The sequence below is a fragment of the Leopardus geoffroyi genome, chromosome C1 (assembly GCF_018350155.1).
Source record: "Leopardus geoffroyi isolate Oge1 chromosome C1, O.geoffroyi_Oge1_pat1.0, whole genome shotgun sequence".
Taxonomy (NCBI): Eukaryota; Metazoa; Chordata; class Mammalia; order Carnivora; family Felidae; genus Leopardus; species Leopardus geoffroyi.
In genome coordinates, this window is record NC_059328.1 from 154,251,007 (window position 1) to 154,459,385 (window position 208,379).

Sequence of the window (208,379 nt, forward strand, 5' to 3'; positions counted from 1 at the left end):
TTCTATTTTAGACATCTTGTTTATATCTGTGTTGATTAAGCCCTGGATGTCATTTCTGTTTTCTCTTGGAGTAAATTTGTTCATTTTGTCACTTTGGAGAAAGAAAAAAAATTAATAACATAAAAAATGAAAATTAAAAACAAAAACAAAAAAAATCAAATAAAGTAAGATAGGTCCTAGGTGTGTTTTTCTCTGCTTGTTGAAAGAAGCTTGATAGAATAGAGAAAAAAGGGGAAGAAAAGGGAAAAAAAGGTAAGAAAAACTTTAAAAATTAAAAAAAAATACGTAATAAAATAGAATAAAATGAAATAAAGAAAATGAAATCGAACAAAAAATTGAAAATAAAATAAAAATAAAATTTTCTCTTTTCTCAAAGAGAATGAAGAAGAATGAGGAAGAGAATTAAGGAAGAGAGAATGAGGAAGAGAGAAGTAAAGAAAAAAAGAAAAAAAGAAAACAATTCAAGGGAAAACAGAAGCAAAGAAAATGAACAAATAAATGAACCAGCAAACAGAATGAAAGCTGAATGTAGTTACATCCATTTGCCCCTAGAATTGAAACTGTGAAGACTTTTATAGTCTGTACACTAAGCAGGTAGAGTGACTTGTGCTGGTCTTCTAGGGGATGTGCTTGGAGGACACAGTTGGGCAGGGCTTAGTGTAACAGCTCTGTTCTCCACTAGGTGGCACTGCTTAGTTTACTTGAGTGGATCAATGTGGTACATGGGAGAGGTGGAAATGGCTTCATCCAACTCCCTAGTCTCTGGCACAGGAACTTCCTGCTCTCACCAATCCACGATCAAGTACCCCTCCTTTGTCTCAGGCCTCTGTCCACTCCTTGCTTCTACCCTGTCCATATCAAATCTATCTGTCTGCCAGGTGGCACCTCCCTCCAGAGTTTGTCTCAGATCGGGTTGTGTTTTAAAAACCCATGCTTCAGAGACCCCCTGTGGCTTGGACTTGCCCTGACTTTCTGGGGGAGGGTCTTGTTGAGCAATGCCTGGGTGCCTGCTTGCCCCAGAAAACATTCATGCAATTGTGTAGTGGCAGAGGTTCAGAGATTATGGCAAGTCACAACACACAGCCTGTGCCAGGTTTCACTGCACTCTGGCATCTTTGTCCCAATACCAGCAAACGTGGCTGCTCTCCAGGGTCTGCTGGGACCTTTGCCTGTGGAGAGGCCATATTGCCTCTACCAAATTTCACTCCAAACAGGGAACCACTTCTCCCCATGTGGTACACAGTCCCCTCAGACCCTGCTGCCTGCTCTTGGGGATTCACCCTATTTCCTCACCAGAGCACCACCAGGCACTGAGCTCCAAAACTTCAGACTCTGTGCTCCACAGTTTATAGAATCCTGGTGGCATTGAAACTCTTTCCTTTTTCCTATAAATGGTTTTGTGGAACAGATTTCTTTTTCAGTCCCCTGTGAGTGCTTACACTCATTCTCTTTCTCTCCAGCTACTTTTGGGGGAGTGCTTTTCTTGCACAATCCTGATGCACTGCACTCTCCGGCATTCTTTTTCTCTGTCCTCTCTCTGCAAAAACAGTTCCCTAGCCTCTGCGGCTTTTCTCTCCTTTAGTTCACCTCTCCATACCGCGTACCTGCTGAGTTCTGTGGCCCAAGTTATGTGGATTGTTGTGTTAATTCTCATATCAATTTCTTAGGTGTTCAAAATGGTTTCATGCTGATCTAGCTGTGCTTCAGGGACAAGACAAGCTCAGGGTCTGCAGGATTCTCTGTCATCTTAACTCCTTTCCTCAACAGTTCTTAATAATTGACAGTATTCAGATTATTTTCAAGTTTCAGTTATCTGCATGACATGTTCCTTCACCTTCTTCAAGTCATTGTTCAATTATAGGCAATGCTGACCACTGTATTTAGGTTTCAGCCTAATTCTTTCACCATTCTCATTCCAAATCTCCTTAACTGCCTTATTTTGGTTTTTGTTTATCAATAGCATTTGTCACTTTCTCAAATGCTGTTATTTTCTTATGTTTGTTCATTGTTACATTGCTTAGCTGATACACAGCTCTCAATCCTGCTGGCCTCACCTATGATTCTGGCTTTGGCAGTGGCTGCTGGTTCCCTGTGGGCTTTTGTTTTTAAGTTTTTATTTATTTATTTTTGAGAGAGAGAGCACAGGGGAGGGGTAGAGAGAGAGGGAGAGAGAAAGAATCCCAAGTAGGCTCTGCACTGATAGCACAGAGCCCAGTGTGGGGTTCGATCTCATGAACTGCCTGCAGACTTTGATCAGTTTCATGTAGTTGCAGCCTGACTCAGGGATGAAATGCCTTACCTCAGACTTCCATCCTAAATTACCGTCTTAGGGCTTCTCTGACAGTGCAGACTTCCTTTGGCAACTTGCTGGATTCAAAATTAGTGTAACCTGAATGTGGGGGAACTTGATCCTGCAGGGCTATCCTTGGCCAGGGAGTTGGGCATTTAGTTCCCTAAGGCAAATGTTCCTGTATGCCTTTTACAAAGTTTCTCATAGGTATAGAATAAGAGAGTGGTGGCCAACTTACTGCATCCATTAATTGATTCCTCACCCACACTTCTTTTATTCCTCTTGTCCCTAATTTTGTCCACTCAGATAATACTCCTAAATTATCCACTTACACTTACAAGAAGTCTTGATCGCGGACTTTACTTTATGAAGAATTCAGGCAAATGATTTTTTTTTCTTCTTCTACCACTTCAGTTGCCCAAAGGTAGCCGATACATCCAAGCATCCAGAAGATTATCTGGCACCTGACAGGGTCCCAACAAATATGTACTGAATTGGGAATTAAACGTAATTTGGCTCTCTCTAAATGAGGTCAGGATTAGGAAGCTGTGATTTCAGTGCCAAAGTGCAACTATCAAAACAATGCATTACCTAATAGTCATTGAACTAGACCATAGGGGAGTTCCAACATGTATGACAATAGATGGCCTGTGTTTATGAGGCATACTGCTTGGGATGTGTGTACTTCCTATATGTGTAAATTTGGAAGATTCTTAAACCTTTCTGTGTTGTGATTTCCTCATTTCTAAAATGGCGATAACAATTATCTCTAGTTCAAAGGATTGTGAGGATTAAATGAGTTGATATATATAGGACATACATGCCATGCAGTAACATGTTTGAATATATACAACATACATGTTTTCAATTATTATTATTGTTGTTGTTCTTGTTGTTCTTGATTTCCACCACACATAGTATGAAGACCCAGTATCAAATTAAAATAAGTGGACAGTCCCAGACTTCAGGTAAATCTAACCAAAGTTTTCCTTCCATTTTCTTGTATTTTGCTTGTTTTTAGTTACAATTACCATTTACTCTAATAACATTTAGGCCACATAGAAATATATAAAAGTCCACAATATGTTCCATTGCCACAGCCCTGCTGAAGTTTCATTTTATTCAAGTATAACTTTATTTGTTTGCTAATAATATCAGCCCAATTTATAAATGAATTAACCAATTCATGATAAATATTATCATTAGAATAAATACTATATGCTAGTCTATCCTTGGGTCCCCATGCAAGGTTCAGACAACTTGTTTTGCTACCATGAAGCTTGTGGACAAAACATCAAACTAAATCTCAGAATCCTGAAATGTTGTCATTTATGGAACAGAGCTTGCCATGCCTACCCTATCATGTTTGAAGGAGAATTAAATGTCATAATGTTTATGAAAGAGCCTGAACATGCTCTGGCATGTACTTGAAGATCAATAGCACTAATTGGAATGAATGCTAATTTGAATAGCACTAATTGACATCCCATCCATACCCCATACTTCTCTGAACTTGTTGCTGTGATTTTCTTAAAAAAAAAATTCAAATGCAAAGTTTTAACCCTACAAATGTCTCATTAGTACTTGTTGAACAGAACTCACTTTCACGAAAATAAACGTTCCAGAGATGAGCATTAGAGATTGAAACCTTTTCATTAACCATTAACAGAACCAGTTCCGGAGTTATTTCAGCTGCATTTCAATTTGTCATTTAATTTAGTAAGTCACTATGAGAACTACTAAAAAGCAACCTAATCCGAGTTCTTTAAATTCTTTTAACTTGGCGTTATATGCTGAGCAAATGGGTTTATTAAGAAAGCTGCTTGTGAGTCATGATACCTTGAGTCAGATGCTAACCGGTGATTTACAAAGTTTTAACTTATGATACATGCTAAATGTGATTTTTAGGGTAATAGAGATAAGAAAATGAATGGAACACTAGCCTTTGCATTAAAAAATTAATCTCTCACTGGATGACCTTGACTTAATCTTTAATTTTTAAGCCTATAAAATATGTGGTTATGGGAATGTAGAAGGAGATAGTAACAAAAATCTCCAATTGTTTTTTTTTTTTTTTTTTTTGGTAAAAAAACTCTACAAGGAAGGTCTTGTATACATACAAGACATTATTACTTTAGCAGTTAGGAACCTCAAGTGAGATTCCCACTAACAGTGTACTTGCACAACTATGAAGGAGGAAAGAGGACAGTTTAGTTTCACTGTAGGCAGCTACCAACAGTCTTTTTCTAGTGTAAGGTGACTTACGAATATCATTATATACCCAGCTTAGCACTTTTACTGCCTTTAGGTTAAGTGCCATAAACTCATGGGACCTGTAACCTCACATGTAATAAAATTTTTAAAAGATGAGAAAAACACGATTTGCAATTATTCAGCCCTCTAATACGAATTTATTTACAATCACTTTGACTCCTGAAATGAGTTATTCCTAATCACAGGTGAGATAATTTAGCATAATCAGATTGTATCTTTTTACATCAGTGCTGATGAAGTGTCTAGGGCAGAGCAGGTACCAAATTAAATTTGGTAATAAATTCCAGTGACTTCATTTATGGGGAAATGAGTATCTCTAAAGTAAACCAAAATACTGGAAGAAAACACATAACCTTTTTCAAAGGGGTTCCTGAAGTTTGAAACAAACTAGCGTTTGACTTGAAATAATGCTGAATAATTACTGAAAAGATTTGTGTCTGTATAAATTCTTCAAAACTATGATCCTAGAATCTAATTATCCCTTACTGCAACCTTAAGAATGTATTTAGATGGTTTATGGCTAGAGTGTTAAAATCTAAATGACCCCAAATCCCAGAAACAGAGATGAAAGTACTGTATTAAGTCTAAACTGTTTGGGATTATCATTTTTCAAAGGTGTTTCCTGCCCGGTTTTAAATGCCAGGTGCCAAAAATGATAAGCAAACAATTCTGTCAATAGACCACTTATGTTCCTTACTCTGTTCTTCTCAAAGTGACAAAGCGCCTTGATTCCAGCAGTGATTCCCCAGTCTGCTTTCGCTTTGGGTTTCCATTGTGACCATTAACTGCTGAAACTGAGCCCAGAGCCCATGATCACAAGATCTGAACGTCGTTGCGAGGGATCCTAAAGAGGTAAATTAACTCATTCCTCTGCCTCTAGGAAGGGCAAACTGTGCCCAAATATTTCCAGAGGAATAATTTTGCATCCTAACGAGAGTGAAAGACTAAGTAGTGGGAATTTTCTTCAGAAACACGTTTGCATACTTTTGGACTATTTCTATGCTAATGCCATTGAACACCAAGTACATGTTCTAAAGTGCTCATGGGTGGTGCCTCCCCACACAGCCAGATTAGCGCATGACTCGGATTAGGCATCTTGCTCTCACAGATTCATTACTTCGCCTGAGAAAATTCCTTTTATGGATTAAACAACCCCTTGGAATATAACCGTTTTTATACATCTTATTTTACATGACTAAATGTTTCTACTCTCAGTATTTTTCCATCTCTCCCCTCAGCCTCCCTCTCCATTCTTTCCTTCCACCTTTTTAATGTGGTCCTCTCTCTCCCTGGCCTGCTCTCTACCCTCCACCCTGGCTAATGACACCACGAAGCTTGAAGTTTAGCTCACTACCTTGGCACCGTCTTTTCCCTGACCTTTTCTATTCTGTTGGATGCCAAATTCTGTAAGTAATGTTTTAAAAATGACTCCTGAATCAGTTCCTCTTTTCTATTCTGTTGTTGCTATCCCACTTCAGGCTTTTATTATGTTTTGTTTGGGTATAAATTAATTCCCCTACTCTTCTTGCTTTGGTTTTTCTCCAGCTGCCAAGTATATCGTATGCACTGCTGTCACAGTGGTCAGCATGAAGCATAGCTTGGACTTAATCTTGTGTTGAAAACTTCAGTGCTTCCACATTATCTGCCGAGGCATCAAACCCTTTGGCCTGCCTCTTATACCCCTGTTCCAGCCCCACCCCCCACTGCTAACACTCATCATATGACCCAGAATACTGACCTCCTAGTATTACCATTCACTTTTTCCCTTTCACATGAGTGATAGTCTTCCTAAACTATGTAAAATTTCCTGAACACGCTCTAAGTTTTCTTACATATTTTTTTAAATGTTTATTTTATTATTTTAGAGAGAGAATAAGAAAAAAAAAAAAACACAAGCAGGGGAGGGGCAGAGAGAGGGAGACACGGAATCCGAAGCAGGCTCCAGGCTCTGAGCTGTCAGCACAGAGCCTGATGCAGGGCTTGAACTCACGAACTATGAGATCATGATCTGAGCCAAAGTCAGATGCCTAATCAACTGCGCCACCCATGTACCCCTTACATATTTTTTTCTAAGTCCATGTTTTTGTGATCTTGTTTCCTTCATCTAAAATTTTATTCTTCCAGTATTTATGTATTGAAATTGGACTCCTCCTTCAATTTCTAATAAACCAAACAAAAAACCAATTAAACAGTAACAGCAGCTACACTCTATTATGCTCTCCTAACTTGTCAGGACTATATTGAACATCTTGAATACATGGTCCCTGATCCTCACCCAAACATTTACTAGGAAGATATTATTATAACCATTTCACAGGTAAAGAAACTGCCATACAGAAATGTTAGTTGACTTTTATCCTAGGCTGCAGAATTAATAAGTGGGATGTTGGCACATCTTAATAGTTACTAATATAATACTCTTTCCACCTTTTTTTCTTTTTTTTTTTATTTTAATTTTTTTTTTCAACGTTTATTTATTTTTGGGACAGAGAGAGACAGAGCATGAACGGGGGAGGGGCAGAGAGAGAGGGAGACACAGAATCGGAAACAGGCTCCAGGCTCTGAGCCATCAGCCCAGAGCCCGACGTGGGGCTCGAACTCACGAAACGCGAGATCGTGACCTGGCTGAAGTCGGACTCTCAACCGACTGCGCCACCCAGGCGCCCCTCCACCTTTTTTTCTTTAGCAGAACCCTAATTTTTATTTTTTGGAAGGGGGATAACAGTGTGACCAGCTAAAACAAAAAGAACACAAAAACTACATATCTTAATCTCGCTGAAAACAAGGGGTGAGCCCTTTTGACATACTTCTAGCCAAGGAGACCTAAGTGGTGGTTTTGGCAACATTTTCTTATCTCTTCCATATCTCTTTCTTCTTCCTTCTCCTTTAGGAAGCAAGAGCTGAGATGCCTAGTGAAGCAGGAATCATCCTGGAACTGTCAGGATGGGAGTTGGAACACTAAGGAAGGTAGAGGAAAAAGGCGACAGAGCCTGGGGTGTTGACAGTACTGAGAGCTGCTGCACTGTCACCTGTCCAGAAATGCTTGTTGGGTAAAAAGACTAAAGTTTAATTTGGTTAACTCACGTTGGGCTTTCTGTTGCTTATACCTAAGCCCAGTTTCCAACTGGTGCATGAGGTGTGCATGAAACTTCTTTGGATTCCATCATCACTGCCCCCTTCATGATGCCAATTAAACCTTACCTGAATCCCCATCTCAAAAATAAGATTTTCTTCCTTGTGTATGGCCGTTAAATTCTGAACTACTTTTAAGGCCTTTATTAATTCTCTTCTTCTTTGGAATTTTGTATTGTAAATTCCTCGAGAATACCGTCTATAACTTCCTTCCCTATTCATAAAAAAACACTGAATGAATGTTTACTGGGTTGGATTAAAATCCATAAAATTCACCATATAGTTTTCTGTTACCGGAGTTCCTATGAATTAGTTTTAATCTTCTTTAAATTTGATATGGACATAAATGCAATCCAAGGCACAATGATTTGACCTCCCATTGCTTCTGTCAGGAACCAAATCCCTCAGCTTTTCCTGAGGTTCTGTTTATTGCCTCAGACGTACATAGAAACAAGGCCACTTCTGCCTGGTTCTTCTGCGAGGCCTCCTCATTATCCCCCTGAGCTGCCGCCTCTGATGCTGCTGATACTGCCACTCTGCCCATTCCAGACTTGGGGGAGGCAATGCTGCATTCACTACCTTTTCAGTCCAGACCGAGCCACAGATCTTTTTCTAAGTACTCCTTGCACAACTGAGACCAGGATATGCCTTTTTAAAAAAGCAGTGAAAGAGTAGGGATGATGCAATGGAAGGAAAACACATAGAATCTTTACAACTATTCTAGGTCCAGGGCCACCGACTTACAGCTTTATCTTCTCAGCTGCCACATGACCAGGCAGTTCACCCCCACCACCAGAATTTCCACATAGACTCCCAGCCCTAAATATTTATTTCCTCACCCCATCATAAGGCCTCCTTCCCTTAGGCTTCATTTCTTTATTTCCTGTGGTTGAGAATGACAATTAAGGGACACCCAGGCTTCCCCCCTAGTAAACCTATGGCCCTGACTAGTCTATTACTCCAAGTGAGTTATTCTGATATTTACAGAAATTTTGTTATGTAAATACAAAACCTGATTATAGTCCAAGTATAGTGTATAGATTACATTTGGGATGTGGTACATCATAATTAGTTTCCAGTTTGAATGAATGTGAATGAATTTTTTAAATAATACTTTAACATTGTCATTATTAATTTTGTCAATTGCTGGTAACTGGGATAGTGTCACTAACTTTCACAATTAACAATTTAACTTAAAAAATTTTTTTGAGTTTGTTTTGAGAGAGAGAGAGAGTACAAATGGGGCAGGGGATGAGAGAGAGAGAGAGAGAATCTCAAGCAGGCTCCACACTGTCAGCACACAGCCCGACACGGGGCTTGAATTCATGAACTGTGAGATCATGACCTGAGCTGAAACCATGAGTCGGATGCTTAAAACGACTGAGCCATCCAGGCACCCCAACAATTTGAAATTTTAAATGTGGTGGTGAAGTCTCAATTTCAAATGGTTTGAAGAGCAAGGAAGTGAGTATACATAAAATTTTAAGATGTTTTGTGGAGAAGGAAATAAGTAGGACTGGGGTTGGAACTTGAGGGAGTGTTAGGGACCAAGTTTATGCTAAATAAAGAAATAAGAAAGAAGAGGAGAGAAGAAAGGAAGAGAAGTGAAATGAAAGGGAGAAAGGAGAAGAGGAGAAAGAGGAAGAAGAAGCAAGAGATGGAGCTTTCCAGTGGAAAATGTTAATTACACTGTAATGCTTTTTGATGCTTTATTATCAACTTCAAACTGAGATAGCCTTTGATAACATATTCTGATTTTAAACTACTCTAGTAGAAAGTTGTAAAACATTATTATTTTAAATCTTTTAAAAAATGGAACACTCCAAATTGTGCTCCATGAGACGGAAGCTAATGCAACAAGTAGTTGCAGAACTATTTGGCCTTGGAATTCAGTCATTAGGAGAGAGCTGCCGACTCAACTCTGCCTGAGCAGCAAGAATGAAGTGAGTTTGCTCCGCTCTTCTCTGACCTCCAGCACAGAAGGCAGGCTGTCTGTAGCCTTTGTGAAACTTAAGGAAGTTTTCCCTTTGAGGGCAAGACCCCCATTTGCAATTTGATTCTTTCTGGAATCCTAAGCTAATAGAGTAGCCACTAACAAGAAAGCAAGTAATGAAAGAGAAATTAAGGAGTGCATTTTAATGATGATTTTTATAGATGAATTCCCAATCATTGTTGGTTGGCATTAGACTTTCCTGGCTGACTGAATGATTGATGTGATAAACACTTTACATTCTTTCAAATTCTAGAATATTTTATATTTTTGGACATAAGTTCTTTCAACTTGAGTGATTCTTGAACATTTAATTCACATTTTTTGAGGTCTTTGGAATAATCTGGTTATCATGAAGAATATAATTGATTTGCAAGGTTAAATTGAAGTCATGTGAGCAACATCTTGGTAGTCTTATATGCAATGTACAAACAGTGTTCATGGATAAAAAGAAAAAGCTCAACAGATGTGTCTTTGAAGGGAAACTATTTAGGAATTCAGATGGAATATGAAGTTGGTAGCCTCAGTATATTTCAAAGGAATATATCCATTTTGCCCTTGAAAGGAACTATCTTCTCTCTTCCTCTGTGTTTTCTTGTTTGATGCTAGCAGAAAGCGTCTGGATTATAAAGCCTGCTTGTTCCTCCCAGAGTAACTGCTACTGCCTCCTGCTAGTCTTTCATTTAGTGGAAGAGGGGGGTCAAATGAATCTTGATTAATAGATCCTCATTCCTCTCCTTCTCACCTCTTTCAAGCTGTGCTGTCATAAAATTAATGTTAAGCTGGTATCTATTCTATCTTAAATAGCTCAGATCTAATGAGATGAAATTTAGTGGGTTAAAAGCAAATACTGTTTCCCCCGTCAGATATCCCAAATACTACTATAAAATACACAGTAAATATAGGAGGCATATATTAATAGTTATTAATAGAAATGTTTTTATTTTTGACACTTTTGATATTTTTTCTAAAATAAACAGCCATGTCTTTTTTTTTTTTTTTTAAGATTTTATTTTTTAAGTAATCTCTACACCCAGCGTGGGCTCAAACATACAACCCTGAGATCAAGAGTCTTAAGCTCTACTGACTGAGCCAGCCTGGTGCTCCAGCAGCCATATCTTTATAACAAAACTTTAAACATTATTTAAACTGATTTTGAAAGTTCATGGTAGGTAAAGTATCTCCCCCAAATTCCCTCCTCTCTATGTAATTCTGTGAATAGTGGCCTCTGATCTTTGCCAGTGTGTTCTACTGAATCAATTCCATGACTATTCTATCATTCAGCAACTAGCCAGGAAAACAGAAGCCACTCTAAATCCTTCAAATACAGGGAATTGATCACCCAGGTGATGGAAAACAGAGGCTAAACAAGGGTTTGTTAAGGCAACCTAGAGAAGTTCTAATCACTCTCAGTTGGAAAGGACAACATATGAATATGTGGTTGCCTAAAACCAGAAGCTGGACTCAGGATGAGTCCCCATGATGAGGGGGCCAGTGATTTCTGGGGGCAAGGCCTGGGGCATGCTACCAAGAGCTGGAGCCATGGGGGAGCCATGGGCACTGTCAAAAGATTCCTTAAGACACAAGAAAAGAAAAAATACCCTCACTTTCTTCCTGTAAGGAAAATTGTTAGGATAACAAAATATTGCTTATGTCTTTCAAAGACTTCTCTGTTTTGAATCTGAGGACAGGAATCAACCATGAGCTAAACTGAATTTTGTTCAATAGCAACAATCTGCGAGGTCAGAGTCAATAAATAGAAAGACTGGTTCATAATATTTATTGATGGGGTAAACAAGGTTGTCTTTTTATCCTTTCTTTTACATTCTAATGTAAAATCCAGTGATATTATGCAGATTCTGAAAAACTTTTATTTATATCCTCCCTTTTGTCAATCTGTAATATAGAGGAGATAAAGTTAAAAATAGCTGTATTTATTTATATTTCCTGTGTGCAAAACTCTGACATGTATTAATGTTTTCAATTCTCAAAAACAACCTGATGGGGTAAGTAGAATGATTAACCCATTTTATGGAAGAGGAAATTGAAGCACAGAGAGATTAGCTAATAGGCACATTCTTATATACAGATGACACAGTTGTCTGTTAGGGTATTAGAAGTGGCCTTTGTAATCGGTTATGCTGTGTGATTATTGCCACAAAAAAGGTCCTCAGATAAACTCTTGTGAAGTGGAACACTTTTCTTGTAGACATTGTGCACATGCCAGCACCTTATAGCAAGCACCATCTTCTTTTACTGATACCTCTACAGTGGACTCCAGACTCATCTTATCACTCCCATTCTTATCCTCTTCAGTCTGTATTCTGCAGGGCAGCCAGAATAACCTCTTAAAAACACAACTCTTCTTCTCAAGGCCTTCTAGTGGTTGTCCATTGTTAGTTAAGCCCAACATTACTCAAAAATACTGTACCATGTGTTTTATTGGACGGGCTTATATATTACTCAGTATGTTTGAAGTGCTGTTGGTTTCCCGGTGTTACTGGGCAGTCATTTACCTACCCATCTGCACTTGAAAGGACATTGTCTTTATCTCTGTCATACTCAGAGGCCATGGGCAAGCTCTGTAAATGAGTCAGAAAAATCATCCTGAAATTATCCTTACCTTCCGCCTATGAGAAGAGCATTGATCCTTGGGCAGCAGAGTTCCAGAGAGTCTGGAGACTTGAATGTTAGACTCAACTAATCCCTAGAGACCCCCTGAGGGCTTGTGAGTTGCCTGGAGCTTCTGGCAAAGTGACAACCATTTTGTAATGTCTCTCAATGGTGCTATTTGTTTTGGCCTTTCCTGGGTAAATTTGGTGAGCAGCCAGGGCAACAAAGGGTACTCCTCAGACTAGAGTTGGAAGAGGCAGCTAGGGTGAATCTCTAAGTAGTAGAGGGATGTAGGACAAAGGAAACTGGCTAAGGAATAGGTGAGCTAAGATTCTCAACGTACTTGCTTATATTTGAACAAACAGCCAAAGCTAAAAGAATGCTACAATGGGCCTTCACATGCTGGGAGAAAAACTTGGTCTCCTGGGTGCTCTACATTTCATCCTTTGTGGCAATGAACGATGCCAGGATTTCAACCTCAGTGCTGCTCTTGACTAGCAAAGTATCTTAGGTGTTTCATATTGTGTGATTAATGAATAAGAGACGGTATGAAAAGCTTGACACCATCTTTGGCCTGTCTAGTTGCATTCATATTTCTGAGAAATAAGAAAGAAGATTACATGGTATTTAAATTAAAAAAAAAAATTAACATTTACTCACTTTTGAGAGACAGAAAGAGACAGAACGTGAGTGTTGGAGGGCCAGAGAGAGGGAGACACAGAATCCCAAGCAGGCTCCAGGCTCTGAGCTGTCAGCACAGAGCCCAACACAGGGCTCAAACCCAAGAACCGCGATATCATGACCTGAACCGAAGTTGGATGCTTAATGGACTGAGCCATCCAGGCGCCCCTACTTGGTATTTAAATATAAAGAGTATTGAACTGGATGATAAATAAAGGGCTGACAAAATATCTTTGGCAAAAATTTTACTCTTATAGACTAGTTGCAGCTGTTCAGAATTACTAGAATAACTCAATAAAAAGTTTTTGTTTTTGATTTTCATTGCTTCATGAAGTTGGCAAAGATGGGTTGTGCATGATGACTGCAACTAGAATAATGTTATTACTAGTTGTCATATTTTAACATAAATAAATGGACATAATTCTTTCCAAGACTTCACTGCTTATGATATATTAAGTCCTATGGGTTCTATAAAATAACTTTGAAACCTCTTCTGTTGCTTCAGACTTTATGCAGCCAAAATAATTACTGAAGACATTTCAGTCTGCAGTTTTTTCAATTCAGAGGTCATTCACGCTGACTTTTCTTGCTTTGACTTCATGCAAGACATCATTAATCAAGTGTACTATTAAAATGTTAACTCTCCCTTTAAATACCTCATAATGTACATGTGTATTTAACTATATATTTTTAAATCTGAATCAATGAAAACTACCTCTTGAGTGAAGAAAAAACTCACTTGTTTTATTGCACCTTGCATTGAAAGACATCACAATCTAGTACCTTGTAAATAGTTTTCCCTCTTAAATCATTCCCTGGAAAATAAGATTGTCTCACTCTTTCCATAAAGCTAAAGTTGTCGAGGTCAAATTTTGTAAATGATACAAAAGAGTTTCCTCCATGAATAATCACAAGCTCATGTTATTGGAAGGGTCTTCAAGAAATGACACAGTTCATCCTGAAGCCAGATTTGCCCACTACATACTGACAGTTATTCTATTATTCAGATGCCCTGAGACAGACTATCCCTACCTTCTTGCTATGGTAGCCTGCTTCATATTAAATCATCCTTTTTTATTGTTGTTTGTTCTACGAAGATTTATCTGATGCCTATTGTTTTAAGTGGGTTTTTTTTTATTCAAGTTAGTTAACATAAAATGTTATATTAGTTTCAGGTACACAATATAGTAATTCAACACTTCCATATGTCACCTGGTGCTTCTCATGACAAGTGCACGCCTTAATCCCCATCACCTATTTAACCCATCCCACACACACCTCCCCTCTGGTAATCATCAGATTGTTCTCCATAATTAAGAGTCTGTTTCTTGGTTTTTCTGTCTCTCTCACTCTTATTTATTTTTTTTTTGCCTTTGCTTGTTTGTTTCCTTTTTTAATTCCACATATGAGTGAAATTGTATGGTATTTGTCTTACTTTAACTGACTTATTTTGCTTAAAATTATACCCTGTAAGCTGTATCCATGTCATTGCAAATGACAAGATTTCATTCTTTTGTATGGCTAAATAGTATTCCATTATCTATCTATCTATATCTATATCTATATCTATCTATCTATCTATCTATCTATCTATATATATATACTGCATCTTCTGTACCCATTCATGAGTCGATGGACATTTGGGCTGCTTCCATATCTTAGATATTGCAAATAAATCTCCTATAAACATCAGGGTGCATGTATCCCTTTGAATTGGTATTCTTGTATTCTTTGGGTAAATATCCAGCAAGTGTAATTGTGGATCGTAATGTAGTTCTTTTTTTACCTTTTTGAGGAAACTCCACACTGTTGTCCACAGTGGCTACATCAGTTTACATTCCCACTAATAGTGCAAGAGAGTTCCCCTTTCTCCACATTCTCACTAACACCTGTTGTTTCTTATGTTGTTGATTTTAGCCATTCTGACTGATAGGTATGAGGTGATAGTGCATTGTAGTTTTGATTTGCATCTCCCTGATGATTAGTGATGATGAGCATCTTTTCATGTGTTTGTTGGCCATCTGGATGTCTTCTTTGGAGAAATGGCCGTTCATGTTCTGCCCATTTTTAAAAATGTTTTTAATGTTTATTTTTGAGAAAGAGAGAGACAGAGACAGAGACAGAGACAGAGCATGAGTGGGGGAGGAGCAGAGAGAGAGGGAGACACAGAATCTGAAGCAAGCTCCAGGCTCTGAAGTGTCAGCACAGAACCCGATGCGGGGCTCAAACTCACCAGCCGTGAGATCATGACCTGAGCCAAAGTCGTACACTTAACCGACTGAGCCACCCAGGCGCCCCTCTTCTGCCCATTTTTTAATTGGATGATTTATTTTTTGGGTGTTGAGTTTTATAAGTTCTTTATATATTTTGGATATTAATCCTTTATCAGATATGTCATTTGGAAATATCTGGTGTTGATATGAGAACACAACTTTTTTTCCAGTAAAAGTACTCAATTTCTTAAATTAGCTCCGTAAGTGTCTACGTTCTTTCCAGTGTATTAAGGCAAGTTTGCATTTGAAGTATGAGGATCCTGAAATTGAAGTCAAATGTGCTCAACAGTCAATGAAGCACTTTCTAAACTAAAGGCTTTCCTTACAACTGTGACAATAAAGTAGTGACTAAATATTTGAAATGATAGTGAGGTTATAACAATAAATGTAAATCTCAAACACAAATAATTACCACATTAATGTTTGCATTTACAGGAGACAAATATGAAATTCTTGTATTTTTGTTTAATGTTCAGTATGTTCATGTGAGTAGATGTTCCTTTTTTTTATTAAGGGTTTTGGTGTGTGAATATAAATTTTGAATTTCTATATGTAATATAAGTACCAAAAAGCCTGCCTCAGCTAGTGGTACTCGTTGTGAAATATCTTGCTTAATCCGTTAATGAACACTAAGTGAAATAAAAGCTATTTTTAACCATAAAACATCATTTATTTAGCAAATATGAGTTGTGTTCCAGGATCAGACCATCTACTAGGTGGAGGAAGCATAGCTTGTGATTTTCAATATAAACAACCATACTGTAAAATTTTCTTTATGGGCTAGAGTGGGTGTACTGGGAAATCAATAAAAATTATGTAAGCCAACATATTTTAAGAAATTTTGCTATTTTCTTTGATTATATTGGCTATATTGTTTTAAAATGTGTCATTATAAAAATAGAATATTCTTTTGACAATAATCTCAAAAATATAGACAAGAAGAAAAAAAGAAGGATACTTCAATATAAATATAGTATTTTGGTTTGTTTCCTTCCAGAGTTTTTATATAGTTTTAAAATGTTTATGATGTATTTATATTCATAATTGACAAAAATTGGAAAAAGTAAAATTAAAGTGAATTTATTCAGCATAAAAATGTATCATTAATATGATTTTGATTTATCTGAAAATATATTTGTAACATGAAAAAACTTTGAGGATATAATATTCCATGAAAAATTCAAAATACAAAATTTTATATACATATTTATATTTAAATGTTACATCATAAACTTGGAAAACCAAAAGCCAATTGTTTGCAATGGCTTTTGGAAGTGATCGTATTTCTGAAACGTGGTTACAAAAAATAATCCATAGCGTTTGGGAGCAAAGATACAAGTCAAAAGATTGTATTCAGGCTGCTTTTTAAGATAAATTAAGTCCTTCCTTTGTTCTTGGCATTTTATACTAAACATATACACACTCCTAATTTTTTATTCTTAATATGAAAATTAGGCACATCACCAAAGAAAATATACACTGTAAAAAATTAGTAGGGAATAATTTTATTTCTAAAGTTTTCAGCTAGTACTGAGGTACAAATTTTGGTAAATCTGGAATATTCAGTTTTGCCTAATTCAGGGTATTGCCTAATTAATGTTTAGGCATTGCCTAATTAAATGTTTCTATGGCATGGGTTCTTAGGTTGAATTCTCCAGAAGTGACCCTGAGATAAAAATTCCTGTATAAACATTCAGGATTTATTAAGGAATTGCTCTCAGGAGAAGCAGGTAAGGGAGTGGAGGAAGCAATATTGAAAAGGGGGAAGAAAATGAGCAAGAGAGAAATTTCAAGTGATTTCTGAGCCTCAGACTGATTCCACTGGGTACTCAGGAACATAAATTACATCTCAGACATGTCCCACCTTGAGGCAAAGTCTGGGCTATCAAACTCCCACACAAGTCAGTACTTGGCTATGGGTTTTTTCCAGGAATATAGTGCCTCTTAAGCACTTACGGTTCTCTGTGCAAAGAACAGGAGCAGAAGGGGCTCTAGCAGCTCAAGGTCAGTCCTCTGAAGGGAGGATCCAAGGGCCTGGGTGGTCCCCAGGGGTGTTTGCTACCCATGCCTGGTCACAGATCTTCATTTAAGTTGGGGAATGTGATTCTCCATTTTTTGCTAGGCCAAAGTGTGATAAGGGTTCAACTGTGAGGCAGAGTTTACAAGTCCCAGGATACATTTAGAGCTTGGGCACTTTCATGGAAGCTGTGATTGGAAGTTAGAGTGGAGAGTGGTGATAGGAAGCCCTTAGGTGTATGTGATAAGGAGTAGAAAAAAGAGGATGATAGATGGTTTTTGAAAATTTGAAGCATAGGAAGGAGAGGAAAAACGTAAAATAATTATAAGATATGTGGAGCATATTCATTAAGGGAGGATGTTTAGATCAGGTAAACTGCCATTGCCCAGACTCCAGAGGAATGTTGGTCAGAAAATTCTCAGCTTGCATCTGGAGCTGCCAGAACATTTTCCATGTGAGTGCAGAGAACTTGAATTAGGCCCCAGGCTGGAAAGGAGCCTGGCTCTCCGGAGGCTCAGAAAATCTGTAGAGTAAAACTTGGGGGAGGCCTGAGGTGATGGTTTGCCTAGCAAAAAAGGACAGTGACCCTGAGTCAAGGCCAAAGGTGGGAACAGCTGCCTTTGGGGGCAATACAAGTGAAACCATCCAAGAACAGACTGTTTAATTAAGGCTTTAAACCTGGGCCAAGTTAACTGAGGAATGTGTGATTGTATATTTGCAAATTACCTCAGAACTAAATAATTTGTATTCTGAAATTTTCTCACACTATAACAGAGATTTAGATCCTTCTCAAATGTTTCAGTCTATGGCTCTGTGTATGTTAATGCATCCTGAGGATGCTGTGTTTCTGGGGACAGCACAAGACTGGGTATAGCTGGGAAGAAAAAGTGGGAAAAACAAAAGACCGTGATGGTCTCTGTGTGATCTTGAGGGCACCTGTCCTGCTTTGTGAATACCCAGAAACATATTCAAAGCAAGTGTTGGAGGGAACCCATTGAGGAGAGACTTCTATTTGTGCCTTATTTTGAGCACCCCATTTGGAAGCTCTGTGTCTTTTAGTTGATTTGAATATGGGCAAACTGTTTATATTAAAAAATTTCACAGCAGATAATAATTGTAAGTCTTCAACATAGAGGATAAGCTGACTTAGTCTGTATTCTAGTGAACTATTTTTTTTAACATTAAAAAAGAGACACTAGAGAGCTAAGAAAGGAGAATATTTGATGATGGTATTTTCACTTCTACTTCATTTCTGCACCCAAGAAAATAAGTATCATTAATAAGTATCATTTGAATTCCTAAGAGCTATCTTCATTGTCTTATACTATTCTTTAAATTGGATACACATGTTTCCTCAAGGATAACATTTTTCTCACAAGGACCAGAAGATTATAAGCTTACACATTTTTTTTTTTAATGCTCAAAAAGTAGTTCAGAAGGTTCAAGCTATACAATTTCTTCTCTGTGGGCCTGAAAGGATATTTTTGATTAGATTCACTCCTTCTTCTCCCCTCCTCTCCACTCCAAGAGTGTTTTGTTCTTTTTTAAGATTTTTTTTCAATTTTTTTTAACATATCATTTTATTTTTTGAGAGAGAGAGAGACAGAGCACGAACAGGAGAGGGGCAGAGAGAGAGGGAGACACAGAATCCAAAGCAGGCTCTGAGCTGTCATATGTGTGGCTTGAACCCATGAACACGAGATCATGACCTGAGCCAAAGTCAGGTGTTCAACTGACTGAGCCACCCAGGTGCCCCATTTTTAAGATATTTTCATTGTGGACAATGTCAAACACATACAAAAGGAGAGATTAGGATAATAAAGGCCCATGTCACCATCACCCATTTATACAAAAATTATCACATTTGGACAATCTTGTTTCACTTACACCTTCATCTACTTCCAATTTTACCTGACAGATTATTTTGAAAGCAAATCTCAGATATTATTTCACCCATAAATACTTTAGTGTGTATCTGTAAAAAAAAGAAGTACATTACAAACTGAAGAATCTTCAGATTCTGTTAATCAGTTTTCTTCTCTGTCTTTCCTCCTCCTCCCTTTCATTCCCTCCTTCTCTCCCTGAGGTTTTCATTTTTACAGTTTGTTGAAGAAACTGAGTCCTTTGCTCTGTAGAATTTTCCATAGTCTGAATGTTGCCAGTTGCATTCCAATGATATCATTTAATAGGTTTCTCTGTCTTTTTCTTTCCTAAAAATTATAAGTTAGATTTAGAGGCTTGATAATTCAGGTTCGCTTATATTTTTATTTTTTATTTTTTGACTACTAGGTAGGTGGGAATGTGGTTTTCCATTGCTGATCAACAATATCAGGTTATCTCTTTTTGTAATGTTAGCACTATTGATGATCACTGCTTGCATTTATTCATTAATTAGAGGTCATAAAATGGTGATATTTTAATTCTATCATTCCCTTTTCATTTATTATTTGAAATACTGTAATAAAGAGAAACTTTCTCCCACCGATTCTTTGGTTATCCAGTAATACAGGTTGTAAAGGAAAGACTACAAAAGTGCTCGATTTCCTCCTTGCTTATTAGTTTTCAAATAATACATTCATTCTTTCCAGTACTCCAAAGATGATAAATGAGTTTTTGTGTGTTTTTTTATTGAACACAAACAGGATTTATTTAATTACTTATTTATTTATTTTTTTAATATTTTTGTTTGTTTCAAGTTTTTATTTAAATTCTAGTTAGTTAACATATAGTGTAATATTGGTTTCAGGAGTAGAATTCAGTGATTCATCACTTACATATAACACCCAGTGCTCATCATATGTGCCCTTCTTTTAAAATTTTTTTTTTTTCAACGTTTATTTATTTTTGGGACAGAGAGAGACAGAGCATGAATGGGGGAGGGGCAGAGAGAGAGGGAGACACAGAATCGGAAACAGGCTCCAGGCTCTGAGTCATCAGCCCAGAGCCTGACGCGGGGCTCGAACTCCCGGACCGCGAGATCGTGACCTGGCTGAAGTCGGACGCTTAACCGACTGCGCCACCCAGGCGCCCCTATGTGCCCTTCTTAATACCCATCACCCATTTAACCCATTGCCCTGCCCACCTCTGCCTCCAACAACCCTTACTTTGTTTTCTATAGTTAAGAGGCTGTTATGGTTTGCCTTCCCTCTTTTTCTTTCTCTCCCTTCCCCTATGTTCATCGGTTTTGTTTATTAAATTTCACATGAGTGAAATCATATGGTATTTGTCTTTCTCTGACTGACTGACTTTGCTTAGCATAATACACTCTAGCTCCATCCACGTCATTGCAAATAGCAGGATTTCATTCTTTTTTATGGAGAGTAATATTCCATATATATATAATACACACACACACACACACACACACACACACACACCACATCTTCTTTATTCATCAGTCAGTGGACACTTCGGCTCTTTCCCTAATTTGGCTGTTGTCAATAATGCTGCTATAAACATTGGGGTGCGTGTGTCCCTTCGAGTCAGTATTTTTGTATCCAGTATTTTGGGTAAATACCTAGTGGTACAGTTGCTGGATCTTGGGTAGTTCTTAAAGTTAAAAAGTTTTTAACTTTTTGAGGAACCTCCATACTGTTTTCCATAGTGGCTGCATGAGTTTCCATCAACAGTGCAAGAGAGTTCCCCTTTCTCCACATCCTTGCAAATATCTGTTGTTTTCTGTGTTATTAATTTTAGCCATCCAGACAGGTGTGAGGTGGTATCACATTGTAGTTTTGATTTGTGTTTCCTTGATGATGAGTGCTGTTGAGCATCTTTTCCTGTGTCTGTTAGCCATCTGATTGTCTTCTTTGGAAAAATGTCTGTTCATGTCTTCTCATTTTTTAACTGGATTATTTGGGGTTTGGGGGTGTTGCATTTGATAAGTTCTTTATAGATTTTGGATGCTAACCATTTATCAGATATGTCATTTGCAAATATCTTCTCCCATTCTGTAGTTTGCCTTTTAGTTTTGTTGATTGTTTCCTTTGCTGTGAAGAAGATTTTTATCTTTATGAAGTCCCAATAATTCATTTTTGCTTATGTTTCCCCTGTCTAAGGCAATGTGTCTAGGATGAAGTTGCTATGGCTACGGTCAAAGAGGTTGCTGCCTGTTTTCTCCTCCAGGATTTTGGTGGTTTTCTGCCTCACATTTAGGTCTTTCATACATTTTGAATTTATTTTTGTGTATGGTATAAAAAAAGTGGTCCAGTTTCATTCTTCTGCATGTTCCTGTCCAGTTTTCCCAATACCATTTGTTGAAGAAACTTTTTTTCCAGTGGGTATTCTTTCCTGATTCATCAAAAATTAGTTGATGACATAGTTGTGGGTCCATTTCTTGGTTTTCAATTCTGTTTCATTAATCTATATTTCTGTTTTTGTGCCAGCACCATACTGTTTTTATGACTACAGCTTTGTAATCTCGCTTGAAATCTGGAATTGTGATGCCTCCAGCTTTGCTTTGCTTTTTCAAGATTGCTTTGACTATTTGGGGTCTTTTGTGGTCCCATACAAATTTTCAATTGTTTGTTCTAGCTCTATGAAAAATGCTGTTGGTGTTTTGATAGAGATTGCATTTAAATGTGTAGATTGCTTTGGGTAGTATAGACATTTTAACAATATTTGTCCTTTCAGACTATGAGCATGGAATGTTTTCCCATTTCTTTGTGCCCTCTTCAATTTTTTTCATAAGTGTTCTATAGTTTTTAGAGTACAGCTCTTTCACCTCTTTAGTTAGGTTTATTCATAGGCATCTTATAGTTTTTGTTGCAATTGTAAAATGGATCAGTCAATTCCTTGATTTCTCTTTCTGCTGCTTCATTATTGCTGTACAGAAATGCAACAGAATTCTGTACATTGATTTTGTATCCTATGACTTTGTTGAATTCCTGTTATCAGTTCTAGAAATATTTTGGTGGAGCCTTTCAGGTTTTCTACATAGAGTATAATGTCATCTGAGAATAGTGAAAGTTTGATTTTTTCCTTGCTGATTTGGATGCCTTTTCTTTTCTTTTCTTTTCTTTTCTTTTCTTTTCTTTTCTTTTCTTTTCTTTTCTTTTCTTTTCTTTTCTTTTCTTTTCTTTCTTTCTTTCTTTCTTTCTTTCTTTCTTTCTTTCTTTTGTCTGAATGCTGAGGCTAGGACTTTTAGTACTATGTTAAATAACAATGGTGAGAATGGACATTCCTGACTGTAGAGGGAAAGCTCTCAGTTTTTCCCCATTAAGGAGGATATTAGCTGTGGGTCTTTCATATATGGCCTTTATAATGTTGAGGTATGTTCCCTCTACCCCTACTTTTTTGAGGATTTTTATCAACAAAACGTGCTGTATTTTGTCAGATGCTTTTTCTGCATCTATTGAGAGAATCATATGGTTCTTATCCTTTCTTTTATTTTAAGCCACTCCTATTATTATCCTGATTGATGCTCATGTTGTCCCATCTTTGACCAAAGGAAAAAAAAAAAAAAAACCTCTTCAAGTTGACTTCCAAGTTCTTTTGATGGTTCTGTTACTTTGTTTTCTGTTATCAAATGATGCTCCATTCTTAGCTTGCACATTTATGTTCCACTTCTGCATTGAGACATTTTTCCAAGGAGCCCTTATTCCTTTTAGTGGGAATGGTATATGGAGACTACAGTTTTATATTGCTGTGCTCAATATGTTATGTATTGGTCATTACTTCTAGGTCTTTACAATGGACAGAGCCAGGAAATAAGTTTTAAATTCTTTTAAGATAAAATACTTTCAAATTGAAGCATATATTTTTAATTCAATTTTAGGACCACAGGAATTTTACAAAATGTTTTTGATATTATAATGTCCAAAATCCTGATTCTTATGAATGTCATTATAACTGCTTACTTGTCTTGAGTCACAATATCCACGTAGTAACCTTGGAATAACAATGCCCATAGCTGCCACAAAAATAATCAATAGGATTATATAAAAATGTAGGGCTAAAAAATATTTTTGGTCTGTAAAGTACATCTTTGTAAAGTACATCTTTCTAGGGATGTACAGTCAAAATACTGTGTTCTAAAGTCATTTAGAAGAGATCCTCTCTGCGGCACCTGGGTGGCTCAGTCTATTAAGTGTCCAGCTTGGCTCAGGTCATGGTCTCTTGGTTTGTGAGTTGGAGCCTGTGCTGTCTGCATAGAGCCTGCTTCAGATCCTCTGTCCCCATCTCTCTCTGCCCCTCTTGCTCTCTCTCCCTCTCAAAAATAAATAAACATTTAAAACTAAAAGAGCTACTCTCTGATGGCTAGTTTGTTTAAAGAGTAATATTCAGTGTTAATGTGTGGCAAATAGACCTTCACAAAAACTTGTGAAATTTTGAATTAGTATAGCTCATGTAGGTGTTAGATTTGTGGCAACAAACAGGTGCCTTAAATGTGTTTATGCTCTTCCATTTTTTAATTCTATTCCTAGGAATTTATCATAAGAATATAATGAAGTATGGCATAAATAGTCACATTAAGAATGTTCATTGATGTTATTTATGATAAAAATAAGAAATATCTTAAAAACAGACCAACAGGAGAATTATTATGGAACATATATAAAGCGGAATATTATGCAGCAGTTAAAAATCATATCTACCATGAAAACTTTTAATCTCAAGTGAAAATGCTCATAATATTACATATAAAAAAATTCAACACCAAACTTTATAAAGGAAAGCCTATTTCTCTGACATCAAAACTTCCCTGTCACCAAATGTGTGGTTTCCCCCCCATCCTCCCCTCCCCCAACCAATTCTCTGATGCCTGCTGGATGTGCTACAATTCAATTCAATCCTGACACTATCTACCTGGAGATGGCATCAGATCTCCCAAATTAAGGGCTCAGTCCCCACACACTGCCCCCGCTTCAGATGCCAGTCACACGTCCAGAGCTCTCATATTGCTAACTGACCAGTTATAGATCAAGGGTTCCCATAATCCCCTCCTCAGATTAGATAACTTGCTAGAATAGCTCCCAGATGTCAGGAACAGTTTACTCACTAATAATGGTTTATTACAAAAGATAGAACTCAGGAACAGCCAAATGGAAGAGATGCGTAGGCAAGATATTCAGGATGGTGGACAGCACAGAGCTTCCACACCCTCTCCAGGCATGTTTAGCCAAGCCAGGGAGCACTTTGAATCTTGTTGTTTAGAGTTTTTATGGAAGTTCCATAACTTAGGAATAATTGATTAAATCATTGGCCATTGGTGATTAAGTCCAGCCTATTTCCCCTCCCTAGAGGTTCAACCTTCTACTTGGGCCTTGGTCTTTCTGGTGAACAACCCTCCTACAACAATAGTTGCAGGTGAACAGACAACTATTTGGGGGAAGAGTCCCCCAAAGCTATCTAGGAACCACTAGCTACCCCATTATTCATTAGCATATGAAGTCTCTTATCACCCCAGAGATTCCAAGGGTCTAAAAGCCTTTGGACCAGGAATCTGGGCTAAAGACCAAATATTAAAACAAAAGATGCTCATAGCATCTCTATCACTTCAAAGAAAATTTGAGTGTTTTAGGAGCTCTGTGTCAGGAACTGGAGGCAGAGACCAAATACATATTTCTTATTATGTCACAATAGCATTGTTCCAGTTTTGGACACAATCTACATAGAAAATGACTGAAAGGTAATAAACCAAATATTAACAATAATATAACAAAATGTTAGCAAAACCAAAATATTTTTATTTACAATCTGCGCTTTATAATTTTGTAACAAAAATACTTTAAAAGATGAGCATATTATAATTCAAATCTACAAGATTATTTTTGTAAAGTATTACCTTTCTTGAGCTGAAGAATAACTTTTATGAAAACTATTGAAAAACCTTAAAAACAAATTATTTGGCTATATAGAATGAAAAACTTGTTTGGTAAAATAATGATTACCAAAATTAAAAGTTAAATACCAAATTTTTAAAGTTAGTTCATACATTATTTATAAAGGCATGATATCATTTCATCCAATAAAATAAAAAACCACAATGAGAAAAAATAAGTAAATGCAACATAGTACATATAGTAATACATATTATCAATAAGCCTAAGAAAAATTCTCACAGAAACCTACTATATAATGATTTCTTCATTTTATAGATAAGAAAAGTGAGGGTCAAAAAGGTTAAATTGGAGTACCCAGGTGACTCAGTTGGTTAAGCATCTGACTCTTGATCTTAGCTCAGATCTTGATATCAGGGATGTGAGTTCAAGCCCAGCATTGGGCTCTGCGCTGGGTGTGAGGCCTATTAAAAAAAAAAAAAAAGGTTAAATCACTTTCTTACATGAATAAGGACAAAGTTGAGATTCATCCTTCTAACTTTGGACCCAGACTTCCTGCCTTCTCACTCTGATGACTGAGGAAACCCAGGTGGCTGCCACTTAGATAAGGGCTTTTTGTGGCTCACCCTTGTAGTCAAGAGTTCTTGCAGTTAGAATGAGAAATATTCTCCATTCTCTGAATACCAGACCCTCCCTGAATTTAAATTAAATTATATTACTCAGTTATTGTTTGCTTCAAAATAGAGCATACTTTTTTTTCATTATTTATTTATTTATTTAATTTTGAGAAAAAGAGAGAGCACTCCTGCACTAGGGAGGGAGGGGCAGAGAGAGAGGCAAAGAGAGCATCCTAAGCAGGCTCCATGCTGTCAGCACAGAGCCAGACACAGGCTTGATCCCATGAACTGTGAGATCCCATGAACTGTGAGCTGAAATCAAGAGTCAGCCAACTAACCAACTGGGCCACCCAGGTGCCCCTCCCTAAGTTTTCAATGTTAACAAAGTGGGGTGCCTGGGTGACGCAGTCGGTTAAGCATCTGACTTTGTCTCAGGTCATGATCTCGTGGTTCATGAGTTCAAGCCCCACATCGGGTTCTGTGCTAACAACTCAGAGCCTGGAGCCTTCTTTGGATTCTGTGTCTCCCTCGCTCTTTGCCCCTCCCCTGCTCGCGCTCAGTCTCTCTCTCTCTCAAAAATAAAAACGTTAAAAATGTTAAAAAAATGTTAAAGTAAATACAGGTTCATCTTTATTAAGGAAAAATGTATTTTAAGCTGTTCTTCATTGGAGAATGTGTCTTAAGATAGTGAATATTTTGTTTAATCAAACATTTAATCTAGAAGTGACATAAGGAATATTTTTGGTGACTTTCATACATTTATCTCTTAAGTTATCCTCTCCATGCATTTAAATATAATTGCTATGTTCAGGCTTTAAATATTTAATGCAGTGGTAATCCTTTCTGCTCTCTACCTCCCAGATATGACCATAAATTCAAAGCACATTCCCATGGTAGAAACTTTCTGACTTATTCATTAGGGCTTTTTACACACAAGCTAGAAGTCAACAGGATGCCTTAAAATTTTTCATTTGTAATATTGTTTCTATCATAGTTAAAAAGAAATTGCAATTTTTATCTAAAGAAAAGGTATGACTAGTTTGTTTCAATTTTAGACAATGTTGGGAAAAAAACCTCATTTTTGATTGCATGACTGGGAGAAAACACAATACACAGAAATGGGCTTTAGTGTTATAGCCACGGATCATGATTTACAGTCACTTTTCCTCCCCAAACCCCAAGAAATGTGTTACCACAATTCTCGTGAGTAATGGAAGCCCTTGTTTGGGCATAACAGATTCTCCAGGGGTTTTCTCTTTAACTAATTTTCCTAGTGGATTCTGATGAGCCCCCCTCCCAAAAGACAAGGCCTGGTATATTAGTGCTTCTCAAACTTGGACATGAACAACCTTGGGCTGTTACAATGCAGATGCTGCTTCAGTCAGTTTGAAGTGGAGCCTGAAATGCTGTATTTCTTTTTTTTTTTTTTTTTAGATTTTTTTTTTTTTTTGAAATGCTGTATTTCTAAAGAGCTCCCACGTAATGCCCATGCTGCTGATCCATAAACCATACTTCTCAGGGCAAAGCATTATAACCACCTCCTAGTTCTTAATCAACAGTAGACACTGCACATCTGCGAACCCCATTATGGGCTTAATACATTTGTGTTTATCTTGTCTGTGATTGGGTTCTATTCTGCTTTTATGGAACTTCCTCAATCAAAGGGGGGCAATTAAAGAACTTATGGATCTATTTGCCACAATTATTAAGCATTCTGTGTAGTGTTTCCTGCAAATATCTTTCTTGTAAGTGGAAAATCGGGAATGGTGACAAGAAGGAAGAGAATGAGAACGGTTTTTGCATGCTGGTCAGCAATGGCAGCAATAATCTCTACATTGACCTAATGGTAGAATAAGTGAAGTTGCTGACGAATTGCTCTAACTTCCTGTGAGCTCCCATCCTTCAGTGGGACCTGATCCCTAGAAATGTGGTGCTTAGGTGCTGTTCCATATCTGGTTTATTGTCTGCAGGTTGTCCTCCCTTCAAAACTAGCTCTCATGGTTCAATTCGTAAGGTTTTTTTTTTTAACAATTATTTTGTACAAGGTGGTCTATGCACTGAAAAGGAATCAAAAGATTGCCACTCTTAATCTGTTTAATACTTATCTAGAAAAAAATTAAATGAGTTGCAAAAACAAATAATGAAACATTTCAAGAACAGCTCTGTATTTTATTTCATCAGAGAACACAAGGCAGTACCTAGAGGCTCAGCATTAGAGGACACCTTGACGAGAAGATCATCAAGTTCAGTTTTTATTCAGCAGTGAACTGCCCCTGTGACATTACAGGCAATTGTTTTTCCAGCCTCCAAGTTGTCTCAGTCACAGAAGGCTCACCAAGTCCCATAGTAGCCCATGCCAACATTAATGAACTCTTAATTATTAGAAAGTTCTAATTTACACTGGATTGTTCCTTCTATTAACCATCAGATATATACCCTTAGTTTTGCAGAAGAAGAAAAGCTATGGTCTGCAGGAGAAGACTGGGAAGACTTTTCAGAAGAGGAGGCATTTGGGAAAAATCTGAAGTTCTGCTGGAATTTAGGGAGGTGGAGAGAAGTGTGGAGGGCAGCATTCTCATGAGCTACCCTTAAAGTTTAGAGCTACTCTTCCTAATTGTTATTCTGGATCCTTTCACTTACCCCAGTGTTAAGGAATGACTCTGTTCTAAACACTGAAAAGCCATCAACAATATGTCAGATGCCTTGGTATCATTTCATAGGAGATATTTGAGAAAATGAACAGAGAAACTTTTTAGATTTTCCTCACTTATAAAGCAGATGATTATCCACCCACTACTGCTAGGCCTGCTCTAATGTAATTCTGAAAGGCCAGATCTATCCAGAGTGTAAAGGAAGTGGGCAGACACACAGCTGTTGTTTGGAGAATAGTACTGGTGTTGAGGTGAAAAATTACAATGGCTGAAGACACGAAGTAGAGGCCTTCAGGGGGAACAACTTTAAGCCATGTGGGTTAACTTTGTTGGGAAACCATAGTGGTCAACCTTCTGTTACCCATTTGGATAGACAGCTCCTATTTAAAGCCATGAACCCACATTTGAATTTTATGCAAGGCAGAAGTCTTCTGGGCTTCTCTTTTTATGGAGAGCAAAGTCACCAGAAATGCAATTCAGAATATAAATCACAGGGTACGTATACATAAGGAAATATCTGCTTTAAAAGGTCAGATTGTCTTCTAGAATAAAGAGACTCTCCCATTGTGTTTATGCAATCAAGCAGCCCCTTCTATAAAACCCAGGGTTTTCTAAGCCCTATTTTTCCAAACGTTTAAAGGTAATTTCCTTCCCTTGTCTATTCTTACAACTTTTTAAATAAATCTAAATTCATTCTAAAATGCACTGAGACACAGAGCACATAAAACCCAAGGTCATATTACTCAACTTCCAGCTTATCTACATTTTGTACAAGGAGGAACAATAGTTAAAAGTTGTAACTTGGAAAATTCTTTTTAAGACTTTACAAGAATGCAAACTTGTGTAAGAAAAGTCAGAAGTCCTCCAAAGACTGCTGTTCTGGGATAAAGTAATTTTTCTTTGCTCTGTGTGTGTGTGTGTGTGTGTGTGTGTGTGCGTATGCTTTATTCTTTTCTCCTTCAGAACGTAAAGATTAAAGAACAATGTTGTTTTGCAATGGGACCTGACTTTAAGAAGCCTGGGCTGGGTTTGTTTTTCTGGAATTGGCCTTGTCCTCTGGCAAAACAAAATTTAAAAATGATAAATACACAGCTGCCACTGTCTTGGATATAAACATTTCCAAAGCCTTTCAAACTTAAAACTCAAACTGATAGTTGCCCAAAGTGTTCTTAAATTTTGCCTGTGTTCCTAAACCACCTCTTATTTTCAGTGCCCTATACAATTACTGAGCTATTTGCTGAGATTAGGCAAGGTGATAATTGTACCTAAATCATAAACATATTTGGTTTAAAGTTTTGACACTTAGTTGTTGTTGCCCTGATGACAGGGCAAACATGCAGAATGGATGAGAGACACCATGAGGAATAATATTAAATATTAAATTTAGGAATAATATTAAATAAAGGGGTTAATGTAAGTTTTCTTGATGGGTTATAAAATGGAGGTAGATATGTATAAATTAGATAAATTCAAATCATTAAATATTTATGAGGCATGAGTAAAAAATGAGCATACACTGGCAAAAAAAGAAAACTAAATGTGACATGGTCTTAGGTCTTAAAGAGCTTATAATTAAGAAAGATATAAGTAAATGTTTAGTTAGCTGTGAAAAACGAGTGAAAAGATGTGCTGATTGGTATTTACTTGAGGAGTCCTTTTATGACTATCCCAAATAATTTCTCTGTAGGTTCTGTGCATAATAAAGCAAAACAAGAAACCCAACTCAATTATTTAAACCAGCTTGGTAGATGAATGACTACATCACATTAAAATGCTACTTTACTTTATATGACAATCATTATAGCCAGAAAAAATTCAATAAAATAATACGTATGGTATAATTAACCATTTTCCCTTTTATGCCATCAATCTCAGTTCAAATACTTGTGTTTACTATATTCAAGTCTCCTTGCCATGAGATATGAAGAATAAAAAGAAGCTTTAAAGCACTGTTGGTCCTCAATGAGCTTTCAGTCTGGTTAGACAGAGAGAGGGGCTTTCCTCATGCAACATAAGTGTAAGAATCACAGAATTCCAAAGGAGGAAGAACTGATTTGCAGCTAAAGTTGTCAGGTATAGAACAGGGAGAAGATCAAAGAATTGATAGAATTTTGATGAGAGGGAGGGGTTGAATATTCAGGTGAGAGAATGCCAAGAATTTAGGGGCAAAAGTGGCAAAGAGCAATTTTAGTTAAAGGAATGTGTTAGTTATGTTAGACTAAAGAGTCCCTTCCTGTGGTTCATGGAACAAAAGACCAGAATGCCATGTTGAGGCCATATTATGAAAGTTTTGAATACAGGCTGGAGTTTGGAGTTTGTACTTTATTCTACAAGCACAAGAGTTTCATGGAAAGATTTTGAGCAAGTGGTGTTATTAAACATCAGTTTAATAATGTCAGTTTAATACGATGATTCTCAGAGTGATCACCTTGAATGGAAAAGAAACCACAGGCAAATACTTATGTAAGAGGCTGTGGCATTAGTCTAGTGTGAGTTGATAAGGATCAGAATCCAGAATCAGGTGGAAGTTAGAAATGGACAGACTAAATCTGTGTGTGTGTGTGTGTGTGTGTGTGTGTGTGTGTATGTTTTCATAGAGCACTTACCATATTTTTATAAATGAATATAATAAAAACTCCAAAACTAAATTTACCGATAATCTTTATTGTGGATGAGCAAACATTAGTGGAATGATTATTATTTTTTTCAACGTTTATTTATTTTTGGGACAGAGATAGACAGAGCACGAACGGGGGAGGGGCAGAGAGAGAGGGAGACACAGAATCGGAAACAAGCTCCAGGCTCTGAGCCATCAGCCCAGAGCCTGACGTGGGGCTCGAACTCACAGACCGCGAGATCGTGACCTGGCTGAAGTCGGACGCTTAACCGACTGCGCCACCCAGGCGCCCCTGGAATGATTATTAAAAGTGTCCTATACAACACTACTACAGGAATTCTTTATCTGCATGATGTTATGAGTCCAGCCCAGTTATACTCGTGTTCCCTATGTAATTTTCCAAGTAAGACATTCCACTGAGAGTTTAGTCCTAGGAAAACTTGGTGTACTTTCAAGGAACTGGAATATTTCCTTCCTTCTTTTCTTCCTGTGAAGCTCAGGCAACCTTCTCTGAATGCCTGTAGGCTCCACACCAGGCTTTCAGCTTAACCACTGCAGCTGTGTTGACTTTAGACTGTAATCTCTGTTTTCTTCTTTGTTGTTAACTCTCCTCCCCTCTCTTGTCATTACTCTTCACTAATCTTACAGTCTTGGTTTCTCCTCTTCCCTCTGTAAGCTTCTCTAAATGATTTTTCAAAGAAACAAAGGATAAGGACATTTAATATGTGCCAGTAGCTTTCCTCCCTCTGTCTCTAGCCTCAGTTTTCTCCCTGAGCTCCAGCACAGCATTTCTACTTCTTGCTTGTATTTTGCCCAGCCTCTAAACAGATGGTACCATCTAGCATCTCTCTTATGTCCAACGTCCAACAATATTCAAATGTGATCTTTGAACCAACAGCAGCAGCACCACCTGGGAACTTTTCAGAAATGCACATTCTCAGGCCTCACCCCAGAGCACTGAACCAGAAACTCTGAAGGTGGGTCCCGGCAATCTGTGTTTCAATTAGTCCTCCAAGGGATTCAGACACATATTAAGGTTTGAGAACCACTGTTCCAGAGAATATGCTCTTTTCTCTGTCCCAGTCTATGTGGTTCCCTAACTCATGGTGTCTCTCATCCATTCTGCATGTTTGCTCTGTCATCAGGGCAAATTCTTTATACACTTTTCAGAATAAGTATAAATTCCTAAAGAAGCTTATCTGATTGGTGTAGCTAATTATTGCCCTTACCACAGTTAGTATTTATGAGCACCCCACCCCAAGATCACTGGCTGGCCCATGCTTGAGCCACTCTTGGGTTACCTGTCAGTGGCCAGCTCAGCTAAAAAACAAAACAAAACAAAAAACAAAACAAAACAAAACTGAACCCAAACCAGACTAATACTGCTTTCCTGAGAAGATGGCAGCAGATACACCAGAAAGAGGACCGCTTCTGTCCAATAAATCAATCTTTAATTAAACTGATGTAAGCAGTATGTCTTCAGCAGAGGACTAGTGGGGATTTTCTTAGTTGCATAACCTGGATTTCAGGGTCCTTTTAGGAAAGACAAGAGGCAACCATTACAGCTTGACACCATTGGAGATAGAGGCAAGGAGGTCTCCCTGCTGATACTTGAAGATGGTTCAAGTTAGCTTGAGATGAAAGATCCTATTATAAATTGTAACATGGACAAGGACCCAATTCACAAATTACACAGGTGCCATCCAATCGGTACTCTTAAAGGAAATGTATTACTAGATGTTTACATTAGTGTGTCAATATACTATTCCCTTTCTTTATTTCTTAAATGAAGAAACACTTTATAATTCCAATTATAGTGATAACCTGAGAAATTGGTTTAAAGTCCTCAAGTTGCTGTATTAGGGGCAACAAGTAGCAAGGAGGGAATGAGTTTAAGTAGAAATCTCTCATTAAATTGAGGTAGAAAATAGAAGGGGGTAAGTTCTCAAAGTTTTGCATGGTAGCAAACTAAAGAAACAGATAAGTATTCTTGCAAATAGAATATTTGCAATAAAAAATAATTGCAATAAATAATTGCAAATAAACTTATTTATAATTGCAATATAATATATTGCATATATATTGCATATATATATTGCAATATAATAATTGCAAAAAATAATTGCAATAAAAAATAGATGTGTTTCAAAGATTTATTCTATCATAATTTGAAAGATGTAGTGGGGTGCCTGGGTGGCTCAGATGGTTAAGCAGCCGATTTTGGCTCAGGTTATGATCTCACGGTTCACAAGTTCAAGCCCGGCGTCAGGCTCTGTGCTGATAGCTCAGAGCCTGGAGCCTGCTTCAGATTCTGTTTCTCCGTCTCCCTCTGCCCTCCCCTGCTCATCCTCTGTCTCTGTCTCTCTCTCAAAAATAAATGGGAAAAAAAAACATTAAAAAAAAAAAAAAGAAAGATGTAGCTATAACTGGGATCAGGGCAGTTTTGTTCTACATTTCAAAAAAAAAAAAAAAAAAACAGAAAAAGTATTGATTAGGCATTAGTGAGATACTCAGTTCCTATCAGGAGGGTTTTTTGTTTTTGGGTTTTTTTGTAACCTTCTTGAAGAATCAAGGTTAATTTAACTTTTGGTATCTGAAGCAATACCCAAACTACAAGATAATAGATGGTTAAGTGCTAAATTACATTATCCTTGATGTGTTTCTCTTCGTACACTCTTGGAATCTCATCTCTTCTGACTTTATCTAAAAACTATGTAGGTCAGTGTTTCTCAGTCTTGAGTAATGCAGAGATAGACTGTTGTAAAAATTTTTTACATTCCCTCAGTATGGAATCAAAGTATTTTTATTTTATTTTTTTACCAAAACATGTATCAATCTAAAAATAGGCACATACCACTTAACCTTATGATTCTTAAACAACTATGAAACACAAATCTACAAGTCAACTACAGAAAAGCTATACAGCCCATAGCATTTAAACTAATTGAGGGGCATGGATAATGTTTTATTGAAGCAAAAATCATACTCCAAGCCTGAGCACGGTTTTGCCTAAGGTACAGCTTTCTTTGCTATCCACAGGTCTTAGTCTGAATCACATGATGACTCAGCTCTCACCTCTTTATTCAAACTACTGTGAAACTATCCGTTATATACTTCCTGTGGGTTTTTGTTTTGTTTTGTGTTTTGTTTTGTTCTTTTTTGTTTTTTGACTGTGATTTGTACAAACACATTGGGTATTAACTCTGCTTGTGGTATTTTCTGTTTGGCAATGGTTAACAAAGTGCCATGTATTGTCAACTTGAAATACAAATTAAAAAGTGAGAAATAAAATTTGGGGCGATTTGGTGTAGGGTGGCCAAATTTTGTTTGACTACTTTTAAAAGATTGTCATAGATTTGAAGATATGAAATCCTCATGAAAAGATATTTTAAAATCCTCATTAAAAACTGAGGGCAGCTGTGGAGGACACAGCTGTGCCTACCAGTTCCCCTACAAGGAAGCATGTGATGCCCCAGCCACCAAAAGACAGCACCCAACTCTCAGTTCCTGTAGGGTTTGTTCAGCTGCCAAGAGCTTCCCAGTCCACGGGCTCGTCCTCCACGAGTGCCCACATTCAAGGACCGATGGAGGCAGTGGTATTACAACTTGGCTATTTCACCTGAACAGGGACAAGTCTTGAAGGGCCACAGATGCTCTAGTTTCCCCATGGACTTGGCTGAGGCTTTGTTGGCCCATGCTACAGTTCCATCTTGCCCTCCCAATGCTGCATTCCTCCTCTCTTCTGTTAGTGATGATCCTTAATAAATACTCTGCATGCCAAACTCCATTTCAGTGTCTATTCAGGAAAATCCAGTCAACAAGCACTCTTGAGAATCTCCCTGAGGATCACTGAGGAGTAAGAAAACCTCTTCCGTAGCCCTGATTCTTCTTGCCAGGGTCTAGTCTCCGATTTCAGCTTCCAGTTGTATACTCTCACCAGTACTTGAAATCAACGGGTCCAAAGCTGACACATAACCCATCTCTTGGGCTTGTGCCTCAGAGAAACTTGTGGATTCCCCCCCGCCCCGTTTTATAATCTATTTAATGGCACTACCATTGTATTCCCACAGGATCCAAACTTGAGAGGTAATGTTTATTCCTCACACATCTTGCTCTGTACAGTCTATTATTCATGCTTCTTAACACAGGAAGAACTTTACTCACTTCTCCAGGGACTCACTCCCTTCTAAACAAGGGATGCTGTTGAAATTATAATGGAAACGTTCACTTTGCTCTTGGGAAATCTGTTCCCTTCAGTAGTTTTCACTTTCCTTTCTCTTCGATTCCGTAAACTTTAAAACACACAACAATTTTTTCTTGTAAAGGATATGTATGCAAAATTCCAACCCACAATCATCTACTTATTTTGGAATGCAATATGTTGGCTCCCCTATCAAATACAAGAATGATGCTTCGAGAGGATGGCAGCAAGTGCCAAGGCCTTCACTTTTCCTCCTGCAATTAAGATTAGTGCAGCAGAGTCATTAAAAATTTTTTTATTTTGTTTAAAATAAAATAATAAAATACAAGTTTCTTTTCTTCTTTAGCTTTTATATTGGTCTAAAGACTAAAGAAAACCAAATCTTGATAAATGCCAAAATGATAATTTTGTAATACACAGACTAAAAACGTGTGAATGTTACAGTTTAGAAGTCTATGAAAACATACATACTTTTTAAAGTAGTCAACTCAGGGGCGCCTGGGTGGCGCAGTCGGTTAAGCGTCCGACTTCAGCCAGGTCACGATCTCGCGGTCCGGGAGTTCGAGCCCCGTGTCAGGCTCTGGGCTGATGGCTCAGAGCCTGGAGCCTGTTTCCGATTCTGTGTCTCCCTCTCTCTCTGCCCCTCCCCTGTTCATGCTCTGTCTCTCTCTGTCCCAAAAATAAAATAAACTTTGAAAAAAAAAATTTTTAAAGTAGTCAACTCATTGAAAGATACTGATATTTAAAATGGAAGGTTGTGTTGTCAGTTGAAAATGAGAACCTGAGATGTTTGTGAGGGAGAAATTGTCAGGAAAGCAGTAGAACATTTCCTGCCCGTGGGTGCAATCTTGAGGATTTGTGATGGCCATGACGAACCCAACAACCATCACCACAGCACCGACAGGAAGCATGACACAGGCCATAATCTTATCTGAGTGTGTCCTCGGTTCTTCAGAGAGTTTCAGATAGCATGCTGATGGAATGATAAAAATTAGTGGAGCTGCACAGAGCACACCCTGCATATTGAAAACAAGAAATAACAATATGTTACTGAACGGAGCATTCCTTGGACAGGTTTTAAAAAACATTTACAAAATGTATTTGTCATTGTACATATTAAAAGTTTAATAGGTTTATTTGAATCAAACAAAGGAAAGAAAAATAATCCAAGGGAGACATAGGAATACATTTTCCCCTTTCTGATAATGTATTTACAAATGAGAATAGTAAAATAACATAATAGTATATCAGACTAAGAAAAACATGATCAGAAAATAATAATTTAGAAAATAAAGCAGATGGTAAGGTCAATTTCTGGCAAACTCTTGAAACATCCCATGTTTTCAGTCACATCATATTTCCTTATACTCATTATTTCAAATTACTGAGTACCTACTATGCTGTTCAAATATGAGAGGTCTATTTGTCATTTGTGTACAAGAGGGGACTATTGGGAAGTGTGTAGGGGATATTATCTTTCCTCTTTTTTCATTGTGTATGAAAGTAGGTGCCCCTTGGAGTAAAAAAAAGATAACTATCACCCGAGGGCACTTAACATGAAATAACATTTCTAAATTCTCTTTCAAGTAAAACCAAACACGTTAATTACTCTAGAAAATTGACAGAACTAAATGACTATGACTCATTCACCCTCCCCCACATTAGCTTATGGGTAAGTCCAACCTGAGGGGGCATGTCAGATTGAAAATTATGGGCAGTAGTGTTGTCTATTATAAAAATACCAAGAGTTATTGACTTAAAAGAAAAGATACTTTCCCCTTGAGGCTAAATATGCACTAGACACTAACACATGAAATAATGTTAAAATTTAATGCATTTTAGGCAATATAGAGTTTTTAAATTATACTAAATGTGAATTATATAGTAAACAAAATATAACACATATTACTAAGATATAACAAATATAATTAGACAACAAATGATACTCTCATTAAATTTTTTTTTAACGTTTATTTATTTTTGAGAGAGACAGAACATGAGTGGGGGAGGGGCAGAGAGAGAGGGAGACATAGAATCCGAAGCAGGCTGCAGGCTCTGAGCTGTTAGCATGGAGCCCCAGGTGGGGCTTGAACCCACAAACCATGAGATCATGACCTGAGCTGAAGTCAGATGCCTAACCAACTGAGCCACCCAGGCGCACCACAAATGACATTCTCTTAAGCCATAAAACACAACTTTTAAAAACACACTCAATAGCAAATATGATATTGGTTTAGAATTAAAAGCAAGCTTTCCTTAAAATATGTTTGCTATATTTGAAACAGTTATAATGGAAATTTGTAAATATACAGAAAAGTAGAAAAAATAGTATAATGAAACCCTATACACCTATCACCTATGGTTTGACACATGATTTTAGCAGATTTTCTCGAGGGAAAAATCACAGAAAACTGATTTTGAAGCTGGATGATGTAAAAATAGATTATACCTTAAAACATTTTTAGAAGAAATATTTTCTCAATATTATCATTAAGTAAAATTACTATTATACTAAGTACCATCCTCATACCAGAAATATTATGACTATGATTCCAAAACTATAACTTTTTTTAAATTTTTTACAAAAACAGAAGTGCAGAGAAATGAAATGAGACTATTCAGGCAGTATCTAAAAAATGTGGAGATTAAGAGGGACCACGCTTCATGGAAAATACGTCTACAGTCAGAGATAAAGAATGAAAAAAGAGTGCCAAATTGTATTCTTTTTCTTTTCTAATGTTTATATATTTATTCGGAGGGAGAGAGAGAGAGAGAGAGACTGAGCATGAGCTGTGGAGGGGCAAAGGGAGAGGGAGAGAGAGAATCCCAAGCAGGTTCCACACTCAGCACAGAGCCCAAGGCAGGGCTCGATCTCACAAACCATGAGATCATGACCTGAGCCGAAAGCAAGAATTGGATGCATAACCAACTGAGCCACCCAGGCGCCCCCACCCCCCACCCCACATTGTATTCTAATACAAAATATAAGGACATTGTAATTTTGTCATTCATAGAACCTGCATAAAAATAAGTACCTACCAAGGTACACAGATATAAAGAATTAGTTTGCATTTGGCAAGAATTGAATGGATTATGGATTCCTCAGGCTGTATCATTACACTTGAAACTGACAATGTTTTTAAGTTATGAAAAATACTGTAGAACCCAGTCTGTGTTTATGATAATTATTACCCTTTGGTTTCTTTGAAAAAAAAATTGAAAACAATGAAAAAGTAATTAGGATATAAATATATGTATGTGGGTATGGGGATGTGTATATGTACAGTCTCTTCTCTTTACAGGAACAAACGGGGAATGCCAATTCATCTGGAACTTCAGAGTGTTGAGAGTACTATCAGGATGAAAACAGCCACCAGCTGCTGCTAAGAAGCTGTCATCAGTCAGCATTTTGGGACTCTTCCAAACCTAACTTGCTGGGCAGTCCAAAGCAATGGGTGTTCTGTTTATGTTATAATTCTTAAGAGTTGAGAAAGTAGCAATTAGTGGGAAAACTATATAGCTGATGTTTGTACTGGAAGAAGTCCAGTTGGGTATCTTGTCTAGATAACAGTTACTTTCTTAATATTTGAAAGCTCAGTCTTGCTAGAGGTTGTTGTTAGGACCCAAGACCATCAGTAGAATTACAGAGTGGTTCCATCTGCTCTATTCCCTGTAAATTCGTCCAGCTTCTTTGATCTATTTAATATAGCCTTGTGTGAGATATACACCACTGGCTTTGGAATAATTTTTGGAACTGCTTGACAGGATGTAAATATCATAACTGTTCATTAAGGGAGAATAAGAGGCACCTAGATGGCTCAGTTGGTTAAGTGTCCGACTCCTGATTTTGACTCGGGTTGTGATCTCACGGTTAGTGAGTTTGAGCCCCATGTTGGGCTCTGCGCTGATAGCGTAGAGCCTGCTTGGGATTCTGTCTGTCTCTCTTCAAGGGACAATAAAATACAGCCTTATTTATAAAGGCAGGGCAGCACTATCCTTTGATAATGACACAACTGACGCTAGGGCATTCTGGAGTTTGCTAAAGAAAATGACAGAAGGTGTTGATGATTTTCACTGGCAATTCAAATTGGAAAAGTATCTAAGTTTTCCTACCAGAATAGAAACCTCTCAAATGATGCAAGAAAGCTGAAAACTAAACAAAAGAATGCTTATACGTCTTCTGAATTTCTACTTCATAATCAATTTGGACTCATGAAATGTATTCCTATACCTTAAAGAGAAATTCTTTCTAGCTCAGGAGGTCTTTGGCAGCTCCAACTATGCCTTGCTCACCCTGATGACTGTATCTCTCCATGTTGGCTCTCACTGGGTAATTGGCTTGCTTGCTTCCTTCTACTTTAAGCTGTACACAATGCTTGTTGGGCTGGTTACTCTGGCCACAGGCCCCAGCTGCTTCATCTTTTCTCTTTGTACTACTGCAAGTAGAAACCCATAGGGCCCAATTACTGCAGATACCTCTTTTCTCTAATAGCAACATCAGTGCCAAGAAGCTGGATTTTTATTACCAAGAATGGGACTTATATTTATTTTATTTGCTTCTAAAATGAATCCTTTAAAATTGAGGGTGCATTTCCTTTGGAAAATACGTCATTATTGTCTACTGCCATAAAAACAATGTAATAAAAGGGAAGCTAAGCTCTAAATAGGGTTTTGCTTTTTATTAAATAACTAATATACCCCCAAATAATTTATCCTCTATTATTTGTTACAGTAACAGCATTTCCCTAAATTTGCAAACCGAAGGTTTGATTCTATTACATTATCTCATCAGTGAAGATCATTAGTCTACTTAGTGATGATTCCGAAGCCACAGAATTCTTAAAGTACAATTATTAACTAAGATAAAAGATATTAGTGAAACATCAATTTAGATGAAAACTTTCAGTCCCATTTTATTTCATCTGGTATTTATTTTAACCCGTTATTAAAGTCTAACCATATATATATATATATTATGGATTACTCTTAACCTCACTTATAGGTAAATTCAGTGCATCGATTTTTAACTTAAAAAATGGATAGAGTGGGGTGCCTGGGTGGCTCAGTCAGTTGAGCGTCTGACTTCGGCTCAGGTCATGATCTCACAGTGGGTTCGAGCCCTGCATCGGGCTCTGAGCTGTCAGCACAGACCCCATAGCCTGCTTCAGATTCTGTCTCTCCCTCTCTCTCTGCCCTTCCCCTGCTCATACTCTGTGTGTCTCTCTCTCTCAAATATAAATAAACATTTAAAATTTTTTTTAAAAATTTAAAAAAAGTGGACAGAGAGATGAACTTACTGATTTTACATAATTTAAAGGAAATTTTTTTTTTAAATGTGGACTACAGAGTCTGAAAGCCTGTGTTCAAATTTAGATTCTGCACTTACAACTAGTGTGAACTATTAAAACAATTTTTTTTCATGTTTATTTTTTGAGAGAGAGAGACAGAGCATGAGCAGAGGAGGGGCAGAGAGAGAGAGGGAGACACAGAATCTGAAGCAGGCTCCAGGCTCCAAGCTGTCGGCACAGATCCCGATGCGGAGCTCGAACTCACGGACTGCGAGATCATGACCTGAGCCAAAGTCAGACGCCTAACTGACTGAGCCATCCAGGCACCCCTGAACTATTTAATTACTCTATTTAATCACTCTGTGCCTCAGTTTCTTCATCTGTAAAACTAATACAGATCAAGGAAGATAATGCATGCAAAACACTTTATACAGAGTAAATAATCAGTACATATTAGCTCACACTGTCATTCGGAAGTGGAACACAGCATACTTGAGGTACTTCCAAAGTGTTGCATGGTCCAGCCTACATTAGTTATTGAGAGAAATAACACCTCATCTGGCTCTATTAAACATGACAAATGTCCACACAGAAGGGAGTTGAGTAAAGACCTGCACATGTTCTGCATGCCAAAAGACTTCTGTCGATTGAAAAAACATATGCTCAGGTGATCTGTAAAAGAATGGAGATCCTCAATTTTATTACATTCTCACAAAATGATTTATTTTTTTTTGCCCATCTCAGCTTTTCTTTTTTAAAATTTTTATTTAAATTTCAGTTAGTTAACAGAGTGTGATATTAGTTTCAGGTATACAATATAGTGATTCAACACTTCCATACATCACAGGTGATCATTACAGTAAGTGCCCTCCTTAATCTCCATAACCTGTTTAACCCAATTCCCTGCCCGCCTCCCTTATGGTGACTATCAGTGTGTTCTCTATAGTTAAGTCTGTTTCTTGGTTTGTCTCCCTCTTTTTTCCTCTTTGCTTGTTTTGTTTCTTAAATTCCACATATGAGTGAAATCATATGGTATTTGTCTTTCTCTGACTTATTTCACTTAGCATTCTACTCTATAGCTGCATCCATGTCATTGCTAATGGCAAGATTTCATTCTTTTTTATGGATACATAATATTCCATTGTATATGCATATCACATCTTCTTTATCCATTCATCAGTCGATGGACACTTGGGCTGTTTCCATAATTTGGCTATTGTAGATAATGCTGCTATAAACATTGGGGTGCATGAATCCCTTTGAATTAGTGTTTTTATATTCTTTAGGTAAATACCTAGTAGTGTAATTGCTGGATCATAGGGTAGTTGTATTTTTTATGTTTTGAGGAACCTCCATATTATTTTCTAGAGAGGCTGCACCAGTTTCCACCAACAGTGCAAGAGGGTTACCCTTTCTCCACATTCTCGCCAACACCTGCTGTTTCCTGTGTTGTTAATTTTAGCCATTCTGACAGGTGTGAGGTGGTATCTCCTTGTAGTTTTGATTTGTATTTTCCTGATGATGTGTGATGTTGAGCATCTTTTCAGGTGTCTGTTGGCCATCATTTATATGTCTTCTGCCCGTTTTTTAATAGTATTATTCATTTTTTTGGGTGTTGAGTTTTATAAGTTCTTTATATATGTTGGATATGAACCCTTTATCAGATATGCCATTTGCAAATATCTTCTCCCATTCTGTAGGCTGGCTTATAGTTCCATTGATTGTTCCCTTCGCTGTGCAGAAGCATTTTATTTTGACATAGTCCTAATAGTTTATTTTTGCTTTTGTTTCCCTTGCCTCAGGAGACATATTTAGAAAGAAGTTGCTATGGGAAATATCAAATAGGTTACTACCTGTGTTCTCCTCTAGGATTTTTATGGTTTCAACTCTCCCATTTAGGTCTTTAATCCAATATGAACTTATTTTTTTGTTTGGTGTAAGAAAGTGGTCCAGTTTCATTATTCTGCATGTTGCTGTCCAGTTTTCCCAACAGCATTGGTTGAAGAGACTGTCTTTTTCCCATTGGATATTCTTTCCTGATTTGTCAAAATTAATTGACCATATAGTTGTGGGTTCATTTCTTTAAAACTAGTGTAATTGTCTTGGGTTTAGTACATCATAACAGACAACTTAGCACTCTGCTTTAATTGTCTTTTTATGAATAACTATATGACCAGGTTTTTAAAAAGCTAAAGATCTAGAATCATGCTTTCAATCTGTAAAACGTTTTCTAAAACCAGCTCAGATATTGACCTTATAATAGACATTCACCCAATATTCTTCTCTGATTATTCTACAATACTAGAATTCTGTCTTAACTGCAAATAATTTTCAATGTAAGTACAATAGGTACTCTTTAATGTAATTAAATGCTTACAATTGTATTGTGCAAGTATCATGGAGATAAGCAATTAACAGAAAGTTATGGTCAAATTTACAAAAATAGATCATTACTAAAAAATCAATAATGTGTATATGCTTGCTTAACTTAAAGAGAACAGTTAGGCTATCAACATGTACTAAGTGATCAGGCAGTTGATAAACATATTTTTCATACCAAAATCCTACAATATTAAAAAAGCCCACACACAACCAAATATGAATTCAAATGAGACATCTAACGAAGTAAGAAATAACAGACCTGGGGATCATTATGTTGATCATATCCTCAGCACAGATGAAAGATTAATGTCACTGTCAATACCATCATTTTTTGGTAACACTTAGTATCCTGGTGCTATGCTGATGAATACCCCTTATGTTCAGGAACGATTGTAGAAATAGTTCCTGATCTGTGATCCCAAGAGGCAATAGCCCATGCAGTAATTTGAGCACTGTGTTCTTAGTACTATGCCATATACTGTGGAGGATGGATGAAATAGCTAAGTATCATTCTTGTCTTCAAAGAACTTACTCTCTGGTAGAGAAGGCAAGCTTACAGACAGTTTAAACAACACACGATACATGATAACAATACACAAATCAAGTTAGTGCATTAAGGTAGTAGTCATCCACTTACATAGATCATAGATCAAGGTTGGAACATAAAATGATTTTGAATGAACCTAATAGTCTTTGGTTTATGCAAAATTGGGAAGTAGGTGAAAGTTACCTTTAATATTTGTGTATCTCTCCTATGAGCTTTCTTTCCATTGCTGGTGGGATAGATCATTCCCCAGGATCCTGTGGTTTTGGGAAGCTGCCTACTCCCTACTTTTCATATATTCTGCTATAAGAACATCCCCAGTAGTGTATTACTAACTGAATCCTCCACTGCTTTTGTCTGGAACTTCAAATCCAAATGGCATTTGGAGGGAACAGTGTCTTGCACAGACAATAATGCCTTCATCTATCCCTCAACTCTCAATAGAGTGAGTAAATAATGACTTGGGATTCCATCTGTAAAAGTCCGCCCTCCTTGTGGTGCATAATTAATAAATGCCAAGTGGTGGGATTCTGAGCAGAAATTCCATAAGGATTGTAGAAGAGGAAGATTAATGACTCTAAAGTGGTAGATCCATTTCTATTCACTTCACATCAGGTGGCATCATTGTCCCAGCTCCACAAAGTAGAACCAAGGAGTCATTCTTGATGTGTCCCTCTATCCCTCTTTGTCACCAGATCCTGTCAATCTTTTCTTATAAATGTTTTCTGGGAATCCATCTACTTTCATTTCTCTTCTTCATGACTTATATAGTAGCTGAACTTTTCATGTTTAATTGTGAGATTGTATGCTCCATGAAAGCATGGATCCTTTCTGATTTCCTCCCATCACTGTATTTCAATTATATAGGAATAATATATATTTGATCAACAAATACATGAATTAGAAGTTGCACTAGATCTTAAATCTTTGTGAGATTTGGATGGAAATGAAAGGAAAATAATAATTATAGGAAAGAATATATATAAGCCAAAGGATGAAAGAAAGAATTAATATGACTTACTCAGAGGCCCAAAATAAGATTGACTAGAGCTAAGGGTAGATTTGGAGAAGTAAATGGTAAATAACTTTCCACAGAAGGCACGGGGTCAGATTATAGAGGCAACAGAATTTATGCCTGCTCTGGTAGGAAAGTAGACATTTTTAAGCATTATTATGATACACTGGAAGCAGAACTTAAATATGTGCTAGTTGAAGCAAAAAAACAGTATTAATTCAGATGTGGTATCACAAGCACCTAGATTTGGGAGATGGCAGTACAGATTACAAGGGAAAGGTCTAGAGAAGGAAAAAAAAATATGTTAAAGAAAAAGAACTTGGGCTGTGGTAAGTGAATGTGGGGTATAACTCTTCATTCACACATATTTAATGAATCTCTCTAGACCTACTCTTACTTAACAAGGGAACTTCCAGATCCATGTAATATATAGTTATTTTTAGCAATATTTTTTAAATGTGTATTTATTTTTGTGTGAGAGAGAGAGAGGATGCGAGAGAGCAAGCAAGGGGTAGAGAGTGAGCAGGAGAGAGAGAATCCCAAGCAGGCTCTGCATTTTCAGTGCATAGCTCGATGTGGGGCTCAAACTCACAAACTATGAGATCATGACCTGAACCAAAGTCGGATGCTCAACCGACTGAGCCACCCAGGCCCCCTGGTAATGTTTATTTATTACAGAAAATTAAATATGAGGGGCGCGTGGGTGGCTCAGTGGGTTAAGCATCTGATTCGTGATATTGGCTCAGGTCATGATCTCACTGCCACGGGATTGAGCCCTGTGTCAGGCTCCGTGTGGAGACTGCTTGGGATTCTCTCTCTCTCTCTCTCTCTCTCTTTCTCTCTGTCTCTGCCCCACTCGTTCTCTCTCCCTCCCTCTCTCTCTCAAAGTAAATAAATAGACATTTAAAAAAAAGAAAATAAAATATGAAAAAGTGCTCCAAACCAGGGTGTCTCAACCTCAGCACAACTGACACTTTGATTGGGTAATTCTTTATGATGGGGGCCGTCCTGTGCATTGTGGAGTCTTTGGCAGCATCCCTGGACCTTGCCCAATAGATGCCAGTGGTACCCACATACCCAACTGTGACAACCAAAAATGTTTGCTGGATGAGGAAAAATTTCCCCCACTGGAGAACCACTGCTCTAAAAGTATATAGTCCTATAGGGGTGCATGGATGGCTCAATCGGTTAAGCATCTGATTCTTGATTTCAGCTCAGGTTGTGATTTCATGGTTTATGAGTTCAAGCCCCACATCAGGCTCTGTGCTGGCGGCATGGAGCCTCCTAGGGATTCTCTCTCTCCCTCTTTCTCTGCCCCTTCCCCACTCTCTCCCTCTGAAAATAAAAAAAAAAATCAGTAAACGTTTAAAAAAGTATATAGTTCTATAAAGTAGACTATATCATCACTCTAATATTTATTATAACATAATGAACACATTTTCATTCCATTTAAGAAAGTGCAACCTTTGTTAAGGAAAATAGAACCTTTGTTAAATGTAAACATTCTTTTTAAAGAGATTTTTATTTTTAGGATAGAAGGTGTAAATTTTAATTGTACTTACATTGAGCTCTAAAACTATTCCAAGGCAATCAATCAGCAATGACACAAGCATGGCTATGGTAATGACAACCACTGTTACAAAAATGTGGAAGACCAATGAAAGATTCCCACCAAAAAACACATTGGCAACTACCTGCCAAATAAACACATTATTTAGAGAGGGATTCTCAGAGGCATGGAGGACTTATTAAGTAAGTATATCATATTATAGCATTTAGGACTATATAAAACACTACCAGTAAGGCAATCAATCAAATCTTAAGCCATATGAACATCCTATATTTCTGAAGTACTTGCACACATATGCATATACATTTCAACAACAAATATTCTTTGTTGATTATTATATAGGCAATAGGTTATCTTACAGCCTCAGAACATGGTATAATAATGTGCGAAAAAAACCTATTTCTTAAGTGTAAGAATGATGTTGGGAAGTTACCTTAAAAAGTATGAGTTCAATAAGGCTGCCACTAATAGAAACTACAGATGCTATTTAGATTATTTGAATGAAAGTAGATTGTAGAGATTCAACCCATCTAAAAAAGCAAATAGTGATCAATTTATGACTGGATAAAATAATCAAATAGAATTTAGAACAGAAAGAGCTTTAGTTACTTAGATCCATCTTTCTTAGAGAGTAATTGGCTCTACAGCAATTCTGAAATATGCCTGTCTGACCTTGGCTTGAGATAGGGTTTGAAACACAGGTAGGATTTAGAGCAGAATTACAGACTGAGGCAACAATGTGAAAAGAGCAAAAGAGGTAAGAAGAACAGGAAAGATACCTATGGAAGACAAGGAGGAGACAGTCTGAACAGGGTTGACTCTGTGCAAGGGAACCTCTGAGACAAGAGTTGAAAATGGTAGAAGGTCAGATGCTAGAAATTCTTTTTTTTTTTTTTTAATTTTTTTAAATATTTATTTGTTTTTGAGACAGAGAGAGACAGAGCATGAGCGGAGGAAGGGGAGAGAGAGAGAAGGAGACACAGAATCTGAAGCAGGCTCCAGGCTCTGAGCTGTCAGCACAAGCCCGACGCGGGGCTCGAACTTACGCACTGTGAGATCATGACCTGAGCCAAAGTCGGATGAGTAACCGACTGAGCCACCCAGGTGCCCCTAGAAAGTCTTAAGGAAGCCAACCCTCCAAGCTGTACTAAGTAATATTCCTAGATAAGTAGCATTCCCCACAGACTGGATACTGCCATAACTCTGCTAATAATTAATGGGGATACTAATAACTTTTACTTATTTATGGTTTTACAATTGGTAATGTTTTTCCAAATATTTAAAATTCATTCTTGTAGATGCCTCTGACAAAATTCTAAGAGTAGAAAGTCACTAAGTGCATCAGGCTAGTGAGAGACATTCATTAGGGGTCTGGGCAGGCTTTCGCTTTCTGGCATCCTTTTATGTGGCTGGCTACTTAACCTATGAATAGAAATGGCTTTGACTGTGTGTGTGTGTGTGTGTGTGTGTGTGTGTGTGTGTGTGTAGACAGAGGAGAGAGAAAAAGGAAGTGAATGAATGAAGTATATCTGAGGTTCCTCTGATATTTGAGGTATATGAATGAAGTATATCTGAGGTTCCTCTGCTCGTATTTGCTACCATGGCAGAGATCTTGATTTAGTTCTGTCTTCCTGTCATGGCAGCTAGAGAGGAAACACAAGTTCCAAGTACTGAAGACATAAGCTGTGCAGGTGGAGTGACTCAGATGGTCCATAAGCAGTTCACCAGAAACCACACGAGAATGTACCATCTGTTACTGCTGATCTAGAGATCAGATTTGAACCCAAAGTACTGGGCAGAAGCTAAAATAAAACCATTTCCTGCATCCAACAACAGCAAATACTTTACAGGCTCTTAGATTTTAAAAAAATCTTCATAAAAGTAAAGTTCAGTATACTTCTCTCTTATATTCAAGTTGGAGAACGGGCTTGTGATTTACACATTTGTAAGTGAGGACAAGTGCTAATTGTAAAGGACATACATAGTGCTTAATATTTCCTTATTCCATTTCCCTGAGCAGTTCCTTACCCCAGAAAAGGCGTAAGGTAGGCACTGGTCTTCCTCTAGAAGCCAGCCGATCAGTTAGTGTATTTAAAGCTCTGTGGCGTTTAGGCATTTCACTTCACACATTAGACCCATTCACATGGCGCACTGTGTAAACAGCCTCTAGGAACAGATCCTAAAACTAAGCCCTTTTCAGTGTGATTGCTGAAAGAACCACTATGAAACAGGATCATGTTTTTCTGCTGACTCGTACAGTGGATTTTTCGCTGACTGTATAAGGGATTCCCAACAAGCCATGTTATCCAAGTTTACACAAAAAGAGTGAGTTCTTTTTTCACTTAATCATCCTTCACAAATCCACATATATATATATATATATATATATATATATATATATATATATATAGTACAAATACATCACAAAAACATATATCATCTCTATCATTTTACATGGTGTAAAATAGAGATAAATATACTTGGATAAATATATAAATGAAATATATCTGTAAAACTAATGGCTTAAATTGATTTTGGTTTTCCATGTACAGTAAGATATTTTCATTTTTTAAAAATAACACAACTGATCAAAATCTGTTCCAAGGTGCCTGAATACATGTTGACTTCTAAAACAATCTTAGCAAAAGGACAATTCTGTAAAACATGTTTTAAATCTCAGTACTTAATTTCTCTGTAAGAATGTTTTTAAGGAAAAACAACTTAGTTTGGCCCTATTAAAGGCTGGCATTCATTTTGGAATGCAGTTGTATAAATATTTATACTTATGCTAATATAAACTAAACCACCAAACGTGATCTTCAAATCCAATTTTAGAAAAAAATAACTTGGAAGCATTTGAGTATGAAATTCTCTTCACACTGGTTGAAAAAGAAAATTTTATAACTTCTATTCCTCATCGTGCACTTGCAAATTTGCAGAATTAAATTATTTACAAGTCTTCCTGAATTAAATGTAGTAGAGGGATCAACTAGATAAAGTGTTGGAAAGGAATTGTGCTTACCTCTCTAGTCACAAAGCATTCAATTGGGTACGTTAAAATGACAGTAACTCCATAACAGAACCTTCCAAATGTTACCAGGTCATCGTTTTTGCAATAGTTTTCGAATAAGTCTCCTAGAGAATAATATAAAATAGATTTATTTCAACTGAATATTTGAGATAAACACCTAACAAATCAGATAATGGGTATTTATCATGTAAGTCAAGCTGCAGAAACTTCATTTAATCAATGGAACAGACTGCCAAGTCTAAATATAGCGTGTTTGCATTCGATAACTCTATAATTATTGACTGATATTAAAACTAGTACCTGTGCCAACTTGAAGATGATTTTATAACTAGTAGTTTTTCCCTTACTCTCATTGTTTGTTTTTAGTAGATCTGCCTTAAATTTGTATCAACATCTGAAAAATACTTTTATCCATTGTCTTCTGACACCTGAATCAACTCCCTAAATTCTTGTACACTGGTTTTACAAACTTGCTTCTGGTCTTTGTTTCTGGTAAATAAGTGACTTCGTTATTAAAAAAAAAAAAAAAAGTATGTTAAAATAAACAAATTTCCTTTTGAAACGTTATTCTTAGATCAAGGGCAATCCTGAAAGGAAGAGTAGACCAGTACATCTGGGGAGCTGAATTTCCTGTAGACCACGCTATAGGGTTCAATCACAAACCCCCTGTCACAGCAAGAATTTACCTTTCATGGTATCGGATCAACCTTGGTGTAAGAGCACTGATTTAAAAGTGTGGAAATATGGTTATTTCTGAGGAAAAGCATTATATTTAATTAGTTCCACACTAAACAATGGACCATGTACACCTTGAACCAATTCTTTTTTTAAATTTTTTTAATGTTTATATATTTTGAGAGAGAGAGAGAGAGAGAGAGACAGAGAGAGAGAGACAGACAGCATGCACACGGGGGAGGGGCAGAGAGAGAGGGAGACACAGACGGAGCTGTCAGCACAGAGCCCAACACGGGGCTTGAACTCACGAACCGTGAGATGGTGACCTGAGCGGAAGTTGGACGCTTTAGCTGACTGAACCACCCAGGCGCCCCGGACCAATTCCTATTTCGACACTGTCTTTTCTCAGACATCTATGAAGAAATGGAGGGATCTAACGAGGGCCCAGAAGTCATGGCGGCAAAAAGCTTCCCAAAACTGAAACAAACAATATTTGGGCCTGTTCATTTCCTAAATATAACATGCTTACATTTTAAAATTTTGGTCACGTTTTCCAATTAGACTGAACAGGATATCAGATCAAAGTCACACACTACCATACTGTTTAAAAAGAAAACAAAACTGTATTTCTGTCCTTTTTTTTTTTTTTTCTTTAAAAAGCTAAATGACTTGGCTCTGCCAAGACTCTAATGACTCTTCTCCCCTCCTCCTGTCAATTAGAACAAATGCACATTCCTGTCTAGTGTCCCTTAGGGCAGAAGGGATTAAACCACAGAGCAGTCGTGGTAGAGGCCTGTTTCAAGGTTGACTGAAAAGGTTCCACCGTTCTGAGAAAGAGGACTAAAAGTCCCTGTTCACTAATCTTCTCTACAAAATGGGCCCTGCCCCTTTTCAAAAGTGCCTAGAACGTCAAGAGCAACCTGCAGTCCTTAGTGCCTCACAAGCTGAAATTTATCTACTAAGAGGGAAAAGAAAGGAAGCACGCAGCGTGCACAGATAAGACCAAATTTGCCTAAAATGAAACAGCCTGAAGGAACAGTGTCAGCTTATTCCAGCTTGAGTCTAAGTGTATTTTCGGGAATTATAGCTAGGTTAAAAAAACACAAAAACCCAAACCCAAACCAACCTGTCAGCATTGTTATATAAAGATTTAATTATATCTAAGCAATTACCACTGATAACAACATTAGGAAGGTGTGACTAAGATAAAGGATTTATGTCTTACAGAGAAGGCATTTAAAAACCAAGGTTTTGTACAGACTGGAGCCTACAGGCCATTCACCTTGGCAAATGATACAGCAACAGTGATACATGGCAATGTTCTGAAACACAATTTTTATCAGGATGTTCACAATCACTTTGTTACTGCACTCTAATGACATATGCCTGTATTATATTTTTGATGGCACTGGAATTATACTAACCACTTTGTTTTGAAGGCATTTTTACTTTTTTTCATTATTTGAAAAATGCCCGCCTATCATCATAGTCACCAGTAACCTCTATTTGAAACAATGACCACTCACTCAAGACTACCTAGTGTCATCTGACAACTAAGGGAAGAGGGTCTGGAGGATAAGAGACAGCTTTTAATGGGTCACACTTGACCAAAATGGGGTAGACAGCAAGAGAGAATGGAAAGAAAATTGGACTGGGAGTCAGGAAACTTGTTTTCTACTTTGTCACCATCCAGCTTGGGCAAGTTCCTTCACCTCTTTGTGTTCTAAGCAGGGGGTAAAACTAGTTATTCCACTTACCTTCATAGGGTTGTTTCAAGGTCAAATGAGATAATAGACCTGCAAAAGCTGTGACATGTTTGAATCACAGCATTTAGCGGGCTGTCAGATTACCCTGGATATTACACTACACGGAGGGGTGAACGCACAGGTCAAAGGAAGCAGAAGAGAGAGCCATTCGGTTGTTGGGCCTGGGTGAACAGGGAAAAGAGAAGTAAATTCAGTGTGGAGTGGTGCCCTGAAGGAGGAGGGGAGGAGGGGAGGGGCTGGTTTTGTGTGAAAGATGATGTTCTGTGTTTAAGGTAAGAACTGGACAACTAAATAGGTAGGTCCTGCAGGCAAGAGACTGGAAATGAAAGGATAGGTATGGACTAGAGTTTAAAACAAGGGCAATCTCCAGAGAATTTGTTCAGAGAAAAGAAGGCAACTTGCCTGAGCCAGTTAATGGAGGGGGTGGGTGGGGGGAGAAGGGGAAAGAAGGTAGGAAAAAGCAGAGAGCAATCACTCCGGGAGTAAAAAAAAAATATGAACAGAGTGAATGATGATATGATGGTGCTCCTTCTCCTATGGGAAAAAAGACAGGATATTCAGAACTGTTAAGTGACTTGCAGAGGTGCATGAGAATCAGAACTAAGAAGATTATTCACTTTGAAGAGCAGAAAGATACTGATATTTCTGAAAGTGAAGCTGCAGGGGGTAGTGGGGAGGGGAAGCCAGAATTCAAGTGCTTTTAAGTGAAAGCATGGAAGAAGAGAGAGAATGAACTACAGAAATAAGTTTAGCAGTTTAAAAGGGAGAGAATCACAAAACAGAAACAGTAGAGGCAGGAAGGTTGAGGAGAGAATGGGCAGAAGAGATTAGTGAACTTCGGAGTAGAACATTAGGTATAATTGTACCCAAAATGAGAAGTGACAGAACCACTCCATGTGAATAGCAAAATATGATGAGACTGAATCTCTCATTTTACCTTGGGTGTAGCCAGTAAAGGTCAAGTATCCACATGTAGAAAAGAGAATACTGATCAATACAGAAGCCAAGGTGGAGACGTGGATGATGCGGGACCACTTAGCTACTGTGGGATCTTCCAAAGAACCATAAACTAAGAAGCAGTTATGGTGGCAAATAAATGCTGCAAAACAAAACAAACAAAACAAAATCAGCATCATTAAAACAAACACTAAGGTTCTCTTTTTCTTCTGAAAATTCGGAGATGTATATGATTTTGGAATGCTACTGAAGTTCAAATACATTAATTTACTAGCTATGTCAGAAAATAACTTTCTAACGGCTTTAGGAATGAGAAGTTTCACTCACATTAGGCTTATGTAGTCTCTTCATGTCACTCTTGATATAAACCAGGCCTATCCAACTTTTCTCTCCTATTTTCCATTTCCTACTGGCCTTCCAGTTTTAAGGGAAATCTAAACAACACTATATTTCCAGTCCATGGCTTCTTTTCCAATCTGGGATATAACAGAGTAGCTTTAGACGTCTGGCCAATTTGTAATACTTTGTGTGCAAGGTTTTGAAGAAGCACATAACAACACTCGCTCGATTTTCAAGTTAAGAAACAAGATGACTTTAGTGAGTTGTCTGCATGAGGAAGAGACTTGTCCAAATTAAATCAAACTTTAGTGATGAGTGAGAAAAGTTTGAGCCTAATTTTATGTTGGCACAAACTAGATCATAAGCTGCTAATAGGAAGTCTAAAACCTAGGACATCTGCTCTCCAGACACAAATACGAAACTTTTTTTTCATTATACAGAAGCCTCCATATTGAGAAAGGGCCTTTGAAACCATATACTCACCAAACGACATAACACCAACAGCCTGAATGGCGTTGGGCTTTGCAAATACCCAGGCATCTTCTGTTTTTGGTCTAGAAGATAAATCAGGTATTTAATGAATGATCAAACAAACACAAGCCTAAGCATATCAGAGAACACAAAATGCTGTCACAATAAAAACTGAGTCAGAAATTAATAAGGGGCTCCCATTAATCTTCCTTAATTGTGAATAATTTCTCAGGAACATGAATGTAATGGTAACCTTGGTCCTCTAAAATGCATGTCAAATGCTTGAAAAGACTGTTTGTACATACATAAAATATCCACTGACTACTTAATTTTGTGACTTTATTTAGTTATCAACTTAACAAGATACATTGATTATGCACTCATCATTTAAGATCCTCACTGAGGGAAATACAAAAATTCATAATGCAATGTTCTTCCTCAGTTAATGAATACTTCCCTTCATTCCCCTTTAACTCATTCTCCAGGTTCATCCTACCCAAGGGAAATTCATAGTTGGCACTACAGTTTACTCAAGAAGGTGGACATGAACTAATATTAATTGAGGATATACTTAACTGTATTCTGGGAACTATCCTATAATATCTCAATCTTCATAATAACACTCAAGAGTTACTGTCACCATTTAATACTTTAGGAAAGTTAAGCTCTGGGTGGTGGTGTAACTTGTCAAACTTCCACAGATAGTAAGTGAAGAAGTTGAGATTTGCTGCTCGTCCCTTTCATAGTGAACTGTCAGTGGCCTCAAATTATTACCTGTGGAAGTACTTCTCAAAGACATTTTGGAATATATGAACTTTAAATTACCCTATTTCTTAGCACAATTAAAATATTTGTCAGTCTGTCTATTGGTAGAGATTGGTCTCCTGGTTAACATATCCCCGAATAATGGTGAAGAGCCTAGGTTCCAAGGTCAGATAACTGGTATTAGTCTTCTAGCCACTTCTACCTATTAGTTGGGTGACCCTAGGCAAGTTATTAACCTTTCTGCATTTCAGCTTTGATATCTATAAAATGTGGGTAATAATAGTAGTAACTACTCCATGAATGATTATGTGAATTAAATGAGATAAAATATGTAAGTCTTCTGGAAGAGAGCCTTACATATAATAAGTGTTCAATAAGTGGTCACTAATATTATCAGCTTATTATTATTGTAATTCATTGTCATTTAATAAAATGTAGGGAAATGTTAAAAGATGTCCGGCTTCCCTGAAAAAGGAAAGGCTTGAGTGAAACCCAAAAGAATACACTAGGACAGAAGAGGGGAAAAGAGGAAGGAGGGTCGTAGAAAGCATAAAGGCAATAGCTGTACACCCACCTAATTCATAAATTTGTTATTCATTCTCTGCATAAAATAGGCACACAAAAAAAGTCTCATTTGCTTTGTCAAAGTTAGTGGGATTTCTGCATTATATCGATTTCCCCCCATATTTGAAATGAGCAGTTACACAAAAGAACTAGCTAGCCTACAAGGGAGGCCTCAGGCTGTTACATGGCTTGCCGTGATTCCCAGTTTTTTGAGTGGGAGCTGCTGCCACCTGCTGCCTCCACTGTTCTTACTGCAGTGAACATCGACTGGGAACAGAGTACCTGTCAAATTCCAACGTTAACATGGAAAAATACATAGTTTGTCCATGGTCTTTAAAAAACGATGTAGAAAAGCAGCACTAAAAATTACAGAAACTTGGCGGCGCCTGGGTGCCTCAGTTGGTTAAGCGTCCGACTTCAGTTCAGGTCATGATCTCACGGCTCGTGAGTTGGAGTCGGGCTCTGTGCCGACAGCTCGGAGCCTGGAGCCTGCTTTGGATTCTGGGTCTCCCTCTCTCTCTGTCCCTTCCCTGCTCATGCTCTGTCTCTCTATCTCTCTCAAAAATACATAAACATTAAAAAATTTTTAAAACCAACAAAAATTACAGAAACTTGGAAGATTTTAAACTTTTTAATAGGTTTTAAAATATCTACTTTCTCTTGCTGTATTTGCACATGGATAATACAACTCATTTTTCCCTTCAGTACAGATTATGGTACTGTCCTACTTTTTATTTCTTTTATTGGTAATAAAAAGGTAGGAGTTTGATTTTCATTCTTCTTCCTCCACTTAAGTTTTTAAAATCTTTCCTGGTCCATATGTTTCATTGAATATATTCTTAGATAAGATGGAGTGTGAAACAGTACAAAGAGATAATTTTGATTTTTTTGTATTCTGCTTAGTGATGTTGATTTCATAAGATGAAAAATACCAAAAAAAAGATGTTATGATAGAATGCATGTGTGTCCAAATCTAGGTAAAGAGAAAGAAAGAGGCATTAAATATAGCTTTCCAATCTTTTATAAAAGAGCCTGAAATTAGTTCCAGAATCAACCAGCTATAGACACATGTACGTGCAAGTGAGAGGCAGGGAGAGGGAGAGAAAGTTTCTCAGTATATTTTGAGATTTCTGAAAACTTGATACCCATCGTGATTGAGAAAATGAAGTTATAAACTGTTCTGATTTTAGACTAGAGATGCTGAAATACAAAATGAAATATTATCAAATGTAACAAGCAATGTATAAGAAAAAACCCTGAGTAGGCAGAGTTTTTCAAATAAATGCAAAGGTTGTTCAATAACAAAAATCTATTAATGTAATTCATCTCATCAACAGATTAATGGAAGAAGAAAGCTTATGAGCATTTCAGAACCTGTAGAAAAGCCTACAATCCAGTATTTCATTTGAAAAATATGCTAAGCAAACTATTAATAAAATAGAACCTCCTTAACCTGATAGGAATACCTACCAAAATCTATAGCAAATGACACACTTAAAAGTGAAAATTTAGAAATATTATAATTAAAGGTGAAAACCAAGTAAAGATCTTTACTATCACTGCCTCTGGACTATATTCCTAGAATTTCTAGCTAATGCAATAAAACAAGAAGTCATAAGATATGTAATCATTGGAAACGGATAAATTATTTATACCCAATAGAATTGTGTACACAGAAAACTCAGGGGAATTTACTGACAACCTATTGAAATTAATAAGAGTATTCAGCAAGGTCACTGGATATAGGCTTGATACACGAAAATCAACAGGGTTGATGTACATAAATAAGCAAGTAAAATATTTTTTAAAAGGCAGTGTCAATAAAAACACTACATATTTTAGAAGATATGCATAACCTTAATGGCATGACATAATTTTAAGGAAAGATACAAATCAATGGAGAGATATACTGTATCCATATATACGAATAAGAGGACTCAATATCATCTAGATGTCAGTTCTCCCCCAAATTAATATTTAAATAAAGAATAAAATATGATATTCAAGGAGGAAATAATTTTTTAAAAAACCCATAAAAGCAACGTAAAGATTGGTAAACATGAGAATGTTTGTATAATAAAATAATCCATATACAAAGTTAAAATATAAAGATAAGCTAAACACTTGGAAACAAGATTTGTTGTGTATATAAGACATTCCAATAAGCAATGAACAACAGTCAATTGACAGAAAAGAAAATGAGAATAATTATGCTACAAGTTGCTCACTTTCCTTAATAATCAAAGAAACTCAAATAAAATGCATACAAACAGGCATTTCACACTTAATTCAACCATAGAAATGTTGATAAATTGCTGGGAAAGGACAACTTGCAATTATTATGGAGAGAACTGTAAATTGTAAAACACTTTGGAGAAGAGCTTGATAATATCTAGTAAAGCTGAAGGCACTCAAAACTTGTGAGCAAACAATTACATTTCTACGTATATGAACTAGGCTAGGAAAGTGCACACATGCACACACACAAAAATATGGATAAGGATGTTCACTACTACGTTGTTTATATTACCCAAACTTTGGAAACTCTCTCAATTTCAAGCAATAATATTGATAAATAAATCCATAAGTAAAATATGACATAAACAAAATTGTGTGCTATAAGAACAATTAAAAAGAGTCACTCAGTACTAACTGTATCAAAATGGAAATATATGAAAAATAATACTGAAGGAAAAATCATGAATTATAGAAGAGAATGTGCAATATTTTTACCATAGTGGTTATTTTTTAAAAATTTTTTTTTAACGTTTATTTTTGAGACAGAGAGAGACAAAGCATGAACGGGGGAGGGTCAGAGAGAGGGAGACACAGAATCTGAAACAGGCTCCAGGCTCTGAGCTGTCAGCACAGAGCCCGACGCGGGGCTCGAGCTCACAGACCGTGAGGTCATGACCTGAGCCAAAGTCGGACGTTTAACCGACTGAGCCACCCAGGCACCCCTACCATAGTGGTTATTTATATATATTTTTACAAACATACTAATCAATACTAGATATTATTGTCAATACATAAGTGCATAGTAAAGTATAAAAGCATAAACAGGAATGATTTAAACCAACTTAAGAATAATAGCTATCTCTAGAGAAAGAGAAATGAATTGACTTTTAAATATGATAGTCTATTGCTGGCAAATATTGGCAATAAATATAGAAAATTATTTGAAAAAAATCTAGCCCAATTTCCTGCTTCCCAAACTTTGTATGATTATACAATATTTACTGCATAAAACCTTTCTGGATCTGAACCTAATTTTTAACCATAAATTTCCACAAATATTCTACAACTGAAACTACATTCTTCCTGTTTTCCAGTCACTCATTCAATTCATTCAATTTTCAACAAGTATTTATTGGCCACTACCTAGGTAGCAATTACTGTTTTAAATTGCTGGGGATCGTGCAGAAAAAAAAAAAAAAAGATGAAAGAAGTCATCTTGGTCTATATTCTATATCACAATTTAGAACAGCACTATTTAATAGTGCTTTCCATGATGACAGAAATGTTCTATATCTGTGCTGTCCAATATGGTTACTACTAACCACATGTGGCTATTGAGACTTTGAAATTATGGCTAGTATGACAGAGGAATTAGTTTTCAATTTATTTAATTTTATGTAATTTAAATGAATAGCTACATGTGGCTAGTTGCTACTATATTGGGCAATACAGATCTAGAAGGAGTCATATTGATAACTTTTGTTCAGAGACGTAATTATTTTCTAATTTCTAAAAGAATTAAAGAAATTATACAAAGAGGTTTAATTTTTTTTTTCCTATAGTGTAGCTTACATTGTAAATTTCAGCTATTATTTACCACTTGAATTTTCTGAAAGGCAAGTAGAAGAATGGAAGAATTGAATATAACAATAAACAGAAAGAGTACTTTTTTAACATATAAAGAATCATGGATATCAGAGAGTCTTCAAAATAAAGCAAAAAGCAAAAGCAAAAAAAAAAAAAACCAAAACAAATTAAAATTGTTATCATGAATACAGACATGGCAGAAAAGATATAGTATATTGTAGTCATGCTGAAATACTATGAAATATGAATCAATGAAGTGAAATTTAATTTGTTATTACAAAATGATTACAGGATTCCTTTTTTTATTAAATTTTTTTTAAATCTTTATTTATTTCTGAGAGAGAGAATGAGAGAGAGAGAGAGAGAGACAGAGCATGAGCAGGGGAGGGGCAGAGAGAGAGGGAGACACAGAATCTGAAACAGGCTCCAGGCTCTGAGCTGTCAGCACAGAGCCCAACACGGGGCTTGAACTCGTGAACTGCTAGATCATGACCTGAGCCAAAGTTGGATGCCCAGCCAACTGAGCCACCCAGGCGCCCCTCCTTTTTCTTTCTTGAATTTTAAAGTATAATTCACAATAAATTACCTGTCAACTGGGAATGGCTTTCAAATGATCATTCAGATTCAAACATATTAATTAACATACAACTCTTCTAGAATATTTATTTTGTACAAAAGGAGGCAAGTCGTCTTCTGAAGAAATCCCCAAATAAGAACTACTCCCCAATTGTCTTTGGTTTAGATTCTTCTATTGCTACTGTTGAAGTTTATTTCCCTGAGGAACTGAAACCAACTGCATTCACTGGTGTGTGTCTAGAGTTTGCAATGGAAGCCAATAGTTCTGAAATTAGTCCACCGAGGTCGATAGCGTCTCTTCAGTAAGTGTTATTGTTACCTGCTGATGAATGGACTAGCTTTTTACCTCTATTTGGCTCCTACCTGCTTCTTTTATTTACTGTGATTATTTTCTGGCTACAGACCAAACTGTGGTTAATACTAATAAAGGACAACTAAAACAACAATGAACTTAATTTCCTCTATGAAGGACAACCTTACTCACAGCTGAGAAAAACCATATGGAATACAGAAAGCTGTAATGGAAAAAAATACGGGCTTTGAGGCCAGACAAACCTGGATTTAAATTTTAGCATTATGATATACTAGCAGAGTGCCTTAGGGCAGATTACTTAATGACACTGGTCACAATTTTGTCTGCACATTAATAATTCTCCACATTATTATTATTATTAATAATAATTCTCCACATTATTAATAATTCTATTTACATATCTGGCACAGGGTTAAATAAGAAAATGAATGAGTGTGTTATATAGTGGACAATCAGTATTGGATAAGACCTCCTTCCCACTCTTTCTCCCTTTCCTTGTGTTATCATTAAAGTAACAATGCATGTCTTAGTCTGGCTGTAAGAACCTGCAAATACATGAAATGCAATCTTCATCATAGTATTCATAATTCCTTCAGAGAATAAAGGGACCTTGAGGAGGTTGAGCTATTTTATTTAAAATAAGTGAATGATTCATCTTGAGAATAGACACATATGCTACCAAATAGGCAGCCATTTGGTTGATAATGATGAAAAAGATGAAAAGGCTCATTTATGCTTTGGATATTCACAGTAAATATTCAGTATTCTATCCCATATACTGATTTTCTGCACAACTGCATCTGTCAAACTGGTGCACCTTCCAGCTGCCTAAGGCCATTTTAGACAATCTCAGGGTACGTGGGGCTGCTCACCTTACTCCAGGGTTTATAACTTAGCCCAGCCATCAGTCTCTCCAGCTGAGCTGGGGCTCTGTGTTGATATGATAAATTTTGCTACAGTGGTGTGGAGACTACCACCAATGGAAGATAATTAAACGTTTGAATAAAAGAGGGCATTCATTAAACCTGAAGATATGTGACATCTAAGATGAGTAGAGAGGCAAACTGCCTGATTATTTAATCACTGGATAATATCTTAGACTAATCGCTTAAAAGAAAAAAAAACAGTTAAAAATTAACCTTTTGCATTTTAAAGCTTCTATCTACACATACATGCACGCATGAACACATACACAAATTAAGGATTGTTCTTATTATTTTTTTGTTATTTCAATTTCAAATTATAGAAAGGGTTTATTCTGTCCATATTACTAAAAGTTCTTCCTTTTGTATTTTACTACAAAGATTATAAAAGAATATAGTTATATTTTATCATTGGCATTGAGAAAATAGAAGTACAGTGACATTTAAGTTTATTTCTTGAACACTTACCACTACCTTCTTAGAGACAGTCAGAGGCTACCTACCTGAACAGGAAACTTAAGAGTTTCACTTTGCGGAATTACTTGGGGGACCTGCATTTTGTTTTAATAAGGTGAAATGGCCTTACACGTATTATAAACTCTTGAGGCATATGTGTGTGTGTGTGTGTGTGTGTGTGTGTGTGTGTGTAGTAGTTTTTGGAAGCAATAGGAAATAGATCTCTCACAATTTTTACCATATTGAATACACAGTAACTTTTGCTGAATGCATAAATGACAGGCAGAAATAATCAATTCCCAATTTTGGGTGCTAGAGAAATACCCAGTAAAACAAGATAAAATCCTAGTTTAGTCATTGTTTTTCACAGCTATCTCTTCCCAAAGCTATAAATTAATTGCCAATACATACGATAGTTGTTCTTTCTTTTATTTCCTAATCTCTTGATCAGGAACAGCATAATAGCAGCTGTAAACTAAGAGATAGGGAAGGGGATTAGATAATCCAGTAACTGGATAAATTTCGAGATGGGATTTTCTAACCATCCCCTACCTGTACACCTGTATGGTAAGGTCTACTCCCTTCATGGCAAAGTTGCAAGCCCCACAAAAAAGGAAATATACCTTCTTTCTCTCCTCAGACCTTATGAAAATGATATTAAAGGAATTTAAAATGGGAATAAATTCATGGGGGAGGGGATAATGGAAAAGAGACATCAGTGGAGAAGACATTTTGAGAACAAGAAAGCAGATGCCTACGTGGTTAGCTGCTGAGAATGGAAGAAGTAACAACCACACAGAGAGAGCTAATGATGAAAAAGAGCTGATTCCTTTTGCAAAACTTGTGTGTGTGTGAGACTCAGAGACAACAGAAAGCTATGTGGGATGCCCTGGAAAATGGAGAAAATAAAGAAAAATGAAAGATATGAGATCCTGGATATAAGGCATCTAACACAAAAAAGAGGATGACAGTGGGGCTGCAAACAGAAATCAATCCATTCAGAAAGGAGCAACGGGGTGGAAGGCTAGAAGGCTCTGAGTGGGAGGTCTCCAGGAAAAAATAAATAAATAAATCGGTAGATTATCTAACATGTTTGAGCATTTGAAGAAAGAGTAACAAAATGATCAAAATCAAAAGCTAAACTAGGACAAAATATTTGCAAAAGACACATCTCATGAAATACTGTTATCCAAAACACACAAAGAACACTTAAAACTCAAGAACACAAACAATCCAATTAAAAATGGGTCATAGAGCTTAACAGACCCCTCACCAAAGAATACATACAGATGGTAAATAAGTATATGAAAAGATGCACCACATCATATATCATCAAGGAAATGCAAATTAAAACAATAACGAGACACCACAACACACTCACCAGAATGGCCAAAATCCAGAACACTGACAACCCCAAATGCTGGTGAGGATGTGGAGCAACAGGGACTCATTCATTGCTGGAGGAAATGCAAAATCACGCAGCCACTTTGGAAGACAGTTTGATGGCTTCTTACAAAACTAACATACTCGAAATATACAACCCAACAATTGAGTTATGTGTTATTTACCCAAAGGATTTGAAAACTTCTGTTCATACAAAACCTGCACACGATGTTTGTACCAGCTTTGTTCATAACTGCCACAACTTGAAAGCAACCAAGATGTCCTTCAGTAGGTGAGCAGATAAATGGTGGAACATCCAAACAATAGAATATTACTCAGTGCTAAAAAGAAATGAGCTACCAACCCATGAAAAGGCATGGAAAAATCCAAAATGCATATTGGTAAGTGAAAGAAGCCAATCTGAAAAGGCTATATACATATTGTATGATTCTATATTTCATTATGGAAAAGGCAAAACTATGGAGACAAAAAAGATCAGTGGTTGGTTGGTGTTGGAAGGTTAGGGGAAGGGGTGAATAGGTGGAGCACAGAGGATTTTGGGGGCAGTGAAAATACTCTGCGTGATAATACGATGGGTACATGAGACTATACATTTGTGCAAATCCACAGAATGTACAACACCAAAAGTGAACTCTGATAGAAACTATAGGCCTTGATGATTATGATGTACTAATCTGGCTCCATCAATTGTAACCAATGTACTACTCTGATGGGGGGTGTGGACAAAGGGAGAGGCCACACATGTGTGTGGTTAGTGGGTATATAGAAAATCTCTGTACCTTCTTAACTTTGCTGTGAACCTAAAACTGCCTCAAAAAACTCAAAGCCTTACCAAAAGAAAAAAAAAAAGCTAACTTGGACGTCCAGCTAAATCTGGTTAGAAACACAATCAAAAGCAAGTATTAATTCTGGGGGGAAAAAAAGTATACAAGAATAGAAATATAACTAATTTTGAACATGGTGTTATATCTCCATGTATTAGGATATGGTCAAAAGGAAAGATAATTTGAGAGAGATAAATCTTCATCTACTATATAGGCAAAGAGTGAGAATCCAGAAATAACAGTTACAAGCACATTATGCAGAGGTAAAGATGTAAATGTCAAAAGATACAGATGAAATAGAAAAGGATTTGGTAAAAGGTTTCTCTATTTCATTAAAAGCCATTTGTAATATTTGATTTTGTAAAAATATATGAATGTATTCTTTTGAGAAAAATAAAACCAAATAACAGCAGTACTGGGAAGAAGCAGGATCCTATAAAATGTCTTACAAAGTTTCAAATGGATCATGGCAACATAATGGAGGCTTACCATCAGGTTCAGAGGATTCAAGACATAATGCTTCAAGTGTTTGAATATATTTTTTTATTAACACAAATAGAGACTGGCTTATGGCAATTTGCAACCTTGGTACAGCAAATTACTTTCAAAACAATGACAGCTTCTCTTATTCCGAAAAAAGAAAAAAATCCAGTCAGATGCTTAATTATATTCTTTTTAGAAACGTTTTGTATGTGTGGAGGGGGATGGGAGTGGGGAGGTTCAGGGACATAAATTCACTTTGCAACATCATTTCCGCTTGGATTCTTGGATTCAGACATTTCATCCTATTTTGAAAGGCAAGCTCCACCTTATCTTCACAACAGCTAAGCATTTATAAGGCAAAGCAGCAGAAAGCTGGTCCTATCCAATGTATCTCTAGTCTTCACAGACTTATGAAAACAAGCTTCAAGGGGATTGCTTCTGATCCTGAGCACATCACACCTCTGATCGAGAGGATCAAACATGATACCTCTCTGTGGTACCTGCCCAAACTCTTTTCGGCTACACATAGGCATACAATCATACAATCTCGGCAGAGCCTGCTTTTCTGTTAAGAGATCCTTACATATTAACCTTGTCAGCCAGACACATCTGAGAGTTAAGTGCTCTGGCAGGCACACAAACAAAGGCTCCACATTTCCTGTCACACCACAAGCTATTAATGATATAGGCAGGTCTGCCCATTTCCCCAGCTTGGGCATCAGCTGACAGCTCTCTGCCACCTCCTTGCTCCCAGCTCACATTTCTTTTGATTCTCTTCTGTAAACAATTGTGGTCTATGTGAACACACAAAGCTGTTCAGGAAAGTTCTTGGGAATCACTCTAAACATCAAAGCTGATCCTTTTTTAAAAAAACAAATTTTACACCAAGCTGATCTTGAACTAAAATTTACATAAAACATTATGATTTTTTTTTGCCAAAATATAATTTTTATTTTTTATATGAATTATATGAAAGTTTGCACAACATGGTACCATTAACATCACAAATACTTCTTGTTTTCCATTTGGGACGCCAATCACTTTTGATTCTTATTCTAATACCTACTTATTTCTTCTTTCCCACTATTGGCTCCAATTCCTCTGTGAACTCTTCAAAGTTGGTGTTAACTGTTTTTGTGAGTTGGGACTGAAAGGGCAGAGAGTGGGTGGGAGGGGACAGACTGAACTTTTGGGTAAAATGAAAACTTGTTAGTATTATGAGTGTTGTCTGGGTTCTCTACTTTGTTTTTCATGAAATGTTTTTAAATTAAAATATAACGTGGGTTCATATTAAAATAAAGGTAATTTCAGATGTGAGCTCCAGATAATTGTTTCCAGTGGGTTCCACTTGGGTTACGCCATTCTTCACCTTACACATTGTTCCTGTACAATCTTTGCCATACCAGACTCTCCCTAAACTCAACCTGCATTTCCAAAACACTGAATGACTTCTACTCCTTCATTTTCTTCCCCATTCCAAGAGCTACTCAAAATCAAGATATTAAAATATTAAACGTTTCCTATGATTTTCCCAGACCTGCTTCCTCTCTGTGTTAACAACTTAAAAGAAGCAAGCGTCCTTCCTCTGTGTTTCCATAACACCATGCTCATAATTCTATGAAATAGTCTACTGAGGTTATCTTTTATGTATTTGTCTTCCCTACCTCACTCCCCAATGAGTTATGCGAGACCTGCAGAAAGGAACTGTGCTATATTGATCTTCACAGACGTATATCCTAAAAAACTGACCCGGTAAGTGAATGCTTACTGACTGAACTGACTCTCCCATTTTCTCCTTTTGGTGGTGAGTTCTAGGCCATCTAACAGTCCGGTTGTCCAAGCTGGACACTCTGACATCAATCTCCTCTTCTTCCTCTTCTTCACTTCTACCAGCCTTTTTGTCTTTTGCCTGGATGCTTGCTATAGATAGACTCCTTCCGAGTCTTTGTACCTCTATCTATACTCACCTCTGCTGTAAGATTAGTCCATTGATAGGGAGACTTGCTGCAGTTGCTCTCCTGCTGAAGAACCTCCAATGCCCCATCAGCTAAACAACAAATTCAAATTTCTTAACACTACACATGAAGCTTTCCTTCCATGTTGGTCTCTGCCAGCCTGTCTATGGTCATTTATTTGCATAGCCTAGTCAAACTCTCAGCTCAGAATCACCAAAGTCTAGTTACTTCCTAAACACAGAGGGCTACGTAGGTGGTGGAGATGGGAGAATGGGGGTCAGTGGATTAGGAAAGCACCATCTTCAGTAGTTTTTCAAATGAGGTAACATGAGGTTACCTTAAGGATCTCTTAAGGTAACATGGAGACATGGCTATTGTTAAAATTGTGATAAAATATGTATTTGAGGAATGATTTAAAGCAAGATAGAGTTTTTGGGAAAATTCTCAAGGGCAGCACTTTATTTTCCTTTGATAGTTCCCAAACCAGTGGCAGTATCCCTCCTAACCTTGAACTGCTTCTGCCATTCTACACATCACATGTTAAAGACATCACATGTCTGGGCCTCACACACTTCGGCCAATAGTAGCTTCCAACCTCTCCCCATTTTCCTTTTCGACCCAACTAACATTAGTACATTTTTTTTCAAGCAGGAGATCATATATTCTCTTATCTTGAAATATTATTACCTGCCTGCCCAGGTTGGGCTAAGGGCCCTGTCTCTGTTTCTAAACTCTTTCCCATAATTCTACTCATCATTATATTGAAATTATCTTTCAAATGTCTGTTCTTGCCATCCATAAACTATAGGTATTTAAGGTCAGGGACCGTCCTTTCTTCATCTTTATAGCCTGAACACCTAGAAGAGAGACTGACATTAGCTAGACTTTTCATAAATGCTTGTCGACTGGAAGAACAGACTACTCTATTTTTGCCCTTTGTTTGTGAATCACACCACATGCCAGTCTGGCTTCTCACTGGAAATAACAGACAGGTGAAAAACTCACTATGGCAGCCATTTAAAAAAAAAAAATGATGATGAGTAGAATACATTCTTAACACCCAGTAGCCTAAGCGGTTCCTCCAGCTCTGCTAGCACAGTGACTGGATGAATCTTTCCTGAGAATACATTGTCTTGTAGCTGTTTTTTCCTATTTTCATGTAGACTCAAGTCAAACAATGGATCTACTTGTTGCTTCATGTGAGCAATCTGTCTGGCAAAATGTACCAGTTCTAACACTGCTGCAGAACTTGGAATCAAATGGTATTTTAGTAAATCAGTTAGCTAATTTTGCTGGCATGGAAGTAGGCTTAGGAAATTTTTCTTTGACAGGGAATGTTTTTGCATGAAATTTTTATTGTCTCATGATAAGTTTTACTGGCTCATTACTTCAAAATTATAGTTAATCTCCAAATTGAAGCAATTAAAAGCAGAAGGCACAAAGTTTCATTCATTTATTCCACTGATCATTCAACACTCTTTTGCTGCAATTCTAATTCTGTGTTAGGTTCTGTGCTGAGTCATGGGTATATGATGTGAAAAGAGCTAATGCAATCCTGTTCTCATGTAGCTTGCAATTGTGGGAAAGGGATAAAATACACAAGAAAACATAAAATATGAATAAAGATAATTTAACATATAGTGTGATTATTTCATTCCTATGCACGGATCCCTTCTTACTTTCCATGGAGAAACTTCTAAATATAACCAACTAAAATATTCATCTTCTGAACATACCTTTGTCTACCACACTTTCAGATAATAATCTCATCTCTGAAAAAATATGGGCATGCACATACAAATGCCCTTCTCTGGTCTTCAGAATGTATCCATATTTTACTCTCCATACTTGATCTTACTGTTTCAAGAGGAAGAAGCATCCCAGTTCCTCGTCAGGGATTACTCTATATTTTAAATTCCAACTTTTCAAGATCTCCTGGGGGACTTGGTTCTATTTTTTGGCTTGACCTGTAACATGCTCAATATCTCCCATTGTAAAAACAAAAATGTATCTATTAGAGTTCTTCCTGTCTCAAGCTACTGTTTTGCCATGTTACTTTCATTCATTGATGCTCTTAAAAAACAAAAAGAGGTGGGTATGTATTTGCCCAATTCACTTCCCTACCATTCACTTGCATCTTACTTTTCTCTAACCTGATGTCCACTAATATCATTTGACTGATGTTCCTAATGGTTACCAGTAACTTCCTGTCACTTGAGGTGGACATCCGTAGCTTGTATCATACAGTGGCTACTCCCTCTTCTCCTGGCATCATTGCCTTGACTTCTTTTGGGACCACTTTTTCCTCTACTCTCAATCCATGTGCTTTAGTGGGAGTGACCCTATCCTTAGCATTAAGGGTAGGCATGTAACAAACACGAGCAAGTCAGCACAGGCTATGATGATAGAGTTTGGGATCATCACCAGTCCCCATTAGAGGCAATCAGAACTAACAGTGGAAGTAAGGTTGGAGGTAACCTAAAAGAGAAACCTCATTCTCTTTTCATGGACTGGGACTTGAATGGATGTAGGCTGGTTCTGCTACTGCCATCTTGTCACAATGAGGAGACAGCCTTTCAGAAACTGGAGCCAAAACAGGAAGCAAAGCCACGAAGTGGGAAAAGAGAAACTGTGTCTGATTTCATTGATTAAACTGCTAAATACAATCAAATCTAATAACGGGAATACCTTTGAACTTTGTAGTTATGTGAGACAATAAATTCTCTTTTGCTTCAAGCAGTTAGGATTCTGTGGTTGCTGTCATTTGCAACAAAAAAGGATAATAATTTAGTCATAAAAAATCGATGGCTCGTATTTGACAGAACTAATCATTGCCCTTTTCAAAAATGCACTATTCCTGTCTTTACCCATTTTTTCTAATCCTTCCTTTAATCCCCTCCAGGTCCTCTTTATGTATAGCATCAAATTGTAGAATTTTAGGATCAGAATGGATAAGGGGCAAAGAAACTAATACCTATTAAGATCCTTGAGGAAGGCACATTTCATATGCATAAAAGCCTGTTGAAAGTATGGACACACTCTTTGGAATTATGTTTGGAACACCACACTAATGATTAAACTGCTATAAAAGAGATGTTATATGAAGAGAAAATAGTTGTAAATTTGGACTGCATGCTATCATTTCCATTCCGAAATTAAACAATAGAATATTAATGAGGCACAGAATGAAGGTTTTCATAGTGATAATGCCTCCAATGGTAGTTTGAAAAAAAAAAAAAAAAGGAAGAACTGTCATTGCATTTTGATACTAGCACACTTTCTAGAAAGCAATTAAATCGCCTTGCCACCTCAGTTTTTAGAAAGCAAAAGGTTGGAAAATGCAATAAAAATGCACATTATTTCCAAAGAGAACTGAAAGTCATTGGACTATAAGATATTTGAAATCATATCAAAAAGCAGAATTTATAGCCTTATGAGTTATGAAAAAGGAAATTGAATCGTGTGTTTTATTTTTAAAACACAACGACTAAAAAGGTGTTTCCATAGTAACAAGGTCAATACCAGTAGCCATTACAGACCTTCCTCTTTTCTGATAGTGGGTTTAAAGATCTTTTCCAAATACCATTTTAAAAGCCCTATGAAAAAGTACAGCTTTTCTGATCATTCCTCTGAACCAAAAATGAGGAAAAACACACATGGAGTATTGAGTTTCTCATGTTTTATGGATTATAAGCATTTATGGTTGTCATATTTTCAGAAAGAAGCCTGCCTGACTAGCTATTATGCCAGCCCTCGAACATGGGATTTGATTAGCCTGATTGTAAATCTGGACAAACAGAAGTTGTTTGCAGTAGTATTCAAACAGAAATAAAAGGCATCACGATATTAGAAAAAAATACTTTTTTAACATCTAAATATTGAAAGAGTTAAGTAAATAATCCCTGTTATTAGAAAAATTGCAAAGGCTCAGATGAAGCATTATATCACCACTAGAGGAAGGTTAGAAAGATACAGACCACATTTTGTTTACAACAGAAATAAATAGCTCTTTGGCCATAAAATCAATTCATTTAGCGCCACCAGGAAATGGCCTCTCCTTCCTCTTTCCTTTGTATCAAGATACACTTGCCCATATGACAGTCATTTGTGCTGCCTTATCTTCCCCAATAACTGCGAGCCCCTTGAGAGTAGAGATATTTTCTCTTTGTATTCACAATAGTATCTCACATACGTTTTGCATTTAAAAAGTAACTAAAAAATAAGTAGAGAATGAATTGTGAAAAATAATGGCACAACAGTGCCTAAAATAACACAAAATCTATGGTGTATTTTTAGAAATGATACGTCAGTAAAAACGTATACTCGTGATTTAAATCTCTTTAAACCAAGAGGCTCTAGATCCTTGTTCACGGACTCAAAACTGTTAAATAATTAATTGTTTCCTAGACCAATTCCCTCAGAGTCTCTGCAGCTGGGGTCCTGGCATCAGTATTTTTGACAGCTACTCGGGTAAACCTAAAGCGATGCTAGAGTTGAAAATCATTGCTTTAAACTGTCCGCTGGGGCTCAATTAATGATTAATTTATTTGCCTCCAACTTTTAGCTACTTGGTTTTTTTTTTCCTCAATATTGCCTCATAGTACTGTATTTGCCAAATCTATAAGACTTTTTTTTTTTTTTGAGGGAGAGAGAGACAGCACACACACAAGCGAGCAGGGGAGAGGGGCAGAGAGAGAGAATCTTAAGCAGACTCAAGGTTCAGTGCAGAGCCTGACACAGGGCTCAATCCCTGTGATCCTTGGGATCATGACCTGAGCCAAAATCAAGAGCCCAACACTCATCTGACTAAGCCATCCAGGCAACCCTATAAGGCCTTTTATTATAACCTAATAATTTATTCTCTAGAGTCACTTTTTATAATAAAAGCTCCAATTAAAAAAGTTCTGTCTTACACAATTAAAAATGTTAACCAACAATTATCTATTGTATTCTGTTCAATATACTTATTAGTTTTTTGTTGCTGTAAATTCAGCTTCTGAAAAGCAGAGATGAATACAGTTCAATATAGTAGATACTAATCAATGTCAGTAGAATTTAATATATGATTTTGTGCTTTTATGCTTACCTTTCCTGCGCCTGGAATGCTTTTTACACTTTTATCTACCTGAAAAAATTCAGACTCATCTTTCAAAACACCCAGATCGTATCTTTCTTCCTCCAGGAAGCCCTTCCTGATTCAGTCAAACTATTAAGCCTTCTCTTCTCTGGCACTGCTACTGTGTTTATGCCTGTAGTTTGCACTTCTCCTACTGTACTGCCATTTCTTTTTCTTTTCTTCTATTGTTTTTAAAATAAGCCCATTTGCACTACTTGACTGTGAACAACTTGCACCAGGTGCTGACTTATGCCTCTCTGCTCTTTTACTCTCAGGGTGTGGCAAAATAGCTAGAAACAATAGGCATTCAATAAGAGTTTACTAAATGAAAGAACGAATGTCCATATTGAAGTGAACTGGGTGCATTTCAAAATCACGATTTCTGAGGACTAAATTGTGTCTCCTTCAAAAATTCATATACCCCACATGATGGTATCTGGAGATGGGGACTTTGGGAGATAATTAGGTTTAGAGGAGGTCCCGAGGGCAGGGCTTTCTTGATGGGATTAGTGTCCTTATAAAGAGCTAAGTTATTGTTGATATTAGTATGTAAATGTTTGTGAAAATCATCTCCCAAATATACAAGTTACTTTAAAATAAAGCTAAATAGGGGCGCCTGGGTGGTGCAGTCGGTTAAGCGTCCGACTTCAGCCAGGTCACGATCTCGCGGTCCGTGAGTTCGAGCCCCGCGTCGGGCTCTGGGCTGATGGCTCAGAGCCTGGAGCCTGTTTCTGATTCTGTGTCTCCCTCTCTCTGCCCCTCCCCCGTTCATGCTCTGTCTCTCTCTGTCCCGAAAATAAGTAAACGTTGAAAAAAAAAATTTTTTTTTAAAAATAAAAAATAAAAAAAAATAAAATAAAATAAAGCTAAATTGTTTTTCTTTATTTGACTATATATGTTAAAGTTTATATAATAATTTTCAAGACCTTACTGAATATGGAATTTTTATTTGTTAAGATGCACATTTGGATTTTGAAATCCACTGAAATAAATATAAAAATTTTTAAGTTTTTTAAACTTTCATCTGTCTCATGCATAAGCTAGGTGTTTTCTAGAAGAGAGATACGAGTGCCATTCCGAATTGCCTAATACTGCGTCTGTGACTTGTTGAAATCAAATAAACATCTTGATCAGTTGGGAAAAAAAAAAAGAGAGATACCAGAGAGCTTGCTGTCTCTCTCCCTCTCTGCCCTGTGAGGACACAGCAGGAAAGCAGCTTTCTGCAACCAGGAAGAGATCTCTCGCCAAAACCTGACCATACTGACAGCCTCTAGAACTATGAGAAAATAAACTTCTGTTGTTTAAGAACCCCAGTCTACAGTATTTTGTTCTGGCACCCCAAGCTAATACAACTATGAACTGGGATTAAGTTATTTGATGAGAACATTAATATAAATGTTATATTAATACTTATGCTTACTTATGCTTTTTTATTTTAATCCTTTAAAAAATACATTTTTTTTCCCAAAGGAAAGGCTATATCAAATGCAATTAGACAAGATATTTCATAATTCCTCCCAAATAAATTAGAGGCATAATTTTTGGTATTTTCCTGGTTGACTAAGAACCCAGCCATCAGCATATGAAGTTGAAAATGATGTGATCTTTCAGAACAATTAATCAATAGGAAAGAATAAGTTATCTTGGGGACCATGTTATCAAAGATAGTTATTTATCAGGATTCCTTTTTTCTCCCTCACAGGTTACATTCACTAAAGACTCAGTACAGTCTTTGTACTGTGCTATAGACACTGTCCTAAGTTAATTTTATTTTGTCTTAAGACCAATTTAAGCTTGTTTCATTCCAGCATTCTCTTGGGACTCTGGATAATAAACTCCCCAACCCTTATCTGGAGAATCTATTCTATAATCAAGGCATAAAAATGGAATTGTTTGAAATAGCAGTATCCACGCTTTGTCTTGTAGATAAGTAATATTTTTAAAACTTGGGGAACCAATACTAAGTTATCAACATTTTATTTGGCCAAATAACATTCAAAACAAATGAATGCCACTGTCAGCAATTAACATCAGTTCACAAGTGACAAAGCATCTTCACACAAATTAATTAAAGAATATAATCTTAGTAGAGAATAAAAGGTGGTTTTCAAAGTGACTATATTCCTGTAGTGGGGAAACATCTACTATATTCCTTATTCTCATTTCGGCCTATGTTGGTGAAACTTCGTTAAGGGCAAATTTCTCTCGGATAGATAAAAAGTTTCTGCCATTTACCATTTTTCCTCCTGAGTGCTGGACTTCATTCCTATTTCTCGCTATTCAAAACCCTTCCTTATTCTAATTCTTAGGATTGGCCATAACATAAAAAGTAACCTCAGTTTAATCACATCAGCATGCAGGGTCCAGATGAAAAATGCCTGTCTACTTAGATGTAATTATTTTCTCTCATTTTGTCAAATACTAAAGATAAATAATGCTTCCAATGCCACAATTACTTTATACTTCAGTATTTACGATATATTATATAAATATCTACTGAAGGCTGTAAATTAAAAACTAACCAAGATAGCAATAAAACTTACATGTATGGACTCAGTGAGACTACCCTTGCCATTACAATTCCAAGAATCAGAGTTGTTAAAACTGTAGAAAGAAGAGAGATCTGCAAAAGAAAATGTAAAGATGTTGTCAGTTTGGAAGAAAGATCGTTGTATTGAAAATATTAGGTGTTTCTCTTTTTACTTGCATAAACACATATACAGTTTTGTTTACACAATCCTATAGTAGTTTATTCTTATAGACTGGTGTTGATAATCTCAGGCATGTAACTTTTTATCAGATCACAGTATTACTTTTTTTCTCAAAATAGGGGACAAGTACCATATATGAGTGCTCTAATCTTGCAACAGGGCTTTAAATGTTTTTAGTGGCTTACTGTATAGAATACAAAACTGGTGATTTTCATTCATGAAAGTGAAAGGGAAGTTGTTTTCTTTTTTCTTCAGGTCCTATTTTGGTGTTGGCTTGTGCTTTTTTTCTACCTATAATTACTTCTTCTGCTTCTGTCTTTACCTTCTCCTCTCCCTTTCAACATAAGACCCTCCCCACACATACTCACTTTCACACATTTTGGGTGTCCTCTCCCTTTTCCCTTCTATTCTCTAGCTCTGTTAGTCTATTTTTCCTATTTGGCTTTGCCCTTTGGTCTGTTTCTACAGTCTTTGCTTTTTCCCCTCTCTTCTGTCACTATTTCAATGGTTAAAATATAAACCGGTCTGTGTGTATATGTGTTCTGTGCACTCAATATTAGATCTGTGTTTCTGCCCTTAATTTTTTAATGGATACGCCCATTTTAGACTTCTTTCTCTAATAAAAGAAACATAATATGAAACTGCTTTTATTTCATTTGATTGTCATTAACCTTGTTTCCTGGGTTGCTAGTTTTTAACTAGAAAGAAGGTTGTGTTATGAGTCCTCTGATCTACTGAGGAACAGGGATTTTAAATGACATTCCCCAAGTCACACAGCTAGAAGATGGCAGAGGGAGAATTCAAATGCAAGCATCCTGACTCCAGATCAGGACTCCTAACTACTGTGCTCTGCTCACTGGGAGGTTTATTTAGATATTTCAATATGAATCTTTTAAAGGGAATTTAGGGAAAATGTCCAGGTATTAATAATATGATAGAATGTTAGCTTTCTTTTCATGAATGCCCAGCCTTCTGCTCTCAGAAAATAACATTTACATCTATAACATGCGAAATGGAAAATTGTTCAGCCATTTAAGATTTTTCACAAAAAAGCTCTTGTTTATTTCTGGAAGTCTGTTAGGGAATGAAGGTAGAGTGGTCAGGATACTTTGGAATATCATCTCCACTCTCAGCTCCATCCGGAAGGACTGTGGGTAACAGGACCCATAACATGACCCTTATGGAAGGATCCATAACTACAGATAGACATGAAACATCACAGTAAGAAGTAAAATTCACTCAAGTGTTGAACTCTTCAAATTAGAACATAAAAAATATATAAATAACTCTCTTTAAAAATGATTCATCAGAATGCTTGGCAAAATATAGCTATAACACCCAATAATATTTTGCATAAAATACAAACACTCCTTGAGAGTAATGAAATGAAAATATAAGTAGATGGGGCGCCTGGGTGGCGCAGTCGGTTAAGCGTCCGACTTCAGCCAGGTCACGATCTCGCGGTCCATGAGTTCGAGCCCCGCGTCGGGCTCTGGGCCGATGGTTCAGAGCCTGGAGCCTGTTTCTGATTCTGTGTCTCCCTCTCTTTCTGCCCTGCCCCCGTTCATGCTCTGTCTCTCTGTCCCAAAAATAAATAAACGTTGAAAAAAAAAATTAAAAAAAACAAAAGAAAATATAAGTAGATAAAGGCTAACCCATGCAGAGATGAGATGAGATGAATGATGAGATGAATAATTACTTGCTTGGTTTCACTAGAAATAAATCATAATTTCTCTTTAGCAATAAGAATCATACACAACGGCCAAATTCTCATGAATCAATCAACATACTGACATTTAAATTCACTGGATGAAACACATCGTAGTTTACTAAAAAATTTTTAGCCAATGAAGTGAGTTATCCTTACTTCTTAAACTTATTCTAACTTTAAATTGTTTGAACTACTATCTGTAAAAATGATAGAACATTTTTTCAGTAAATTAGACTTTTGCAAGTATAATTCTTTTTATTTTCTAAATTGAAAGTATACTGTCTGCTTTCAGAGTATCTACCTTAAAAAAAGGAAAGTAAAGAACATATTTATTTCATAATCATTAGCTATTTAACCATCAATTCCCACAAATAAGATTAATATTCAAGCACAGTTTACCCTAGTATAATTATAAGTAAACTAAAAGAAACTAAGATAAATATAATTAAGAACTTGGCCACATAGAAGATAGTTTCATAAAATTAGTACAGGTAACAAAGTACACTTCAGCACCTTTTTATTTTTAAAATATAATTTATTGTCAAATTGGCTAACATACAGTGAGTAAAGTGTGCTCTTGGTTTCTCATTTCTGCTCTTGGTTTCAGTCTGCACCTTTTTAAAATGTAAAAGTTACCTTTCCAAGCTTGGCGATATCACGATACAAGGACAAAGGCAGAGTAAAGGCAGCCGTGGAAAGCACAATAATGAAGTGGCGACCAATAAACAAGTTTGCAGGGTCAACTAAAACACAACAAATATTATAAAGTCTTTATGGGTATGAGTAACACACCAGGGATACAAGTAATTAGCCAAACACTTAATTGCAAAAATAACTCAACATTAAATGTTACCTAAATGACAAATATTTTGAGTAAATAAATCCCATAAAATCATGTAAAAATAGAAATTATTCACAAAAATATAAATACAAAATAACTTAAGGATGAACCTATAGTTCAAATAATCTTTAAAAAATTTTTTTTAATGTTTATTTACTTTTTTTAAAGTTTTCATTTATTTTTGAGACAGAGAGAGACAGAGCATGAGCAGGGGAGGGGCAGAGAGAGAGAGGGAGACACAGAATCTGAAGCAAGCTCTAGTCTCTGAGCTGTCAGCACAGAGCCTGACACGGGGCTTGAACTCACAGACTGTGAGATCATGACTTGAGCTGAAGTCGGATGCTTAAGCGACTGAGCCACCCAGGCACCCCTTAATGTTTATTTTTGAGAGAGAGAGAGAGAGAGAGAGTGAGTAGGGGAAGGGCAGAGAGAGAGGAAGACAGAATCTGAAGCAGGCTCCAGGCTCTGAGCTGTCAGCCACAGCCTGACGCGGGGCTCAAACTCATGAACCATGAGATTGTGACCTGAGTTGATGTGGGACACTCAACCAACTGAGCCACCCAGACACCCCTAGTTCAAATAATCTTATATGTTTCATTCAAATCATTTTAATAGCCTTCTAGTCAGTTTTCCTGCTTTACCTTTCCTTTGTCCCCCTAGAGTGTACTTTTAACCCAGAAAGTACAAAGATCCTTCCCAAAGGTTAAACACATGATGTCACTGTTGGTTCAAAACTCTCTAATGGCAAATCCCTTCAATAGGAAGTAAGCTACATGAGGACAGGGCATGTTCTGAGGATTTTTCTTTTTTTTTTTTAATTTCAGTATTCTAGAGAGATGTGAGCAGTAAAACTTAACATTTCAAAAATCAAGCTTTAGGTAAAGATATTCTATTTCTACACTTTTGTCGAGAAGCAGTGGTCTCCCTGAAGAAAAGTAGACAGAAACTACTTGTGTAGAGAAGTCTTTGGGAAGCTCTGCAGAAACCAGTATATACTGCAGACTCTTGGCTATCATAATGAATAAATAATTGTGTGTGTGTGTGTAGGGGGGGGGTGTACACGCACACGTGTGCCTGTCATCAAATACAAGCAAAAGTTGTAAACATAAAATAAAACATACTTGCAAGGGTTTATATCATTTTAAAGCTGTGCTAACCATAGTGTTAACTTCAGGAGCTATATATCCATTCCAAGGAAGACACCACTGCTTAAATATTTGAGCTCATATTGAATTCTTTCAGAGATCCTACCACTAGGTTTTTGAAAGGTCCCCAGTGATACCAAGTCTTTGTTCATTAATTTGTGCAAAGTCTAAGGTCTATAGAATAAGTGAGTGAGTGTGGTTAAAAAAAAAAAAAGCTATTACTGGGAAAAGCGAGACTCATTTTCTAATTTTCTCATATGGCTAATTAACTTACAGGGAAGTTCTCAGATGCAATTTCAAAGTGGTATAAATATACACACAAACACACACACGTACATACTGTAATAAAAAATAATCATGAATATTTGTTTAACTCAGACATAATTAAACAATTATCATAAAGTTGTGAAATCAAAATACTAAAACAGGAAGTTCAAGTTCCTGAACCCTGAGCTCAACTACTTACATATTTCTGGTGAACATAATTTGAATTAAATTATTTGCATATCTGTTTCTGTTTACCCTTTCAAATAATTTGCTCTACTAATATGTTTGGTAGAAAGTATAGGTTCTCTTCACTAGGAAATTTTAAGTCCTTAAAAAACACTGAAATAGAATCCTATGAATAGCAGAGACGAACCTAGTAACAAAGGCTCTCTATTACCATAAAGGACATTTTTTAATAAGGATCTAACGATGAGATCTATTATTTATACTGATCTTCTAACAAAAATACACCTGAATAAGTATTTTAAGTGTTTAAACTATAGTAAGATTTTTTTAAGTCTATTTATTTTGAGAGAGAGAGAGCACAAGCAAGGGAGCAGCAGACAGAGAGGGAGAGAGAATCCCAAGCAGGCTCAGCACTATCAGCATAGGGACTAACGTGGGGCTTGATCCCAGGAACCATGAGATCATGAGATGAGCTGAAATCAAGAGTCAGATATTAACCGACTGAGCCACTCAGGCACCCCTAAACTATAGTAAGATTTTTGAGAAATTTCAAAATCATCTAAACATACAAATTCTTATACCAACATTTCTTACTACTTTGACTTGTATCAAGAACCAAAGCTTTGGTTATCTGAGAGAAGTATAAGCAATTCCCACTTGCCAGTCTAAGATATTGGTGATATATTTCAGGGGAAAAAATACAGCTAAGGATTTTATCTACTTCTAAAAGTATTTTGGCATCATCTTATACTTTATAAAATATACAAACAAGGCACACATTATAAAATATTCCATTCAACAATGATAAACTGTGATAAGGGGCACCTGCGTGGCTCAGTCGGTTGAGCATCCGACTTCAGCTCAGGTCATGATCTCATGGTTTGTGAGTTCAAGCCCCGCGTCGGGCTCTGTGCTGACAACTCAGAGCCTGGAGCATGTTTTGAATTCTGTGTCTCCCTCTCTCACGGCCCCTCCCCCGTTCATGCTCTGTCTCTCTCTCTCTCAAAAATAAATAAACAAAAAAATTTTAAAAAACTGTGATAAGAATAAAGTGTGTTCTTTGCTATGTTGCCTATTTTTTTAAATTCATTTTTGATTATTAAAAATTTAATAACCAGGGAGGGAGGTTCAAAGGGAACTTTAGCTTTGTAGAAGGTGTTTTATTTATATGAAGAGTATATATCCATATACTATTTATAACTAAAAAACAACAAAAATGTGATCGAAATGTTTCTCTTTTGGGGAAATTTAATTAATTTTGGTCTATTTTGTTGTACAGCTGATATTATACAGGAGAATACTGAACTACCATCAAAGCAAATAGGATAGGTATCTATAATTTGATATAAAATTTGTTAAAAAGGAAGGGAGGAAGGAAAGTAGGGAGAAAGTTGTTGGAAGAATTGTCCCTACCTGGTTTTCCCCAAACAAAGAAATTATGGGTATGTTCTATCTCCTCTATTTTGTCTGTGTTTTCTATTATTTCCTAGTAAATATATATATTTTTCAAATAAGAAAATAAAGTGATAAAAAGATTTTTCTAAATTAATATATGCTCCTTTGAAAACGTAAAATGTAACAAAGGAAACAAAAAAATCTTCATGAATCCAATTAAAAGATAATCACAGCTGACATGTGAATGTATTTTTTCTTGTTTTTTCCCTTAGTTGTTGATGAAAATAGAAAGTTTACATAATTAGGTCACATTTTATACACGGCATTCTTCCACTCACATGATCTCAGTTTATGAAAACATGATTTGTAGGCTGGGGGCTAGAACAGAAGCTGCTGATAAGAGCTAACAGTGTTGGGTGAGCCTGCTATCCGCCAAGGACTGTCGGTATTACCTCTGTTGTTTCACACAATTCTATGAAGCAGGTGGTACTCTACTTGGTAATTTAGAGATGAAGAGACTAGAACTCAGAGAGGGCATTTACCTTCTCAAGGCCACACAGCTAGCAAACAGTGTGTCTGTGATTTGATGGTCAAGTCTCCCTGATCTCCGTTTCCACTAAACCCTGTGAAACGAGTAGGTGTGATTTCTAGTTTTAGGTTTTGTTTTCTTTTGGTTTGTATGTGTGTAGGATGAGTGATTCAGCACTGAGAGGAAAGGTGTATCTGCATCGCTGTCAACGATGATAACAACTGTAGAGTTAGGTCACCATGAACTGAGGATTATGTGGCTTGGACGGGAAGCTCTTCAAGACAAAAAGACTCGTGACCTCTAAGTTATTTAACGCGCCATGATATAGTGCAAGGTCAAACAGGGAGTGGGGTTGTGGCACATGTTGAAAAGGTCTGCTTGAAATGTTCATAGTGGTTTTTCAATATCAGGCCAAATGAAACAACCCAAATGTCCCTCAACTAGGTGACAGATAAACTGCTGTACATCCAGATGATGAAACACTCCTCAGCAATAAAAAAAGAGCAAACTACTGATACACCCCCAAACTTGGATGAATCTCAAATGCATTATATTCAGTAAAGGATGCCAGACTTGAAAGTCTACCTATATATGATGCCATTTATCTGGCATTCTGGGAAAAGCAAAACTAGGGAGAGAAATCGTATAGTGGTTACCAGGAGCTGTACATGAAGGAGGGTTTGACTACATAGGGAAATAAGGAAAAATTTTTTGAGGGGATGGAATTGTTCTGTATTTTGACTGTGATTGTGGATATATGGCTATGCATTTGTCAAAACTCACTGACCTATACGTTAGAAAGGGCTAATTTTACTGTATTAAATTATATCTTAATACAAATAATGGGGGAAAGTCAGCTTGCTTATTTAAGAAACAGCATAGTAAAAACAGTACATGAAAAATGTTACTACAGAGAGTTGGTGATATGTAGCACAAGATTTTTAAAATCCAAAGTATTCTAAGTATATGAATAGCAATGATATCCTTTAAACAGCTAAATAAGAACTAAACTGTCTATAAAGGTAGATTAATACTTTAGGATCAGAATGGATCATGGATATTGCTAGATATCTGAAGTCATCCAATTCTTCCACTTGCAAATATTTTGCTTGTAAGTTATTATGAACAACATTAACTATGAATAATACATAAATAAATATATTGACTCACCTCCTGGGATTCTTTGGAAAACTTTACTCAAAGTATCTCCAGTTATTATGTTGTAACTTATCATAGCTAAAAACATAATTAAAATAATACAGTTACTGATAAGCCATCGCATATCTCATCTTGAATATTTAAAATTTTGTTTTGCATTTAGCAGTGTTTTCTCCAATTTTTTATTTAAATTCCAGTTGGTTGACATACAGTGTAATAGTAGTTTCAGGTATAGAACTTAGTGATTCATCACTTATATACAACACTTGGTGCTCATCACAACAAGTGCCTTCCTTAATACCCATCACTGATTTTCAAAGTAATGTTATTCCCAAATATTGGCATACTCCTACATCTTTCAAATATGTATTGTGATTATCATATGTACAACTTCAAAAATAACTAGATAACAGATTTATGGGAGAATATAAATTTATATTACAAAAACATTTTCACCTTACAAATCGATTCTTTTCCAGACAGAACACCTTTAAATAATAGTGAGTTTTGGTAGTCATTTAAAATGTGATTTGTTGGGACACCTGGGTGGCTCAGTCAGTTAAACATCTGACTTCAGCTCAGGTCATGATCTCACTGTTTCCAAGTTTGAGCCCCGCATCAGGCTCTGTGCTGACAGCTCAGAGCCCGGAGCCCGCTTAGGATTCTGTGTCTCCCTCTCTCTCTGCCCCTCCCCCTCTCACGCTCTGTCTCTGTTTCTCTCTCTCTCTCAAAAATAAACATTAAAAAAATTTTTTTTAATTAAAATTAAAATGTGATTTGTTTTGTTACTAAAGTTCAGTTTCCAAACATGTTTTCTGTAGCACATGCATTGCTCAAAACAAGGAACAATAATAGAAAATTGTGAAGGCTCCCAAATACCCCCTCATTTAAAAAAATAAGATTTGGGGGAAATAATAGTCTTAGCCTTCCATGAAGACATAAGGAGCTACTGGTTTGAACAATAGTTTCTACGTTATTGATTTTAAAAATCAAGTCAATTCGACCACTGGTAAACATTAACAACGCACCTAAGAAGACATGCTCACCAGTATGGCACAAATTTTAAATTGCATGTTGGCCTTGTTTGTACATGGCTTCCACAGACCCTTAGGTTTTCAAAAAATGTATTTCAGCTTTAGAAGAAAATATTATTTCACCTATTCACTTTTGTTTTTTTATTATTTTGTTAAATGTTTACTTTTGAGAGAGTGTGCGAGGGGGGAGGGGCAGAGAGAGGAGCAGGCTCTGTGCTGACAGCAGAGAACCTGATGCGGGGTTCAAATTCATGAACCATGGGGCTCAAACTCACGAACTGTGAGATCATGACCTGAGTTGAAGTAGGATGCTTAACTGATTGAGCCACCCAGGTGTCCCTTACCTATTCACTTTTAATCTACTATTAAAGATGCTTTCTTCAAAAATAGTTGTATGCTTATGAAATAATTCCAATATTCATTGTCACCTTACCTATGAGGATATACCTGTAAAAGGAATCAACTTACCTATAAAAGGATACAAAAACTGAAGAACAGAGAGGAGGAGATATCCCGGAAAGCCAAAGGTTTTATTGACCAAAGACTGGTAAGTGTCTGTTCCAGAGAGGGCCCCTCCTTTTATCAATAAAACAAGGGAAAAGTCTGCGGCAAAAATAGCAATTAAACAATGTCAGATTGCATTTAATACACAAGTTTTAAAAAATATTTTGACTTAAAGACTTCAAAGAAACTTTTTGAAGAGTTTAATTTAATGCCACAGTAGATTGGCATGGCAAGGCTCACTTTCTTCTCATAAAACATTACCTTTCATGAAACAGTACTATTTCCAGCCATATATTTTTCAATTGAGATGCAAATACACTTAACATATCTGTGCAATGACCTGGACAGAAGGAAGTATGCAGACTAGAAACAAAGCATCAGTTTTCCATTTTACTTTCCTAACCTAACCAATGTAACGACTTTTAACAGGATGTGGCTCAACTGTCCACGCAACAGAATGTAGGTAATCAAATATTTCATAGACATTCAATGTGTGAAAACCAAGAATGAAAAATGATGCAAGCATTCAGGAAAAAAAATAGATTGAGGAGAATCAGATCATTTGTTTTATAACAAAGTACAAGTAGGAACTTTATTTTACAGTTATTGTGGTTAAGAGAGAACCCCAAGAATTTTTTTTGTAATTTATATTTTAAAGATTTAAGCTCTCATTATAGAGTTGGATTTGAAGACACAAATATATAGAAATTATACAATTAAAAGTTGATCTCTCTTTCCTTCCCCCCCACTTAAATCAATGTTTTTTGAATATTAAATGAATGACATTGAAGGTGCATTGGGTACACAGCTATGTACAGGGTATGATTCTTGTTCTTTCTCTTCTCTTGCTCATGCTTCCAGCACAGGTGATTTTTTTTATCCCTTAAGTTATTTGGAAATGCATTAAAATACAAAGGAAAAAACAGAAATCATTGCAATATGCTTTCCACCTTGATTCCCTCCAACATTCTTGAATCTTCTTTCAACAAATTCACCAGTAAGCTCCAAGTTGATAAATCCAACTGACGCGTCCTAAATCTTAATCTAACTTGCTATTTCAGTAGCAAGTTTTTTCTTTTATTAAAACTTTTTAATGTTTATTTACTTTTGAGAGAGAGAGACAGAGACAGAGACAGAGCACAGGTGGGGAGGGGCAGAGAGAAAGGGAGACACAGAATCCTAAGCAGGCACCAGGCTCTGCGCTGTCAGCACAGAGTGGGATACGGGGCTTGAACTCATGAACCGTGAGATATTGAGCTGAGCCAAAGTGGGACACTTAACCAACTGAGCCACCCAGGCGCCCTAGCGATTTTTTTGTTTACCATTCCCCTCTTCCTCAACCACCTTCCCTTGGCCTTTGTGACTTCACTTTCTTTTGGATTTCCTCCTACCATTTTTTTTTTTTTTTTTTTTTTTGGACAGAACAATAAACATGACCAAAGATAGGAAGCAGGAAGATTTATTTGCCTTTCCGAGCTTTGATTTTCCTCAGATACAACTTTAGCTTCTTGTCCCCTAGCACATAGCCACCTACTCCGCCACACTGTCTGGTCTTGAAGGGACGTATGCAAGAAGCTTGCCCTGCTGGAACCGCTCCTTCAGAATACCATTGATTTGGGCATTCTTTTTCCTTTCATCATATTTCTTCTGAATTTTCTTTGATTGTTTTTTGTTTAAAGCTTCTCAGGAGTCAGGTTGGTCCCCTTCTTGCAGCACAGGGACAGTGCACAGTAGGACTCCTACCACTGTCATAGGGTGTGCTGTCAATGAGCACAATACAGTTATTCACCAGGGTTTTGGTGCTGACCAGTTTGTTGTTAGATGCATTACAGACAACATCAATAATTCTTGTTTTGCGTGTACAACACTGGGAGCCTCAGAAGAAGTTCCCCATGGCCAGTCTCAAGGCACGGTCCTGCCTTCCCCAACATGGACTGTGTGTATGCGGCAGGGCCAATCAGGGTTTGCAGCGGGCATCCCAGCTCATACTTGTGCTTCTTGTAGGGCTTTCTCTTGCCCCCTGTCTTGTGGTGCTTGTGCCACTTGTCCCCAGAGATGCGCATTGCTCTGAGCGCTGACTGCAAAAGAGCGGATTTCCTCCTACCTTTTGACCAGTCATACAGTTTTTTGTTTTCTGTTTTTTTGTTTGTTTGTTTTTACCAGTTTCTTTCACTCTGTTTAAAACCTGGATTCTTGGGACTTTTTTCTCACTCCTCAAAATGAACTACTGTGATCTTACTCATGCCTGTGGCTGTAATTTTCATACAGCTGTTATTAACCACCATCATTGTATCTCTAAACTAGTCTCCTCCAAACTCCAATTTCTATATCTAGCTGGCTAATAAACATTTTACCTTGGACATCTCATAGACATCTTTATTTTTTTGTAATGCCCAAATGTTAATTTATAGATTTGTTCTGGAACCTGCTTCTCCATCTATATTTCTCCAAATTATTAACAATATCAGTAGAAATTTGAGAATCACCATAGACTTCTCATTACCCATCACCTGCTATATTCTTTTGGTCACCAAGTCCATTAACTACTGCACCATAAATTATTCAACAGTATCCCCTCATTTCTAATCTCTAATATGTTTTATTTGAGGGCTTAGGCTTTTATCATTTCTTTCCTTGATTACTGCAAAAACTCCTAATAGTTCTCCCATCCACCCATCTGGCCACTCTTCAAGATACTTTTGACATGCCTTCCCTACCAAGATTTTCTTGACGTCTCCCCTCTACCAGATGGACCTGACCACAGCATACACCTGATCATGTCTTCTGCTTAAAATCCTCCCGGGGAATCCTCTAACGCTTTTGGATTAAAAAATCCTTTTCATGAGGCAGAAAAAATTACTTATTAGCTGTGTGATCTTGGGTGAAAGACTTGATTTTCTCGAGTCTCAGCTGTAAAGTAAGACAATACACCAAACCTTGAAGAGTCTGTGAGGATTATGATATTTAAATGTCTACCACCATGCCTAGCATGCTATTACAGGCTAAATGAACGGGAATTTGTGCTACTTTTGGTTATTTTCTATAGGCTGCATGTGGTGGTGGAGAAAGCTCTGTATTTGGAGTCTGATAACAATAATGATAACAGCCAGAAAAATACTAGTAAATACTTTCACAGCTCTGTTTTCTGTGCCAGGCTTTTCCCTAAATGCTTTATGCATATTAACTTGTTTAATTCTCACAACAACTCTAAGCAGGTGCAATTATTACCCACCGCCTTTAAAAGATGAGAAAAGTGAGCCACAGAAGGGTAAGCAAATTGCTGAACTTCACAGGGTTAGAAAGGAAGAGTCAGGACTCAGATCCTGGTTGTCTGGCTCCAGAATCCATGCACTTAGTCAAAGTTACAATTTTCTTGTCAATAACTGCTAACCTGGGGCAAGTCTTTTAACCTATCAAAGGCTCAATTTCCTTCTTTAAAAGAGTAGAACATACTCCATGAAGTAGAATATCTACTTATGAAGGATTAAGAACAGTGGCTGCATTACGCTTAGGATCCAGCCAGTCCGCAGGAAGCAGTAATGATGATCATTACATGGGAGCCTTCATAAATGCCTCTGCAAACCTCTAACTTCATCTCTCTCCCCTTCGAACATCAACCCTATGCTTTAGCCAGATGGAATCACTTACACAGCTTCCTTTTGCACTTCCACATTTCCCTCTGCTTAGAGTACCCTTCCATTTTCTTTGCTCACTCATCAACAGTCAGTGGAGGTGTCTCTTCACTCCCAAAATATGACTGCTCCTTTGAGACTGGGTTAAGTGTCAGCATCCGTATCATAATGCACATATTTATGTATTTTTATTATGGCATTTTCATAAAGTATTATAATTCTATGTCTTTGTCTGCCTGACACAACATCGTGAGCTTCATACAGGCAGGAATAATGTTCTTCGTTGGTATAATGACAGCAGTTGTCACTAAATATTTGTTGAATGAATTAATATAGCAGGATTGCTAGATGTCTACATAACTGATCAAAATTCAATGTAATAAATGGCCTAATGAGTATATTTAAAAATATTCTAAAATCACAAAAGACATAGAAATTAATTATATTGCCTTTGTTTAAAACCAGGAAAAGCTTCACAGAGGAGTTGAGTAAGCCTTGGAGGATACACAGGATTTCACCAGGTAGAGAAGAAAAAGAATGTCAAGCAGGGAGACTATCCATGGGAAGGCAGCATGACAGCACAATCTGCAGAGGATGGAATATTCCAGAATAGCTAAAACATAACTTCTACACATGGTAATGTTCGTGACAATGTGAAAGAGATGTTAGATTAGTTGGAGATGAAACTAAAAATTCAGATTGTGGCTGAGCTATGAAGGAATTTGAATGCAATATTTTTTTTTCTGTTGTCATTATGCAGTCTTTAAATATACTGCATGCAAATTTTAGATAAATCCATGAATGAGTCTATGTTATCCAACATAAAAATTTTCTTTTAAATCAGTATGTATGTTTGAAAAATAAAAATTATTACACTCTAATCAACAAATATAAAAATCTTAAACAAATTAAAGTAAAGCATTTGTTGTAAATATTTACAATTTGTTTTTATTTCCCAACATTTCAAAAACATGAAAACAGAAAAACTACCTCCTAGCTGGACATATCTCATTAGAGGCCTTAAAAAGAAAAAAAAAAAAAAGAATTATTATAAAGAAAAACAATTGTGTAATTACAGTGTCAATTTATTTTTTTAAGTTTATTTTAAATGTATTTATTTTTGAGAGAGAGCACGAGAGCATGTGTGCAAGTGGGGGAGGGGCAGAGAGAGAGGGAGACACAGAATCTGAAGCAGGCTGTGCTGACAGCTCAGAGCCTGACATGGTGCTCAAACCCACAAACTGTGAGATCATGATCTGAGCTGACGTCAGAGGCTTAACCAACTGAGCCACGCAGGCACCCCTTATCTATTTTGAAAGAGAGAGAGAGAGAGAGAGAGAGAGAGAGAGAGAGAGAGAGAAAGGGAAAGAGAATCTCAAGCAGGCTCTGCACTGTCAACAGAAAACGCATCGGATTGGGGGGATGTAGGGGGTGGGGTGGGGCTTCAAATGACAAACCGAGAGATGAGAAATTGTAACCTGAGCCAAAATCAAGAGTCAGAAGCTTAACTGACTGAGCCACCCAGGGGCCCCTACAGTGTCAATTGAAAGAAAAATTCAGTATTATATCCTACTTGTAGATTTTCCTCTTTAAGGCCTAATTAAAAAATATAAGGAATCACAGTCTGTAATTTTTTTTTTTTGCTTCTGTGTGGTCATCCTTTATTCATCAAAGTTACTTAAATATTTTGATCATGCAACTGAATAAGAGTAACTAATTTCTACTGATTAGTAACTTTGCAATATATGGCTTTGCAAAAAGGCTGTTCACAGTCACTGCTACAAGTTTATGCATGGCATTAGTTGAGACAGTTATTCACATCATGATTTATTTATGTATAATGTGATTTGGCTTGGGTAAATTGTCAATTCTCAAGTATTTAATTCTTAGGTGATATATATTTTTTAATTTTTTTCTATCTACCGGCTTACAGTGTGTGTAAATGTTTACAGCGCGCTTAAATAATCCACGGTTATTATGCCTGGGTGGAAATTATTTGTCAGTGATGACTGACTGGGAAACAGGAAATTAAAAACGACAAGAGTAATCCTTGAATGGGATTTTTTAGTGTGATGAATGTTCTCATGAATAGAATGCAATTTTTAAACACCAGAAACTCTGAATAAGCACAGCGTTATGGGTCCCATGGGTTACTCAGTTTTGGGTCTTAAGCTACAAAATAAGAGCTTAGAAGCTCAAAGCAGCTTAGGTTTGGGGAGAGCAGGTGGTGAGAAGAAAGCAGGGAGGAAAGCAGCCTAGTGCTCCTGCAGCTACTGTGGTAACTACTGTGTGCTTTACTCTCTCTTCCTCAGCTTGAGGGAAAAAACAGCAGAGTTAAAGGCTGGTCTTGGAAACCTGAGATTTTGTGAGGGGATGGCATCTTGGGCTCCAGAAGCAGAGCTGACAGAGATTCCTGGGCATGGGATTTGAGGGAGTGCCCTCGAGAGAAGGGGAAGAACAGGACAGGGGAAGGGAAACAGCTCAGCCAGCACATGGTCTCAGGTGAAGACTATCCTCAGCCCAATCCCTGTGGTGGAGGCCCTCTGGAGCTACACCTGCAACACTCACTGGTGTCTCCCGGAGGCCGGGAGGTCAGCTTTTGTGTTCCTACCAGTCAGTCATTGGCCAGAGGCTGGGCATCATTACCTCACAGGAAGGTGGCACCATCGAGAGCCAGGTCAACTGAAGAAACAGACAGCTGAGGAGTTCTGCATTGCCTGGTAAAAGGCATCCAAGTGACCACACACAGCAGCCACCATACCAACAGCCACCGCAGGTGGTATCTGCCTTTTTCACAGTGACCCTAAGGTAGAGGAAGGACCCTGTGGTTGTCATGAGGTGAGTTGGGGGGGTGGCGGGTAAAAGGGCAGGGATGAGAACAACAGGAAGAGGAGGTGAGTATGAGTTGTAAAGTAGCAAAACGTGAGTGTGAATGAACATGTTACACGAAAAGGGGGAAGCAGAAGAGAAGTGATAGAGAAGCACCTTATTGCTGCCCTCTAAGACAGTGGTAGGTAGGGAGCCTGGGCAGGCACCGTGGGGAGCGGGTGGTGGACACCCTGAAAGGTGCTGGTTGAGCACCAGACCTTTCAGTCTTACCTGCACAAAAATAGCTAGAAAATATTGCTCATTCACGTGCATCTGCTTAAGGTATTTGTGGGAGGGGAAGGCCTGATGTCTACACTTTCAGAGCAGTCTCTCCCAGTCTTTAAAATGACTCCCCCATCTACCGCTCTCTGCACAAAGTGAAAAAAGGCACATGAAAAGGATTTAGGCTTGGTGATATATAATGCTTTTCTAATCTGTTCAGAGGATTAGTAGGCAAAGTAAATCTTCTCGGACATAAATGTCTAAATTCTTTAGGATTATTTGATGTACTTCTTAATTAGGAAATTCAATTATTTGTGTGTGTGTGTGTGTGTGTAATCATCATTGCACAATTTAAGTTGCAGGAAAAAGCAATTACATAGTATTTTACCTGTAACATATGAAACCCAGAATAAAAGCAATATTCCCAGAGGAAAGCCAGCTTGCTTCATTGAATAAGGTAATCCTGGAAAAAAACATAAAATGCCCCACCCATCACATTAATAAAACATACAGAAATTTAGAAGTTTCCCCCCAATTCCTATATATAACAAGCTCATAAAGTGACATATTTACAGGACATGGTTGTAAACAGTGCACAAGGCTACTCAAATGTTAGTATGTTAATACTATTTCAGAATAAAATGCAAGCTAAGGACATGTCAAGAAAGCAAATTTATGAGGTGACGGAATAAGAATAAGAAAGCAGCAAGATGCCAGTTCACACAAATAATGTTCACTTCAGGGTGAGGGGAACATGACCTTGAATATGTGGAAAGTAATGACCTAAAGCTTTCCTTTCGTGCTAGCTGGGAAAGCAGAGAAGGTAATAAGGCTACAGAAAGGGGATATGAGGAAAGACTAATGCAGAATCAAAATGGTAACCATGTAGGAAAAGGAGAGAAAAATGAGAAGGCAAAAGTATTTTCTATAAAGCTGAAGGGTTATATAAAAGTATTTCCTATGAATTTTTTGGGAAATGGTCAATTTCCCATAATTTAGATTATGGGCAATACATATTTAAGATAAAATGTATTTAAAATATTTCCATCAAGAATTTATTCCATGAAAAATTTTTCCTTAAAAAATCTGCTGTACATAATTAAGAGGCACTTTTCAATGCTGCTGACACGAATCAGCTTAAAAGTGTTCACATTAGGAATTAACTCCGGAATTCTGCCTGGCAGAGTTGCCCACACCTCTCTGGTTCGTGGGGGCAGAATTTCAAACAAATCATTGCCCCTACTTGATTACTTTGCCTCACCTACCTCTATTCTGTGTACCACCAAAAAGAATTGTCTATATATGGAATCAAGTAAAATCAAGAGACACATCAGCTTGCAACAGATGAAAAAAGTAACTCAATCCAGATGAACATTCAATGATGACTATAACTAAAAGGTCAAAACTTTACAGGAAAAAGTAGTATTCTCAATGAATTTTGCAGGATTTTGTTTTGTCTTGCTGTTTCTTATTGGATGTTTTCCAAGAATAGAATGATAAGCACTGAAAAAATAATTGCCTTAATTACTCTAATGCAACGCACCTAATGTCATAATTTTCCCCTTGCTTCAAACTGGGAAAATATGAGCTGCTCATTTCTTTCAATTCTGATTATTTGGCTCCTTCATTAAAAAAAAATCTATGTATTTTCATTTAACCAATATCTACTTATTAATTAAATGATACTTAAAATTAATATATCATAAGTTTGTACTTTAACTCTAGATAGATAGGCAAGGAAACACTGTATGATTTAATTATTCACAAGATTATTATGTTTTCACATTAAACATGTACCTTCAATATTTCCAAATATCTGGAGATTTACACTATAGAAGGTCATAGAAAGGTGGTTCAAGTAATGGTGGACACTTCAGGAAGATGGAAAAAGTATATTATTATTTATTTATTATCAATTGACCATAGAGCCCATAAAAATAAATTCAGCAGATCCCATATGCAGCTCCAACTTTATCTGCCACTCATGGAAGATGCTCTCAAATGAGGAAAGAGTGTGAACAGAACCTCATCTTCAGCATAAAAGTGCACATGGTTACACTAGAAAAAAAGGAGGTGATTTTATGGGAAAAAATTACCAATTTTAATACTTAATATTTTTTCCTCAAAAATTATCAGTGAATACTAGCAACAGAGTAAGAGCCTTAAATTTTGTCTTTTCATTTAAAACTTAAAATAAAACAACACTTACCTATTATACCAGATCCTATAATCGAGTTGACAACATTAAAAACAGCTGTGGACTGACGACAAGTTTTCCCTTTGTGCTTATGTTCAGAAACGAGAGTTTCTCTGTCATCCAGATTGCTCTATTTTGATATATAAAATGGCAATTAAATATTTACTAGGTCAAAAAATTAGAAAAGTGTCAGATAAATATGCAATGTAGGATAACGGTAAGAAAATGAGAGTAGGATAATAATATAACGTATAGTAATAATAATAATAAAGAACAACAATAACAGCTAGGAACAGAGCATTGTAAACAAATTCCATCCGAAAATGTCCCAATTATAGCTGCACCAAGTTCACGGACTGCTGAATGGAATCCCAGAATATAGGCTCAGTTAGGGAGCCAATGATGCGATTTTGTAAGATTAAAGGGGTATATTGAAAAGTGCCTGCCAAGAAAAAAAAAAAAAAAAAAAAAAAAAAAAAGGTCAGAGGAAGGCAAAACTTTTTCGCCTGGAGGACTTTCTGCAGTACTAAAACCCAAGGCAGCAGACCTCTGTTGCAGGGTGAATGAAACTGGAAGGGACCTGGCTTCAGAAGCTGCCCCAGTCCCCAGCTTTACCTGAGGCAGGATGACGGGCCCCTGCGCCTGGTAGCCCATGGCTGCAACAGAGTCCTCAGCAAGCGGAAGGCTTGCGGGCCTGGGAAGCCCACTCTTGCTCTCCCAGCCTCCCCTGCGACCTCGCACATCCGGGGGCCCTTGCGGCGGGAGAGGGGAGCGAGCGGTCCCGCGGCCGCCCCTAGCCCCACCTCCGCAGTTCAGCGGGGGCGCGGGCTGCTGGGCTGCAGCAGCCCCGGATGGTTTCTTCTGGGAGCTCGTCCAGCCAATGCACCCTCCTTCTCAGGCAGGATGCTACACGGGATGCTTCTGATCTGGGCAGCCCTCTCTCCCCTCACCAGTCTTTCCCCACCCGCGCCCCACCTCCAGTTGGAAAGTACAGTTTGTTCTGTGCTGCCCTACCCGGATTGTGCTAAGAGATACGATGGCTTCATTTTAGTCCACTCCAAAGTTAGCTGCTGCTCTTTGGATGGAGTCTTACGCCCAGGTAAGAATGCAGTAGCACCTCCTCCTCCCCACACATCTTCTGTGTTAGAGAGGACAGATGAAAATGTAGGACTTTTATTTTAAATGGGAAACAACCAACCCAACAAAAAACTTTTCTAGAGTTTCAGCAAACTTGATTACTGAGCATGCTTTGGTCAAATGTTTCGTGATGACTTTTCGGAAAAGGAGACTTAAGAGTGGAAAGGATGGATTCATGATGGATTCAGGTAGTGAATCTTAAAAACAGGGAAGTGGGAGGTGTAAGGAGGATGGGAAAGAGAAAGCACTTAGAATATATGAGATAGAATCTTCATGGTCACCTATTCACTCTTACATTACAGATGAGGAAACTGGCCCAGGGAATATTCAAATCACAAAAGGAATCCTATAGAGAAAGGTTTGAGGGACAGTAAGAGTGGTAATATAATACAAGTACTTATCAAGTGCTTATTAAAGAAGTCCTTTTACTTAAAATCAAGAAACATTTTCAAAACATGAAAAAACTGAAGAGGATTATGACATAAGTTCTATATCAAACTAAATGTTAACATTTTTTCATATGTTCTACAAAAATAAACATTTAGTATTGCGATAGAAACCCCTTCGCCCATCCCCATTCCTTTCTCTTCATCCCTGATATCATCTAATTCATGAAATTGGTGTGTATCTTCCTATCCATGCTTATATTTTAATTCTTTCATTTGTAGTCATAAATAATAAATAACATTGATTTGTGTGTTTTCAAGATTTACAGAAGATGGTCCCATATTGTACATGTTATTTTCCCCCTAGCATCAGTGTTTGTTTACCCAATATACAGTTTTCAAGATGTATTATGTAGATGTGAGCGGGACAGTTTATTTATTTTATTTCTCACAGTTCAGTTAGCCATGCTCCTACTGAAAGACAGATGTTAAGGTTGTTATAATTAATTAAGATTGTTAAAGTTCTCATTTTACACCCTTCTGGTGTATATTGAATGACAGATTTTCTAGCAGGAGAATTGTTAGGAACTAAGTCATGCATATTTCAACTTCACAAAATATTCCCAATTGCTCTACAAATTAGTTGTACCAATTACACTTCTACCAGCAGAGATGGAACTCCTATTTTTCTGCACTGTCTACCACACCAGGACTTTGTTGTTTCCTTGTTTTAAGTTTTGTTGGTCTGATGGGTTTTACAATGCTATATAATTATTGTACAAACTTGTATTATCCCAATCTATAGTGCAGTTGAGAATCTTTTTATAATATTTGATGAATGTAATTAAATATTTAGGGTGTCCTCTTTGTGAATTTCATTTTATATCTTCTACCCTTTTGATTTTGGTTGTTAGTCTTTTTTTTCTTATTGATTTGTTTGAGTTATTTATATATTTGGCTTGCCAACTTATGTCAGTTACATATTTTGTACATATCTTCTCCCAGCCTCTTTTTTTTTTTAACTGTTTGTGGCAGTTTTTTGTTAAGCAAAATTAGTAATTGTGACATACTCAAAATTAGTAATCTCAATCCCAATACAATTCATTAAGAGGAAGAAAATACCAGCATTATTTTACTAAAAAATATAGATTCAAAAATTCCAAGTAAAGTATTAGCAAATTGATGCTAACAGTGTATGAAAAATTAACAATATCATGACCAAGTTGAGTATACCCCAAGTATGAAAGGATGGCTTAACTAAAAAAAAAAATCTATAAATGTAATTTTGCACATTAATAGATTATAAGAGAAAACCATGTAATTATGTTACATATCATTATGTGATTTTTTTTTCCTCTTTACCCTATTGATGTGATGGATTACATTAATTGATTTCTGAATTTTGAATTAGCCTGGCATACCTGGGATAAATCCCACTTGGCCATGGTGTATAATTCTTTTTGTACACTGTTGGATTCAATTTAATTGAAATTGAATAATATTTAATTGAACAATATTGAAATGATTCATTATTTTGTTGAGGATTTTTGAATCTATGTTCCTGAGAGATATTGGTCTGTAGTTTTCTTTCCTTGTTATGTCTTTGGTTTGGTAGTAGGTCAGTGCTGGCTTTGAATGAATTAGAAAGTAGTTCTTTTGATTCTATTTTTTGAAAGCAATTGTAGAGAGCAGGTATAATTTCCACCTTAAATCCTTTGTAGAATTCGCCAGTGAATCCATCTGGGCCTGGTAGTTTCTGTTTGGGAAACTTATTAATTATTGATTCAATTTATTTAATAGATACAGGCCTATGCACATTATCTATTTCATCTGTAAGTTTTGGCAGATTGTATTTTTTAAGGAATTGGTCCATCTCATTTAGGTTATTAAATTTGTGGGCATTGAGTTGTTCATAGTGTTCCTTTATTATCATTTTAATGTCCATGGGATTTATAGTGATGTCTGAAATTGCTAATTTGATTTCTGAAATTGCAAATTTGTGCCCTCTCTCTTTTCTTAGTTAACCAACCTATAGGCTTATTTATTTTGTCAGTGTTTTTAAGAACCAGCTTTTGGTTTCATTGATTTTCTCTATTGATTTCCTATTTTCAATTTCATTCATTTCTTTTTTAATTTTTTAACTATTTTTTGCCAACTTTGGATTTAATTTGCACTTGGTTTTCTAGTTTTCTAAGGTAGAAACTTAGATGTTTGATTTTAGCTTTTTCTCTTTTCTAATATATGCATTGAGTGCTATAAATTTCCCTGTAATCACTGTTTTTACTACATCTCACAAATTTTCATAAATTATATTTTAATTTTAATATAGTTTAAAACATTTTGAACTTTCTCTCGAAATTTTTTGTTTGACCCATGTGTTATTTAGAAGTGTGTTGTTTAATCTCCAAATATTCGGGATGTTCTGGCTGTTCGTCTGTCATTAATTTCTAGTTTAATTCTGTTTGGGTCTGTTAGCAGACCTTGTATGATTTCTATTCTTTTAAAGTTGTTAAGGTGTGTTTTATAGCCCAGAAGGTCATCTATCTTGATGAATGTTCCATGTGTGCTTGAGAGAAATATGTATTCTGCTGTTGTTGGGTGTAGTTTTTAGACGTCAATGATATTCAGTTGATTGATTGTATTTTTTAAATTCAACTATGTACTTACTGGTTTTTTGCCTGATGGATGTATCAATTTCTGATATAGCTAAAATCTTCAACTGTAATACTATATTTATCTGTCTTTTTTTGTAGTTCTATTTTGCCTCACATATTCTCATGCTCCATATTAGGCAAATACATGTTAAAGATTGTTATGAGTCTTGGAGAAGAGACCCCTTTATCATTATGTAATTCTCTTCTATCCCTGATAACTTCCCTTGCTCTGAAGTCTACCCTGTTGGAAATTAGTATAGCTACTCCTGCTTTCTTTTGATTAATATTAGTATAGTATATTACCATTCATTTACTTTTTTTAATTTATTTTTTAACATTTATTTTTATTTATTTATTTTTATTTTTGAGACAGAGAGAGACAGAGCATGAGGAGAGAGGGGCAGAGAGAAAAGGAGACACAGAACCCGAAGCAGGCTTCAGGCTCTGAGCTGTCAGCACAGAGTCCACCATGGGGATTGAACTTGTGAACCACGAGATCATGATCTGAGCCCAAGTTGGGCACTTAACTGACTGAGCCACCCAGGAGCCCAAGCCATTCATTTACTTTTGATCTATACATGTATTTATATATGAAATAGGTTTCTTGTATACAAAATATAAGTCTTTTTTTTTATTCACTCTGACAATCTCTGTCTTTTCACTGACTTTCAAAGTGATTAGTGATATTGTTGTTTTAATATCTACCACATTTATTTGCTTTTTTCTGTTTGTTGCTCCTGTTCTTTGTTCTTATTTTTGTCTTCCACACTTTTTCTGTCTATTATGGTTTATTTGAGAATTTTGTATGATTCCCTTTTCTCTTCTTTCTTAGTATATGAGTTGTACTTAATTTTTTACTTTTTTAAGTGGTTGCCATAGAATTTACAAAATACACTTACACCCAATCCAAGTCCACTTTAAAAAACAGTATATTGATTTATAGGTAGTGCAAGTACCTTGTAATAACTTAAAATCCCAATTTCTCTCTCCCATCCTTTGTATCATTTCTGTCATTCATTCACTTATACATTAGGATACATACATTTATTACACCTATAAGCATATATGATTGGATACATTGTTGCTCTTATTTGAACAAATTAGTATATGTTAGATCAATTAAGAATAAGATAAATACTTTTTAAAGTTTATTTATTTTGAGAGAGAGAGAGTGGGAGGGGAAGAGAGAGAGAGGGAGAGCAGAGAGAGAGGGAGAGAGAGAGAGAATCCCAGCTCTGTGCTGTCAGTGTGGAGTCTGATGTAGGGCTCAAACCCATGAACCCATGAGATCATGACCTGAGCTGAAATCAAGAGTCAGATGCTTAACCAACTGAACCACCCAGGTGCCCAGAAAAATAATTTTTTATTTTACCTCCACTTACTTCTTTTCTGATGTTCTTCTCTTGTTTATGTAGATCCAAGTTTCTGACATATCATTTTCTTCTCTCTAAATAACCTATTTTAACATTTCTTGCAAGGCAGGTCTACTGGTAACAAATTCTCTGAATTTTGTATTTTTCTTTCACTTTTGAAGCATATTTTTTCAGGGTACAGAATTCTAGGTTGGTGAGGGTTTTTTTTTATCTCAATACTTTAAAGATTTCACTCCACTCTCTTCTTGCTTGTATAGTTTCTAAGGAGAAGTTTTATATAGTTCTTATGTTTGTTGCTCTATAGGTCAGGTGTTCTGTCCCCCTGGCTTTTTTCAGAACTTTATCTTTGATTCTCTATAGTTTGAAAATGATATTCCTAGTGCAGTTTTTGCATTTTATCCTCCTTGGTGTTCTCTGTGCTTGCTGGATCTGTGGTTTAATGTCTGATATTAATTTGGGGAAATTCTCAGTCATTCTTGTTTCAGTATTTCTTCTGTTCCTCTCTTTCTTTTCCTTCTGGTATTACTGTTACATGTATGTTACACCTTTCATAGTTTTTCACAGTTCTTAGATATTCTGTTCTGGGTTCTTCTCATCTTTTTTCTGTTGGCTTTTCAATTTTGGAAGTTTCTATTTACATAGCCTCAAGGTCAGAGATTATTTCCTCAGTAACATCTGGTCTACTAATAAACCCATTAAAGGTGTTCATTTCTGTTACAGAGGGTTTTCTTTTTTATCACTAGCATTTCATTTTGTTTCCAATTCTCTGCTGATATTGCCCATTGATTCTTGCATGTTGTCTACTTTATCCACTAGAACTGTTAGCATTTTAATTATAGTTGTTTTAAATTCCTTATCTGAGAATCTTAACATTCTTTTTGTATCAGAGTCTGATCTCGATGCTTTCTCTGTCTCTTCAGACTGTGTTTTTTGCCTTTTGGTAGGTCTTATAATTTTTGGCTTGATAGCTGGACATGATTTCCTGGATAAAAGGAACTGCTGTAAATAGGCCTTTAGTGATGTGATGGTGAAGAGGCGGGAGGGGAAGCATTCTATAATTCTATGAGTAGGTCTATGTCTTTAGTGAGCCTGTACCTCTGGATTGTGAACTCCACATGTGTTTCTCAGTACTCCCTCCTCCTTAGGTGGATAGGATGGTTAGAGGAGGTAGAGTTATTTATTTTCTTTCCCCCAGGTCAATTAGGCTCAGATAAAACAATAGCAGGCTAGGCTCTGGTTAAATAGCTTTTCCTGAGGGCAGACCTTGTTAAGAACAGAATGCTCTCAATATTTAAAAATGATTCCCGGGGCGCCTGGGTGGCGCAGTCGGTTAAGCGTCCGACTTCAGCCAGGTCACGATCTCGTGGTCCGTGAGTTCGAGCCCCGCGTCAGGCTCTGGGCTGATGGCTCAGAGCCTGGAGCCTGTTTCGGATTCTGTGTCTCCCTCTCTCTCTGCCCCTCCCCCCCATTCATGCTCTGTCTCTCTCTGTCCCAAAAATAAATAAACGTTGAAAAAAAAAATTAAAAAAAAATAAATAAAAATGATTCCTTTCCCCTCCTCCTGCAATAAACAAGAGGAGATTTTTCTTCAGTATTTATTGTGAGAACCTGATTGAGCTCCTGGAGGTAAAATTCACAAAAGTATGGGGACCCCTGATGACTGGGTCTCCCTGGACTTTTTATCTCTCAGACATGTAATGCTAAGCCTCCAGCAATTCATCAATTATAGTTTAGGTTTCCCTACCTTGGCACTGGTTCCCATGGGGGTTAGTGATTCTCTGTATTTGTCTGTTGGTCTGTCTAATTTTGGGAGACATCAGTTTGCCCTATGACCTCACTTCCCTGAAGGATCTAAAGAGTTGTTGATTTTTCAGTTTGGTAAGCCTTTTACTTGTTTTTAAGATGGATTGACTTTTTCCAGCTTTTTATACGCTAGACTAGTTTTCTAAAGAAACTGGAAGTTCTTTATCCATATTTTAATGTTTATTCATTTTTCTGAGAGACAGACAGAGAGAGAGAGAGAGAGAGAGAGAGAGAGAGAGAAAGAAAATGAATGAGTGGGGGAGGGGCAGAGAGAGAGGAAGGCACAGAATCCAAAGCAGGCTCCAGGCTCCGAGCGGTTAGCACAGAGCCCGACAAGGGTCTCAAACTCATGAACCATGAGATCATGACCTGAGCAGAAATCAGACACTTAACCGACTGAGCCACCCAGGTACCCCTATTCATATTTTAATGATCTTTCTTAAATACCTTTTTTTTTTTCCTAATTTCAAAAGTATTATTTTTTATTATAATTTCAAAAGTACTATGTTCTCAATGAGAAGACATGAAAAAGTAGAACACAGAATGACTGGAAATCCTCTCATGTAGAGGTAAACACAATTAGTGTTTTAGAACCCTGCAGTTTACTCAGATTATACAATGTTTGATGTGCAGGGTAAGTGCATAGTCACCTGCACAGAGACAGTTCTATTGTGTCTGTCTTAGCCCCAGATAAAACCCATGGGAGCCAAACTTTCAGGAATGTAGAGAGCCTTAATTCGAGCTTTTTTATCAGATTATATAATTATGTAATAGTATACTGTGCTTGTGGAGGATTATTACTTTTCTTTATTATTTGGTTATAATCAAACTAGATGACCTCCAAGAGCACCTAGCTCTCTCGGAAATAATCAGAGAAGCCTCTATCTTGGCAGAATTCCGAATTTACTGAGTTCTTTTCTGTCGACTAACCTGACTCCTTTCTGATATTGTTACAGCTCAAGTTTGTGTGAGACTAGAGGTAACAATTTTCAGTCCACATCCTTGGGGAAGTTCCTTTTTCCTCAACCTTGGAAAGGAGTCTAGAAGAGAGGCAATTTCATCTTTTTGTAAAAATGTATGCTTGATACTCTCCATCTTATTAGGTTACTGGCTTAGTCACTATTAACAGCACCTTAATATGCAGAGTCTCAAACAAGGTAGACTGCTTTCTTTCTTGTTCAGCTTTCCAGAGATGGAGGTCTTCAGTCTTTAGAGGTCTGGGAGGACTTCTCAGATACTTTTGGCTAAATAGTCAAGATGTATTATTTCTTTTTATGGATTAATCATCTTACAAAATCATTCTTATAACTATCTTTTATGACCTGTATATTGCTCCTTATCAATATTTTTGTGGTGCCATGTTATTATTATTTCATAGTTAAGGTATTTTTGATGTTTTCTAACTGTAATTATTAGAATTTGGTAAAGTTACCATGTTGTCATTTCTGGTTTGGAGTAGGGGGAGGGCACACTGAGGAATGAGTTAAAAATAGTGTGACCGTAAGACCTGGTTTTCCCAAGGCAGTGCTTGCCTCACCCTCTTGTTCCAGTGTACTTATGAATAGCATCTTTTTCATTCTCAAATGTGTCCCGGTTTGGAAGATAGGCTACAAGATCATGCTACAAATGCGCTTGGGGGATAGTAAAACCACCTAATATCTGCATAGCACTTCACAGTTTTCTCTAGTGATGTCCAAGCTGACATGGAATGGAAGATCCCAAAACACATTTTTTTTTTCTTAATTCTTTAGTTAGTGTAGCAGATCAGGAGTTTTGGCTGTGGAATCAGAGGAACCTAGGTTTGAACCAAAGCTCAAGGGATCTTGGCAAGTGGCTTAATTTTTTGAGCCTTAATTTCTTTATTTGTACAAAGGGGAAAGAAAACAGTACCTCTTTCATAGCAGTAGTTGTGGGAATTAAATGAGATAACCTATGTGTATTAGTTTCCTATGGCTGCTGTAACAAAGTACCATAAACTGGGTAACTTAAAACAGCATAAATTTATTCCTGCAGTTCTATGAGCTTACAGTCTGAAATCAAAGTATCAACAGGGCTATACTCCCTCTGAAACCCATAGGGGAGAATCCTTTCTTGCCTCTTCCTAACCCCAGGTAGTTTGCCAACAACCTTTGATGTTTTTTGGCTTGTACGTGCATCACTCCAACATTTCATCTTCACATGACATTCTCTCTGTGTGCCTTCACAGACTCTTCAGTCCATGCATGTCTGTGTCTTTGTCCAAGTTCCCCTTTAAAAACATTTTTTTTTTAATTTTAGAAAGAGAGAGAGAGGGCAAACACGAGCAGGGGAGAGGGACAGAGGGAGAGAGAGAGAATCTCAAGCAGGCTTCATGCTTGGTGATCACCCAGGGATCATGACCTGAGCTGAAATCGAGTCGAACACTCAACTGACTGAGTCACCCAGGTGCCCCCCAAGTTTTCCTTTTTATAAGGACCTCAGTCCTATTGGATTGGGTCCCACCCTAATGACCTCATCTTAACTTGACTACACCAGCAGAGATCCTATTTTCAAATAAAGTTATATTCTGAGGTACTGGGTCCAGTCACATTCTGAGTCCGTATTGAGATTAAGACTCAACATATCTTATTCGGGGGCACAATTCAATCCATAATGACATTTTAAAGTACTTTGTTAGTGCAAAATTGCATAATGTGGAGGGGGTTTGGGTTACTATATCAGAAACTGCCATTTGGCTATAAACAGCTGTTGTCTCTACTTCCACCATGATAGAGCCTCTTATTTTTGTCTGGGCCATGGCCACCATTCCTCCTAGAAAGAGGAATGAAATTCACATCTTCACTTACAGCTGGTTGTGGCTAAGTTCTGACCAGGAGGATATCGTTGGAATGAATGTCCTTAAAGAGGAGGTTACTATTTTTTAACTCTCTTTTGTTTCTTCATATTGGATGGAGTGCAGAGACATGATGATTGAAGCTGGAGCTTTATCCTGGAACAACCACCTGTTGGACGTAGTGAAGATGGCTGGGTGACAAGACAAAGGGGCCTGAGCCCCTGCTGGATATGTCAATCTGGATTATTCAGGTAACGTGAGAAGGAAATAAACTTCAGTCTTGTTTCTGTCATTTATAGACAAATCTAATCCTTATTAATTATCACACCTCCTCTGGGTACCAAAACTGTGATTGCAGTTGTCAAATAAGATTCATCCAATTCAGATATTTATGTATAACAGCCCCTAAAGAGGTTTTTTAATGGAGGCCCTTGTGAAATAATAAGAGGGTTCACTGTGCTTAAACTCTATATTAATAAATGTAGGCAGTTTACTATTTATTCATATGTAATAAACTAGAAGCCGTTAGATCCTGATATTTTTAGTTTTGCCTCACTACAAACTGATAAGAACCTTGGCTAATATATACTCTCTCTGTCAACATGTCGTAGGTTCCCTCTGTGTCCCATGTTGGTCTTATTTTTAGGTACGTAGGTGTCTGCTCAGCTCTGGTTGCCCATGTCTTGCTTCAGGGTCTGCTTCTCTTACCACAGAGAGTCATTGGTCTTTGATTATTAACCTGAGGACTGACCCAGAAAAACTGCATCTCTGACTCTGCCTTGAGGGCACTTTTGGTATCTTCTGCCCTAGTGCTGACGTTCTCTACATATGTGACACACAATGTAATTTTAAGTCTCCACGGAGAAAATATTTGTACTGGGAATAAAAACTCAAGTTTGACCCTTCATGCTTGCAGCTGAGAATATTTACTTTGTAAGATCAGAACCATTTCCCAAGCTCCAGAATCTGGAGGTTATAGAGGCTCTTACAGCTTGGTCACTTCATGCCCACTGTAATGTGAACATGATATGAAACAATAGGTGGGCAAGCTGTGATTGACCCTCAGATAGTGCCAGTTTTTATCACCCATTAATAAATATTCCCAAGCACCCCTCAAGTGACAGAGGTGAAGAAATGAAATTGGCTGCTGTGTACTCTTTAGTCATTTTAGTCAAAGTAATCTATGATGGTTACCCTAGAATAAGAGCTCATTTACCTATTTTGATCTTTCTTTTTCTTTTGTTTTAATAAAGTTCCATTTGCCATATTTTATGCCTGTATCAGTTGAAATAAATTGTGAGTAAGGATACTGTGTATGCCTCGGATAGGCTGGCTAGGAAGATCAGAGATTTGGCAAGATCGCACTCTTGACTGTATCAGCTCCAGGACTGGAGCAGAGTAGGGTGGGACCATGGCAGGTGAAGTGTTAGGGACAGCTGTGGCTGCGTGTCCTCTTCTAGCTGGATCACTGCCTTCTCCTGTGTGATGTGTGCCAGAAATATACTTTGTCATGAAAAATGGCTAGTGGGGTTAAAATTAGGAAATGGGAGTAAAGGGACCAAAAAGAACTTGGTGAGTAGAGCCAGAGTTGCCCGCAGTGTAGAAATATGGGGCTGGCAAACTTTTTCCACATCTCCTAACCTATGTCTTTTTCTTTCTGGTCCTGGGTAATTTTGTTTGTTCCTAAAATGCAATTTCTATTCCTTAACTTTGTGTTGTATATAATTGTGGACTGACTGTGGGAATGGTAAGCTACTTGAGGGGAAGGATCACATTTTTAGTGTCCTTATTGTTGATGTTATTTTTTCTTCACTGAGCCTAGCATAAGGATTCATATAATTACTGCTGCTCATTAAAAATGTGCCAAATAGAAGAAATAATCTCAAGAGGAATCAGCTAGTAAAAAGCCTTGTTAAGTGAGAATAAGTTTAATGTGGCTGGAAATAAGGGCTGTCAGGAGAACATTTCAGTAATGAGATTATGATGCTCATTTGCCTTTAGGGCTTCTGAGAAACTGAGAAAGGCCCGCCTCATCTCCATTTATTAATGCAGTCAGAATATTTAAAAATAATATTGATATTCAATGTTATATATTGAAATTATAAAAACTGGTGATACACAGTTTTCACATGGTTTTAAATGTTTTCATTTAACAAATTAATGCTTTGATTTTAATCCCCAAATATAGTGTGATACCATTCTGCTGTTCATATGGTAATTATAGGATATATTAAAATATATTTATCCATAATGTGTAACATTGGGGTGGTGTTTTAATGGGACATGAGTTTAAAATTGTTTGAGTGACAGATGATTTAATCTCTTTAGTGAAACTGTATGTATAACTTCAGTTAGAGTTAAGTCTAAATCTGAGACTCTTTAAGCCAAATTGAAGACTCAAGCCAAATGACCTTGTCAACCCGTGACAGGCACTGTCTGTCTTACAAATGTTTAGTAGAAATATCTAGGAGCACCTGGGTGGCTCAGTCAGTTAAGCGTCTGGCTTCAGCTCAGGTCATGATCTCGTGGTTCATGAGTTCAAGCCCCGCGTCGGGCTCTGTGCTGACAGCCTGGAGCCTGGAGCCTGCTTCGGATTCTGTGTCTCCCCCTCTCCCTCTGCCCTTCCTCTGCCTGTGAACACTCTCTCTCTCTTAGGAATAAATAAATAAACATTAAAAAAAAAGAAATATCTAAAAAAGTGTCAAAATATCCCAAATACTAAAAGTTGAAGGTACATATTATCTAGTCATGTTTCGAGAGGATGGTCCACTCATCCTGTATGAAGAGGGGAAAGAATGTACTAGGCTGTACTGCATAGCCCCACTCTAGTCATATACAAGGAAGCTCACAGGTACTGACTAGAAAACAGTGTATGACCCACTGAATATACTTTTTTTTTATTGTTTGGTTATTGCTTTACTATAAGTAAAGTCTTTGTGTATAGCACTGTATAGGTTGTGAGAGTGAGGTATATCAGCTCTTTACTTTGGAGACAACCTTCATTAAAAAGAAGAATAACTTGACTAGGTAATATAAGTGGTACACCAGGTGAGTGAAACAGATCTATTTGCTAGAGCCATTCAGAGGATCGAGTGATCACAAAGACTGTGGTTGGTGGTGAGAGGCATTTAATGGGAGACTGGAAACGCAAAAGTTTAGCCTAGCAAAGATTTAAATTGAAATTGTCAACCTAAATCCTGACCTGGGATCTAAAAAATGAACTACATGCATGTAAGGTGGGAATATGTGGGTTATTTGAAGCTCATTTCAAAACAAGTTAGTGCTTACAATTAACAATACGTTTAAAGTGATTCAACAATGTCATTGAAAAAAGTCTGCTTCGGTTTTAGGCAACAGTACTTGAAATGTATGACACAGAACAAGGAAGGTGGTAGTTCATACCATCTATATTGGTTACATCACTCATGGAGGAGTATTATTTTCAGCTGCAGAAACCACAGTTGGAAAATTTACAGATAAACGATGACATTTTCAGAAGGGAGGAATCATAATGATGAGAGCTTTCATGAAGCTCAAACAGCTGGAGAATACAAGATTGGTGGATTAAGGGTTTACTCAATATAAGAAACAGCATTATAATCTAATCACCTAGAAATATATTGGGATAACTTTAGTGATAATTTCTACTAGAAATATTTAAGTGACCAAGGGGCAGGAATGTACTATGAGTGTTGTAGGGGATGGTGAAGGATAGGAAGGGTGCTGGGTATATTTTGCTTGTGAGTAACAGAAACTTGTGTTCCCTAGGAATGGGGAGGGATAGTTGTTAGAAGAATTTATATACTGGATTCAGGACTAGAAACCTGGCAGGGTTCCAAATAGCCCTGGATGTTTGCTTTCTCTATCATGGCTAGCTTATCTTTATCTCATGGAATTCTGGCTTCTCTCTGTGGCTTTATCCATTCTTCTCTTGCAACTGACCAGCTAGACACTTAATTCTCCTAGGTAATTTCTGGAGGAAGTGAGTCTGACATGCTCAACTTAATGCTTTCAGTTCTTGCACACAGACTTTTTTCCCCCATGTTTATTTATTTATTTTGAGAGAGAGTGAGTGAGCACAAGCAGGGGAGGGGCAGAGAGAGGGGGTGGGGAGAGAGATAGAGAATCTGAAGCAGGCTCCTTACTGCCATCCCAGAACCCAGCACAGGGCTCGATCCCACGAACCATAAGATCATGACCTGAGCCAAGGTCCAAAGTTGGACACTTAACCAACTGAGCCACCCAGGTGCTCTTTGCTCACAGCCCTTTGAACCACACCACCTCCTGGGATGCTGCCAGCAGAGGGATGTGCTCTTCTTGAGTTAGGTTCCAGTCCCTCGTCCAGTCAATAGCCTGATCATTGGATCAGGTACTGTGGCTTTTCTGCCAAGCATTGGGGAATAGGGTTGAGGAAAGTGGTTTGAGCTAAAGGTGGGCCTGGGCAGTGACCTAAACCATGACCAGTATATATGGAAACACGAAGTAATTTTAAGTTTCTTCTGAAGTTTGTAACCCCCCAATTCCATGATGCTACGTAGGATTTGAGTTGGACCTTGATGATTGAAAGTAAGATAAGGGGAAGTTATGGCAATTTCTAGTATTGGAAATAAAGCAGAAACATGTATTATTGAGCAAAATAAAATAAGAAAGAGAGGCACCTGGGTGGCTCAGTTAGTTAAGCATCCAACTTTGGCCCAGGTCGTGATCTCACAGTTGGTGAGTTCAAACCTTGCATCAGACTCTGTCAGCACACAGATGGTTTAGGATCCTCTGTCCTCCTCTCTCTCTCTGCCCTGTTCTCTCTTTTTGCCAAAAATAAATAAACATCAAAAAGAGAGAGAGAGAGAGACAGAAAGGGTTGTTTAGAAATAGATAAGATACATTCCAGTTAGTTTTTTTTGTTTTAAAATTTATTTATTTTATTTTAATTTTTTAAATATGAAATTTATTGTCAAATTGGTTTCTACACACCACCCAGTGCTCATCCCAACAGGTGTCCTCCTCAGTACCCATCACCCACCCTCCCCTCCCTCCCACCCCCCATCAGCCCTCAGTTCGTTCTCAGTTTTTAAGAGTCTCATGTTTTGGCTCCCTCCCTCTCTAACCTTTTTTTTTTTCCTTCCCCTCCCCCATGGTCTTTGGTTAAGTTTCTCAGGATCCACATAAGAGTGAAAACATATGGTATCTGTCTTTCTCTGTATGACTTATTTCACTTAGCATAACACTCTCCAGTTCCATCCACATTGCTACAAAAGGCCATATTTCATTCTTTCCAGTTAGTTTTATTATTATTTCTTACTACTTTTTGATTTGTAATATTGCCTTCTCCTACATGCTTTCTTCCTGTTAACTATGAAGGTACCTACATGTACCATACAATACCATGTATTACTAGACAGAAAGTAGAAATAGTGTAAATTTTCAAAGATATAAAATGTTTTTTTTTAAATATAAAGCACTGAGAGTGTTTCATGAAATTAAAAATGATATATTGCAATAAGCAGTTTCATTCTTATCGGTGGCTGATTCTCTCTACAGAAAGCCACATGGGAATATGAAGTGAAAACAAGAATGAAGCAAGCATTTTTTTTTACTTGAATTCTTTTTCTTTTTTTAAAAGACACTTGTTTTTAATTTCATTTCATTTTGCTTTCATTTTCCCTTCCTCAACTATGTTCTTTTCTCACAACTTTTTGAACCTCTCTTGTTCTCAGCGCAAGACTCTTTATGTAAGAGGTTTTCTAGAAAAATATCAGTGTGAACAAAGTAGCCTCTTGCCACACAGGCAGTGAGGAACTCAACCCTATTATAAAAAGTAGTTTTTGAATAGTATGAGCAAGAATGATAAGAATCCATGTGTGTTTGTTCTAAATACTACTACCTTCTTCAGCCTCATGTCCAAAATGACCTGCATTTCCCTAAGGACTAGGAAGGAGCAGGGTGGACAACAGCCACATTCTCATGACCTTGCTTTGCAGGGACTCAACCCAGATGTGGCGGGAAGTACAGTGCAGTAAAGCCCATACAGAGTCTTTGCCTTCATGACGTTGGCTTGACCTTAAACGTCTCCAGTATAAAAGGCAGAAAAAATGGTAATTAAATAATATAAAACATATTGCAATTAAAATGTAAATTATCTGAAAGGAAGAAGCCACGGACCTAAGGATTGGAAATGTAGAATAGTAGCAACAACTAGAGTAAATACACTGTGTGCATTGTTGTGTGTGAGTGTGTGTGTGTGTGTGTGTGTGTGTGTGTGTGTGTTTTAAAATTTAATCATAACAATCTGAGAACTTTTTGTTATGAAGTATATCTCATACAAAAGCCTATAGAATTTCCGCCTGGGTAATGTTGGTAAAAAATAAGAGCAAAAAATAAGAACAATCTAATAATTTTAAAATACATACTTCCCCTCATGCACGCGCACACACACACACACAAACACACACACACATCCCAAACTACATGCGGTCAGAGAATGAAAATAAATCACGTGCACTTTTTCCTTTTAACTTAAATAGCCAGTGTTTAGCAGGGTACCATAAGTCCACTGATTTGGCTACAGGGGAAAACAAGTACATTTTTAAATTTGTATATTTTCTGTGCTCTGGTTAGAAGAAATATTTCCTTGTTGGAAATTCCTTTCAGAAAAATTTTCTACTTTAAGTATCATGTGACTATACATACTTGTTTTATATGTCTCTCTTGTTATTTACTCCCCAAATATTATGGGGAAAGGTATATTTTAAAATAATGTTAAAATGAAATGGAAAACATAACAGACTGAAATCATTAATATCCCACAATCCTGGTAAGATTCTGTGTTGGTTCAGGTTATCTTTGGTCACTTTTCTGGTATGCTACTAACTGAAATCCTTTTGTGTGTGATGTGTCAGCTGATAAGATTCAAAAGCAGCAATTTAACTGCTTCAGTGGTTTCAGTGATTATAAAAATATTCACAGTCAGAGAAGCATGGTCCTTAGTAGTTAAATGATTCACAATTCATTTTGCAAGACCCATGGTCCTTAAAGAAGTAGAAAGCTCAGGTCCTGGGATTGATGCTGTGGGGAGCTCAGACCTTCTAGGTGGTCCTTTGGCTACACAGTATTTCTGGAGAGATGTGTTTGAGGTCCAGAATGTGGTGCAAACATTAAAAAATTTTTCTCATCATGTCACTAGCCAGCCCAAATAAAGTTTACCTTAGATAAGAATCTGTTAATTCCCTTTTTTCCTGCTTTCCTCCTTTTTTCTTTCTTTTTCTTCTCTTCTCTTCTCTTTTTTCTTTTCTTTTCTTTTCTTTTCTTTCCTTCTTCTCTCCACCAATTTCCTTAATCTTTTCTTCCTTCCTCATCTTTTCCCAGAGACTAGATTCCATTCTGGCGGGACTTGTATCAAGTCTTTACTATTTCTCAGCAGGAGAACTTAGGTCCTTCTCATTGTACTTTAAATACAGTAGAATAAGAAAAAGGTTAACTCTTCTTAACACTATTAGTTGCTACCTACAGCCTAACTCATGTGCACAGTTTCTATTTGCTGTTTACTCCCTCAGAAGCTCCTGGCAAACTGACTGGCAGTCCACTTTTGAAGTGCATGCTCTATGAGTTTTGAAAAAGATATACATCCTATAACCTCTTGCCAATTAAGATATAGAATATTCCCATCACCCCCAATGAATTCCCTTGTGCACCTTTATGGTCAATTTTCCTCCATCCCTAAGTCCAGGCAAACATTAATCTTCTTTCTGTTGTTATGGATGAGATAGGCTTTCCTGTTATAAAATTTCATGCAAATGAAATCATATAGTATGTGATTATTTGTGTCTGGCTTCATTAAAGTAGGATAATGATTTTAAAATACACTGATATCAATGAGTGTATTATTAGTTCATTAATTTTTGTTGTTGAAGAGTATTCCATTCAATTGATATGGTGCAATTTGCTTATTGATTTGCTTTTATATTGGAGCTTTATTCAGTTTTCAGTTATTATGAAAAGCTGTGAACGTTCACGGACAAGTCTTTGTGTGGACAATTGTTTATTCTTAGTAAATACTTGGTAATTTTAGGTAATATGGTAAATGTATGTTTAGCCTTATAAAATGCTGCAACATTTTACTCTCCCATCAGCATTGTGTGAGTGTTTCAGGTGCTCTACATCCTTTCCAATATTTGATATTGTCAGATTTTTAAATATTAGTTGATCTATACAGTGATATCCCATTTTGATTTTAACTTATATTTAAAGAAATTCTTTAGGGTTATTTATTTATTTTTGAGAGAGAGAGAGCATGAGCCAGGTAGGGGCAGAGAGAAAAGGGGGAGAGAGAATCCCAAGCAGGCTTCACACTGTCAGAGCAAAGCCCACTACAGGGCTTGAACTCATCAACTGTTAGATCATGACCTGAGCCAAAATCAAGAGTCCGATGCTTAACTGACTAAGCAGCCCAGGTGCCCCTTAATTTGTATTTTACTGATGATTTATGGTACTGAACATCATATATCTTCTTTTATCAAGTATCTTAAAATATTTTTCCCAGCTACAGTATTCACAATATAAAAGACCCAGAATTTAAAGAAAAAGTAATTAAAAAGACCATTTCAGTTTAAGTAAACCAACCAAGATTATACAATATGTATTTGGTTAAGGTGATAGACCCAGATTTGGCTAATTTGGAAGTTCATTCTCTGTCCAATACACCATGCAAAAATTTACATAATATCTCATGAAAAGAGATATTTAACAATTGCAATATCCACAAGAATTTATGATTTATGTCAATAAATGTCAATAAATATTTGCTGAACTCATACAAATTAGATATAGAAAATATAATTCATAAAGAATTTGAGTTAAATTTAAATAATTATCTCATATTTATCAGTTACTGATCAAGTTGTCAAAGGGGAGAGCTAAAAATTAATTCTCAAGAATTTTAAAAAATTGCTTTTTCTCATGTTTTCCAAATATGATCCCAGGCAGTTTGCTCAAGACATTGGTAGTAGTGGCAGAACAAAGATTAGAAACCACACGTTCTCAATTTCAATTTAATTCTCTTTACATTTAAATCTGGATAAATGTAAAACACTGATTTTTCTATATCATTTTATTGAATTTATGTTTTATTCAGTTACTGTTTTGTCACAATTATTTCTTCCTGTTTATCATTGCAAACTTTAGCTCTGTGATGAAAATAATCATCTTTCAAAATTTATTTCCCTTCATGAGAAAGTTCCAGATAACTTACTGAAAAAAATGAACCTTGAAACAAGTATCTATTTTGGGACACTTGCATATTAAGTAGTATCCTTGTTTCCTACGTTGTTATTATTTTATAAACAGTGAAGGGTTAACCAATTCAGAGATGAATTGCTTAAAAGAGAAGTGTTCTGCGTGTTAGTTTTGAATCCTGTAATTGCATTTAGCCCTGACACAAACGAACTGGCTGTGTGGTGTTCAACTAACTGGTAGGCTGGGACACCCCGTTGCACAGGCCATCCGTACCATCTCAGTGCTTTGTTAAGATCAAGTAGCCAGTGAGAAACAATTCAATAAGAGTCTCTGGTTTTTACACACAAAAGTTCAGATAAAAAAGTTGCCTGAAGCAAGATTCTATTTAAGCAAGGAGATACAGGAAATAGAGCATTATAATAAGGCTTAGATGTCAAGAACAGGAAACTCTTGTAAGCATCACTGATTTGGCCATTTTGATTAAATTGTTTATCAAAAAAACCCCTAAAACCCTCCTCTTTAATATTTGTAACAGAAAAAAAAGGGGAGGGAAGAGCCCTTGAGGCACATTTTAATTATTATTCATCTCTAACACGGCACATTACATTGACAGCTCATTTTAGGTCTGAATTTTTCTTATTCCTAAGTACTTGTTTGTGTACTCTCTTTTCATGAATTATAGTGTACAATGAGAAGTGGACTCTCAAATCACTAGATAGAATATGTGATCATCAGTTTAATTTGTAGTCAGTGTTCATTATTCCTCTAGAATTCTTTACTTGAGTAGTTTAATCACAACTTTTAACAACTGACTTGAAATTTAGAGATAAAAGCAATGTCTGGTTTTGGTATCCTTAGTCACAAAAATAGTTGTGGAACAAGCTGTAGACTAAGATAGATGAGCGCATCCTCAAATATCCTATTTTATATGCGTTGAAGAAAGTTTCTTAAAATGTTCCTTTCTCCCTGTACATTTATTAGAAATTTGGGTTGAGGTAAGGTTAAGTAAGGGTTGGTTAGCAAATACTTGATTTCTGGTAGGTGCTTTACCTGTATAACTTTATTGTTGCATCGTGGACACTTTTCTCAATGTGTCAACTTACTGGATGTAATTGCATAACCTCATTTATTGTTTACAGTGTCTTTTAAAGGTAGTTAATACTATCCCCAATTTAGAAGTGCTGATGATGAAGCTCTTCAATTTAAGTAGATAAATTATCCAGGGTTAATACAATATGTGCTTAGTTAAGCTGGTGTAGGGGACAGAAATGTTTTCCTGGACTTGAGGATTCTTGGCTGGGTCTGAAAATTAAAGTGACAAGGGCATACTAACAGGAGGAAACCATATGTATTTTATTGAATTTCTACATGTACGTGAAGACCTGAAGTGATCAGAGTGGGAAGATTTTATTCCCTTTAGACAAAGAAACAATTTGTGAGGAATTGACAAGGCAGAGGGATTTGGGTTAAGGGTAGTAAGTGGTAAAGAAATAACTAGGAAGATAAGGGTTAGTTTAACAAGGTTCGTTTGTACAGATTTCTCAGCCCCAAATTATCCATCTCTGGTGATAAGAATGCCTTCCTTCCTCCTTGTACAGGGAGGATACCTTACACACCTTACACCTGGGAGTTTTATGATCTGTTTCAGGGAAGAAGGGTGAGGTGGTGGGGAGATCTAAGTGACCTTCCTGCCTGCTTCTGCCATTTTCTCAAACTCCTTCAGCTTAAGATATTCAGTATGCCAAGGTGCCATATTTTGGGGTAGTGTGTCCTAAACCCTATCACTGGTAAGCCCACCAGAATTAGCTTGGCTAATTCTGAAGCCCATGCTCTGTCCAATACATTTTGTGTGTGTGTGTGAAATATTTACAAATAGCTCATGAAAGGAAACATTCAACAATTGAGAAATCCATAAGAATTTATGATTTAATATTTATGAAGACCTCTGCAAATCCATAAGTATAAAAGATTTTCAGTACGTAACACTCTGTAAAATTATATTTTGTAAAAGGAATAATTCTCAAATATTTACCCAGTTTTTGAAGAGTTAAAATTAGGTTAAAATTTATTGGGCTAAAGTTAATCACCTTTGATATTTACTTATAGTATAATGTTAGTGATGTTTTTATGTTTTAGATCATGTACATATACATTGGAAGACTAAAACCACAACAAATGTTAAATATTTTCTACCAGTTGGTAAAATAAAAGATATCATTTACACATATTCTATAAATGTAAAATATATAATCGAATCATAATCCTTAATTCACAGAGTTTGAAGATTTTGTATTTGAGTAAGTGCAACTTTTTTGATGTTTGGGACAGGGCATCAGAAAACACCTACTTCCTCTAAATATGATCTTCCTCTTTCTTTGTTGCTATGCTTTCTAAGTATTATGGGATTCTAGAGAAGAGATGTTCACTTCAGTTTGTATAAAAGTCATGAGTGAATAAATTCTACAATATGCTTAAAGTACTCTGTTTTATGGGAAAACTCTAAAATCCTCATGGATTTACTCAGGGATGTTTAAAGTGTTAATAAAATAATAATGTGGAATCTACTTTAAGTCTTTTTTGAAATAAGGTGGGAGTATAAATAAATAATCCAAGTAACATGGTAATTTTGCACTTTAAGTAAAAGGACTGTCAAGGGTTTGATCTTTCTTTTAGGCCTGGTTGTCCTGAAGTAATCTTATCCACACATGAAAAAAAATCAAAGCATTTGAATGAGCTGGCTAAAATTACATGGTTCTTGGTCTAAATAAAGCTCAGTTAATTTATTCTTTAGTTACATGTTGTCCATTAGCTTATAGTTCTTGGATTCCTTAAGATTAAAGTCTTTTTTAATTATTTTTAAAATATTTATTTATTTTTTGTTTCGAGATAGAGAGAGAGAGAGAGGAAGGGCATGAGGGAGGGGCAGAGAGAGAAAGAGAGAGAGAGAGAGAGAGAGAGAGAGAGAGAGAGAATCCCAAGCAGGCTCCACTTCGTCAGCGTGCACTGGATGTGGAGCTTGAGCCCTTGAACCAGGAAATCATGACCTGAGCTGAAATCAAGAGTCAGACGCTTCACCAGCTGAACCATCCAGGCGCTTCTCAGATTAAATTCTGATGAATAATTTATCTTCATTTGATTGACAAAGAGACCAATACCTTCTACAAAACAGAACTTTTTCCTTTTCTTTTGAGGAGATAATATATATAGTAATATATATGTTATTAATATAATATATTGATCATAAGTAGTAAATCTTTTTTCTAGTTGCTCAGAACTGATATATTGGAACTAATCAGGAACTAATGTGATGGGACAGCTACTACCTAGAGAATTACAAGTCTACTGTGGGGAAGACAGAAGACGGGTGGATTTCTCAACCATGAAATACTCTAGTGGAGAAGTGGCTTGTTACTTTTACTCATCACTGATTGGCAAGGACTAGCCCCACCCAACCAAAGGGCAGAGGAAATTCAGTCCTACCATATGGATGCAAGGGGGCAGGAAGGGGGTCAGTTTCTCTACTTTGTGTGTTTATATTAACAAAGAGTCCAGGTTATTCCTTTTACAGATTATTCTGAATTTGGATTTGTCTGATTATTTCTTAAAGATTACATTTAGACAAAATATTTGGGGCAAGAATACTACATAGATGATGTATCTTTCTAAAATTATTTTTTTCAATGTTTATTTTTGAGAGACACAGAGAGACAGAGTGTGAGTAGGGAAGGGGCAGAGAGAGGGAGACACAGAATCCAAAGCAGGCTCCAGGCTCTGAGCTGTCAGCACAGAACCCAACGGGGGGCTCGAACCCGCAAACCGTGAGATCATGACCTGGCCAAAGTCGGATGCCCAACCGACTGAGCCAGCCAGGTGCCCTATGTGTCTTTCGAATGTAGACTTCCATAGTTCAAAATTTTAATATTGCCTCTCTTCTAAGAAATTCCATTACCTTTCAGCTGGCACTCAGATGAAATATGAACATGCTTTTTTTTTTTTTAACTTGAATTTATCCTAATTTGTGCAAATTTTGAATGTTTTCTCCTGATCTTGTTTTAGTTTATTTGCCTGTATATAGGATAATAAAATTATATTCTTATTCATAAGAAAAGAAAGGGAAAACCTTGAGGTGCCTGGGTGGTTCAGTCACTTCAGTGACCGACTTTGGCTCAGGTCATGATTTCTCAGTTTGTGAGTTTGAGCCCCATGTCAGGCCCTGTGGTGACAGCTCAGAGCTTGGAGCCTGCTTCGAATTCTGTGTCTCCCTCTCTCTCTCTGTGTCCCTCCCCTGCTTGTACTCTGTCTCTCTCTCAAAAATAACTCAACATTAAAAAAGATTAAAAAAAAAAAAAAAAAAGGGAAAGCCTTTCTGATGTAGCTGAAATTGCCTTCAGTTACTCATCTCTTATACTGTACTTTGAGGTGTTAATAATAATTTCCTTCTGTTTAATCCCATTATCTATATTCTTCTGACACAAATCCATTGACATAAATTGTTGAAAACATCTTACTTAACATGTAAAGTACTTAAAATTTCATTTTATTTTATACACCTAGAAAAATAACCTTAAATTAAAAAAAAAAATCAGTGTTTTTCTTGGATTCTTTGTAGAAGGTTCAAACCTACCATCACATCTTTCCCCAAAGTGACTTCTCTCAACAAGTTGTAATGGAATTTTGCTTTGTGTAGTGTTGTTGAAACATAATTGTTTCTCTCTCTCTTTCTCTTTCTCTTTCTTCCTTCTTATACATTTGATCTCTTTTCCACACACCCCTAAACTAGCAGCCATTGGTCATATGGCTAATGACTAGGGCTCAGAGCTTCTCTCATCCCTAGGAAGCTTCCTAAACAATATTCCCCAGTAATTGCAAATTTCTAAAGAAACCCTTTCAATTTATTTAGCCTTTCTCTCTTTATCTTTCAGGTTTTCTTCAGTTCAAATTAATTTATAGTTTCTTTTCCCCAAAACTTTGAACTGTATTTTCTTTGACTTCCGTCACATGTTATTACATTAGTTCAATGCATGTTAAGTTTCTATGGATAAGCGAACTAGTAGTCAAGTTTTAAGCACTGTAGAAGCTTCATCAATTCCACTTATGCTGCCTTCTAGATGAGCCTTACAACATATATTCTAAAGGCAAGACATGGGTTTTCGGCTTGCATTCTCTCTAATGCCTGCCCTTCCTTGATTCTCTCCTTCCATCCCTCTTTTCCTCTCTCCCTCCCTTCCAGTATTAGCTTTAAAGAGGAATGGTAACAGAAGAAAACAGAAGGTCTCTAGCCAACTTGTATCTTTTGTTTCTAAGCCACTACTAGCAGCCGTATTAGTCATCCCTCCCCCAGCTGCCCACCATAGTATTTAAATATCCCTCTTCGGGTATATTTTTTCCTGTGTTTCCTTTTCTGCTCCATAGTCATGACTGTGGAGGAAATGCTCTAGGCAACGCCTCCCACACATGACCATATAAATATTTGTTAGTTGTTTATTTGTATATCTCTGTTCTGTATAACCTGTACAGCCTTATTTATCAATTATTTCAAATTAAAGAATGGTATGATGGTTGAAAGACCATATCATTGCCGCTGTTTGGATGGTAGAGAGCGAAAACCATCACAAGCCAATGAAAATGTGTGCTTTCTTTTAAAACACTTAAGAGACCTAGTTTTAGAAGGTGTCCTTTCTTTAACGTGTTCAGTGACCCATATTTAATTGGAAATTATTTAAAGCTACTTTAAATCACTTAGGGGTTACATTTTCTCTTTCAGCTTGTATTAGTCAAATGTATATTTTCTTAAGTGTTTTCTAGGCACCAAATACTGAATCATGCACTGGGAATGAATGTGAAATGGTCCCAGCTACCACGCACTTCATAATGTGGCTTAAATTAAACAAAGAATGGTTTCGCAATAAATACTAGATCCTAATAAAAGCTCGCTGTGTGCTGGGACTTAAAAGCTTGCTGTGTGTGTACATTTAGATAAATGGTTTAATCTCTCTGGACCTCATTTCCTCTGTGTAAAATGCAAAGGTTGAATGAAATGATATTTCATATTATCTAACACTATAAAATTATTTTATTAGAGGGTGCTCTGATCCTGGGCCTGATTGCCCAGGCAGATCTGTCCTTTGCGCCTCTCCCGCTCTGCTCTGTACTAGGAGGGTACAGATGATCCCCTGCAGATCGACCCTAACTGGCTTAGTAGCAACAGGATTAAGTCAATTTTGGGAGACGGGAGGGCAAGGGAAGGGAGAGGGGGAAATCAAGACACTCTCTTCTCTCAGCCTAGGATGGCTTCTCTAGTGGCGTTATCTCCTCTGTGGCTCCAGCCTCACTGGATCCTGTTGTACCTAGTTTCCATAGGGCTGTCCTGGCCTCTTGATTCTAGTAATTGCATGTTTTCCCATTGTCCTTCCAGCTTAAGGATGGTAAAGACTTCCTGCTATTGCCAATGTCCAGGCTTATTATACAGTTCCCTGTGTAACTTTTAGCCTCTCCATTCTCCATGGACCACCTGTGCTTTTCATTCCTTCTGTGAATACTAGAGATGGTTTCTGTTTTCCTAGCTAGACTATGACTAGTCCACAATGTTTACTTCCTATTTGCTCAAGAGCATTGAAAGGACTTTAAATAATTGAGAAAGAAAAACATAAGCATGGATACATTAACTGAACTGGCCCAAACTTGTTCCTACAGTGGACGTTGGCATCAAAAGAAATGTTTATTTTATATGCCTCCAGGTCCAATACTGAGGGACATATAGGATCCACTTTTTCATTGAAGCTGCCATGTTGAATCTCCTGACAGGGTTCATGTAAATCAAGGTGGGGGAAATCTTTAGTGAAGAACTGCATGGTTCTTAGGGCAGTTGGCTTTATTATGGCCTCTACATCTATCAAATGCTTTGCTTTTCCACCAAAAGTATTAATTAAAAATAAAATTATGGTGCAAAATATATTAGCAATTTAACGTTTTGGTAAGAGAACAAGATGTACAGAACTCTTTTGAAAATTTTTAATGTTTATTTATTTTGAGGGTGTGTGCACATGTGTGCATCCACACAAGCAAGTGGGGGAGGGGCAGAGAGAGAGAGGGCACAGAACCTGATATGGGGCTCAGTCCCACGAACCATGAGATCATGACCTGAGACGAAATCAAGAGTCAGATGCTGAACCAAATGAGCCACCCACGTGCCCCCAGAACTCTTTTTTAAATACTTAGGCATTGTGTTCTTCTGACATCTCTTTTATCTCCATTGCCTGTAGATTGCTAAGATGTGTTCTTCATTTTTAGCAGTTTCATTGAGAGAGGACAAGAATACAAACAGATAATTTTACTTTAAAAGGGTATGCAGTTGTACTTCTCTTGTGGAGATATTCTTTAATTTATTTCCCCCAAAGGGAGATGAGATAAAAATTGACTCTTGCCTCCCTCCCTCTCCCCCATTTTGGATATAGATGTAAGAGGGAGAGAAATTCATGGTGATTGAGTGACAACGAAAACAATGGTACCATTGCTGATATGTTGAGAGTCCCAGAGAGAGGAACTAGGTGGACGTAATAAGAATGTCAGCATACTAGTTCCTGTGGCAGGTGATTTAAAACACACAGTCGATAGCTTAAAACAACCCAGATTTATTCATGCACAGTTCTGGAGGCCAAAAGTCTGAAATCATCATCACTGGACTGAAATCAAGTTGTCAGCAGGGCCACGCTCTTTCTGGAGGCTCTAAGATAGAATTTATTCCTGGTCTCTTCTGGCTTCTGGTGACTGTGGTATTCTTTGGCTCGTGGCCACACCACTTCAATCTCTGCCTCTACAGTCATATTGCTTTCTCCTGTTCTGTGGTGAAATTTCCTTCTGCCTTTCCCTCATAAGAGCACTTGTGATTGCATTTAGGGCCCACCTAGACAATCCATGAAAAACTCCTCATGTCAAGATCTTTTGTCATATTTGCCTAGTCCCTTTTGCCATGTAGGGTAATATTTATAGGTTCAGGATTTAGGATTGGGGTGTATTTGGAGGCCTAGTACAGTGAGGTAAAGTGCATAGAGAGCTGATGTGGGTTTTATTTGTACATCTCTAAGACCCTTAGGAGACAATGACTGAATCAGGGCTAACTCCTGGCATTAGGGCTAAGAAAGAACTTTTAAGCGTTGGGGAATAGTGATTGCTTCTTAACCTCCTGGGTTGCACATTAGATCTGGAAAGAATGTACCCTTTGGGCTGGTTGAGTAAAAATACTACTTTATCAAAACATAACAATTTTAATATTTGTTCTGTGGATGTTGTAGAAAAGTGTATATTCTCTGTATAAATGTAAAGCTTAATCGTGCCTTTGAATGATATTTTATAATTCTTCTTACAATTTTTATAATACTTCTGAAATTCTGTTTCATGTCCTTGATATATCTATTAGAGCCACATTAAATTTTAAGTGAAATTTTCCTTTCTTTCTTAATAGTTTATATTGTATGTATTTCTCTACCATATGGATTGTTCATAATTATATTTACATTGTGCATTGTAACTTTTATACATCTATAAAATACTACATATAGTATAGTTACACATCTATCCCATTTCATGGTTTTTGCCACAATACATGATACTTTGATTCTGATTTCTCTACCTCTCTTCTCCTCTAATGTTTTAATATTCATTTTGACTGGAGAAATTTTCAAAACCCCTTTAATTTCCAACATTTCTTTGCCATTTTGTTTATATGTACTCTTCTTTTAATAAGCAGTGACTTTGATTTCCCTTACGATGCCATCTGATGGTATTTTCCTTTTAAGTCATTTACATATACCATAAAAAGTGACATATGATCTTATTTTGCCATTTTATTTTATAACTTATGGTTTATACTTATCATTTTCTTCTCCCCTATGTATTATATATCATTGAAGATTTTCTTTGTTCCTTTTAGTTATTTTTTTCCTACAAGTATTTGTAGAACATACAGTACATTTGTCTCATTTAAGTTCTACAGTGTTTAGCTTTAATATATGCATAGTTAAAATACATATAATATGTATACATAGTTTACACATATTGTATACATGTATAACTTAATAAATACATAGATTAATATACAAAATATGTAGTTTTTATTGAAGTATAATTGATGCACAATGTTGCATTAGTTTCATGTATATATATGTAATTTAAAAAAAAATTTTTTTTAACGTTTATTTATTTTTGAGACAGAGAGAGACAGAGCATGAACAGGGGAGGGTCAGAGAGAGAGGGAGACACAGAATCCGAAACAGGCTCCAGGCTCTGAGCGGTCAACACAGAGCCCGACGCGGGGCTCGAACTCACGGACCGTGAGATCATGACCTGAGCCGAAGTCAGACGCCTAACCGACTAAGCCACCCAGGCGCCCCTATATATGTAATTTTAAACCAATGACGAAAATACAAGATTTCTACTGATTCTTATGAGACTCATGTACTTACCTTCCCCTTTTCTCCTCCCTCCTAACATGTATTAATTAATTAATTAAGATTTATTTAAATTCTTTGACATTAAGACTTTCTTTTTTAGTACTGTATATGTTCTTTCCCAAGAAATATTTTTTATAGATTAATTATATAACAAAGCTGTGCTAAAAACTACCAATTAAAATTTAATGCTAATTTTATTTTATTTTTTAAATATTTTCTTTTTTCTAATGTTTATTTATTTTTGAGACAGAGAGACAGAGTGAGAGCAGGGAAGGGACAGAGAGAGACACACAGAATCTGAAGCAGGCTCCAGGCTCTGAGCCATCAGCACTCACAAACCGTGAGATCATGTCCTGAGTCAAAGTTGGTCACTTAACCAAATGAGCCACCCAGGCACCCATAAAATTTAATGCTAATCTTAATGGGTACATTACACATTACCAATTTTTTAATACCATATCACCTCTTGAGATTTTGTAATTTTTATTTATTCTTTTCATCAGCTGTAGGTCAGCTGTGGTATTTTTTCAGACATCAGTACTTTTTTCCCCCAAAAGGGTCAATGGGGCCTCACACTTTCTGATTCCTTCTCACCGTAACAAAAGTTTGGCTAGGTTAAGATTTTTTTTTTTATAAGTAAACATAACGCCCAGTGCAGCACCCAACATAAGGCTTGAACTTATGACCCTGAGATCAAGACCTGAACTGAGATCAAGAGTCGGATGCCTAACTGACTGAGCCACCCATACGACCCTAGGTTAATATTTTATCACCATAAATTTTTTCTCTGCATAACTCAGTAGACCAGTCTTACTCAAATAATGTGATTCTTGGGCCATCTGCCTCAGAATCTATGGAGATAAGGTCCAGGAATGTGCATTTTAAACAAGCTTTTGAGTAACTTCACAATTTAAGAACTATTTGCATAGAAATCACTCTTAGCACTACTAAAATTTAGTATCATAAAAAGAACGTGTAATTTTAACTCCCAACTATTTTTCCTTTTGTATGTTATTTGTAGTTTCTGCCTGTAACACTTTTTATTATCCTTGAAAACCAAAGATATTTCAAAGATATTTGTAGCTGTGGGCTATCCTATATTGATTTTGCTTGATTGGCTCTTTCAAAATAGGAACAAATATTTGTCTTAGCATATTTTTTTCTATTCCTTCCTGATTATTCCTTTCTTCCCCTTCTTCCTTTTATATGTGTCTTGGATCTTTTCCATTTAGTGAAAAAAGTAAAATTTTTTTTACTTTTTGTTTGAAATCATTCTAGATTCACGGTGTGTTGCAAAAATAGTACAGAGAAATGTCCTGTGTGCTTCATCCATATACCTTCAATGTTTATTCCTTATATAACTGTATTACAGTATCAAACCAGGGTGTATGCATAGCCCTGTGCCATTCTGTCCCTTGCATAGATTTGTGTAATCACCACCACCATCAAGATACAGACAGAGCTATTCTACCAACACAAACATCTTCCTCTCTGTGTACAGTCATGCCCCTGAACCCTTACCATCCGTAGCCCCCGGCAACCACTAACCTGTTCTGAACTGATATAATTTTGTAATTTGAGAAGGTTGTATAAGTGGAGTCAAATAGTATGTGACTTTGAGATTGGCTTATTTCACTCATCATAATGCCCTTGAGAGCCATCTGAGTTGTGGAAAGTATTAACAGCTCATTCCCTTTTACTGCTGAGTAGTATTCCAAAGTATGGATGTACCACAGTTTAGCAAAGCTCTTAACTTCTATGTTATCTTCAACTACATCCTCTATCCTTTTAGTTCTCAAAGAGTTTCTCAAGTTGACTTTATAAATTACCCACCCACACCCTTTATCATTTAAAGGAGTCAATTTACTGTTATTGTTTCTGTTTGCTTTCCGAATGTGATATACACGTTTTTTTGTCCTTATGAAGTTAATCGTAATGATTTAGATTTTTCTTTTTAAAAGGTTTAGTGATTCTCAAATCATTTTAATATAATAATTATAATTAAAGTATTAATATATTGTTGATAATATAAATTATGTTTTGAAAAGTATTTTTGTGTTTCACGGAGACAATATAGTAGAGTGGCTTAGAAGCATAGATCTGGACTCCCGCTGCTCTGTACAAATCCAAACTGCCATGTTAGAACTGGAGCACCTTTTGATGAGAGCCGGCTGTGAACATATTTGCTGCTAGGTGGATTAACAAGGCTGAGGTTCATTAGACAAAAGACAGATGGCTAGTCAGTGAGGTGAGTAAATATAAACACCAGGTGGGCAAGTGGTCACCAGCTAGGTTATTTAGGACTCTGCTGTTTTTCTTTTGTTATCTGAAGGTTTGGTAAGCCATCCTTCAGTCTGTACCAGGTGGAACTAACGGAAACTGTCATCCACCACTGGAATGAGTATATTTGAAATAAGAACCAGGATTATGCAGTGTGAATGGGGTGTTTGAGAAGATGAGTACTCTGTATTATGATGAGAAAACATTGCATTGGGAAGGAATGAGACACCCTCGTCCCAGGATGACTGATATGGCACCAGAATAATGGTTTTCCCTAATTTTTTTATTGTGGTAAAATACACATAACATAAAACTTAGCATCTTAACTATTTACATGGTCAGTGGAATTAAGTACATTCATATTATTGTACAACCATTACCACCATCCATCTCCAGAACTCTTTACATCTTACAAAACTGAAACTCTATACCCTTTCAAAAATAACTCTCCGGTTCTCCTCTAGCCTCTAGAAACTACCACTCTACTTTCTGGCTTTACAATTTTAACTACTGTAGGTAGCCCAGGTAAGTGGAATCATATAATATTTGTCTTTTTGTGATTGGCTTATTTCACTTCTTGTAATGTCCTCAGGGTTCATCCATGTTGAATCATGTGTCAGAATTTCCTTACTTTTTAAGACTGAGTAATATTACATTGTGTGTATACACCATATTTTATTTATCCATTCATCCTTTGATGGACATTTGGGTTGCTTTCACCTTTTAGCTATTATGAATAATGCTACTATGATAGAGTCATTTAAAAATGTGTGCTGAGCATTTTTCCCTTGAAATATGTTAAGATAAATTAACCATTGCAAGACAGCATAATTATGAATGTGTATAAGTGAGATAGAACCTGAGGTCCTAAGCTGAAATTATGAGTTGTAGAAACTTATGGAATTAAATAATAACCCATAATTATTTGTCAGAGTGTCAGATACCATGAAGATGAACTTTTGATGTAGAAACACCAAGTGTTTAGCTATAAAATATATTATCATCATGACTTGGAAGAGTGAGACTTTGGTAACGTCTTCCACAGACTTTCGGGGTTCTGGAATCAGTCCTTCATTGAGGTGTCACCTTCATATTGTACATATCCTGAACATGAAGCTATACAAGGCCCAAGTGAACACTTGAAAGTGTTCTGAAAAAAAAATTTTTTCTGAAAAAAAAAATTACTGGGAGTGAGGAAAGAGATTCATGGTTCAAGCAGGAACTTCTCAAATGTAGCATAGCATGGGGGAATGCAATGACTTAGGAGAAATAGCAATGACAATGATAGCCTGTATATAGTGAGACTACTGCTGCCAAGTTCAAGACTGCATCAACATTGGGCTACCCTGAAGTTCTCAGGTAGGGTCATCATGGAACTTCTGCTCCTGGGTTTCAGGACTGTTGATAACACAGAACTGAAACTAAGAATAGATCCGTGGCTGACTTTGTTTAATGTGATTTTTTTCCCCCTTATCTTATTTAATGCCCAGGTTTCCCTTCAAATTATCCCACCAAGACTTAGCTGGGACCTTAGTTACTAGGTGTACGCTCTCACATGTTTCCTTTAACACGGCATTAATTCAATGTTACATGGGTGAATTCAAGGCAGAAGTGAGCAACGTCTGCATCTACTTCAGCAGTGAAAGGATTGTCTTGCTACAATTTTTTAAACATCTGCTTCTACCCCAAATGAAAGTTGCTATTGATATTCTAAAGGAGAAAAGAGATGCAGTGATATTTGTATTATTAAACATCCCTTAGATCTTAGGGGTCTAATCAGGCTAATTTTCTTAGGCAGTTCTGTGAGGGGAGTTGTTATTGTGGAGAATTGTGGGTTTAATCTCCAGTGATAATAAAAATGGCGAAAGTATAGTTGAGAACAATATTGAATTTTTAGAGGCCCAGCGATAACCCTTTGTGGAGGGAGCATTTGCTCATTAACTCTCCAGTAGATAAACCCCTATTTTTAGGTGTATGGTGAGAAAAAAAATTCCCCATGTGCTTAAGTCTAGGAAATGTCGGAGAAAGGAGATACAAAATGTGGCCATGTGAACTACAGCTTATATATGAGAGAAGTGAGAACCAAAGAAAAACTCTTGTGAGTTGACAGCTGGGAATTGAAAAGAAACTATCAGAAAGAAATGCAGAAGACTGACCGGAATAAAACTGCCAAAAAAAAAAAAACAAAAACAAAAACATGAAAGAAAGAAAGAAAAAGAAAATAGAAAAGTTTCAAGGAAAAGGAGGACATTAGTAGAGTTGAATATTGATTAAAATCAACTGAGATGAAAATGGAGGAAAAGTTGTTGGGCTCTGCACAATTTTCAAATGAATTGTAGGAGTGGAAATGAGGGATTAAGGGAACTATAGAAATCGAGGAAGGACACGTGAGGTGTCATTATCTTTGCATGTGATGAGATCAATGAGGGCAATGTAATTTAAGATAGTGTCAAGAAATCATCTTAAGTTGGCTGCTAGAGACTTGGGCGTGTTTGTAGGAATAGATTATATTAAGAATAAAAAATAGAGTAGAGAAAAATATATTAGAACTGAGAATACATGATATAAATCAGAATGAATTTACAGAATTTTGCTAACAAATGTTAAATTATGCATTATATAATGCTATTTTCTTTTTACCATTTTTTTTTCTTACAGGGTAAATCCACCAAAACTTCCTTCTTTTGTTTTTAATGTTTATTATTTTTGAAAGACAGTGAGAGACAGACAGAGCACGAGATGGGGAGAGGCAGAGAGGGAGAGAGACACAGAATCTGAAGGAGATATCTGACTGAACTGTCAGCACAGAGCCAGATACAGGGCTTGACCTCACTAACCTTGAGATCATGACCTGGGCTGAAGCCAGACGCTTAACTGACTGAGCCACCCAGGTGCCCCATTCCTTTTTTTTTTTTTTTTTTAAGTTTATTTTGAGAGAAAGAGTGTGCATGCACAAGTGGGGAAGGGGCAGAGAGAGAATCCCAAGCAGGCTCTGCACTGCCAGCATGGAGCCCAACAGGGCACTCAAACCCACAAACTGAACCATGAAATCACAAACTGAGCCAACACCAAGAGTCAGATGCTTAACCGACTGAGCCACCTAAGCACTCCCCAAAACTTCCTTCTGATTTGCAGTGGAAATTGAGTTACAAATTTGCTAAGGTTAGAATAAGGAAAAATAATTTTCCTTGATAGAAATTTTGTTAGACTAGGACACCATTTTCTGGAAGAATCCAGCCACTTAACCCTCTCTGTAATCCTAATATGTCTCTTGGAGAAATATTTGTTGTCTACGAGTGAAATTTGGTTTTCATATAGTTCATGTTCCTACATATTAAATATATATGTTTAATACAGTAGTATATTTGCTTGGTAAATAGAATTAATGCTTTTTTTTAAAATTCTGTACTATAGGAAGATTTATGCAGAACACAGTTAAAAATAAATTATCTTTAGTGTTGAAATAGAACTTACTAATTTGTCATACATAAAAGGAAATTCTCCTTCATAATTATATCTTGGTCACACTTAATGTTTGTTGTGCGTTTAATTATACAACAACTGATGATGATGATGTAGCCCCAATAGATGGCTGGGGGACATCAGTCCACGTGCCCTAGGAAATGCCAAAATGTGGGATTCCTTTTTCCTTTGAGTCAGATCTGGTTTATTACGATGGAAGAAAAATTCCAGTATACTGAGAGATAGAGACTTTACAAAGGGTTCCAGTTTCCCCTTATCTTCTACAACATTGTGTCATACTCAGATATTTTGTGCACCACTTCTGCCTCCTGTGTGAAGATAGGAGTCACCAATTATCTAAATAGTCTGGATTTTTATCTCATAGAGGCTTAGTACACTCCATCTTTGGGAGTGTCCATTTCCTACAGCTGGGTTTCTAATAGTAAGACTGAGTGACTCTTCTAAAATAGAGAAGTTCTGACCTTTCTCATTACCTTTCTTAGGACATAAATTGTGATCCAATGGAGATGTATAATCATGATCATCTTACTTCATTTGGGGTCCTCATTAGGACTTAAAGGAGCATATTTTTCTATTAAATACAAACCTCAGAATGTAACCAATCATAATGTCTAAACTAAGGAGGACTTTTCACAGGGAAGTTGCCAAATCATCATAATTTTCTTCCTTCTGTGCATATCATGCCTTTCATGAAGATGTTCAGGTGGCTGTAATAACTTGCTTAAGAAAAGCTATCCGCTGGTTGGATCAATATCATCAATACCATGGATCAGTATTGGTTGATTCCATATATAGAAGGACAGATTATACATGGTGCTGTGGATGATCTTACAACATAAAGAGATCCGTGAGAGATCATTATAATATGGGGATTAAAAAAGGCCTACGAAAATCCACAAAGTAAATAATTTATGGAAGGATAAGCAAAAGTTAAACGTAATTTACAAATTGTATTTTTCAGCTTATTGCCATGATATGCACATAACTAATGCATAAAACTTGGATCTATGGCATGAAGGAGATGTCTTAAAAACTTCCTGCCTACCCATAACCTATACCCTAGTTTCTGTGTGAAGCTCAGAGTCTGCCCTTTACTCTGAGGGCTTTCTTGTTCTAGAACGTTATAACAGCTTATTTTCCATCACATTATAACTAGCTTTGCTTATCTGCCAAACTTCTTCAGATTAATCTCTGTTTCAGACCTATACCCAGTTCTGAAAGCTCAAATAGGATGGGCACCTTCTCTGCATCTAACCCTGTATGAAACCCTCAGCTTCTGTTGAAATGAGATTTGAGTCAGGAGAAATAGAAAAGCTAATTTGCTACCCAGTGCGAGGCTGATGTGTTCAGTTTGCAGATAGAAAGATTTAGATGTTCTCTAGGACACTAGAGGTATTGGAACTAGGCTTGGGTTAGGTTTGGGAAATCAGTTGAGCAGCCATTAGTATAAATTGACAATTGGCCTTAGGAGACAGGATCAGGAGGCCAAAGGAAAGTAAGTAGAAGGGTGTTGGGACTGAAGATTGAGTCTTGCAAGCAAGAAGAGGAATAGGAATTGATGAAAGCGATGTAGAAGCCAAGGGGAGAGGTAGGAGAAGCCTGTATCACTGTCCTACTGCCATGGACCCTCACAGTCACACATGGCTTCAAGTTTAGATTTTTGACATGCTTTTCAAGTGAAATCATGTCACTATATTTTGTGCAGATGTATTAAAGCTTTAATTTAGTAACAGTATACATTTGAAACATACCAAAATATTTGGATTCTTAAAAAAAATGGAAGGGTTTTGGATTCCCATTAACTAACAAATGATAATCTTGGGAGGCAAATCAGAAGGAGACTGTTCTAGGATTGGGTAATCAAAAATATCAGAAATGTCAGAAGTTGAAGAAAGACCAAAGAGAATAAGCACTAAAAAAGACCCTGGTATTCACCAAGGAGACCTGTGGAGTTCTTTATGGAAAAAGTCTAAATATTGGGGTAAAAGGTGGCCAAAGAATTAGTACATGATAAGAAAATGGTACTGGTCTCAAACATTCTTTAGTAGAGTTTGGCAGTTAGAACCACACGCGTGTCTGTGTGTTCTGTATGTGTTGTGTACATAGGCCGTTTTCCCTTGGTTTCTTCATTTTTGCCTCTTATTTCCTACCTCTTCCAGTACCTCCTGTTCTCTAGGGAAATGGAACCCTGGCCAAAAGGCAGGCCTGTCATCTAGTTGTCACCATACCCAAAGAGAGCACCACAGTGAATTTCTTTTCATACTTATGGTCCTGGGAGAGAGGGAGATATGAAAAATTGTCCTGAAGTCTATCACGTTGTGACTGAGTCAAGTTACCTGTAAAAGAGCTCTTTAGAATATAGAGTCGAGGTACACAGTTTAAAGGAATGAGAACAAAGAGCAGATATCTTTGAGCAACTTGCTGTGGAGGAGACAAGTGGAGCTTGTCTGGAGAAGTCTCTGGGCAAGTATACATACCTACTGCATACATTTACACTTTTTTAGCTTGCTCCTTCAAGAGAAAGCAAAGAGCATTTAAAGAGTCTGAACCAGGTAGTCATCCAATATTAATTGCGTTATTGCATTCCAACCACCAACATCACCCAACCATTCCCAGCCACCACCCACAGAGCACCTGAACCAGAAATTGTGACTGAACCAGAACCAGAAACTCAAGGATTGACTGATTCAGTGGTGCCTACAGGAGCCATTGTTTATGACATTTCTACCCAGCTCCAAGGAAGCATTGACTTGTGTGTTTAGTTCTAACTGAACTAAACCCTGAAGAGCGTTTTCTGAGGATAGTAGGGTGAGGTACCTGTTCCAACTTTCTCAAGATTTCTTCTCTCCTTTTGTGCTCACATGTCTGTGTAATCCTTAGAGGGCCTCCACAAGGAGCAGACAGAGCTAGAGCATCCATTCCTCATGTCAGCAGAGTACAGTAGTAGCTCCCAGGCTTGATTTGGAGCCATTCTTGCCTTCCTGATATTCTTTATTAGTTGTATGCTATGGCCTCGGAGCCAGTGCAGTGAGCTTTGTGGGTGTATTTGTAATTGCACAACGAATACTATTTTTTCTCTTCTTTAAATAAGGGTGATTATTTTACCATCTATCACATATCCATCTGTCCATTCATTCATTCAAACTTTTTTTTTTTTAAAGAACAAGTACCTTTTTTGTGAATGCTCGGTACTATTCCTTTTTTTAAAATTAAAAAAAAAAAATCTTTATTTATTTTTGAGAGATAGAGACAGCATGTGAGCAGGGGAGGGGCAGAGAGAGAGGGAGACAAGAATGCGAAGCAGGCTCCAAACTGTCAGCACAGAGCCCGACGTGGGGCTCGAACTCACAAACCGTGAGATCATGACCTGAGCTGAAGTCAGAGGCCCAACTGACTGAGCCACCCAGGCGCCCCTCATTCAAACATTTTTTAAGCGCACTTTACATACCATGCCCATCTCAGGGGCCACAAAGGAACTAAAAATATTGCTTGCCACCAGGAAACAAGACCTGAACAAATGTAGACTCAAGTCTTATTGGAATTTAGAGCAGGAAAAGAACACATGTGGCTAGGGCCAAGAAGAGGTAGATTCTAATAAATGTCCTACTGAACAGTTAGTTTAAATGAATGTGCTTTCACTACATGGTAAGGGTTGGACCAGGAGTCAAGGTTTCTGGATTTTAAGTCAAATTTTGAATTCCTTAGAGGAAAAATTTGCATAAATGCAGAGTCATGGTGGTAATTAGAGTATTCGGCCCATTTTGAAACAATTTAATCTTCTCTGATTCAGAATTTCATTTCTTGAAGGGTTTACTTTTATCCTATCAAGGTGCTCTAGTCCTTTTAATTGCAAACCCATTTAAAACCTGAATACTGAATACTGCTCTCGGCCTAGGCCTTGGCTACTGTTGAAAAATATGAAGAAACATGCTAAATTTTCACAGTTCTGCTCATTGGACACTAGAGGGTAGTGTTTTACTTCTTTTAAGATTGAATGTCCAGTGGTACACAATGCTGAGCTATAGCTGGAGGGCTTTGTGGGTGTGGAAAATCTTCAGATATGTGCAGTGAAACCCAGCATCCCCTGACTGATCTTCAAAGAGCAGAAGAAATGATTCCACCTGATTCACCAGTCCTTAGGCAGAGAATTTGACCATTGAAAAATTAAATTTATCACTTACAGAGCCCTTCATGGTTTGCTTTATTAAATAAATTTTTGATGTACTTTTTTCTGGCCTACATTATCACCTTCTGGGGTGGGGACACTTCTAACATGCTCCGTACACAAATGTGTGTAAATCACAAAATCTTTGGGCAACAACACCAATACGGGCCCAATTACCCTCTCACCAGGACCTGCCTGTGGACCCAGCCTACTCCAGCCTCTTTTTCTGTCCATCTTACTGCACTTGCCTACTTTCTGTTACCATTTATTTTTGTAGCTTCTCACTTAGCATATTTTCATGGATGTTTGCCTTAATGTGTTAACTCCACAATTAGAATGTAGACTCGTAAGGACAGGGGCTATTATGTTTTACATTCCTTTTCATACCCTCCAGTGCTCACAATAGGGCATAGAAGAGACGTTCAACAAAAACTTCCTCAGTCAAATGAAGTGGGAGATGATACCAGCAGGACAAGCACAGAGTTAGTGGTAAATTACCTGAAGGGCGTCTTTGGGATAAAACCCTGTATCTAGGTATGTGGAATCCTGATCTCCCGGAACCTGTTTTTGCCACTCTATGTCACTATTCCAATTTTCCTGCTTTGTGTCTCATTTTATCAGGACCCCAGTGAGGGCACTCGTGGGGAGACTAGTCCTGAAACATACCTGTCTGTGCTCTTTATTTACTTCCTTTGCCCTTATAAATAGCCAATCCTAATGATGAGGATTTTTTGGTTAAAATTTCTGTTGAGTTCACAAGGGAGATATTTCAGGTGACCTTGTTTCTTAGAAAACTGATGCTTTCAGAGGGAGTTAATGGGGAGGAAAATGGATATATTTTTCTCTTTCCTGAATTTTTTAACCTTTTAGTGTTGTCATTAAACACTACATTTAACTTGATACTATACTTTGATATTCTAAATTTTTTTTAACGTTTATTTTTGAGAGAGAGAGAGAGACAGTGTGAGCAGGAGAAGGGCAGAGAGAGAGGGAGACACAGAATCTGAAGCAGGCTGTAGGCTCTGAGCTGTCAGCACAGAACCCAACATGGGGCTTGAACTCATGAGCCGTGAGATCATGACCTAAGCCAAAGTCAGAGGCTTAACTGACTGAGCCACCCAGGTGCCCCAGTACTGTACTTTGATATTCTAACACAGCCCCTTTGATGGAATTATGGAGGATACATTGGGTGGTTTGTGAAGACAGTGAAAGGGAAGGCAGAGACTAGCTTAAAAAATCACTGTTGAATTTCTCCATGCAAGACCTAAGAGTCTAACCAAGGAAAGAAGGAGAAGAATGGAGGGATATAAAGAGGGCAAAACTGTCAGGATCTTGTGATCAATTGGATATGGAAGGTGAAAAGGAGGGAAGAGACTAGGATCACTTCTAGAATCCTGAATGGTTTAAGGAGTCTTTGTGAGTACAGGAAATGAAGGAGGAAGAACAGAACCAGAGCAAAGTGAAAGTGTCTGGGTTTATCATGAGCTGTCCGTAAGGCATCCAAGTCATGTGAGGAGAGTGTAGGAGATCAGAATGTGGAGTATGGAGAGAGATCTGGGCCACAGATAAGGATTTGGGACCCATCTGAGCTTGATGGTAGACTCTAAGTGGGTATGAGATACCCCGCATTAAATGTCCAATTATGAAACTTTGGGGAAAGCTATGTAGAAGGTAAAGAGAGGAAGATGAGCCAGGAAAACAAAGTGTCCAGGACTGTGGTTATGGCATTTGTGCCAATACCAAGGGAGAAGATAGATAAAAGGAAATTGTGGTCAAAAGAGCTTAGCTAACAATAGGTCTGAGAGGAAAAGTAACACTTGAATAATGTAACTAGAGGGCCAGATTCCAAAGATCCATGGAACATGTCTTGTAGTGAGCTGAGAATAAACATGCTGTGGGGGACTCCTGGATGGGTTAGTTGGTTAAGCATCCAGCTCTTGGTTTCGGCTCAAGATATGAGCTCACAGTCTCTGAGCATGGAGCCTGCTTAACATTCCCTCTCCCTCTCCTTCTGCCCCTCCCCTACTCTCAAGCACACACACACTCTCTCTCTCTCTCTCTCTCTCTCTCTCTCTCTCTCTCTCTCTCTCTCAAATAAAACAAAACAAAACACACTTTTGGATTCCCCTACAGAGCTGGGTATGGTATGGGGATGTACACAATGAATGCTCTACTTGTTGAACTGAGTTCCATGACAGTGATCATAAAACCTTATTTATTCTGAAATAGGGAAGGAAAAAGGATCTATTCCCTAGAACCGGGGAATACTTTTCAAACTGCACAGGATCCTCACTCATTCTGATTCAGACCTCTATGACCCCTCACAAGTCTTTCTCCCAGATGGAAATCATTCCACGTAGTTAGAGATGATATGGAGAGGAAGGTTTTGAACTATGACTATTATGGACACGTAGAAAGAAGAGACAGGAGCCATAAAAACACAGCTCTGTAAAGGGTTAATTGCATATATGTTTAATTATGTCAATTTTTGTATGTATGTCTTAGGCCTTTTATAATCGGTGTGTTAGTTGCAAATAAATATGTGGTACTCACTTTCAAAATATTTTAGCTTTTCTCACGTGCCTCATTGTGCCAAAATTCAACACATAGCCCTTTGCTAAGAGAGACGGAATAGCATGCATCCATGGTTGGATTCAATAAGTAAATATTGAGCTTTAATGAAGTACCAATTAGACATTGTGATTCATTTTTAAAAAAATAAGCCAGTCTCATAAATAAATAAGAGACTTCTTGACTTGCCTGGAGGACTTGTTCCCTACTTTTGTAAGGCTGACTTCTCAACCCTAATAGATGAAATGTCATTTTCCCAGAGTGCACATTCCCAACTTCCTAATCTATAGAATGAAACCCCTCCTTATTATTTTCTTTCATAGCATCCTGTTCACAATTTCTAATTGTGTACATACCTTTTGTTTATTTATTTTGTTTGTTTATTTGATTGATGTCTGTCTTGCTCATGATCATGAGCTCCTTGAAAGCCAGCATCAAATCTGTTTTGCAGCATGCTCAGAATGTAGGGGAGTATCTGGGAAGTAGGAGGAATTTAATAAATATCTGTAGAGTAGATGTATATATTTCTTGTTCTGTATGTGAAAACAGTTTGTTTTGTAAATCAGTTAAATTCTACTGTTAGTATTATTTTTTGTCACATAAATATTATGATGCCATATCCATTAGCAGCTAGGCTCTTAGGGACAACCAAATCGTTTGTCAAAGGTAAATTCATTAGTGGGATATTAGATTTCATGTAGTGTAACATTTTCACGTAAAATATTTGAACTCTTTTAAAGATATAATGAGTCAACATATTTAAACTTTAAAAACAGCTGATATTTATCAGTTTCCAACAGATGTTTACAGCTGGAGGACTGGTATCTATTCAGATTGAGAGGGTGCCAGAGGGCTGATTGTTCAGTTTTTATTTTTATCACTATAAATACTACTACAATAAACATCACTATAGAAATACCACTACAATGATGCTTTTTTTTTTTTTTTTTTTTTTTGGTTAGCTATATTAAAAGTAAAATAGGATTCCTGGGTCAAAAGTATGTGACATTTTCATTTTAACAGATAATTTTTTATTTCTTTCTAAAATGTTTGTGGTAATTTAGACTCCCAGCTTTGATGTAAATAGTATCTATTTTGTTGCATCCTTGTCAGCACTGAGACTTTTTTTTTAAATTATTGCTAATCTGAAGGTGATATGCTTCTTTGCTTCTATTTGTATATGTGATATATTCCAATTAATGAAGAGTACTTTTATTTTTAACTTTTATTTTTAATACTTTTATTTTTATTTTATTATTAAAAGACATATTACTCTTTTAATGAGCCAGATTGTTACTGAAGAGAACAGCATTTTCTTAATTTTAACTTTAACAGAGAGGTAAAACATGCTGAGGGTGATGTGGTACATTTGTATTTCACAGAGGGACTCATTTTATCTTGATTATGATTTCTATTTCTATATTGTTATTTCTATATTATTTACATTATATTAACTAAATTGACATTCTGTATTAATGAGTAGCTCTTTCAACACTTGGCTGTTTAAGATGCTTTCAAATTTCTCTATTATGATATTTACAAAGCTGCATGCATGTTCAGTAAGAAATTGTATAAACCATATAAACCAACTCCCTTAATTGCACACTAATGAATTTAGCTCCTTTTGAAGAAGTCTTCTGTGTTTTGATCAGGACTGTGAAGGTGCTTAAAAAAAAGGAGATGTTTAAAAAAAAACCCTACAAATAGGGAAAGATTGAGGCTTGCTAATATGGAACCCAGTTCTAGTTCTTAAAAAAGAAAAGTATGTAGGAAGAGCCTATAATTTTCACTACTATCTTTGGGCTTGGAAAAATGCCCAGGTTAGTGACAAAGGGAACTTTGGGGAAAGACTCTAAATCTACCACACTGTAAGAAAGAAAATGGAAAATCAGATGGATAGTTTCATTAAAAACATAAGCCATGTAAAATCTTCGAGAGTCAAAAGAGTAATAGCAGGATTTCTAATGATTTTTTTCCAAATTGAAATATTACTATGATTTAACAATTTAGATTATTTTGAAAATTGGTGGTGATGCAGCTGTAAGCCATTAACCATAGTCAACGTCATTATGAATTTGTTCTTGGGGCCAGGTCTCATACACTCCCTGCGACCCAATCTTGAAACCTTACTGTCTTCTCTAACCTTACCCCTATCTTTGAAATACAATTTTTCCTGCATCCAACTCTTCTTTTTTCAGCTGGTATTTTATGATGCCTGAGGCACTGCTTCTCATACTTTAATGTACACATAAATTTCCTGAAGATTTTATTAAAACGCAGACTCTGACTCCATAGTTCTGGGAGTCTGCATTGTAACAAGTTCCTGGTGATGCCGGTGAGGCCGATGCTGTTGGCTTGGGGCCTGTACTTTGACTAGGATGGGACTCTAGATACTGCAACATCCCCCTAAATGGTTATCACTGGATTGATCTTTCTGTAACACTGTTTTAATAAGTCTTCCTTTGCTGGAAAACATTCAGGGATCTACCAAATCTAGTTTAGAGCCCAAATCAGATCATTCGCTGCCTTCATAATTTTGAAATTACTTGCTAGCTTTATCTTCCAGCACATCCTTTCAAGAATTCTGAGTTTTAGTCAAACCCATCAAATGTCCTTTCTCTGCTGGAGCTCAGTTCCGCCCAAGAGGTGGACCTAGTAGGACTGCTGGCTCTTCCCCTCCCCCTTCTCAAATCCACCCCAGAGGAACAAGGGAGGGAAAAATGGAGGAAACCATGAGAAACCCCTGAGTTGAGGGATGAGGGAGAGAGAGTGGTTTGAACCTGTGTGGAACTGTAGCACTGGCCTGGGGCAGGACGCAGCTCAGCCTGGTTGTAGGAGGCTAAAGTAAAAACTTCTCCCTTGGGGCTTCTGGGTGGCTCAGTCAGTTAAGTGTCTGGCTCCAGCCCAGGTCATGATCTCACAGTTCAGGGGTTTGAGCCCTGCATTGGGCTCTGTGCTGACAGCTCACAGCCTGGAGCCTGCTTCGGATTCTGTGTCTCCCTCTCTCTCTCTGCCCCTCCTCCACTCACGCTCTGTGTGTGTGTCTCTCTCTCTCAAAAATAAATAACACATTTAAAAAAAATCTTCTCCCTTCATTTCCTTTGGAATTTGCAATGCCAGGCTGGCCCTGTACCTGCAGCAACTGACACCTGGTTCAGGTATCCCCAGCAGGGCAAACAAGGGCAATGTAGATACCTAGTGCTTGTGGGCAGCTGACCTCAGGGCTCTCCATTACTAATCCCAAGCCTTGGGGCTGGGAACAAACAATGTCTAATGTCTTATGTTTGTAGTGGTAAGCAATTCAACTATGCTTTCCTGGTATCTTCATTAGGCTTAATTAGCCCTGTTCTACTTGCTTTATTAAAAAAAAAAAAAAATTTGGAAGTATTCTTTCTTTTTCTATGTTCTGGAAGAATTTAAGCATAATTAGAATTATCTGCTATTTGTAGGTTTGGTAGAACTCTCCTGTGAAGCCATTTGGGCCTGAGGCCTTTTTAAGGAGGTGGGGTTTTTATATTTTTTTCTAATTTTTTTTTTTCCCATGGAAGTTAGTGTACTTAAGCCACCTATATTTAATGGGATCAATTTTGATCAATTAAACTTACTGGGAAATTACTATTTCATCTCTGTATTATTTGCATAGAACTGTACAAAATAGTCTCTTTAGTGTTTTAACTACTTCTCTTTCAGTGATTATTTCTTATTGTGTGTATTATGCTTCCCCCCACCCTTTAAAAAAATTTTTTTTTAAGTTTATTTATTTATTTTGAGAGAGAGAGAGCACAAGCAGGGGAGAGGCAGACAGAGGGAGAGGCAGAATCCCAAGCAGGCTCTGCACCATGAGCCTGATGCAGGGCTTGAACTCACAAACTGTGAGATCATGACCTGGATCGAGATCAAGAGTCGGATGCTTAACCGCTTAAACGACTGGGCTACCCAGGCACGCCTCCCCGCCTCTGCTTTTTATCCCTAAATAAGTTACCAAGTGATTTCCACTCCTAAGAAACAGCATTTTAACTTATTAATTCTAATATTTTTCTGATAGTTAATTTCTGCTTTATTTTTACCATTTCCTTTCTTGTGCTTTACAACGTTTGTGTCTTTGTTTTTCCCAAGGACTTCAGGTTGGGATTTTAATTCATTTCTTTTCATTCTTTATTTTTATTGATGTAAGTGTTTAAGGCTATGAATTCCTCTTTAGTCGCAGCTTTAATCATATCCCATACATTCTGTTTTTATTATCATTATTTTTAAAAGAAATTCTGAAACTTAATTTAGCATTTTTCCTTTACCAGAGTTGTTCAGTAGCAAGTTTTACATTTTCAGCTAGAAAAGACACTTTAGAAATGTTGTTATTAATTTCTATTAATATTATACTCTAATCAGAGAATGTGATTTGAGTTTTGTCTGTATTATGAAAATGAGGTTTTCTGTGTGATATAACATGATTAATTTATATGAATCTTCCATATGCCTTTGAGAAAAAGGTATGTAAATTGTTATTGGTGGTAAAATTCAATATAGATTCATAAGATCACCCTTATTCATGGTGTGAAAAGTGTTTTATATCCTTCCTTTATTTTTATTCACTTGATTTTCTTGGTCTGGGATTGATACATTAAAGTCTTCTATTATTATTTTGTTTCTGACTGTCTCTCCTGGCATTTCCTGGACTTTCTGTTTTATAAACGTGGTGGTAGTGTTTATGGCTATTTAAAAATACTATCTTTGTTTTGAAGCATGACCTTTATCATTTTAACATGTCTTTCCTTGTTTCATTTAATGCTTTTTGTGATGATTTATACTTCATCCAATATCAAGATATCAAACCTGCATTAATTTATTTTTATTAAAAAAAGTTTTTTTTTTTTTTACTTACTGAAACAGATGCACCTTAGATCTATAGATAAAAACTACTCAGCAAAGGTCAATAACCATTTCAGCTCTACTCTGTTAGAGCCATATTCCGTACAGTCTTCAGGATCTAGGTTAACTGGTTATTTTCATTAGTTCATGTCGTCTGCAGTAGTAGAAAAACAAGGCATTGTATTAGTTTAAATGAAATGCACTGCTGGGAGCCAAATCCAGTCGCTTATATTCCCTATTTTTTCTTTAGATCTTCTACTTTGTTGATGTAAGCTTTAAGGGCATCTTCCTTGGAAGTCCCTTTTAGCTGATTCCAGGCATCCCACCTGGCCTTGCCTTTGAGATCCGACAGCCCAGGCCACGCTGTTTGTGTCATCTGCAGTTGTTTGTTTGTAGCGGCTGTAGGGGAACGTCATCTCATTATCTGCTGACTTGGTCTTGGGGTATTTAGCATCCTCACCAGCTTTGTCAAAGTCAGCCTGAGACATGCCAGCGGGGTTGCAAGGGTCCTAGGGCACCCTACATTTTTATTACTTATATTTGCCTGATAAAACTTTGTCCAACTCTTTATTTTTAACATTCCTGAACCTCTTTAAGTATGTTGACGGTATGTAGCATAGAGTTGGGCTTTACTTTGTGAGTCAATCTGAAAATCTCTTTAACAAGTAAATCAAGCTTATTTATATATATTAATGTGACTGATATGTTTGGTCACATCAATAATCAACTTATTATTTTTTTATATTTTTATATTTACTTATTATATTTTTATATATTTTTATTTTTTATATTATTTTTTTATATTTATTTTTTATATTTACTGTATATATTGGTTTTTTATTATTTTTTATATATTTTTTTATTTTACTGTATATATTTTACTGTATATATTTTACTGTATTTTACTGTATATATTTTACTGTATTTTACTGTATATATTTTACTGTATATATTTTTATATTTACTGTATATATTGTTATAGATTTATATATATATTTATATATATATAATATTTATATATATATACTGATTGTTATAGATTTATATATATATACTGTATATATTGTTATAGATATTGTTATAGATACTATGTTTCACCATGTGGTCTGTTTCCTTGCCTTTCTTTTTTCAGGGGTCTGGAGTAGACAGAGTATTTAATTTGGTTTAGGAACATTTCTTTTTTTTTCCTAATGATTACGTTTATTACCTTAGTCCCTTTAATTCCTTTTTTAGGCTTCCGCTAACTGATTTGTCAGCTTAAAACAATATCCTCTTTTCACTATCCAGTATTCAGTAAATGTAAACACAGTAAAACTGTGTAAACTGTGTAAACACAGTAAAATGTGTTTCATTTTTTTCCCTTTTTTCCCCTTTTTTTCTCCTCCCATGTCTTTAGTTACATTTTTAAATTCTGGCAGAATATATAACAGGTATATTCTATCTTTAATCTTTTCCCCCACCTTTATTGTAGTCCTAAATCTGCAATTAGGTATAGATGTTGAATATCTTCAGTGCTCACCAAAGGTCTTTTTGCTGAAGTTTCTCAACTCATATCTGGCTGGATGAAGCTCACCCTCTAGTAGATTCCTAAGGGAAGGCTCATGAGGACTGTGTTCTCTGGACTGTTACAGGTTTAAAGTTACGTTGTATCACCTTGATTCCCTGTGCAGAGGTGAGAGATTTGAGCGGTTCACTTATATTTCTGGTTTGAGAATGCCTTATTCTGTTGGACTGAAAGTACAATTTTCTCTCCACAGAGAAGCAAGTTGGTGTGTCTTCTGGTCCTGGTTCTCTTTGGTTTCTTAGTTTTCCTTAATTTGAACAATTGTTGCTACTTTCTCTTTACCACCTGGCCTCCAAGGGATGCCCCCGGGGGGCCAAGTGCCCTCCCTTCCCCCAGAGGCCATACCTCTTCCAGGACTGCTGCATCCACTCCTGTGCACTTTTCTGCCCCTTGTCTTCAGTTCTCTCGGAGCCAGTGCTCTGATCCAGCAGGTCTTATCTCTGTTCTGGCATTTTTCCAGGCCTGCTGGAACTTTCTTCTTCTGAAAGTGATGTTATATCTTGGTGGGTTCTGTTGCTTCTGTATCCCACTCTCGCCTCCTTGTTTTTGTTGTGGCCCCAGCCTTACAGTGGTTCTCCACTCAAAGAAGCTTTGGATGCTTCTACCCTACTTACATATAAGTTGCAATTTGTCACAATCTTTGTCTCCAAGTTATTCTGTAAGCATGGATGATGGATGGTTTTATTTGCTCCCTTTTTGTATCTGTGTGGTTTTTGGAGAAAGTGAGCAGAGATTTGAATTTAGGCAGGCATCTTCATCCTATGGGAACTCAAAGGGCAACAGATACCACTTTTTTTTATTTTAGTAATTTTAGCTTAATTGTATTGTAAGAACTTTGAGGGCACATTTAATACATTATCAGGCTTATAGTAAGTGATAAGTAAGTATCTGATGGAGGAAAATATTAACAGATAGTATAACTCACTTTACTTTAGCAAAAGAGATTATGGAGGAACTCTTCCCATATTTATGGAAAAATCATCATGTCAAATTGTATTAGTTGCTGACTCAGTGGCTTAATTGTTGCCAGTCTACTAAGGATATAATATTATGGAAATTAAATACAGAAATTGTTTGATGCATTTGGATACAATTCTGAGAGACAAGGTGAGGCGAGCACATATCAGAATAGACAAAATGGTAAAGGTGATGTTTTCCTAATAATGCATGACGTTAGATGAAACTTTTAGGTAAAGAAAACAATAAGCTATGCGTTGTATTTTCTTTGATTAAAAGAAGTATATATTAAATTCTCTACTTCTAGCTACTTGGAAGGATGTCATGCAAGGCAAAAAAAAAATCCACGGAATCTTGCCAATGATTTTGATCAGGGAATGTTGGCAGACTGAACGAAATGTCTGATAAAGTAAATGTTGCCAAATAATTTCAATGTTTATAGTAGATGGTTTTCTTAAACTTAATTGTGTAGCTCTGTGATGACACAAAAATAGAGTAAATCAGAAAAGATGCGTCAGTACCACTTTCAGGGGACAGAACTGACAGTGGCTCCCGTCTTTCTCTAGAGCAGAAGTTTTTATGGTGGTGAGCAGCTCCCATATCTGTGCTGTCAGTGGCTACTAGCCACATGTAGTGAATGGACTGAGGAACTCAATTTTTAACTTGCTTATTTTAATTAATTTATGTGGCCACTTGTGGTTCATGGCTACTATTTCGGACACTGCAGGTATCCAGAGAGACATTCATGAACTCAAGCTTGAAGTTATCCCATTTGGGGGAGAGAAAAAGAACAGAAGAGAAATCTGGTTGGCATGAGGAAGTAAGGGTCATCTGTGTGTTATCTGTTTATCTTCTACCTGGCCATCTATCTATCATCCGTTGTTGGAGAAAGAGCAAGTTACTACTTTTTCATGGGGGTAAAAAAAGGAAACACTGTTCTCTACTCTTGGCGGAGCCTGGGACTACTTGTTTTAAAGTTTTGAGTCTTCTTGGGGCACCTGGATGGCTCAGTCGGTTAAGTGTCTGACTTCATCTCAGGTCATGATCTCACAGTTCGTGGGTTTGAGTCCCATATTGGGCTCTGTGCTGACAGCTCGGAGCCTGGAGCCTGCTTTGGATTCTGTGTCTCCCTCTCTTTCTGCCCCTCCCCTGCTTGCTCTCTGTCTCTCTCTCAATCTCTCAAGAAAATAAATAAATAAATAAACTTTTTTTTTTTAATGAAAGTTTTGATTCTTCTCAATTGTTGCCTCTGCTGCTTTATATCAGACTATGCTATACATCTTTGTGTTTAACTCTTTGAACTCTTTCATATTAGTGAAATCCATACATAGACTATCACTTGGTAAGTTGAATATTCTGAAACTAAGTTAAGGAACATATATACACTCACATTAATCACACCTCAAATCCATGCCCGTATTTGTCCTGCTGTAAAGCCAAGAGCTATACAGAAATTTATGAACCGGGCTTCCGACCTGGAGGATATAGAATTTAAATCTTCTCTCACAAGTATATGGTAGAGCTAAAGAAGAAGAAGACAAGCAAGGGTCATCTGAAATTGTAATTGGCTCACTAATAATCGCAGGACAAAGTTGGAAATAACTACTCAAGCATAAGACACTACCAAGATATTTGATATAAAGGCTTGGGCTGAGTACGTTGTGGAATGGGCTGCAAAGGACCCATATGGCTTCCTTACAACGGTTATTTTGGCCCTTACTCCATTGTTTCTAGCAAGTGCTATACGGTCCTGGAAATTAGCCAAGATGATTGAAGCCAGGGAAAAGGAACAAAAGAAGAAACAAAAACGTCAAGAAAATATTGCAAAAGCTAAACGACTGAAGAAGGATTGAAGGAATGAACAGGCTCTATAACCAGAGAAAAATCACTTGGAAAATTAAGCAGCTTTGGAAGGACCCACTGAGGTTTCTTTTCTGACTTTTATGACAGTAATTTGTAGTCACTGAAGTCTGAGCACATGGAAGGATCATGTTAGGTGTGACCTCTACTACTGCAACTTGTAGGCTTTGGTGTAGAAGTCTGTTGACAGTTATTGTAAATTGGCATTTATTCTATAAATACATTATGAATTCTTTTCAAATAATGGCTTAGAATGGGGCCCTTTCTGGACGAAAGGAGTTAAGAATGTAAAAATCAAAACTGTCCTGAGGTGAAAAGTGTGCTTTGGCTTAAAAGGCATATAGTATATTAATTATATCTTTTATCATTATTGCTTATTTCTTGGAATAGAATCATTTCTGGCTTTCTCAAAGCCACATATTAACTAATGACTTTTTGTGTTCTGCATTTTCTCATTTTAACCTTTGAGATAATTATCAGATATTCTGCATTTTTTAAAATCTAATTTTATAAAGAATTCTCTTATTGACTATATAGAATACCACCTACCAGATATAACAGTTTTTGTACTTATGAACACTGCAATTTTCTTAGAGATGTCTTGTTGAGTAGAATAACACTATGATTTAAAGCTTGCAGTAAAAATGCCAAACCTTGTGTTACCTTGGAACCAGTTTACTCTTTCCTGTGCTAAGTAGAAATGTGAAGTAGTTAAAATGTCTTATCAGATAATTTGCTCATTATATAGATGCCATTTTTGTGTTTTTATTCCATTCTTTGTTTTAACTTACCTAGTAGTGATATTCTGCTTTCTGATGAAACAGGTTCACGGTGAAAATTAAAATTTCAAATTTCTTTTAAGGAATTCTTAAAAAGTAATAGTTAAGTCGTAACTCATAAGTGGTAAAGAAAGGCTTAACATTTGGAAAAATTTTGGTCATCATACCAGTAATTGGATGAAAAAGGTAAATTGTGTCAAAATGAGATATGTGTTAAAATTAGAAATAAAGAGCTAAAGGATCTTTCCTTTAGTTAAGTAGATAACTGGAACTTTTTACTATTAAACAGGCTTTTATAAATGCATAGTGCAGTAATTTTATTTGCTGTCAGTATATGATAGCTTATTAATGTTTTCCTCCCCTCTGATAATAAATTTTAAATTACAAAAAATTGTCCACCAGCTTTAGTTTAAAAATGGAACTAGATATTGAAATAAATTTGATACTTTTTTATAAAAAAAAAAAAAGAAATATATTAACCAGACCTGTGGTTTACTGTTTTTTTTTTTTTTTCTTTGTTGGTTGGTTGGTTGGTTTGTTTGGATTGCTTAAGCCTTTGGTTTCTCGGATTCAGGACTCAGCTGCCTGAGTTTCAATTCTGGATCGTCCATTTATTAGATATGTGACTCTTAGAAACAAACTTAACTTTTGCATTGGTTTCCCCGTCGGGTTGTTATGAAGATTAAATGAACTCATGGTTGTAAATTATATAGAATAGTACTTTACACTGTTTATTTATAAATTGCACAAATTATTTTTTATATATAATTTATTGTCAAATTGGTTTCCATACAACACCCAGTGCTCATCCCGACAGGTGCCCTCCTCAATGCCCATCACCCACTTTCCCCTCTCCCCCACCCCCCATCAACCCTCAGTTCTCAGTATTTAAGAGTCTCTTATGGTTTGCCTCCTTCCCTCTCTGTAACTTTTAACTTTTCCCCCCTTCCCCTCCCCCCTGGTGTTCTGTTAAGTTTCTCAGGATCCACGTAAGAGTGAAAACATATGGTAGCTGTCTTTCTCTGCCTGACTTATTTCACTTAGCCTAACACTCTCCAGTTCCATCCACGTTGCTACCAAGGGCCAGATTTCATTCTTTCTCATTGCCAAGGAGTAGTCCATTGTATACATAAACACATCTTCTTTATTCATTCGTCAGTTGATGGACATTTTGGCTCTTTCCATAATATAGCTATTGTTGAGAGTGCTGCTATAAACATTAGGGTACAAGTGCCCCTATGCATCAGCACTCCTGTATCCCTTGGGTAAATTCCTAGCAGTGCTATTGCTGGGTCATAGGGTAGGTCTGTTTTTAATTTTTTGAGGAAACTCCACATAGTTTTCCAGAGTGGCTGCACCAGTTTGCATTCCCACCAACAGTGCAAGAGGGTTCCTGTTTCTCCACATCTTCTCCAGCATCTATAGTCTCCTGATTTGTTCATTTTAGCCACTCTGACTGGCATGAGGTGATATTTGAGTGTGGTTTTGATTTGTATTTCCCTGATGAGGAGTGACGTTGAGTATCTTTTCATGTGCCTGTTGACCACCTAGATGTCTTCTTTAGAGAAGTGTCTATTCATGTTTTCTGCCCATTTCTTCACTGGATTATTTGTTTTTCGGGTGTAGAGTTTGGTGAGCTCTTTATCGATTTTGGATACTAGCCCTTTGTCTGATATATCATTTGCAAATATCTTTTCCCATTCCATCGGTTGCCTTTTAGTTTTGTTGATTATTTCCTTTGCTGTGCAGAATCTTTTTATCTTCATGAGGTCCCAATAGTTCATTTTTGCTTTTAATTCCCTTGCCCTTGGGGATGTGTCAAGTAAAAAATTGCTGCGGCTGAGGTCAGAGAGGTTTTTTCCTGCTTTCTCCTCTAGGGTTTTGATGGTTTCCTGTCTCACACTCAGGTCCTTTATCCATTTTCAGTTTATTTTTGTGAATGGTGTGAGAAAGTGGTCTAGTTTCAACCCTCTGCATGTTGCTGTCCAGTTCTCCCGGCACCATTTGTTAAAGAGACTGTCTTTTTTCCATTGGATGTTCTTTCCTGCTTTGTCAAAGATGAGTTGCCTATATGTTTGTGGGTCTAGTTCTGGGGTTTCTATTCTATTCCATTGGTCTATGTGTCTGTTTTTGTGCCGATACCATGCTGTCTTGATGATTACAGCTTTGTAGTAGAGGCTAAAGTCTGGGATTGTGATGCCTCCCGCTTTGGTCTTCTTCAAAATTACTTTGACTATTTGGGGTCTTTTGTGGTTCCATACAAATTTTAGGATTCCTTGTTCTAGCTTCAAGAAGAATGCTGGTATAATTTTGATTGGGATTGCATTGAATGTGTAGATAGCTTTGGGTAGTATTGACATTTTATAAATATTTATTCTTCCAATCCGTGAGCACAGAATGTTTTTCCATTTCTTTATATCTTCTTCAATTTCCTTCATAAGCTTTCTATAGTTTTCAGCATACAGATCTTTTACATCTTTGGTTAGGTTTATTCCTAGGTATTTTATGCTTCTTGGTGCAATTGTGAATGGGATCAGTTTCTTTCTTTGTCTTTCTGTTGCTTCATTGTTAGTGTATAAGAAGGCAACTGATTTCTGTACATTAATTTTGTATCCTACAACCTTGCTGAATTCATGTATCAGTTCTAGCAGACTTTTGGTGGAGTCTATCGAGTTTTCCATGTACAGTATCATGTCATCTGCAAAAAGTGAAAACTTGACTTCATCCTTGCCAATTTTGATGCCTTTGATTTCCTTTTGTTGTCTGATTGCTGATGCTAGAACTTCCAACACTGTGCTAAACAACAGTGGTGAGAGTGGACATCCCTATCGTGTTCCTGATCTCAGGGGGAAAGCTCTCAGTTTTTCCCCATTGAAGATGATATTAGCTGCAGGCTTTTCATAAATGGCTTTTATGATGTTTAAGTATGTTCCTTCTATCCCAACTTTCTCGAGGGTTTTTATTAAGAAAAGATGCTGAATTTTGTCAAATGCTTTTTCTGCATTGATTGACAGGATCATATAGTTCTTATCTTGTCTTTTATCAATGTGATATATCACATTGATTGTTTTGTGAATGTTAAACCAGCCTGCAGCCCAGGAATGAACCCCACTTGATCTTGGTGAAGAATTCTTCTTATATGCTGTTGAATTCAATTTGCTAGTATCTTGTTGAGAATTTTTGCATCCATATTCATCAGGGATATTGGCCTGTAGTTCTCTTTTTTTCTGGGTCTCTGTCTGGTTTGGGAATCAAAGTAATGCTGGCTTCATAGAATGAGTCTGGAAGTTTTCCTTCCCTTTCTATATTTTGGAACAGCTTGAGAAGGATAGGTATTATCTCTGCTTTAAATGTCTGGTAGAATTCCCCAGGGAAGCCATCTGGTCCTGGACTCTTATTTGTTGGGAGATTTTTCATAACTGATTCAATTTCTTCACTGGTTATGGGTCTGTTAAAATTTTCTATTTCTTCCCGTTTGAGTTTTGGAATTGTGTGGGTGTTTCGGAATTTGTCCATTTCTTCCAGGTTGTCCAGTTTGTTGGCAGATAATTTTTCATAGTATTCCATGACAATTGCTTGTATTTCTGAGGGATTGGTTGTAATAATTCCATTTTAATTCGTGATTTTATCTATTTGAGTCCTCTCCCTTTTCTTTTTGAGAAGCCTGGCTAGAGGTTTATCAATTTTGTTTATTTTGTCAAAAAACCAACTCTTGGTTTCATTGATCTGTTCTACTGTTTTTTTTTTTTTTTTGATTTTTGTTTTTTTTTAGATTCTATATTGTTTATTTTTGCTCTGATCTTTATTATTTCTCTTCTTCTGCTGAGTTTGGGGTGTCTTTGCTGTTCTGCTTCTAGTTCCTTTAGGTGTGCTGTTAGATTTTGTATTGGGGATTATTCTTGTTTCTTGAGATAGGCCTGTATTGCGATGTATTTTCCTCTCTGGACTGCCTTTGTTGCATCCCAAAGGGTTTGGATTGTTGTATTTTCATATTCATTTGTTTCCATATATCTTTTAATTTCTTCTCTAATTGCCTGGTTGACCCATTCATTCTTTAGTAGGGTGTTCTTTAACCTCCATGCTTTTGGAGGTTTTCCAGACTTTTTCCTGTGGTTGATTTCAAGTTTCATAGCATTGTGATCTGAAAGTGTGCATGGTATGATTTCAATTCTTTTATACTTATGAAGGGATGTTTTGTGACCCAGTATGTGATCTATCTTGAAGAATGTTCCATGTGCACTCAAGAAGAAAGTATATTCTGTTGCTTTGGAATGCAGAGTTCTAAATTTATCTGTTAAGTCCATCTGATCCAATGTATCATTCAGGGCCCTTGTTTCTTTATTTATTCCCTGTCTAGATGATCTATCCATTGTTGTAAGTGGAGCATTAAAGTCTCCTGCAATTACCACATTCTTATCAATAAGGTTACTTACGTTTGTGATTGTTTTATGTATTTGGGGGCTTCCAAATTCAGTGCATAGATATTTATAATTGTTAGCTCTTCCTGATGGATAGACCCTGTAATTATTATATAATGCCCTTCTTCCCATCTCTTGTTACAGCCTTTAATTTAAAGTCTAGTTTGTCTGATATCAAAGTATGGCTCCTCCAGCTTTCTTTTGACTTCCAGTAGCGTGATAGATAGTTCTCCATCCCCTCACTTTCAATCTGAAGGAGTCCTCAGGTCTAAAATGAGTCTCTTGGGGCTACTGGGTGGCTCAGTCGGTTGAGCGTCTGACTTCGGCTCAGGTCATGATCTCACAGTTCGTGGGTTCGAGCCCCACATCAGGCTCTGTGCGGACCTCTCAGAGCCTGTAGCCTGCTTCAGATTCTGTGTCTCCTTTTCTCTTTGCCCCTCCCCTGCTCACACTTTGTCTCACTCTGTTTCTCAAAAATAAATAAATGTAAAAAAATTTTTTTTAAATGAGTATCTTGTAGACAGCCAATAGATGGGTCTTGTTTTTTTATCCATTCTGATACCCTGTGTCTTTTGGTTGGAGCATTTAGTCCATTTACATTCAGCGTTATTATTGAAAGATACGGGTTTAGAGTCATTGTGATATCTGTAGTTTTCATGTTTATAGTGGTGTCTCTGATACTTTGTGGTCCTTGCAACATTTCACTCACAGAGTCCCCCTTAGGGTCTCTTGTAGGGCTGGTTTAGTGGTGGTGAATTCCTTCAGTTTTTGTTTGGGAAAACCTTTATCTCTCCTTCTATTCTGAATGACAGACTTGCTGGATAAAGGATTCTCGGCTGCATATTTTTTCCGTTCATCACATTGAAGATTTTCTGCCATTCCTTTCTGGTCTGCCAAGTTTTAGTAGATAGGTCTGCTACTACTCTTATGTGTCTACCTTTGTATGTTAAGGCCCGTTTATTCCTAGCTGCTTTCAGAATTCTCTCTTTATCCTTGTGTTTTTGCCAGTTTCACTATGATATGTCCTGCAGAAGATTGATTCAAGTTATGCCTGAAGGGAGTTCTCTGTGCCTCTTGGATTTCAATGCCTGTTTCCTTCCCCAGATTGGGGAAGTTCTCAGCTATGATTTGCTCAAGTATACCTTCAGCCCCTTTTTCTCTCTCTTCTTCTTCTGGAATTCCTATGATACGGATATTGTTCCATTTGATTGCATCACTTAGTTCTCTAATTCTCCCCTCGTACTCTTTTATCTCTCTTTTTCTCAGCTGCCTCTTTTTCCATAATTGTATCTTCTAATTCACCTATTCTCCCCTCTGCCTCTTCAATCCACACTGTGGCTGCCTCCGTTTTATTTTGCACCTCATTATAGCATTGTTAATTCATCATAACTATTTTTTAGTCCCTTGATCTCTGTAGCAATAGATTCTCTGCTGTCCTCAATGCTTTTCCCAAGCCCAGCAATTAATTTTATGACAATTATTCTAAATTCTTGTTCAGTTATATTGCTTAAATCGGTTTTGATCAATTCGTTGGCTGTCCTACTTCCTGGAATTTCTTTTGAGAATTCTTCCGTTTCGTCATTTTGGCTAGTTTTCTGTCCCTTATGCGTTTTAAAAGCTTGTTGTGTGCTCTGCACCTGAGAGCACTGCTATATTAAAGGAGGGTCATACACTGTCCAGGGCCTGGCCCTTCAGGAGGGTTTTTTTCAGAGATTGTTACTTGCTCTCTGTTGTTGTGACTTTGGTTATGTATTACCTTACTCGTAGTAAGATTTTGGACCCTCCACCAGGTGTGCTTTGATTTGTTCCTTGGAGTAGCCCTGTCAAGGAAAACAGATAGACAAAATGGAGACAAATACACGCAGATACACAAACAAATAACACAAACACATAAAAATAAAAAACTAAAGACTAAAACCAAAAAACCCCAAAACACCAACTACAAGTAAAGAAGAGGGTGGAGGTGGTGCTGATGGAAGAGCACATGCAAAGAGAGAAATGACAGGGGGGTTGGTGGGGAGAAAAAATAAACATTGATTAGGCAGAGAGACTAAAAGGCTTAACCCAGAGAGAGAGAGAAAAGAAAGAAAGAGGCAGGGGAAACAAAACGAAGAGAAAGTTACCCAGACAGAGAAACTCTATGGCTTGATTATTCCAGAGAGAGAGAGAGAGAAAGGAGTGTAAAGATGGAGGTGTAGAACATGTACCAAGAGAGTGGATTAAATATGTCTGTTTAGACAGACCAATAACCAGAGTAACCAGCCTAGGGGAGGGAAGAGATAAGGAGGAGAAAAGGGGGCAGGGAGAATATATCTATATATCCAGAATCGACCTAGAGTTAACTCAGGCAATGCTGCATTGCTTGTGGGGAGGAGCTGTCCGCAGGGTCTGTGCCGCTCGCTCGGGTGGATACGCAGTTACCCAGTGCAAGGGGGCGTGGTTTGGCGTCATCTGGATCCACCTCCACTAGGAGCCCTGGGAGTGATCTCTGAGGCCCCGCCTTAGTGGTGGTGGGTGGGGAATGCGGAACCCCCTGTCTCTTCTCCACAGAGCCAGACCCAGTGGCCTCTGTTTGAGTCGTCCTCACTGTGCCGCAGGTGCAGATGGGGTGGGCCTTCTCACTCCACCAACTACCCTGACCTTACACTTGGTTAGGATTCAAAGTCCTGCTCTGTGTGCTCTGTGCTGGGGAAGTACCTCTCAGTGCAGCCCTATATGTGGTCCCGGCTGGCTTTGTCTGTGCCGTGGCACTTCAGGGAGGACCAGCTTCTCGTACTGCAGACTGAGCCACTGCCCTCACAGACACAAGCAGATACAGGCAGGCCTTATCTTTTCCCACAGCACCCCAGGGAGCGGACCACTTTCTCCTACTGTAGACTATGCCCCTGACCTCCCGGGAGACCCCAGGGATGGCAGACACAGGCAGGCTTTGTACTATCTCGCAGCCCTCCAGGCGGGGAACCACTTTTTCCAACTGCGGACTGAGCCCCTGAACTACCACCCTCAACTACCACCACACGCAGGCTTCGCTCCCCTCTTCCCCAGGTGCCGAGGGAGCCAGCCCCAGTCCGAAGAAAGCTCTGCAGTTAGAGATCGGAGCCCTCTCAGTCTCAGTCCGAGACCTTTCTCCTGTCCAGATATGGTCCTACACTTCCCTAGCTGCTCTTTCTCTCCCCTTTGTCTCTCCGCAGAAGGGGGTCCCTCCGCTCCACACCCACGTGGCCTTTGTTTTTATCTCCCCCATTTCACAGTTACCCACGTATCTTTTTTCCAGCTTTCCCATTTTATTCCTAGTAGATTCAGTCTCATTTCCTCCCAGGCTCTGGTGTTCAAAGCCCTTTGGCTCCTACACTTCTTTGAGAGACACGGGAAGTATGGATCCCCCTACTTCTCCACCATGTTGGCCCCTCCTATCTCTAAATTGCACAAATTAAATTAAAATTTAAGTAAAGATTAGATGCTACCCGTATTAATGGCATTTTCTCATTCAATTTTCTCATTCAGAGCTCGTTCAAATATCTGTCCCATGGTAGACATCAGAAACTCCATTAGGTGGCTGGCCAGGTTGGTACTGATATAGTAGGCTTCCTGTCTGATGGACTCCATGTTGAGAGTCTCAAGATGGGAGCACAAGCTCTGTTGTTCTGTGCTAGCAGGCAAATAGCAGAAGAAATGTTGAGGCTTTTAGGGAGATGAGTCTGAAATCACTGCAAATAGGACAGATATGTCTGATTTTGCCATGAAATACCTTCCAGTTTAGCAATTCTGAGACAGATCTGTTTGCAAAATGTGAGCAGGTACCTGGGTTAGGTTGATAGAATACTCAATATTCTGTTGCTAAGGTTCTAAGCCTATTCATGGTATTCTATTTTTAGAGTGGACCGGAATGAATCAGAGGCCTATGATTAATTATTAATGATTGTGAAATAACACTGTTGGATGATAAAATGTAGAAAGTTTTAATAACAGCTGCTCTGAGGATTACTTTTAACAAATGCATAAAAGAATTTTTGAAGTTATATTTTACCTCTTTGGAACACTGCTTGTTTTGAAGTAATTTTCTCTAAATGTCTATGGTTTAGTCCTATCTTGAAAAGACAAGACTGTGGTAACAAGAGGCTCCAAAAAAATTAATTATAGCTCTTTATTTATCATTAATTAGCATGCAGACTAAATTCCTAGAATTTCTGAATGTTTAACAGCCTATCAGATTAAAATAAAACTTTTTTTTTTTTCAGTTTGGTGTCTCTTTTAGTGTCTATAGTAATTAGTGATATCAATCATTTACTACACCCTGGTTCTGTTCTCAATGGATTACGTGAGAAAACTCAAGGGTAGAAAAGTTAAATACCCAGGGGCGCCTGGGTGGCTCAGTCAGTTAAGTGTCTGACTTCAGCTCAGGTCATGATGTCAGTCTGTGAGTTCAAGCCCCGTGTCGGGCTCTGTGCTGACAGCTCAGAGCCTGGAGCCTGCTTCAGATTCTGTGTCTCCCTCTCTTTCTCTGTCCCTCCCCTGCTCATGCCCTGTCCCTCTCTGTCTCAAAAATAAATAAAAAGAGGGGAGCCTGGGTGGCTCAGTCAGTTAAGCATCTGACTTCGGCTCAGGTCATGATCTCACCGTTCGTGGGTTCGAGACCTGCTTTGGGCTCTGTGCTGTCAGCTCAGAGCCTGGAGTCTGCTTCGGATTCTGTGTCTCCCTCTCTGTCTGCCCTCTTCCCCTCACGCTCTGTCTGTCTGTCTGTCTCTCTCTCTCAAAAATAAATAAATATTAAACAATTTAAAAAAATAAATAAAAAGAAAAAAAAGAAAGGTTAAATACCTGGTCAAGGTCATACAGTAAGTAAGAATGGATTTGATCCTGAGCAACCAAGAGTCTGCACTCTAGACAGTGATTTCTTTTCTAGTTTACATAAAGGACCCACCATATATCACTAAACAAGGACATGGGAAGATTTGATCTTGTATGGATTTTATTCTTCCATATCTTACTATAGCCATTAATTTGTTTAACAGACACCGAACACTCACTAAGGTAATGATGGATATGCTTTATCGAGCATTTATTGGCTAATGGTTTAAATGTATCATCTTATTTAACCCTTGTAGCTATCCATGATGTAGCTTAGTGACCTTAAATGGCAGGGTCCCCGGTGAGCATGGAGGCACGAATTGAATGCAGGGCCCCTGATTCCAGGGCTAATGCTCTTCAACACATTACAGGCAGTGGATTGTGCTCCGCGCTGTAGAGCATGGACGTTGCATGAATCACAGATCCTTCCTTCGAAGAACGTGGAATGCAGTTTTGCTGATCAGATATGCATGCAAATAACTGATACACATGGGGAGAGTGTACTGCTCTAAGGGATACAGATACTTTCCTCTGAAGCTCAGCAGAGACAGCAATCACTTTTGTCAAAAAAAGGAGAGATTTAGGAGATAAAGTTCAGATAGTGAAAGCTACCAGTAGTAATCTGTAGTGATTTTGAAAAAAGAAAAACACTACAGTTTTGTTACTAATAGGCCTGTTTTCATTTTTAAAACACAGCACAAGAATTTTCTTAATTTATTAAGGATAAGTTGAGTGCCTATTGGGTACCAGATATTGCCGATGCAGGCATTGAAGATAGGCAGTGTTCTCAGAGCCAGAATATTTCCTGCTCTCTTGGAGCTTATGGTCTAGTGGGGAGAGGCTGACAATAATGAAAAAAATATAAGCAAGTGAGGTTTGCAGTCTGTGTAAGGATGATAGTGCTGCCATCAGACTCCAAGCAGGACAGGGGGTGGTGAGTCAAAGGCAGGTGTAAGGCATCTTGCTACTTCAAATAGGGTGATAAGAGGTCTCACCAAAGAGGTGACATTTGATAAGAACCTGAAGGAGATAAAGAGCAAGTGTAAAGACCCCGTGTTAGTACATGTAGCTTTAAGAACTTCATACCTGAGGACATGTGCAGGATAGCTTGCTTTGACTCACCGTGCCTCGTTCCCCAGGATCTACTCTCTCCCCATCTCCTTCCTTCTTTTTGCTGTGCAAGGATAAGGTGTGTGAAGCATATCACCAGGTAACTTTGCACTCTGGCTTACAGTTAGGTTCAGCTGCTAAGAGGTCTGGCATGAGGTCAGAGGGAGAAAGCCTGGGTATTTATTCCCTCCATCTGTCTCCAAGTGGAGACTCGAGTAATATGGGGCATAAGAAAATCAGCATTAACTCTGTTTTAAGAAGTAAACATTTGAGGCAATAAACGATGCAATGATTTGACCAAGGTATAACTGGGATGGTGTAATTGGGGTAAGAATGGAAACTATAAGTATCTAACCTTTTGCCTACTGAAGCTTGCCTACGGAGAGATAGTATTTCTCTTTACAGACTGCTGTAAGCAATGATGACATTTATTTATGCTATATAAGAATGTAAGGACCTAAGAATATAGGTCCACCTGTGTGCATAGGGACACACACACACACACACACACACACACACACAGTTGCTTGCATTTTCAAGGGGCTAACAAATTCCTTGCAGCTCTTCTGCTACTAATTTATGGATTCCATGAGACTCTTGGCTCCATGGAAATGAGAGAGGCCTCCTATCTTTGGGTGATTTGTTACATAGACTCTCCAACAGCTAACATTTAACAATGTTTAATTTTGTGGTTTCAGTGAAAAAAATAAAATAAATAATTTCCACTGTATATTTAGAGCCTAAGTGAGGCTTTAACATCAGTTCCATATCTAGTCATGCAAGAAAGCCATGCACTGTCAGGAAGCATTTTCACAATTAATGCTCTATACAGATTACGTATCTTTATTAGGAGTTATAAGATTTTTTATTTTTTTATTAAAAAAATTTTTTTACATTTATTTATTTTTGAGAGACAGAGAGAGACAGAGCACAAGTGGGGGAGGGGCAGAGACAGAAGGAGACACAGAATCTGAAGCAGGCTCAAGGCTCTGAGCTGTCAGCACAGAGCCCCACACGGGGCTCGAACTCACAAACCGCGAGATCATGACCTGAGCCAAAGTCGGACACTTAACCGACTGAACCACCCAGGTGCCCCAGGAGTTATAATTTTTTTATTTGAAGATATAATATATTTTTGAATTATGTCTGTAAATAATATATTCCAAGTGGACATGTATTATTGAAACAATGTTACATAGAATATTTCTATTCAGAAAAAAAATTACATATTATTTATTGGTGATAAGTGGATATGAGGAGCTCATGTTTCTATATTTAACAACACTTAGAGGAGGCTTTAATTCACAATATTATAAGAACGATGAAAGAATTTGTTGAGATGGAGGGAACCCACCATTGTGAGAACTTTAGGTATTCTATACAATAAACTTAGGCGCACACACACACAATAAAAAAATACCACTTTCATGAAAATCTTTAGCAGTATTTATAATCCACTGAGTCTGTGCTCATTTGTGATACCTGCAAGAGGAAACTATGTTTACCTAAGAGTAAATCATGAAAAGACTTATCAGAGTCATTTAAAGAGTAAGACAAATATATTCACGTAATTCTACATTTGCTCTTCGACTTAAAAAAAAGCTGGGTATATAATTGATACAGGAGAAGGAGAATAAAACAGTTTGTGGTAAACAATGTACTTCTCTCATGAGCCCACATCACTCTGACCTCTGGTTCCACTGGCACATCACCTTCCCTGACTCTGACCGTCCTGCCTTGCTCTTCTAAGGGCCCTTGTGAATATACTGGAACCACCAGAATAATCTTTATTTCAAAATGTTTAATTTAATCGCATCAGCAAAGCCCCTTTTATCATATAAGGTAACACAGTCGCACATTCCAGGAATTAGGATGTGGGCATCTTTGGAAGGCCATTATTATGCCTACCACACTATAAGAATGACCTCTTCCTTCAGGTCCTATTGCCTTTTGAGCCAGGACATAGATACCTTGGTCCAGGGCCTTAATTTCTTTTATTTTTTTAATTTTATGTTTATTTTTGAGAGAGAGACAGAGCACAAGCAGGGGAGAGGCAGAAGGAGAGGGAGGCACAGAATCCAAAGCAGGCTCCAGGCTCTGAGCTGTCAGCACAGAGCCTGATGCGGGGCTCCAACTCACAGACCACAAGATCATGACCTGAGCTGAAGTCGGATGCCCAGCTGACTGAGCCACTCAGGTGTCCTGCAGGGCCTTAATTTTTAACCACATGATTACGAATCCTAGTCTGTGCTTAAATATTTATTACTGGATATATGAATAGGATTTAGCTCTTTTTATTGATTCATGATTCATTCTAATCCTTCATGTAATTAGTAAACTGAGTCTTATGTATTTATTTGAGAGTGCTGCTTTTTTCCAAGAAATTATGTTAAATGTTAGCTGATTATTTTCCACAGAAATTGCTATCAGTTGCAAGGGTGAAATAATTGTAGTTGTTACTAGAGTCATTATTTAACAATAAGGGCATTGGATTTTTTTTTTCTTTGTGGGACTAGTTTGATGCTTAGAGTCTGATCTAAAAGCAACTTTTTCATATTTGGTGGTACTATGAGACTATCTATGTAACCATTCATCATCAAACACTGCCTTACACTGCAAGCAGTTGAAGAGTATTATGGTTTAATCACTTCATATTCTAAAGGTGATAGTAGACTTTCCCCAGGAAGGACAATGCGGCTCACAGAAAATGAAAATATCACTCAGTACTTTTTTTCCTTCCCTAGTAAATGCAAAGAAAGGACTATGAATTGTAAGATCATCACTCTGTGGTCGCAATCTCTGTAATCCTAAAATGCCTCTTCACTCATAATCAGCCTCATTCTCAAAAAGAGATTTATAGAATACTATAACTAGAAGAAAAATGAGAGATTATTTGGTCTATGTACTTTTTTTGTACAAATGAAGACCCTGTGACCCAAAGGGAAAGTGACTTGCCCGAAGTCAATTAATTAGGGCACTGGACTCAATTTTTCTGACTCTCTGAAATGGCTTCTTTTGAGCATATGTCCATTGAGAATATTCTTTGAACATTCTTATGGAAATGTGACTGAGTTTTAGCATGATGATGTAGCAGAAGTGACTTCCTAAAGACCTCTTGCCTTGTTTCCTGTTTCCCTTTCTGTATGACTGTTGCAAAATATTGGGTATCTGTGTGTGTGTGTGTGTGTGTGTGTGTGTGCGCGCGCGTGTGTGTGTAATGCAAAAGGTACTCTGCTACTTTCTCTTAGATACACCTACCAATGGAAACATGGTGCCTGTGTGAGAAGGCATGCGTAAAACCATGAGAAATTCAACTGCAATATGAGTAGTACCTGTAAAGAACCAAATGAGTGTTGTAGGGCTTCTCTGTGGGAGTCATTGGTGTAAGTTGCGGAGGAAAGTAAATAAGTGAACCTTGATTATTGATGATGTGTCACGATGGAAGTGGCAACGGCTTAGGGAAGCCAGGTTGTGTAAAGAAAGGAGTTTGGAAAACAGGGACAAAGGAGTGAAGGGATTTTGATGAGCATATAGCTGAGCTAAGGCCAGGTCCTCTGTTTTGATCTGGTTCTAATTCTTAACATCCAGCACATCTTCTTCAGTATCCTTCTTTGTAGTCGCTAAAGACATTCAAGTGGAGAAATGACATTATTGATGTAGTTCTTTGTGATACATAATTTGTGTTGAATGTTGTAGAGTAGAAAGAGTCCAGTGCAGGGTGACCAGTTTGGAGGTTAACAAAAGAGTCTAAACCCAGAGTATTAAAGGCTTTGGGAACTGCCAAGCACAGAATCTGTGAGACCTCCATTATCTGCACCCCTCCTCTCCTAGGCAACACTAGAGCTCTCTCTCCTCTGATCAAAGGCAAACCTCTCTCGTGTTCTCAATGCCACTTATTCCCACTTCCTCAAGAATCTTAAATTTTCTATCTTTTCTCTATCTTCTGTCATTACTTCTTCCATCATTATTGACCCTTTTCTCTCAATAGTCTCAAATGTATCCTATCTTAAAAACAAAATTTCTTCTCACCTATAGTCTTGCCTCTTTTTTTTTCTCTGTACTACAAAACTTTTTCAAAGAAGTATCTAGGCTTACTGCTTACATCCCAACAACTATATAAAATTAAACATGTCATTTTGCATTTTAAAATTTCTCAATAAATTAGCAAATAACTCCAGTCTGGTTTTGACTCTGACTTCTTCCACACAACTCTACTTGCTAAAGTCACCCTGCTGTCCAAATCAATGGGTCAGATCATTTTCTGTTCTGTTTTGCTTGACCTCTGAACAGCTTTCAGCATGGTTTCGTGTTTATACGATTTTGAGACACTTTCTTCTAATGGCATCTAGACCGACCACCATATTCTCCCTATTTTTATCATTCTTGGATGCTATTCCTTTTGTTTTTCTTTTTTAATCTAACCTTGTTTCCCTATACAATCATATTCTTTCTAACCACTTCAATTACCATCTCCACAGCAATAGGTTCCAAATTTTTACCTCTAGTTAGAACCATTCATTTGAGCTCTAGACATGCACAGCCATTTGCTTAAGTAATAAATCTACTTCAGTGTCTCGTAGGACTTCAAACATATGTTCAAAACTGAACTCGTGATCTTTTCCTGGATTTTTCTCCTTCCAAGTATGTCAGTATTCTGAACCACCATATGCTTCTCTTTTCATGTTAGAAATCTGGGCAATCACAGGTCTTTCTTGACACTTTACCCTCTACTACCTGACATCCAGTCAATCACTGAATCAGTTGATTCTGCTTCCTCAATATCTCATATGTGCCTGCTTACCTCCATTTCTGCTGCTGCCACTTTAGTTTAAGAAAACTTCATCTCTCAGGGTGCCTAACTGGCTCAGTAAGTAGAGTGGACAATGCTTGATCTTGGGGTCATGAATTTGAGCTCCACATTGGGTAGAGAGATTACTTTAGAAAAAGGTAAAAAAAAAAAAAACAAAACTTTCATCTCTCATTTGCGCTATTGCAATTGCCTCCTACTGATCTGCTAACTAAAAAACCTTTCTACCACCTGTAATCCAATTTCCACATAACAGTTGGAGTGTTACCATAAAAGCACATGACATCCCACTAGTAATTAAGAGAAACTAAATACAATGCAGTTTGTGATTGGTTTCTATTCTCCATCCTTCCCCCATTCCCAAACAGCAGACTAACGTTTTCATGTTTGGGGGCACCTGAGTGGCTCAGTTGGTTGAGCAGCTGACTCTTGATTTCGGCTCAGGTCTTGATCTCATGGTTCATGGGATCAAGCCCTGTGTTGGGCTCTGCACTCATAGCAGGGAGTCTGCTTGGGATTCTCTCTTTGCCCTTTCCCACTTATTCTCTCTCTCTCTCTCTCTCTCTCTCTCTCTCTCTTTCTCAAAATAAATAAATAAACAAATAAACCTTAAAAAATAATAAAGTTCTCATCTTTTGGTGGAGAAGCCTAAAGAGAAGAAGGTAGTAATGCTCATCGAGGAAATATCAGGAGCTCGTATCTTGGGAAGTAGATGAGGAGCTTCTTCCATTCCCCCGGTTTTCTTTCAGTTAAGTTTCTCTAGATGGTATCAGCAAAACAAGAGATTCTTGATATTGCTGCAACTATGTTGGAAATCCAAGCTGCAGCACCAAGAATCATCCTGACCAATATTTAATAGAGACTGGACAGCTGCCACAGGTGGTTGCTGAATGAGGCTGGGAGCCAGGCCCTGGCTTGGTGGAATTTGGACAGCACTGCTGTGGCTGAACTCCTTCTACCGTCCTGGTAGGCTCATCCAGGTCACTTCATTAACCTAATCATAAAAAAGATACATTTTATGGCAGTGAAAATTTTGGACTACACTTACTGTGTTATGGAAATGTTCTAGTGTATTTTATAAGCTCAAATCAGAATGTGTCACTTCCCTGGTTAAATCTCTTCCACAGCTTTCTTTGCTCTTAGGATAAAATCTCTAATCACATGTGCTGTAAGACCCAATTTCAATCTTAAGTTTCAAATCTCAAATATGGAATAGGCAGTTGGCATGAACGTATGATTCACCTGCTAAAAAAGCTATAAATATGCCAAAGGGGGATTTAAAAAAAAAAAAACAAAAAGCCTTCAACTAACACTCCAGTCTGGCACTTCATCATCTTTCCCTCTTCTCTCCTCTCCCCATGTTGCAGTTAGCTCCTTCCTACCTCATAGGAGAACAGTCCATTCCCTCAGCCTGGAATGCTTTTCTCCTTTTTATTTGATTAACAACTTCTTATCTTATAAATATTAGCTTAAAAAAATCACATCATGAAGGCCAATCCCTGTTGTACCCCCACTTTGAATTGGATTCCATCTCCCTGTTACAGCATACCTATCCTCTTAGTTGTTTTTTTTTTTTTCAAAATTATGATTGTCTAATGTCTTTTTCTCTCAGTCCGTCTATCAAACAATCCATCCATCCATCAAAAATCCATCTGTGGATCTTTATTAAGCATCCACTTTTCACCAGAAATCTCCGGCCAATGGTACAAAAGCCCATGGCAGAATTCCTAGCATTGACAGGTTGGAAAATGAATATAGAGGAAAGGGGAAAGGGATTCAAAAAATAACTTTTGGGTGTTAAGCCTGGAAAGATGATAAGAAAACCCAAAATGTAGGAAAATCAGTATGAAAGAAGGTTTGGGAGAAGAAGGAATTATCCCTTTAATTTGAGCCAGGGGTGAAACATTCAAAGATTAATTTCTAGTATACAAGAAAAGCTGAGGAACCATTTGCAAACCATCTGCAGAGGAATGATATATGAAGGTATAGGAATACTTACAATCTCTAAGGCACAGAATAGAAATAAAGAAGAAAGGATTGGCATATTTGAAAGGCACTGTATAAAAGTTAGCTCAAAAATAGAATTTTCTTTCACATTTTGTATGTCATACAAGTTGCCAAAAACAGGTTATTTTTTAAGGAAATGCATGTATTTAGCTTTAGTAAGATAAGAAAGCTAAATGAAATCCTCGATGTATACCATTCCACTAGCAAGGAACAGAATAGCACTTCTAAGGTGGAAAGAAAAACCAGTAAGATTTGGTTCTTGGCTGGGCAATAATTGTTCTGTAATTGTACAAACTGGAACCTTAATTAGCTGATTACATCTTGCTCTCTTATTCTTCATATTGTTTGAATATACGTTTTGAGCTGTCTTTGGATATTGGAAAAACTCTCCTCTCTTTGCAACAAATCCTTAAAATATTAGTCAATAGAAACCCATCTGCGCAGCGATTGAGTCACAACCAATCCAGATTCCTGGAATCTGTGAGAAAGGCTTGTGCTTGTCACGTTGTCCCTCCTTTGCTGAAGTTCTGTGGCTTGGCAGGTTTGTTCTCAGGCAAGGTTTACTGTGCTGCTATGTTCTGTCAATGCACATGGGGGCAGCAGAGAGGCAGAGTAGCCGCCCAGCTCTGAAGAGCAAATCAGAGAAGCCTGGAGCTCTAATTTTGGGCATAGTGTTTCCAGAACAGCCCTTCAAAAATTAAACGTTTTATCTATTGAAACAATCATAAGCAAATGGCATGCCTATTTTTCTCCTTTGAAAGAAAATTAAGACCAGCATGTAGGAATAGTAAGTCCATGTGAATACAGACATTTGCAAGGGTAGTATCTGGATTGCTCTGAAAACATTTCCTATTTTTTTTTCTTGGGTATTTGAAATTTGACAAAAGATTTACTAGTAAGTACTCTATTCCACTGTCCTATACCCTTAAGAATAATTATTTTGAGTGTATTCCAAGCCCTGTCTCCTGTTTGGAAACCTATGGAAACACATTTTGAATAAACGTAATTGGAGTAAGAGACTGGTGAAATACAGCAGCTTTTGTAATAGATTTGTGAATGGTTTTGGTTGTATGCTAGGTTGCAATAAAAAGTTACTGAGTCAGTTTGACTCGTAGCTAAAAACTTACAAATACTGAACTGTAAGGATCTGACGGTAGGGTAACATACTCCCCTGGCTTCAGGATCCCACTCTCTTGTTGCCTTTGTTCTCTCTGCGAGATGTCTTCTTCCCCACCTCTAGTCCACCACACTTTCTAGCTACTCCCACCTTTTTGCCCCGCTAACTTCTGCAGGCTCTTTAGGCCTCATAGGAGAGTCATTCTCTCCAGACAGCCTGCCCCATGGCTTCACCTGTTTCCTCCCATGGAGTCCTAGAAGCTCCCACAGGAAGTATGTCTTGTTCCTGATTTTATCTCCAGCACCTAGCACCGTGTACTTACTAGGGCCCAATTAAGACAACAAAAAAAGAATATTTAAAATCTTTATCAAGGAGGTGGAAGTGAAGGGTAAAAGGAGCCGAGGACTAGTCACACTGTGAATAAGAGGTTAAAAGAGGGTTTGCTACCCTGCCCAGGATAGGGTGGGGCTGGTGGGTGTAACACTTGAGGTCATAGCAGGGATGATGGAGTTCATTCAATTCTTTTCAGCAAACATTTGGCGATCAGGTAAGCCCAGACAGACCTGAGGCCTGTGGTTAGTTAGGTAGTGAGTCAAGTGCCTCAGTACTGATGACAGCCAGGGGCTTAACTGAAGTAAAATCATGTTTGGTGAAAATGCTTTGTGTCGTGCTAACCACAGAAGCATGAACATTGTGTGATCTGCTTTAAGACAAAAGCAGCTTAGACCTCATAGTTATCTTAACAAAACTCTTCTCCAGTAGCTTTCTGGTTGTTAAGGTGGTTCTCTCAAGGGCACTGATCTGTGCTAGAGGTCATTGCAGTGCAGTGGGGAGAGAGAGGGAGCTCTTTCTGGAGAGGACTCAGCTCGCCTTCTTAGCATCTTGTTGCTAGGCAATGGCTCCTCCAGTGAAAGCTCATCTCCCTCTTGAAAGATGGAGTAGGTCTGGTTGAGGGAAATGCAGTTTATATAAACTGGACCATATGCAACAGTATTTTGCCCTAATCCTCAAAATTGCCTTATTCTATAAGGAAGAGAAATGATTCCTACTTAAAATCCTGTTACTTGGCAACCAGATACTATACCTCCTCTCTTTTTGTTACAAAGCAATATACTTCCTTTTTAATCTTGTTGATTTATTTTTACCTTTCCACCCATATGCCTTTCCAAATTGATTTAATGAGATTCAGTAGGGCATTGTTTGGTGGTAGTATTTCCCTAGATTGCTGAATTAATTTCCATCTGAAAAATTACTTTGGATCAGCAGCTCCTAGCCAGCACCTCGCATTTTGCTCTTAGTGCATATTCCATAATGATAAAATATAATGGGTTGTCAATTTGATGGGCCAATATTTAAATAATATAATTTTTCAAAGGAAGTGTAGACAGATCAGTGCTATTTGAATAGATCTGAAAATCCTGACATGGTTTGCTAAATTCTAAAATTTTAAAAATCAATATAGAATAATTATCTTTTTCAAAAGTGCAAAATATCCATCAGAGTCTAAGAGCCTTTGAGATGCTTTTTTAAAAAATGTTTATTTATGTTTGAAAGAGAGAGAGTGGGGGAGGGGCAGGGAGAGAGAGGGACAGAGGATCTGGTGAGGGCTCTGCGCTGACAGCAGCAAGCTAGATGCGGGGCTCGAACTCACGAACCCTGAGATCATGACCTGATCCGAAGTTGGACGCTTAACCTACTGAGCCACCCAGATGCCCTTAAGAGCTTTTTGTTTTAACCTTTCAATGTTTTAAATTGTTGGTCAATTTAGAAAGCAAAACTTGCAATTTGCCTTTATTCTTTTCTCATAATAATGTTGTAAACTTTTGGAAATTAGTGACCAAATTAGCATCACCACATAATACTAGTCTTTTTTTTTTTTTTATGGAAGACTTCTGAATTTATAAATAGAGAAGTTTTAACTTAAAACCAAGGAATTTTAAAATTCTTTTCTAATTGCTTTTTGTATGATTTATATAGTAGATTCTTGCATTCATTACCAAGGTTTTTGTATTTCATCCTAGAGGTTTGATACCTGATTGCTACCAAACACTAATTCTGATGAGAAGTTTGAAAACTCTTGCATACCGAGTGAGTTTAGTAAGGTTGAAAGGATTTCTTGTGACACTTGACTTTTTAATTTTCTTTCTCTCCCTCCCTCCCTCCTTCACCTGTCAGCTACCTCCCATTTCTTGATTTTTTTTTCTCTGTTAGTTAGCATTTTGGGGTCAAGATAAAACTCCAGTTGAACCAGCTTAAGAAAAAAAGGGGGGTTTCATTGTAGACATGAATAACTGCAAACCAGGGTCTGCAGTGCCCTAGGGTGCTTTTTTCTCCCTTTCTCATTTCTGCTTCTGTGATCATGCTTTATCCTCTTAAACTGTCTTTGTGTCTGTGTCTGTACCCATGACTTTCAGGGGCTTCCCAGACCACATCTTCCTAATTTAAACAGAAAGGACAGTGTTCTAATTTACTAATATTTATATCCCCGGAAAAGTAATCTTAGGTCACTGACTTACTAAAAAACCAAATCCTGTGGCTCTGAAAGGAGAGAAATGAAAGAAAGGCAGTTCTGGAACTGTGGGGGAATGGTGGTGAGGTTGATTTCAAGGAGAGGAATGCTAAGCAAATAAAACTAAAAGTAACTACTATCCCCATCATTTGCTGTGTACTTTGAGAAAAAAAGATGGGTTAGACTTACTCTGGGCCCATAAGGAGGTCAACATCTAATGAGACAGCAAATTTATAAACTGATACCTTTAATATAGTATACTACTTGTGCAACCATTAAAGTTTTCACATAAGATCTGGGATCTTAGAGAAGGTGAACCAGCTATCCTATGAATAGAGAGATAGGAAGTGAGAGGAAGTGTAGCTGGGGGGATGGGAGGGTTGTTGCCAAGAAGGCTTTGGAGTGATATTTATGTTTACAGGGAATCTTGAAAAATATATAGGAAAATGCCAGATCATTAAAGGAGCAGGACATTTAGGCAAATGGAACAGCAAACACCAAAAGAGCATGGTATGTTTATGAAATGTTAGAGGTTTGGTATTGGCCAAGCAAAGGGTAAATGCTGGGACTGGCTGGGAGATGTCTGCAAAGAGTAGCAGGAAGGGTGCTAGAAAGGCTCTTTTGGGCCACGATAAGGCGTTTCAATTTCTCTTGTATATGGAAAGGCACCCTGAGAGATTTGAAGCCTAATATAAAAAATCTGGTTGGGCATTCGTGTTGGTAAGTAAAGATTATTGTAGATCAATATTTAAAAAGAGGAGCGCTGGGTGGGTCAGTCAATTAGGTGTCTGACTTCGGCTGAGTTCATGATTTTACCATCCGTGAGTTCAAGCCCCGCATCAGCTCAGAGCCTGGAGCCGGCTTCAGATTCTGAGTCTCCCTTTCTCTCTGCCCCTTCCCCACTCGTGCTCCGTCTGTCTGTCTGTTTCTCTCTCTCAAAAATAAAATAAAATAAAATAAAATAAAATAAAATAAAATAAAATAAAATAAAATAAAATAAAAACATAACCATTTTTTTAAATGAAAATGGAAAATACACTGGAGTCTGTATTTTAAATCTGCCTGGGGATCACCTGCAAGTGGACCCCATAGTCCAAGCTCCTTATGATTATTAGTTTAAAGTAGTGTTTCCAATTTTTTCAAGATGTTGCACACAGAGAAAATAATAACATTTTTATAGCAGCCTGGGAGAGCCTGAAGAGGGTGTTGATAGCCAGAGGTCACCAGCACAGGGGTCCTGGCTGCTCTGGACCCCTTCTGTTCATCATGAGGGGGTATACAGATGGATCCCTTCCCAGACCAGAAGCCATTTGCTTTACACTAATTGAGAGACTCTAGCGTAGAGATCTGAATTAGAGTGAGGACATGCCATCCGTGGAGTGGCAATCATTTGTTTTGATAGGGAGTACAATTAATGTTAAGAATTGTTGATGGCAGTGGATTAAGATGGGGAACGTTTGGCCCCTTGAAGATCTTCCAGGATTTCACATGATGTATGTGCTTCTTAACTAACAGGAAATTTTTATGGAGGAAAACTTACATGTAGGTGAAATGTGTTTTAACATGTACATGTGCATGTTTTGTTATTACTCCTGTTTGGCCAGGCCAATAATTCAGTTGACAGTTGTCATTGAAAGGGTAGTTACTCAGTTTCCAAGAGAAGAGAGCACATGGTGGCGAAGTCTAGGGGTCAGTCAGGAGGCAGAAGGAGTAGGGGAAAATGTGGGCAAGAACCTTTATTTTAGTTTCTGTGGGAAGGAATGGGTGAACAGGCTTAGGATGGGTAGTTTGAATAATTTCAGGGGGCTCTGAAGTGTAGGGGCTATCTCTAGTAGTCTGGTGCTGGGCCTGGTGGGGTTAGTGACCCACAATGGGAAAGCCAACAGAGGAGGTAGCTGGGGTATGGACTCTGGATGCGTTGGTTGGTTTGCATATGAAAGACATGTCCCAGGCAAGTTGTTTACTTTTTCTAGGAATTAGCTAACCCTAAATAATCAGTCCCTTCAGTGTCAGCAAGCTGTCAAAGCATTAGAAATACACAAAACAAAAATCCATGATTAATACAAAAATGTAATACTCTTGGGGCGCCTGGGTGGTTCAGTCGGTTAAGCGGCCGACTTCGGCTCAGGTCATGATCTCACGGTCCGTGAGTTCGAGCCCTGCATCAGGCTCTGTGCTGACAGCTCAGAGCCTGGAGCCTGTTTCAGATTCTGTGTCTCCCTCTCTCTGGCCCTCCCCCATTCATGCTCTGTCTCCCTCTGTCTCAAAAATAAACATTAAAAAAAATTTTTTAAAATGTAATACTGTTGTACTATCTTCAACATTTTTTACATTTTTACATCTTGCTAAAATTTCTTAGTAGAATGAAGGCAAAAATTTAAAATTTAATCATATTCTAGAGATGTTAAAAGAAAGTATGAAAAAGATTTTGATAGAAGATGCATTTACACAATAAAAATAAAAATTGTACAAATCATAAAATATCTTCTATTTTATTATGTAATAGTGAAAATAACCTTCATTTGCTGATAAAATGAGCCGCTTAAACTCAAAGTATTACATGAAATTAATGTTTGACATCTCCATAAGCTGGCAGTTGTCTTAAAATAGACATTTTACCTATTCTTAGAGAAATATATAATTTGAAATAGTAGTAAATAACTCAAAAATACTTTGGACATACTATGAACTTTTGGGCAGTTCTCTTTTTCCAATAATGCTCTGCTTAGGTAAATTTTTATTTTATTTTATTTTATTTTATTTTATTTTATTTTATTTTTATTTTTAAATTTTATTTAAATCCAAGTTAGTTAACATATAGTGTAATGATGATTTCAGGAGTAGAATTTAGTGATTCATCACTTACATATAACACCTAATCTCATTCCAACAAGTGCCTTCCTTAATGCCTTTCACCCACTTAGCCCATCCCTCTGCCCAACACCCCTCCAGCAACTCTGTTTGTTCGCTGTATTTAAGTCTCTTATGGTTTGCCTCCCTCTCTCTTTTTATTTTTATCTTTTATCTTTCCTTCCCTTCCACTGCATTCATCTGTTGTGTTTCTTAAATTCTGCATATGAGTGAAATCACATATTTATCTTTCTCTGATTTATTTTGCTTAGCATAATACATTCTAGTTCCATCTACATTGTTCCAAATGGCAAGATTTCATCCCTTTTGATAGTTGACTAATATTCCCCTTAGAATCAGCATTTTTGTATCCTTTGGATAAATACCTACCAGTGCAATTGCTGGATCATAGGATAGTTCTATTTTTATTCTTTTGAGGAACCTCCATACTGTTTTCCAGAGTGGATGCACCCGTTTGAATTCCCACCAGCAGTGCAAAAGGGCTCCCCTTTCTCTACATCCTTGCCAACATCTGCTGTTTTCTGAGTTATTAATTTTAGCCATTCCGACAGGTGTGAGGTGGTATCTCACTGTAGTTTTGATTTGTTATTTCCTTGATGGTGAGTGATGTTAAGAATCTTTTTATGTGTCTGTTAGCCATATAGATGTCTTCTTTGGAAAAGTGTCTGTTCATGTCTTTTACCCATTTCTTCAGTGGATTATTTGTTTTTTGGGTGTTGAGTTTGATAAGTTCTTAACAGATTTTGGATACTAACCCTTTATGCAATATGTCATTTGCAAGTATATCTCCCAATACATCAATTGCCTTTTAGTTTTGTTTATTGTTTCCTTCAGTGTGCAGAAGCTTTTTATCTTGATGTGGTCCCAATAGTTCATTTTTGCTTTTGTTTCCCTTGCCTCCAGAGACATGTCTAGTAAGAAGTTGCTGTGGCTGAGGTCAAAGAGGCTGTTGCCTGTTTTCCTCTAGGATTTTGATGGTTTTCTGTCTTATATTTAGGTCTTTCATCCATTTTGAGTTTATTTTTGTATATGGTGTAAGAAAGTGGTCCAGTTTCATTCTTCTGCAAGTTACTGTCCAGTTTTCCCAACATGCTTAGGTAAGTTTTAAAATTAACTTTTATTTCCAAAGTACCCACCAGCTGGGCAGTAGAGGTAGATAAGCAAGGAGCATGCTGGGTAGGAACGGGAAACTTATCTTCAACTTATGATCACACAGGAGTCACCCATTTCATCTCTTTATAAAGTATTCATATAATTTCATCGTAAAAGGACTTTCAAACATTGCAAAACATTTAGAAGATTTAAAACCCTTATGCAGATCCATATATATAATATATCTATGTATCCAGACAATGTGTATATATATATACAATATATGTGATTAATAGAAGTGCATTATTGTAATGGGAACTCTTTGTATAGTCTTACCTATTATAATTCATAGTTTGAGTATGTATTGTAATTATCTCCCCGCAGTGATTTTATTTTTAATTTTGTCAGATTTTCTAAATAGTACACACATCCCACATATCAAATAGAGATATAGTCAGAAAAATGACCCAGATAAGTAGGTCTTTGAACTAAACTCAGACATTTGCATTGTATATGCTGTTTAAAATTTATTTCTTCAGTATCCTAGGCTTAGTGTAGTGATACACATACAAAATTTGCCAATTTTCTGAAGTGTAGCTAGCAAAATTCTGAATTTATGATGTTCACAATATTTTTGCTGGCAGCAGATATGCATCAGTAAGCATATTATAAAAAGCACTTGAGTTTTTGTTCCATTTATTGTTAGAAATATTATAGCTCTACTGACTACAATTAACCTATGGGCTTTTCTCTGTTCTCCTTTTCTTTAAAAAAAATCTATTTACCAATCAATTAAATTAAAAGAAAAGAGAATTAAAGCCTTTATCATAGATTTATTATCATGATTTATTTTGTATATGTGGCTTACTGAGATCTCAATTAATGGAAACCTCTTGTTAGTGATACAAAAAGTTGGATAAAATGCTGTCTGGTCTCATGAGGAAGGTACTACATAAGAATGGTATTACAAAGTAAATATCTTTAAGTAATGCACCTTGATTCTCAGAATTAAATGTTTAAACGTATTCTCAAGAAGAGGAGATTTCATAAGAGGATCATTAGGATGACAGTGCTATAGGTACAGCTGAATTAGGAAAAAGTACAATATTTTGGAAGTTGCATTTAGGCTAAATTGTAGAGCACATGAAGGAAATTACAGTGGTTAATAGCACAGTGCCTCCAATTATGATGACCCTTTACACTGAATTTGTTTTGGAATCAGCATGCATTATGTTGCTAATGCAAATATTTTATTTGCGATGGCAGATATGGAAATGTCCTGTTAAATCATCTCCTGCCAATGCAAAATAGACTCCCGAAGTCTGCTTATGATGGCTTTGTCCGTACAGTACTGCTTTAACATTGTTGGGGCAAGTTTAATAATGTTGGAAAAAAATATTTTAATGTAGAAAGTAGTTATTCTGATGTGCTGTCCTATTAAAAACAGCAGAAGAGTAAAGTATCACCATTGTAATTTTCAGATAACCCAATACATGTTAGGTGACTCAGCAGAGGTGTCAAAACCAAAAGTAGTCCTGCTATGTCTGATAAACTGCCTGTACAACACTCAGAACTGCTTCACAAATCTTTGATGCTATGTAGGTTGATATGTAAATTATCTAGCCCTGCATGTTCAAAGAGTCACGATACATCCACATCAAAGATCAAAAGCAACGTGAGTTGTTATTCTACTGAACTTCAAAGACTAATAAAAAATCATGAAGAAAGTTAAATGAAAAATATTTTATATTTAATACCAGGAGCTCTTGAAAAATAGAAGGCGTAAAGTCTTTGCTGAACCAAAGCTGTTCTTATTTAAAAGTTCTCTAGTTGGTCTTCCCTAGAGACTCTCCTGACTCTCAGTCCCTGTGAGAGGTGCAGATGAAGAGGAATCTGAACATGCAACCACAATATAAAACAAAAATGTAACCTATTGCCAAAATCTGAGAAGAATGTTCCGTAACTGAAGAACAATGAAAAGAGATTTTATTTTATTTTTTATTTTTATTTTTATTTTTTTTAATTTTTTTTTTCAACGTTTATTTATTTTTGGGACAGAGAGAGACAGAGCATGAACGGGGGAGGGGCAGAGAGAGAGGGAGACACAGAATCGGAAACAGGCTCCAGGCTCTGAGCCATCAGCCCAGAGCCTGATGCGGGGCTCGAACTCACGGACCGCGAGATCGTGACCTGGCTGAAGTCGGACGCTTAACCGACTGCGCCACCCAGGCGCCCCTTATTTTTTATTTTTTTAAGATTATTTATTTATTTTGAGAGAGGGAGAGCATGTGGGCTGGGCAGAGAGAGAGGAGTGAGAGAGAATCCCAAGCAGGCTCCGCAATGTTTGTGTAGAGCCCAACAGGGGGCTCAAACTTAGGAACCGTGAGATCATGACCTGAGGCGAAATCAAGAGTCGGATGCTTAACCAACCGAGTCACCCAGGCGTCTTGAAAAGGGATTTTAAAGTCTAGGAAATGTTCTCCTAATTTTATGATGTTTTACTCTGATTTTATATCCTTGAAAGGGGTAGAAAAATGATTTTTTTTTCTTCTTCAGATCACCTTGTCACTTTTTCCCTCCAGGGGCTCACTTCAGAGGATCCGAACCAACAAAAGCCTGAGGCAGTACTAAACTGCTCTTCTAGTCTCTCCCAAGTCCCATACACATGGTAGAGGTAGTCAGAGGGCTATGGGTGGTAGTGTACTGTACTTACTGGCGATTTCATGTTGTGTTCTGGCTACCATGTTCCATCTAAGTCAAGTCCTGTACAGAGGATGCCCGGAGCCATGGTCTCAGTCCTTTCTGTGACTTGTAGTGTCCTGACTCCACTGTGAAGAGGATGGGAGAGCCAGTGAACATGATTGGTAGTGGAAGGTTCCACTTCAGTGCAGAGGGACCTCACTGGATTAAAAGCTGCTAGTGTATTGAGAGTGGGCCTAAGGACATGTTTATTTACTTGTGGTAGCATTATAGATCATAGAGAGAGATTGTATTAGGACAAAGCTGAGAGGGGGGCAGGGGTTATTTTGTTCATTTGCCATCACTAAATGTTTTCTATCAATAAATGTTGAGAGTCTAGACTGGCATGAATTAGTGTTGAGTAACTGAAAAGAAAAAGAAAATCTACCTTAGAGATTATGAAAAATTACTTGGGAAATAAAGACCTAGGAGGAAAAAAAATTAGTCTAAAGAATTAAGAATTAGATTTTGGAAAAATTATTGGCATCCCTGATATGATGCCAAAAGATACCTCTATCTATCTATCTATCTATCTATCTATCTATCCACCCTCTATATTTATACCCATATCTAAGTCTATATATACAAGCTGAGATGATAATTCAATATCTGTATTAAAATTCATACTGGAGACAGTAAAGGACAGATTTGACACTGCAGAAATTGAATTAGTAATGTGAACAATGAGTAGCTCTCTAAGAATGTACAGATAAAGGCAAAATAGTAAAAAAGATGAGAGCGATAATGGGTCTGAAAAGCCAAAAAAGGAAAGTCAGTCTCAAACTTATATGTGTTCTGAAGAAGAGACTAGCATAATTGGATCAGAAGCACCAATCAAAGATAATTGTTGAGAAATGTCCTGTGTTGATAATGGTGGTTAAAAGGGTTCTCTCTGTTCCAGGCAAAAATCAATACAAAGAAATCTATAGGTAGGCACATCTTGGTAATACTTAAAAACATTCCAATAGAGTTATAAAATATTTCAAAAGCACTGACATCATAAAAAGCAGTCTCTTTGTAACAATAAAAATCATGATGACATCAGATGACTCCTCTGCTATATATTGGTAGAGAGAAAATGAAACAACTAACTTGTACTAAGTTTCTATAAAATTTAGAGGGGGAAAAGATTTAATTCAAAATTTTATAGAAAACCAATTCTTTTATGAAAAAAGACAGCAAAGGTTATTTTTACATAAGCAATTTCTCAGAAAATACATTTCCAATACAGTTTTTATATTTTTACATGAAAATATACATCAGAGAACGAAAAGACAAATCAAAATTAAGAATTCAAAAGTGATAATGTTACATGAAAAGAATTTAGGGTCCAGCCCTTAACCTTTTGAGACCCCAAACATATTAATGAGATGGAATTTAGTTTTTACAGGTGGCTTTGGAGTCCAGGTTACCATGGTAGCTTCTCCATATGTCCCTCAGTTCTTCTGATCCCTCTGAGGTACCAGGACATCTGAAGTGCCTTCCATATTCATTAATAAGTAGTTAAGAAGGGCCGCCTTTACAACAAAGTTTAACAACACTGAAGCTAGACTATCTTGGTTCAGTCCAGTTGCTGAAAATCTGATTATATGAGAAAGTTGTTTAACTTATCTGTGCCTTTTTTTCCTTATCTGTAAGATGGGAGTAATAGCAGTACCTATCTCATAGACTTAATAAGAAGTATATAAATCAGCATACATTGACATTAGTTATCGTGCAGACTTTGAAATAACTTTATATTATATATTTTACATGTTTAAATTAGAGAAGTGAATCAAAACCTAACGGTCTTCTCTGATAGAAAGAGAATATAATATACATTTATACGGTGTAATACAGACCAGGCACAATATGAATCCTGTCTCTGCCTTTTTAGTAGTGTGAATTTGCACGTTACTGCATCTCTCTGAGCCTTAATTTTTTTTATCTGAAGAATGGGGTAAATAATATTTAATATATAGGTAGGGTGACCAGCTCATCCTGTTTTGCTCTGGATGTTTTCAGATTTTGCATCTAAAGTTTCACATCCTAAAAATCCCTCAGTGCAGAAAAACCGGGACCACTGGCCACTCTACGATAGGGTTGTTAAGATCTGACAAGTACTTAGCATGTGATCTTAAAATCTATGTGTTCAATAAATGTTTTCTGGGGCGCCTGGGTGACGCAGTCGGTTAAGCGTCCGACTTCAGCCAGGTCACGATCTCGCGGTCCGTGAGTTCGAGCCCGCGTCGGGCTCTGGGCTGATGGCTCAGAGCCTGGAGCCTGTTTCCGATTCTGTGTCTCCCTCTCTCTCTGCCCCTCCCCCGTTCATGCTCTGTCTCTCTCTGTCCCAAAAATAAAATAAAATAAAATAAAATAAAATAAAATAAAATAAAATAAAATAAAATATAAATGTTTTCTATTATTTATATTCATTTTCATAATAAGTCTTCAAAATCCAGTGTGCATCTTATACTTCTAGCACATAATTTGTATTCACCACATTTTAAGAACTCAGTCTTCACAAATGGCTAGTGGCTACCATGTTGAACAGCACCAGTAGACCAGTGCTGAATAAGTTAAAGAATAGATGGGTACCTCCCAAGATGGGTACTTTTCCAAGAAGACAATAATCATTTTTCATCTTTTTTATTCCACATACTCATTCAAAATTTCCATATTTATGAGTTCATTGTATTAGATGATGGAGTAAAAGGATGTTTATCTTATATTTGGGATCATCCACAACATTAATCAGCAACTTGGTGTATATGTAAGGTTTTATTCAACCGTTTTCCTGAGAGAAACTAAGCCAAAATGCATAGAGCTAGGAGTGCCTGTGGCATATTTTATTGCTCACTTGTTGTTAAATGGTTTAAACATAGCCTATATTTACAAATTTTTCTGGGCTAGACAACAATCTTGAATCTTTGGTCTTTTTTTTTTTTTTTTTTTTGTCTGAGAACAGTGTTTGCTCGAGAGATTATTTATCACAAGAAATATAAAATGGTGGCAACTAAAGTTTAATGTTTTCGAGTGTTTTAAGTTGTCTTCCCCAGATGACTATGATTAGGTCATAGAGATATTTGTTTTGTGAGCCTAATGGGTATCAGAAACTTGTCAAGCTTTTCTTTATCCATTGCTAAATTTTAGACATTCTGCCATAGGCTTACAGACCCTGCATGTTACATAGTCAATAACAGTATCATTAAAGAAGGAAATGAAGGCAGTTGGAAATTATCTTCATCCAATGCTGAGTTCTGGTTATAAAATAAAAAGAAGATAGCTCGTGTTTAAATTTCTTAATATCCTACAACCTCTAATTACACCCATTTAATGAAACCTAGAGGACCAGCTCAAATTAGGCTTAGTTTTTTTTTTTTTTTCTGCTTATTTCTGGACTTGCTCAGTGGTTTCAGAAAAGGTTCTAAAATCTATTCTCTAGTTATTTTAGATTAAAGGTAGGAGGTAGATGTTGAGACCATCTGGCCTAGGGTGGCAAGTTCCATCTCAGATGCCAACCCTAATTGATTATTAGTGGCTGTATGTAAGGCTCTGCTAAGGAGAACTGGGAAGTCTGGTATAGTTCTCTGTAAAAGATCCACTAAAAATGTCGGCCTTGGTTGTGGGCGGTGGGAGCACATATGCACATCGTTACCTCTCATTAACAGCCATCTTCACAGAGAGGGAGCTCCTCGCCTAGTAGGGGAAAGGTGATAGAGGTGTGATCATTATTTCAGCAGACCGTCTGGAGCTGCAGGCAGTATTGTGTGAAAAACTGGGTCAGCAGGATGCTAAGCCTAAAGGAAAATTTGCTGTTGGAATTCTGCAAAAAGAGTTATAATCCTGGCACAAATGCTCACAGGGGCCATTCCTAGGGAAGCAGCTTGCATGAGCATACTGTAAGCGCCAGCTTGTTTGTTTATGTTACACCAGTGGGCATTAGCAGAGTGTGGGATCATGATACCAAAGAAGGTCAATTTTAGGAAGTGGAAATCTCTTACCATATCATACATACGTGTAAAGCAATATCAAAGTATTCTAAAATTAATTTTATCGGCATTTTAATGGAGAGTAGTTTATATTTGGGTCTTCTTACCGGAAGATTATCTTTGAGATGTACAGTCATAGACTGTAAGCACTAGAAGTAATTTTGTGTAATCCATCTGCATTACTTAGCAAATAGACAAATGGTCTGAGGAAGATGGGTGAACTCCAAGATCCAGGAGTTGATGCGAATCAGAACTGTGTCCGGAATAAAGTCTCCTGGTTCTGACAGTGTTTGATTTATGTAAGGGATCACGATCCGAGTATCAAAGGCCCGCTAGGACCCCTTACAGGTTATTTATTTTATTTTACTTAATTTTACTTTATTTTACTTTATTTACTTTTATTTTACTACTGGTAGAAGCTTCCTGAGAGTATTTTGGGCAGGTAGCATTTTATTGTCTTTAAAGAGCCCTAGGGTATTCTGTTGTTTCTGTCACTTAAATATAAAAGGGAAATAATTTTCTTTATCTCTTACCTGTCTTCGGCTTTACTATGTTCTTGAACCACTTATTTCAGAGAAAGGAATTCATTAACATTTTTCATATAATACCTCATCTTGTTAAGTATATAAATAGTTTCAATGAGGTCATATATTTTAGGTAAGAAAAATCTATAACTAGTAAGATTGTATATTTGAAATCTATAATTTAGAGCCCTCTTTATTTCATCTCAATGTCTAGTGACTGGATGACTCAGTGGAAAAAAATAAATCATAATTATTTGTAAAGCTCTTTTTGGGAGTGCAATAATGTGTCTTGGCTGTAGCCAAAAGATAATATATGTATTCATACGTTAAGCGTTTTGAGTATTATGTGCTAGCTACTAGGTATAGCGAAAAATTTAACATGAAATACACATAAAATACTCCTACTCTGAGGATAGAAATGCACAATTAAAACTTAAAATGCTATATTTCATACAAATAACATGGATGAAATGCTATCAGAGTACAGAAAATATAGTGTGGGAAGACCGTATGGATGAGATGACATTTGAACCTTGTAGATAATTTCCAGGGCAGACAAGGCATACAAAAGAAGGGGCACAAGAAAAAGCAAGGAGATAGAATGCTATGTGCCATTTTTAAGGAGCAGTGAATAGCCTCGTGTGACTAACATGCAGGGTATATGGGATGAAGTGGCAGAAGATGATTCTGGAAAAGTGTTTTGTAGGGACACCTGGGTGGCTCCGTTGGTTAAGTTTCAACTTCAACTCAGGTCATGATCTCATGGTTCGTGGGTTCGAGCCCATGTCAGGCTCTGTGCTGGCAGCTCGGAGCCTGGAGCCTGCTTTGGATTCTGTGTCCCCCTCTCTCTCTGCCCCATCCCTGCTTGTGCTCTGTCTCTCTCTTTCAAAAATGAATAAACATTAAAAAAAAATTAGAAAAGTGTATTGTACACTGGGACTCTATCCTTAAGGTATGGACAGTCATCATACTTTTTTAAACAGAGAAGTGGTATAATAAGGTGTTTATTTAAAAGATAACATTAGTGGTAGCATGGGGGGTAGATTGAAGAGGAGAGAGAGGCTGCAGAAAACTGAAGCTGGGCATGGCTCAGGAGCTCCAGAGTCTCCTATATTTGCTTCATTCTTTCTTGTTCTCTTTCTATGGATTCCTTTTATGTATACATTGTTCTAGTTCCTTAAGACGGCTTACAAGGTTGGTCATGACCTGGCCCCTGCCTGCATTCAAGGCTTGGTCCACTGACTCCTCCCCTTCCTCACCAGGTTCCAGCCTGCTGTTCTTTCATTTTACTCATGTTGCAAACTCCTTCCTACCTTAGAGCTTTTATACATCTGGTGTCTCCTGCCTAAACTCTTTATTGTTTCCCCCTTTGCATGGCCAACTAATTATTTTTTAAGTTGCAGCTTGGAGTTACTTCTTTGAGGGATCCCTTCTCTGTAGTTCCTTCACTGTAGTTCCTTCGCTCAAAACATGCACCATCTCCAGTGTTTTTACACCCCTTCTTAGTCTTCTCTTTTGTGCAAGGTGTCATAAAAGGCGAGTCCAGTCTAGATTTTGAAATAATGACTCATGCAGTTGTTTGCTTATTATCACCCTCCTTCACCAGTAAAGCTTTTGGACTGTGCATGTGTTGTTTATTGCTTTATGTGCTTAGTCAATATTTTTGAATACATGAATATGGTTACCAGTGTAGGGGCTGTACAGCATTGTTTCCCAGGACTACCTGGCTGTAGTCTTTGCATTTGTGAGACAGAGGGAGAGACAAGATAAAAGTTCTGATTTGGGTTACTCTTGCATCATGTTTTCTTATCTGAGTATGGAGATGTCAGGATTACTGGGTGTGATGCTTACTCAGCAGGAGTGGCAATCACTCAGAAGACTTAGTGTGACATTGGGAATGGCATGGCAGATACCCTAAAGTGTACTTAACATGTTGGTAACCAGATAGGAGGAACTGAGAAATTCACAGATATGTAGTGGACATTTAAGAACAAAAAGCAAACTATACGGATGGAGAATGACTGACCATGTGAAAATAAGGGCTCCAAATTATTTAGATTCTATTCAGTGACTAGCTGTGAGTCAATGGTATGTTTCTGCCATCTGAAATTTTGATGACTGAAATATGTTAATAGGAGGATAGTATGTAATTACTTCCCATGGTTGTCATTTACCATAATGCATCATAATGCCCCTCTCCTTATCATCAAATGGTAAAAGAGAAAAAGATTGGCATAGAGATGAAAAACAGAAATTAATACTGTGAAAACTGTACTTAGAATAATGCAAATAAGAATATTTAAAAAAGATGTAATCCTGGGGCGCCTGGGTGGCGCAGTCGGTTAAGCGTCCGACTTCAGCCAGGTCACGATCTCTCAGTCCGGGAGTTCGAGCCCCGCGTCAGGCTCTGGGCTGATGGCTCAGAGCCTGGAGCCTGTTTCCGATTCTGTGTCTCCCTCTCTCTCTGCCCCTCCTCCGTTCATGCTCTGTCTCTCTCTGCCCCAAAAATAAATAAATGTTGAAAAAAAAAAATTTAAAAAAAAAAAAAAAAAAAAAAAGATGTAATCCTTAAAGTTGACTTGATTAAAAAAAAGTTATTAGGCCTAGAATATCAATCCAACAGTTGTAATTACTACTAAGGAACAAGAGGAAATAGGGTAAATTATCACAGTTGTTAACAAGATCATAAGCATGTGGATAAGGACCACACTGTGTGTTCACTGTTATTGCCTCAATGCCTAACATAGTTTTTGGCAAACAGGAAATGCTGAATTAATGAATAAATGAAAGTAACTGCTGGTTATTTAATGTCTATATGCATGTACTATATGCATTCATAGAAATAATACCAATCAAAATTGTTGATATGTGAGGGTTTATAACGTTGGGCACTGTCCTAAGATGTTTATATGCATTGAATATAATACATAATTGAATATTTGTTTTTTTTTTTTAATTTTTTTTTTCAACGTTTATTTATTTTTGGGACAGAGAGAGACAGAGCATGAACGGGGGAGGGGCAGAGAGAGAGGGAGACACAGAATCGGAAACAGGCTCCAGGCTCTGAGCCATCAGCCCAGAGCCTGACGCGGGGCTCGAACTCATGGACCGCGAGATCGTGACCTGGCTGAAGTCGGACGCCTAACCGACTGCGCCACCCAGGCGCCCCCATAATTGAATATTTGTAACAACTTAAAATGTGGGTTTTATTACTATGCAGGTATGGTGAAGCTAACCAGATTAGATGATGGTCATTGATAGGCTAACTTGTTACTCACAGTTCCCAGGAGGAGGGGGGCATACCATGCCACTCAGGGCCACATGAGGCAGCAGGTCAAGGTCAGTCAGGAGGCAGAGGGGTGAGGGGAAAGCATGGACAATAGCCTTTATAATGGTTTTCACAGTAAGGAATGGGTGAGGCAAGGTAAAGCAGATTGAGCAGGTTTAGGACTGGATAGTCTGAATAATTTCTGTAAGTCCAGGCTATAGGAGTGATTCCTAGTTGTTCAGTACCTGGCCCCGTGGTGATTTAAGGCAGGCAGATAGTGTCCTAGACTGCAGAAATCTGATAAAAGGAGGTGGGTAGAGGTTTGGATTTGTGATTTGCTGGTTTGCATATCAAAGTTGTGCTCACAGGCAAGTTGTTTGCTATGTCTAAGAATTAACTAGCCCTAGGAGAGTCAGTCCCTTCCTGGGTCCACAAGGTCCCAAGATGTCAAAGTATTATAAAATACAGAAAATATTTTTAAAAACACAATTAATACAAAACCTCATGAGGTAGGAATTATTATTATACAAACTTGTAGATGAGCATGGAGGCATGGAAAGGCTAAGTAATTTTCCTAAGGGAACACAATTAGTAGATGATGAAGCTGGGTTTCAAACCAGATAGGGAGGCTTCAGAAAGTCAGTTCTTAACTGCCATGCTATATTTCCCATGTGCACCGTGAACAATGATTAAGTAAGGCCAAGAAACCTAGATAGTATAAGTATACACAGAACCAAACAACCAAGAACTGAATTAATAAAACCATGAGTATAAATGTATTTAGTTTAGTGATTAAAATCTTGGTGAGACATAGATGGGTCATTAGATTAGGGACAACTTTACTTCCTTTTTTTATGAGGAAGACTTTATAGATGATGTTAGTTTTTTGTTTTTGTTTTGTTTTGTTTTGTTTTCTAGAATGAGAAGAAAGATGGGTATCTTTGGGACACAATAAAGGCTATGTTTATATCTTCTAAAGTATTGCAACTTTTTTTTTACATGAGTTTCCCACATTAGACACTGGCCATGTATGGCAGAGACTATCCCATTCACCTTAGTATCTACCTAATACCTGCTATATAATAGGCATTGTCCTAGAATGTGTCAAATATGGAAACTCTGGTGATACAGTAGTCCTATGGGTAGATGATGACATAGGATAGAAATATATATATATATATATATATATATATATATAGAGAGAGAGAGAGAGAGAGAGATAAATATATATATGTATGTAAATCAATATGAGGTACAGGGCTTTTAAAGACAGTGTCCTGGCATGGATTGCTCTGAACTTCATGTTCTAAACCTATATTTCTTCCTTATATAATAGTCCAGAAAGTACTATTGGAAGGAAATAAGTACTTAGCCTGAGACTATTTCTTTTATTCAGCAGCCCAACATACTCCCGAGATATTGTTCCCATGGTCTTTACTCATTAGTTATACAACTGGGAGCTCTTAGAGTGGCCCAGCTGTGCTGAGGCCAAGCTCAAAGAACTTGGAGAGATCATGATGGGAGACAGTTAAATATTTAAAGGTAATAAAAGGAGCAAGGATTAGTATTGCAATAAAATGCCATTAAACATAAAAAAAAATCAAATCAGCATATTTCTGCGTAGGGTTGGTGGTTCATTTCACATCCCTTAATCTGTAGGATGATATTTGTTTCTCATGGGAGAACACGTCACCAAACATATTAGAGTTAATTGCATTTAGCTATTTTAGATTGTGAAATGAATGCGCATTGAATATTAGGCTGTTCCTACCACAGTGTTTTGCAGAAAGTGCAAAGCAAAAGGGCATATTTCCACATGTTTATTTAAATTTTAATTGCATTTTGAAGAAACTCAGGAGCCTGTAGTTAAGATTTGCAGATATGAGAATCTGGGTCATCATAGTAGTGCACAAACTCTATCACTAGGACTTTGCACATCACTGTTTATGAGAAATGACTTAAGTAGTTTTTTCTCCTATGCTTAGCAAGTCAATAAAAATACTTCAGAGAATTATTATGCGAGGTAAAATGGATTAATCCTGTTTATCACATTTGATGGATTATTTCTTTTTGGTGTCTGGTTCAGGTGGTTCAAAATGCAGGTTTCATGAATAATTGCTAGAGCTATTAATTGAAAATGTAGACTTTGGAGTCATTTCCTTATATGACCTTGCAGAAGGCTATAGCTTTCGACTCCCTGCTTTATTTCAAGCCAACCCAGTTTGACTGACCATCTTTTTCTTTTATTAATATCTGTGGGGCAAGAAGAGAGCAAAATCGAAGAAATTTCTTTCTTTTTGTGATCAATGTCAGAACAAACTGGATGTGGCCTATTATTTTTATCATTTATTATTTTTTCAGTATTTCTTTGCTTGTTTTTATTTATTCTCATGCGACTGCTACAGCAGTGGCAGGAGGACAGGAATTTGCCTGAGTCCTGTGTTTACTAAATAATTTTAGCAGGTGGCCAAACAAAGTTATACTATCAGTTAATTTGCGTTTAAATTTGTGAACTTTTATACTTATTTTCAAAGAAAAATTTCAATAAGAAGCAGGGCATAATAAATTTGATAGCTAAATATACTTTTTAAAGGATTTTTCAAAAATGTTTCTAATTTATACTGTTAATTTAATTCAATTAAATGAAACAATTTTTTGAGTACCCACTATGTGACAGCCATGTACCAATGCTAGGATTACTAATACGAATAACACATAAGCCTTGCTTCCAAGGAAAGATTGAGTTATTAATTTTATTTTTAGTTGTTGAATTTTATACATGTGAAATAGGCGCTCAGTACAAACTGATGATTATAAAAGTTTGAAAATTTTAGTTGGGTCACATTCCTAGATCTTATATTTGAATGTTTATGTTTAACTACCTAATACTCCTATTTCTAGAAAATAATAGAAATATCATGTAAAGAAAAGTTTTGTAAAAATAACTTCATCATTTCTAGAGTTTCTTTTTCTGGTCACACCTCCTGACCTGATAAGCCTTTCATTGTCCTTGAAGGTGGATCTAGCTTAAGGTAAAAGAGCAAGCATTTTTGAGCTGTATGCTGGGGCTGGATTTTAAAGAAGTCCCATCTTATCCTTTGTTGATCAAAGTCATCAAAAGCTGTCTTTGAACAGTGGAAACATAATCTTGATATTTTGGGTGAAGATTTACAGCCTCCCACTCTTAGATCAATGACAGCAAACTTTCAATAAGCAATCCTTAACTTTGTACTGAGTCCTTTATAACCGTTAACACGTTTAATCCTCAATACATCCCTAGGAGTTAAACTGCACAGTTTAGGAATTATAAACCTACCCTCTGAAGCCAGTTGGTCTGGGTTTGAATCTACTGGTATTTCCCAATAATATCCCACATATAACATTTCACAACCGGAACCTATTGCTTTCGCCCACCAACATGCCCCTGTACCTATATTTGCTATCTTAAACATTGCTAGTGCCATTTTTATCTACTCCCCAACTCTGAAATCTGAAACTCATCTCCAGGCCTGCATTTCTTTTCCTCCTAAGTTCTAATACTATTTATTCACAATTCACCCTTATCCACTGTATTCAATGTAGCTAACAGCATGTTTATGGAGGCCCTTCCACTAACCACTTCTTTTGTCTTTTAGTCTTACCCCGCTCCAATCTATGACCATAGGACATCCCACAAATCTGATTGTGTGAGACCCAGCTCAGAGTCCTTAGATTTCCCCCTTTGCTGTCAGTTCATTTATAGAAAACTTTAGGCAAGTACCTCCATCTACCAGATATTAAGTTAGATGTTGGACCATTCATACACCCGTAGTTTACTATGATAGACATAAAACAATTATAATAATGAAACATAAGTGTAATAAAAGGCATGAATAATATATACAGGTAGGGTATGGCTTATCTGTGAAACCAGTATACAATGTGAGGATTTCGAACTGGGTTTCAAAGATTAGCTGGAGTTTGCCAAGAGGATAGGTCAGGGGACCCTTTCAAGTATATTCTGGGCAAATGTACTAGAAGGTGCAAATATAGTTTAGACTTTGTTCAGAGCATTCAGAATTCTTCCATCCAAATGATGATCCATCCTAATGATCTCCCAACTCATTCAGCAATTAATCTTCCATATAGATAGAATGAACCAAGTTTTCTCATATTTTTTCATTTTCTTAACACTTTTTTTTTGACAGAGAGGAGTGGGGAGGGAGGAGGGGCAGAAGGAGAGGGAGAGCAGACTCAAGCAGACTCCACACCCAGCGCAGAGCCCAACACAGGGCTCAAACTGACAATGGTGAAATCATGACCTGAGCCAAAATCGAGTCAGATGCTTAACCAACGGAGCCACCCAGGCGCCCCTCAACACTTTTTTTTCTCTGTAATGTTATGAACCACCTAACAAACTACTACACAACTAGTGGTGTTTCTAAACTCAGTCATTTTACTAACTTATTCCTGCTCCCCCACCCCCACCCCAGCCCCTACTCCCAGGCTAAGTTTTTTGTGGCTCCTCTCTGTGTATTGATTTGTTCCAGGGCTAGTTCTGATCTTACAGTGGCTATTTTGCATTTAGGTGTAATGCCTAGATACAACTAGGTCTTCCACATGAACTTTTAATAGCTGTGCTTTGCACTCTCTGACCTTGTCCACTCGAATAAGAGAATCAGCATGTCTTTCCTGGAAATGAAATATTTTGAACTATGAGAGGCAGAGGCTGCCATCCCAAAGGGAGATCGACAAGCTTCTGCTCATTACTGGGATGTCGCGGTTTCTCTACTTTCTGAAGTTTGCTTGTTCACCATTTTTTAATTTTATGAGCTACTTCATTATGCTTCTAAATCAATTTCCTTTTTTTCTCTTTTCTTTTTTTTCTTTCTTCTTTTTTTTTTTTTTTTTGCTTAAGCTGTCTAAAATTGATTGCTATTTTCTGCAACTGAAAACGAAAATGAAAAAAGCCCTAGGGGTGCCTTGGTATCTCAGTCAGCTGAGCACTGACTTTGGCTCAGTTCATGGTCTCATGGTTCTGTGAGTTTGAACCCCACATGGGGCAGGCAATGCAAAGCCCACTTTGGATCCTCTGTCCCCTCTCTCTCTGCCCCTCCCCTGTTTACACTCTCTCTCTCAAAATAGATAAATAAATAAATAACCCTTAAATATGACATTCAAACCACATTTCATAAAATGAGTGATTTTCATTTACATGTCCCTTATTCACCTATGAATTCATTGAAGACGGTGATTGGCATGTAATAGGCCCTCAATATTTGCTGAGTGAACAAATGAGTGAATTAATGGAATGCACTATTTGGAGTTCAATTCCAATTTTCTGGGAACACATTATTTAAAATTAAGACCCCAAAGCATCAACAACTTAAGATGTATTTATTACTTGGGACTGCACAGTGATCAACAAATGCCACACTATGTCTCCTGCAACACAGACTTGTCATTCTCTGGCCAGTCAGATTACTAGCAGCTGGGAAACACCTGCTCTCTGCCAATAGTCTCGTTGAGAGGCCCTGGGACTGACTGCACGGTGAAGGCAAAGGAGAGCTTGTGTTATTGGGGATACAAACACTGCAAAGTCAGGGCAGGCGAATTAGGCTCTGGAGAAATGGCTAAGGAAAGATAATTTACCTGGGACCAGAGTGGGGCCCATAGAGAAAAAAAAAAAGATAAAAAGTGAAAAATGGTGACAGAATATTTTTTACAAAACAGTAAACTTTTGGCCATTTTTGAAATAATTTATGTGATAGTGTACTTAAACTTTCTTGTTATTTTTATTTTTTGGTGTAGTGTTTATAGAGCTGTAAATGCATTTTTAAATGTTGTATGTCATTTTAACTAAATGTGTTTATGTTAAATCTGTTCATATTTTAGCTCTGATGATTTAGTCTTATATCTTCTTATACCACCTCGCTGTTATAGCCATTACCCCAGTGAATCAAGAATTCACTCTATTACTTTTTTTTTTTTTTTGAGACAAACTTTAATTTTAAAATGTAGCAATTTTATTTACATTAAAAGTAATATTTTTAATAAGGAGAGTTACACTTTGGGATTTTATTATTTCAGGTGTTACTTCCTTAGATAATCTGAGCTATGTCATTGTTGGATCTATTTAACATTCCCAGGGAACCAAATTCAATTGCCAGTGTCTGTGTATGTACTTGTGGGAAAGTAGATATGAAGGGAGGAAGGACTAATACTTACAATGAGCTTAAAGAAACATCAATGTTATATACAGTAACATTCTTTGTAATTAATATACAGTTACTTTATACACAAATTAATATACACAAATTAATATACACAAATTAATATACACAAATTTAGTGCTTTCTTGTAAACATTATTTTTATTTTCATGAAAAAAATGGAAAACTCTTTTTTAAATCCATATAGCTTTTGACCTAAAGCCTTAGGGTCTTTCAGTAAGTACACATTTGAAACAGAGTAGAGGATGTAGTCATGAGAATTTTTAAGGAGCATAAAATATTTAAACGTATGTCATTCCCCATATCTGTGAATGTACCATTAGTGAGAAATATTCTTTACTTGCCAGAAGGAGTAAGAAAATGTATATTTAAAATACTGTTATTTTATCATTTGAAAAACAGTTGACACTGTTCATACAACCAGAAGAAAAATGTTTTGATAGCATTTCCTATAAGCTCCTTAGAGAAGAAAGACATAACTCCAGTAGTATTTGAATTGGCGTGCACTCATGCATTTGTATTAATATAACTGCATACACACTTGAAGTGTTAATTCTCTTCTCCCTGATTCACTTGAACTGGATACTGTATCTGTTCGCTATGGCAACACTATCTTGATGAAATGCTGCAGGCTCCTTATCAAAATGAGTCATGCTTCTGGTAGTGACAATATGACTCTCTTCCCAGAGCACTGCAGCAACTGATTCTTGTGTTAGGAAAAGAGGGAATGTTTCATGAGTGTGTGGGCTGTAAACAGAACAAAGGGGTTATCTATAATTCAGACTAAAAATAAATTGCAGAGTTAGCAACAGCATTCTCACCAAGGGCCCTGCTCCAGAAAAGCTTTAGATGAAAATTTGTGTTTGAAATTTTTCTAAGGAAGAATCTAAGCATAACACAGAATTGCACCCTTTCTTTTAAAAAAATGGTTTTTTAAATGTTTATTTATTTTTGAGGGAGAGAGAGACAGAGCATTATTGCAGGAGGGGCAGAGAGAGAGGGAGACACAGAATCTGAAACAGGCTCCAGGCTCTGAGCTGTCAGCAGAGCCTGATGCATGGCTCGAACCCACGAACTGTGAGACCATGACCTGAGGTGTAGTCAGACACTTAACCGACTGAACCACCCAGGTGCCCTTGGATTGCACCTTTTCTAATATCTTTCCCTAATTACTCATTTTTTCCCCCCAAACATCCTATCACTTGTAGTAGTCTTACTTTTGCCATTCACATAATAATAAGATTATAAAAATGTCATAAGGATATGGTTATAGAGCATTAAGTGTCTGAACCCAGGGAATAAATAGTAAATCCACTCTTCAGGCAGGAACTAACAGTGACGTTTTTCAGGAGACATGCTGTCAACCCAAGAATGACATTGCTATAAATGTGAGGCACAGGTTTATTATCTAGTTTTCTTGCTCAGTAACAATAGGACAAAACAAAAGATAAAATTTCTTTGTTAGCATCTGAGAACAACTCCATGACATAATATTGTATGTTTCTGAGTATAAACTGTGAAATCTTTGTCTATAATTAGTATAAAAAGCTTATCAGCAATAAATAGCATTGTAAATAATTAAAAAAACACTACTCAGGTGTGCCTCTGAAATATGACCATCAGACCATTCTACATTGAATACACTTGTAATTTCTCTTATATGCCATCTGCAGATGATTTTTAATAGGTCTGTTCCTGATTCTTGGCCTATTTCTTTGCTGCCTGGGCCATATGATCTCTTACCTCATAATAAATTTGATGTGTGTGGCATGTGGAATGATGTCTTCTTTTAGAGGAGTGGCTTTCCTATTTTTTAATCTCAGGACTCCTTTATACTTTTAAAAATTATTGAAAACCCCAATGTGTTTTTAGTTATATGGGTTATATAAGTATTACTATTAACTAGATTATAAGTTAAAATTAAGAGGGGCGCCTGGGTGGCTCAGTTGGTTAAGCATCCAACTCTTGATTTCAGCTCAGGTCATGATCTCACAGTTTGTGGGATCAAGCCCCATGTCGGGCTCTGCACTGATATCACACTCTTTCTGCCCCCACCCCTCAAAATTAAAAAAAATAAACTTGAAGTTAAAACTAAGAATTTTTTAAATATGTATTTATTTTAAAATAACAAAACTGTTACATAGTAACATAAATTGTGTGTGTGTGTGTGTGTGCGCGCGTGCGCGTGTGTGAAAACAATTCTATTTTCCAGAATGAAGGATATTCAGTGAGAAGAGTGGCACTATTTCAAACTTTCGTAAATCTTTTTAATGCCTGGCTTAATAGAAGAGAGCTAAATTCCCATATCTGCTTCTACATTCAATCTATAGCAGTCTGTTGTTTTGGCTGGAGTGTATGAAGAGTGCAGCCTCACAGAGATAAATTGGAACAGGAAGGAGCATTTTAATAGCTTTTCAGGTAACTGTGGATATTGTTCTTTGATATTACATAAAACTCAACAGGTGGCTATTTCTTTTCTTTCCTTTTTTAATGTTTTTAAATGTTCATTCATTTTTGCGAGAGAGACAGATAGCATGAGTGGGGAAGGGGCAGAGAGAGAGACACACACACAGAATCTGAAACAGGCTCCAGGCTCTGAGCTGTCAGCACAGGGCCTGATGCGGGGCTGGAACACATGGACTGCGAGATCATGACCTGAGCTGAAATCAGACGCTCAAGCAACTGAGCCACCCGGACACGCCAAGTGGATATTTCTTATGGACTCTTACATGGACTCTGAAGACAAATCAGTAATTTTGGACATTCTCTAACATTTAAAAATGTATTGAACTATCATGCACTTTGAATGGATCTTAACTTTTATGCGACTTTTTTTTTTTTTTTAATGTCATGGATTGGTCAGTTGAAAAATGTTGTTTCACTGAATTAGGCAGACCTTCCCAATGTTAACATTTCATTATTCAATGCAGAAAAATTACATTTCCTAATAGCATCCCTGAATTCATCAGAAAACTTTACAAATATTGTGAACCTGTCAAGTTCACCGTGACAGATACAAGTTTTTCAAAAATTTTCTGTTTCTTGGAAGTTTGAATTTTATCACTGGCAAAAATAGCGGCAGTCGTTTGACTTGAAGTGACACGCTTATTTCATTTATTTCCAAGGAAATGCCTGTCAAATACCCAAGTCTGAACAGCTATAGCTTGTCTGTCAGTTGTTCTTTCAAGTAAAAATGGTATTCCATGAAAAATACAGCTAGTGTATCTCCATGCTCAATCACCAATTGCTTTTCGCCAAAATGGTAGGTACAAAGCAGAGGATTTTTTGTGTACTCCCGTTTTGTCACTCAGTACTCAAGATGCATATACACAATGGTCAAGATTCTATAAAATTAATAATTTTTACTGCTTCATCTAGGACATTTTATTTTTATTTATTTATTTATTTTTAATTTTTTTAACGTTTATTTTTGAGACAGACAGAGACAGAGCGTGAACGGGGGAGGGTCAGAGAGAGGGAGACACAGAATCTGAAACAGGCTCCAGGCTCTGAGCTGTCAGCACAGAGCCCGACGCGGGGCTCGAACTCACGGACCATGAGATCATGACCTGAGCCGAAGTCGGATGCTTAACCGACCGAGCCACCCAGGCGCCCCCATCTAGGACATTTTAAAGTAAACTTGGATTTTAAAAAAGTTGTGTGGCTGAGTAAAAACATAATGCCTATCATATCGTGTGATGTCACCTCCTCGTTTCAGGCTAAGACACCCCCAATTTTATCTACCAATGCTTTGGTACCATCAGTGCAAATGTCAACATAGTGAAAAAGGCAAATACCGTCTTGTATTATTGGTTGGCTTAGTATTCTTATGAAAATGGTGGGTCTCTGCAGAGGTCTTGTGTGCTACTGTCTAAATCTACCACTTAATAACAGTGTTCTTGTTAGTTGTTGCCATGTAGGACACCACCTAAAAATTAGTGGCTTAAAACAACAATTTATCATTTTCTCTCACAATTCTGTGAATTGATTCAGTTCAGAAGGGAGGTTTTTACTTCAGGTTTCTAAAATAGTTGAGGTCATCATCTGGGGCAGAGTCATGTAAAGACTTTCTCTCTGGGTTAGTCAGGATTCTCCAGAGAAATGGTACCAGTAGGATATGTATAGATATACATAGGAAGAGATTTGTTATAGGAATTGGCTCCCATGTTATGGAGGCTGAGACAGTCTGCCCCCTGTGAGTTGGAGAGCCGGGAAACCCAGTGTTGAAATTCAGTTGGAATCTGTGAAAATCAGGGGTCTGATGGGATCAATCCCATTGTGAGTTTGAAAGGTCTGAGAATGAGGAACATTGATGGCTGTCTCAGCTCAAGTAGAGAGAGAATTCACCTTTCCTCTGCCTTTTTGCTCTATTTAAGCCCTGAATGGATTGAATGATACCCACTCAAATTAGTGAGGAGACCTTTATTACTCAGTCTGCTGATTCCAATCATAATCCATTCCAGAGACATTCTCACAGACGCATTGAGAAATAATGTTTTACCAGCTATGTGGTCATCCTTTAGCCCCATCAAGTTGACACATAAAATTAACCATCACACTCCCTCATATGTCTACTTGAGGTGATTAGACTAGAACAGCTAAGAGACGATTGAGCATATTGCTATCAATGTGGCCTTTCCACTTGGCTAGCTTGGGCTTCCTTACCACAAACTGGGCTTGGGTGGTTGGTTTTCCTACATGGTGGTTGGCTTTCCCCAGAGAGAGTTTTCTAAGAGGGAGGAACGAGGGCTCCAGTTCAAAAATTGGCACAGTATCACTTCTTCTGTGATCTACTGAGCAAAGCAATCACAGAACCCATACAGATGCATAGACCCACTTTTCAATGGGAGGAGTGGAAGAAATTTATCTCCATCTTTCATTTGCCAGAAACAGTGTGATTTTGGACAAGTCACTTTTTAGATTTTCCAAATCTCATTTTCCTTGTCTGTAAAATGGAGATCACAATCGCTCCTACCTTACGGTGTCTCCACAAAGATTAAATAACTCAATTACACGACCCTTAACATGGTGGTCCCCAAGTAGTAGAGTTCATTGAGTGTTAGGTATTATAATCATTTTGCTGTTACTATTTTTATACTGTTATTTCACAATAGGCAAAAATTAGTCAATATTCTCCTTGGTCTCAATTCAGCTTATCCTTTGAAAACTTCACCAGCTTGAGCTTCTCAGAATTAAATGTTGTTTTTTTTTTTTTCCTTTGCTTGCCTCTCATAGTCTGTATCATCAGTTTTCTACACCAGTTATTCCAGTGGAGCTAGAGGAGAGCTGGAATGCAGAACAGGCTTCTCTCCAGGCCGCACTCACTATTGGTGACCTTGTATTAACATTTATATAGCAAGTGGATCTCTGTCCAAGAAACTGCCGCCTGGGTCAGGTTCCATATCGTAAACTCTGTTATACATTTGTGGACTAGCAGAGCTTGCATATGATGCCTCTTGCCCTCCTGGACAACCCTCCCAAGAATGCCCTTGGCATTTTTTAATCCTAGTTTTTACTTATTAGCATGCCATTTCACAATGTGATGTTAACATACCACAACTCAGCAGCCTCTTTCTGCTCTTTAATCTTTACTATGAGCTCCAAAATCAAGTGAGACAGAGTCTTGCGCCATATGTGAGTGACAAATCAGAATTGATAAAACATCTTTCCCAAACTGGAAAACATAGGAAACACCGCCATTTAAACTTCCTCTGCTAGACAAGTCACTTTTACTATTTTAGTTCGTGTATTTGAGTACTTTATCTCTAAGTACGGTTACGTTTGTACTTTTTCTTTCATGAAGAGACAAAAGCAGGATATAAATGTTGGTAAAATGTTCAAAACAAAATCTGTGATTCATAAGCAATGAAGAAATTGTGTAGAATAGAAGAATATTACTACCCTTTAAAAATATGCTGCAGTGTATCTTTACGAGCCTTGGTCTAAATGGTAGGGATGGGAGTGGCTTAACAGCACCATCCCTCACAGCTCTCATTTAATACTTAATTCCAAGGCTAAAATGTTTGGCTTCTTGCCAACTGGCAAGACAGCACCCAGCCTCTACTTTAAAATTTCCTTTCCTGGAATAGAATTTTAATGGAAATGTCATTTGTATGTATTAGTAGTAGTAATTCTCATTTTCAAATTTGCCCTTATTTAGGTAGTGAAAAACAGCCACAATTGTTGGGAAAACTTCCCATCAGTTAAAGCAACTTTTAAAAATGTTTCCCGGATGTATAATCTTGGTTTCCTTTTTAATAGTTTCACCAGCTATTGCAGTCTTCTGCTATTTGAAGAATAGCTAATAATTTTTTTTTTTTTTCTATTTAGATGTCAACCTTTGAACATTCACAGTCAGAAACCATCTGTAGCCATGCATTCCATCTTTGTCGTCATCTCAAATCCTTGGGTACTTAGGTATTACTAAGCCATCCCTCACATTTGGGAAGTTGCTAATTAGGATAATAGGGGTAAGGAACTTGATCAAATGAAAGAATGCCCTTAGAAGATTGCTTCTACATCCCTAGTAGCTTGTGCATGGATTTAACTATCTTCTAAGAATATGGTTTGATTTCAATTTAAAATGTAACAGAACTTGAGGTGCCTGGGTCACTCAGTTGGTTAAGCGTCCAATTTCGACTCAGGTCATGATCTTGCGGTTCGTGGGTTTGAGCCCCGCATCGGGCTCTGTGCTGACAGCTTGGAGCCTGGAACCTGCTTCAGATTCTGTGTCTCCCTCTCTCTGCCACTCCCCTGTTCGCATTCTGTCTATCTCTCTCAAAAATAAATAAACATTAAAAAAAATTCAACTATTACAGAACTTAGAGGACAGTTTCTAAGGCTAGACTAGGTACTTTCAAGCAATCAAATGAAAATCTTGTTTGATTGGCATACTAACCTCACATCTATACGCTGTACATATAGGGCAAACCTGATCAAATTGACTTAATCATGATTTAAGTCTTTAGAAATACTAAATTTTATCTTATTTTCCCTTTTAATTAGCATTATCTAAAATACATTCATTAAGATGCAGAGATAAAAGCAGACATTATCTTAGATGGCATAAACTATGCAATTCGAAGCACAATTTGTTTTATTTTATATCTTGTCAAGTTAATTTTGTAGCATTATGAGAAAGCTGAAAGATGCAGATTAGTCTGGTGGTCAAAGCCATGGGCTCAGGAGTCACTTAGCTTTAAATGCCTTCCTTCTATTGGTTATGTGATCTTGGTTCTGTTTCTAAACTCAAGCCTCAGTCTCCACATCTGTGAAGTGGGGATAAAAATATTGCCTTTACCATGTGATTGCTGTGAGAATTAACTAACATAATTCACGCAGAGCACCAAGTATATGGACTTGGGACCTACATGTGAGCTATGCATACTTACAAAAATTAAAACACTAAGGTAATTTTGAAGCTGCAGGTGAAATACCTCTATTTCTATGCCCTTATCAGAGGTAGTTTTCCTTTTTTTGTATACAATTATAATAATCATTGTCAGAACAGGAGGCATTTATGTTATTTAATATAACTAAAACCTTAAACGTAAGTACTCTGAATATATTTCTTCTTCAGCAGATTGTTCATCATGATTCATCCATATCAGTGTGTATATTTGAATACATATTCTGTATGCAGGTGTGTTTTAAGGAGCCTCATTATAGGAATTTTTTAAAAATCAAAAATATGAAATAAACATGAAAAAATAACCATTGTAAACCTGTAGGTGCTAATAGTATCAGTTTCCTTTAAACCCTTTACCCATAAATATTCTCATGTACATGTGTGTTTGTGCTTATGAATGTTTCTATACACAAAGCCATAAATTATTTGTGCATTTGTTTGCTAGACTCTGATCATAAAGTAATGTTATTTTATAACCTGCTTTTTTATTCAATAATATATACTGTCAGGAATTTATCCTACAGATATCCTGCAAAGGAACACCATTGCATATGTACAAGATTAATTGTTGTGGCATTTTTTTGTAATAGGAAAAGATAGCTAATTATTCTGAATTTAAAATTTCAAAAGTAGGTTTAAAACATAATCTATTAGGATCCTCTCCTCAAGCATAAGCTCTTTTACTGGCTTATCATTCCTTCTTTGGTTGAATTCAAGATCATCTCCCTCTTCATGTGTGTGGCCAGTTTGGTAAGTCACAAATGTCTACTTTTGGCCAGGAATCTGCCAGGCCCTGTAGTATGATATGGTTTGTTCCCTCATGTAGCTTACAGCCTTGCCACCCAGTTAACTCCTATTTGTCCCTCAGGGTCACTTACATATCCCTTGGTACAGGAAACTAGTGAAGACTGTCTTAAGCGTCCACTTCTCTGTTCACATAGTGCCCTGTCCAACCCCCTTTACCTAGCTTCCTCAAACAGCACTGGCATTGCTTGTTTGTCTCTGTGCCCCCTGCTAGCCTGTAAACTCCATGAGAGCAGGGACTGTACATTCGTGGCTGACATTTCATCAGCATTTAGCACCGTGCTGGGCACAGTACAGCAACATGTATGTCAACTGAATCATGCAATATGTATGTTATGCAATATGTTAACTGGACACATGCAATATGTCTGTTAACTGAATCAGTGATCATCTTGCCTGAATTTTGCTTTGATCTTGCCACTGTTCCTATTCGTATTTTTGGTTCGTTTTCTAGTGCCTGTGTTTAATTATTTCTTTTGTGTGTATGTCTATCCTGCCTGACCCTAATTGAGTATGACATTGTCTATTTGATCCATTTTTTCCCATGTCCAAAACAGAACAGTCATGTGATCAAGCCTTTTAACTTAGAACAACTTGTTTTGAAATTAAATTATTTTGGGCTCAAGGGCAGAACAATAGTTTTATATTCTCTCACGTTTGCCGATTCTCTGCATAACAGTGTATTCAATAAATATTAAGCAACATAAAATGTGATTTCAGAGAAAATATTGATTATAGGTATTAGTGGAACAGCTTAACATGTCTAATAGGGCAGTATACTCAGTAGAGCTTGGTTTGGGGGCAGTTTGGCATCAGCCAGTTGGAATTTGAATGTTGGTGCTGCCATTGACTTTGTGATCCTGAGCCTCAGTTTTCTCCATCTTTAAAATAAGGTTAATAAAACTCACTCATTGAGGTCTTATGATGAATAAATAGGATAAAATTTTACAAACATGAAGCACACAGTACAGTGGTCTATCATTGTTGTTTTACTATTTTCTTTCTGACCAATTTATAGTTTTTATTAGTATGAAATAGGAGATTCTTCACATTTGCATATTATGCCTACATATTTATTGGTTTATTTTCTTCTACAAAAAAGAGATATTAAATACATGTAAAAGCCTCCAGGTTGTTATAATTCTGGGCACAGAGGAGGATGTGCAATAAACAAATGAGTTTTATGTTGCAGCTTCCAGAGATGGAGAAATCCGGAGACTGGACCAGAATGTCAGGAGGATACAACTCTGCAAATAGCCTGTTTTCAGTCAGCTGGCCACTAAGATGTTCCAGTTCCAAAATGAGTTGCAGACTATTTAAGTCAGAAAGAGTCAGACACTTTAAACTGGAATGTAGGATATGTCATTTGATGTTAAAGAAAAGGATTGCTTTAATCATATACTTTTCAAAGCTATGTGATAGAGTTGAAAATGAAGTCTTTTAAAATATGTACTTTCATTTTTTAAAAAGCAGTTCTGAAATCATGTTATTTGGAATGAAGACCTTGAGCTGGAGATGAATTTCCTTAAAACTTACTTCTTGAGCTTTATCTTTACATCCCCACGTAAATGAGGAAATTAGACCTCAAAATGATCTTGCGTATAATACATACACGTGCGCACACACACGCACACACACACACAGACACACACACACACAACTAGCCCAGTTTTAGTGTTCATATTTCTATGGCATTCTCTGTTTCAGAATTAATTAAAAATAAAATCTTGGAGAGTTAAGTTCTGCTGTTTTGTGCCCCATATGATAACTACAAATTGAAAAATCATTAAATATGTGAAGCTGGGTTAACTTCTTAAAGTACAATTTTAAAATAAAGAGAGGGAAAATTACACCCCGCCCACACACACAGACATTTAAGTTTTGGGGGCCAGATTTACTCTCCTCAGTCACAGACACAGCTGGACAGTTGCAGATCTTCGTGGCTGGAACAAGCCAGCCCACAAGGGTTACTGTAGCTCATAGCAAATCTGACTTTCTCCCTGCAGGAAGATCCAGAAATAGAGCCCAGAAGGTAGAAAGCATGTTTTCATGGTTTCTTCTCTTAAATTCCTATTAGGTAGCTCACTCCTCGCTTGGACAGAGTAAAGAGGTGGGTAGAGCCGGGAAATACTCTTTCCATATTTTTCCCTCATGTGAAAACATGAAGAGCTTGTGTGTGTGTGTGTGTGTGTGTGTGTGTGCGCGCGTGTGTGTGTTACATTGCCTAACACTATTGTGTAATACATATTTTTGTTTAATCTCTCTCTCTACACATTATATACATATACATGTGTATGTATATACATACATACCCACGTGTATTTTCTCTTTAATGTTTATTTAAGTATGTTTAAAAGGTATATACATACACACGTATAATCCTTATGAGAAAGAAAGAGGATCAAAGAGAATAAACAGAAAATAAGAGGAAATTTTTCAATTGTTTCAAGTTTCAAAGTAAAAAGTTAGAATAGTGATGAGAGTTTAGGAACATCAGCTAATTTGCTGAAGATAAATTACCATCATCATTTCTATTTACCTTGATCTTTTAATGTTAGGATTAATATTATTGTCATAATATGTCACCAAAGTCACGAAGAACTTAAATATTGATCATGACATCATTTTTTAGAAAGTTAGGCAAGTATGAGTTCCCCTAAGAAGCACATTTTGCCCTTTCATATAGAATAAGATCCATTTTTATATAACAATTATTTGTTTTTGGTTTGTTTTCCATGTTTTTTTTTCCAGAAAGAATCAGGGTGGCATTATGTTATAAATTCTTCTATTTATATGCTTGATTGTGCTCTCAGAATCCAGAGGCATAAAGTCTCCAGTGAATAAATATCTGTTTCCTTACTTAAAGGTCAGAAATTCCATTTGTATTATCCATCATGTAAATGTTTTCAAAAACACTGGTAGCTTTAGTGTTGTATATACTTCATGAAAAATATATAAACCAAGGCATTCACAGCATTTTTATATGAGGACTTAAAAAATCCAGGAATACAATTATGTTAATTTTCTTTTGGATTTTTTCTGAGAAGTAGCTTGAAATAATAATTTACATATAAAGTTTTTGTTTATTATTAACTTTTTCATTACATACCTTTTCCCTGTTTTCATTCTCTGGAAAGGATATAGGATGTCAACATAAATTGAAGATGTGACTATAGATTGCTTTAGACAAAGTACCTGTGATTAGACTACAGAATAAAAGAAGAAATGTTATTTATGATCATCCTGACAATTGAAACATAAAGAATGCTGTTAAATACCACTGACTCTCATGTTCACTTTTAATTATCTTTTGAATTCTAGTTGAAATCTGTGTTATGATACAAATAGGACAATCTTATAAAATAGAAGGATTCTTTTTTTTTTTTAATTTTTTTTTTCAACGTTTATTTATTTTTGGGACAGAGAGAGACAGAGCATGAACGGGGGAGGGTCAGAGAGAGAGAGGGAGACACAGAATCGGAAACAGGCTCCAGGCTCTGAGCCATCAGCCCAGAGCCTGACGCGGGGCTCGAACTCACGGACCGTGAGATCGTGACCTGGCTGAAGTCGGACGCTTAACCGACTGCGCCACCCAGGCGCCCCTTTTTTTTTTTTTTTTTTAATTTTTTTTTTCAATGTTTATTTATTTTTGGGACAGAGAGAGACAGAGCATGAACGGGGGAGGGTCAGAGAGAGAGAGGGAGACACAGAATCGGAAACAGGAGGATTCTTTATAAATATTGAAAGATCCCATAATTCTATTTATGCCTGTTTTAGTCATTTTTAATTTTAAGAAATTTGTTAACTTGTGCTTATCTTTCCATACACATTACTGGTATTTAATGAAAGATTTCTGTAACTAAAATGGTACATAACTTTCTTTTTTTAACTTAAAAAAAGTTTTTTAATGTGTATTTATTATTGAGAGACAGAGATGGAGTGTGAGTGGGGGAGGGGCAGAGAGAGGGAGACACAGAATCCAAAGCAGGCTCCAGGCTCTGCTCTGAGCTGTCAGCCCAGAGTCCGACACGGGGCTCGGACTCATAAACTGTGAGATCTTGACCTGAGCCAGTCAGAGGATCAACTGACTGAGCCAACCAGGCGCCCCGGTCCATAACTTTCTTGAAGAATTTACATGACATTATAACATTATTTGTTTATTCTTATTTCCAATAACTTTTGTTACTGGAATAGTAATAGGTTTGCCTTTATTGAACCTTAGAAAAAATAAAGCTTTTCTAAAAACAGCTCTTTGATCTATTTAAATTTTAGCTAAGTAAATAGGTGATCAAAGAGTATCCTTATTGTCTCTAATATCATTGTGTTGGATGTGTATGTTGGGGTAGGTGGGAGTGTGGAATTTGTATTCTTTTTTCTTTGTCTCTTTCAGTGGATTAAGCCATAGCCTTGATGTCCACTGCAGGCAGCAAAAGGGCTCACCACTGTGTTCCCTTTCTCGTTCAACCAGCCTGGCTGCCTGTGCTCCAGGGCAGAGGAGGAAGCCTCTTCTGTCTCCATGACAACCGTGTGTCCTCCGGGAAGCTGCTGGTAGCTAAAGACCTTCTGAGAGCTGGGGGAGGGGCCGTTTCTGAGGAAATTCTCACCTCATTTTCCCTCTTTCCTGAGTAATTTGCTTAATTGTGACTCTTTTTTATTGTGTTTCTACATAATGCTGATACCCAAAAGCCACACACCCAAAACCTTATTTTATAAAACAAAAATGCCCACATAACAAGGATTTTTCTAGCATCTGCTATATAGTTTCACATCCCCCTCACTCCTTTTGTGTTAACTTTAACTTTGTTTCTATTTTCTCCAATTCCCTGAAATGATTTAAATGTTAATGATCATTGGAAAGCCAGACACTGCCTGAACTTGGGAATACTGTTGCTCTTATACATTATGAATATTTGAAAGGAAAAAATGTTCTTTTTTTACCTTTTGTTTAAACAGCCTTACTAGCATAATTGCAAGTTGTAGCCCCCCATAAAAAAAAACTGTTTTACATGAGAAAACACAGATGTATGTCATACATTATACAAACCTAAATTTAACAAATTAATTCATTAGGAAGTGGGTATTTGATTTACATTTCCTATAAATTCTCAGCAACGTTTAACATACATATTTATTCCTTAAAAAAGGTCTGTTCATAGAAAATAAGATTCCACCCCTGCCCCCTGGCCCTGTGGTTATAGCTGGTAATGGTATAACCAATGAGCTGGTACCACCATTATCTTTCCTCTGTTCTTTATATTTTGTCTCTCAACAGTCTTATAGTTTTGTGGTTTTCAAGTAGCATCTTGAATCAAATGAGTTATAATTGTATCATAATTGTCCCGGACCCTTCTTTAGTAGGGTACAGTAGCTTTATGCAGAATGAGTTTACATAAGCTGGAACTACGTTTCCCAGAATGCCCCTTTTCACATGGCTTTGTCTCATCATTGCACAAGAGCCAAACAGAAAGCTGCCATATTACTTTGCTCTGAGGGTGCTGTGTGGCATGGAGCAAGGGCCCAAATTGCGCCTGTTGCCAGTCATCATGCGGGCGTAGAGTAGCGCTAGGGCCTTGGCTCCTTCAGTCCCTGGCAGGTCTCCTTTTTCACCTTCTCCAGGTCCTGGACCAGGCCGATTGTGCATCTCTGTGTGGCAGGGTGCCTGCGTCTCCCACACCTCACCCACCGTCTGCAGCCTCTCTTTTGGCTTCTCCAAATCCTGGGCCAGGTGCGTGTGCAGGAGAAATTTGACCAAATTTAAAAAGAGAAATAGACAAATCCATAATTGCATACAAGAGTTTACAATAATTTTCTCTGTAACTAATAGAATAGGCAATCGAAAACTCGGTAAAAACAGAGATGATTAGGGGCGCCTGGGTGGCGCAGTCGGTTAAGCGTCCGACTTCAGCCAGGTCACGATCTCGCGGTCCGTGAGTTCGAGCCCCGCGTCGGGCTCTGGGCTGATGGCTCAGAGCCTGGAGCCTGGAGCCTGTTTCCGATTCTGTGCCTCCCTCTCTCTCTGCCCCTCCCCCGTTCATGCTCTGTCTCTCTCTGTCCCAAAAATAAATAAAACGTTGAAAAAAAAATTTAAAAAAAAACAGAGCTGATTAAACACTATGTAGATCACTACCTTATAAGAGCAGAATCAACAATAGCAGAATAGACCTTGTTTTCAAATATATATAGAACATTTACTGAAAATGACTATAGTTGGCCTTCCAACAACTCAAGGCTTTGGGTCGCCCCTCTCACCCTCAGCCAATCTGTGTGTAACTTTGACTCCTCCCAAACTTAACTGCCTATAGCCTACTGTTGATTAGAAGCCTTACTGATAACATAAACTCCCCATTAATACATATTTATGGGTTGTATGTATTATGCACTGTATTCTTATAGTTAAGCTAGAGAAAAAAATGGTATTAAGAAAATCATAAGGAAGAGAAATGCCTTTGTATATAGTACTGTGCTGTATTTCGGGAGAAAACAATGCATATAGGTGGACTCACACTGTTCAAACCTGTGTTCAAGGGTCAACTGTATATGCCATTTATAAAGTAAGGCTCAACCAAGCTTCATTTGGTTTATTTAGAAATGTGTATTTTATTGTGTTAAAAATAATTAATATGAAATTTGCATACTTAACAAGTTTTTAAGTGTATGATACATTATGGTGGTCTATAGGTACAGAGTTATACAGCAGATCTCTAGTGTTTAACTGAAACCATGCCTGTTCATTAGTAACTCCTCATTTCCCTCCACCCTCAGACCCTGGCAACCACCATTCCAATCTTTGAATCTATGAATTTGATTGTTTTTATATACCTCATATAAGTGGAATTATGCAGTATTTGTCTTTCCGTGACTGGCTTTATTTCATTTAGCATGATGTGCTCAAGGTTCACCCATGGTGTCTCACACTGCAGAACCTCATTCCTGAATAGAACACCACTGCATGAATGTAGCACATTTTCTCTATCCATTCATCTGTTGATGGACATCTGGGTTGTTTGCAAAATTTGGCTATATTGAATAGTGCCGTACTGAAAATGGCAGTGCTAGTATCTTTAAGATCCTGCTTTAAATTCTATGGGTAAATTGACAGAAGTGGGCTTGATGGATCATATGGTAGTTCTACTTTTAATATTCTGAGGAATCGGGGCACCTGGGTGGCTCAGTCGGTTGAGCGGCCAACTTCGGCTCAGGTCATGATCTCGTGGTCCGTGAGTTCGAGCCCCACGTCGGTCTCTGTGCTGACAGCTCGGAGCCTGGAACCTGTTTCGGATTCTGTGTTTCCCTCTCTCTGACCCTCCCCCGTTCATGCTCTGTCTCTCTCTGTCTCAAAAATAAATAAACGTTAAAAAAAAATTTTTGTTAAAAAATATTTTGAGGAATCTTCATACTGTTTCCTATAGCAACTGCTCCATTTTGCATTCCCGCCAACATTGTGTAGGAGTTCCAGTGTCTCTCTGTTCACCAATACTTGCCTTCTTGGATGTATAGATTAATGTTTTTCATCAAATGTGGGAAGTTTGCAGCCATTGTTTCTTCAAATAAGTTTTCTTTTCTTTTCCTATTTCCTCTCTCCTTTTCACCCTGCCATTACATGTATGCTGGTGTGCTTAATGATGTCTCACATTTTTCTTCATTTTTCTCTCTGTTCTTCAGTGTGTGCAGTTGCTATTGAGTTTTCATTAATTTTGCTGACTTTTTTGTCCTACCAATTCAAATTCACTGCTGAACCCCTCAAATAAATTTTTCAGTGTAGTTTTTGTGCCTTTCAACTCTAGAATTTCTGGTCCCTCCTACCTTTTGAGCTTGTTGTTATTGTTTGTTTCATTGCTTGTTTTTTAATTTTTAAAATTTGTTATTTGGCTGTATGAGGTTTGTAAAGTCTGTTTCCTCTATAGTGTGCGGTCTCTGACTTTCTTGCTCAGATTGTCTTCCCTTATTTTTCTCTCTTAGCCTGGATACCTTGGTGTTGCCTTTGGGTCAGCATTAACTGCTTATTAGTCAAAGGTTGTAATTAAGCCCTCTTATCTGGTTAGAGTTTTACTCTTTGCCATTGAATGTGTATGTGGCTTGGACGCTGTTGTTCAGGGAGTTTGGGGGTTTGGCCTCATGTTCAAACAGGGACTAGTAGCATGGAGTTGTCCTCTCCGCTCCTGAGGGAGTACAACCTTGGACATGCAAACAGTCTTTCAACTGCCAGGAATGATTCTGAATTTATTTTTAATCTTGGCCTCCTGTAAGTTGCCCTTGGGTTCGAATAACTTATTGTTCAGTATTTGGCCAGGGGTTGTATTTAAAAACCCTTATGCAAGTGAACCTTTTGTCCTGTGTTGATGAGTTTGTGTGCATTTTGGGGAGTTCTTTAATGTGTGTCTCATGTCTTGTTCTGATTTCTCCTGAATGGCTGAAAACTTGTGTATGCATATAGCCTTCTTGACCACAGAATTGGCTGTGACCTTAAGAGGGTTCTTTTTGGCCTTCTCTTTCCTTGGTTTACTCTATTAAAGTTCTGCCTGTTCTGTTTGTAACATGGAGCTACTAACATCCTCTTAATAGATGTCCACCAAGTTATCTATTTTTTTAAATACCTATGGTTTTCTGTAACATTCTTAGACATGGAGTTCTGCACTTTCTGTTCCAAATAAAGCAAACCCCTCAGAAATGTTCCAGAGCTCTTTGTGTCCTATGTCCTTCCTTTTCCTCTGGACAGAATTCCCACACTACTGCAACTGAATTGGAGGCAGAGTCCTGCTTTTCCCAAGGTGACACTCTGCTTGAGGAGTGCACACTCTATGGTGAGTGGCAGCCTCTAGTGTAGACTTGCCCCTCCTGGAGAGGAAACTCTGCCCTATGAATAAGCTGTAGTGGGGCTATTGGGATGCCTGTATTTTTGGCCTGCCATGCAAGGAGTAGCACTTAAACTCTGCAGATGGGGCTGGGTTAGGGAATAACTATTTCAGTCCTCTCAGGCCTATTTGGAATAGAATTTCTGCAATATGTGGCTGGGGGTGGGAATGGGGATGAAGATGAGAAATGAAGGCAGCTTATTCCTTCTTTGACTGAGCACTGGGGCAGAGTCAGTCCTGCATTCTTGGAGCACCCAGGCTAAAGCTTTTGTAACATGGAACTGTGACTCACATGCCACAGACCCTCACTTTTCTCACTGATATTTAGTGGTTTTTCTTGAAGAAATGTTTCTCTATTCACTATGTACTCTTAAGACAATTTCCAGAACTTATGTAATTGTTGTTAATAATTCTCACCACTTAAATAGTTGCGCTTGTGAGAGGGTCCTTTGAGTTTCTTACCCTGCCATTCTAAAAGATGCATCTATTTTACACTTTAATATACTGTTGGATTTAATATACTGTTGGATTTAATATACTGCTGGATGGATATATATATGTATCCATATATATTTATATATCTATCCATATCTATCTATATCTATATCTATCTATCTATCTATCTATCTATAATTTGTGTACAATTGTATTTTTCTTTCTGCTACTGTCCTTGTCGAGGTTTTGTATCAAGGTTTGGTTTAGCTTCTAGGATGGGTTTGGGCATGTTTTTTTTGGTTTCTAATCTGTGGAAGAGTTTGTATATGATTATCTTTAACCTGAAATTTATTTACAATTTGAACTATATGTGTCTAGTCTCTTGTATGTTGCAGGGGGTGGGGGTGGGGGGGTGGGGTATGATTTTAACTATTAATTAAATTTCTTAAAAATTATAAATTTTATAAAAAATTTGTTACTTTTTTATTTTCAATATTGGTGTGCTAATTTTATTAGAATGTATTTATTTTGCTTATTTTTAAAAAACTTTTGACATAAAGCAGTCTATTATTGCATTCTATTCTATTATTATTTTTAATCTCAGCAATACCTGTAATTTTATATTCCTCATATTGCTTACCTTCTTGGTCAGTCTGCCAGAGATTTAAATATAGGTAGGTAGGTAGGTAGGTAGGTAGGTAGATTAAAAAACGTAATGAAATTTTAAAAAATGTAATAGAATGAACAAAGAATGAGTCAAGAATATGTGATGGGAAAAAGTCTCTTCAACAAATGATGTTGAGAAAATTGGACACTTATATGCAAAATGATGAAAGTGGACCACCTTCTTACACTATACACAAAAATAAACTCAAAATGGATTAAAGACCTAAATATGAGACCTGAAACCATAAAATCCTAGAAGAGAGCATAGGCAGTAATTTCTCTGACATTGGCCATAGCAGCATTATTCTAGATACGTCTCCTAAGGCAAGGGAAACAAAAGGAAAAATAAACTATTGGGACTACATCAAATAAAAAGATTTTGCACAGCAAAGAAAACAACCAACAAAACTAAAAGACAACCTACTGAATAGGAGAATATATTTGTAAATGATATATCCAATAAGGGGTTAATATCTAAAATAAATAAAGAATTTATACAACTCAACACCAAAAAAACAAATAATTCAATTAAAAAATTGGCAGAAGAAATGAACAGACATTTCTCCAAAGAAGATACACAGATGGCCAACAGACACATGAAAAGATGCTCAATATCACTAATCCTCAGGGAAATGCAAATCAGAACTACAATGAGATATCACCTCACACCTATCAAAATGGCTAAAATTAACAACTCAGGCAACAACAGATGTTAGTGAAGATGTGGGGAAAGAGGAATCCTCATTTTATTTCTTTTGTTCATTTCTGTTGATCTTCAAGTTCCTTGTCATTTTCTTCTAACATTTTTAATATCCTAGGTTAGATTATGATATCAGATATTGCATTTTTCAATTCTCAAATTTTCTTTTGATTCATTTTATAGTTTCTATTTTTTCTTCTGATATTTCCTCTATTCCTTCATTATGAGCATATATTCTTTTACAATCCTTGAGTATAACTAAATCACTTTGGAATTCTTGCCTGTTAAATCTAACATTTGGGGCTCTATTGTTTGCCTTTTGTTTTGAATATTGTTAAAGATATCTTGCAGATTCTCTGTCTTCTCTTCTGTTCCTCTAAAAAATATTGGTTGAACTTAACTCCAGACTCTATATTCTTGCAGTGGATCTTAAGCCTTAGCAATGACTACTTTAAATGTACCCCACACATGCAAAGTTCAAGAATCAGCCAAAGAATTCAGTTTATATGCTAAATTTGGGGCTTCCCATCTGTGGTTCTATAACTCTTCAGCTGCTGTGATTGTTTTAAACTCTGTCCTCTGATTTCTTAACAAGTATAGCTGCAGATTTTTTTTATATGAATTTCAGCTCTGTACTGACTGGTCCTGAACTCAGACAAAAGCCATAATAAACAGAAAGCTTATCTAGTGCCATTTCTTTTCCAGTTTTCTGGCTTTTGGGGGTTACTCTCTAGTGCCTAAAGATAATTGTATTTTGTTCAGGATTTATAGTTGTTACCTATCAGAGCATTGGTCTGATATTAGCTCCCTCACCATTTCCAGGACAGGAAACTAGAAGTACATTTTTAAGCCCCCAAATATTCCAAAAGTTAGATACCTAATTTAACTGCATGCCAGTCACAGAACATAGTGTTCTCTGCTTGAGTCCAATTCTATGACATTTTTGACACTTGCCTTTTGGCCTTTCATTTAATGCATTTTAATAAATGCAACATGCACATTTGAAAAAAAATCATGCGACTTTTTCAGAATTGCAGAGTTTTTGTGTGTCTAATAGGTGAAGCTGTTAATTGTAATCAAAGTTTACATATTCTTTTAGGTTTTTCTATCCATTTGAGCTGTCAATTATTCAAGGAAGTATGTTAAAATCTTTCTTGTGTGATAGATTTGTCTATTTATCCTTGTGATGGAATAGATTTTTTTCATATGTATTTTAAAGATACGTTTCATAGGTGTATCCAGTTTAAAATAGTTACATTGTGGTGTTTTAAACCTATTTTGACTCTAATAATAAAAATATGTAAGTATTCATTTTGTTAGTATTTGTCTGGTATTTTTCCAATCCTGTTACTTTTTAACTTTTCTGATTTAGGTTTATTTATTTTAGATAGCTGCAATGTAAAAATCAACTGTATTTGCCTTTTAACTGAACAGTTCAATGTATTTGCTAGTAATTACTGAGATATTATTGATATGTTTTTATAGTTATCACTAATGCCATGGTGTTACATTGGATTATATGTTGGAGTTGTTCTCCAGAGTGTACCATTTTCCTAATACAGTGCAATTTTTCCCGTAGAGTTGTGTAACATAGTCATTCTGGATGTCAAGTTCTAAGATGCAATGATTAAAAGATTGTATCTAGAACCAGATTTCCTGGATCAATATCCCTATTGTTCTTCTTTCTAGCAATGGATTCTGGGCAAGTTAAGAGTATTCCATGTCTCAGTTTCTTCATAGTTCTTATATTAATGGGGATGATGTGAGGATTATCATGTGAGGTATTTTAAAAATGATTAGAACATAATAAGCACTCATAGCAGGCTGACTATTATTAATTTTCACCAGGTTATTTTGTACTTTTTTCTTATTTTTTCTATTTTTCTCTTCCTTCTTATACTTTTGAGTTTATTAAATGTCAAGGTATTTCATTTTTCTCCTGTAGAGTTTTAATCATTTTGTTCTATTTCTTGTCTTTCTATGTATACCCTTGAAATTTTAGTAAGCATTCTAAGCAAAGGTAAAAGTTACTATCTTTATCATGCTGCTGAACAATAAAATTAGAATGCTTGAACTCTCAACAACAAATGTTTTCATTTCTTTTTATTCTTAAAGATATTTTGGAGGCATCCAGGTGGTTCAGTCACTTAAGCGTCTGACTTTGGCTTAGGTCATCATCTTGCGATTCATGGGTTCAAGCCCCATGTCGGGCTCTGTGCTGACAGCTCAAGCCTGGAGCCTGCTTCAGATTCTGTGTCTCCCTCTCTCTCTGCCCCTCCCCTGCTCACACTCTGTCTGTCAACAATAAATAAATGTTAAAATAATTAATAATAAAAAAGATATTTTTTCCTGGATATATATTAATTTTAACAATAATTTGTGGTGTCCATTTTTACTATATACTTTTAAGATTTTTTTCTTATACTTTTTGTTCTGAAATTTTATTAAGATATTCCTGGATATGGTTTTCTTTTATCTTATTTAGAGTTTTTATGATTTTTGAATGTCAGGATTTGTGTCCATTTTCAATAATAAAGAATTTTTAGTCATTTTGTAATCAAATATTGCCTTCCCCCTAATATGTTAATTCCCCTTTTGGAATTGCAGGCATTTTACACCTTCTCACCTGTACCAAAATTCTCTTAAGAGTTTCTTACATTTTAGCTTTTTGCCTTTGCTATTTTGCTTGTAAGTTTTTCAGATTCTCAGTCATGACTTCTCTCTTCAGTTCTAAGTAACCTGATATTTAAGTCTTGCACGTTGTTTTAATTTCAGTCAGTCTTTATTTCTAGAGAAGGCATAGTATGCTTCTTCAAGTATGTCTCATAATGTTTATTTCTTGCCATTATTCATATTTGAATCCCTCTTTTTAAAAGGTATTGAACATACTTATATCCTATATCCAAAGAATTTATGGATATGTTCTCCCTGTGTCATCTGGCAGCTTTGTTTCCTCATTGTTTGTTTTGCTATTTCTCTTATTGTGAGTTCATGTTTCTTGGACTTTGTTTGTGGGAAATCTTTGAGGCCTGGCTTGAGGTGTGTCTTTCAGAAAGGATTTCATTTAATTTCTAATAGAAGCCTACAACCACTAGCATCTTGTGTCTACTTTAAATTGAATTTTTGGCTTCTACTATTTTGTACTAGACAAATAGTATAAATTTGGGCCATAAACCCAGGTGAATTCTAGGCCAATAGCTATGAGTCTCAAGAAAGACTTTTCTCCATGACCTCAGAACTAAGACAAGACAGAAAATGTGCTTGCTAAGTTGCTTTCCTATTTGCTTTTGTAATAATTGATTTTCAAAAATGCTCTTATTAAGTGTGTAGCTTTTTGAAAAAAAAAGTGTATAGATTTTTGTGTGTCTTGAATTTATTCGGGATCTCTGACCCATATTGGATTAAAATCTTTGTCTTCTATTTCTTGTACCTAGGCCTGTTGTTTTTTTCTTCTAAGAGAGAGAGAACTTGGAAGGGGAGGGGCAGAGGAAGAGGGAGAGAGAGAATTCCAAGCAGCCTCTGCGCTGTCCTTTCAGTTCCCACAGAGCTGGATATGGGGCTTGATCTCACAAAATTCTGTATCTAGGCAGTTTAAACCAAGCTCTAGGTCACTGGGACCAATAGAGGCCCACAGAGTATCATCTGACTTAGTGCTTGCTTACCTTTGTCCATCAGCCCCAGGGACTTTCCCTTGCTTTCTTGTAAGCCCAGTTATACATTAAAAAGATCTTTTGACAATATTTTATCCTCCATTTTTAGATATGTTTGATAAGAGGGCTTTAGGATAGTATTAGTGTATTATCAGTTTACTCATGAATTGTTTAAGAATATCTAGATTAAAATAGTGAGATAAAACCTGAGTCCCTAAGTCTGTTTTTATCTATGCAAAATATTTCTACTGAAGACAACTCATTAAATTGTTTCACTGATAGAGTTAATGAAATGAAGTTTTTTTGTTTCAGTAGTTTTGTTAGGTAAAAAACATTATTTGTAGGCATAGTTACTAGCTATATAGTATTTCCAAAATGTTTGTATATATTTCAACTGATTATAAAGGTGGACTGTCTGAATTTAGATGCTAATAAATATGTGAATTGTCCTCCACAAGGACTGAAAAAATTTATTAATATTATTATTTGGCACTTAAATATATTTGTGTGTTCCTGCAAGAATCAGTTCTACTAGCAATGTAACTGAATGCTGATAGTCACATACTCTGCTAGTCACTAAGGAAAGAAGGATGATGAAGTTAATGAAACATGTCCCGTACATTGGATGTACTACAATCTATTAAGAAGAGATAAATACAGAGGAGTTAATACAGCACAGTTGAGCCACACCATCATGGATGCACATTAGGAAATCTGAGGAGAAATAATTCTACTTGAGGAACTCTGAGGAAGCTTCCTAAGTGATGATTTTTCTTGAACCAGTTATTGAAAGATAAGCAAATATTTGCCGGGGGAGGGGGGGGAAGAGGGAAGGTTGTTTCAGGCAAAGACAGTAGGTGTGCAAGACAGGAGAGATGTCAAAACATTATGTAACTGGCGAGTGTGTGATTCTGAGGGATAAGGGACATGAGTTGTGGAGTGATGGCCAGTGATGGACGATAGCAATGGAATAGGTGAGGGGCAGATTAGGCAGGGATTTGTTTGTCTGTTCATTTGTTTTTACTCCATAATTGGAAGGGAAAATTGATTTTTCTGAGCAATGGGGTGCTGTCAGGTTTAGAAGGTTTTTGATATGTACTTCAGTATGTGAACTGGCTAAATTATGGAGAACAGAGAGATTCTAGAGAGAAGAAGAGAGAAGAAATACTGCTAACAAAAGAATCCATAGGCGTCAGTAACAACAAAAGTTTTTGAAAAGAATAAAATGTTTTCGATGTTATTGTAGGAAAATGATGTACAGGGGCAGCTGGGTGGCTCAGTTGGTTAAGTGTCTGACTTCAGCTCAGGTCATGATGTTGCAGTTCGTGGGGTTGAGCCCCATGTTGGGCTCTGTGCTGACAGCTCAGAGCCCGGAGCCTGCTTTGGATTCTGTGCCTCCCTCTCTGCTCCTCCTCCGCTTGCACTCTGTCTCTCTGTCTCTCTCAAAAATGAATACACACTAAAAAAAAAATTAAGAAAAGAAGAAAATTATGTGCATCTTTTATTCTTTTGTAATAACAACAGTACTCTAGATAATATAAGACTGAAGCCCTACTTAAAATTTTGTGGAAAATGTTAATTAATGGCAAAGAAGAAACAAATACACTTGTGGCTCTAGACAATGTTACAGTAAAACTCTAAAGTATTAGTCACTTTGTTTTAATCACTTTTGTTATATATCAGGTGTTGTCTTTTAGAAATCTGTAACACTGGGGTGCCTGGGTGGCTCAGTTGGTTAAGCTTCTGACTCTTGATTTCGGCTCAGGTCATTATCTCATGGTTCATGAGATCAAGCCCCATGTCAGCTCCATGCTGACAGCACAGAGCCTGCTTGGGATTATCTTCCTCTCATTCTGTCTCTACCCCCGCTTGTGCTCTCTCTCAAAATAAATAAACTAAAAAAAAACACTATAACACTGTAAAGAGGAAATAATAGCCATCCTCTCAGTTATTTAAAGAATCCTTCACTTTGTGGTATAAAATCTTTGAAGACAAGAAAACTTTTTTTCTTAATGGGGCTTAAGTGAAAGCCAAATGTGTTTCTGTCTATTTAAGGTTATGTAATCTTTTAAAGGTTTATTAGCAATTCATATTTTCTCATTATTACCCATATAGAAAAAAATTACTCAGTTTGACTAGACAATTTGATTTTGAACACAGAATTTTAAAAATAGAGACCTACTATGAGAGACAACAGCCCCATTCAACAGAGGAGGAATCTGAGGG

At 37.2% G+C, this 208,379-nt stretch overlaps 2 protein-coding genes, 2 long non-coding RNA genes and 2 pseudogenes across 6 annotated transcripts; 3 read left to right on the forward strand and 3 right to left on the reverse strand.

The window, feature by feature from the left end:
- The first annotated feature begins 439 nt into the window (after positions 1–439).
- Positions 440–39,001, forward strand: LOC123599007. Of its 3 annotated transcripts, none has more exons than XR_006712928.1 (5): positions 440–594; positions 3,209–3,258; positions 5,278–5,416; positions 7,455–7,531; positions 38,440–39,001. It is a non-coding gene; the product is annotated as an uncharacterized LOC123599007 (long non-coding RNA). The 3 variants fall into 3 exon arrangements; XR_006712927.1 differs by lacking the exon at positions 38,440–39,001 and adding an exon at positions 28,111–28,360; XR_006712926.1 differs by lacking the exon at positions 38,440–39,001 and having other exon boundaries at positions 7,455–7,645.
- On the reverse strand, positions 33,722–91,629 carry SLC38A11 (solute carrier family 38 member 11). Its single transcript, XM_045480054.1, has 13 exons — positions 91,395–91,629; positions 90,792–90,909; positions 88,971–89,045; positions 81,825–81,959; positions 80,335–80,400; positions 75,438–75,544; positions 72,923–73,002; positions 53,188–53,258; positions 52,346–52,507; positions 48,959–49,071; positions 45,929–46,060; positions 35,851–36,153; positions 33,722–35,616 (listed from the first exon to the last, which is right to left on the reverse strand). Exons 1-12 carry the CDS (start codon positions 91,431–91,433, stop codon positions 35,860–35,862), a joined length of 1,392 nt encoding a protein of 463 aa, XP_045336010.1. The 5' UTR covers positions 91,434–91,629; the 3' UTR covers positions 33,722–35,616; positions 35,851–35,859.
- On the reverse strand, positions 83,304–84,368 carry LOC123599004 (annotated as a pseudogene).
- A 164-nt stretch (positions 91,630–91,793) lies between the features above and the next one.
- LOC123599008 lies at positions 91,794–140,483 on the forward strand. Its single transcript, XR_006712929.1, has 3 exons — positions 91,794–91,878; positions 101,071–101,195; positions 140,235–140,483. It is a non-coding gene; the product is annotated as an uncharacterized LOC123599008 (long non-coding RNA).
- Positions 137,213–137,486, reverse strand: LOC123599005 (annotated as a pseudogene).
- A 481-nt stretch (positions 140,484–140,964) lies between the features above and the next one.
- Positions 140,965–141,528, forward strand: LOC123596899 (small integral membrane protein 15-like). Its single transcript, XM_045475136.1, has 2 exons — positions 140,965–141,016; positions 141,125–141,528. Exons 1-2 carry the CDS (start codon positions 140,965–140,967, stop codon positions 141,358–141,360), a joined length of 288 nt encoding a protein of 95 aa, XP_045331092.1. The 3' UTR covers positions 141,361–141,528.
- The last annotated feature ends 66,851 nt before the right edge of the window (positions 141,529–208,379 follow it).

Coding starts and splice junctions, on each gene's coding strand:
- SLC38A11 (XM_045480054.1), bottom strand. CDS start 91,433: ATGGGCTACCAGGCGCAGGGGCCCGTCATCCTGCCTCAG. Junction 81,960..88,970: donor CTGGGTTTCATATGTTACAG/GTAAAATACTAT, acceptor TTTTTGCCGCAG/ACTTTTCCCTTGTTTTATTG. Junction 52,508..53,187: donor TGTTGGTGTTATGTCGTTTG/GTGAGTATATGG, acceptor TTTGTTTTGCAG/CATTTATTTGCCACCATAAC.
- LOC123596899 (XM_045475136.1), top strand. CDS start 140,965: ATGAACCGGGCTTCCGACCTGGAGGATATAGAATTTAAATCTTCTCTC. Junction 141,017..141,124: donor ATTTAAATCTTCTCTCACAA/GTATATGGTAGA, acceptor CTCAAGCATAAG/ACACTACCAAGATATTTGAT.